This window comes from Capricornis sumatraensis, chromosome 13 (assembly GCF_032405125.1).
Source record: "Capricornis sumatraensis isolate serow.1 chromosome 13, serow.2, whole genome shotgun sequence".
Classification (NCBI taxonomy): Eukaryota; Metazoa; Chordata; class Mammalia; order Artiodactyla; family Bovidae; genus Capricornis; species Capricornis sumatraensis.
The window spans coordinates 44,301,555-44,589,912 of record NC_091081.1 but is presented as its reverse complement, the minus strand read 5'-3'; the positions used below and the strand labels follow the sequence as shown (position 1 = coordinate 44,589,912).

The 288,358-nt window shown below is 36.3% G+C and overlaps 1 protein-coding gene and 1 non-coding gene across 8 annotated transcripts; one reads left to right on the top strand and one right to left on the bottom strand.

Moving 5' to 3' along the window:
* Positions 1–58,194: 58,194 nt before the first annotated feature.
* On the bottom strand, positions 58,195–267,622 carry EPHA7 (EPH receptor A7). 7 transcript variants are annotated; one of them, XM_068985277.1, is made up of 19 exons: positions 267,511–267,607; positions 263,091–263,155; positions 258,885–259,554; positions 199,310–199,465; positions 198,126–198,461; positions 94,002–94,126; positions 91,201–91,384; positions 85,547–85,655; positions 84,891–84,946; positions 82,213–82,219; positions 81,317–81,318; positions 80,431–80,556; positions 79,399–79,584; positions 78,596–78,657; positions 75,840–76,049; positions 74,978–75,127; positions 62,684–62,877; positions 61,223–61,378; positions 58,195–58,309 (listed from the first exon to the last, which is right to left on the bottom strand). In XM_068985277.1, exons 1-19 carry the CDS (start codon positions 267,605–267,607, stop codon positions 58,195–58,197), a joined length of 3,006 nt encoding a protein of 1,001 aa, XP_068841378.1. The 7 variants fall into 7 exon arrangements, with proteins under 7 accessions (XP_068841378.1, XP_068841379.1, XP_068841373.1 ...); XM_068985278.1 differs by lacking the exons at positions 81,317–81,318; positions 82,213–82,219 and having other exon boundaries at positions 91,216–91,384; positions 267,511–267,622; XM_068985272.1 differs by lacking the exons at positions 81,317–81,318; positions 82,213–82,219 and having other exon boundaries at positions 74,978–75,090; positions 75,776–76,049.
* Positions 236,984–237,055, top strand: TRNAW-CCA (transfer RNA tryptophan (anticodon CCA)). The gene has a single exon. It is a non-coding gene; the product is annotated as a tRNA-Trp (tRNA).
* Positions 267,623–288,358: the final 20,736 nt, after the last annotated feature.

The window sequence follows — 288,358 nt, the reverse complement described above, 5'->3', positions numbered from 1 at the left end:
AAATCATAGGCATGCATGTGAAAGTCTATTTCAAATAAATCAGAATGTTGGGGTGGGAACCAGGCGCTAGGATGCTTCAAAGACCCCAGGTGATTTCCATGTGCAGCAATGTTTGAGAATCACTACCTTATAGCTTTGCCAACACATTAATAATGTCAGAATTTATAGCTTTTGGTGATCTGATATGTGAAAATATGCTCTTAAAATTAGTGTCTCTAAATATTAGTGAGGTTGACAATAGTTTCATATGCTTATTGGCATTCTAATATCTTCTGCAACTTGTTCTTTATATCATTTGACTATATTTCCAACAGATTGCTTTCTTTTACTTAAGTTTTATATTGTATTGATATTGACTCTTTGTGTTGTCTGTGTTACAGATAATTTCTAGTTGTCACTTATCTTTAGATTTTTATTTTAAATGGGGCATTTTGTTTAGTATGGTAGAATAAATGCAGATTTTCTCATTACTTGTACTACTGTAGCTTATTTTCAAAAGCCTTCCTTACTTCCGAAAAAATTCATTTCTTCTGATGTTAAACTGGCCTGTTTATGAACATAATGTAATTCTCCATTTATTCAGGCCTTATATAATGTATTTTAATAGAATTTTGTTAGATTAAAAGTCACATGTTTATTGTACCTTTTCTATTATATTATCTGATTATTGCTGATGTAGGAGGATATTGCTGACTTTGGGTTACTTTTTTAATTCAAATATTGGTCTTGAAGTATTTTATTGGTTTTAATAGCTTTTCTGTTTATTACCTTTGGTTTCTAGATAAAACCACCAAATTTTCTAGAAATAATAACAACATAATCTTTTCTATTCTATATGGGTTATCATACTACCTTTTGTTGAGACCTTCCATGATCTATTATAAAATAGGGGCAATAGCAAGGATCCATTTATTCTTCCAAACCTTAGATAATATTTCTAAAATTCCTTGTCAATATTTTTAGATTTTGGAAATACAACTTTTACCAAGTGAAGGAATTTCTGGCCTGTTCTTGCTTTCTATAAGCCTAATGTCTATAGGCACAAATAAGTGCACAGAAGTTTCAAATGACTTTTGAATGTATGAAGAAGTATATGATTTTCTTTTCCCATTAGTGTTGAAAAATACTGGGAATTACTCTGCTAGTTAATTACCCTTGCATTTCCAAGAAAAAATATACGTAATTATAATGTATATCAGCTAGTGTTAAATTAGAATTTTTGTATCTATTAGATTGTTGCAAAAGTAATTTCGGTTTTGCATTGTTGAACTTCACTATTTGATATTGGAATATATTCTTAAATGTGATTTTGTTGTACATCATTTCAATGCACGTTTCTTGCTTTATGTTTTTGCTAATGAATTATTATTTGCTGTTTATTTTATATGTATTTTAGACTAGGAAAATGATATTAAACAAAAAGCAAATTTGAGCAATTTTATTTTAGTTCAAAATGGGTCATAAAGCAGCAGAGACAACTCACAGCAACACATTTTGCCCAGGAACTGCTAATGAAAATACAGTGCAGTGGTGATTCTAGAAGTTTTGCAAAGGAGACTAGAGCCTTGAAAATGAGGAGCACAGTGACTGGCCATTGGAAGTTGACAAGGACCAGCTGAGTGAATCATTGAAGCTGATCCTCTTACAACTATATGAGAAGTTGTGCAAGAATTTAGTGTTGATCATTCTGCAGTAATTTGGCATTTGAAGCAAACTGGAAAGGTGAAAAAGCTCAATAAGTGGGTGCCTCATGAAAGTGAAAGTCACTCAGTCATGTCCAACTCTTTGCAACCCCACAAACTATACAGGCCACGGAATTTTCCAGGTCAGAATACTGGAGTGAGTAGTCATTCCCTTCTCCAGGGGATCTTCCTAACCCAGGGGTTGAACCCTGGTCTCCCACATTGCAGGTGGGTTCTTTACCAGCTAAGCTACCAGGGAAGCCTCATGAGCTTATCACAAAAAAAAAAAAAAAAAAATCGTTGTTTTGAAGTGTCATCTTCTCTTATTCTACACAACAATAGTGAATAGTTTCTTGACTGGATTATGATGTGTGATGAAAATTGGATTTTATACAACCACCACCAATGACCAGCTCTGTGGCTGGACTGAGAAGAAGCTCCAAAGCACTTCCCAAGGCCACCTTGCACCCTAAAAAGGGTCATGGTCACTGTTTGGTTGTCTGCAGCTGCTCTGATCCGCTACAGCTTTCTGAGTGCCGGGGAAACCATTACATCTGAGAAGCATGCTCAGCAAATCAAAGAGATACACTGAAAACCGCAACTCCTGCAACCCCAGTATTGGTCCATGGAAAGGTCTCATTTCTCCACAGTAAAACCAGATCACAGGTCACACCATGTGCTGTGCTGTGCTAAGTTACTTCAGTCATGTCCAACTCTTTGCAACCCCATGGACTGTAGCCCGCAAAGCTCCTCTGTCCATGGGATTCTCCAGGCAAGGATACTGGAGTGGGTTGCCATTTCCTCCTCCAGGGGATCTTCCAGACCCAAGGATCAAACATGCATCTCTTAAGCCTCCTACTTTGGCAGGTGGGTTTTTTATCACTAGTATCAAATGTCACACAGAAACTACTTAAAAAGTTGAACAAACTGGGCCACGAAGTATTGCCTCATCTGTACTCACCTGATTTCTTGCCATTTCAACAACTTTTTGCAGGGAAAATGTTTCCAAAACCAGCAGGACACAGAAAATCTTCCTAAGAGTTCACTGAATCCTGAAATATGGATTTTTGTGTGTGCTAAGTCACTTCAGTTATGTCTGCCTCTGTGCAACCCTATGGACTGTAGTCCATCAGGCTCCTCTGTCCATGGGATTCTCCAGGCAAGAATACTGGGGTGGGTTGCTGTGCCCTTCTCCAAGGAATATTCCTGACCCAGGGATTGAACCTGCATCTCTTGTGCATCCTGCATTAGCAGGCATGTTCTTTACCACTAGCACCACCTGGGAAGCTATGGATTTTTATGCTACATGAATAAACAAACTTATTTCTCATTGGCAGATTTGTGTTGATTGTGTAATAGTTCCTATTTTGATTAATAAAGAAGTGTTTGAGCCTAGTTTAAATGATTTAAAATCAGGATCCAAAACCATAATTACTTTTGTACCAGTCTATTTTGAAATTTGTCTATAATTTTTGTTTTCTTAGTTTAGTATCAAGGTTAAACGTACATAAAATAATTGGACAGTTTGCCCAACTTAATATATGGATTTAACTTACAGAAGCATGTTGAGAAAGACATAAAATCTACTTATTGACATTTTGACAGTGTTTACCTGTAATATTCTCTACGCCTAGAACTATTTGAGGGGTATGCCTTTTTATTACATTAAAATTTCTTTATTTTCAGTCTATTCATATTTTATATTTTTTCTGGCACCAACTTGAGCATTGTATTATTTCTCCAAAATTTACCCATATTTTTAACTTTGACATATAATTCTACATATTTTTATATTTTATATATCTTTCTTACCTAAGATATTTCTCTTTTTATTCAGTATTTAGCCTATTAAGTCTGTTTAATGAGGTGCTTAGCATATTAACTCTGCTTCATAGGGCATTCCATGGAATTTTTAATGTCTTTTTCATGATATTGACCTTCTTTGTGAGGCTGATGATTCTTGGTTATGGGCTAATGTTCTGCAACAGCCTAATCTTATCCTGGCCTTTGGCCAGCACATAAATGGCACATGAAGGAGCACACCCCCCACCTAGGACTGGAATTCCTTTGCTTTGACAGCTAGTTCTTAGGAACCATACAAAAAGTGCTTTTATCTGCTTTCTCAAAGCCAGGAAAAGTGCTTAAAACAGAGGAGATACTAAATATTTGTTGAGAGCATAAAGCATCACTTTATCTTCTCTAACTACACTAAATTCTGATTTCAAATGAGATGGCTGAAAATTTAACCTCAGTCATGTAGCACTTTTTTTCACTAGATTTGTGTCAGGGGCTGGAAGCAAGGCAAATTCAAGACAAAAAGATTTATGCTGAGCCGTGGCATAGATTTTGAGCTAAACTAACATAAGAATGATTTTCAGACATGCACATTTCAAAATGAAACCCAAACAAAGATGAATACTTGTCAAGTTAAAATCTAGAACGTCTCTCCCTTCTACATCTGGGTTCATAGAAGAGTGTGCTGCAAACAGAAAAAGAACCTTGGTGGAGTCTTCACGGATGAGATTAAAAATGGAGAGGTCTTGTTCCCACCCCTATTAAATGGGACAGGGTGGCCTTCTCCATGTAGGCTGGCATAGTGTGCCTGCGTGCTAAGTCACTTCAGTTGTGTCCAGTTCTTTGCAACTCTATGGACTGTGGCCCATCAGCCTCCTCTGTCCATAGGATTCTCCAGGCAAGAATACTGGAGTGGGTTGCCATGGTTTTCTCTAGGGGATCTTCCCAATCCAGGGATTGAACTTGCATCTCTTATGTCTCCTGCATTGGCAGGTGGGTTCTTTGCCACTAGTACCATCTGGAAAGCCCCAGGCTGGTCTGGATCACTACACAATTACTGTACTAGGAATGAGCTTATCATATAGATGGTTACATATGATTTTACAAATATGTGTCTATTTCTTTCTAATAGGCAGAACAAAGAAATTCACATAGTAGTAACTATTCCTTGAATTTGAAGGACACAGTCCTTACCCAGTGAAAGTCAAAGAAGGTGGTTTATGACAGCTCTTTTTCTTCATGGCAAAATTTAGAAAGAAATAAGAACAAAGTGCTCTGACACCTCTGAGAGAATCAAACACCCGCAATTTACAAAATAACTGCTTTAAGTGACCTATGACCAAGTTGACAGCCTCTTTAAAAGCAGATATAACTTGCCAAGATAGACAGAGAAGTTACGACCTGTTTAGAAGGATACTGGTCTCTAGCAGGAGGGGGTGAAGTTTTTGACACCAGCAACATCAAAGTATTGCCCTACAAAAAGACCAATTAGTTCTCTGGCATATATCTAAATGCAAGTGCAATGACTGATTGGCATCAGACCTCTTATTTTACACCCAGCAGTCTCTGAAATTGCATGGGTCAAAAATGGGAAATGTAATGGTTAGACTATGTGATTGAGGTATTCCTGGGGACACTGAGCTTGAGGATGCTCTCTCCAAAGGTTTCTTTGAAAGAATGTTTAGAGATGTTTTTCACTAATGCCTATTCTTTAGTACAGTTAACAGGCAAATCCATTCTATGCATTCTGATTTGGTAACTAAATGAACAAAAAGTACCATTTGAAAATGTGGAAAGGAAAAAAGGAGAAGCAGGAGGAAGTGAAGGGGAAGAAAAGAAGGAGGAAGATAAAGGGAAAAAGAGGCAGAAGGACCAGAGGTGGAAGAGGAGACTATCATGATCACAATCAACGTAGAGCCTGAATCCCTCCTGTGAATATCAAAATATCAAAAAAGCTCTTATTTTGAGGGGGTCAATCTAGACAAATTAATTGCAATGATAATATAAAATAAAACCTAGTTAATGAATCTCCCTCTTTTATATTGTTGGTTTAGATCTTTTCATGTGAATGGTTGCAAAAAAGGAAATACAGTAATTATATTTGCTCTTTAGTGTTTAAAGAAGACTAATTGCAAATGGTAAAACTGCTTCTTTGTACAGGCAAATTAGACTTTTAAAGAAAATTTTAATCATGAGAATATTATTTCATTATTCTCTTTAAACAAACAAATTGCAGTTTGGATTTGAATCCTCATTTTTTCTTCTGGTTATTATCATGTCTTTGAGACCTGGCTTAAAGAAGAATCCATCTCTTGACCAATGACTCTAAAACTGAAACTAAAACTGAAGTCGCTCAGTCGTGTCCAACTCTCTGTGACCCATGGACTGTAGCTTATCATGCTCCTCCATCCATGGGATTTTCCAGGCAAGAATACTGGAGTGGGTTGCCAGATCCTTCTCCAAAGGATCTTCCCAGCCCAGGGATCAAACCTGGGTCTCTTGCATTGTAGGCAGACACTTTACCATCTGAGGCACCAGGGAAGCCCTGTGTTTGTCAATTTATACTTTAAACTTCCACAAATATCAGTATTATTTTTCATTATTTGTTATTTTTATACTAGATACACATTTTTGCTTAAACACGTTTGTGACTTAAAACACATTTGGGTTTAAAAGTCTTGATCAATATAGAAATAATAATAATAAAATATAAATGTCCCATTCATTTCACTAGTACTGATTCCCTATTCTCTCATCAGAGATCACGCTATCAAAAGAGTAAGTACTGAATGAACTTATTTGCAAAACAGAAACAGACTCACAGACATAGAAGACAAACTCATAGTTACCAAAGAGGGAGGGGAGGTGAGGATAAATTAAGAGTTTCAGATTAGTAGATATAAATTGCTATATATAAAATAAAGAATAGGTTCCTACTGTACAACACAGGGAACTATATTCAATGTTCTGTAATAAACATAATGGAAAAGAATATATATAACAGAATCACTTTGCTGTACACAAGGAAATAACCCAACAGCGTAAATCAACTATACTTCAGTGAAAAATGTTAAAGGTAAAATAAAATTTAAATAAAGTACCATCTTCTAGCCCCTATTCCTATGCACTCATTCACAAACACACACGTACACACACACACTTACTTTCATATATCCATTGTCCTTTTACTTATATTATTGGAAGTATACAGTACCAAGGCTTTATTTATTTTCTAAGCTGTCTTGAGATCTCACCAAGTCAGTATTTATAGGCTCATCTCCTTATTGTTTACTGTTACATATAATTCCGTTGTATAGATGTACTGTAACTTATATCACCACTCCCCTAAAAGCACAATTTTATTTTATTTTTCCAATTTCAAACAGTGCTGTAAAAAGCATTCTTGTACATTTATCTTTATGGGGCCATCATTCTGTAGTTAAGATTCACAGAAAGAGAAAGCAAAGACATAGATTGTCATGAGAACATGGTTAGATATGCTTTCTATTTTCATTTTATGAGAAAATATAGGTATGTAAAAGAGTGAGTTGTTTTTTTATTTTCTCTCATCAGAAAGCTTTAAATATTAATTATTAAATGACTAAGCTATTTGCGTTTCAAAATAAGTATATAGCCGACATTCAAAATATAAATAACATTATATAGTATAATATATGGAGAGTGGTTCTACTTCATTTTTAAGCTAATAGAACACCAAATATTAACAAAGTGAGAACCACAGTATGCATATATTTTGCATACAGGATGTAAAAGTAAACATTATGTTTTGAGCCAGGGAGCGAGAGATCAGAGTGATATTTATGAAGTTTCTATTTTGCAACAAACATGTCCACTCTTAATCCTCATATAAACTTTTGAAGTAAATGTTTTTATTTCACTTCGTACCTATATCTACAGTTCACAAATATTCTAATATTCCTTTTTTAGGTCAAGAGTCCCTGTTACATTACAGGAAAGTATATTTATATCAACTGAAATTCTAAATCTCCTTCCAACTTGATATCAATCCTTTAAATCTAGATTCTTAGAGAGTGTTTACTCAGTCAGTCCAAACCCTTCTAACCAACCCTCAAAGTGGTACGAAACAGCTAAGAAATGTCTTACGGAAATCAAGATATAATTTTCACAGAAAATTCTCCTGATTTACCCGTCTAAAAACTCAATGACGCAGTGAAGCAAGGCTGTTCACATGACTTCATATAGCTGGGTGTACGGTAATTGCTTTTTCTTGTGTTAAGGACTCAAATTTATTTTCTAATTTTATCCAAGGTTGTCATTGGCACAGAGTTTCTGAAATCTGCTTCTGCCATTTCTTTGAATATTAAGAAAGAATTTGGCAAACCTGTCAACTGGCAGTTTCTTGTTCCCTATGACATTTCAAGGAGTTAAGATAAGGTTTTTGCAATCACAATTACAAATAAGAGCACTTAGAGGAAAGGATCTTTGTCTCTTTTTTCTTCCAGCTCCATGAACATATGCAGAGAACAGTGCTGGCACTTGGTAGGCACTCAATAAATATTTCTGGAATCAGTGAGTGATTTGTTACAACTAAACTGGAATTTAATTTGTTTCTGCCTAAAGACATGAATTTAAAATATTTAAGTGCTGTCTTACCATCATGCATAATATTTTTCTTTCCTGTTCTGAATTTCAATTTACTCTTAACACTGCCTGTTTTACTCTTTCAAGTTTGATGATTCTCTTTTGCAGAAAAGTCTTGACACAGATATTAAGACAGAAATGAAATCATGTGAGAGCTTTCAGGATGACAACCCTGTTTGCCTTCTCAGGTGTTCCTCCCAGGAAAGGTTTCTCGACACCTTAGCTGCCTGTGACTGCTCATTTTAAGTAGGTTTTTATTCCTGCTGAGTTCGGTGTCAGAGACCAGGCCAGGACCATTTATTTCACAGACTGTCAGCAAAGTGCAAAGTTACACTTCCCCTGCTGACTCTTGCCTTTACCTTTAAACTAAAGAGTTCCTGCAGCCATGAACACAGGTGCACCTCTCCCAGGTAAGGTGATCTTAGGGGGAAATATGCAGTGGTCTTTCAGGACTCCTGCTTTCCTGTCATGCCCCACAGAAATACTTCCTGTCACTCCAGATTTCCAGTCCTTGAAAAATCCCTTCAGAACCACATGGAAGGTTTGGAAGGCATCCAGCAAGGAAAAAAAAAAATAGTTTAAATCTGGGAGAGATCTTCCCAATCAAGAAACTAGAATCAGACAGACTTTGTATGTGTCTAATTACAAGTGGTTAATTAAGCTTGCTACTCTTCTAAACTTAAGGTATCAGTTCAGTTCAGTGTAGTCGCTCAGTCGTGTCCAGCTCTTTGCGACCCCATGAATCGCAGCACGCCAGGCCTCCCTGTCCATCACCAACTCCCAGAGTTCACTCAAACTCAGGTCTATCGAGTCGGTGATGCCATCCAGCCATGTCATCCTCTGTCGCCACCTTCTCCTCCTGCCCCCAATGCCTCCCAGCATCAGAGTTTTTCAAGGTATAGGATACATAAAAATTAGAGAAGACATATTCATAAATTTTTTCTCACAAACTTATGAACATACACATATATACACACAGCACTTTATCAGGAGATTTCTGTTTTTATGTCTTTTGAAGGCAGGTCTTTTTAATCTGCATCAATGAGGCAGCAGAGAGAATTTTGAAGGAAGACTGGAAAGTATTTATTTACATTAGAAAGGCAGACACATCAAACATCATCAAACATCGTAGGTGGGGAAAAAAAGAGAAGATCCTGCGACCCAAGGCAGAATTTGTGCTGGGGGTTGGTGTTCAGCCGAAGAGGGACTTCAAGGAGGTAAGTCAGTAATAAACCGAGTTCCATGTCTGTTTCCTCCCAGATTTCTCTTAAGATGCTCAAAATGTTTTGAAACTCTCTTTTAAACATTGGGTAATACTAAGGTTTATATTTATGTGTTTTCTTAGTCGAAAACAGATAAATGATAATCTGCTTGCACTGGATAGAGGTGGGCGTTGTATTCTAAATTATAAAAGAGAATGTGAAGACTTCCGCTCAGATCCATATGGAACAGCAGGGAAGGTTTATGTTTCTACTGAAGCAAACCCCCCAGTGGGAAAATGTATGAAACAATGGATTTCAAGACACTGGACATCAGGCCACAAAGAACAGTGATCTATAAGAGATGGAAATAATGATCATGCCACTTCCTTCTAGCCTACAGTTTTCCCAGTTTTCTGATTTAGAAAGTTGCAGGCTACTGTCCAAGAAAGGGGAATGCAGGCAGAGCCTGGCAGATTTCCTGAGATGGAGAGATCAAGCTGAGAGTTTGGAAACCAGCATGTCAGACAGAGTTGGTAAATGAGAGAATGCCTCACAAGGGAGAATTCTGGAGATCTAAACAAGGCATCCTTGATTACTCAACATGGTGTTAATACACTACCTGAGTAAGGAAACTACTCAATACCAGAGAAAGAAATACATAAAAAGGTTAAAGAGCACAGGACCCAGTGCTCAGGCAAACTTGATTTTGTCTTTCAATCTTCCTATTAGATTTTTTTTTTAATTTATTTTTTTTATTTTAAAATCTTTAATTCTTACATGTGTTCCCAAACATGAAACCCCCTCCCACCTCCCTCCCCATAACATCTCTGTGGGTCATCCCCATGCACCAGCCCCAGGCATGCTGTATCCTGCGTCAGACATAGACTGGCGATTCAATTCTTACATGATAGTATACATGATAGAATGCCATTCTCCCAAATCATCCCACCCTCTCCCCCTCTCTCTGAGTCCAAAAGTCCGTTATACACCGCTGTGTCTTTTTTCCTGTCTTGCATACAGGGTCGTCATTGCCATCTTTCTAAATTCCATATATATGTGTTAGTATACTGTATTGGTGTTTTTCTTTCTGGCTTACTTCACTCTGTATAATCGGCTCCAGTTTCATCCATCTCATCAGAACTGATTCAAATGAATTCTTTTTAACGGCTGAGTAATACTCCATTGTGTACATGTACCAAAGCTTTCTTATCCATTCATCTGCTGATGGACATCTAGGTTGTTTCCATGTCCTGGCTATTATAAACAGTGCTGCGATGAACATTGGGGTACATGTGTCTCTTTCAGTTCTGGTTTCCTCGGTGTGTATGCCCAGCAGTGGGATTGCTGGGTCATAAGGTAGTTCTATTTGCAATTTTTTAAGGAATCTCCACACTGTTCTCCATAGTGGCTGTACTAGTTTGCATTCCCACCAACAGTGTAGGAGGGTTCCCTTTTCTCCACACCCTCTCCAGCATTTATTGCTTGCAGATATAAATGGTTGATCACTACCTGCCTGCCAATGCAGAAGACACATGAGACTTCAGTTCGATCCCTGGGTCAGGAAAATCCCCTGGAGGCTGGCATGACAACCCACTCCAGTATTTTTGCCTGCAAAATCCCAGGGACAGAGGAGCCTGGAGGGCCACAGTGCACAGTGTTGCAAAGAATCGGACACAACTGAAACAACTTAGCACACACTATCTTTAATGTATATTTGCCTTTACTTAGGATATTTTTCCTTTGGTAGTTCTCATAGTTTTAATTGTAGAGTTTTCTTTTCCACTTAGAGAATTCACTTAAACATTTCTTGTAAAGCTGGTTTGGTGGTGCTGAACTCTGAGCTTTCACTTGTCTGTGAAACATTTGATCTCTCCTTCTAATCTGAATGAGATCCTTGCCAGGTAGTGTATTCTCGGTTGTTGGTTTTTCCTTTTCATCACTTTAAAATGATCATGCCAATCCTTTCTGGCCTACATATTTTCTGCTGAAAAGTCAGCAGACAATATTACAGGAGTTATTTTATATGCAACTTGTAGATTTTCCTTTGCTGCTTTTAATATTTGTTCTTTTTTGCCATATTAATTACAATGTATCTTGGTGTGGGCCTCTTAGGGTTGCTTCCTTCTGGAGTGCTCTGTGCTTTCTGGATTTGGATGTCTATTTCTTTTCTCAAGTTAGGAAAGTTTTCAGACATTATATATTCAAATTTGTCCTCTGCCCCTTTCTCTCTTCTGGGATTCTGTAATGCAAACATTAGTACACTTGATGGTTGTGTCTGATGGCTGACTGCTAGACCCTGAAAGTCTTGGAGCTAGTACTGGTCCCCTGGATCGTGCAGCCAGGTCCTGGGCCCTCTTGTGGGTGGGGCTTGGTCCCAGTGTGAATAGGGTTTGGGGGGTCCTGTGGCATCCTACCTGCAGGTGGATGGAACTGTGTGCCACCCCAGTTGGCCACTTGACCTGGGATGTCCCAGGACCAGTGAAGACTAGCTGGTGAGCGGAACTGAGTCCAGGCACTATAACCTAGAGGGAGGATTCCAAAACGGTACTTGCCAGCACCACTGTCTTCATGGTAGCATGAGTTCCCTGAAGTGGCTGCTCCCAAAGTTGGTCCTCAGAGTTTGACCCAGTTGCCTCCTGCTTCCCAGGGAAACATTCCAAGATTAGCAAGTGAGTCTGACTCAGGCTTTGTTTAAATTATGGCTTTTGCCTTGGGTCTTAGAAAGTGTGAAATTTTGTGTGAGCTCTTACACAATATAAATCTCTATTTCTCACAGGTCTCTGGCTCTCCTCAAAATAAGCACCACTGGACTTCAGCAACAAACATTCTGGGCTTTCATCATCCTGATGCAGGATTCCTGGTCTGGGAAGCCCAGTGTGGAGGGAGCTCAGACCTTTTACTCTTTGCAGAGAACATTAGCAACTGTAATTATTCTCCTGTGTGGGGGTCGCTTACCTAAGGGTATAGGTCTTGACTGTACTGCATCTCCACCACTTCTACCCATTTCATTGTGGTTTCTTCTTTGAATTTTTTAAATTTATTTTTGGTTGTGCTGGTCTTTGTTGTTGCATGGAGTTTTCTCTAGTTGCTGTGAGTGGGGGCTTCTCTTCATTGTGTTGCTCAGGCTTCTCATTGCAGTGGCTTCTTTTGTGGCAGAGAGCAGGCTCGTGGGCATGGAGCTTCAGTAGTTGTGGCGTGTGGGCTCAATAGTTGCAGTTCTGGGCTCTAGAGCACAGGCTCAATAGTTGTGGCCAACAGGCTGAGCTACTCCGTGGCAGGTGGGATCTTCCTGGATTAGGGATCTAACCCAAGTCTCCTGCACTGGTGGGTCAATTCTTTACCACTGAGCCACCAAGGAAGGTCATATCATATGGTTCCTTCTTTGTATCTGCAGTTGTTGAAGATCTTTTCTGCTAGTCGTCACATTGTTCTCATCTATAGTTGCTCTGTAAATAGTTATAATGTAGGTTTGCCCTTGGGGTGAGGGACACTCAGGGTATTCTTATTCTAATACCACCTTGGCTGCCATTATATGTCTCCTTTTTGATGCAGTTCTAGAAAACGCAAACTAATCATAGTAATATCAGAACAGTATTTGCCTGGGATGGGAGGAGAGGTGGGGTTTGGGAGGGATTACAAAGGTACAAGGGGGAAAGTTTAGAGTAATGCAATATTTATTATTTTTATTGTGGTAATGATTTCATGAATGTATACATCTACTAAATTTTTCACATTTTATACCTTAAATAAGTACAAATTATTGTATGTAAATTATGCATTAATTAAACTATTTTTAAAGAAACATTTTAAAATCTTACAAGATAGGAGAAGAGAAGAGGCAGAAGAAGAAGACCTTAAAAAAAATACTCTTAACTCAGTAAGATAAAGGGTAGGATGTCTGGCATTATGGGCTTCCCAGGTGGCTCAGTGGTGAAGAATCCACCTGCCAGTGTAGGAGACATAGGAGATGTGGGTTTGATCTCTGGGTGGAGAAGATACCCTAGAGAAGGAAATGGTAACCCACTCCAGTATTCTTGCCTTTTTGAAAAGTTCTATGGACAGAGGAGCCTGGCAGGCACCAGTCCATAGGGTCTCAAAGAGTCGGACATGACTGAGTGACTGAGTACACACACACATACATGTCTGGCATTATGCTTTCCAGATCCCAGATGGTCTCCACTTACATTATACAGCAGAGCTCTCTGATCCACTGCTCCTATGCAAGCTACTAAATTCTCTACGAAATTGTACTCCCTAAAAGTATAATAGCCTGGTCTTTTAATGGACCAGGCAAAGTTAAGTTTGCTTTTTAGATGGTCCACATCACTTAGCATTTTTGTAAATAAATTATTCTTACTAATGGAGGCTATGATAAAGAAGCCGATTCCAATCAACATACTTTGCACATTTTTATTTTCTTTAGATTACACCTAAAGAAATGCAGGTTTCAGAAGAAAGTGGCCCAGAAGAATATTAGGTTTGGGGACTAGCAAATGTAAAATAAGAAAAATCATTGTATTATTTGGGCTTCCCTGGTGGCTCAGGGGTAAAGAATCTGCCTGCCAATGCCCGAGAAATGGGTTCAATCCCTGGGTCAGAACTATCCCTTGGAGAAGGAAGTGGCAACTAACTCCAGTATTCTTACCTGGCAAATCCTATGGACAGAGGAGCCTAGCAGGCTACAGTTCATGGAGTTGCAAAAGAGTCAGACACAACTTACCAACTAAACAGCAACAACAAATATATATTATCTAGATACTGGGGCAAGTATAAATGAATCTTGATCAATGGAGAAAATACAAAAGTTTAAACACATTTTCTTTCATTCTTTGAAAGCTATGAAATGTTATGAAACTATTGTAGTTGAAAAATAGGGAAGTTGGTTTATTTGTGTCCACTTCATAGTAACATCCTCTTCAAGTCCAAAACTGTATTTTGTTTCTATGGAAAATTTGTATCATTGTTTAAATAAATTATTCTTCAGATCAGAAGTTGAGAAAAATAAAAATCAGGATGTGAAGTTACAATAAAATATGCAGATATATGCTAAATATTGTGCATTTCACAGATTCCTTGGCAATCTTCTGATTGTTAAAATTTCTTCAGAAATAAATGCAGATGCCAAGTTTTATCAAAGAATTTGTACATTTCCCTTTTCATACAGAAGTTTGTAAATACTGTTTTACATATTACAGTAACACTGCATATATCTAAGGTCAAGAAAAGACCTGATCTCATCTCATTTAAACTGACATTCCTTGTGTTTCTTGATGTTTCATCACATTTGGGAGGAATTTCAGATGAACAAGTATTTGACAGAGCACAGAACCTACTTTTAACACCAAATTGTATTATTAAAAAATATAGTTTTAAGTACAATTAAATGTTTGCATAACATGAAAGTTTTCATGCAACTAGTCTTCATGCAAATAGGGGTAAGATAGCATCAATTTTTCAGTATGGCATTGAGCAGGGTAAAAAGTGGAAGACTATGGCCACAAAGTGCTATGGAGTGCAGTTTTGGTAGTAACAGAAAAGAAGTGGCAGACTGTACTTTCAAACATGCCCACAGTCTATTTCCCAACCCATGTGCTCTTCTGTAATGACACCTTGATATTGCATACCAAAAGGTAGAGACTATTTCTCCACTTCATAGAACATGGTGTGCCCTGTTACTTCTTTAGCAAACACAAATAATTGCAGAAACAATGACGTGCCAATTCCAGGCTTTGACCTCATCTGGGAATCTCCTGCTTCCTTTCTCTTAGAAGCCATGCACCATGTAATAAGTGGCACTACCAAAGAGCACCATGCTTTAAAACTCCCAAGTCAGACAACCCAAGAGTGGGAAAACATATTTTCTAATGATGAGACTGATAAGGAATTAGTCTCTAAAATTTACAAACAGCTCTTGTAACTTAATATCAAAAAATCAAATAACCCAATCATGGGCAGAAGACCTAAACAGACATTTCTCCAAAGAGGACATAAAGATGGCCATGAGGCACATGAAAAGATGCTCAACATCACTGATTATGAGAAATGCAAATCAAAACTAAAATGAGTTATCACCTCACACCAGTCAGAATGGCCATCCTCAAAAAATCTACAATAAATAAATGCTAGAAATGATGTGGAAAAAAGGGAACCCACCTACACTGCTGATGAGAATGTAAATTGGTACAGCTACTATGGAAAACTAAAAATAGCGCTATGATATGATCCTTCAATCCCATTCCTAGGCATCAGTTCAGCTCAGTTCAGTCACTCAGTCGTGTCCAACTCTTTGCTACCCCATGAATCACAGCAGACCAGGCCTCCCTGTCCATCACCAACTCCCGGAGTTCACTCAGACTCACATCCGTCGAGTCCGTGATGCCATCCAGCCATCTCATCCTGGGTCGTCCCCTTCTCCTCCTGCCCCCAATCCCTCCCAGCATCAAAGTCTTCTCCAATGAGTCAACACTTCGCATGAGGTGGCCAAAGTACTGGAGTTTCAGCTTTAGCATCATTCCTTCCAAAGAAATCCCAGGGTTGATCTCCTTTAGAATGGACTGGTTGGATCTCCTTGCAGTCCAAGGGACTCTCAAGAGTCTTCTCCAACATCACAGTTCAAAAGCATCAATTCTTCGGCCTCAGCTTTCTTCACAGTCCAACTCTCACATCCATACATGACTGCTGGAAAAACCATAGCCTTGACTAGATGGACCTTAGTCAGCAAAGTAATATCTCTGCTTTTGAATATGCTATCTAGGTTGGTCATAACTTTCCTTCCAAGGAGTAAGCATCTTTTAATTTCATGGCTGCAATCACCATCTGCAGTGATTTTGGAGCCCAAAATAATAAAGTCTGACACTGTTTCCACTGTTTCTCCATCTATTTCCCATGAAGTGATGGGACCGGATGCCATGATCTTCGTTTTCTTAATGCTGAGCTTAAAGCCAACTTTTCACTCTCCTCTTTCTCTTTCATCAAGAGGCTTTTTAGTTCCTCTTCACTCTCTGCCATAAGGGTGGTGTCATCTGGATATCTGAGGTTATTGATATTTCTCCCGGCAATCTTGATTCCAGCTTGTGTTTCTTCCAGTCCAGCGTTTCTCATGATGTACTCTGCATAGAAGTTAAATCAGCAGGGTGACAATATATGGCTCAAAAGGATATGTGCACTCCAGTATTCATTGCAGCACTGTTTACAATAGCTAAGACATAGAAGCAAACTAAATGTCTATCAACAGATGAAAGGATAAAGAAGATATATAGTGGAATATTCCTCAGCCATATAAAAGAATGAAATAATGCCATTTTCAACAACACAGATGGCCCTGGAAATTATCAAACTAAGTGAAGAAAGCCAGGCAAAGAAAAATATCATACTATATCACTTATATGTGGAATCTAAACAAATGTGATACAAATGAACTTATTTAAAAAATAGAAACAGACTCAAAGAACAAATTTATGGTTATTGTGGGGAGAGTTGGGGAGAGGGATAGATTGAAGTTTGGGATTGATGTGTACACTCTGCTATATTTAAAATAGAGAAGTAACAAAGACCTATTGTATACCACAGGGAATTCTGCTCAATATTCTGTAATAACCTAAACAGGAAAAGAATAGATACATGTATATGTATAACTGCATTACTTTGCTGTACGCCTGAAACTAGTGCCACATTGTTAATTAGCTATGTTTTTAATCACTCAGTCGTGTCTGAGTCTTTGTGACCCCATGAACTGCAGCCTGCCAGGCTCCTCTATCCATGGAATTCTTTAAGCAAGAATACTAGACTGGTTATTCTCTTCTCCAGGGGGATCTTCCTGACCTAGGGATCGAACCCAAGCCTCCTGAATTGCAGGTAGATACTTTACTGTCTGAGCCTACCATGGAAGCCCACAATTATGCTCCAATGTAAAATGAATTTTTTAAAAAAAGCCCAAGTCAGGTGGTTAAGACCCTTAAGGGTGAGGAACCTCATGGAGAGGGAACCACTGAGAGAATCTTTGAGTAGACTGAGATAGTCTGCTCAAACAAGAAGCACTGAGATACTAGATGCTTGTGTGGAAAACTTACTTGGATGCACATCTTTTAGCCCAGCTACCTGAGATAACATTCAGTTTAGTTCAGTTCAGTTGCTCAGTCGTGTCCGACTCTTTGTGACCCCATGAATCGCAGCACACCAGGCCTCCCTGTCCATCACGTGGATCAAAAACCAACCTCCAACCAAGTTCTTCCCAAGGTCCTATGCACAAAGTTGTGAGCAAAGTAAAATGGCTGTTCTAAATCACTAAACTCTGAAGTAATGTTTTTCGCAGCAATAAATAATGGAAACAAATTATGTCTTGAAATGAGGTTCTGAAACAGATAGCATTTTCATTGAGATTATAAAACAGGCAGAAGATAAAAGAGCCTTGAGAAGACTGTTAGTAAAGAATGAAGACGTTGTTATCACAGCTGGAGGAAAGACACCCTCTGTTAGAAATACCCTCTGCCATAATAATATTCCAATATTATGGATGAATATTTGGCAACACTGTCACCTCTGACAATGTGGAAAATAGAATTATACCTACCTGCCATGCTTTGCTAAGGAGATTTCCAAGCACAATGATGAAAGCACCAACATTTTTTGGAGTCATGATAGAAAAATGAGTTTAAAATGGAATTATAGAGGCTTCAAGATAGTCTTTTTAGCCAGGGAAAAGATTATCAAAATGAGAAATGGCCTCAGGGTAACGATAAAGTTTAGGATACAATGGTTACCAAAGGGTAGGGGGAAGAGAAGGGATAAATTAGGAGTTTGAGATTAATATGTACCCATTACCATATATAAAATAAATAACCAACAAGGACCTATTGTATAGAACAGGGAACTATACCCATATTTTATGATAACCTAGATAGGAAAAGAATCAGAAAAAAAAAATGTGTAAGTATAATTGAATCACTTTGCTGTATACCTAAAAGTAACACAACACTGTAAATCAACTATACTTCAATAAAAAAATAAAAATAAAAGAAAAAGGTAAATGCTTGGGCCACCAAAAAAAAAAAAAAAAGATGTAACAATTAGATCCTTTGTTGAGAATTCAGGAAGATTTAAGGGTCTGCTCAAAGATTCTCTAGAAATAAACAATGAGGCCCTTAAGAATCTTGAGGATATGGCTTGCATAAGCTCAGCTAGACAAAAGGATTTTTATGGATCCTAAGGGCGTTGTCCAACAGCACCCTGATTCTTGGAATAAAGGAACTTGAATCTAATAGATGGACAGATCTGACTTTTGTCTAATAAAGTGAACCCCAATGTTGTTTTTAAGCAACTCATAGTTTGTAAGAGAATTTTATTTGTTAGTTTGAATTGAAAAAGACTGTTCAATTAAAAAAAAAAAAAGAAAGACAGACCTCTGGGTCTTCAGTCATCCAGGGCTGGAAATATGCTGAGAAAACCACACAACTGCAAACACAGAGCAAAAGTCCAGAGGGCAGAGTCTATCTATATCCACAGAGAATGTTTCTCAGGGAGTGGAATCAGAGCCTATGTCAAGAAAAAGCCAACAAGTGCCTGGTTAATTCTCAGAAATGCTTTAGGACAATGATGCTACTTACATCTCATCTCACAGCCCTCCACTTAGGGATCTGGACCATTTATTACTTTATCCTACTCTTGTATCAGCATTGTATGTTGGGTGTGAGGAAGGGAGATAACTGCTCTCCAATTCAGTCTCAAGTTGAGAGTAACTACACTTGGGAAACCTCTACCACATTTGGACCTAAATTTAGATGGCGAGCTCCTGGACTTTGAGCAGCAGTCATGTTGGACAGAGAACCTTGGGCTTTGAGGTAGCAGGAGTGTGTTTTACATGTGGGAGAGATGTAAATCGTAATGACCAGGGGACAGACTGGTAGTAGCTTCCCTTCATGAATACAGGCTGCTGTTCATATACAGAGGTGGAGTCTAATTCCCTGCTCCTCAAATATGATGGCCTAGTCCCAGTGGCTTAATTGGCTAATAGAGAATAATTAAAATGACATTATGGAGCTTCTGAGATTAGAATAGAAGAAGCCTTTTAGTGCTGCTTGAGCTTCTTAGAATCAACCCCACGTGGCATTTTATGGATCAGGGACAAACCTCCCACCCAAGTTCTTCCCAAATTCTTGACAAAACAGTTTGGAGTCAAGGAAAATGGTTGTTACAATGTACTATATAATATATGTAATGATATAACCATATATAATGTATACTATAGATAGCCATCATAAATTATATGTAATGGTTATAATCCCTCCAAGAACTTAAGCGCTATGCTATTGGGATCCCCAAAGCTACATCAAAAGTCCAGGTGTATGTGTTCCTGTCAAGACCCTGGAGGATCTCTCAGCCTGAAGCCAGCCTAAATCTGGGAAATGTGAGGGAACCATCTTGGATATTCAACCCAGTTGGGACTTCCGTGACTAAGGAGCCAAATCCTTTGCAGTATGGAAAACAACACTTACACAGGTTGCAAAAAGAAAGAAAGAAAAACAGAATTATTCACATGACTCATGGTCTGAGGAGTGCAAATGTTTGCATATTCAATATTCCTAGAAATAGAAATGATATATTTTAAGGTCATTTTCCTTGGTTTTTATTTTAAAGTGAGATATGTATAGAAAACACATGGGGAAAATATTTTCAGGATGAGGTGTTGGAAAGGCAAATATTTTAATGAACACCTTTTAAAAGAAACACTTTCCATTTCTCTTTTTGAAATCCAGTAGGTTTTAGGATTTGTCCCACTGGATGTTTCCAGCCTATGAAAACTCTCCCAGGATAACTTCAGTTCTTTAGGACTGAAACCAAAGCAGCCCGAAATAAACTACTTATTTGTGATCTTTGGGATTCTTAGCAATGCTCTTGCTCCTAAAATGCCTGCTGCATTGGCAGTGCTCACATCCACCACACATCCTGTTATCTTTCCTGGCATTCGCCATGTATGCCCAACTACACAGCTCTTCCTTCAGGCCTCTGAATGATGAGGAACCTGCTTCTTTGTATTCCTCCCAGAACCTGGCCCAGTGATGCGTTCAAAATAGCTGTTCAGACAGCAGCTGAATGAGAGCATATCTTCAAAATACAGAGAATGGAAAGTCACACTGCATTTTATTTCTACCGCGGGCAAGTGTTCTCTACATGTGCTTACCTGTTAGTTTCTGTTCCCGAGAAGGGTGGCACATTAGCAAGAATCATTGCTTCCAAAGAAAATTCCCAGCATTCATGATATCATTCCACCAAAAAGATACAAATGAAGGTTACGAAAGGAGAAGTGACAGGAAGGTGGCTGTTCAAGGAAAAGTTGGCTTTGGTCACTCAGTTTCAAATCACAAAATGTCCTGAAAAGGCCTGGGGGATCCTTGAAAGTGAAGATTGTGGAAGCAGAAGTCAGATGATTAAGAAACATGTGGGATTGAGAGTTTAGAGAAAGCAGGAAGACAAAGACTGAAGGATCAGCAAGAGCCAGAGGAGACATAAATGGCAACAGAGAACCAGTAATAGGTGGACGAGGAAAAGAGCCAGGTGAGTGGTGAATGCCGAGCTAGCAGAGGAGACCCTTATGTACATCTGCAAGGGTTCCCAGGCAGTTCTGGAGGTAGTCTGTCATGTGGGTAATTCCAATTCACTCTCCAGCACAGATAAAAAGCTCTTCCTTCAGCCTATCTATTCATAAAAATAATTATATATCAATTGCCTATGGTGAACTCAGCTTCCCCGCTGGCTCAGTGGCAAAAAATATACCTGTCAAGCTGGAGACATGGGTTCGATCCTTGGGATGGGAAGATCCCTTGGAGGAGAAAATGGCAACCCATTCCAGTATCCTTGCCTGGGAAATCCATGGACAGAGGAGCCTGGCGGGCTGCAGTCCATGGGGTCACAAAAGAGTCGAACACAACTTAGAGACTAAACAACATGATGATGTCATCATCAGGGTGCTCTGAATAGAGACAACGGTAGACAGACCCCATTATTCCTTTCACATAATTTACATTCTAGAGCAGATGTACTGAGTTGTATGCCAATCACCAGCCACACAGGCTTGCACAGATACTGAAGGGTAGGCAGAGAGAGTTCTTCTGGGGCTGTGACAGTCGCTCCCAATTCAGGGGGCCATTCCACCTGCCTTTGTCTCATCTCAAGATGGCCACCCATTCCCTATGGCTGGCAGAAGAATCCTCACCCACTGTAGAAGCACACTAAGGAGCCAGCAGAGGCCAGCCTAAGAGCTCTGTTCCCGGAGAGCTCTCAGTGCATGGCATTGAGAAATCACACATCTCAGCATGAGAAGATCCCCACCACCTGGTGGGGAGCAAGCGCTGCTCTGGGTCCGGCCCCCTGTCCCCTCAGTGAAGACTGAGCTGTTAGAAACAGCTGCTCTTATCAGGGTGTCGAAGCAAAACTTTCTCCAGGGATTTTTGAACATGGAACAGGAACATGAACATGGCCTGCTGAGTAATTTTGTCAAGAATAAAGAGACCAGGGCTTGTTGCCCTCCATGAAAGGTCAACTGTGCCCCTGCCTGATTCAGAGGCTGGCTCTGTGGACCTGATGTGCTCCCTAAATCTCTTCTAAGCTCTCTACTCTGGTTTCAACCTAACCAGACACTCCCATTTCTCACAGCGGGTTACCATGCAGGCAGAGGCTGCTTCTAAATGATTCCTTAAAAAAAAAAAAAAAAAAAAGGAAGAAAGAAAGAAAAGCCTACAAGCAACCAGTATTGACTGGCATTTCTCATATGTTCAGTTTATAATGACAGCCTTCTTCCATCATGTGCATTGTTTGGTAGCTTCCTCTTATTGTCACCTGAATACTAATGAGAAACCTGTTCTCAATATCACAGCAATCGAGAGATTTTGAAATATAAATAGGGCCTACAGAGAGGACCTGCCCGTCACAAGCAAGATCTAAAGTAATGAGGTAGAAAAAAAATCTCCAAACAAAGGAAAATACATGCATCTTTCTTCATACGCAATCTATGGATGAAAAGTAATACTCCTGTTTCTTTTTTTCTTTTTTTTAACATAACAGTTTAGTAAGCTGTGTAAGTTCTCATTCTGAGAAATAATTAGTGGGTAGAATTTGAAATTTGGAATCTTCATTTGTATCTCAGCTCTGTCACATGGTAGGTAGCTGTGTGAATTTGCATGAGATATTTAATCACTTTTTTCTATTTCAATTTTATCATCTACAAAATGGAGGAAATAATCTTACTATGGTGCTTCCCTGGTGGCTCTCTCTGCAGTGTAGGAGATCCAGGTTTGATTCCTGGGTTGGGAAGATCCCCTAGAAAAGGGAAAGGCTACCCACTCCAATATTCTTGCCTGGAGGATTCCATGGACAGAGGAGCCTGGCTGGCTACAGTCCATGGGGTCACAAAGAATAGGACGCGACTGAGCGACTAACATTTTCAGTCCTACTATATTTGGAGCCAAAATAATATATAAGAGGTTTCTGATGTCCACTGAGCCCTCAAAAACTGCTAATTAAACTGTCATATGAACAGTCACCTGAGCCTGGGATAAAGGTAACTTCTGATCTGTGCTCATTCCCTCTGGTATCAGCAGCCAACAGGTGCTGGGAGCAAAAACCCTTCACAGAATCCTGCCTTCCCAAGGCCTATTCATTCTCTTCCTCCTCATTACATGTCATAGATAGTTCCCACTCTCCAAATGGGCACTGGGTGGAAACAGAATTTCCCATTGCATGTGTGTGCATCTTAATAAATAAGACAAGGACAAAGAAAATAGGCTCTGCCAATATCCATATAGTCTTGAACCAACCCCCTCACTCCTCTAGTGTGGGAGTGTAAACTAGCAGGACCTTATGGGCCCTTCCCAAACCAACCCCTCAACCCCACGTCCTCCACCTGCCTCTTGTCTGTAGAAAAACTTTAGCCTCTTAGGCCTTCTCTGGTTTCCAAAGAGTAAATTTAATCAGAGAAGTGAGAAAATGCAGAAAAGGAAACAGTCAAGCAAGACAAAATAGTAATAATTTAGCCATTAAACTTTTAGTTTCTCAAGGGCTAAAGATGATATTCTGAGACATATCCTTTGAGCTGTTTTGCAGATCCTGTAATCCCCACAGTGTGGAAGAAGTTAACTGTATGCTGCCCACAAACACGTAGACTCCAGACCAGGTGGAACCAGAAGGTTGATGACGTTGACTCCTGATTACTTCACCACCAACAAATCAGAACATTTACAAGCTGATCACACACACCACATCACTCCCCTTCACCCGGGTTTTGAAAACCTTTCCCTTGAAAGCCTTCATGGAATTTGGGTCCTTTAAGCATGAGTTACCTGGACTCTTTAGGGCTTCCCTAGTGGCTCAGCAGAAAAGAATCCCCCTGCCAAGGCAGGAACCACAGGTTTGATCTTGGATCTCCAAGATCTCCTGGAGAAGAAAATAGCAACCCACTCCTGTTTTCTTGCCTGGAAAATTCCATGAACAAAGGAGCCTGGTGAGCTATTATCACTGGGTCTCAAAGAGCTGGACATGACTTGGTGACTGAACAACCACAATAGCCTGGACTCTGCAATAAACACCACACCTGCACCATAACCCGGTGTCAGTAGATTGGTTTTACTGCATGTAGGCAAGGGGACCCAAGTTTGGTTCTGTAACAGGAGAAGCATGTTTGATGGAGATTATATGAGGAATTTGAGAAAAGGGTAAGATGAAAAGGATGAGAGGGATGAGACACCACAGCTAGGCCCCTTGTTTTAGCCATTTGTAATATTTGCAGCTTAACCCTGGATAACTGCCTAAATTTTTGAATTAAAAAAAAATCAATACACACAAAATAAGGAGCTTAAAAAGATATCTGACAGATAAGTCTAACTGCTATTAAAACTAATAAAGACAGCACAAGAGAACAACAAAAATACTGGGTATGAGACCTCTCCTATGAGTCCCCCGGAAGGCCACCCAGTGTGCCATCAGGGCTGCTGCTGCCTCTGTCAGAGTGGTGAGCATGGGGCACCTCTCTGGTCTCCTCTCAAGAAAGAGCTTGCATTGAGGCTGCAAGGAGCTAACAGCCTCCAGACATTCCTCCAGCAAGGTCCGCTTCTCTTCTCCCCCAGGGGCCCAGCAATAACAGAGCACTGCCAGCAGATAGGGCCTGGCTATTTCTGACCAATATAATTTGTCTCCAAGGGTAATCTCTGCTCTGGTGTGTCCTCTAGGGTGGTAGAGACACTTTCAGATGTACAACTTGGTCAGAGGTGCCCCCTGCTCAATCCCCCTTCTCCCAATGTCCATCCCCCCGCCTACTCCTTCCCTGCCCCAGGAGTCGGCATGGCACTGCTGCATTGAGGTCTGAAGGATTTCTTTGCTGTCTTGCTTCATTCTTCTTCTACCTTTCACAAGCCTTACCTCCCAATAAAGCTTGTGAACTCCTAACTTCAGCTCAGCCTCTGCTTCCTGGAGAACTCAAATGACACAGAAGGAACCTCCTGGATCTGAAAATTGGGTTTTGCTTCTCTGGTGGCTCAGCTGTAAAAAATCCACCTGTAATTCAGGAGACTGTCTGTCTCCAGTATTCTTGCCTGGGAAATCCCATGGTCAGTGCAGACTGGGGTAGGCTACAGTCCATAGCGTCACAAGAGTTGGACATAGCTTAGGGACTAAACCACTCCCACAGAAACTGAATGAACTGGATTTTTTAAAATATTTAGTTGTCTACTTTTTGTTTCCTTGTATCTTTAATCATCAGCGTTCCACTTATTTTCTGCAGATTTCTCATTGCTTATATTCGAGTTGTTTTCATATTATTGTTCACATAGGATCTTTGTCCATCACATCTTTACAATTCTTCCCTAACTTATCACACTAAACTGCTTTTCAAAAGATAAAGAACATGGAGTTATTTAATAAATTATGTATTGATTTTTTTACTCTGTATCAGGCACTGCTAAGGTATGGAGGTATCCCCCTTGAGACTGATGGCCCAATTGTCCTACATCTGTGACACTTAGGGTTTCCTGAGGGAGGAGATAGATCACATAGCAAACTAACTGCCATCCTCAAGCACTGCTTGAACCTTCCCCAGGCTTTGTCCTTCACTTTATTCTCTGCTCTAATGTAACCTTACAGAGGTCCTCCATGCATATTCCAAGCAAACAGCTCTTTTCCTTCATCTCGCTGAGTCTTTCTTTCTTGCACTTGTTGCATCATCATATAGAATCTAGAAAGATGGGACTGATGAATTTATTTGCAGGGCAGCAATGAAGATGCAGATATAGAGAACAGAGTTGTGGACACAGTGGAGGGAGGAGAAGGTGGGCTAAATGGAGAGAGTATCATGGAAAGATACACACTACCATATGGAAAACACATAGCCAGTGGGAATTTGCTGTATGAATACAAGGAGCTCAACCCAGGGCTCTCTGAGGACTTAGAGGGGTGGAAAGGGGTGGCAGATGTGAGGGAAGTTCAAGAGGGAGCTGCTGCTGCTGCTAAGTCGCTTCAGTCATGTCCGACTCTGTGCGACCCCTTGGACGGCAGCCCATGAGGCTCCCCCGTCCCTGGGATTCTCCAAGCAAGAACACTGGAGTGGGGTGCCATTGCCTTCCCTATTTCACCCCACAGGCGCCCGGGGGGTTCCCACCCTCCCCCAGGGACGCGGGTGGGGGGGGGGGGCAGGGGCATGTCGCGCGCACGCACCGCACACGGCCATGGCCCACACGACTACCGCCGGGTAGCCCCCTCCCGACGGCAGCAGCGGCAGTGACCGTGGCGCCCACGCCGCGTGCCACCCCGGCCCCTCGCGGGACGGCGGAGTCTGGGGGAGACGGGAGGCACCTCCCGACTCCCCGCGGGCCCGACCGCCCCAACCCCAGGGCGGACGGGCGACCCTCCCGCAGGGGTCTTTGCCTGGGATGCGCTAGGTACCTGGAAAGGGGTCAAGAGGGAGGGGACATACACATTCCTATTGTTGATTCATGTTTATATACGGCAGAGACAAACCCAATATTGTAAAGCAATTATCTTCCAATTAAAAACAAATTTTTAAAAATTTTAGAAAAATAAATAAAAAATTAAAAACCACAGTTGACCCTTGAAAAACGTGAGTTTGAACTTCATGAGTTCACTTATATGCAGATTTATTCCAATAGGACATACGACAGTACCACATAATCTGGGGTTGTTTGAATCCACAGATATGGAACCAAGGATACTGAAGAACCACGTATTACAAGGGGGCCCACTGACTACAAGTTATACTCAGAATTTTGACTCTGCTGAATGTCAGTGCCCCAACCCACACATTGTTTAAGGGTTGACTGTATATATATTTGTTTATTGTTTAATCTGTATTCCTGCTAGAAAGTAAGCTTCATGAAGCCAGAAATTTTGTTCAAATTTCCAGTTACTAAAGCAGTGACTTTCCCCTAGAGTGGGACTCCATCCACACTGTGACATAAAAACAATAACAATTTATTTGCTTCCCTGGAATAAAAGAAATAAGATTATCTGAAATATAAAATTATATTCATTACTGACATGACAGATCTCTTCCTACATGCATCTTACTCTGAAAACTTAGATAACGATAGTATCTAAGCCATGAAAGAAAGAAAACATTTGAAAATTGCAGTATTTTAATAATTCACATAATTTTTTTAAGGTAAGAAAGTTTCTGCTTTTATTGAAAATTTATATATGACTCAGTATTGTAATAAATAAACAGATAACCATTTTCACAAAAAATGACAGTGCTATGCTAGAGAAGAAAATATTAATTGGAGGATTTACTCAATAATGGCAAGACAGATTTTATCAGTACAGAATAAATAATAACAGCATTCTTGAGCCAATTTTTAAGACCCAACAAAATGTGGGAATCAAGCTAGATGTAATAAATAATTATCCAGAGAAAAAGATGGTGCATTCTCAGATGATGAGACTGTCTTTGTAAACTGATGCATATCAATTAGTCCCATTCTTACTGCTTACCTTCAAATCATAGGACTTGTCTCAGGCTACGTTAAAAGGCCACCCTCTGAAGAAAGCAGAGGAGAAGTACTCTTATTATCTTTACAGTGAAATGTAAAACAACTCCAGAAAATCCCACTGGTAAACAGAACACAGTTTAATAAGTAAATTGAATATGATCTAACTATAAAATTTAGGTAACGGACTCAGTGTTACATATGGCAGGACTGGAAAAAAAATCATTCATGACGTTTTCTTTATCCCTCCCTCTTAAGCCCCCTCCCATCCCTCATTATGCTATTAACAACAACATTAACAACAACAAAAATGTTTTAAAATTTTCCTCCATCAAAAAATGAGGGAAAATAATGAGGGAAGAGTTTTCTTTCTTTGAACAGTTTCTTGAACACTCCCAATACCAGTCACTCACAAGATGTCTGTGCAAATCTACTTCACATGATTTCAAGGAAATGATTAATTCACACCAAAAACCCTTAAAGCTATTTGGGAGTTCTGTACAAAATCTGGAAAGGAGGGAGGAAAAGGGTGGTGGTGGTAAAGAAGTACAATCCAGTCAAACAAAATGTTACAGGTTTTAAATCAACAAGAATGACTTCTTTTTTATGGTCTGGGGAACCCAAGGCTAATAAAATGTTGATCAGGACTCTGGTCTGGTTTCTACTGAAGGACACATTTCTCTTCTTTCTTGGCCATCCTGCCTTTGTTTTGCTCCAGAGTTCGCGCCACATGTTCATCTTCTTCGTCCTGCTTCTCCTGCGCGTCCAAGTCCTTGACGAGCACGTCGCGCTTGTCCACTAGGGCAACCAGTTCATCCAGCAGCAGCAGCAGCTCTAGATGTGAGTTTAAAATTGTCTAATATGATAGAAAACGTTAAGAGCTATACTGAATCTTCCTTTCACTGATATGTTGAATTCTTAACCTCCAGCACCTCAGAATATGACTGTTTGGTTATATGATGTTCAAAGAGGTAATTAAGATAAGGTGACCAGTGTGACTGATGTCCTTATAAGAAGAGAATATTGATATGCAGAAGTAAGACCACATGAAGACACACAGAGAAGGTGATTATCGATAAGTGAAGGAAGGAAGCCATAGAAGAAACCAATTCTGCCAACAGCTTCATCTCAAGTCTGCTGGCTTGCAAGACTGTAGGGAAATAATTTCTATAGTTTAATCCACCCAGTATGGTATTTGTTAGAGAAGTTCTAGCAAACTAATAGAGACGATTATACAGATTTAGGTAAAATTCTACATTCTGTCCTTACTTTTCTCATAATAGTGATTTTCTTTTTAAAATAATTATGTTATACTTGGGCTTCCCTGGTGGCGCAGGTGGTAAAGAATCTGCATGCAATGGGGGAGACCTGGGTTCAAACTCTGGGTTGGGAAGATCACCTGGAGGAAGACATGGCAACCCGCTCCAGTATTCTTGCCTGGAGAATCCCCATGGACAGAGGAGCCTGGTGGGTTACAATCCATGGGATCACAAAGAGTCAGACATGACTAAGTGACTAATACTCAGGCACTTGCTCAAGAATGATACACATATATAAATTATCTATGCTTGCATTTAGAATTCTCTAGAAATAACAGAGATATCACATAGTTTGAGATCACCGAATACCTATATTTTAAAATACCTGTGTTGAAATTCTTACAACCTATGTAATTATAATTTTGTCTGTCCTTACTAATTATTTTAAGTGGAAAACTTTAATGCTTAACCACAACAGTTTAGGTAACAAAGTAAATATTCATCCTCAAGTTGTAGGTCTGTTTTGTGTTTATTATTGAAACCCATCTGTTTGTTTGGAAATTGAAACCAAGTAGATTGCTAGGGACACACTGCTGAGAAGAGCTGGCCTTTCATGTCTGTCTGGTGATACACTGGGTTCAGGCCCATGAATGTGAGTTATCACAATGCTTCAGCCTCAGCCACAACTCAACATCAAGCATCTTGTATATGCTATGGAAATACTGGCACTGCCAAATGAAACTGATACCCAGAAACAAAGAAAAAGATTGGATTTTATTCTACTTTCTGTGACAAACCAGTCACAAAATCTGTAAAACAATACAGCTCCAGAACTATGGATTCTAGCCAGAATTTAATAAGAAATATATATATATATACATCTGGTTAGAAATGCTCCAGTTAAATTATTTTCAAATTCCTGGGTAAAAAGCAATCTTACATCAGATATAGAGATGAGCCAAGCTAGCACTAATACTGAAGAAAAAATAAACCAGCTAAGGAATGTTCTTTTTTACCCACCAATATCCTTAGGACCCAGTCCAAGGTATTGGTTGACATTTTGACTCACAGATTAGAAGGTTATTTAATGGTGTGAATCAAGGAGTAGATTCTCATTTGAAAGGATAACATTATTAATAATTTTATTGCATACCATAGGCTATAGTTTTTCCACATGGTCACGTATGGATATGAGAGTTAGACTGTGAAGAAACCTGAGTGCCAAAGAATTGATGCTTTTGAACTGTGGTGTTGTAGAAGACTCTTGAGAGTCCCTTGGACTGCAAAGAGATCCAACCAATTCATTATGAAGGAGATAAGTCCTGGGATTTCTTTGGAAGGAATGATGCTAAAGCTGAAACTCCAGTACTTTGGCTACCTCATGTGAAGAGTTGACTCATTGGAAAAGACTCTGATGCTGGGAGGGATTGGGGGCAGGAGGAGAAGGGGACAACAGAGGATGAATGGTTGGATGACATCACTGACTCGATGGACATGAGTCTTAGTGAACTCCAGGAGTTGGTGATGGACAGGGAGACCTGGCGTGCTGTGATTCATGGGGTCTCAAAGAGTTGGACACGACTGAGCGACTGAACTGAACAGAACTGATACATCTCAGTCATCACAGTGGACAAAAAGGCACAGATGTTTCATTAGAAGCTAGAAAGGAATTTATTAAATTAATTGTCATGCAAATTTTACATTTGGTAAAGTGTCTAAAAGCAAGTAAATCTTTCCAAAAAGATTAAGCTGGACCTTTCAAGGGGGAAGCGTAACATCAACACTGACCATCAATAGTTTCTCTTCTTTCATTCTCTCCTGAATCTATACCAATAAACATTTCATCATGCACCCCAAATCTCAAAGATCTAAGTGGAAATCAACCCTAAATATTCATTGGAAGGACTGATGCTGAAGCTGAAACTCCAATACTTTGACCCACCTAATGTGAAGAGATAATTCATTGGAAAAGATCCTGATGCTGGGAAAGATTGAGTGCTAGAGTAAAAGGAGGTGACAGAGGATGAGATGGTTGGATGGCATCATTGACAAAATGGACATGAGTTTAAGCAAACTCCGAGAAATAGTGAAGGACAGGGAAGATTGGCATGCTGTAATTTATGGTATCACAAAGAGTTGGACACAACTTAGCAACTGAATAGCAACTATGAAACTAGTACAATATTGATCATTATTACTTACACTGATTCTGTCAAACAGCTCTTATCAAGTCCACTCCTGGTCAATTTCCGGTTCTCATTATTACATGACTCATCAGTGACTTGGACAGAGTTGTTAATCCTTCCTGTGTGGAGCCCCCTTTTCCCCATCTCCTAGGAAACTCCACCTTCTTCCTACTCTTTGATCTCCTTGGGTGGTTTTTCATTTCTCTGGACTCAGAATTGCCCCAGGTTTGTCTTTGGTCCACTTCTCTATCTCCATTCATTCCTGATGATCTCATCTGGTTTCTTGGCTTAGCCTGTCATCTACATGCTGCACCTCCAAACTTAAATCCCAGCCTCTGTGTGCTCTAAACCACAGACCCATTGATCAAACTCCTTGCCACCTCCACTTGGATATCTAAGGATATCTACTAGCCCCCAGAGTTAACATCTCTCAAAACTAACTGATTTCTACCTTGCCTCAAACAGACTCCTCTTCCAATATTAGTATCCCTGCGTGTTAATAGGGCGTTCCTATTTTTCAACTGCTCCATCCTTCAAACCATTCTTTCCTGCTCTGCCTCCCAATCTCACACCTTACTTCTATTCAGTGTAAATAGTGTTGCCTATATCTTTCAAATATATCCATAATCTGATTCTCCTTACCAACTGCATCACTGTGAACTGCTCCATACTACCACCATCTCTCTCCTAAGTACTTGTAGGTGGTTAGGGTGGAGGTAAGGTCAAAAGGCAGATAAGTGACAACAAAGGGAAAAGTCAATGCATGGCTTGAGGTCATTGAGAAGTAAAGCTAGTTGTGTGGGTTCTTTGGATTGGCAGACCACTAGGATCACAGGAAGTAGAAAGGGGTCAGTTACCCCAAGGAAGATTGTGGGCAGTGGGAAGACATAAGTCATCTGTCTACTGTCACCTAATTTATCAGGTTGTTGTTCAGTCTCTAAGTTGTGTCCAACTCTTTGTGACTTCATGGATTTATAGCGTGCCAAGCTTCCCTGTCCTTTACCATCTCCCAGGGTTTGCTCAAACTCATGTCCATTGAGCCGATGATGCCATCCAACCATCTCATCCTCTGTCCTCCACTTCTCCTCCTCCCCACACTCTTTCCAAGCATCAGAGTCTTCTCCAATGAGTCGGCTCTTCACATCAGGTGCCCAAAGTATTGGAGCTTCAGCTTAAGCATCAGTCCTTCAGATGAGTATTCAAATATTCAAGGTTGATTTCCTTTAGGATTGACTGGTTTGATCTCCTTGCAGTCCAAGGCAATCTTTTTTAAAAATATTTTTTATTTTTTATTATTTTTTAATTTAACTTTATTTATTTTAATTGGAGGCTAATTGCTTTACAATATTGTATTGGTTTTGCCATACATCAGCATGAATCCTCCACAGGTGTACACGTGTTAGTCTTCTCCTGCACTACAATTCAAAAGCATAAATTCTTTGGTGCTCAGGTGGTCATGGTGTAATACATATATTTATTTAAATTTTGATAAAGACCAAAATAAAAACAGATTCATAATTAGGCCTTTGAGATGTTGGGTTCATGGGTTCATATTACAGTATTAAGTTATCTAAGAAACTATATGTATAGAGGTGGACCATGCTTAGATCAATGAAATTAGTGCATCAAAAGTCAAGGACCATTAATGCAAACCTTTGTACCTTAAATATAAGATGAAAAAGTTTAAGCAAATAGGGCCTTCCTCTTGGAAATAGAATGCCAGGAGGATGAAGCAATTAACAAATACTCAACAAGGAAGGGTATTATCCTCAGGAGGGATATCAGAGCATTTTTGGACAAAACTTGAAGTACGTAAATGTTGAATTCTTGCCTTCTTTGTTCCAAGCCTATGTATACTCTGTCATCATGCTTTCTCCCTCGGCCATCTCTCTATGAAAAACTGCTCAGGGAAAGGCTCTAAGGCCACAGGTACCTGTGTGCTTGTTAGCTCAGTGTTATATCCCCAAAGTGCTTAGAATCATAAACCTTATATGAAGCTGTGGACTGAATGTCCATCACTCTTAAATTAGCTGCCAGAGTATTCATGAAAGTATAGAAGGGAAATATTTTCAGATATGAATTTTTCCCTAGTACAATAAAAGTCAAAATCATGTGTCTGAACACATATGCATGCACTTATGACGAGATTTACTTTTGATATGCTGATAAAGAAAAGTGAAAGTTAAGTCGTGTCTGACTCTTTGCGACCCCATAGACTGTAGCCTAGCAGGCTCCTCTGTCCATGGGATTTTCCAGGCAATAGTACTGGAGTGGATTGCCATTTCCTTCTGCAGGGGATCTTCCTAACCCAGGGCTTGGACCCGGGTCTCCCGCATTATAGACAGACACTTTACCGTCTGAGCCACCAGGGAAGTCCAGAGATAATAATTCTTTAACTAGTACAGTTCAAACGCGAAGGGGAATCTGCAAAAGGTTTTAAATTAGAAGATGCACTCAGTCAATTACTGCCACTCTCTATGACAATCTTTATAATCAAGCCCTACTGTGTTTTTCATAATAATTTTTTGTTCAGTCACTTAGTCATGTCTGACTCTTTGCAACCCCATGGACTGCAGTATGCCAGCCTTCTCTGTCTTTCACTATCTGCTGGAGTTTGCTCAAATCATGTCCATTGAGTCATTCATTATTCATATCCATTATTCTTAATAATAAACAACATCTGTTTATTGTGTGCTATGCAGATAACTTATAAACCTTAATTTTAATTCCTTGTGTGGCAGGTATTATTGCCTCATTTTTTCAGATAACTTTGACTCAGAAGTGCTAAATGAATTTCTCAATCACAGAGGTAGTTTGTGGTAGAGCTGAGAACTGAACTAGTCAGTTCAAAATACCCTATTTAAATGCCTGTAAGAAAAGGACAAAATGTCTTAGGGTGCTGTTGACAGGAGGAAGAGGGCTGTCCAGTTAAGAAGGAAGAAGCACTTTTGCAGGACCAGAATGTTCAGGATGCATATGGCAACCATGAAGGGAATGGGAGCATTCGAGTCCAGGGGCCCTTTGCAGGAAACATGTTTGGCTGAAGCATGGGCTGTGCCCAGAGGTGGTATTTAGCCTGATTACAGAGGACTTTCATCACATATAAGTTTATATACCTAATTGGATAAGCATGGTAATTGGCCTCACTTATTAAACATTTGCTCCATGCCAGGCAATTACCGTGTTTTTACTCACGTGATGATAATCTAATAGAAGTCTATCCTGACACGGAGCAACATGGGTGGAACTGTCATTACCCTTGACTCTTCGCAATTTGTGCCACCATTCTGAGGTCAGAACCTATTTATCCCCCCCTCCAAAAGTATCACAGTGTGTCTGAAATCACCTGCAATCAGTTTTTACTTTTCATTTTTCATTATTTATTAGAATGTTATTTATAATCAAGAATTCTACCAAATGACCAGCAGCAGACAATTATGGCAAAGGCCAGACAGAAACCCATGGACACCAAACTTTAAGAATAAATGTCCAAGTCAGCACTCAGGAGGCCGAGTAGAGTACAGCAATAGAAAATCAAGCACAAGGGCAACATGAGGACTGGTTGAGGGCACAAGGTTTTCTTACTTTCTAACTTCCTGGGAGGGTGGTACCCCTCCCACTCAGCCCTGCTGGCAGAGCCAGCCCAGGATATGGGGCTGCACAAGCAAAATCTCACAGCTGCCTCAGAATATTAGGAGATAAAAAGACTCTTCCCCTGATGAGACAGTATCTTAAATTATACCTGTTTTCCTCATGTAGAAATAAGATGGTCTAAATTCAGACATCAACAATGTGTGTGGATTGATTTTAAAAAGGGCAAAATGCAATGTAATATTTTCATGTTGACCTATACATGTGCAAAAGGTAATCTGGATCTGCTGTAAGCAAACTGACCAGAGCATCCTGAACTCTGCAGCTGCCACGAGAGAGGAACACTCCTGATATGCAGGTCTGCCCTTGGATTCCTCTGCTGGCTCCTTGCTGACAATTATTTGCTAAGTATTGCAGTACGAGCCGGGTGACAACAGAGCGGCTGAGATATCAGGCAACTATATAACCTTGTCCCAGCCTCATGACTGCTAAAGAGCTCTTGTTGAACTTGTCTTTTTGAAAGGGAAAAAAAAAGCATTATGGAACTGATATGTATACCCAGAACTCATATCAAAGCTGACACATCAGATACACATTCAGACTACTATGCTGGGCTGTGATGATAATTATTCTGACGGTTGGTATCATTGTGTTCACACTATTACCCAGAAAAATTGCACCTTGAGATTGTTGTGTTGATTCAGATTTGAATCTATTCATATCTAGAGCATAGAGAGATACCAAAATAATTTCAAAAATCCTTCCTCGGTAGAAGATATAATATCAGGCACATCTCTAAAACAAGATTGAACTAAAGCATAATTTAGTGACCCAGGAGAAAAGAACTTGAGTTAAACCTGAGAGTTTTTCACTAGCAAGCTTCTGAGGAAGTTAACTTCTCTTTCTTCATATCTGTTAAAATGTCAATAATAAGAACAATAGACAAAAGAGAATAGATTAGGTACAGTGTAGATTTCATTCTCCTTAAAAAAAAGGTTAGAAAATGTTATGAAGCAAATGAGTGTCCAGGATAAGGATGTGTCTATTTTATTATTTATGTATAGAAATGTGAAAGGTTAAGATTAAAATATTGTTGAAGGAAATTCGGGGGAAATATTTTGAAATCTTCCCATAGAAAAGTCAGAATGTTAGACATAATAGAGAACTTAGAGGTCATCCAACTCATTGGTTCCCAGAATGGTCCTTAGACCAGTATCATCAGTATCATTTGGGAATTGCCTGCTAATGAATCTGCCTGTAATGCAGGAGACACAGGAGACTCGGGTTCTACCCCTGGGTGGAGAAGATCCCCTGAAGGAGGAAATGGCAACCTACTCCAGTATTCTTGCCTGGCAAATCCTATGGACAGAGGAGCCTGGAGGACTATGGTCCATAGGGTCGCAAAGAGTCAAGACACAGCTGAGCAGGCAAATGCATAAACGAATTCATGATTATATGTATTAATATAGTCTTTTTTACTCTCTAAAGTTTTAAGTTGCTTGTAATTTTTCTAGTATTTTATGCCATTTATACTTGTTTCTCAAATGCAATAAAGCATCATGCCTCCCAGCACCTGAAAGACTAAGTCCAGATGGTTTTTAGAACATATACTAAGAAGATAAAATCATTTTTCTTATTTTTTTCACTTTTCAAAATATTTCACGGTGCTCATTGAATTTTATCGAATCTTCTTTCAGAATTTTAAAGTTATACTTCTAATTTGAGAACTGTAAGCAACCAACCTTTACTTATCATTGGAAATTGAAAAAAATAAACCCATGACTAAATAAGCCTGAAATAAGGGTCATTTAGAATAAAATATTTTTTTTTAACATAACAGTCTTTTCAATCATATAACAGAATGTAAGATAATTATATTCTATGATTCTGGAAAATATTTATGGCAAGATTCTATTGATATATACCTGGATTTCTCTCCTTTTCAGGCAAGAGGCCATTTAGAACCAGGAAAGCAAAAGAAAAAAGAAAAGCAATTAATTTCAGTTAATATGGTATTTTCCTGGAGAAGGAAATGGCGACCCATGCCAGTGCTCTTGACTGGATAATCCCATGGATAGAGGAGCCTGGCAGACTATAGTCCATGGTGCTGCAAAAAGTCAGACACGACTGAGTGACTGACTCACACACACACACACACACACACACACACACTATGTGGTATTTATGAAAGTGGCAGATGTTTCAGAGTCAAAGATAGCCACAAAGGCTGTAAGACATTGGCTATGTTGCTCAGTTGCTCTGGAAGTTGGCTTTCCCATTTCAGGACTGAGGATGATAGTAATATCTGCTTCATAGAATTACCATAATGAATAAAAAGATACCATATACTGAGTCTAGCAATGTCATCCATATCAATAGCTATTATGTACAGACATCAACAGTAAATATCCATTCAAGTTTAGCTATTAGATTCAAATGCTTTTTTATTCTCATCAAAAAACTACATAATCCTACATGAGTGTTCCTAACATATACAAATGTGTATATATGAAGGTGTATGTGTGTGTGTGTGTGTGTGTGTGTGTATGCGAGCACGTGCATGTATGTTTTTGTATTTTCAGCACCCTTGACTATCCCTTCATTTTCTCTGATTTGGGGACAGTTTTTATCCTTGTAATTCTGTTTATATCTATTAATATTTCCAATATGTTTTTCAAACTGTATCCAAATTGCCCTATATTCACTTTTAAATGGTAACTCATTTTCTTAGAATTTATAGACAGTTTATGAGACATTCCATCTAAAAAGTATGCCAGTTTCTATCTGCAGTTATGGAATGACAGTTATTTACAAGCGAATTGTTCAACTTTAGGTATTGCCTTAGCACATCAGAACACTTATCACCTTGTGAATGTAGCTACTAGGAAAACCTAAGTGTTGTTTGGGGGTATTTATGGGATGTCCTTGAAAGAAAACAGATATGGGCTAAGCTATTTGAACTTGATGTTATAAAGAGCCTGACCTTTGGTACTAGTATGATTGTAAGTTAGAAGATAAAGGATAGATATAATGTTTATGCTCAAAATAAACAATGAGTATCTCCTTATATTTAACTTATTCAACATTTTTAAGAAAAGAAAACCTCATTAATTAATATCCAGATGGAGGTAATTCACATAGTCTTTCATATTCAAACACTGGTATACTTATTCTGAAAACATTTCGGATTTTGCTAATTGCAAATCCATTTATGTAAAAAGGAAGATGCATGTAAATGGCACCAAGTTTTTGGTTAAAAATAAAATAAAATCAATATGCATTCATGTTTCTAAATATCTGGATAGCACATCACTTTGGCCAATAACTACTGCCTGGCTTTTAAACTTTTCTTCAGGATGTTTAAATGTCACACACTTGGCTAAACTCTGGTGTTAATTTTGTTACATTATAATGAGCATGGGTTCTGGAGATAATCAACCTAAGTGTGAATCCTAGCTCTCACAGTTTATGCTCTGTGTAACTGAGGGAAATCCATTTAGCCTCGGCAACCCCATTTCCACATCTAGGAAGTAAGGATAACAAAATTCTCACCTTACTGAACTTCAGAAGACTTAATTAAAATAATTCCATACCATGTTTAGCATATTCTGGCAAACTGTTACCTGTTATTATTACTAACAGTACTTTAACTATTATTTTTAAGTATTTAAATATATTTAGAAAAATGTTTAAGAATATTTAAAGAAAGAAGAATAACAAGCTCTAGAGTTCCTGGTGTAGCCAATAAATTAAATTTGCAACATTGATTATGTATATCTAAAGAAGACTTCTAATACTGAAAATATCAGAAGTCATTAACCAACGTCAGTGCTATGAAATCTCTGGAAATACCTCTTGCCTCGTTTTAGCCCATGCAAAAGGGCCCTGAATATATTTACTTAATGCACAGGTGTCCAATAAGAATCAATCAAACCTCATAAGCATTTGCTAAGTTTTTCTTGTGAAGATATTACAAAGCAATATTATTACCTGTTTGAAACTTACCATTTATTTTAAAGTCTTGCTGAAGAGATATAGCTGAAAATATTTTCTATGAGAAGGCAAAACCATGATGACTATTATAGAGTTAAACTGGTATACTCATACTGAATCACTGAGAACTCTGAAATAATAGCATTTGGAAAAATAAAAAGCAAAGTCACAGCCTTTAGTATTCTACATGGTATAGAGTGACCCACAGGGAAATATAGTGCATTTCATGAATCTTTTACGAACCCAAAGGATGTATTCAAATTACCTCCAAACAATTTTAAGGCAATGATAAACATATCTCTGTTGATCCAGAGGGATGATCTCAACTTCCCATTTCTTGGCTAAGGAGGATTAACATAATCAAGATGAATATCCTTTCCTAGACATTTCCCTATTGTAGACATGTCTAAAGCTTTATGAAAAATCATGAGATAGAGGCAACCATTTCATTTTTCCTGGGGTTATGAGGGATGGGGGTGGGAAGGAGACTTGTGAGCAATTATCATTTATTAAAAAAAAATTAAGTGAGCAAAGAGCTGGAAGAGTATTATTTGGGCCCATTTCAAAGTGTGTAAAAGCTACAGGGCAAGTCAGTGACCCCAGAGTTGCTGCACAATTAAATCACCTGGACTTAAGAAAGATTGTGATCTACACCTTGCACCCCAGATTAATTATATCAAAATGTTACAGGTGGGAGCAAGGCATCAGTATTTCTAAAAGACTTCCAGCATATTCTTCTGTGTGTCCAAGTTTAAACTGACCACTGATTTAAGTGTGAGCTTACAGACCTCTGCCCTAGACTCTGCCCTCTTTTCTTAAATATAACATCAATTTGCTAACTAAAGATTTTTACACTAAAACAAATATTTAGGCAAAACCATCTGGGGTTGGTTCATGTCCATGAATTTTGGCTTTTCTATGAAGTAATACTTAAGTAAAGTGAGGATTTTTTTAAAAGATACCAGTGTATCTGGCAACATTTCAAACTTTGTGAGCAATACAAGCAGGATTGCTACAAAGGAGGTGGGGTGCCAGCAATGATGGGACCAGAAAGATCATTAAAAGAGGGAGTTTAGATTGTGCCTGGGAAAAGTAGTCCTTACATTGATAGTCATGTAAAATTATTTTAACTTATATCTTATTAAGCAAAGGAAATGCTATTTCCAAATATGCACAAAAAGCTATTCCATTCAGATTTCTCTGAAGAAAAATTTTTTATTGTTTTACATTCCAGTGTCCCTCAAGGTTTTTGACAAATGATACCCAATCTGATGAGACTGTGTGAGAAAGTGCTACTTAATAGAGAAGTTTCTGTTTTTGTTTTGTTTTTAATTAGAGTACAATTATTTTACAATGTTGTGTTACTTTCTGCTGTACAACAACCTGAATCAGCTATGTGGATACATATATCCCCTTTCTTTTGAGCCTCCCTCCCACCACTCATCAGAGAAGTTTGGATCTATCATTTTTCTATTTATTTCTAGAGACTGATAAGCAATTTTCAAATGTTTCCTGAGAGTGCCATGAAAATTACGGGAGGTAAAATGGAAATTGTACTTCTCTCAAGATGATCTTAGCTTATCATCCGTTGTGTGTGAGTGCTCAAGTGCTCAGTCTTGCAACCCCGTGGACTGTAGCCCACCAGGCTCCCCTGTCCCTGGGATTCTCCAGGCAAGAACACTGGAGTGGGTTGCCATTTCCTTCTCCAAAGCATGAAAGTGAAAAGTGAAAGTGATATCGCTCAGTTGTGTCTGACTCTTACGACCCCATGGACTGCAGCCCACCAGGCTCCTCCGTCCATGGGATTTTCCAGGCAAGAGTACTGGAGTGGGGCGCCTAATACTATATAATTTAATTGTTTTGTGTGAATTTTTATTTTATTAAAACTACAAGACTAGCTCTTCTTTAAAATTTTTAAGGCCCCTACAGCTAAATTAGAATGAACATTCCCTGAGAAATATTTAAGACACTAACAGTTTCATAAAAATAAATTATTTAAATAAATCATTTCAAGCAAACCTCAATGACTACCCTCCAAATTAAAGAAAGGAATTAGATAACACACTGTAATGAAAGTTTGATAAATAAGTAAAGTGAAGTGAAAGTCATTCAGTCATGTCCAACACTTTGTGACCCCATGGACTATACAGACCATGGAATTCTCCAGGCCAGAATACTGGAGTGGGTAGCCTTTTCCTTCTCCAGAGGATCTTCCCAACCCAGGGGTTGAACGCAGGTCTCCTGCATTGCAGGTGGATTCTTTACCAGCTGAGCCACAAGGGAAGCCCCAAAATACTGGAGTGGGTAGCCTATCCCTTCTCCAGTGGATCTTTCCAACCCAGGAATCTAACTGGGGTCTCCTGCATTGCAGGTGGATTCTTTACCAACTAAGCTATCTATCATGCTTCCAAATAAATAGAAACTCCCTTTTGGAATTCTGCAATATAGCAGTCATAACAACACTTTGTATCATATTACTTAGTAAAAGCTGAAGGCCAACTATTGGAAGTTGAAAAACAAACTTTAAGCTTTTTCACAATATTTTGCCCAGTACAACATGAGCTTGGCTAGGATTATAACTTTAATGACTCTTGTGATCAGACTAGAAGTATATGTGCTCCCATTTTAAAAGAATCATAAAAGGATGGGGTATAGATACTTTCTCGACTTGCATTTTATTGCTTAGCTGTAGCTCTTTGCATAGTTATTCAAATAGATTGCCTTTTATATGCTGAACTGTGCATGAAGGCAAGATATTATTTTTCCCACCGGTGACACAATATAGAATGCATATCAAGATAAAGTAGAAGATTGTGTTTTTCTATAATTTTCATGATTCTGCCTGCAGCTATTTAGAAAATAGGAAAGAAATGGGTTTTGTAAACCTATGCAGTTTTAGAAAGGTAGGCTGCTAGAACACTTTCTTAAAAATAAAATAACTTTCAGCAGGCTGTGGAAGTGAATGGAAAGGGAATTTGTGTAAAAAAGGAAATTAAGTTTACGAAAATAATAATTGGTTATTTCTCTTTCTTTGGCTTACATTTTTTTACTATTAAATACTTTCAAGTTTTGAGAGATAGTTAAACTATCTTATCCACACTATCTGTGGATCAGTTTATGATTTTAAGCAGTGGGCTATCATGTGTACCCACAAATGCTCCATTCAATGAGGATTTCTTGTGTGAGTGTGTGTGTGTGTATGTGCAGTGTGTACCTCTGTTTCAACAACCAGTTAGCTTTTTAGTCTTTCACCTTGACTGTTTTTTTTCCTTCTTCTCTTTCTCTACATAGATTCCATACATTTGTGGTTTGCGGTGTCAACTGAGTATTAAAATACACTGTTTGTTTGTGTTTAGTTGCTAAGTAGTGTCCAGCTCCTTTGCAAGTCCATGGACTGTAGCCCCCCAAGCTCCTCTGTCTCTTGGGTTTCCCAGGCAAGAACACTGGAGTGGGCTGTCACTTCCTCCTCCAGGGGATCTTCCCACCCCAGGGATGGAACCTGTGCCTCCTGAATTGTCAGGTGGATTCCTTACCACTGAGCCACCAGGGAAGCACTACACTAAGTGTTAATTCTGAGTAACTCAAATATTTCTGCTACATCATTAAAATTTTGGTAGCCTGGTTATACCTTGGGTTTGGGAGCCTTTGGTGGGGACTGGATGTTTTGTTTCCACTTCTCTCCATAAAGATTTCTGCTAGCCAAAACAAAAGTCAAGCATGGTAATTATAAGAGATTTTACCTGTATCACACCTTGGCCACTCCTTAATTAGGAAGCCTAATTTGGGTGCAAACAAATTGAAAACATTTGATCCTTCAGTTTCCTTGGGAAAAAGAGATTAGCCGGAGTTTCTGCACTGTGAAGACAGAATCACTACCACAACTTCCTGGGCTACCAGCTTTTTACCCTTGGGGACAGACACTTGGTGGACCAAGGGAAAGGCCTACTCTCTATCTCAGTGTGTCCTAGTGAGCCCTTGGCATGGTCAAGCAAAGGGAAGCAAACATTGTCCTATATTATCCGACAGTGTGCTTTTTTTTTCTTGTTTTCTCAAAGCAGTACTTTTATGCAAGTATGTTATTTTTTCTTGAAGTATAGCTGATTTACAATATTATATTAGTTTTAGGTGTACAATGTAGTATTCAATATTTTTATAGATTATACTCCACTTAAAGTTGTTTCAAAGTAAGGACTGCATTTCCCTGTGCTATACAGTATTTTCTTGATGCTTATGTATTTTATACATAGCAGTTTGTGTCTCTTAATCCCTTCTCTCTCACCCTTATCTTCCCTCCCCTCTCCTCACTGGTAACCCTTCAATCTAGAGAGTATTAGGCTCTCTAAGTGAAATAAGTCAAAAACAAATACTGTATGATATCTTATAGGTAGAATCTAAAAAATACAACAAACAAATGTTATAACAGAACAGAATTAGACTCACAGATACGAAGCAAGTATTTAGTTTCATTTGACTAGTGATGAAACATATTCAAAAAGTTTGAGAGGTTTCCTCAAAGTCACAATGAGTGAGCAGCCAAGTTAGCATTGCAAGCAAAATGTGTCTTGCTCCCACGTCTGTGGAACTGTCTCATTTGCAGCTTATTAGGAAGGGATTTAAGAAATCCACAGTCCACATTTGTGCCCTAAGGCAGATCCTAAGCTGATTTCTCCCATTCTCTCTGGAGTCTTTGCTTGGCTCTGGAAATCTGTGTATTCAGGTATAGATCTTTCTTTCAAAACTGTTCTAAAGCTATTTTGAGTTCTTTACATTTTCTCTCCTATAGTCATGGGTTTCAGAGGTCTAGCAAAAAGCTTGGTATTTAAATTGCTTTCAACAAATCTTGTTATTTTTTCTTACTCTATCTTCCATCTGCTCTGCCTGCTACTGGTGCTCTTTATTGTTCAGAAAATCTTTTTAGAAGTTTAAAATGAGGTAGACCATCCTCCAATGGGCTCCTGCCACTTAACTTACAACTGAGGGGTCTTTCATCACAGACTTAATGACTGCAATAATAATAGCCAGGTGCTCTTCTAAGATCGTTACATATTGGGCTGACTAAAACATAAGATGTTACGGAAAAAAAAAACCTAAAAGAACTTTTGGCCAACACAATGTATTAATTTATTTAATTCTAAGTACAACCTGATGAAACAGGTACTATTTATCATTCCCATTCAACAAAACAGAAAATGGAGCAAAATGCTGTAACTAACCCAAGTTCACACCACTAGTAATTGGTAGAACTGGGATTTTAAGGAAGGAACAAACATTACTCACCTTTTCCTCCAGCCGAGTTCAAGTATTTGTAGATGCCTACCTTGCTCAAACTTGTAGGTTTCCTAAAGATAAAAGAGACTTAGCTGTCATACATTGGAATAGCAGGAAGGTAACAAATTTGCACATCTCTTCTGAAATGGAAATGGGGAATACTCTTACCATTTGCCATCAGATTTTGAAAAGTTGAATTGGTAAAAGATGCTGAAACTTGATAACAAAAGGTGTGAGTTTGGGGAACTGAATTACAGGTGATTTGGGAAACAGTAAAATGCAAATCAAGACATAATATGTCATATATTATAAAAAATTATATGAATTTACACATGATAGCAGCTGTAATTTTATTGTCAAAGGTGGAGAAAGTCAGAGTTTATTTCAGTGACTCTTTAAAATGTATTTCTTTAGTCTCAATAGCAGTTATATATTAATTTATTCAGTCATAATAATTTTGAAGTGGTTAGCTTTAAAGCATTGCTATTTATACATATGCATACATATTTCTACCTGTCTGAAATATATTAAAATCAGAAAATACTAATGCAATCTATTTGATTTTAAAGGGGGTGACTCATTTAAAAATCGAAAGAATTGTTGCACAGCAAAATTAATGTTAAATCAATTATACTGCAATAAAATTTTTTTAAATCCTAAGAACAAAATAACCATCTCCAAAATGCCAGTCATCTTCTTATCTGTTTTTCAAATCACCTGAAACCTGGTGAGAAAATTCCTATCTTCCTTGAGTCCATTGTGAATATTTACATCCAACATATAAATCTCTAAAATTACACAGACCCTAACAGCAATGCTGACCCAACCTTAGTCATGTTATTTCAACTCTAGGCCTCTGGCTGACATTCCAAGATGAGTAAACCCTGGATAATAACATTACCCAACACTCTCTACACAGAGCTAAACCAACAAATGTAATTAGACATGCGTACAAACAAGATTAAAATAAAGAAATCAAAATTTACTATACCCTGGAGCACTACAGGATGAGCAAGCAGCATTTATTCATGCAGAAGCTGCAGGTCTTTAATTCAGGCAGCTTACTCCTGTGCTAACACCCACCACTTGTAACCTAGGGGCCAACACAGAGAATTCACGATGGCCATGAAACTCCAGGTGGGGCTGTAAGAGTAGAAAAATGGTATGTAGTTTAGAGGGTAGGAGATGTGATTTAGAGTTTATAGGAATAAGAGGCCTTGCAGGTTACATGATGCAAGATTGAAGGAAGCTTTAGAAGTTACAAAGAAAAACTTGAATTTGACATTGTGCCTGACTGCAGGCCACTGAAGTGAAAGTAAGCCAGAAAGGCAAATTCTTGGACTACGGGCCGTGAAGCTTGAAAAACTACAAGGAAGGGACTTTCTTGGCAGTGTGGTAGTTAAGGCTTTGGCTTCCAGTGCAGAGGGTGCAGGTTCAATACCTATTTGGGGAGCTAAGATCCCACATAACTTGTGGCCAAAAAACCAAAACACAACACAGAAGCAAGGTTGTAACAAATTCAATAAAGACTTTTAAAATGGTCCACATGAAAAAAAAAAATGATAAGGAAGTTAGAAAATATTGGATCGGATCAGAAGCATGTATCCCATAATCACTGAAAATAAGAAAGCATCAAATCCTTCCCTACATGCCTACATTTGAATTTTACCAAGTTAAACTGAAGCTATGGAAAAGCATTTGGCAAGAAGATGAATGAAATCTGCAATTTCATTTCAAAGAAAAAATAGTTTACATAATGTTATTTAACATTTGTTCTATGTTTTTTAAAGTTCATTTGACTGTTTAATTTCATGTGTTCTTCTTAAAGTTACTGTTTATAAAAAGCAAAACAGATATTCCCAATCTGATGAATCAGAAAACTGAGTTTCACAGAGTTAACTTGTTCTCCCAATGTCAAGGAATTAGTAAATGGTGGAACCAGGACTAACACTTAGATAACTGAGAACTTCTAATGCTGAGAGCTTCTAACTCTTCCCTCTACCTTAGTTATTTGCATTCTTTTTAAATGTAAAGATTTTTCTTTGATAGTAAATACATATGGTGATATCCATGATGGTTGTTAAAACTCTGTAGTCAAAACTGAGTCTCTTGTATATGAAAGATTGTATTTCAGTTATCTCTGAGATATATTTTTTTAGCTTCAATTGCAGGCACAGTTATTCATTCAGTCAAAATTATAGATTATGTGCCTACCATATGTAAGCCAGCCCAAATGCAGTGCCAGAAAATATATGGAAAGGAAAATTCCTTACAATAACTCCATGGCCATAGCTCACGCAGAGAGAACATTTGTACTGCTATAATGGAAAATTGAATATTCATGTAAGGAAAGAAACTAAAAATCATGATGATATGTTTTCTACTGAATGATGGAAAAATGCATGTCTTTTAACAAAGATTTTGGCTCCTATTGTTAGCACGTTAACACACTGAATGTGTGAGGGCAGGGTAACTGAAAGTGGGGTCCAGCTATTTGACACTCAAATGCCATTAAAGCGATGAGGTTGGTAGAAAGGAAAGTTTGCTTTACTCTGGATGCCTACAATGGTGCAAGGACTATACCCCACCTCGCACCACAACCAGTGGGCAAGACCTTTTATACATGAAGTGAGGAGGCTACGTGCAGAAACACATAGGCATCTCTGACAGTTATCTTGAAGTTGGTTATGTGGAGGTCTGACCAGGGTCATCTTGCTTGTTTTAAGTACAGTTAATCTTCAGTTCCAGAGCTGGTTTTTTCCCATTTACTTCAAGCAAGTTCTTGGAATTGTGGCAGCTTATGTCACAGCTATTGCCTGGTCATCATGTAGTTAACGTCTTCCACTTTTGCAGATTTCAGAATATATAAGACAGCTCACAGGTTATGGCTCAGAATATTATTTATTGTCCTTAGGAAGAAATTGAAAGTCTTTGACTATGCTTAATGATTAAACTATTATTATTTGGTTTCCTTTGACTGTTATCCTTTGTTTCTCTGTTTTCTCACATCTCTGATTAAACTTATTTTTTCACCAACGCTTTCCCACAGACAAAAGGCAGGTGGAGGACACGAGGTGGGCAAGGACTACAAGGTCTTGCTCCATTTCAGCAATAGATAGGAACCCTCTTCAGCCCTCTTCCCAAACACATTACCCAGCCAGGGAGCAAGTTCTGCCACTGCTCTGCTGCTTTGGAAGCAGAGAATAGAGGCAGAGTGAGAATTCTAGGACAGAAATGGTATGGACCTAACAGAAGTAGAAGATATTAAGAAGAGGTGGCAAGAATACATAGGAAAACTATATGAAAAAGATCTTCATGACCAGGTAATTACAGTGGTATGATCACTCACATTGAGCCAGATATCCTGGAATGCAAAGTCAAGTGGGCTTTAGGAAGCATCACTATGAACAGAGCTAGTGGAGGTGATTCAATTCTAATTGAGCTATTTCAAATCCTAAAAGATGATGTTGTGAAAGTGCTACACTCAATATGCCAGCTTATCTGGAAAACTCAGCAGTGGCCACAGGACCAGAAAAGATCAGTTTTCATCCCAATCCCAAAGAAAGGCAATGACAAACAATGTTCAAACTACCACACAATTGCACTTATCTCACATGCTAGTAAAGTAATGCCCAAAATTCTATAAGCCAGACTTCAACAGTACATAAACCATGAACTTCCAGATGTTCAAGCTGCATTTAGAAAAGGCAGAGGAACCAGAGATCAAATTGCCAACATTTGCTGGATTATCAAAAAAGCAAGAGAGTTCCAGAAAAACATCTACTTATGCTTTATTGACTATGCCAAAGCCTTTGACTATGTGGATCACAATAAACTGTGGAAAATTCTGAAAGAGATGGGAATACCAGACCACCTGACCTGCCTCCTGAGAAATCTGTAGGCAGGTCAAGAAGCAACGGTTAGAACTGGACATGGAACAACAGACTGGTTCCAGATTGGGAAAGGGGTACGTCAAGGCTGTATATTGTCACCCTGCTTATTTAACTTATATGCGGAGTACATCTTGAGGAATGCTGGAGTGGATGAAGCACAACCTGGAATCAAAATTGCCAGGAGAAATATCAATAACCTCAGATATGCAGGTGACACCACCGTTATGGCAGAAAGTGAAGAGGAGCTAAAAAGCCTCTTGATGAACGTGAAAGAGGAGAGTGGAAAAGTTGGCTTAAAGCTCAACATTCAGAAAATGAAAATCATGGCATCTGGTCCCATCACTTCATGGCAAATAGATGGGGAAACAATGGAAACAGTGGGAGACTTTATTTTCTTGAGCTTTAAAATCACTGCAAATGGTGACTGCAGCCATGAAATTAAAAGATGCTTACTCCTTGGAAGGAAAGATATGACCCATCTAGGCAGCATATTAAAAAGCAGAGACATTACTTTGCCAACAAAGGTCCATCTAGTCAAAGCTATGGTTTCCCAGTAGTCATGTTATTGATATGAAAGTTGGACTATAAAGAGAGCTGAGTGCTGAAGAATTGATGATTTTGAACTGTGATATTGGAGAAGACTTGAGAGTCCCATGAGTAGAAAGGAGATCCAACCAGTCCATCCTAAAGGAAATCAGTCCTGAATGTTCATTGAATGGACTCATGCTGAAGCTGAAACTCCAACACTTTAGTCACCTGATGTGAATAACTGACTCATTTGAAAAGGCCCTGATACTGGGAAAAGTTGAAGGCAGGCAGAGAAGGGGACGACAGAGAATGAGATGGTTGGATGGCATCACTGACACACAGTGGACATGAGTTTGAGTAAGCTCCAGGAGTTGGCGATGCACAGGGAAGGCCTGGCATTCTTCAGTCCATGGGGTTGCAAAGAGTTGGACGTGACTGAATGACTGAACTGAACTGAGAATTCCAGAGGGATGTGTTTAACTGACTTAACTTAGCATACCTGTAAACAAATGATAAAGCATGAAAGTATGCATTTTAAGAATGTTAACATGAAACACAACATTGTAAAGCAAATATACTCCAATAAAAATTAATTTAAAAAGAATGTTAAAGTCAAGAAAACAGGCTAAATACTAAGTATGATATCACCTTGTGCTAAGATCGTATAGACCTCTTGCTAAAGGAAAGGAGTAGCTATAAGGCTAGGAACATACGTAAAATTTTTAGCTCGATTATTTGGAAAAAGGTGGGGAGAAGGGATGTATGACGGTGGCGATATTTTAAATAATCAGAATGGTGTTTCAGAGTGATGAAATTACAATTCCATGTCTGTGTTTCAGTCAAAGAACTTTGTGAGAAGTTAGTGGAATATAAATATGATGTTTTCTCCAATCAGAAATTAAGTTGTGCACATCAGTTGCTGATTTCATTTGGACAAGGTGTGTAGATCAGTGTGATACTGTGGACTGGAGTCTTCAGATGGGGTTAAGTATATCTCTCAGGTCAATGAAGATGAAGACTGCATGAGGCATGTCATAGCACAGCATCTGGAAACATCTGTGACATTGAAAAGAGACACTTCAATTGAAGGAGAGTGATTCAGTTTGGTAGAGTGGTCTTCATGGCTTAGGTTAAGATGTACTGCTAATACACTAGATTCTTTTGAGGCCATGAAGAGCTTGAGAATCACATGACTCTCAACCACTCAACACACACCTGTTAGGAATCTGAAAGTTGCCAGGAACTGTGCCAGGCTTTGGAATAGAAATGTGAATTACACAAAAATTCTGCTTCCTATATGTGAGGTGAATATCATTGACAGATAAAGAAACACTGTAAAATATTATATAACATCATTGGGATCAGATGGCAAAATAAAGTCATGTGGACTGCTTCTCACCACTTCTCTAAAAAGCAGCAATGAAAGATAAAATTTAAAGCACATATTTAAATAAGAGAAAATGTAAATTTTCACATAAAGATGTAGATATATAACTTTCTATTATAATTCAGAATGTATTGCTTATTAACAACATAATTTGTTTTGTAGATTCTAGATGTGTGTTCTGTAGTTTCTAGATGTGTTTTCTGGTCATTAAAGAAGGTGAATAAAAAGTGATAAAATTACATTGTGATATCAATTGTGAATTTAGGGAGTTTGTGTATTTTTCCTCAAATTTCAATTTTTGCCCAGGATTCTTTTTAAAGACACAGACATTGAAGCTACCACCAGCTTTTAAATCTGTGCTGGGGTCGGTAGATACTAAGAGGAATAAAACACATTCAGTTGCTTCCCTCAGAAAACTCATAATGACAGGGAGTATGAAAGAACTTTGTATGTCAAAATCACAAGTGGTTTATGAAATCCAGCAGGAGGGATAATGGTGAAGATCAAAAAGGCAGGATCCCAACTGCTGATGATATGTTATATAGCGGAGTTCACTTCTCTGATCAAGGAGGGGCCATTAAAGTCTTTTATACTGGGGGAAAACATGATCAGATACGTGTTAGAGAAATGACTCTGAAGGTCGTAATTAAAAAGGATTAGAAAAAGAAAAACACACTGGAGGATGTAACATTAGTGTAGGTGAGAGATGATGAAAACGTAATTTAGGGCAGTGTCTGTGAAAATGATGCTAGATTCCACTGATAACGGAAAGCTAAAATCAGTTGGAGGTAGTGAATAATTGTTTATGGCCAGATGAGTGAAGTTTGACTCTCTGAGTACTGATTTGAGAGATACGATCAGTAGTCACCTTTTTTGAAAACTGAGAAAAAAGATAAGGATAAAATTTGGGAGGAAAATATAAAATTAAATTCTAAAATTTATTTGTGAGTGAATTATTTCAGAATTCACAATGGTGTGTTTGTATGTGTGTTAAATAGATAGAAATGTAGACAAAAATACTTCCCAGGGAAATAATAAGAGCTAAATTGTACTGAGCACTTATTCTTGTGATAAGTACTTTCCAAGCATCAGTTAACAAATGTACCAACTCTAGAAGTGGGACATATTAATGCTTAGTACCATTTTACAGGTAACATAGAAGACAGGAAACATAGAAATTAAATTGTGTCCTTTGCATTACCCACGCAGTAATAGAATTAGCCACAAGTGGCCTGTATTCAAACCCTCTGCCATCACTAACCACACTATGCTGCCTCTTCCAGCTGTAAATGATAAGTAGACTCACATTGTTGGCCCACAAAATCCCACTTTATTCCATTTTTATATAACTATAGAATTACTGATATAGTCCTGAGTTTGAGAGCTGGAGTGGTGGACTTTTTCATTCCAGAAGAAGAAAAATATTCTTTTCCCCTTGTCTAGGTCTAATCTTAAAATGTCACAGTCACAGCTCCTATCTTTCTGCAGATTACTGTTCCTTAAAAAACATTCTCACCATGTCTTTGCCTCGTCTAACCAGGTTTTGGTAAATAGCCCTTCCTTGTTTCTCACATCAAGTCCGATTTCTTCTACTTGATTTCAAATTCTTCTTTAATCTTTCTCGGTTATTTACAACCAGTGATACCTCCTCCGACTCTTTTCAGCATCAGGAAGGTGCTGCTGTTTGGCCTTGTTTGCTAATTATCTCATCCCCGCCTCCCCTTTTCACCTGGGTCCCCATGTCTGTGCCCTGTTGCTCTGTCTCCTGGGCTTTCCTGCTGCCCTAGCCTATCACAGAAGCATCCATCCGTGCTCAGCAATTAGTTTTCTCCTGCAACACCCGTCTTACCACTACCTTCACTGTACCCCTTTTATCCTTCAGAGCACCTGATCCACACTACCTTTTAAGAAAAAAAAAAAATCTGAATTAATTTGCACTTCAAGGATTCTAAAATATTTATAAAGTGTCTACCAAGTGCCAGAAACAGCTGAGTCCCAAAGGACACAAAACAAAGATTTCCATTTGGCTCCTGCCCTCCAAGAGCACTTGATCTAGTGGGAGAGACACACACATACATAATCTGACAGAACACAGTCGCAGCACCACCAGCAGAAGCAAAACACAGAAGATAGAATTCTGGCTCTTGGGTGTTCAGTGAAGGCTTGGAAGAAAACAGCTTCTGAGTTGTATGTTGAAGAGGGAATTCTCCCATGTAGGAAAGTAGAGAGAGAATGTGAGAAAGGAGCGCAAAGCTATGGAAGTAAAGAAGTCGATGCTATTGCTCTGACTCAGAAATAGAGCATAATTAATTCATCCTTCAAGCATCATGGCCAGGCCTTGGTTCTATAAACTCGATTCCCACCACATCCTTTTTTTCTGGTCAGAATTGCCAATAGCTCTTTATTGCCTCTTCCATTAGATTCAGCTTCTCTGAGCTGACTCTCCAGGTTTCTTGTAGTTCGTCCCTGCCTATTTTTTTCTTTTTCTTGTTTGAAGCGAACCATTTTCAAAGTCTTTATTGAATTTGTTACAATATTTGCTTTTGTGTTACGTTTCGGGTTTTGGGCCATGAGGCGTGTGGAATCTTAGCTCCCTGATCAGGGATCAGATTTGCTCCTCCTGCATTGGAAGGTGAAGACTTAACCACATAGGACTCCCAGGGAAGTTTCCATCCCTGCATTTATACATATATATTAATACACAGTATTACTTGCTCCTTTGCAAATCTGAAGGATGATATTCTTTGGTGTTTGCTGGTTTTGTTTTTCAATTAGATCGGAAGAGGTTTAATTGCTCCTGTCTGCTGGCCCTGCATCACACCTAAGCTCACAGGTATTTGCTCCTTTATGAAGAGTGCAGCCATTGAAATAGCCGCAGGAGCCCATGCATTACCTCCTGCCTATTCCTCAGGTCAAGCTAAGAAGTTTTGTTTGTAGAGTCAGATTCCCGTGGTGGTTTCTGTTAAGTTGGGTTCCAGTGAATACACCTGGAGCTCAGTGTGCAAGTGGTGACTATTTAAGTGGAAACACAAAATTACAGTAACACATGACCAGCAGATACTCTGCCCAGTAGATCCCTAAAACACTCCATGCAAATATCAGAGCTGAAGAAAGATGTGGCTCTCTTCTGTATGGAAAGAGGACATTTTAGCCTCATATTCCATCCGGTTTTCTCTTAACAGTGCTTATTTCTAGCTAATTGACAGAGACACACCAGATTAACTTTAGAATTTTCTCTTGTAATTTCTATAGGTTTACCATCTGCGTAATAAGTATCTGAAAATTCATGTCACTTTAAAAAAGCATGTGTTGTTTGCCTCCTTTCTGCGAATTGCAAAATGTAGAAACTATGATGTGTATGAATGCTAGTTCTACATAAGAAGCTTATTTATCTATTTGTTTTTTCTCGAGTTTGTTTTCCAGTCATTCATTTCATTTAGTTTTGGTTCCATAGTGAAATGGTGAGGCTTGAACAGTGAATGTTTGTCTTCTGTTAAACTAGAATCAGCATTACTTAAAAACAAATGCTTCCTTTGTTTTTTCCTCTGAGCATCTTTAATTAAGATCTATGATCAATCATTCATTAAAAACATACCGTTTCTTTAGTTATATATAAAACCTACAAAGATACTTAATTAAAGTCCATGAACTTCAAAGGGAAAACAAAGATAATCTTCAGTGGTAAAAACCTGGGATATCTAAAATAATGAAATATATGTTGCAGTGTACATCTTATGGAGCTTTGTTATTCGTGGAAGTTTGGAATAGACAACACCTCACTTGTTACTCACCTCAAATCATCAAATGCCTGCAATTTGAGAATCCCTACTACTGTTCCATTCCTAAGGGATTTCCAGTGCTGTCACAGACCCATGGAATACTAGACTAGAGCTACTTTATTGCTACTTACCAACCTTTGTGAAATAGGCCCAATTAAATTCGATCAATTAATTACATTTATTTTAACCTCAAGGTCAATCAGAAGAGGTCTTTTATTATTTAATCATACATTTAATTACATTCAATCACTGAACTTGAAAAAAGAAAAAACCCTTACAGCACTTCACTCTAATGAGACTTACAGAAGCGTCCTACTGAAATATTTTATTCTCCTGTTCAGAGTCTTCAGGCTGTGCTGTGATGCATTGGACAACAGAGCAGCTGGGTTGGGGCTACAGAAGGGCCACTGCCATAAAGCCAAGAACATGCTGTCCCCTTTACAGCAGCTTGCATGTTTGCAGCCACTATGCACTCTTTTGTCTTATTAATGTCAGTAGCTATAATCTTAAGAATTGAATTTAAGAATTTGATCACCTCTTTGATTTCTCAGAAACTCCTCTCGAAATTGGTATTGGCTTTTCATTGCAGCTAACATGAAACAAAGGGTAACAGTAGGAGATAAAAACACTCTAAGAAAAAAAATTCTTACTGTTTATTGAAAGTATTACAATCTGATTTTTATTTAGCAATATAACTTGTATATTCATCATAATGGCTTTATTCTTTTGGTGGGAAAGAAGAGTCTTGGTGGAATAGCATATTTTTGTACCACTTATGGATCCAGGACTTTAAGAGATCATTTGACTGCCGGTCAATGTTTCAGGCTATGTTATTATCACTGTGTGAACTTAGCAAGTGCTTCCTTGCTTGTTGAAGAGTTGGGATAGCCAAGACTTCACGATTATCTTTCAATTTCAGTGTGGCCTACCCTAGGCCTCAGCATCAGGAGCATGATAACTAGTGATAGCACGTCACCTGGTATCTGCCTAGTCTCATTTTTTGAAATATGTTTGAATATTTGTTCAATGTTTGTAGACCTTACAATGGTAATGCTGGAGAAAAGGGATGATTTAGTTTTCTTCATTTCAGGTGCAAGCTGGTCTGATCACTGTCAGCGTCATTGATAAACAATCAGACAACCAGATTGATTACTTTTCCCATTTTCTCTGGACTCTGTGTTTGTCTCCTGCAGCACCTTAAATGCAGAGACTCTCCAAGTTGCTGCATGATACTAAATGTATACGATATTTGTCAGGGTCCCATGACAAAACATTACCTTTCCCATGCAAATATTCTTGCTAGCACCATGCCACTGTAGATTCAATAAGGAACAAAAGAGCTTTAATTAAAATATTTGATAGTATGGCTCTTTGAAGACATAGTCTTAACTTGTTATTCTGTAATAATTAGAGTGGAATTAAGTCTGTGTGCAGAAGGAGGAGATGCAAAGGATATTAATTTCTTTGTATTCTGATCAGCCCTCTGAAATATTTCAATAAAACCTTTACTCTAAACATCTCCTTTCATGATACTGTGTAAAAAAATAAAGAATGCATAAGGGACATAAAGGAATCCACCAATGATTGGAGACAGGATTTTCTTTACATTGTCTAATAGACTCGTTTATTATTGTAAGCTGGTAAAAAGAGACTTATGATTCGTGTTGAAGAAAGAGTTATTTGTGCTTGATACATTGAAGACACTGTTCAAAAGCAGTTTGTCCTTATAAAAGGATGACCCCTGTAGTAATTCTTAGGCAAGGAGGGACAAATTCAACCAACAAAAAGCACATCTCGCCCCGAGTTCCCCATGATTTCTCTACATATAGCAAAAAAATACACATCAGTAATTTATTTGAACATGCACATCAGTGAGCAGCACAGTTCCAGGCTACTCAGGAAACAAAAGGGAGAATATCAGCATTACCTAAAGAAAAAAGAGAGGTGAATTACACCATTTTAATTGTCTTTAAAACACAGATTGGAGGAGCAATTAAAATAGCGTCCTAAATAGTACTAGCTAATGTAGATTACATAAGTATACAATATGATTCAACTCAGAGTGCTCTGACAAGCATAAACCACCAGTCCTAGAAAACAAGGCCCAGATCAACTGCTGAGAAAATGTTAGATCCAGATGTAATAAAAGTTACTTTTATTTCAGTCCTGAATGCAAAACACAAGTTACATGTGAAGACAGCATTCTAAAAAAGGTGGCTCTGTTAAAGCAAGGAGGCCGTTTCCTTTTGCATTTTTATAACGTTTGAGTTCTCTTGCCGACATTTGCTTTCTCTACCCTTCCTCCCCTGAGCACTAATTTATCAAAAAAAAAAAAAAAAAAAAAGAAGAAGAAGAAGAAGAAGATTTCAAGGTGCAAGTTGTACATTCTTATCATTATACCGTTTCATCTCTTTCTGGAAGACAGTATTACAATCAGTATTACAAGGTTAATTATTTTTCTCTGAATATCTGTTTCACATACATGTATTTCAAAATCAAAATGTTGATTGGGAAAAGAAACCTACCAATGAGAGAGTGATGCATCATACCCTTCCTATTGTGCTGTGTGTCTTTCCCATCCCTTCTCCCTTTCCCTGTAAAGAGCTGTAAAAAATTTAAGGCAGATGAGGTATATTGCTGAAGGAAAAAGTTATTTTTGAAAAAAAAACTCAAAAAAACTTTTATTCTGCCCTTCTACTCAAGAAAGACTACTCAACTATAAATCTAGTGCTAGAAAAAAGCAGGAAAGACACTGTTTGCATGTACCCTACTATGTCTTCTATTTCTAGAATGGCTTTTTGTTAATTTAATAGAAAAAATAAGCACCTTAAGCTATGAACAAGAAAAGAACTTCATTATTAGTGAGTCTAGAATCCAAATGGAATTAAGAACACTCACTCAAACTCTTTCACTCATTCTCACAAAGGCCAATGCTACTGATTAGAATTGTAAAGTGCTGTACTTAGTATAAACACTTGTATACACTGCAGACACTGAAAAATAACCCTCAAGCACATTGTGTTATAGTTCCAAAAATATATTTACAGTCTATTACAAAGATTACAAATGGAAGTGTCTAGGTGACTGTATTATGCTAATTAAAATTATTTTACAGATTATTTTTCCTTAGGGACAAAAAACATTTTAGTGAAATTAAAATGATTTTTTCTAGTCAATCAAAAAATAAATTAAAATATCAAATAACACTGTACAGTGATTTAAAAGGAAAAAAAGGGGGTGGGGAGGGGCTTGGGAAGCAATCAGTTTGAGTTTTTCTATAGCCATCTTTGGTCCTAAATGTGGGAAAACACATTATGTAGCACTGAAAATACCTGTTCTTTTGTGATGCTCTGCAAGTAAAATAGAAAAATATAGTGCATTTTCAATGTATTCAGAGCCCACTAGAGAGAAATGTGTGTACAAAACAAGACAGTATAAATAAAATTTACAAGTTTTACAAAGGAACATTTACAGGTTTTGTTTCCGTTATTTGTTTGTTTGTGGGTGCCCACATTATCAAACAAGACCAATTATGACCGATCCCTGGGATCTTTCTCTATTAAAATAATTATTATAAACAGCCCAATTCTCTTTGGAAATACAACAGTTCAATTCTGGGGTAGTTCATGATTTTCCTAACTTTTGAAAGCATTACTCACAATAGGTATACATTCCTGAAATAGCTATAAAGACACATTTAATTATTGCTTATGAAATTCTAACACAGTAATCAAATAACATGGTTTAATAAATAAAGCTTTAAAAAAAAGCCAGATCCTTCACCTCTTCCTGACGTGGTAAAAAGAGTTCTTTCATTAAACAAACTTCTCACATCAGTGTTCACAAATAAAAATACTTTTTTTTTTTTAAACTGCAATGGTGATATTCTGTGCAGCAACTTTGTTTTTGAAAGGTGAAAATTGTGAACTGCCCCTTTTATCATGCTTCAGAGTTCTAACATAAAACTTAATTCTTCCCTTTAATGTTTGGACTGCATTAAACAGAATAGGATATAAAATATATGCCAACTATTTCTCCTACATTTCCTAAATGTTTTAATATTGAAAAAATCGTGATGTGCTCAGATTAAATTTTAGTTAACACTGGATAGTTCTTGCTTTCAGAGATTTGCCTTCACCAGCATTCTTTAGATGAAGGGCCTTATCTTTTTTTATATAATCATAAACCTACAATTTGAGTGTTTATTAAATTCTGTCTAGTAAAATCACTCTATAAACAATCTGTTAAAAGTGCCTTATAGTATTTATGGATCATTATTGCTATTTTCATTGAAAAGATAGTGTTGTCAGATCTTTACAAAAAAATTTCTTTTTAAAAAATATCAGAGAGCTTGGCAACTTGCATTTTCTCAACTACCTGCCAATTAGCAAACAATATCAAAACAGCACTGATTAAACAAAATTAAATGACATAAAAGGGATACCAATGTTCATAAGATATATCTTCAATCATGCTATTTCTTCTTAAATTTGAGATTCTTTCAAAGGTACCCAGTGTAGTAATGTGTCATAGATTAACACTAAAAAGGTCCAAGCTATAAACAATTTTCTAAAAGAAAGTCCTTATGAAGAATAAACACAAATGATTTTAAAAAGGAATAGTCTGAAATCACATATTTAAGGAAAATATTTCATTGATTTTAACAATAAGATCATGATTTTATTTGACAAATATATTCTTTCTTAAATTCTTTATGTACATTTTAAAAAGTCTATCAGATAAAAAGGAGGTTAGAGAGCTCAAGGTGTTTGGATGTTTTTCAGGTAGTACTTTGTTTATCGTCACTGCTGTTTTCCTGGCCACCGGTGGTGGATCCTAAATTCCCTTTTTATATATTCTGGTGGCACTTAGGAGTTCAAGTCTATAGGTGCTTCTTAAATCTTCAGTTCACTGTAGGAAGGACCCAGGACATCAACTGTCTGCTAGCAGCATTCTATGCATATACTGAAGGCCAATACTGTTCTCGTGTGGTTCATAATCTCCCTCATAAGGGAGAAACGCTTATCACACTTGGATGCCAGTTCCATGTAAATGGAGCATTTGCGCTCTCATAGTCTGAATGCTGCTCATGATTTTCTTCTGATGGCCCACCAGTGTGATCCCTAAACTCATCACATCCCTGAAAAAAACAAATGCATTTTATTGTTAGTTATCGTACAAACATTTTATTTCATACTCAACTGTCATAAACTTTTTAATTAATCTGTTTATCTTAGGGGAACAGGATCTTAGAGTTCTTGGATATGAGGATTCTATTCCTTCACTGGGTTGGATCGGCAACCTGCATCCACATTCTCCTTTGTAAAAATCTACTGCTTAGGCTCTCAATGTGTCAATGATAAGTTATTTTTAAACTGATTTGACCTTTTATATAAGAAAGTATCTTCTATACAGTTTTAATTCTTTTTTTTTTTTTTTTTACTACAAGTCTGTAGTACTTTTTGGAATACAAGAGAACAAAATTTAAAAAAACAAACAGTATCATTCTAATTAAATAGATATTCCCTAAGGTTCTGACTGTGGATGTCTCAAATACAAGGTAATCCAACATCAGTAAAATCAAATTGATGAGAGAAAAGTAAAATTTTACAATTCTTGAACTGAAAGAAACTTAGGGACCATAAAGTACAACCCTTCACTTTCAATATAAGGAAACTGAGGTCCCACAACAAATTAAATGTAGAGCTGGGACAAGAATATTTTCCTAAATTCCCTGTCCTTATTTCAAGTCTTTATAGAAGCAAAAGTTTCATTTCTAGTATCCTATATTCCATTTTCCTAAGTCACCATTTCCATTCCTCAGACAGAGAATGATAATCCTATAGGAAATAAGCCCTTTAATTACGATTTTTTTGCCCTGGAACAGAGCATTTACTATATGCTACGTACTCCAGTACTCTTGCCTGGCAAATCCCATGGATGAAGGAGCCTGGTAGGCTGCAGTCCATGGGGTCTCTAGGAGTTGGACACGACTGAGGAACTTCACTTTCACTTTTCACTTTCATGCATTGGAGAAGGAAATGGCAACCCACTCCAGTGTTCTTGCCTGGAGAATCCTAGGGACGGGGGATCTGGGGTTGCACAGAGTCGGACACTACTGAAGCTACTTAGCAGCATATTCCATTTTCAGAGCCTCTTGGGATGGTATCTTTGTGTGTGTGTGTTTCTGTGTATATATATATGTATATACATTTTTTCTTGTTGTACATAAGCATATATGTATGCACACTTAATATTGTACACAAATAGGGCCATATTGTGTAAACTGTTCTGTAACTTGTGGTTTTCACATTACAACATATTTTGGCAGCTTTCAAAAGAAAAAAGACTATCAAAGTCCTAAAGTTATTATTAACTTAAGGTAAAGTTATATATATGTGAGTGCTCAGTTGTGTCTGACTCTTTGCGACCCCATGGACTGTAGCCTGCTAGGCTCCTCTGTCCGTGGGATTTTCCAAGCAAGAATACTGGAGTGGGTTGTCATTTCCTACTCCAGGGTATCTTCCTGACCCAGGGAACCCACGTCTCCTGCATTTCCTGCATTTCAGGCAGATTCTTTACTGCTGAGCCATAAGGTAAGGTTAGGAAATATTATTTGAAATGCAGTATTCTTAAGCCTATGTGAAGTTTAAAATGTTTAATTGTTAAAATAGGATACAGTATGAATGCAAACATTTTTCGGCTCTAGCAGATTAAGAATCATCAATGATCAAGCAAAGTATTATCTGAGTTTAATTAGCATGTTGTAATTCTGAGCATATTATTATTTGTATTCTTACTTTAGTTCAATCATTTGACTACATTTTGGGAAAAAATATTCCTTAAAGTGTACAATACCTGTGTTTGATAGTTTAAATTTGCCATAAGTCAGCTGTATCTGTGTATGGACTGTGCTACAGACCTCTCCTACTAAGTCAAATGACTGAGCTTAGGTATCTACAAGTAGTTAAAATATAGCAACAGTAGAGTACTGTGGTATTTCCTAGCCGTGGTCTAATAAGACTTTGAGAAGCACAGTTTTTCAGGGGACTAGACTGCTTTGGAGAGACAGGTGTAAATACATCAGCGCTACCCACTTGGTGTTTAGCAGAAAACCAACTAAGAGAGCAGGTACATGCCAAAATTCATGTATGTGCCATTTCCTAACACACCAGGAAAGACTACATGATTGCCAGCTTTCTTCTTATGTGAAAAAATGTGAAACACTCCTCACAACAGTACATAAATAGCATCCTGCTAATAGAACCTTCATAACTGTTTCCCATTTTTAAACACACTGACTGAGAGAAACTGCATTGCCCACAAGAGTTATGCTGCAGCTAAGGTAGCTGAGGTCCAGAGATACTAAATATATTTCTACATAATCAGTGATGCGGCTGGAAAGAAAAATTTAGTTCTTTATACTCCCACTTCATAGCAATTTCAATTTTTTTTAAAATCAGGTCATTCTTTAGGTTAAACAAATGAGTCAATCAATCACATAACTTTCAAAGCTTAAGTTAAATTCTTATTATGGTTAATTGAATTAAGCTTTCTTGAACTTCTCAGAAAGTGATCATACTGAATTTCATAATGTACTTAGATAATGAAACTTTGAGATTTTTTAATGTTTGATACAAACATGATGAAAAAAAATTCTCTTTTGCAATGGAGAAAATTTCCCCAGTGACTGGGAATCTAAATAATAAAAGACAAAGTCTCACTGGTTGATGTGCAGAATACTGACTATGGAGACAAATTAGATACCACTTAACTACTGAGCCAGTTTAGGGCAAATATTTAAATTCTCTGAGCATTAGCCTTGTTGTGTGTAAAACTACTGACTTAATAAAATTATTGCCATGAAGGTTGACAAGATAACATGTGTTCAGAAGTCTGATTAGAAAAATGCCCAGGACATGGTATGCACTCAGATAATTTTCTCCCTGCTTTTGGGGTTCATATGTCTTTGATAGATGGAAGATGACCTAATGTATAATGCTTGAATTGACCTGATACATTCTCAAGTATAATTTTAGAAGTTGAAGCTTACTCAATAGTCATCCTGGCCACTGATTCAAGGGAGTTGTAGCCCGCTGCTGTGAAGTTATCTTTATATCTTTCCATCTTAATAGCTTGTAGCCATTCTCCAACTGAACAGAAGGTAGTGAAGTCAGGAGTGCTTTGATCCAAAAGAGGGCTTATTGGCCTGGGTGAGAATAAAACAGCAAAGCAAATTTTTCCATGAACTACTAAAGAAAGCATGTCTTGGCCCCCAGAAAAATAAGGATATATGAAATAAAATTGCATATTTTAATTGATGTTATAGTAACAAATAAACAGATATGCTAATAAAAATCTAATGTGTAACGGTTGGCCAATAACTACAAACTCCAAATGGATAAGCAACAAAGTCCTACTGTATAGCACAGGGAACTATATTCAATATCTTATGATAAATCATAATGGAAAGGAATATTAAAAAGAATGTATATACATGGATAACTGAGTCACTTTGCTATAAGGCAGAAATGAACACAACACTGTAAAGGAACTATGCTTCAATGAAATAAATTTAAAAAAACACAACTACTAACTCCAAAATTTCTATTTTATTTAGATACGATGTCTAGCAGATAGTATCTTCCATGTATTTTTCAAAGTACAGCCAACGATATTTGTAACCAGTAAATATTTGTTAATCTGCTTCTCTGAAACTAACTGGGAGTAAAGAAAACACAGACTTTCTCAGAGGGTGCTCTTGAGAACATAATGCACCCACTGTACTAACGGGACTCTTGTAAGCACCTTGTGAGCTCATGCTCCTTCATAAGGGCCTGACTACACTCTAGATACCGTGCAACAGGTTTACCTGACAACTGGAGCTGAATAACTACTAATCTACATTACCATGGAGCAAGCCAAGTGTAAAATATGAATGGGGTGGTTAGGCTCTTTTTAATGAGCATACCTCTTAAATCATGTATTGAATTACCTTTATAAACTTTAATTCCATAGAATCATTTTACTATTAAACTTGAAACCAAACAATCCAGCAGACAGTATGGATATAAAATAATAATAATAATAATAATAATAATAAAAACTAAGGCAACAGCAATAAAAATACATGTAATAGCAATGGTTTGAAAATGTAAAATTGCCACTAAATCACACACATCCAGTTGAGAAATTTTTCTAAAATGATGATTTTAGAAAATCATATCAATATGATTTTGATCATATCAGTAAGTGATATTGATTCTAAATTTTTCAAAAAGCAATATTAATAAGTCTCCTTCAAATTTATTTAACTAAACTGAACTGAACTGAACTGAACTGAAGCCATCTGAAAAGAAAAAGAAAATAACTTCTATTAAAATAACAAATTTATTATGAACTTGAATAATTTAACACAAATGTCAATATGCTGTTGGGATGGAGCTGTGGAGATAAATGGTTCATGTGAATGTTTGAATTTCTCCCAGATTTCATTTCCTTAGCTATTTCTTACCTACTACATGTTCCCAGGGGTGTCTTCAGACTATTTGGGTTTCGAATCATTTTGTCTAGAATTCCAACTATCTGTTCAAACTTTGGCCTTTCAGCACGTTCCTTCTGCCAACAATCCAGCATCAGCTGGTGAAGACCGGCTGGGCAGTCCATGGGTGCTGGCAGACGATAACCTTCTTCTATTGCCTTTATAACCTAATAGCCGAAAGGATATTAAAATATTACTGACTGAGGTTCAACTAGAATAAAATAAACTGCCCGGGAGGCAAAGTGATTTATCCACATAAGAGTAAAGCACACTGCTATGTGAAAGACTTACTTTTTTTTTTCCCAACAAACATCCATGAATAGTAAGCATGTTATTAAGGGGTGCATGAAGCTTGGGGTATGATGACATTTCCTAGTTAATTCAGCAATAGGGAGCAGCAATTAAGTTCACCCAGGGTGCAACAGATGCAAAATTTTTTAATGTCATCCCAGAGGTTTTCAAAAGGGGAGATGTTATGGAATGATTTTATTGTATATAGCTGTGCATGTACATATTTTTCTGTACATTTATGAATTCCTCAGGTTGTAAAAAGAAGTTCTGAGTTACCCAGAAGTAGTCCTGCCCTGAAAGTTTCACTTTCTGCAGAGTTCAAATGATATTATTTCAACAAGACATCCAAATATGTGAATGTACTATGACGGAAAAAGCTCCAAAGCACACTTTTGTTTTAAATAATATGCAGCTCATAGGCTTATGGAGTGTATAGTGTTACAAGATACAGTTTTGTTCTAGAACTGATTTGTATTGTTCATAAAGCTATTGGATCACTTCTCAACTGAGTCCACTGACCTCAAACAGGCAGATTGAAACCACCCTTGGGACACAGAGTAGAGAAAGGGTTATACCAGGAAATAGAGAAAGGTTACAAATCAGAGTTTGCCCACTCAGAGAGCCTGGCTGTTCAACTTCATCAATACATTACTATCTATTTATACATAATAACAACTTAAGAAGCTTTGAATGGTAGTACAAAATAAGCTTTCATAAACATTGTGCATGGCAATCAGTTCAAAAATTATTTATTTAGACTTGGGTTTTTTGTTTAAGTGGAAAGCAAAAGTAGATTTTATTTATTTTTTCTTTTGCAGTGCTTTTATTTATCTGTGTAGATATATAATTATCATAATTTACAGTTACATAACTTTTAGTAATTAATTGGACTATAGGAAAAATCATACAGAAAGTTTGTACCAAAAAATCATGTCCCTAAGGGATTAGGGTTCTCAGTAACAGAGAAATATAGAAGCTCAAAAGGGTCAGCAACCTCTCATAACTAAAGAGAGGAGAACACAATCTGCTATATGTGGAAATGAGTCTTCATAAAAGTATCTTTCAAATATCCCCTATTACAACAGGGAATGCCTATTAACATGGCATTATTTATTCTATATAAAACATCCTTTTTATCACTTTAAAAGCTTATTTTTTTTTAAGATTAAAAAAAAAAAGGCCAAGTCCTTAAGATAGATTTTGTGAAAATTATGTCAATACAGTATACAAAGATTTCCATTATTTACTGTCTTTACTCAAAATCACCTGCATGTACCAGGTGCAATTTTGTAAACTTCACCACTGATAAGCCTATTCCAAAGCAGAATTTTTCAGCAATACAGAAGACACAGTCCTCACAGTTATGCTTTAAAATAGGTATATTCAAAATATAAACATAAAATCTCTCCAGACTATTATTTTCCTAATGACTGAACTCTAAATTTAAAAAAAAATGGAGGTTTTCAAACCAATGATGTACGCAGCCCATTCTCATGACACAGTCATTTAAACTTCTCATAAAATCAGAAACTGTTACAAATCTGAGCAGCAAAGGGAAAATAATAGGAAGGCAAAAAGAAAAATAAAAACAAAATAAGGACTTGTAAAAAAATCAAAATATTATTCAAGGGGGATTAACAAATCTTTCCATGATAACATAAGAGTAGTAGAAATGTAGGAAAAAAAATGCTCTGAAAAAAAAAAAAAAAGAGGTAACCCTGAATTTTTTAAGAAAATAGGACTAAAGTAGGCAGACAAAAGCTGGCTTTAAGAAATGTTGATGAACTTATTGTTTGCAGGGAAATATATCCTTCAGATGCTTTCTGACATTCAAAAATAGCACATTTAAATATAACAGGTTGTAAGATGGAATAAGCAAAGTAGCTAGCATCAACAATTTTTTGAGAAAATCCTTAGTATAAGAACCACAGTGTTCACTTTTCTTTAAGAGAAATTTATACATGCAAACTGATAAAGTTTAAAAGTTAAAGAGATAAACTTAATGATGGTAATTTTTGAAAGTTTTCATAAATATAAAATCCTCAGCCCAAATTCTCCCCTGATCACTAGGTGGTAGGTCCACCACTAGGTGGTAGGTCCACCAGTTTACTAGACATCTTCCCTTAGACTTTCCATAGTAACCTCATACTTTATTTAAAATTGATTTTTTTTTCACCTTTTCCCCAAAGCTCTTAGTTTTTCAATTACCGATACTTCCAGTCATCCCAGTCGGAAAAACTGAAGTGAGAACAATCTAGACTTTCTTATATGTATATCAGTGACCACTTTCTGATGATATTACTTCCTAAATACAATATATTCAAATGATAGAAGCATTTTTTCATATATGTATATGGATCTCTCTGTAACCTTTTGGGGGTTCCTTGGTGGCTCAGTGGTGAAGAATTTGCCTGCAGGAGACAGGTTTGATCCCTGGGTCGGGAAGATCCCCTGGAGAAGGAAATGGCAACCCACTCCATTTCTCTTGCCTGGAGAAGAATCCCATGGACAGAGGAGCCTGGTGGCCTATAGTCCATGGAGTCTCAAAGAGTTGGACTCTACTTGGCAACTAAACAACAACAATATGGATCTTGTACAGTGCTATAATTCAAAATGGCTTTATTCTGAAAATTAGGTTAGTGGGTTAGTGTAAATTAATTCTGCTTATGTATTTTTGTTTTAAATATGATTTACCCTAAAGATTATCATTAATTTTGCAAATAGCAATTTTTAAAATGTTACCTTATATTTGTTTAATTAAATTGGCATTGGAGGGATAGGAGGAAGCATTGTAGAAAGTACCACAAATGTAACAGATTAAAATATAACACACAGAAAAAATATACATATATATATATATATATTCTTATAGCAATGGAGCCATTTTCCCATAGTTACGTGATGGTCTTCACAAAATCTCACATTATGGGATTTTTCCTTCCGTGTTTTATTTTGAATAAAAGCTATGGAAAAAATACCTTGGCCTTTAGTCACTTTAATCAGTATTGATACTGAATGCTAATGAAAGTCATATGACTGAATTTAAAATTTTTTCCTGTTTATGACTCTATAACTACAAATGCTGGATATCATTGCAAAAATTCCTGTAAAATATCCTTTTAAAAAGCACACTAGAAAACCTACACACATGGGAACTCCGCAAAGATCACAAATATTTAACTGTAGGAGGAATTCAATTAAAAAAAAACAAAACAACTTTTAAATGCAAAGAATTTCATGTGGCTTTGTATAATACTCCAGGGACATCACTGTTCTAGGATTCAAAACTGCTCTATGTTAAACAAGTTAGATAAAAGTAAAAATAATGTGCTTTGGAAAGCTGGATTAAGTTATTTAAACAGCAGCTCAAGTTGTGAATAAGTAAATAACTAGCAAAACTTTATATATTTAAAATGACCAAATAACAAACAACTGTGGGGGGAGCATTGTTTTTTAACTGGGAAGAGTAGCTTTCCTCATATTTGAGGTTGCTTGTATTTGAATATATACAGTATTTTTCTGAATTTACAGGACTTTATCCCCAGACTCATAAGACTAGGGCAGTGTTTATCATTTTCTACCACCTCCTGTTTCCCACTTGTAGATTTTTGTCAGAAGTCCTGAAAAGAGCAAAGCAAGTAGAAAAATGTTTCCTTTCTCATTTCCCTCTAAATAATCTTTTAAAAGTACATCTAAACCTTATCATGATTCTCCTAACATAATACTCTTCAATGACTCTCCAATTAGAATCCTTTGGCTTTGAGCACAATATAGTCTTAAAATCTTTGTGCCAATGAATAATGTAGAGTACTATTAAATAACTCTTACAGGAATGAAAGGGTTAATGAGCTTCTGTAGCTATCCTACTGCATTACAGAAATTTGACAATGCGTATTATTGTAACAGAAACATTTATCAATACAAAACGAAACTTCCAGCTCTCAAAAACAGTGGTTTACATATTTTTAAAGGAGCAGAAGCAAAATAGAACATTTAAAATAAGAGATGTTCTCAACTGGCAAAGATTTAGGGACCCTAAAGTTCCCGTTAACAATCATGCTCCTCCCTACAGAGGCACCAGAGATGCATGCTGGGAACCTTGGCCTCTATATAGCATGTTGTTGCTGTCCAGTCAGTAAGTTGTACCTGACTCTTTTGAGACCCCACGGACTGTAGCCTGCCAAGCTTTTCTGTCCATGGGATTTCCCAGGCAAGAATACTGGATTGGGTTGCCATTGCCATTTCCTTCTCCAGGGGATTTTCCTGACTCAGAGATCGAACTCGCGTCTCCTGCACTGGAAGGCAGATTCTTTACGGCTGAACCAGGGGGAAGGCAGTTTTGTCATAATTCAAGGCAAGCTTGTTGAAGATAAACCCACCTCATGGGATGATGATTCAGACAGGACTGAAGCTTTGAGGCTCTGCAGGTTTTATTTGGCTAGCCTGCTAGAAAAACAACTTATCTTTTAAGGATACAAGAATCATAGTAAATATTTATTGAATACTTGCTATATGATTAGCACTGTTTTAATTATCTCATTCAATCTTTACAGAAATCTTATTAGGCAAGTATTATACTGATTCCAGAGACAAAGAATTAGAGGTGCTGAGAAGTTAAGCACAGAAAACATCATAGAGCTGTTACTAGAAGGGACAGAATTTGACATAAGCTGTCTGACCAGAGCTGATGCTGTTAAGAGCTGCTTATATTTCCAACTGGGAAAACAAAAAGTGCCCTGTTGCAAACAGTTACATATTCTTGGAAACAGCAAAAAACACACTAAGATCCCTGATCCTACACTTCTTAAAGCATTATGTAATTATCCATGGAATTCATTTGAAACAACTTTTTTGTAAAATTACTAGTACCCCCTTGGATTTATCTGTCTAGATCTTGTCTTAGTATTCTAATAAGAGTCAAAGAACAAAGAAACATATTGACAGCAATTTCTAATATAGATCATTCCTAGAAGAATATGAAGTGACCAGGGTAAATGACATTGTAAGGGAACACTTAATTATCCATCAGGGGATACTTCTTTACTACAGAAATAAAGAAATACCAGAAAACAAACTCATTTGCTTGCCAAGATGTATTTCAGTATTATTACTAAAATTATTCCAAATAGGAAAAGGAGTACATCAAGGCTGTATATTGTCATGGTGATTATTTAACTTATATGCAGAGTACATCATGAGAAATGTTGGGCTGGAAGAAGCACAAGCTGGAATCAAGATTGCCGGGAGAAATATCAATAACCTCAGATATGCAGATAACACCATCCTTATGGCAGAAAGTGAAGAGGAGCTAAAAAGCCTGTTGATGAAAGTGAAAGAGGAGAGCGAAAAAGTTGGCTTAAAGCTCAACATTCAGAAAACCAAGATCATGGCATCTGGTCCCATCACTTCATGGGAAATAGATGGGGAAACAGTGGAAACAGTGTCAGACTTTATATTTTGGGCTCCAAAATCACTGCAGATGGTGACTGCAGCCATGAAATTAAAAGATGCTTACTCCTTGGAAGGAAAGTTATGACCAACCTAGATAGCATATTCAAAAGCAGAGACATTACTTTGCCAACAAAGGTCCATGTAGTCAAGACTATGGTTTTTCCAGTGGTCATGTATGTATGGATGTGAGAGTTGGACTGTGAAGAAAGCTGTGTGCTGAAGAATTGATGCTTTTGAACTGTGGTGTTGGAGAAGACTCTTGAGAGTTCCTTGGATTGCAAGGAGATCCACCCAGTCCATTCTAAAGGAGATCAGTCCTGGGTGTTCTTTGGAAGGAATGATGGTAAAGCTGAAACTCCAGTACTTTGGCCACCTCATGTGAAGAGTTGACTCATTGGAAAAGACTGTGATGCTGGGAGGGATTGGGGGCAGGAGGAGAAGGAGACAACAGAGGATGAGATGGCTGGATGGCATCACTGACTTGATGGACATGCGTTTGCGTGAACTCCGGGAGTTGGTGATGGACAGGGAGGCCTGGCGTGCTGCAATTCATGAGGTCACAAAGAGTGGGACATGACTGAGTGACTGAACTGAACTGAACTGACTAAAATATAACCATTGTAATTAAGGCAAAAAGGAGCATGGACAGACCCCATGATAATAGGCATGTAATATGATATAACACGATTGGCTTCTGTCCTCCTGTTGTACCAATTTTTATCTCATTAACCTCATAAAAACATGACCCATATTTTATGCAATTAAATATTTGGACCCCACATACAGAATTATGGCAAAGTTTTACCAAAAAATCTATACTTCTTTCCTATCATAATATAAAACAAATCAAAGTAATAAATCAGTCATAACTTTTAAAAGGAAAAGTTGAGGGCTCACAATTTAGTTGAGAATAAATTTAGTTATAAGCATATTATGTTTTCAAAGCTTTTAAATATCTTTTCATGGACCATTTTAAGGAATTACCTTTATGTCTCCTATCTTTATGAAAGCTTAATCTTTTATTATCCTTATGACTCCTACGAGTAAAACCAATGATGTATTGGCCTACCTTGAAATAAGAAGAAACAATTGTGTGGAATATGATAAACAGAAAAAAAAAAGTAATCCATAGAATAAGAATTTTAAAATTTCATAATTTAACTATGAAAATTACATTTGAACTAAGACATAAAGGTGAAGTGAAAGTAGCTCAATTGTGTCCAACTCTCTGTGACCCCATAGACAATACAGTCCATGAAATTCTCCAGGCTGAATACTGGAGTGGGTAGCCATTCCCTTCTCCAGAGGATCTTCCCAACCCAGGGATCGGACTGAGACCTCCTGCATTTCAGGCAAATTCTTTACCAGCTAAGCTACCAGGGAAACCCAAGAACTGGAGTGGGTAGTCCATCCCTTCTTCAGCTGATCTTCCCAACACAGGAATCAAACCCAGCTCTCCTGCATTGCAGGTGGACTCTTTACCAGCTGAGCTACCAGGGAAGCCCATGTGAATTAAGACATAAATTCAATTAAAAGCTTCTGTGAACACCAAGTGTAAGTATTTCCAATTTATGTATTACTTTTTATATTTGACTGCATTTATACACATATGGTTGCTCTTTGAAAAGACATTAACGAAAAGGGCTAACCACCTACAGATTTTAAAGAAGAATGAAAGCTGGAGATATATGGGAGAGCCTACTCTCTTGGCTTTAATTGCGAATGCCTAGATTCTAACTGTTTTTATTGCAGTTAAAACTCATGGATGTTATGGGCACATGAAAAACAATGAGCAGTAATCCTGTGATAAATCTATTTGGGTATCAGTCAGTTCAGTTCAGTAGCTCAGTTGTGTCCGATTCTTTGCAACCCCATGAATCACAGCACACCAGGCCTCCCTGTCCATCACCAACTCCCGGAGTTCACGCAAACGCATGTCCATCGAGTCAGTGATGCCATCCAGCCATCTCATCCTCTGTTGTCCCCTTCTCCTCCTGCCCCCAATCCCTCCCAGCATCACAGTCTTTTCCAATGAGTCAACTCTTTGCATCAGGTGGCCAAAGTATTGGAGTTTCAGCTTCAGCATCATTCCTTCCAAAGAACACCCAGGACTGATCTCCTTTAGAATGGACTGGGTGGATCTCCTTGCAGTCCAATGGACTCTCAAGAGTCTTCTCCAACACCACAGTTCAAAAGCATCAATTCTTCAGCACTCAGCTTTCTTCACAGTCCAATTCTCACATCTATACATGACCACTGGAAAAACCATAGTCTTGACTACATGGACCTTTGTTGGCAAAGTAATGTCTCTGCTTTTGAATATGCTATCTAGGTTGGTTATAACTTTCCTTCCAAGGAGAGTAAGCGTCTTTTAATTTCATGGCTGCAATCACCATCTGCAGTGATTTTGGAGCCCCCCAAAAATAAAGTCTGACACTGTTTCCACTGTTTCCCCATCTATTTCCCATGAAGTGATGGGACCGGATGACATGATCTTCGTTTTCTTAATGCTGAGCTTTAGGCCAACTTTTTCACTCTCCTCTTTCACTTTCATCAAGAGGCTTTTTAGTTCCTGCTCACTTTCTGCCATAAGGGTGGTGTTATCTGCATATCTGCGGTTATTGATATTTCTCCCGGCAATCTTGATTCCAGCTTGTGCTTCTTCCAGCCCAGCGTTTCTCATGATATACTCTGCATATAATTTAAATAAGCAGGGTGACAACATACAGCCTTGATGTACTCCTTTTCCTATTTGGAACCATTTGGGTGTAGGTATCTTCATACATAAGCATATCATTTTTTCCCGACATGGTCTTGTTCATTCCCCTGTGTAGATTGTGGCCAAAGCCCCCTAGTAACTGTCTACCTCACTGATTTTACAACACAGTCACCCTCCATATCCTGAGACTGCATCTTCAGTTTCTGCATCCATGGGTAAAAATACTCAAAAAGAAAAAGGAAAATCAGAACATTCCAGAAAGCACAACTTGAATATGCCACATGCCAGTTACTATTTGTACATCATTTATATTGTATTTATACTTATTTACATAATATTTATATTGTATTAGGCACCATAAGTAATTTGGAGGGAATTTAAAGTATACAGGTGGGTGTTCACAAGTTTAGTGGAAAAACAATGTCATTTTATATAAGGGACTTGAGTATTCACAGATTGGTCCTGGATCCAATATCCTATGGATACTAAGGGACTTTGTGCTCAGTCACTTTATTTATGTTGGACTCTGCGACTCCATGGACTGTAGCCTGCCAGGCTCCTCTGTCCACACGCCTGCCCTCCTCCAGGGGATCTTCCCAACCCAGGGATCGAACCCATATCGCTTGCATCTCCTGCACTGTCAGGCGGAATCTTTACCACTAGTGTCACCTGGGAAGCCCACTACTAATAAGGAGCACCCCCTTTTTGATTTCTTCAGAGTAACCACAGAAACCTCACTTTAAATCGTATTTTCAGCCTAGAGTTTTGTGGAGTTCCTGACAAACTTAATTATCAACTTTCGTCTTGATTTATCTTGTTTCACATGTCTTAAGAAAAGTCTCTTATAATCCAAGGTATTTAAAAATTTGAGGGTTTTATAAAATCCTTGACAAATTTCCAGCAACTAAATTTAAATCATATAAAGCGATTTGATTCTTTCAATCAATCTAATATTTAAAATATTAATATCACTGAAGAATTGATAAAAGCATAATTTTCAGAAAAATAAAATATAGTCACATAAACAGGGGATTTCCAGAGACATCGAGGAGTTGGTAGATCACTTAATTTGCTCCACAGTCTCCTACCTGGAGACTCCAAGTAAAAAAGCTTTCTTTAGAGAATTATTTTTACTATAGCGGAATTCATTATTTTAAATTCAAGTTTGTCCCACCATTTGTATATTGAAAATGAAATATATAATTGCTCAAATAGCAGTTTAACATAAGTATAAAATAATGAATATTATCCTTTAAGAAGAATGTTAATATCAATGTCACTATAAAACCTGAACTGTGTTGGTAATCTCTTGTGTTTAAATTTAATAATTTAATAATTTAGACCTCTGCAATTGAAAAAAAAGAAAGATGGTGCTTAATGTTTGAGGTCAAAATTAAACACTGTGCTCTTAAAACTTTATTTGATCAGTAAAAATATTAACACTTGACTGACAAAATATATATTTATAATATTTAATTTTCAATAAAAACAAATGGGACTTCTAAATCTAAAATAGAAGATTTTTTTTTTCTTAACCATTTCTATTATTTGTTTTTAGAAGTTAAGTGAACTTTAAAGTTATCTTATATTCCTGTCATTCCTTTATGCTTGAATCTAGTACAGAAGGAAGGTGTCAAAAGAAATGAAACCCTACCGAGTGTCTAGGGAATGTAAATATTTCTTTTTCTCTGCCCCAAGGATTTGTTTGCCCACATTTTGACAGTCCATGAAATCTTTGACACTGAGACCTGTCAAATATTAACAACTTTGCCTCTGCCAAACAGACTCATCATTCAGACTTTTATCTTCAAAAAACCAAAACCAAAAAAAAAAAAGAAACTGCCATTAAAAAAGTTTTATGTCATTATTCAACTCAAAATAGTAAATGATTTTTTCAAACCTCTCCTTCTTTTGGCTGTGAATTTTTTAGTCAGTGCAGAAATTTGTTTAAAAAAGTACGGAAAATCACCTTCCCAACAAACAATCTGATTTTAGTTGTCTAAAAATAACTTACTAGTTTTAAGAAACATAGAAACTTGATAGGGAAAATTCTAAAATAAGAAAAAAAATACTAATTTTATATAACAATGATTATGATCTATTTTTGAAAAATAACTCAGCTTTAACCTTAGTCAGCTTCTGTTGTTACACATGTTTATAATATCTCAAGAATTCAGTACTTCAAACTGGTTTGCTTGTCACATGCTTCTTCTCAATGGTAATATAGACTTTCTTCAAGCACCAGTTATTTTATTATTATTTTTTTTTACTTTATTCTTCAAGAGCATGCATGCTTATCATTTCCAAACTCCTTAAAACACTTTTTTTTGTCAATTTGCCCCAACCTAATCTTCATTTCAGGGGCTTCCCAGGTGGTGCTCGAGGTAAACAACCTGCTTTTTGCAGGACACTTGAGAGACGCGGGTTCAATGTCTGGATTGGGAAGATCCCCTGGAAGAGGGCATGGCAACACACTCTGGTATTATTGCCTGGAGAATCCCATGAACAGAGTTCATAGGGTCGCAGACTTGGACATGACTAAAGCAACTTAGCATATGCATACAATCTTCATTTCAGAACACTAATAATGTATGTATCTCTGTTATAGGATAGTGACTCTACTTAGTTGGTCCACATACACTTCACTAAGCCTTTGTTTCTGCACTTTCCAAAGTGTTCCCTTGGTGAATTCTCTCCTCAGCTATGAACCAAGGTCTTCTCCATATTTCTAGTTTAATGCAGGGTACCTTCCTAGATTTTATACTTACTCTACTTTTACCTAAATTTCACTCACATTTTCAATAAAGGCATATGAATCTGACAGTATTTGTAAGTTTCTGCCTTACAAAAATGTCAACTTTGTAAAATTGAACTTACAAAAGTAAATATTTACTTGCACTTATGCTATTGTTGTTGTGTTAGTCACGCGATTGTGTCCGACTCTTTGTGACCCCATGGACTGTAGCCCGCCAGGCTCCTCTGTCCCTGGAATTCTCAAGGCAAGAATACTGGAGTGGGTTGCCATTCTCTTCATCAGGGGATCTGGCTGACTCAGGGATTGAACCCAGGTCTACCTGCATTGCACGCAGATTCTTTACCATCTGAGCCACCAGGGAAGCCCTTATGCTATACTGTTTTATAAATGGTCTCTTGGAGTGAGATGTACATACCCAAGAACTATCATCAGTTTCTTTTCTCAAAGGTGAACAATGTACTTGTTGCCTTAGTAATAGGATACACATTTAATAAGTTGTATTTTTAAAAGAAATTTCCCAAGATATTCCCATTGTGATTATATTCTAAAATATTTCTATGAAACACATATTGGTTGTTTAAGTTATCTCATGAAATTAAAACTAAACTAAATCAACCAACAACATAATTTAAACAGATTTTATCAGGAAATTAAAAGCAAGAGGAAGATAAGCTTCAAAGACAAAATAACACAGCCTTCCTTCTCTCCCCTCCATAAATGAATCTTTTACTCAGGTGACTCTCCCACTACAGCTGTGCAAGATCAGCATCATTACTTTTATTAAAGAAATATCCTTTTCCGGCTTCTATTATGTCCAGAGAATTTAAATGAAAAAGAAAAAGCAATTCTTCAAAATGAAGACAAAAGAAAATTAGTTGAACCACTAATTTACAGTAATTATTGTGGTAATTTATGGTAATAATCGTGAAAACTCAGCAACCATGTTTTTTAGAACTGTAAAAGTTTCTTCTTATGAGCCATTACCTACATGTTCCCATAAAATGAATATTAATGTATTAAATCCTTTTTGTTTAAGTAGTATAACACCTACATCTTGATTTGACATGTCCCAATAAGGTCTCTCTCCATAAGACATAACTTCCCACATGACTATTCCATAGCTCCATACGTCACTGGCTGATGTGAATTTCCGGTATTGGATGGCTTCAGGTGCTGTCCACCTTACTGGAATTTTTCCACCCTGTATTAAAAGAAATTGACATTTTAGATATATATAATGACATATAAATCATTTATAGTAGAACCATAAGGCTAAGCTAAATGCCTGTGTATTTCGTTGACAATTCAACAGTATCAGGTCTATTCATCTTGAATTTCTCCAAGTGTAGTTAAAGTTACTAACTTGCTTTTTAAATGTCATGGTTAAGTTTTCAATTCTAAGGCAAATCAATTATGAACTATGTGGTTGTACGGCCAGAGTCTACTCAAAAGGACAATGACAAATCAGGTAAAATAACTACTAAAATGGAAAGAAATATTGGAATAATAGTATACAAGTAAATCCCCATATACTTTCCTTTGTTCTAATCTTGCAAACTTACAAGAATTAGCATAGTTATATTTTCTTAAAATCTTGATTAAAAAGTGGGATTATTGTTTTCTGCTACAACTATGGCCACTAGTAACCAAATGCTGTATATGTATATTATATATATTAGCAATCCCAATACGAAATAAGCTATTGATATTCTTATCATACTTCTCCTCTTAGTCTATATGAAGACTGTAAAAGCAATGATGATTCTTCCAAAAGGAAAAAAATGTCACAACAAACAAAGGTAGAGATCAATTTGCCTCTTTTCTCCTGTTTCATTTTGAATTATTAAGCCCTGCTTTCTTGGTAGGAAAATTGGCAGAAATATGAAGAGGTGCAGTAATAGACTTTTTCTTACAGTCGTTGTATAGACAGCTTCGGGATCGTCCTCTATAACCCGGGACAGGCCAAAATCTGACACTTTACAAACAAGATTGCTGTTGACAAGAATATTGCGAGCTGCAAGGTCCCTGTGAACATATCCCATATCAGCCAAATATCTCATTCCAGCAGCAATTCCTCTCAGCATTCCTACTAACTGAATGACTGTAAATTGCCCATCGTGTTTCTACAGGAAGACAAAAATGAAAGTCCAGTTAACCCAGTTTGAAAAAAGAAAAAGATTACCATGAAAAATGTCTGCACATAGTGACAGAGGAATTACTACTTAATTTTCTACATAATATAGACATTTGTGAAAAACAACAGGTGCTGATTTAAATAGTCAAATAATATAAAATAGAATTCTAGTAATCATTTATTTATATTGATATATAACTGGTATTAATTAATAGCTTCAAAGCATGCAAATCCAAAAGTATATGCTAATTTTTACATCAAAGTTAGAGAAAGTGAAAGTGAAAGTCACTCAGTTCAGTTCAGTTGCTCAGTCGTGTTTGACTCTTTGTGACCCCATGAATCGCAGCATGCCAAGCCTCCCTATCCATCACCAACTCCTGGAGTTCACACAGACTCGCGTCCATCGAGTCAGTGATGCCATCCAGCCATCTCATCCTCTGTCGTCCCCTTCTCCTCCTGCCCCCAATCCCTTCCAGCATCAAAGTCTTTTCCAATGAGTCAACTCTTCACATGAAGTGGCCAAAGTACTGGAGTTTCAGAGTTAGCATCATTCCTTCCAAAGAAATTCCAGGGTTGATCTCCTTTAGAATGGACTGGTTGGATCTCCTTGCAGTCCAAGGGACTCTCAAGAGTCTTCTCCACCACCACAGTTCAAAAGCATCAATTCTTTGGCGCTCAGCCTTCTTCACAGTCCAACTCTCACATCCATATATGACTACTGGAAAAACCATAGCCTTGACTAGACGGACCTTAGTCGGCAAAGTAATTTCTCTGCTTTTAACTATGCTATCTAGGTTGGTCATAACTTTTCTTCCAAGGAGTAAGCGTCTTTTAATTTCATGGCTGCAATCACCATCTGCAGTGATTTTGGAGCCCCCAAAAATAAAGTCTGACACTGTTTCCACTGTTTCTCCATCTATTTCCCACGGAGTGATAGGACCGGATGTCATGATCTTCGTTTTCTGAATGTTGAGCTTTAAGCCAACTTTTTCACTCTCCTCTTTTACTTTCATCAAGAGGCTTTTTAGTTCCTCTTCACTTCTGCCATAAGGGTGGTGTCATCTGCGTATCTGAGGTTATTGCCTGTCCAATTCTTTGTGACCCCACAGACTATATAGTCTATGGAATTCTCCAGGCCAGGATACTGGAGTGGGTAGCCTTTCCCTTCTCCAGAGGATTTTCCCAACCCAAGGATCAAATCCAGGTCTCCCACATTGCAGGCAGATTCTTTACCAGCTGAGCTAGAAGGGAAGCCCAAGAATACTGGAGTGGGTAGCCTATCTCTTCTCCAGCAGAAACCCAGGAATCGAACCAGGGTCTCCTGCATTGCAGACAGATTCTTTACCAACTGGGCTGTCAGGGAAGCCCCAAAATAAAAGCACAGATCATCAGGAAGTTAGGGAATGAAATATTAAAAAAAAAAAATCCCTGATAGCTAAGCATTTTACCCACTTGCTAAAAATTTACATAAATAGTCTAAACATATATAAAAGGATAAAGACACATATATTAGATTTTTTTCTCCAAATGGTAAAAAAAGGAAGGGTGAAAAAATTTCTTAGTAAAAATGGAGTGAAATTAAGAGGTAGAAAGGGATTGTACCAGCTGACTATTTTCATCTTCTACTTCTCATTGTTGTGCTGTAGGTAGGAATATTACTTGCAACAAAGATTCCCTGAGGTAGATGTGCTAATAAATGGGATTGAGAACTCTTTGCAACCAACTGGCCACCATATATTTCTAACTTATTTTTAACCCACAGATTTCTCCAGTTGAATTCCAAATACAATGCAAGCTGACAGTGGTTTGAATAGACGAATTTGCTAAGTGATGCCTTCTTCTAGAAAGTTGACAGGTATGCATATTAACAAGACATAGCATGTCAAAATCCTCTTAATGCTTATTAATCTGGATTGAATGTTCCATTCTAGATCATGTATGATCTCTACATGTTCTCTTCTTCTTACTATTTTCTCTTCGCCCTTTGAAAAAAGGTTAACACCTCTTCACGATCTTAGATGAAAAGTCTGAACAGAAAAATATGTATGTTTTTACATTCAGAATTTATTATTTATAAAAATAACATACTTTAAAATGGTAATAGTTCTTTATTTTAAGCTTGATGTTCATATAACACTATAGTAGAAATGGTTCCACAGAGCAGAGTCCTACCAACATTGAACGGTTATCTCACTTTTCCTCTGTATTACCTCTGTATTTCATTTATAATTGTAAATTTGAAAACGTAAAATGCTACTCTACAGCAAGTATTCCAATTATAGGGCTTCTAGTATCCTCAGTATTTGCGGTAATATATCAATGGAAACTATTTTTAAATGGCATTATATCGCTTAAATGCTCAAAAAATCTTTCTCAATCCAGTCTTAAGACTTTTTAAAGCAGCTTTTCAAAGACAATTTTGTGACCTGTTCAAGTTTCTACTGTTCACATTTTACACTGCAAAGAAAAGTTCAGAAAATTACATTGGTAACAGGCATAGTATACTTAGGATGGGAGAATAATTTTGGTACCTACCCTGAGAAATGCATCTAGGGCTCCATTTTCCATGAATTCTATTACAATCATGACTGGCTTCCCTAAAATTAAAAAATATATATATATATATATATATATGAAAAAAAAAAAAAGTGTTGCTTCCAAAGCTGTAACGTAAATTTCAGATTTATTCTGTAGTGTTTATGAAATTAAACACTACAAACACTTTTGTACAATCCAAAATGTACAATTACTATGAAGATACATTGTACACATAGAAAATAATTTTCCTTTTAAATAATTAATACATATTAATTTTCTACATGAAATTAAACACTACAAACACTGGATAAAATATCTAGTGCTCTTTTGAAAGACTGACTGGGTGAGTGGGGAGTATTTCTAACATTTCTAGTGCTGCTGCTAAATGCAGAGTCATTAACTGTCTGTTTGGAACATCGTCATGATTGATAAAATTAAACAATAAAAGTCAATGTGTTCTTCTGACTCCTGTTTTGTGAATACAACTCAGAGAAAATGACACTTTACAGAAAATCGAAAGACTAAAATGTAATACATTTATGACTTTTGAAGATAAATGAAAATATCTGTCATTCCCATCTATCTATCAAATTTATCCTTTAATTCTCAACCTGCATTCATTTATTCATTTTTTGCCTGAGATGGTAGCACAAAAGAAAATTATTTTAGTCAGTTACACATCCAAAGAAAAACTCATGAAAAATATGCAGTATATTTACAATTTGATTTTTTAGTATCTGTGAAATAACACTGATTTCTGACAGTCCATTTGGTAAATGAAATATACTGTCAATATGTACCTCTTGTAACAACCCCTTCCAAATGGACAACATTTGGGTGGTCAAATTGCCCCATGATGCTGGCTTCACATAAAAAGTCTCTCCTTTGCTTTTCCGTGTAACCAACTTTCAGGGTTTTTATGGCTACTGCAACATCTCTTTTCCCTGGGAGTTTCAAACGACCACTGCAGACTTCTCCAAATTCTCCTAAAGTAACAGAACAGGCAGGTGTATTTTAATTACAGAAATATCTCCTCTCTCAGAGTAATTGCATTCAATTCTTTAAAAACACTTTTAAACTTTTTTAAACTGTTAAACAAAGTCCTATTTTTTTTTCAACTGGCTTAACAAAAACTCTTTCAGAAACAACATTTAGGTTTGAAATACACTGCAAAATGGACACTGTTTACTGGAGTATAAGGGCACATTAGCAAATTCTACATATTGCTATTGTTTTCATGACTTGAAATACCAATACTTCTGGAATACTTAAAAATCTGGAATTCATATGTACCTAGGTTTGCTAGATGTAAGGAACTTCATCCAAAATGTACAATTACTATGAAGATACATTGTACACATAGAAAATAATTTTCCTTTTAAATAATTAATACATATTAATTTTCTACATGAAATTAAACACTACAACAGCTACAAATATAACAAAAAATAATAAAAATAAACACTTGGCAGGAAGATGATAAATCAAGTCAGAGGATGTATATTCCAGCAATATTCACAACATTCTAACTATTTTAAATATAAATTCATATATTCGATGGGCCAGAACTATTATGAAATAGCTTACAATAGAACAATATCTGGAAAATCCAACAAGAGACAAAAGATACACAATTCTCTGCACCACATGCTTCTTTTTCACTTTTTTTTTCTTAAGATTTCATAAACAAGTACAGGCTCATTGCTTCCAACATTTCAGGTAAATGCAAAGGTTCTATACTTGAGGTATAATTATTTGCCTGTCATTATGATGTATGACTTTCGATCTTGGCTAAATGGAACAGCTGAACAAGGAAGCTACAACAGCCTTACCTGCGCCAATCACACGCTCAATTTTAATACAGGAGGCATCTAGCTCCTTGGCGAATTGATGGACAGCTCTATTTGGGTCCTCATAGGTTTCAGGGTCAATGTAGGTTTTGGTGCCTGGAAATTTAACTGTAATGATGTAAGAAAGCATGACTGTGATGAAGCAAAGCACTTATTGTGCAGTCAGCCCAGGAATTTCATTATGCAGAGTGCTCCTTGGAACAGTGAACTTGCTTCCACATCACCTGATTCACAGCAGTTTTAACAGACTACTTCAGTCTGCAGGCGTATAGGTATTATCTGCAAGCTTCTATAGGTAACATAGGATCCAGCTCATAGGTGACTAACTGAATTGCTTTTCCAGTAAATCAACAAAAGACAGCACCAAAATTCTCTGACATGACTCTTATCAGACTGGAGGTTTAATTAAATTCATTGCTATCATGGCATAGTTCAAGCCATATTGAGGTTTGTAATGGACTTGGAAACACATTTGTAAATCTATCAGTCAGTCAATCAATCAAATTAATACACTGGGAAAAGAAGACATTTCATTTACAGGTAGCCTACTACACTGACAGTAATATTAAAAACATTTAGACATCTTACTTATTCTTTTGGTTTATTTTTTTAAAGACCAACCACCGTTGACATATACATAAAATTAATACAAGCTGTGAGGGACTGCTATCACAAAACCAGAGAGAAATCTACTAAAGACACAGTTTCTTCTTCACCTTGAAGGGCAATAGAAGCCAAATGTACAAAGTACAGAATAAAGTTAGAAAATTTACAGTATTCCTGGGATCTGCTAACCATGTATGACAGCAATTTGAAAGAGGAATGGTTTATATGAACTTTCAATTATAAGGCTCTGGAAGTTCTTAACTGCTATGAGGAGGTAGCCAATACACCTCAGAAAAGGTAGTCAAGATTCAAACAACATAGAATCATCTTAAAAGTTAAAATTGTCTTAAAACGCACCCAGAAGCATGCAGGTAACAGAATGCTATGTCAACTTTAAATCAATTACAATAACGTATTCCAAATCTAATCATTTGGTTAAAGACAAAGATAAGATAGATAGGCATATATTTGGTTATATTAATGCAATGAAAATAATTACACTATATCCTCAGAAAAAACTTTATTGTTTTTTAACAAAGCCACTGAACAATCTTTTCATTAAATCTTACTATTTGGAGAACAATATATTTCTTTATGTATTACACTGCAGCCTAACTGTGCTTATGTCATCACATCAACTTGAAATTATATTTTTAAAATAAACACATAACAAACAAAAAGAAGCAGAATGTATAAAGGAAAAATGGGATTTAAAAATCTTGATTTATTCTGTTGTAGTTGATTGTTTATCCAAAATTGATTGTCTTAAACAATTACTGTTGCAGTTTATAAAACTGACAGATGCTCATTTGTTACTAAAGCTGAACATGAGAAAAAAACACAAGAAGAAAAGAGAGAGGGGATAGAAAGAGAAAAGAGAGAAAAAGGAGTACAGGGAAGAGAGGGGGAAGAGAAAAAGAGAGAAGGGAAGAAAACAATAGGTTAACCTCCTAGATTGGCAGGCAGATGGAGAATGAGCCATCTTCTCCGTTTTATTCTTTCTTTCATTTTTTTTTTTTTTGGTTTGATTTTGCGATAAGGGAGCTAGATTGGAGGTAACCTTCTGCATCTCAAATGGGTCTCTGATGGTTCTTTATTCAAGTTGTCACAAAACATTTTGACAGGCCAGAGCAATTTTGGCATAAAAACATGAAATACTGCCCAGCTTGGATTCAAAGATATTGTTAGAAGAAATGGTAGGAGGAAACAAAATGTAAATTGGAATTGGTTCACTAAACTCCTCCATTGTGTTTATATCTTTAAATGTAGCACTTGGGGCCATGGAGAGTGGAGGGCACCTGATACAAATGACTGGACATTCTATTAAATTCAGTGCTCTAAAAGCTAGTTAAATGGTTGCTTTCATGTTTCTGTAAAAATTCAATCTGGTGTCTTAGCACCTAAGAAAATTGTCTGTATACTAAAGGAATAAAAGGACACCAACTTGTAAATAGCTGGTGACCACAGTGTTGTACTTTATGTACTATAAATACAGTCATAAAATCAAATAAAATGCCTGGTTCTCATCAAATGACAAGAAAAGATATCCTTGTATAAAGGGTGATTCAAAAATATCAAGGATTTACCAAGATAGGATATCTTAAGTGTATTTCTTTCATTATTCGTTTAAAAATGGATGTTTTAAAATAAGAACAATTTTGACAACAGTTTCTGAATATTTTGGTTTGTTGCTTATCTTGATTTAAGAGTGTGAGCTTTTTGTGTTTTAGTATCTCATTTACATCTCTCATGAATCTTAAATATCTTAAAACCACCACTGATATTTTACTCTAGAGATGAAAACTGTTTATATACACAAGTTCCAGTTTATCTTTTCTATGTTAGCAGGTAAAACACGCAGCTTTATTTTTTCTAATTACAAACTGGATGTCAAATGTGAAAAAAGGGAATGACATCAAAATATTAAAACTGAATGATGACAGTTAAGCAGAAAGCTATACAACATGTTTTAGGTAAGCCATGTCTTAATTTACCTTCAGCATTAACTTGCAAGCTAAAAGCAAATTAACCAAGACGCAGTATTTGATCATTTGGGGATGTCTTAGATATCTTCAATAAGCAAAGAAAAGTGACATACTGATTAAGGTATTATTAAATGATTCTTCCATCAAATTATTCACATATGGGTAGAATCTGGGATTCCAGGAACTATAGTCTCATGTTACTCTCTTCTATATATGTTTACTGTCATCTATATACAAACTTGACACAAAAATTAAGGCATTCAAGTTTTGATCCTCTCCTTCCTGTCTGGGGAAGTGTTAAAAGTATTCTCTCATGTCATGAAAGAGAAAAAAATATAACTTCCACTTTTTCTGTATATCCTCTAGCTATAAACAGCCTATGATACTCTCATCACTGGGACTTGTCACAAAATCACTGCCAGTTAGCAAGAGGAAGCACCAACATTAGGAATATGTCAATAATCCCAGGAGAAGGGTCATAGAATCACATGTGTTCAGCCATAATCAGGGGCAGATTTAAGTTTAGTGTGGCTTAAAGCTTCTGCAATTTGGGATATTCTCTTTAAGAGAAAAGATTCTACACACTAACTTGTTAGGACTCTTTCAGGGCCTTGAAAGGAGTCTGCGAAAACCAGGGGCCCTGAAACTTAATCATCATGATAAAGCCCCCTCTGGTCATAACTTTTACTATAATTTTTAGAGTCCTAATACACTCCCTGGCTTCAGCGGTTCGAATTATACAGTTTCATCATTGATTTGAATAGGTATTATGTAAAAACACTTCTCTTTGGAAAACTAAAGACAAGGGAACTGTTGGTTCAACAATTAATAACATGCTGGAGAAACTTAGGAATAATAATGGTCTTCATACTATGTTTTTTCAACCACACACTTCCTTGATTTATGCTACATCTTCCCATGACTTAAGAATCAGGACATGACAATATCTTCTTAGATACTGACACAAGAATTTGATGAGTAACACAAAAATAGATGTCATTCTTATGCCATTTATAGAAAATTTATCTACCCATGAGAAATTTTAGTAAGGAGTATGGTTACTAAGAAAAATTATACATAAATTATTTTCAATGTTTTCAAGGATTAAAAATAGGGATACTGGATTTGGATAAGAGCATCATCCATTGGATGTTACTTTGGCTGCAAAAAGTCAACATTTACTCTCAAAGCTCTCAGGGTTTCACTTACTATCCATGTGCAACAACAATAAGATTAATGCAGTTGAGCATCTATTTTTTTTTTTTTTTTGGTTTCCTGAGCTATGTTCTGATATAATTTCTAAAATGAACTTTAAGAATCAGGTAGCTCAAATCCACAGGAAAACATCAGAGTACTGAATCCTATTATTACACTATTTGTGTCTCAAAATATCTACCTGTGATGGCCAGTTTATAGTAGATTGACAGAGAGAGGTTCCTTAGTTTTTCATTATAGCATCACTCACTGCATAGAAAAAAGGGCCTATCCTTCTAACTTAAAATGAATTCCTGAGCTAGAACATGGGCACATGCAACATTTAATGAATCATTATTAGGATGATATGAAACACTTGGGCAAAGATTGCAAAAGGAACAACTGTGACATAAAAGCTGCTGAACATCCTTTCAGTTATATTAAAATTTCTTATGAGAGATTACATTTCTGAATATATTTTTAAAGAATTCACATTATATTTTCATTCTACATATTTGTTCAAATGCTTTAAAGCAACATTTTGAGCTCATGGTATATTTTCAAGCCTGATGCATCAGGAATTTATTCATGCCAATACTGACAACCAGATTTCTGTATTAACTGGGGTAAATAAATAAAGAAAAGCCAAACACTTACAATGAAAGTAAAGCTCTTCATCCCCTTCTTGGTCAGCTTTGCTATAACCACAGTGCCTGGAAAAAAATAAAAGTTTTGATGATCTCAATCAATAATCTAGCTTTGTGTATTTAAAATTCAGCATGATATATCTTAATTACTTAAAACTTGCTAGTTAGAGCTATGAACAAAATATATAAACTTTCTGTCCATAGTTCTGAACTCAATAATAATATAGCAATTCACATGATTTGAAAAATGCAAGGAATATAAAGTGTGAGACAGTGTGGAAGGGATCTATTTCACAGATTTATATTTACCAATGAGTGAATATTTGCTTATATTTTTTCCTGAAAAACAGCAACAACAGATTTTAAATGGCTTCCACAAACCATTAACTAAAAGAGTAAATCTTTCTCCAGGTGTCTCCTATATTTATTATAAAAATCAAACTCTGAAAATAACTAATAAAGAGTCACCTAATAGAAATGACACTACTCATTCCTCTTCTGACCTTGGGAGAATGAAAATTTATTGACCTTTAGTGTTTCATATGAGACAAAGAATAACTGCATTTACTAGTAAACATTCTAAACTAAACAATAAGTAATAGGCTGACATAATTCTGAAAAATCAATACATTTTATGTTAGAGATTAGAACGAATTTGTGTTCTACCTTCTTCCAATGATGAAGCCAAAGACCATGAACACCAAAATGATAGTCCCGGCCACTGCAACCACAGCAATTATAATAACAGGATTCTGCTCACTTGAGACTGCCGTAGCTGTAAACAGGAAAAAAAAAAAAAAAAAGGCTCAATAAAATACTCAATACTATTCAAGAACTTGAAAGATTAGGCAAAATCTTATAAGCAAGATATCTACGCTATTAAATTCACCTCTAACTTAAATAAATGTATTCTATTGTAACAAATTTAAATAAACTTTTTTTATATATTTTAAGTAAGTGGTAAGCACAATACTTTCATCTATCTTATATTCTTCAGCTAGGAAAGATCCCTGCAAAATGCCTTGTTGAATGGTGATCCCCTGCTTAATTGTTGAAAACTTAGTTATGATCCAAGAGATAAAGATTTTTCATTTACAATTGCTAGTAAATCCCCATTTTTCCCCTCAGTAAGGTACTTGATCCCGCTGTGTCTATTTTCCTGGTGTATGAAAAAAAAAAAAAAGAACCCAAATAACATACTCTCAGCATTTTTCAAAGTACCTTAAATGATTTATCTCTCACATCATCAATATGGAATAAAAATCATGATATAATCATAGCAAATCAATATGAGTTTATAATTCACCTTAATTTAGGAAAATAAACAGAATTACTTATATTAATTTGACAAAGTATGCAATGCACACATTTGAGAGTTTAAGATTACAGAGAAGCTAGGCTGTTTATGGAAGAGTCAACTTTCTGCAAGTACTGTAAAAAACATTTTAGCATTATCTAATTGTAGATACTTCCTGTACAAGGCTGATTCTTCTACGCTCGTTAAGGCAAGCCCAGCTGAATCTTTCTGAGAATCTCTCTGAGAGCAGTATGTTTACATGTCCTTTAAAACAGCCTCTGATTCTTATTCTTCATCAAGTCACATGGCCTTCTCACTTGTATTTTTCCAAATTAGTGAAGTTTTACTTATTTGGCAATTCACAATTGTCATATTTTCCCCAGAATATTCTATTTTCAATACTAGTATAAACCTAATAACCAAATGGATGCAAAACAGTGAAAATGTATATTCCAATAGATGATTCCGTTACAGATTAATATCTAATATAATGAAAACTAATATAGTTTGTTTATTTCTGAAACAATCAACATCTGTAAACTTTCAGGTAGGATGGAAAATACTACTCCTTCTTAATGGTGGCAAGGGACTTGGTCTCCAGAGCAGTAAATTATATGTAGGCAGAATGTGTCTTGCCACAATAGGCAACATAAAGGTGTTGATTTTTTTTTTAATTGGTCTTTCTCTCTCTATCTATGTCTCCCTCCTTTTGACAACTCCTCTCTTAATTTTGTATACTTATGCTAACTATAGATAGCTCTTATGTTGAAACACCAGTAAAAATAGCTCCAGTGTAATAAGTTTCTGAAAAGAGATATTATACACACTCCCTAAGTCAGGACCTGCTGATTTGCTCCCCGAGAGAATGAAACAAGGGAAAAGGAAAAAGAAGAAAAAGAAAACAACTTGAAAGCTTTAATTTCTGAATTACTGCCTATTATGATTCAACAGAGAAAAGATGACTTCAAGTAATTTTGTTGCTGTGGTTTGGTTTTTTGTTTTTATCTTTCTTTTAATATATATTTAGAGAGTGACTTCCCTTTCACTTTTCACTTTCATGCATTGGAGAAGGAAATGGCAACCCACTTGGGTGTTCTTGCCTGGAGAGTCCCAGGGATGGGGAAGCCTGGTGGGCTGCCATCTATGGGGTCACACAGAGTCGGACACGACTAAAGTGACTTAGCAGCAGCAGAGAGGAAAAAGAATGGAGTAGTTTTGTTCATGAGGAAGGAAAAAATTAAACACGTATGTGTCGAAATTATTTCCATTCAGTTTGTCCCGTGGGTCTAATTCTTTGCTTGTCTTAGACTCTGTTCTGCCCTTAGCTTCAGAAACACAACTCCAGTGAGAAAACTGAAGTCAGATGAATGGTGAATTAGAAGTTGTGAATATTTACTTATATGTTTTTATATATAGTTAGGATCACACTTTAATCTTATGATAGTCACTATTTATGATTCATATTTTCATCTATTTCATGGATAACACATTTAAGAATAATTTATATGTCATAATCACTATACCACAATTTAAAAATTGTTAAATTGGTAGCAGTGGTTCTGTGTAGAAGGGGATTTTAGGATATAAGTAAAATGGAATACTATGTTTAAATTCCCTTTCCAATCAGTGCTCAAGTAACTTCTTTTGGGTGGATCTTCTTCCTAGCCCTCCTTCCTAGCACAAGAGTCACTGTTTCCTGACGCTATGATAGCAGTGGGCCGTGCACTCCACCAGTGCTTAACCGTATGGCCAGAACTTGTGAGCAAGTCTCTCTCACTAACTGAGCACATCAAATGTGCTTGTGTGTTTCTGTGCATCCCTAATCCCTAGCACAGTAACCTGTGTGCTAAATCAGTAGCTCTTAAAGCATGTCTGGGAAACCTCAGAAGCTTTCCAAGGTATCTGCAAGGTCAACTATTTTCACATAATAAAATGTTATTTGTCTCTTTCACTTACTCTCACATGCTCACAAGTGCACCTTTGAGTTTTCCAGAACTTAGATGACAAGTGATAATGTCATCATTCTGCTGGCTAATGAAATGTGTGTTGTGAATACTTGTGTTTTAAAATTTTCTCAGTTTTAATTTTTAAAATAGTGAATAATAAGTAATATAACCCAAATAATCAAAATCTATTTGGGGATCTTCAATATTTTTTAATAGCTTGTAAGGCTTCCCAAGACCAAAACACTTGAGAATGGTTGTACTAAATAATGAAAGCTGACATTCAAAGCTGTCTGTGTTGCTAGGCACTGCACTTGGCACTTTGTGTACATTAACTTATTCAGTCCTCACAATCGGTCTGAGAGTTGGGTGTTACTCTCTTAGCAACTTGGGCACAGAGAAATAGCTCATTCAAAGTCCCACAGCCAGACATGGCAGAGCTGAAATGTGAAACCAAGGATATTTCTACTAGCTTCAACTGATACTGATAACTTGTTTTTTGATTAACGTGAGGTATTCATTTCTTGCTTACTTAATGAGTGTCTTCTATGTGTCAAGCACTATATTAGGTACTTGTAAGGCTAAAGTAAGAAATGGGAGATATGGATTCTTCTTTCATCAAACTTTACCTTCCAGTGGAGAGAATATTCTGATGATAAAAATCACCAAATCCTTTCTAATGCAAAATGTATTTTTAGCATTAGTTTCATGTGCTCATTTGGGTTCTACTGCTGCTGCTGCTGCTAAGTCACTTCAGTCATGTCCGACTCTGTGTGACCCCATAGATGGCACTTCATGTCAATCTCTATGATTGTTAGTTATTTCATTTTTAAATAATGCAATCAGATCTATGAATCTCAGTAGGTAATAAATAATAATTTGGCCCAATATTCTTAATTTACAAAGTCAGGAAAATACATAAACTCATTTCTTAAAGATTTTAAACTCAAGCTTTAACTGATAAAGAATTTTTGGTAAGTATAAACGACTGATGTTTCTTTAACTTAGAACTAATCACTAGAATATGAAAAAATCATTTAAATTGTTTAATTATATTAGAAACTACAAAGTAAAATATCAGAAGATCGGTCTAAGTGGAAAACTGCTAAGTCGCTTCAGTAGTATCCGACTCTGTGTGACCCCATAGACGGCAGCCCACCAGGCTCCCCTGTCCCTGGGATTCTCCAGGCAAGAACACTGGAGTGGGTTGCTATTTCCTTCTCCAATGCATGAAAGTGAAAAGTCAAAGTGAAGTCGCTCAGTCGTGTCCGACTCCTAGCGACCCCATGGACAGCAGCCCACCAGGCCCCTCCATCCATGGGATTTTTCCAGGCAAGAGTACTGGAGTGGGGTGCCATTGCCTTCTCCAAAGTGGAAAATTACTAGAACACATTTAACAGAAGACCACTCAAATGTTTAAATGTTAATAGAGTAAAAGACTGTAATATTTTAGAGGCACTGAATTTAGATAGTCTCATTTTTAATCTTACATACTCCATTTTAAAAAGGTAATAAAGAATACTGATATTAGGTTTATCACACCAAGTTATATGAAATCTTTTTCAATGGATGACTTTTGTGTTTATATTTCTATATAACTGATTTACATTTAAAATATATTTCAACATACGTTTTATTAGTTGAGGTTGCCAGAGTCATTGCTCAATTTAAAAATATAACAAAATATTTTGAAAAAATACTACTGTTAGTAAACTTACTAAGCATGAACTAATGTAAAAGAATAACAATTTATTCTACCTTTTAGAATATCTAGAAAAATATTCTCCCAAAATCAAAATAACTCTTTAATCAAAATTACATTGACTTAATTTACTAAAAAATCTTCCTATTAAAAACTGAAAAAAGGAAATAATATAGTATTTTAAGCTAATTTTTGTATAGAAATCCATGAAAAATTAGATTGGCAAGGAGAGAAGGAAGTAACAGCGGGGTGAACCTAATATGTGAATAACATTGAGAGAAATAAAAAAACTTTCAAAATACAGAAACACACCCTGAGGCTTCAACCTAGCTGAAAAACAACCAGCAGTGGTACTCAAGCTGTTCTAAACCTTGTCCTCTGACAGTAAACTGGGATGTGCAGCCTAAGATACATCTGTTTATTTGTGATACACTCTAGTTACAAGTATTTTTTGTTATGATCCTATGTTGCATTATAAAACACCAAATGGTAAAGGGGACTTGAGATTTTGGTGACGTTCTATTTTTAAGCTGGAGTGGAATATACAGAGATATTTAATTATTCTTCTTAATATTTCATATATTCTTTAAATATATTATTTACTATGCTTGAAATATTTCATAAAACTGAAAAAGACAGATGACAAAAGTAAAAATAAATACAAAGTCTTCCTCCTGAATGGCAAGTTTCGAAATCATTGTTAAAATTCAAGTAGCTTCAATTAACCCTGATTTTTATAAATTATCTTTCTCTGGCCCATCTTGGTATACTTTCTGGCTTCATTTAAGGGTGTCTATGAAGCAGCAGCTTTGACTGACAACTAGAAGAAGATCATTTGAGGGTCTATAAATACAGCTTCTGTCAATACACTTTTGAGCAAGCCTTGCTTCTGCTTCTGACTTAATCTTTTCAAAATAAACCCAGTACGTATTAAAGAAATTAGATCAAAGTTTATAACATCATAAAATAGCAAGTTTTAAATTATTATTCTGAATAACCTTTACAAAGTATATAGATATATATTTATATGTACATATACATTCAGGGCCTCCCTGATTAGCTCAGCTGGTAAACAATTTGCCTGCAATGCGGAAGACCTAGATTCAATCCCTGAGTTGGAAAGATCCCCTGGAGGAGGGCATGGCAACCCACTCCAGTATTCCTGCCTGGAGAATCCCCATGGACAGATGACCCTGGTGGGCTAAAATCCATGGGGTTGCAAAAAGCCTGACATGACGGAGAGATTAAGCACAGCACAGCACATACATTCACCCTTAAATGTAAAAATCACCTTGAACTAAGTCATGACACTCAATATTGAAATAAAAATTACGCCAGCATTATAGAGATAAGAATCCAAACCAAAGGTGGTAATTACCTTCAAACATTTTACCTGTAGCTTCCTCTAGTGTAGCAACGTCAAGTCTGGGACTGTAATTTCCATAACCAGCAGCAGTAAAAGCCCGAATCTGGAAAACATACACTGTTCCTGGCTTCAAGTTATTAATGGAGGCTGAAGTGGACTTGGTTTTTAATGTCGAGTAGGTCCGTTCCCTTTGATCCTGGAAACAATATATACAGGGAATATTTAATTGTGATTACAACCAGACAATTTGACAGCCAATTCTTGCAATTTATTTCAATTTGCTGCATTGTTTTTATAAAGGCTACATTGTACCCTATGGAATATTGGAACACTGAGCCATTTCTCAGATAATATTAAATGTAAATGTGAGCAAATGCCTTTGTTCTACAAATTTCAAAGAGAAATAATTTTGTTAAAACACTTATGATGTTTTGAGTCAATGCTTTGTTGGTAGAGGACATAGTGGCAAGAACTATTTAGTCATAAATATAATCAAATATCCTTTTGACCAAAATATAACTCCACTTTTGTAAAATCTATGGTTCAGTAGAAATCTTCACTTCATAATACAGTTCTCTTAATATCATTCCTGAATGTTATTCAGTAACCAAAAAGTCATATGTTAAAAATTAACAAAGGTATTAAATCAAGAAATTTAGCTAACCACCACCAGCATAGTGACACATCAATTGTTTTCATTAAAACCTACACTTCTCACAGGATAAAAGCACTTTTGCAAAATAGCATTAAATGGAATATTTGAAGTTATCAATGTAAGACTTATTGTTTTAAATATAAAACAATATATTAGATACTTTATGATTCAGCAGTATTTTAATATCTTAGTTTCTCCATTTTTCAGATATGAAAACTGAGACTTGCAGACTTTAAATATGTTTATCATGTTATATATGATAAGTAAGAATAAAATAATATAAAAATTCAAAGAATATAAAAATGCCATAAAACAATATTTAAATGAATAAAAATTTAAAACAGTTGATATGATTCTAATGTGCTCTTTATAAAAAAAGTTATAAAAACTACTCATTAAAATATATGATTCTAGATAGGTTCTTACTTGTTCAATAATAAAACCTGCACTCAACTGTGTCTGGTAATAAAACTATTCAGTGAAATTTAAAAATGTCAAACTGGTTGTTTGAATGATAATATTTGCAAAGCTGTAAATAAATGTATAAATAGACTGGACTTAGTAAAGCTGATATATACTGTCTGCATTATAATCATTTATAAAAAGAGTTATATATATAAATATATAAAATATATAAATATATAATATTATAAATATATATTTATCTAAAATAAAAGAATGAGGAAAAACTGGTATTAGATGACATAATTATATATATATATCACAGGCTTACATATATTATGAAGCAATAGTATTACTTGTAATATTATTTTGTAATTTGCAAATTCAATAAACAGATATTCTGTTTCTGTCATGCAAAAAAGTAACTATTTAATCAAATTTATTTCAGATTTGTAAAATATTGTGTTGCACTGTAAGAAACTTTACTCTCACTAACCACCTAACATATTTTTAAAATACATTTCATTGTTTTTGAAATCTGATGAAATTTCAGAAGAAACTGTAACTGTCAGAGCTCACTGGAAAACAGACATAACAAAACCAAAACTAAAATCAAGGATCCCATTAGAAATACATTTGATGGGATAAGAAATGTATCCTCTGGTACAAAAATTAAGTATTTAAAATGTAACTTTGGCCATGGAAGTTATGTATTCATAAAGTAAACAATAAGTAAAAATATAACAAACTTAAAAACTCTGTTTTTCCATTAAAGTGAAAAACAAGTATCCATTGCCAAGGGTTAGCACTGTCTGCATTTAAATGATTCAATCAAGTCAATTCAGTCCCCAAATATTTACAGTTTCATGTTTCTATTGTGAAATTTTATCTAAATGGTTAAAACGGTTATGTATATTAGAGCACTTTAGCTAATTAAGTCAATAATAATAATGCACTATTACTATTACTACTAGCAATAATAACAGTTCCATGTTTCAAACCTTGAATCAGGTTTTCTTTGAGAGGGAGACTAGAATATTTGTGAACAGGGGTGTGTCAGTCTTTCTGTCTTTCTCTAGATGGGTCAGAAGTAAATAAACTCAAACATGGAGTTACATTCCTATTTGCTAAAATTTAGCCAATACAGGGGACTGAAGGAGCAGCACTTGAGTTTTAGCCACACTACTTTTTCATGGAGAGAGGGGTGTAAAGAAATGATAGACATAACTAGCATGATTAGTATAACTTCAGGAGGAATTTAACAGAATGAAATATAATCACCTGACTACATATTTATTACAGAAAATAGTCTTTTTTTTTTTCAAATCACTAAATTATTTGAGGCCACCATCATTATCAATGAAACCACATACATAAAATAAGTCATGAAGGGCTCAAATAGATAACCTCAAAGAAACATTTTCAGAAACACATTGGGCTCTGTGGTTTCTGTGGTACTAAACATCCTATATCTAATAATTAAGATATCAAAATTTGAATTCCTAAACACACTACTAGTGGAATATTTTCACTGGTGTAACACAAAAACTTAATTCACAGAAACCATCATTATAATAATGAGCCAGAGATTCAGGGAGAGGGTTATTAAAATTGGTTAGCATCAACTATCCATTTTGAAGTAGCTCCAAACAGTTGGTATTATAATGACCAGCTTTAGTCGACAGTGCAGTAGGATGACATGAGACACAGCGAGCATCATACATGGTTGTACGTTTCAGCAGTTCTTAGCACTTACTTTCTCGTAATACTTGATTTCATATTCGGTGATGACTCCATTGGGATGTTCGGGTTCCTGCCAGGAAAGCTCCACACTCCGCTGCAGCACTCTCTCCTTCATTACTCCGCTCACTTGCGAGGGAGCTGTTTGGACAAGATGTGTCAATAAACAATGAGAAAATTCACTGGATGCCTCAAATCAAATGTCACAACTGATCAGTCCCATGCTGTGCCAGTTTCATTAAGGTAAAAGAAAGCACCTTTTCATAGCTCACAATTCAAAAGCTAATGAATATTCAAACAGGACCTTATTACTGTTCATAAACCTTAATAGAAATTTAAATTAAAGTGCAAACAGCAGAAGATAGCATTGTTCAAGTTAGTGAAAAATGGAAACGATGGGGTTGAGAATGACAATTAAGCAAATAAACGCTAATTAAGGCTACAAAATATGATTTCAGATTGATCTCCAGTGATAAACTAAGTCCAAATATTTATTTCATATACAATGACAATACACTTTTTAAAAGAAAAAATAATTTAATGCTGTTCCAGGTAAAGTATACGGAATGGCTACTTTCATCTTTAATGAAAGGAATCACACTTTAAAAGAAATGGTTTTATGTTTGACATGTATGTGTCTGTGTGTGTGTGAGTGTGTTCCCAAGAATTCTAATTAACCTTGGAAAAAATTTTATACTTCATTAGGTCAAGATGCAAGAAAATGCTAAGGCTTCTGTTACTTAAATATCAATATATATGTGTGAACACATATACACACACAAATGCTTGCACATGTAATTTATACCTATGTAACCTAGGCTTCAAGCTTTAATAAAAGTAATTCAAGCTACAATTTTGCTTTCTCTTTCTATACGGATAATAATATGCTTAGAATTCTTTCTTCCTAATTAGTGGCATATACTCTTTTTGGTAGCTAAGACTGTGGAATGTAGGAAACTAATTTGCTCTGTCTAATTTGCTCAGTGATGATTAACTAGTTGTCTTCTCTGTCTAAATGAGTAGTCACACTGGCTTGGCTGGATTTCAGTGGGGTCATTATGTTTCATGTATCATGCTCTATCTCATTCTGTAAAATATTTTCAGGCTGTTAATTTAATTTTCAGATGTCCAAAATTGTTAATAATCCTGCTGACAGAAAAGCAATTAAATGGGGCTAAAGCTGTTTAAGCAAGCTTCTGATGTTTATCCCTTTGGCTTTATTTTGTTTCTTCTACTTCTTAATATTTTCTTATATCAATGTTGAGAAAAAACATTTGTCACTGCTTTCTGGCTTGGCGATTTTGAGGGAAGGACCTGGAAGATGCATGACTCCCACTTCCTCTCAGATTACTAACAAAAGCATAACTAGGGCAGATTAAGTGGAACAACTTTCCCTTTAGGGGCATGCAGCTGAAGTACTCAACATACTGTGTTTACAGACTAACTGTGTTTCTGATATGTTTCCAATAAAGCCAATTTCTAATAAGAAATCTTATTTTTTTTCCCATGACTTTTAAAACCTTAATATATGCAATGAAGAAATATTTGTTTCTAAAGTGATTTATCTCTCCACCCAAAACATTTTTAGCATCTCAGCAACTATGTGGTTCAAGAAGTTGCATCCCCAAACCACAGCCTTGGGAAATACAAACCTCAACCAGTGGTGAGATAAGGTCTTATTGATACTTAGCCAGTAATCTCTAATAGTCTAATTTACTTAAAACCACTTATAAAATCTGTGCGTGCTGCATGCTAAATTGCTTCAGTTGTGTCCGACTCTTTGCGACCCTGTGGACTATAGCCCACCGGGCTTCTCTGCCCATGGGATGGTCCGGGCAAGAATACTGGAGTGGGTTGCCATGCCCTCCTCCAGGGGATCTTCTCGACCCAGGAGTCCCATTGCCATCTCTTGGTTCTTTTTACCTGAGAAGCCCCATAAAACCTGTATTTTATTTTCTATCAGTTAAAAAACAGAATGCAGCACAGGTGAGAATACTACAATAGTCAATACATAAATTACTCAATAAGGCTGCTGGGCCTCCCATCAAGGTGTATGGCATGATGTGTGCCATTTGGAAATAGGTTAGATGGAAATTGGTTACGGCTAATTTCTAGGTCTCTTTCAGGAACACAGGTAGCTTCATGTGATTTGGAAGTGTAAGTCAAACTATAAAGCATTTTGCTTCATTTCTATTACTAAACAGTAAGATGAGGGAGACTAGACACTGAATCCTGCAAAATACCCTGGAGACTTGAGGTATAAATGTACCTAACTTAGTTTCTGACATGTTGTAGCAAGATATAAGCACAGAATGAGACGTGATTTCTGCAAGTTATACATTAACATTATACTCATTATTTCACCCTGAAAAAGAATTTACCAATAAAATGATGATAATTGAGGATTGAGGGGGAAAGATGCCCAAAAGGCACTTGAAATATATAGTATTTTGAAGCCTATGGCACTTTTGTATGAGGAGTCATATCTGTCAGTGACTATACTCCTGATTTCCTGTGTATTTCATATTTTAAAAAATTTATCCCTTGCTGATAGTGTATCAAGTCACACATTTAAGAGTCAGAGGCAGAAGTACTAGCACATAGCCCTTGAGAATAGATAAACTGCATGATAGGAAAGATAGAAAAATCTTTCCCTATCTTATGTCCTTCAAATACAACACTTTGGTACATAAAAATTGATAATATTTTCCCTTGTGTTTCAAAATCTCAGGCATAGAGAATATACATCTCACAAGATGTACAGTTTATAAACAAAATTATCTCTAAGCTAATCAGATTCTAGCAGTCATTCTTTTCAGATAAAGTTATACACAGAAGTAAAATTGAAGAAAGAAATCTTAAAACACATTGATTTCTATGGCTAATATATTTTACCTGATAAATCAATCACACTGTGACAGTTTCACTAATATGCTCTTACACCAAAATAGTCAATTAACTACAACCTGAAGTTCATTTTGAAAAGAATATGCATACAACTAACCAAATTATATCCATACTTAAGAACCAAAATGGCATTATGACATTTAAATTATAATTTTCAAAATAAAGTGAAATCAAATCTTTTGTAATTGGAATTAATGTGAAGCTAATAAATATTAAATAGCAATAATAAATTTCCTTCATTGGAAAATGTAGGAAAACAGGCAAGATTTTAAACATGACTTTATAGTAGGATTTCTAAAACATGATTAAGAGATTAATTTCTCACCTCAGTTTCTAGAAATGTTCAAATATAAAAATTCATTTCAACTGAAGGAACAGATGGAACATTTTGCCCTTAATTATTTTCAAGATTTATTGGGGACATATTTGGAGTCTATAAAATGACAGTGAATGATGATCTTGGAAAATACAGAAATGGCTTCTGTGTTTTAAAGTGGCAGATCTCAACAGCATAAAAACAAAGTCGATAAAGTTGATGCCACAGAAAAGCAAAAGTTGAATAACAAGCCAAAAGGTAAATTTGTGGGCAATGGGATCGTTAGTATAAGTCTTTGAATTGAAAATAATCAGTAAGAATGGTGGGTTTATGTATACACCTGAACCAATCAATATTTTAGAGATTTTGAGATGTAAGCACTCATGCATGATCTTTGATCTCAATTTTCAATTAAAATCCAAGTACTAAAAAATATATTTAACTTACAAGATGGAATGTACTTATAGGGTTTCCCAGGTGGCCAAGTGGTAAAGAATCTGCCTGCCAAGCAGGAGACTTGGGTTCAATACCCAAGACTGGGTTGGGAAGATCCCCTGGAGAAGAACATGGAAACCCACTCCAGTATTCTTGCCTGGAAAATCCCATGGATGGAGGAGCCTGGAGGGTTACAGTCCATGGATTTGCAAAGAGTCAGACCCAACTTCGCCATCTTTAAACCATCATCATCTGTGTACTTATAAGGGCTCTATTTCCCCCTGACCCCCACCAAAATATTAAGCTTACCTATACTTATGGAAACATTTCCTAGCACAAAGTGAGGAGAAAGACAATTTTAAAAGATAATGTAGTCAGCCAATGGCACTCCAACGTTCATACTCTATAATCTCTGGACTATGTAAATTTACAACATTACTGGGCAAAAGGGACACTACAGATATAATTAATGTTATAGACCATACAATAAAGATATTTTCTTGGACTTTTTCCAGTGGGCCCAACCTAATCACACTATCCTTTATGAACAGAGATTTTTTCCACCCAGGGTTAGACAGATGTTGCAAAAGGTGAAGCCAAAGAGATGTGAAGAATGAGAAGGAATCAACCTGCCATTGCTGGAGGGGATACATGGGAAACACAAGATATGAGGGCAATCTTTAAGGATCAAAGTCATGCCACAGGTGTTTAGAGGCAGAGAAATAGAAACCATGATAGAAGCACAAAGACTTGGAATTCTGACAACATCAATGAGACTGGAGGTGAATCTTCCCCAGAGTCTTCAGGTGAGCCCCCAACCCATCTGATAACTTGATTTCCGTCCATTAGGCTGGCAGTTGAGGCTCCAGCTGAGCCCCACAGTCCCACTGTGTGCAGACTTCTGACCCACAGAACTTGGGGATAAGAAATGAGTGTTGTTAAGTTTCTGTGGTAACTATGTATGGTAACAGTAGAAAATTAATATCCACAGTAAAGGAAAAATAGACTGACTGGATTTTAACAAAGTTGATGAAAAAAGTTTAGTGATAGGATAGTTTACTAGTGTGATGTATCAAAATTTACACTGAAATAACATGGAGTCAAGGAATTTTGATCTTGGTTAGGACTCAAAACGTATCTTATAGAAAAGAAATCTCCATTATACACTTGGAAGAAACTTCCTTTTTGTGCTTAGAACTTCAATGAAGCTCATAAATTTGATTTTGGACTTAAAGAAGTAATTTATTGATACTTGTCATTTTCACTACATTTAAATGCTCTCAATGAATTTCAGCAAAGAATGGTGAGTGGAAAATAATATTTGTATTTCTAAACAATACAATCAGGTAAGATGGGTCAACAAGTACTTCAACAGGTATGAAGTTGTGTAGAAATCTTTTACTACACAACTAAAGTTGTTACATCTATTGACATTTTTTAGATTCCCATTGCGTGCGTGCATGCTCAGTCTTTTTAGTCTTGTCTGACTCTTTGTAATCCTGTGAACTGTAGCCTACAGGCTCCTCTGACCATGGGGATTCTCCAGGCAAGAGCACTGGAGTGGATTGCCATACCCTCTTCCAGGGAATATGCCTGACCCAGGGAATGACTCTCTTACGCCTCCTACATTGGCAGGCAGGTTTTTTACCATGAGCTCCACCTGGGAAGCCCATCAGCCAAGTGAATAAAGTTAATATCATTCCAATAGGATAATAAAGCACTTCACAGGAACAACAAGTCACTCCTCAGCTAAAAAGAGCCTTGTTCTTTAAGCAACAGTCAACATCTTCGTAAAAATGATCTACTAATACATCTTTCTGGAAATAAATCTTTTTCTGTCATCAGCTGATTAGTAACCAATTACTTGGATGTTTAATTAACTACTGTAGGAATTAGTAAGCCTAATTACTAATTAAAATAGTAATTCTCTATTAAAATGCTTTAAAGGGCAAAGACCTGAGGGTTATCATGAAAGCTACTATGGCCATTAGTCCTAAACATGAAACTCGACTCCTGCTCATCTGTGGTTAAGTGCTGCCTAAAATATTAATTGATGAGGGAGTTAATTTGTAACTCTAGGTGCATTTGTATTTTCATAGAATTATAATGTAATTGTAACTATTAACAAAATAAAATAAACTACCATAAAAATAGGTAGGCACAAATTAGGCAGCTGTCCAGAACTAAGTGTACTATTCACACCAGTCCTACCTAGAAAAGAATAACTAAATTATAACCTAATATGGTTCAGCTGGTAAAGAATCTGCCTGCAATGCCAGTGACCTGGGTTCAATCCTGAGTTGGGAAGATCCCCTGGAGAAGGAAAAGGCTACCCACTCCAGTATTCTGGAGAATTCCATAGAGTGTATACTCCATGGGGTCACAAACAGCTGGCCACAACTGAGCAACTTTCACTTTCAATCTAATATGACAATTCAGCGAGGCTAAGGAGGTCTTGACATTGAGTCATACATGTCACCTATGTTTTCAATCAACAGTTAATATTTTTTACTAGCTCAGTTCTAGTCAATAAATCTGCGGTGTTTAGTCTATGCAGGGCATGGTGGCATTTCTATACAAATCTACAGTTTGCTGCGCTATACTCTGCTGTACTTAGTGGTTCAGTTGTGTTCGACTCTTTGCGACGCTATGGACTGTGGCCTGCTAGGCTCCTCTGTCCATGGAATTCTCCATGCAAGAATATTGGAGAGGGTTGCCATACCCTCCTCCAGGAGATCTCCCCAACCCTGGGTATGAACCCACATCAGTTCAGTTCAGTTGCTCAGTTGTGTCCGACTCTTTGCGACCCCATAAATCACAGCACGCCAGGCCTCCCTGTTCATCACCATCTCCCGGAGTTCACTCAGACTCACGTCCATCGAGTCCGTGATGCCATCCAGCCATCTCATCCTCTGTCGTCCCCTTTTCCTCCTGCCCCCAATCCCTCTCAGCATCAGAGTTTTTTTTCCTATGAGTCAAGTCTTCTCATGAGGTGGCCAAAGTATTGAAGTTTCAGCTTTAGCATCATTCCTTCCAAAGAAATCCCAGGGTTGATCTCTTTCAGAATGGACTAGTTGGATCTCCTTGTAGTCCAAGGGACTCTCAAGAGTCTTCTCCAACACCACAGTTCAAAAGCATCAATTCTTTGGCATTCAGCCTTTTTCACAGTCCAACTCTCACATCCATACATGAACACAGGAAAAACCATAGCCTTGACTAGGCGGATCTTTGATGGCAATGTAATGTCTCTGCTTTTGAATATGCTATCTAGGTTGGTCATAACTTTCCTTCCAAGAAGTAAGCATCTTTTAATTTCATGGCTGCAGTCACCATCTGCAGTGATTCTGGAGCCCCCCAAAATAAAGTCAGCCACAGTTTCCACTGTTACCCCATCTATTTCCCATGAAGTGATGGGACGGGATGCCATGAGCTTCGTTTTCTGAATATTGAGCTTTAGGCCAACATTTTCGCTCTCCTCTTTCACTTTCATCAAGAGACTTTTTAGTTCCTCTTCACTTTCTGCCATAAGGGTGGTGTCATCTGCATATCTCAGGTTATTGATATTTCTCCTGGCAATCTTGATTCCAGCTTGTGTTTCTTCCAGTCCAGCGTTTCTCATGATGTACTCTGCATATAAGTTAAATAAGCAGGGTGACAATATACAGCCTTGACACACTCCTTTTCCTATTTGGAACCAGTCTGTTGTTCCATGTCCAGTTCTTAACTGTTGCTTCCGGACCTGCATACAGATTTCTCAAGAGGAGGGTCAGATGGTCTGGTATTGCCATCTCTTTCAGAATTTTCCACAGTTTCTTGTGATCCACACAGTCAAAGGCTTTGGCATAGTCAATAAAGCAGAAATAGATGTTTTTCTGGAACTCTCTTGCTTTTTCCATGATCCAGCAGATGTTGGCAATTTGATTCCAACTGGTTCCTCTGCCTTTTCTAAAACCAGCTTGAACATCTGCAAGTTCACAGTTCATGTATTGCTGAAGTCTGGTTTGGAGAATTTTGAGCATTACTTTACTAGCATGTGAAATGAGTGCAATTGTGTGGTAGTTTGAACATTCTTTGGCATTGCCTTTCTTTGGGATTGGAATGAAAACTGACCTTTTCCAGTCCTGTGGCCACTGCTGAGTTTTCCAAATATGCTGGCATATTGAGTGCAGCACTTTCACAGCATCATCTTTCAGGATTTGAAACAGCTCAACTGGAATTCCATCACCTCCACTAGCTTTGTTCGTAGTGATGCTTTCTAAGGCCCACTTGACTTCACATTCCAAGATGTCTCGTTCTAGATTAGTGATCACATCATCATGACTATCTGGGTCATGAAGATCTTTTTTGTACAGTTCTTCTGTGTATTCTTGCCACCTCTTCTTAATATCTTCTGCTTCTGTTAGGTCCATACCATTTCTGTCCTTTATCAAGCCCATCTTTGCATGAAATGTTCCCTTGGTATCTCTAATTTTCTTGAAGAGATCTCTAGTCTTTCCCATTCTGTTGTTTTCCTCTATTTCTTTGCACTGATCGCTGAAGAAGGCTTTCTAATGTCTTCTTGCTATTCTTTGGAACTCTGCATTTAGATGCCTATATCTTTCCTTTTCCCCTTTGGTTTTCACCTCTCTTCTCTTCACAGCTATTTGTAAGGCCTCCCCAGACAGCCATTTTGCTTTTTTGAATTTCTTTTCCACGGGGATGGTCTTGATCCCTGTCTCCTGTACAATGTCATGAACTTCATTCCATAGTTCATCAGGCACTCTATCTATCAGATCTAGGCCCTTAAATCTATTTCTCACTTCCACTGTATAATCATAAGGGATTTGATTTAGGTCATACCTGAATGGTCTAGCAGTTTTCCCTACTGTCTTCAATTTAAGTCTGAATTTGACAATAAGGAGTCATGATCTGAGCCACAGTCAGCTGCTGGTCTTGTTTTTGTTGACTGTAAAGAGCTTCTCCATCTTTGGCTGCATAGAGTATAATCAATCTGATTTTGGTGTTAACCATCTGGTGATGTCCATGTGTAGAGTCTTCTCTTGTGTTGTTGGAAGAGGGTGTTTGCTATGACCAGTGCATTCTCTTGGCAAAACTCTATTAGTCTTTGCCCTGCTCCATTCCGCATTCCAAGGCCAAATTTGCCTGTTACTCCAGGTGTTTCTTGACTTCCTACTTTTGCATTCCAGTTCCGTATAATGAAAAGGACATCTTTTTTGGGTGTTAGTTCTAAAAGGTCTTGTAGGTCTTCATAAAACTGTTCAACTTCAGCTTCTTCAGCATTACTGGTTGGGGCATAGACTTGGATAACTGTGATATTGAATGGTTTGCCTTGGAGATGAAGAGTTCATTCTGTCATTTTTGAGATTGCATCCAAGTACTGCATTTCGGACTCTTTGCTGTCCATGATGGCTACTCCCATTTCTTCTAAGGGATTCCTGCCCACAGTAGTAGATATAATGGTCATCTGAGTTAAATTCACCCATTCCAGTCCATTTTAGTTCACTGATTCCTAGAATGTCGACGTTCACTCTTGCCATCTCTTGTTTGACCACTTCCAATTTGCCTTGATTCATGGACCTGACATTCCAGGTTCCTATGCAATATTGCTCTTTACAGCATTGGATCTTGCTTCTATCACCAGTCACATCCACAACTGTGTATTGTTTTTGCTTTGGCTCCATCCCTTCATTCTTTCTGTATTTATTTCTCTTCTGATCTCCAGTAGCCACCATATATCACCTCCTTTCTTCCCTACTATAACTGTGAAGGTAGGTACCATTGTTCTATTTTATTAATGGAAAAGCTGAGGGTTATGGAAATTATGTAGCATCCACTCAGAAAGGGGAAGATTTTGGAATGAATCACATTTTAAAATTCTAATCCCATGTCTGTTTTCAACTACACTGCAACAATTCTAGGTGCTGGCACTTCTTGAGAGCAGGTACTAGAAGCAGAAAAGCTGTTAAGCCTCACACTTAACGTTAGTTGAAAATCCAGGAGGGGCCATAATGATGAAAAGACCCTTAGGGGATGCATTTTAGAAGACAGGGATGATATCATTCTAATAGTTCAGAACCTTAATAGTTTTCATTTGTGCTATACTTTATAACTTGTATCATTTAACATGTACAGATATGCATTGCTCTTTAACCAGCAGTCTGTGGATGTACTATTGATATATTTGACCAGACACTTATAAGCATGTTCCCCTCCCATCTCTTTCTCTTATAAATCATGCTTCAATAAAACTGCTGGCAAATTGGCATTTAATATGGAGCATCTAAGGAGGATAAAACATTTCAGAGTGGTTTAGTGCCTGCAGGTGAAAAGAGGTAGGTGAGGTTATATGGATTGAATAGGTAAAACATGCCATTATTAAAACTCACTTAGAATCATTGCTTTATCAAAGAAAATTAGGGCTAAATAAAGTTACTATTACTTAAAATGTTTTAGACAGTGCCGCTCAAAGTGCAGACTGGCTACTCCAATTGCAGAAGCAAATCTTTGGCCTATGAGATGATGAAGTTATATGACAGGTGACACCTAAGTCAGCAAGCATTTTTTTGTTCTTGCTCAGATGACATTTTTTTCTTAACAGAACTTTTTTAAAGAAGAAGCATTAAAAAAAAAAAGAAGCATTTATTTTTCTTCACAGGTTCTTTGATCATGTTCTTTCTGGTGCAAGCTACTTGTCACACACTGGCATTTTTAGTAGCAATGACTTTTAAAAGTACATTAGCATTAGTCTGAAGTACACTTCACTGTTACACTAAAATGCCCAGAAGGTAAGATCACTATAATATTTTTATTGATTTCTGATGTTTCATTAATTTTAAAATTTAACATATAATTTTTTCACTACTGATTATAGTATAACCAAAGTATTGTATGGACTTTACCACGCTGGTGGCTTAGGCGGTAAAGAGCCCACTTGAAATGCAGAAGACATAAGTTCTATCCCTGGGTTGGGAAGATCCCCTGGAAGAGGGCATGGCAATCCATTCATATTCTTGCCTGGAGAATCTCCATGGACAGAGGAGCCTGGTGGGCTATAGTACATAGTGTCACAAAGAGTGGGACATGACTGAGCATCTAAGCATGGCACAAACTATTTTACAGACTACAAGGTTGACAAGACCCAGCTTCAAGGAGATTTTAGTGTAACAAACAATTTAGAACATGAATATGCAAAATTTGAATGCACAACTTAAAGCATAGATGAAATATGAACCAAGTGCTAGCAAATTATCGGGAGGCAGTAAGGAGTAAAACATAAAAACTTTCATTGTTGCAAAAAAACATCTGTAGTTCAGTGTTTGATTGGTATAAGTCTGTGTATTCAGTTGCATCTGACTCTTTGCAGCCCTGTGGACTGTAGCCCACCAGGTTCCTCTGTCCAGGGAATTTTCCAGGCAAGAATACTGGAGCCATTTGCATTTCCTACTTTAGGGAATCTTCCTGACCAGAGATTGGACATGGGTTTCTTGCGTCTCCTGCATTGGCAGGCAGATTCTTTACCATTAGTGCCACCTGGAAGCCCATTTGACTGGTATAACTACATAAGTTAATTATCAAGAATGTTGACATTGTTTCTATAATCTGCATGAGATAACTTTCTATTGCAAAGTAACAGAGCCAGGTTCAAGACTGGACCCATGATTTTTTATCTGGTGGCCTCCACAAATAAGTTACAATTCATTGAATCATTCTTCATCTGCTTCAGCTAATAGAGATCTTTTTTTCTAAAACCCTATTTCCCTCGTGGATAGTACTACACAATGTAACAATTAATTTATAGCTATTTATCTCCTCAGTTATTCTGATGCTCCTTGAAGTCAGGAAATGTGGTGAAGCAGTAGAGTGAGTGAAGAGCACGGGATTATGAGTTAGTCTACTGGGTGTGCACCTGGTTTCCAGCACTTATTTGCAAATTATGCAATCATGAATAATGACCCAAACTTCTTGAGCATCGGTTTTCTCAGCTTTAAAACAGCTATAATCAGAGTACATACTTTATAAATAGAACTGTCCTGGAAATCAGTACATGATTACATGTTAAATGTTTAAAACCATTCCAGCGACATGATAAGAAATATATACATATGTGTATATTATTATTCTACATTTATTTTGTTTGTGTTAGACTTACTGATGCCTGGGACCCATTCCAGAATACACTGATCTTGGGGTCAGATTCAGGCATAATTATTTCAAATGGTACTCAGATGAAGCTGATGAACAGCTAAGTTTGAGAACAATTGCTCTGAAACTTTGGCAGGAAAATAAACTGTCAATTCAATGTGGAATTTCAGGATTGTCTATAATAAATGCTGGCAAATGTGAGGTTTTTCAATATTGACAGGTTTTATTCAATTTCAGTAATTTAGAAATGACCAATTTCTATAATTTATACTTTCTATTTTATACATGCCTGCTAAACAGAAAGACATTGAGGTTAAGTCATTTAGAAGGAACATATCACTGTAAAACAATCAAACGACTAACAAAATGGAAAGAGGACAAACACATGTTCTTTTCAAAATATTATATATTAAGTTGAGAGAAGAATACAAATGAAGCCATCTCTTCTGTTTTATGTGGTGGGGAAACTATTAATTTGATTACTTTAAAAAAATCCATATACTTTTGCTTGTGGTCTATCAAGTAATATGACTCCATCTTTAATTTTCTATGAATCCAGAGTTAAAAGCTACCTTATTTATAAGGTCAACCATGTGACTACTCTTATTTTAATGATGAACTAGTTATAAAAATGATTTATAAGAAAGCATGGGATAGCTATAGCCTACAGGAGACCATTTCGATAATGAAAATAAATGCTTAAACAGAATAAAATATATGGGCATGTATGTATACACATTTGTTAATAGCCAAAACCTCCTTTACAGGTCAACAGAATAATCTTTTCAGTTGTGTACATTTTCTTTGACCTTGGAACATGTTTTATTATAAATAGAGAATAACATTGTATTTTAATGACAGAAATATTATAATGACAGCCAGTGATTTTTGAAACATTAATATACTACAAATCTTTGTGTCATGGGTATCTTTAATTATAATTTTCACATCCATCTATTTACATTCATTATAACATGAATATACTTTCTTTTAGCTTATATTAAAAATAGACTTCTGAATTATTTTTCATTTGATATGCTATAACTTTATTTCCTTACAATATGACAAAATTATATATATTAATGAAACTATATAAATAATTCTTATATTATAATATATACTAATATTTACATATATAATTATGTGGCTAAGTAAGCTCATTTGTTCCTCTTCCTAAATAGGTACATAATATTTAAAATATTGTTCTGTACATTATAATAACATTCTGGAAATCTGAAGATTCAGTTTACTTTTCACAGACATTATAACATTTATTTAAATAACATGTAGGTTGTTTAAGAGGAACATTGTCAATAGAAAGAATATTAAATAAAGAGGAGATGTGAGATTTGCCTTAAAGCAGTGCATTAATAATATAAGTGCAGAATAAATCATATTTTTCCATTAGAATAAAATTTACATTACTGAATGCCAACTGTGTACTTATAGTGTGACCACACTGAATTTTTAATCCCCAAATCCTTTTCCAGTATACCACCATTTCTCATTATTAAAAAATGAGTATAATGTGTTACAACCAAAATTTCAAAAAATGAAACCATAAAAACTGAGTTCTCTACTGAGTGATACAGTTTCATAAAATGTTTGTTTCACATATATGAGTGTTTATGTATGAATATTGTTGTTGTTTAGTTGCTAAGTTGTGTCTGACTCTTTTTGCAACACCATGGACTATATCTGTCCATGGGATTCTCCAGGCAAGAATACTGGAGTAGGTTGCCATTTCCTACTCCAGGGAACTTTCCCAACCTAGGGATAGGAACCATGTCTCTGGCATTAGCAGGCAGATTCTTTGCCACTGAGATTCCAGGGAAGCCCATGTATAAATATATCAAAGTATAGATAAACAATGTGCATCTATGAATTACTTTTAATAAATACATTTAAAATATTTAAAAAATCATTTATACTTGAAATTCATATTTCTAATTGAGGGTAAATCTGTTTACAAAGAGGTATGCATGTGTTAAAGTGATTCAATACAAAATAGAATACAGCAAAAGTAAGTAGGACAGTTTCCTATTAAACACCATTCTTTTACTCTATCCCAAGTTCTTGATAATAGTTAAAAGAGAACAGCAAATGTCATTATATTCTGGCCGCCATCAATTTCATACTTTTCCACTATACAGTTTATTTTTTCTGCCTGTGTCTTTCTAGGCCTAAAACTCACATGTATCCAAATTAATATATTTTCTTAAATATTATCTAACAATATTGGTTTTGCAGCTATTGTTCCTCATTAGTGGTTTTGTCTGTCACTTTTTTTTTTACATTTTTTCCAGAAATCATCACTCTAGTACTCCTTACAACTAATTCGATTTTAATTCTCCATTCAAAATTTGATTATTCAAGAAGAAAAAGAAGAAAGGAAGAAGAAGAAAGTGAAAGGAAGAGGAAGAGAAGATGGAGGAGGTGGAAGGGCAGAAAAAGAAGGAAACCTAAAGTGTCTCGAAACTCACTAAAATTATCTCACCTAAAATGTGCAATTAAAAAATGTTATAATCCCAAATGCCCCAGGTACTCTCAATATATTTCATCTCCAAAGTGCATAAACTTAAGAGATTCATATTGCTTAATAATAAGTTCTCACCACGAGTCAAGATTTATTACTTTATTTCAAGAACCTACTACAAACTAAGCACTTAGTTTAATAGAGTCTGTTAAATACATTTCGACCAGCATTGTGGCTTGTATTTCAAAGTTGTTGCTGCTGCCTAGGAAGTTACACATAAATAAAAGCTGCATTAAATATCCTATACCTGTATAATGCCAATGGTGCCATGTGGCATTAATTCAGTAAATAATATTTTGGTACCAAAACAAAATTAATGCAGTTTTTTAAAGCAGCCAATTAATACTCAAAGAGTCACTTTTATGCACTGGGAAAATCTGGTTTATAATGAATAACTATATATAGGGAGATTTACCAATTTAGGAATAAGCTTGGTTTCAAAGGTTAATTTGTATTTTAGTTGTTTATAATTTAGACTTCATTTTCCATAGAAATCAGTATCATAAATAGCATTTAAATTGCCAAGATAGCCAACAAACACCTTTGACCCAGAATGTTGCTAAAATATTGCACGTTTGTATAGAAAACAAGTTAAAAACAATTCTGCTTTAATCTAGTGAATATGCAAACTAGAAAATGGTTTTGCCCATTTTTATCAAATGCCCATCTATATTGGGCATTATTCACTGGTAATCAGATACCAGTGAATATAGATACTTCAATATAGGAATCAAAATTTTCCAGAATCATCCTAAAATGCTGATGTCTCTTAGCCAGAAACAGAAACTGATCAATATTTGCTTAGCTTCTGCCGCTGCCCTCATCTGTCACATATGGAGATTTGACTTCATTCCTAAATAGTCTCCTGCCACTATTCCTTCTCAATGACTAACTAGAACTCAAGCACAGGACAATAAAGTCCCTAGCTTCACCCTCTTATCAGTTAGAGCAGGAGTCTACGGCCCAGGGCCGAATCTGGCTAGTTACCTGTTTTTACAAGTAAAATTTCACTAGAACACAACTGCATCTACCTGCTTACATATGGTTTATGGGTGCTATTTGTGCTAAAATACAAGAGGTTTGGAATTATAACAGAAAATATGGCCTATAAAGCATGAAATTTTTATCTGGTCCTATTCAGAAAATTTGCTCACTTCTAAGTTACAGCTTGTTTGGTTGCAAGTAAGAAAACCCACACAGTGATTTAATTGTTTTTTTTTTTTTTTCTTTATTTTTCTCATTCAAAAAATGAATATACTTCACAGATAGGCTGTTGCTATATTGGGTTCAGTGGCTCAAGGATGGAGAGAGATTCTCCTGGCCTTTTCCTCAATGTTGCAATGTGTTAAGGTTGCTGCTACTAAGGCAATAACATCCAAGTTGCAGGCATGCAATGAAACATAGGCAATGTGGAATGCTCAAGGTCTAAATAAGGAAAAGCAACTTTTTCAGCAAGCTCTAGCAATCTTTTGTTTATGTCTTATGAATCTTCTTTCCTAGGTTGGACATAGATTTCTATAATTAAACAGGGTATACTGCTGTTCTAAAAAAAAGGATAGTAAATAAGAAAGGACTTGATAATAGGGAGGAAACTAGAGATGTCTGCCAGCCTTGTATTCCCAACAGCAAGAGAAAGGGAGATCAATCACTTAACTTGATTCCTATCCTTCCAACCTCCTCAATTAATTTCTCTTCTGAATATAGAACAGAACAGATCGAGGAAAGTGATTCAGATTCCTAACTGAAGGCATTAGATGATGCATAAAAATAGAAGGTTATGTAAACTGGGACTTAGAGAGATATTTAGGATATCACTAAATCTTTATTAGCCAAATTTAAAGGTAAGGTGGGCTTTCCAGGTAGCACTAGTGGTAAAGAACCCACCTGTCAATGCTGGAGAAGTTAAGAGACCTGGGTTCAGTTCCTGGGTTGGAAAGATCCCCTAGAGTAGGAAATGGCAACTCACTCCAATATTCTTACCCAGAGAATGCCGTGGACAGAATAGTCTGGCACGCAGTATTCCATAGGTTTGCAAAGAGTTGTACACGAATGAAGCAACTTAGCATTCCCGCGCACAAGAGTAAAGTGAGAAAAAATTTTTATTTTCCTTGTTTGGCTGTATCAGGGAGTTACTTGAGGTAAGGCTTTTTCTTGTAAGGACCAGACAGTTGTAGAAAACCTGAAGAGTACAACAGCCAGGTCTGAAAAGGTCGTATCAGGTGATTTAAACATTTTTTCTTTGGAGAGAAACCATTTATTAGACATGAACAGCACGTTAACTAACAGAGAACATCTTGTAAGAACACCTTTAAATGATATTATTTCATTTAACCATTTGACATGAGAAATTCCTATGTGAAATAGAGTCTCAAATTGATTGACAGTACTAGCAACGAACATACCACCATGCATATTTTAGCCACTTAGTATATGCTAAGTACACGGATACATTTATCACATATCAGTTACCCTTTCTCTTTTATGTAAGCAATCACTTCCTCTTTATTGGATTTGGCCTAATAGATTTTACAGGTTTTCCCTGTGAAAATTAAAATTATTTCTCAAACCTATACCCCTGTCCATCTCCCAGAGAACTGCTCTTCTTCCCTTTATAGCTGAATGTGTCAAAAAGTTGTCTAGATTCTTTTTTTCCCTTTCTTTAAAACTCTTTCATGCTCCAACCTTCTTCAGTCTGGCTTTAGTCTACTTCATTCCATCCCGCTGTTTGGATAAGCCACCAATGGCCTCAGTCTAACCACATGGAAGTACTTTTCTCAATCCTCATCTTTCTTGTGTTCTCAACAACATTAATATTGTTAACTTTTTCTCATTTTATCCTTGGCTCCCAAGACACATTATTCTAGTTTTCTCTATCTGTGTGGTTAATTCCTTTGTTTCCTTTGCAAGCCCTTTTTCCTCAAGCAATAGTCAAATTTCTGGAAGGTTGGATAAAAAGATGCTTATGTTCATTAGTCATTAAAGAAATGCAAATTGAAACCATATTAAAATACTTCTTGATACCAACTTGAATGGCTACAACCAACAAGACAAGTAATAACAAGTCTTAGCAAGGATGTGGAAAAACCAGCACTCTCATATGTTGTTGGTGGAAAATGTAAAATATAACAGCCATTTTCAAAAGCAGTTTGGCAACTTTTTAAATAGTTAAATATAAAGTTACCATATAACACAGTAATTAAACTCTTAGTAGTCTACTCTGGAGAAATGAAAACATAGATCCACATGAAGACTTAAACAAGAATGTTTACAGGAATTTTGTTCATGCAGCCCCAAAAGTGGAAATAACCTAAAGATCCATCAACGGTGGACTAATGAAATACTATATGAGGGAAATATATACTAGGGAACAGTATATATTCATTCCATAAAAATGAATGGACTCGCTATATGGTACAACATGAATGATCCTCAAAAAATTATGCTAACTGAAAGACTCAGATGCATAAGACCAACATTGTATGACTCTATTTATATAAAATGTTTAGAAAGACATCCCTATAGAGACAAAAATTAGATTAGTAGTTGGCTAGGTCTAGGGGTAGGAATGGGGATAGACCAAAAATGGGCAGGAGATATCTTACTAAGGTAATGGTAATACTTTAAATTTTATTGTAATGATGATTACACAACTCTACATTTACCAAAAACCACTGAATGATATACTTGAAAGGGGTGAATTTTATAGTATGCAAATTATGTCTAATGAAAGCTGTTAAAAATGGGCTTTCCATGACTTTAGAATAAGGATCAAAACTAACATAACTTACTGTTTGACCTCCAACTTTCCAGCCTCACCATGTATAAACATCCCCACATTCTGTACATCCTGTACCTTTGTTCTTCAGCTGTGACAAATCCCATTCACATGCAGATAAACCTCATTCTGACTGCTCCTCTTAAGAGTATCTTTTCCATTTAGGGAAGAGTATTTTTAGTAGCGTATTTGGGGTTCTCTTCCCTAAATGGTCTCTATAGCTTCTTCTGGGGTAACAGTACACTGAGGAAACGGTTGTTAAACTTTGGGGTTATAGACTTTCTGTAGATTTGATAAATTTTGAGAAAATGCACACACATACACACACATATAATTAAAGGATTTATGGACGTCTATATTACATTTAAAAGCAGAAAGTTTATAATTCCTGGCTTAAGGGATTTTAATTAAGTCAGTAAAGACTCTACTCTAAGAATGCCAGGTAAATATTTAAAATAAAGAGTAGATGTAAAGAAAGCCAGTTTATCAAAATAACATTAAATAAGAAAAGTGATTTCTTTTCCTACTTTGCATTCTCAGGAATTGTTCACATTATTAAAAAGTATTGAGAATCAAAAAAAAAAAAAAAAAAAAGAGTATCTTTTCCAACTTCTCTGACTGAATACAACCCAACCTATTTTGTATGCTCATTCCCAGGTGGCACTAGTGGTAAAGAATCTGGTTTGAACCCTTGGTTGGGAAGATCCCCTGGAGGAGGAAATGGCAACCTACTCCAGTAGCCTGGAGAATCCCATGGACAGAGGAGCCCATAGGGTCACACAGAGTCGGACAGGACTGAAGCAACTTTGCATGCACGGAATTAAAAATTTCCCTTTACAGCACTTCAGAGCTGGAAATTGACATATGTTTGTATAATTATTTGATGAATATCTGTTTTCCCCACCAGACTGTATGCTCCCTAAGGCTGGGAGAATATGCTTGGCTTTGACAACAAAATGTCCCCACTGTTTATTGTAGTTGCCAGCCTTTAGGTACATGTTAAGTTCAGCTTTAATGAACAAATTATAGTTCTTAATTATCTAAAAATCTCCTCTAGGATGCAAATCTGTTTTTTTCTTTGTTCTAGGTTAATTATTCTCTCAAATTAAAGTGTTAAAATACCTTGCAGAACTTTGTAAAGTTAAATACGTACTTAAGATTTTTTTTTTTTGACTACTACTTGCCATGTCTATTGCAATTCTCTAAGCAAGAGACATCACAGAATGTCAAATGATTAAAAAAAAAGAAAGAAAGAAATTAGTGAAACCAACCTATACTAGAGCAACTTAAAAGTTGGTGATTAATTTTTGGTATTTTTCAATATATCAGTAAGATAAATTTTAATATCAATACATTCAAACTACTTATTCAAATAAGCATAATTTTGCTTATGGTATTATGAGTGTTATTTTATTTTATTAAAATGTTTCCAGTGCAATCAAGTTCCCTCATTATGTCTTGTTCTGTGTGTCTGCACAGGATTAGGAAGATATATACATAAAGTCATAGGATATACACAATTTTGGTTATATATAATATACTTGTTAATAAAACAAAGCCATCAAAATATTAGCTTCAATTCCCCAAATTTTTATTTAAATGATCATTATCAGGAAGGATTTTAGTTAATACCTGTTATCCTGGCCTTAAACCATTTGGGATAAAAAAGCAAAATGTTCTCAAATTATAAAAGAAAAAATTATTTTTATTTAAATTGATATACATTTATGTAATATATAAAATATATTAATATTCTAAGTAATTTTTCATATAAGAAAATACTATAGTTCTTCATCTACAGTATCTAAGAAAGTCATATATCCTATAAATGAACATGTGATACATATACAGACATATATAACTATATTCATATATAAACTTTTCATATCTATAATTAAAAGCACTTTATGACCAATATGTTGATAATTTTATTGCTACTTATTTGCAAATGTACTAACCACAGAATAGCATTTTGAAATAAATGACTCATACATTAAAGATATTTCTCATTGCTTTATGGCAATCTCAGAAATTTTATTGGTGCATATTCTTTTAAAAATAAACTCCACATTTAATAAAGGTATGCAATTGATAACTCCTCAGTTTCTAGTCAAACACTAGTACAAGAGAAATAGTATTAGATGTCTCTTCAACTCTGAGAGTCAATTTGTCAGGTCTAATTTTGAGAGACTAATGTCCTCATAGTTCATTTTGCTTACAAAACTCTGATAACAAAATTATGACCTAAAATTTTCCTCTGAAACAGAAAAAAAATTATTTATTCTTTTCTTTCTCTCCTCTCTCTCTCTTAGTTTTAGGTTAGTTACTCAGTTTTAGATAAATTTTGCCTTAAATCAATAGATTACTCACACATATAGATTACCCAGATTACTTGGTGAAGGACGGGGAGCCTGGCATGCTGCAGTCATGGGGTCGCAAAGGGTCAGACACCACTGAACAACAACAACAACAACAACAACAACAACAACAACAACAAACCCACAAACTAGCACCAAGGCTCAACATCAACTTCTGTTTCCTGAGAAGTGAAGCAATGCAGAGTTCTGAGCACCTTCCATTACACATTCACATAACAGTCTTACCTCACTCAGTGCCAGAGCAAGGCTCTTCAGAATGCTCAGTGACCTGATATATTATGATTAGGAAAATCATACGAATAATCCATTTAAGGTAATTCTACTTCCTGGTTAATACAAATCTGATTTTTCCTCATCATAAAACAAAAGAAAACAAAAAATACAACTGTAAGCAATTAATATAATATTGAAATGTCTTCTAATTGTCTTTGTGGCAAGCATTAACCTGCTGATGTTCACTTAATATTTGCAATTCACTGACCAACAAATGCTTAATTGCTCTTTAAAATGAGAACATTTCTCTTTTGTCCAGTAATAAAATCTGACCAGTGGTACACTTCTCTGGAAAACTCCTTTATATTTCTGAATGCATCCTTTATTTCTGCTGTAAATTGGCTTGGATGACAAACAAAAGCAATTGTGTAACATATTTTGTGTTACATATTAATGAAATATGAAAGGTGGATACTGTACAGTTTTCACATATTAAGAATTCATTTTGAATGGAAAGTTTCTTCTATGGTATTTTTTTTTTTTATTCTCAACTATTTTATTTTATTTTATTTTATTTTTTTAAAATTTTTATTTAATTTTAAAATCTTTAATTCTTACATGTGTTCCCAAACATGAACCCCCCTCCCAAATAAGAACATTTGAATCAAACAGAGTTCTGGTGTTTTTTTGTTTGTTTGTTTGTTTTTTAAGTTAAAGACAAAAATGAATTACCATTAAGCATCTAACAACATGGGCAAATAAAATATTTGCAGAATAATTCACCACTAAATAACAGACAAGGAATAATTTTCTGGTATCAGATTACCAAATTATGTGTTCAAGGAAGAAGAAGCCATTTGTTAGCAGCTGACCATTAATCCATTGGAAAAACTGTAGATTATTCCTTAGGTAAGGTGCAAAGGTACACCTGGAGACTGAGGACATGCATACACATACTTAAACATATATGAACACACACACACACACAAATGGCATGTAAATTCATTATGCCCCAGAATCAGAAGGAAAAATATTTTCAAATCTGTCTGAATTTGATTTCTCATGCTTTAAATTAACTCCTACCCTCACCAAACATATGATTGGGCATTGTTTTGTTTTTATAAATGGGTAATTAGGATAAATGGAAAATATGTTAATAAAGATGTGCCCCCTACTCAACTTTCACAAGCTTTGAAGTTATGCAGAAAATATTTGATCCAAGCTCTGTTATGTTATTTTGGTCAAGTTGCTATACTGCTCCAAAGCACATAATTTTTCATCTGCAAAACTGAAATGGTAAGGGTACCACAGAGATTTTAATAGATAATAAATATGAATCACATACACAATCTTTAGCAACTAGCAATCGTTCAATAAATGTTAATATTAAGAAAGAAAGAAATTAAAGAAAAAATAAACATGCCAAATTGACTTTACAAAATGGCATGAGTAGAAATATTTCTATTCAGTTCATTGACATTATTTTCTTCTAATGCAAACTGGTATCCTGTAATATAAATATTCCAAATACAATATATTTGAAACCTTGAGTATTTTACTTTGGATCCACAGGGATATACTATATTCAGGTCTCAGGTACAGAGATCTACTAACAATCAATTTTTGTATCCTATTTTGTTTCTTTTTGTTATTTGTGTTAACAGAGAACGTGACTTGATAAATGCTCTATATAATGTGAAACAATCCATGCAAATTCTAATGTAAGAATGATATTTACTAAATAAATTATTACATGTTAAGTTCTGGATATTAATTATAATGTAATGTTTTCTGATAAGAGAAAATTGTCTTTGTCAATATACTGATTTGCTATTCTTTTAAATTATTTGAAAGGATGGCCTTAACATTTCCTTATGACACCTACTGTAACCTTTGATTTTATTTCAGTGTGCCTCAGTTTTCTCATCTGTCCAAAGGAATAATGTCATTTTAAGGAGGCACTAAAAGCATTAAATGAGAAAAGATAAGAAGTGCTTAGTAAAATGAGTATAGAAAAAATGATAGCTCGTAAAATGAGCACAGCATACAAGGTCTGTCCTCACTGACCTCTGTTTACTTCTGCAGCATCACTTACCTGTCATTTCATTCTCATGCTTATCTGTCAGGATTGCAGGATGCCTTTAAATTAGTTTAACAGGGAAATCTCTGCCTTATTTAACAGTTCATGCTATTTCATGAGTCCATAGTTATGACTGTTCAATTTGTTCTGTATGGAAACCCTTATTTTAGCCTGCTGGTAGGCTCTGGTCCACAACTTAAGACAACTGAAAGCTCAACTTCTCTGTATTTTGTATGGTGGTTCAGAAGATAAAAAATCTGCTTGCAATGCAGGAAACCCAGGTTGGATCCCAGGATCAGGAAGATCCCCTGGAGAAGGGAATACCCACTCCAGTATTCTTGCCTGGAGAATACCATAGACAGAGGAGCCTGGCAGGCTACATTCCATGGGGTCATAAAGATTCAGACACGACTGAGCAACTAACACTTTCTTGGAGGGGAATTATTTGTTTATATGCCTTCTACCCTTACAGAATATGAGCTTCACTGGGGTAGTGACTGTATTTGTTCGTGGTTAGATCCCGTGATTCCTGCACAGGAACAAAACACAAAGCAGAAACTTCATACATGTTTGTGGAACAAATTGAAAGGTTTTTTTGAAGTTTAGACAAGCAATGCATCTGCTTAAAGAAGTTTTAAAAATAAACTGGCAACAGTATCCACATCTCTATTTTCCATGCTGCCTAGTATTGTTGATATTACCTTAGTATTTTAAATATCTATGTCCAGACAGATACACTCAATAGATAAAAATAAGAGATATACTTGTTATTGGAAAACTGCTGACTTAAGAAAAGGCAGGTAAAATGCCTTACTTGTGTTGAAAGGTTTTTCTTTTTTTCTTTGGTTAAGTTGCCAAGTGACAAAGTTGACCCTGATAAAGAGTTATGGAGTACCACAGTATTATGCTATAAATACCTATTGCTTTAGATCAATATCCAAGTAATTCCCCACTGTGTTTACAAGACTAGAATACTAAAGTAGGCATACAGAAATCATTTATTTTATACTAACAATAAACTATGGAGAAGCTATTTCCTCACTCAAACTTTCATTTTGCAGTACAAAAATAACAGAAATGCTGACAATTTCTTTAAACACTAGATATATAGGCAAACAACCCTTTGAACCACAGGTGATAGGAGCCGATAATGGAGAGGTATTCAAGTTAAATCTATGCTCTGCAATTGCTCCACTTCTAATCTTTTGCTTTTATTTTAGAAGAAATAAACTTTATATTTGTGCTGATTTGTGGGAGCAAAGAGAATGATGAAGTTGTTATCCTTTAAAGTTAGATTATATTTGTAAAATATAAAGTGAAAGAAATAATTCTGGATCTTGCAAAACTCAAAGAAATGATACATTCTTTGTTCTTAAAAACAAGTTGTAGATTTTTAAAACTATTGATGAAATTTTATACGGTAAAGAATTATTAAAATGTCAGGTAATATGTAGAAAAGACTGTCAAAACCATGCATGATGCATAAATAATGATTTTTGTTTTTTATAATTTAGCTGGTAAAATATTTGCTCTGTTATTTATTTGAACTTGTGGTTATATTTTTTAATAAAATTTTGGTGATAATTTGAGAATGGTTTTTTAGAATATTTACATATTTTAATACCAAGAGATTATTAATAAATTATAAAATACTATTTCTTTTGTATTAAAATATGAGTATTTCACACTATGAGATAAGATTCAGAAAGAAATGCAAAATCAAATTAGCAATTTAGGAATATTAGATACAAAGGTTTATCTGTCATATATTTACAGTTAGTGCTTGCTTCCAAGATCATCTTTATGAAATCCCGTTTCTTTCTTTTACATTTGAAAGAAAACATTGTTATTCCTATGTCTTTTTTAAACCAATCTGTCGACACTGTTATCAAACAACTTTGAACTGATGTTGAGTTGTGTAACAAGTGACAACATCAACTCTCAAGACAGCCGAAATGCTTGCTTCATGAATGCATTTGACAGGTCAGACACCAACCTGATATTTACAAATGTGTAGCGGCAATACGTGAGTATCACAAATAGCCAAGAAATGCTTCTATTTTCTTGGGAAGACAAGTTGATATGCTCTGGAAAAATGTTATATATTAATTATCATTCCTTTGCTCTTGTCTGCACTGTGATTCAGCTCAGGAATTGTATTTTTCAGTTGCAAAATATTTGCCACCTGCTTGTGGATAAAAACTCTGGCCCGTAGGTACTGCTGTTTGTAAATGACTCCCAAAGGCAACAAGACATCGTTTTCCCAGGTGGGCTACTCATTTACTTTCTGTTTTCTTTCTCACACTATTCATCTGTGGTGACAAGTGTCAATTATGGACAGGAGATTTATGGGACAGGAAAGATAAAGCCCAATTTACAAATCATTTCCTGCGCAAGCAGACAGGTGCAATGACAGAGCCGGCTTCCTGTAATTGAATTTCTTGCTGCTATCTACTCAGTCACAAGAAGATGTCAACCTCAAGGATGCTAGCTGTGGAAAAAGTCTTAATACACTATGATTTTGAATGTAGAGATGACAATATAGTCTGGGTTTTAACTTTGGACTCTAAATAGAATATACTAAATTTTTCTCCATGTAATTATAAGGATTTTCCTTACCCTCTTAAATGGCCAATGCCTCAGGAACAAAGCACTAAAGTAGGCTAACTTTAAATCTAATGACAATTATAGGTAAGAAAATAAACTCCACTCTGATGTATCAAAAATTAATTTATATATATATATCTATCAATAAACTAAAATTGAAGAAGAATAAGAATGCATGTTGTAGAAATGTATATTTTTTCATAAGTAACTAGTTTGACTTTTATCATTAAGAGGACGGTTTTCCAACATATACAAACTTTTAAAAATAAAATTTTGATGTTATAAATGTAAATGTTACTTTGTTTCAAAGAATATATAAATATAATGTATATCATCTTGGGTCACCACTTATGATTATACTAATTACAGTTTCCCAGTTCTGAAAAACTCATATACCTCTAACAATTATTTGTACATACTTAGTTTAAATCCACGGAGAAGGCAATGGCACCCCACTCCAGTACTCTTGCCTGGAAAATCCCATGGATGGAGGAGCCTGGTGGGCTGCAGTTCATGGGGTCGCTAAGAGTCGGACATGACTGAGCGACTTCACTTTCACTTTTCACTTTCATGCATTGGAGAAGGAAATGGCAACCCACTCCAGTGTTCTTGCCTGGAGAATCCCAGGGACCGGGGAGCCTAGTGGTCTATGGGTCGCACAGAGTCAGACACACTGAAGCGACTTAGCAGCAGCAGCAGCAGTAGTAGCAGTTTAAATCCAACTTTGCAAGGTGTATGCTAACAGGTGACACTGAAAATAAGTGAAAGTTCTGGAGGTCTACAGAAACTAGAATACAAACATATCTTTGTTTACACATATTTTATTGAATTTTACCTGAAAAATTTCAAACTCCTTTGGCTAACTTGATGATCTTTTCTAAGTGTAACATTTAAAAGTTTTTTAATTACTTTTTTTTGTGGGAAAAAAAGCTTCCAAATAAGTGTAATTCCTTTCAGAAATTGAGAGTCAGAGACAGAGAGAGATGAAACAAACTTTGGACAAAATTTGATTACATTTTTTTAAATCCCACAAATTCTAAGAGTAGAAAAAATGTTATTCAACAGCCATTATTTCCTACTAGACATTAAGTTAATGTCCATTTTTTGTTTGTAATTAATTACTGACAATAATACAGTGAACCATTTTGAACTTCTGTGTGTACTAAAATTTCAAAAATAAGATAATTTTCATTTTGATAAATATTGCTATGTTACTTGAAGCAGTTTTATAAATTTCTATTTCTACTAGGAATTAAAAAAATTTTCCATTTTATATGTCTTATACAATACAATATTGTTATATTTTAATTAATAGCTTATTCTACTTATGTATCAAATGTTCTATTGCTGTTCACTTTTGTATTTCTCTAATTGACTTATGAACCATTTCTGATTCTTCAGTTTCATATTTTTGATTAGGTTGCTTTATTATTTTTTTTCAATTTTTCATTTTTAAAAATAAACATGGGATACTACCCCTTTTTCAGATATATATAACATTTCCTTTCAATGTGTGGCTTGTATTTTCACTTTTATAGTAATTTTATCAGTCTCTTGTTTATGGACTGAGCTTACTGGAAATTCCTTTGCTAATCAAGGGTCATAAAGACAGCAATCTATATTTTCTTCAAAATTGTTTGTTATATTCTTCTCTTCACAATTGTCTTTATTCTATGGAAATATTTATTATTTACAGTACAATAAATGTTTTGATAGCACTATTTACTTAATCATATCACTACTGTTAAATATTTTTGTATATGTCTGAAATATTTGTTCTGTTTTATTAGGCTACTTAGTCTTTTGCTGATAGCATATTTTTAAATTCCACAGCTTTATAATATATCACATCTTTTCTTCAAAATTGTTTTATTCTATTCCTATTCATTTCCCCTTTAGTTCAGAAATTTGATTAACAGATTAAGTTTTATACACACAAATATGCACACACTATTGGAAATTTGATTATAATCACATTGAGTATAAAAATTCAAAGAACAAATCTTGATATTGTTATGTCATGAAGACTTCCAAATGATAAATATTGTTGGCCTTTTCTATACGTTGAGTGAGGTCTTTTCCATGTCATTTAAAAATGTTTTGTAGTTTTCTCTGTAAAACCTTTCATTACACATGGGCACATACAGATTTTTGTGTTTGTTTTTACAACTGTCAATTGCATTTTTTAAAATTATGCTTTTGTTGGATTTAGTCACACAGTAAAGATATCATGTTTTTAATTTTTATTTTATACTGCAGTATAGTTGAGTAGTTTCATGTTTAAATTTTTATTTTATACTGCGGTATAGTTGTGTTAGTTTCATGTGTACAGCAAAGTGCTTCAGTTATATATATGTATATTTGTTCTTTTTCAAATTCTTTTCTTATTTAGGCTATTTCAGAGTATTGAGCAGAGTTCCCTGTGCTATACAGAAAGTCCTCGTTGTTATTTTAAATAAAACAGTGTGTACATGTCAATCCCATACTCCTAATCTACCCCTCTTCTTCCCCTTTCCCGCTTGGTAACCATAAATTTGTTCTCTAAATCTGTAAATCTGTTTCTGTTTTGTTAATGTTTGTATAATTTTTTTTAGATTTCATGTATATGCACTCTCACATGGCAATTTTATTTCTCTGTCTTATTTCACTTAGAATGATAATCTCCAGGTCCATCCTGCAAATAAAAATAAAATTCTGTTTTCTTACTGGCCATTATTTATTTCCCAACTATGGTATGCTCTTCACTGAAACAGATGTGCTCTATAATCACCTAATTTAATCAAGAAAAGTCCTTGCAGAAGCCTTTTTCACCATTTTACAGATAGGAAGTAGATTTTTTAAATTTAAGTAATTTTCCCAAGGTCACTAAACCTACAGCACTAAGAGCTGACAACTACAATATAGATTCTACATGAACGAGGTCTAACTAATTTTTTTTTTTTTTGAGGAAACTGAGCCTAATTATTTGCAGGTTATTGAATATGGATCATAAGAAAAGCATTTTATTCAATGTGGCCATAAAGACCACAAACCATATTTTATAAGAACAAGCCTTGGTGGTCTGTTTCTACTCAAAAATCTCCTTTTCTTTGATGTCCCATTTGTTCTTGTGTTAATACTTGGTTTAGGTCTACTATTCCTAAGGTGACTGCAATCTGTATAGCTATCCTGAACCAAAGAAGGGTTTTGAGAAATGGAAGGTTCTTTCTAAGTGCAAAGCTGCCACTGGTTATTAAAATAAAAGCTTTCTCGTATACAACCTTGTCAGCAATAGCACTTAGTGACCTACAGGGCAACTATTTACTAAAAACAGAAACTCGGTAATTGAGGCACCTATATACTGTATCTCCAAATCTACACCAAAACATACTATGAAGGTTTGAGCTAAATGCCTTTTAAGCCACTAAATTTTCTACTTCGGTATTGTCTCTGCCAAAAATACACTGGTTGACCCTTATTTCCATTATGATATTTCATATCAAATTTCTCATTCATTAGAATTGTAATTATCTTTAGTTTGGATGGGAACAAAATTAGCTTTAGCTTTTAGATCTGTGTCATTTCAGAAATTCTACTTCCAGGAAGTGTTTGTAGATCAGCATGTTGTTAAACAGAAAAGCTGCTTCTATGACTTATGAATCCTGTTTTTGACCTACTGTGATCTTTACATCGACCTCAACCTAATATAATTCACAGGTGAAGAAAAGTTCCAATTTCAGAGTATGCTGAACAGGGACAAAAATTAAGATTTGTTGAGCAGAGGTTTTTTTAAGGCTTTATATTAAAATGTTTCCATATATTATTTCATTCTCTCCACAAAATAAACCACTGAAGTGGCTATTATTGTAGTCTGTAAAAATGAGCATTTTGACATTTGGAAAGGAAAAGGTGAGGAAGCTGGTCCATAAACACATGCAGAAGCTGGTTGAACTGAATTTAAATAAAAATATGCAGGTTATAAAGCTAGTATATTACAGGATTGTATTTCCTGAGCTTCTTGGGTTTGGTGATAGTCAATAGAGAATTTATTGTACAATCATTTCTTGGAAGCCATGGGCGATTGATTCCAGGATCTCCAAGGATACCAAAATCTGCAATGATCAAGTCCTTTATATAAAATGAGATAGTATTTCATATAACTTACACTTATCATATACTTTTTACATTTTTACATTACCTATAAAAACCTAGTACAATGTAAATGCAATTCAGTTCAGTCGCTCAGTTGTGTCCAGCTCTTTGCGACCCCATGAATCACAACACGCCAGGCCTCCCTGACCATCACCAACTCCCAGAGTTTACCCAAACTCATGTCCATCGAGTCAGTGATGCCATCGAGCCATCTCATCCTCTGTTGTCCCCTTCTCCTTCTGCCCCCAATCCCTCCCAGCATCAGTGTCTTTTCCAATGAGTCAACTCTTCCCATGAGGTGGCCAAAGTACTGGAGTTTCAGTTTCAGTATCAGTCCTTCCAATGAACACCCAGGACTGATCTCCTTTAGGATGGTCTGGTTGTAGTGCAAGGGACTCTCAAGAGCCTTCTCCAACACCACAGTTCAAAAGCATCAATTCCTCGGCACTCAGCTTTCCTCACAGTCCAACTCTCACATCCATACATGACCACTGGAAAAACCATGGCCTTGACTAGACGGACCTTTGTTGGCAAAGTAATGTCTCTGCTTTTGAATATGCTATCTAGGTTGGTCATAACTTTCCTTACAGTATATATATATAGCTGTAATAAAATGTAAATGCTATACAAATAGTTGCCTGCATGTTGCAAATTCAAGTTTTGCCAGCTGAATTCCTGGATGTGGAACCTGCAGATACAGAGGGTCAACTGTACTTGAATTTCAGTGGCTATATCTTCCTTGATTATAGGTTAAAGTTTAGTTCTCCCCCAGAACTCATCCCAGTTTGTACTATAGAGACAGAGAGCATTAGAATTAGAACTGTTATGGCAACCCACTCCAGTACTCTTGCCTGGAAAATCCCATGGATGGAGGAGCCTGGAAGGCTGCAATCCATGGAGTCACTAAGAGTCAGACACGACTGAGTGACTTCACTTTCACTTTTCACTTTCATGCATTGGAGAAGGAAATGGCAACCCACTCCAGTATTCTTGCCTGAAGAATCCCAGTGACAGAGGAGCCTGGTGGGCTGCCGTCTATGGGGTTGCACAGAGTCGGACACAACTGAAATGACTTAGCAGTAGCAGGTTCACAATATGATTTCCACGGTGACAGGGACTTTGCTTTATTCACTGAAGCAGAGCCAGCAAGCAAAACAGTAGTAGGGTGTCAGTGGGAACAGAATCAAATTACAGTATCTTTTCCAGTTCAGTTCTTTAATTTTATAGCTGAGGACACTGAAACTCCAACAAATGAAGTGACTCGTTAAAGGTAAATGTTAATTTAGCAGATCAGTAGATTAGAATTCAGTTTTTCTTGTATTATGATCAGTGGGTTTTCCAGTAAGTCAAATAGTTACCAGCTGGGCAGCCACAAGACAATACTTCTCTCAACCATATCTTAGAACCACAAAGAACAGAAACAAAGACCATTCCCACTTTTAGGTACCGTTTTGCTACAGAATTTAAAGAGGTGGGTCACTGGGTATGGTGTGAAGCACTTTCTAGAAATGCTCAGTTGAGGGAATTGACTGAGTGCATGATCAATTATTCATAGTATACTGGTTCATAACCTTCAAAATGCAGCACATATTTGTAAAGTTGATAAATTGAAACGTTGTCTTTCTTACTGTAGACTTAGTCTTACAACTCTGAAAGTCAACAGCAATTTTATTTTCCTTCAGGAATAAAAATTCATTAAGAATAATCACCTAGGAATAAACCTAAGAAGTCAACAGAACTTGTATGAAGAAAATAATAATTCTTTACTCAGCTACACAGATATATATGTAATTAAATAAAGGAACAGAATATGTTCTTGAGATAGGAAGACCCAGTGTTAAGTAGATCTTCATTTTATTCAAATTAATTCACAAATTTAATAAAATGAAAACTCAGTGAAAACTCTAAGAGGCTTTAAAAACTAAAATTTAGGTAGACAAGTATCAATAAATACTTTATAATGAATAAAGTTAAGATAGTTATAATTAAGTGGCATGAATTATATAATATAAAAATCTAAATATGCATTAAGTTAAATAATGTTATATTAGCCAACAAAATAACTAATAAAGAATTAAATAAGATTAGGAAGTCCAGAACAGGCCCTAGGGTCTACATGACCTTGGTATAAAATTTTAAAACCCTGTGAGAAGGATGAACTTTACAGTAAATAATATCAAAGCAAGTGAAAAGATTAATGGGAGGAGAAAGTTAAAAAATACCTTACATTGCATATGAAATATATTCTTGATAGTTTAAATTTTTTTCTTTTTTTTTTTTTTACTTTATTTTACTTACAGTACTGTATTGGTTTTGCCATACATCAACATGAATCCACCATGGGTGTACACGTGTTCCCAATCCTGAACCCCCTCCTTCCTCCCTCCCCATACCATCTCTCTGGCTCATCCCAGTGCACCAGCCCCAAGGATCCTGTATCCTGCATCGAACCTAGACTGGTGATTCGTTTCTTATATGATATTATACATGTCTCAATGCCATTCTCCCAAATCATCCTACCCTCTCCCTCTCCCACAGAGTCCAAAAGACTGTTCTATACATCTGTGTCTCTTTAATATAAAATCAAAGCCATTTAATAAAAGAATGGTGAAGAAGTATTTTTGTAAATTTGTTATGGATAAGCTTTTTCAAAGCATTATAATAGTGATATAAACCATTATGTATGGAGAAGGCAATGGCACCCCACTCCAGTACTCTTGCCTGGAAAATCCCATGGACGGAGGAGCCTGGAAGGCTGCAGTCCACGGGGTCGCTGAGGGTTGGACAGGACTGAGTGATTTCACTTTCACTTTTCACTCTCACGCATTGGAGAAGGAAATGGCAACGCACTCCAGTGTTCTTGCCTGGAGAATTCCAGGGACGGGGGAGCCTGGTGGTCTGCTGACTATGGGGTCACACAGAGTTGGACACAACTGAAGTGATTTAGCAGCAGCAGCAGCAAATCATTAAGCAAAAGATAGACTTATAAAAAGGTAAACTCTGTGTCAAAGAGTGGTATATGTAAAATCAGAACATAACTGGAAACAATTGGTTTGTGTATATATAAATATATATGTATACATATATATCAAATTATATATATATAACTTGTAATTACAATTATTTCATTCACTCAGCAAATATTTTAGTGTCTAATGTATTTTAGGCACTCTTTTAAGTTCTGTTTATTAAGCAATGAATAAAATAGATCATAAAACTATATACATCTATATTTCCAAGGAGTTTATATCCTAATGAGGGTGGGATGCAGATATATAGGAAACAACATGAGTATGTAAAACATATACAAGTATATATATGATAACAGTGAGAAGTGCTAAGAAGGAAAAATAAGGCAGGGTAGAAAGATGAGAAATATTGCTGATGGCTGCAATTTTAGATCCAGCGTATAGATCACCCTGAGTAGCAAAACCTGACCATTTATTCCTTTTTAAGAAACAAAATGGAAGTAAATGGAGGCAAATGCATATACATAATGATATGAATCAGCAGAGTATCTACTTTGCATTTTAAAATGAAATTAAATAAGCTTTTACTGGAGATTTTTAATATTATCAGTAGATATCTGATTCCTGATTCTGTAAAAATGGGAGATGAAGTTGCATTTCTGAAGTATGAAAAAACAAGGCAAAGGACCACTCTTTATTCTGTCAATATCCACAGGAACTCCACCTATCTTCTCTGTCACTTTCTTTCCATGAATTGTTCCTCCTGATTTTTTTTGATTGAATTGTCAGGCATTATCTGTGGAAACCTTTCTACTACTACCTAACTGCCACTTAATATGCTTCTCACATGCTGCAAGACATAAATGTCTGAGAAATGAATAGGAGAAAGATAGCTCTGCATCTGTTGCTAAAGACAGCCTCACTGCACTCAAAGGAAAAGAATACTGGAAAAATTTCTGATTAAATCACAGGATCTATCAAGAAAAAGATGTAAAGACTTAATAGGCATTCTAAGATGGAGGGGTTGTTATATATAAGTCCTAAATTGTGGATATTTGCTCAAAGTACATGTTTTGAAGGGCAATATAGAGGTACCCTGAGGGTCTGCAATTTGTGTTCTAGATTGAAGATAGAAAAACAGTTTCTGTTGGACTGCTTGTATTTACAAGGTAAACTAACAAATCTGTGTAGAAAAGATTTCCAGGGCTTCCGCTGCTTGTTGTAATGCTTATTTTATCTGTTCTGCTCCAGCTTTCCCAATCAGATCAATGCCCAATCACTTACTGACTGCCACTATACTATCTGGGGCTTCCCTGGTATCTCAGTGGGTAAAAGAATCTACCTGCAGTCCAGGAGATGCAGGTTTGATCCCTAGGGTGGGAAGATCCCCTGGAGAAGAGAATGGCAAGTCATGCCAGTCTTCTTGCCTGGAGAATCCCATGGGCAGAGGAGCCTGGGGGGCTACAGTTCAAGGGTTGCAAAGAGTCTGACATGACTTAGCAACTGAGCACATACATATGTATAAATTAGATAACTAATGAGAAACTATTGTATAGCACAGGAAACTCTACTTAATGCTCTGTAGTAACCTAAATGAGAAGGAAATTCAAACAAGAGGATATATATGTATATACATATACACAGCTGATTCACATCACTGTATAGCAGAAATAATAAAGCATTGCAAAGCAACTGCACTCCAATAAAAACATATATAAAAAATAAAACCCTAATTCAGCTTTTGTCACTCCTCTGCTGAAATTCTCTAGTGGTTTCCCAGCTTCATCAGTAAAAACAGCTCAAGTATTCAGAGTAACTAGGTAACTTCACTGCCTACTACTTTCTCCCTTGCTTTTTAGTTATAGTCTTGTGACCAGAATTCACCAGGCATGTTCCAGCTTCATGGCCTCACATATGGTGTTCCATCTGTCTGGAACATTCTTCCCGCCTGTGGTTTGCTCCCTTTCCTCCTTCATATTATTAATGTTACCCTAACAGTTTTTAAACTTGTCAATCAACCTTTGCCTTACCACCCCGTTCCTACTCCCTGTTCCAATTTATTACCATCTAAATCACCATATAGTTTATTAATTTTCTTAGTTATCTCCCCTCCATGTCTCTAGAAGTTTAAAATAAATTTTAAAATTTTATTTTAAAACATATTTAAAACATAAGCTGCAGCTCCAATGAGGATTTCAATTTTTGCATTTTTTCACAACCATTTCTATAGTTTCTATTTCTACACTATTTCTATTATTTCCTGATATAAAATCTGTATCTATGGAATCAATGAACAACTGAAAGAGTTTATGGAAGAAAAGCATAAGCTGGACCTTAAGTATGGGAGAAGATTTGATTAAGCAGGGAAAAAGAAATGTAAATGGGATGATAGTGAAAAGAGAAATTATGCAAGTAAATGTTCAAAGAATCATACGAAAGGTTGAAGCAGTTCATGCTGTACAGAATTTAGTGGATTGAAATCTCCTAAAAATAATCCCACGATGCCCTGGGATGGTTACAAATCACTTTTTGTAAGGAATAGTTCCTCCTTCAATTTCTCTATAACCGTCAAAAGCCACATGTATGATTCCAAACTAAAATGTCCATGTAAGAGAGAAATACTTCTATAGCAAAATAAATAAATAGATAAAAATAAAAGAGCACAATACACAACACCAAGCAATTAAGTGACCAATAACTACTGATTCTGAAAGTGGCTTTCCTTCTAATTCTTCACAAATTTTAATGTCAATTTAGACTTATTAGACATATTTAAGCTACTGGTGAAAAATACAGACTGTAAACTGCCAAGACAGATGAAAGTCAAAGTCATTCATTTATTTTGTTTCTTATGGGAAAAAATACTGGAAACTAAATAAATCTCTTTCTCCCCGTTGTCAATATCTCAGTGTCATCTTTGCAAACTTGCAGAAATATTTTTGAAAATATACTGCTCCCATATACCCTGAATGTTCACACAGATGTAATGATATTTAAAACAGTCACCATTACACACATTAACAGATATCCAAAAGAAAAACTATGTGGTAATCACTATTTATGCTAGAATCATACTTATTTCAACTAAATAATCACTATTTATGCTAGAATCATAATTATTTCAACTTATTTCTCTCTAACTTTAATAGAACTTTTAAAAACATGATTTGACTAGGGAATTGTGGAGGCAGCCTACAATTCTTCTCTACTCTCATAAATTCTTCCAGGAATCCCAGTTGGAAGAGTCTTTATTTTGCTGACATGCCAGAGATTGAAAACTTTACATTTCATCTCATTTAATGGGATAATGAAACTGTAAATGTTTGCTTTGGTGGGAATGAAAATATAAAAAATGCCTTCAGAGTTAGCTAAGTATTAGGTTCCTACAAAGTACCCAAAAGGTTTAGGTATATTTCTCAACTACGCAAATGAATTTAATTAAAGTAAACAGGAATTCCTGATGATATATCCAACACCCTAAAAGTGGGGATGGCACAGAACTATGAACTTAAAAATTATAAAACCAGAGGCATATAAACAGAGATCTAAAGCTAACCTATGTTATACTGAACTGAATGTAGTCTTTTTCTGTGAAATTAATTCTAATGTTTAATAACCCTCAGTGTTAAATAAGTTGCCTTTTCTTTCCCTGATTCCTAAGGTAAATTCCGTGTACAGCTCAAGTCAGTTCACATATTCATGAAATATGTAAATAACACACACTCCCTATAAGTCTAACTGCATTTTCTAAAGCACGAGAGCATCAGCCCCCGGTTTATTTCCAGTTAGGATAAGAGTTGAACAGAATTCTATGAACAACAGTGGAAATCCTAGGTTTTAGTTCAACAGGTGAGAGAAATCAATTCCTTCTTGAAGGAATGAAGTCTCTCTATAAAAATAAAGCAAAACATTTAACTCTCTTTGTGGCAATTATTATTATTTTAATTGGAATATAATTGTTTTACAATACTGTGTTAACTTCTGCTGTACAAAATGTGAATCAGCTACATGTACACATATATCCATACTCTCGTGAGACTTATTTTAACAGAAAATATCATAGTGCATCAACATGCTTAGAACTGTTCATATCTCAATTTAACCTTAACAGAATAATATAGTATATGCTTTGTAAGCATAATGATAAATAATATATTTGAACACAGGAATTTAATGAAACTGATAGAAAAATTAAATTGGACTATAAATTATCAAGCCTATCTAAATTATATCTCCTTACAAAGAAAATACTTGATGACACTACATTGTACCAACCAAATGTTATAATTCTCTGTATTTTCCATGTTAGAAAACCAACCACTGTGAAAATATGTAGTATAGAAAAAAAATTCACCATGACGATAAGTTTAATTCAGTCACTCAGTCATATCCGACTCTTTGCGACCCATGAACCACAGCACGCCAGGGCTCCCTGTCCATCACCAACTCCCAGAGTCTACCTAAATCCATTTCCATTGAGTCAGTGATGCCATCCAGCCTTTTCATCTTCTGTCGTCCCTTTCTCCTCCTGCCTTCAATCTTTCCCAGCATCAGGGTCTTTTCCAATGAATTAGCTCTTTGTATCAGGTGGCCAAAGTATTGGAGTTTCAGCTTTAACATCATTCCTTCCAATGAACACCCAGGACTGATCTCCTTTAGGATGGGCTGGTTGGATCTCCTTGCAGTGCAAGGGACTCTCAAGAGTCTTCTCCAACACCATAGTTCAAAAGCATCAATTCTTCAGTGCTCAGCTTTTTTTATAGTCCAACTCTCACATCCATACATAACCACTGGAAAATCCATAGCCTTGACTAGATGGACATTTGTCGGTAAAGTAATGTCTCTGCTTTCGAATATGCTGTCTAGGTTGGTCATAACTTTCCTTCCAAGGAGTAAGCGTCTTTTAATTTCATGGCTGCAATCACCATCTGCAGTGATTTTGGAGCCCCCAAAAAGAAAGTCAGCCACTGTTCCCACTGTTTCCCCTTCTATCTGCCATGAAGTGATGGGACCGCATGCCATGATCTTAGTTTTCTGAACGTTGACCTTTAAGCCAACTTTTTCACTCTTCTCTTTCACTTTCATCAAGAGGCTCTTTAGTTCCTCTTCACTTTCTGCCATAAGGGTGGTGTCATCTGCATATATGAAGTTATTGATATTTCTCCTGGCAATCTTGATTCCAGCTTGTGCTTCTTCCAACCCAGGTTTCTCATGATGTACTCTGCATAGAAGTTAAATAAGCAGGGTGACAATATACAGTCTTGACGTACTTCTTTTCCTATTTGGAACCAGTCTGTTCCATATCCAGTTCTAACTGTTTCTTCCTGACCTGAGTATAGGTTTCTCAAGAGGCAGGTCAGGTGGTCTGGTATTCCCATCTCTTACAGAATTTTCCACAGTTTCTTGTGATCCACACAGTTAAAGGCTTTGGCATAGTCAAGAAAGCAGAAATATGTTTTTCTGGAACTCTCTTGCTTTTTCAATGATGCAGCGAATGTTGGCAATTTGATCTCTGGTTCCTCTGCCTTTTTTAAAACCAGCTTGAACATCTAGAAGTTCACAGTTCACGTATTGCTGAAGCCTGGCTTGGAGAATTTTGAGCATTACTTTACTAGCATGTGAGATGAGTGCAGTTGTACAGTAATTTGAACATTCTTTGGCACTGCCTTTCTTCTGTATTGGAATGAAAATTGACCTTTTCCAGTCCTGTGGCCACTGCTGAGTTTTCCAAATTTGCTGGCATATTGAGTGTAGCACGTTCACAGCATCATCTTTTAGGATTTGAAATAGCTCCACTGGAATTCCATCACCTCCACTAGCTTTGTTCGTAGTGATGCTTTCTAAGGCCCACTTGACCTCACATTCCAGGATATCTGGCTCCAGGTGAGCGTGAATGATCATACCATTGTGATCATCTGGGTTGTGAAGATCTTTTTTGTACAGTTCTGTGTATTCTTGCCACCTATCTTAATATCTTCTGCTTCTGTTAGGTCCATACCATTTCTGTCCTTCATTGAGCTCATCTTTGCATGAAATGTTCCCTTGGTATCTCTAATTTTCTTGAAGAGATCGCTAGTCTTTCCCATTCTATTGTTTTCCTCTATTTCTTTACATTGATGGCTGAAAACACTTTCTTCTCTCTCCTTTCTATTCTCTGGAACTCTGCATTCAAATGGTATATCTTTCCTTTTCTCCTTTGCTTTTCACTTCTGTTCTTTTCACAGCTATTTGTAAGGCCTCCTCAGATAGCCATTTTGCTTTTTATGCATTTCTTTTTCTTGGGGATGGTCTTGATCCCTATCTCCTGTACAGTGTCACGAACCTCCATCCATAGTTCATCAGGCACTCTGTCGATGAGATCTAGTCCCTTAAATCTATTTCTCACTTCCACTGTATAGTCATGATGACAAACATAAACACAATTCCCAGTTAAAACAATCTTTATTCCATATAATAGAAAAATGAAAACAATAAACTTTAAATCTATTCAGCTAATGAATGAATTGTTCTAACTCTGATAACAAATTTTAAGTAACTGTTTTTTCCCTATCACTTTCAGCTCTGCTTCCCTGGTGGCTAGATGGTAAAGAGTCTGCCTACAATGTGGGAGACCCAGGTTTGATCCCTGAGTCAGGAAGATCCCTTGGAGAAGGAAATGGCAACCCACTCCAGTATTCTTGCCTGGAAAATCCCATGGATGGAGGAGCCTGGTAGGCTATAGTCCATAGGGTCGCAAAAAGAGTCAGACACGACTGAATGACTTCACTTTTTCTTTCAGCTCTGTCTGGACTAAATTACACCCACAATACCATGCCAAATAGTGATTATGGAAGGAATGGTACTTAACCTCACCATTTTTTTTTTCTTTCTAAAATAGAAAGTTTTAAGGAGCTGAATGTTTTTAATGAAAGTTAAAAAATTATTTTTAAGTTTCATGCTGTAAAGTATACAATATTTGAATCAAGCTTGCTTGTACTCCCCTTAGTCTGATTCGTACAAACGAAATTTCACAGCATTCAGATCAAGCAGTTAGCAGACAGTGGAAAAGTAAGAACAATATGGTAAAATATGTGTGCACTTATGCTACATGTTAATGCAGATCAGTCTTTATAACTGTGTTGCTTATCCCTTGAGGACTGTAATTCCATCTTGTCCTCTTCATTCTAGGGAAAGCTCTCATCCAGACTTCAAGTCTGGAAGAAACCAGGAAGATTTACTAATAACAAAAGCACCTTCTATGGTAACCTGAAAGTAGGGAAAGTAGTGAATAATTTCTACTTAGTTCTCAAATATTAATATTTCTTTATGATGGATATGGATGTGGGCATTTTTGTTTGGATGTCAGCACTCTCAGAATAGAGAAAGAACATTATCCTGAATTCTCCCACTGGCAGTGTTCTCAGTAAAGGGTGTAGGGCGGGAGAGATGTGTTGGAGCAGAATAAGCTAACAGTATCAGAGAGTCACAGAAACCTGAAGCTATCCAAAGAGAAAGCTATTCTTTGAATCTCATGAAATGCTGGCCATTTTTAATCTTTTGAGGTTTAATCACTAATGAGTGATATGCTACATGATAACTCTGTCTCAGGCTCTAATCATCCACTTGCTCAGGATGCTAGAATCTTTTCTCTGGGGTTCAATAAGCTGAGCCCACAAGCCCTTCAACACCTGCTCTTGCTACCACAGAACAGATTTCAATACATAAGAGGAAAAAGACTTTATTTTTTCTTTCTTTTTTTTTTGGCTGCTATAATTAGTAGAATCAATGCACTATTAATTCAGATTATAAAATATATAGTTAGTTGATATTTACATGTGGATTTTTAAAACCCAGTTAATATGGCAATTTTTATAAATAATTAAACTATCTTTCAATTTCAGAGATCTCCTTTCCTTGAAGGGTACAAAATGGAATAATCTTAATTTATGTAATTCTGTTTGAAATGATGGCTACTTTAAAAAGTGAAATAAAGTGAAAGTCACTCAGTCATGTCCGACTCTACAGTGATCGCATGAACTATACGTCCATGGAATTCTCCAGGCCAGAACACCGGAGTGGGCAGCCGTTCATTTCTCCAGGGGATCTTCCCAACCCAGGGATCGAACTCAGGTCTCCTGTATTGCAGGTGGATTCTTTTTAGCAGCCAGACACCAGGAGAGCCCACTTTAAAAAGTGTTGTATATCAAATATTTTACCATATAAAATGCTGATAATAAGAAATCATAGTAGTCATCAAAACTATAAATGTTTCTAGGTAAAACTTTTTTCCAGCACTCACCACATAAAACTTTAACTGAAAGGTAATACTGATTTATAAAATAATGACTTGTAAAGAAATTATCACTTATACTGAAACAATGCCAAAAATTCCTGGTGCCCAATAAGGTTAATCAAAGATGTTCTTATTATATATGCTATTCAAATAAAATCCATTTTTCAAATTTCATAAATTATAGTCATATAATTTATTTAATCAAACAAAAGTATATGAGAAAATGAATACAAACCTACCCAAGTAGCTTGGTTGTGTTCAACTCTTTGCGACCCCATGAACCTCAGCACGCCAGGCCTCCCTGTTCATCACGAACTCCCGGAGTCAACCCAAACCCATGTCCATTGAATTAGTGATGCCATCCAGCCACCTCATCCTCTGTCATCCCCTTCTCCTCCTTCCTTCAGTCTTTCCCAGCATCAGGGTATTTTCCAAAGAGTCGGCTCTTCGCATCAGGTGGCCAAAGCATTGGAGTTTCAGCTTCAACATCAGTCCTTCCAACACCCAGGACTGATCTCCTTTAGGATGGGCTGGTTGGATCTCCTTGCAGTGCAAGGGACTCTCAAGAGCCTTCTCCAACACCACAGTTCAAAAGCATCAATTCTTCTGTGCTCAGCTTTCTTTACAGTCCAACTATCACATCCATACATGACCACTGGAAAAACCATAGCCTTGACTACACGGACCTTTGTGGACAAAGTAATGTCTCTGCTTTTGAATATGCTATCTAGGTTGGTCATAACTTTCCTTCCAAGGAGTAAGCGTCTTTTAATTTCATGGCTGCAATCACCATCTGCAGTGACTTTGGAGCCCAGAAAAATAAAGTCAGCCACTGTTTCCCCATCTATTTGCCATGAAGTGATGGGACCAGATGCCCATCACTATACAATTAAAATATAAGATAGTTTATTCTTGAGCAGATGTAAGTAAGAAACAAAATAAGTGTTTATGTAGAGACTAGGAAGTAAAATTAGCATTAATGTAACTTCTGATGTTAATCAATATGAGTAGTTACACAATTAAATAAACAATGTAGATAGATGTTTTGTTTAAGCTTCACTTACATCAGAAAATAACATCCCTCAGTTCTTACTTTTTAAAAGGCAAATAAAGTAAGGTCAGGAGTATGGGAAGCAAGCTTTTAAGAGGTGAATTTTAACCATTTTAGTTACTTTATACTTGGTTGACAGTCCTTGACATCTTTATTGCTTTATCAGGCAGCTAACAAGTACATTTAAAAAGACTAAAAAGGGGTATGTTTTTGAATAGTGTTCAATGAGATGAATGATTATAGTTAATTTGCATTTTCATGGTGCTGAGTTTTGGAATAAATTACTTGGCCTATGACATAAGTCAAGTTAATATAAATTTTGGTTATGGCTTCAATGGAGAAAATTATACCTTCCAACCCCCAAGTAACTTTTCAGTTTCATTGTGGAAGACACGGAAAATTGAATGAAAATCAGCGAAGGAAACCCCCTCAGTAGATGACAACTAATTCTCTCCTATATTGTTAAGACTGTACACTGAAATAACTCCTTTGTAAAACAATTTAACAACAAGTACAACATCTTCGACTAACTAATCTTATTTCTGTAAATGTATCCTAAATAGTCAATGTACGGCAAAACCAATACAGTATTGTAAAGTAAAATAAAGTAAAAATAAAAAGTTAACAAACAAAAACAAAAGATGCTAAAAGGTGTGCCTTTAGAAAAATAGGAAAGGATTACCAATAGTGGTGAAGATTTGAAAACAATCTATTGAATATTCTCCATATATTAATATATAAAGCTACTGAAAGTAATGTTTTTAAGAAACACTTCATTTCAAAAGGAAATGATACTATATGATATTAAAGAAAAAGTAGAATATAGAATCAAATTAACACTATTAATGACAATTTGGGAAAACTTTAACAGTTGGTGATCATTTCCTTTCCTGTTTGAATGCTGTACATATATGAACCTCTTATTCTCCCTAATAAACACATGTAGCTTTTATAGCCAGAAACAATAAATGTTATTATAAAAGAGTCTCATATAGTAAAAGATTCTTATTTGGTATAGTAAAACATATAAAAATAAAATTTAAAATATATACATAAACAGAATAAAATGCATTCTTTAATTTTTTTTGATTGAAAAATCAAACACAAGATATTTTTCATATGATTCCCATTTTTAAGAAATAAAATTAAAAAAAGATATTAATCATCAGAGTTAAGTATTCCTTAGTATAAAGCCTAAATCAGACATGGATGGACCTAGAGACTGTCATACGGAACAAGAAAAACAAATACTGTATATTAATGTATATATGTGGAATCTGGAGAAATAGTACAGATGATTTTATTTGCAAAGCAGAAATTGAGACACAGAAATAGAGACCAAACATATGGACATCAAGAGGGGAAAAAACAGGTGGGAAGGATTGGGAGACTGGGTTTGGCACACATACATTACTGAGACTGTGTATAAAAAAGATAACTAATGAGAACCTACTGTATAGTTCAGAGAACTCTACTCAATGCTCTGTGGTGGCCTAAATGGGAAGGAAATCCAAAAGAGGCATGTATGTATGCATGTATGTGAATATATATATATATATATATACAATATATATACACACATACACATGTATACATACATATATATATATACACACACACATACATGCTACATGCATACCAAATCACTTTAGTCATGCCCGACTGTTTGTGACCCCATGGACTGTAGCCCTCCAGGCTCTTCTGTCCATGGGATTCTCTAGGCAAGAATACTAGAGTGGGTTGCCACTTCCTCCTCCAGGGTATCTTCCTCATTCAGGGACCAAACTCGTATTTCTTATGTCTCCTGCATTGGCAGGTGGGTTCTTTACCGCTAGCACCACCTGTGAAGCCCATATATATGTATGTGCTGTGCTCTGCCCAGTTGCTTTAGTTGTGTCCACCTTTTTGTGACCCCATGGACCATAGCCCGCCAGGCTCCTCTGCCCATGGAATTCTCCAGGCAAGACTGGAGTGGCTTGCCATTCCCTTATCCAGGGGATCTTCCCAACCCAGGGATCAAATGTGGGTCTCCTACATTGCAGGCAGATTCTTTGCCATCTGAGCCACCAGGAAAGCCCAAGTATATGTATACATATAGCTGAGTCACATTGCTGTGCAGTAAAAACTAACACAACATTGTAAAGCAACTATATTGTTGATGTTGTTCAGTTACGAAGTCATGTCCGACTCTTTGTGACCTCATGGACTAGAGCCTGTCAGGTTCCTCTGTCCATGAGATTTCCCAGGCAAGAATACTGGAGTGGGTTGCCTTTCCTTCTCCAGGGCATCTTTCCGGATTAGTCATTGAATCCACGTCTACTCCAATAAAAATGATTAAAAAAAAATTCAAGCAGAGATTTCCTTGCCCTGTAAGAGAACCAGACTAAGGAAGATGGTTTCAGTCTGGGAAAATGGGAACTTGGAGGCAACAGCACCATTCTTAGTACCAACTGGCAGCCAGACACAGATGGTAGCAAATACATTAGAAAAAAATGAGCATTTTAGGGATGGCCTTTCTCTTCATGTTTTCTATCCTTCCTGTGTTGTATGTTATATTTCCAGTCCTTTTATCTCTCTTTTCAGTTCTTCTGCTTCTGTACTGGAGTCTATACTTTTTTCACCATTATTTTCTATTCTATCAACTACTTTATTCCTGCCTGCATTTACTTATTCCATTGTCCGGTTTCTATAAAACATAAGTTCCATTTGACAACAGCTGTCTTAACATGCACAATAGAGCCTATTTATAATGTTTGAAAATTAGTAATAAAAATAGTCATATTGAAACAATCTCTTTGGGTTCACATTGAGGCTAAACAAATATTTCATAGGAAATATTTCTTTTCATTAAGGGAAATATCTAAAGTATGATAATTTTTAATTTTTTCCTTATATTAGAACACAGTTGATTAACAATATGTTAGTTACAGGTGTACAGCAATGATTCAGTTATAGATATATGTCTATCTATTCTTTTTCAAATTCTTTTCTCATTTAGGTTATTATAGAATACATAATTTGTAAAATACAGTGAATAAAAATAAATTACATCAAAAAATGCTGGGAAGTTTCTGTTATATGAGTAAGTTGCTTTATTTTTAAGAAGTCTTAATATGGGGAAAAATCCTATATAATACACCCATTACCACTACTCCTATTATGTTGTCTAGTATTAATTATCAGTTATTTAATTGGCACAGTAAACATCCTAATAACTGCTATGGTGATTCAATTTCGGAGGTGAAGAATTTTAGAGCTGGGGAACATTTAACAGTGTAGCATAAAAAGACATCTGAGTGCAAAGGGCCAGAGGCACTTCCGGAGACCTGCCCAGCCCTCTCATATGTCCTAACTTACTTCACAATTATTAATGATAACATGCATCTACTGAGTAACAAGTCCAACTTAACAGACATGTCCTACAACCATACCAAGCACTAGAAACACAACCTTAAAATCATGTTGGTGAGCATTATTCAAAAGAATACAGGTGCCAACTTTTTAAAGAGCAACAGCTTGAGTATCTGCTGGTCTTTCTTTGCTCAACTTTTTACTACACAGCACTAAGCTTTTGAATTATCAGGAATTGATTTCTAAAAATCTTTTCTATTTAATAATGAATATGCAGCACATTATCTATATTTCAGACCAAGAATACAACAGACCCTTTCTAGCTTCCTAAATAATGTGACACTAAATCCTTATAAGTTTCTCATTACCTGAATGTGTCAAGTAGCTCATAACATTAGAAGTTACTCTTAGAGAATCAACTTGAAATATTTAGGGCTTTTCTCCGTGGAGCTACAGATATCTTTAGAGGCCTTGAAAGCTATAGTTTGCCTTTGAATATGTATTACATTTACAGAATTTTTAGGTTGTATGTGAAACAATTTAATAGCAAACATCTGCATGTTTTAAATAGTATCTTCTCTTTTAAATGACTACTTATCAGGTCCCAAGTCACTTTTTTATATGAAATTAATAATTTACACATGTGTAATAGCTATGATAAAAGTCTACAGCATATAAAAAAAGCAGAGACGTTACTTTGCCTGCAAACGTCTGTATAGTCAAAGCTATGGTTTTTCCAGTAGTCATGTATGGATGTGAGAGTTGGACCATAAGGAAAGCTGAGCATCATTGATGCTTTTGAACTGTCGTGCTGGAGAAGACTCTTTAGAGTCCCTTGGACTGCAAGGAGATCCAACCAGTCCATCCTAAAGGAGATCAGTCCTGGGTGTTCATTGGAAGGACTGATGCTGAAGCTGAAACTCCAATACTTTGGCCATCTGATGTGGAGAGCTGACTCATTTGCAAAAACCCTGATCCCAGGAAAGATTGAAAGCAGGAAGAGAAGAGGATGACAGAGGGCAAGATGGTTGGATGGCATCACCACTCAATGGACATGAGTTTGAGCAAGCTCCGGGAGATGGTGAAGGACAGGGAAGCCTGGCGTGCTGCAGTCCATGGGGTCACAAAGAGTAAAACAGGACTGATAACTGAACAACAGAAGCAACACATAAAGTATTAATTGAGTTAAGTAATTATTTTCTATGTCAGTTGGTAAAAATGACTAAGTAAATCTAAGGCATATATTTTTTCACTTCACTTCTAAAGCAGAATCATATGTTTTCAGAGATTTCTTGTTGATTATTGAGTTTCTATATTATATAAACCAATGGCGGTGATTTCAAGATTCTCTGGATGTATTTGTTAGGTATGGCTTCTAAATTTGTAAGCAATGTACTGATAAGAACAAATATTGAAATCATTTAGAAATCAGAAAGAAAACAATACTTAGCCCTGACAAGAGAATACTAAACTACAACCTTAAAATGGAATGTATGTGCAGGCATGCGGGTTCAGCTGTGTCCGACTCTTTGAGACTCCATGGATTGCAGCATGCCAGGCTCTTCTATCCATGGGATCTTCCAGTTAAGAATACTAGAGTGGGTTGTCATTCCCTTCTCCAGGGGATCTTCCTGATCCAGGGATTGAACCTACATCTCCTGTTTCTCCCGTATTGGCAAGCAGATTCTTTACAACTTTGGAAGCCCAAGATGGAATGTAGTAAATTTCATATTGTGTATTTAGTAACACTACCTGCTGTATTTACTAAGGGTCATTTCTCCTAAGCTAATCTTTGCCAAACATATTGGACACTTTGAATCTCCTCTCTTCTCTCCTTTCCTTATGCTATGATGAAAGCAGGTATAAAGGCAGATGTCCTTGGGGCCTTTATTCTCTACTGTGTAAGTTGTATGTTCCCCTGTATAGCTATAAAACAATCTTACAGAAAACCTATAACCTTCTGGCTTTGGACTTTTTTATAGGGATTTAAAGAAGATTTACTAATTGAATTATATTTTAGATAAGGTAATAAGGAAACGTTTCGGGCAAAGGTGTGGGTCAGCAGTGGCCTGCTCCAGGGTCAGGGGCACTGAGTGCAATAGTGCTTGCATTGGACATATTGAAGGAGGTTGCCATTATCTTCATTACTTCCAACACAGCTTGGCCTCAGGTCAAGCAAGAGGGCAGGAACACAGCACAGACCATCAGAAGAAAATTGGATTAAAGATTTACTGAACATGGTCCAACCAATCAAAACAAGACCCAGTTTCCCCCTCAGTCAGTCTCTCCCATCAGGAGGCTTCCATAAGCTCTTATCCTTATCCATCAGAGGGCAGACAGAAGGAAAACCACAATCACAGAAAACTAATCAAACTGATCATATGGACCACAGCCTTGTTTATCTCAATGAAACTATGAGGCATGCCATGTAGGGCCACCCAAGATGGATGGGTCATGGCAGACAGTTCTCACAAAACGTGGTCCACTGGAGAAGAGAATGGCAAACCACTTCAGTATTCTTGCCTTGAGAATCCCATGAATAGTATGAAAAGGCAAAAAGGTATGTATGACGCTGAAAGATGAACTCCCCAGGTCGGTAGTTGCCCAATATGCTACTGGAGAACAGTGAGGAAGTAACTCCAGAAAGAATGAAGAGACAGAGCCAAAGCAAAACTAACACCCAGCTGTGGATGTTACAGGTGATAGCAGTAAAGTCCAATGCTGAAAAGAGCAATATTGCATAGGAACCTGGAATGTTAGGTCCATGATCAAGGTAAATTGGAAGTGGTCACACAGGAGATGGAAAGAGTGAACATCAACATTTTAGGCATCAGTGAACTAAAATGGACTGGAATGGGTGAATTTAACTCCAGATGGTGATTATATCTACTACTGTGGGCAAGAATCCCTTAGAAGAAATGGAGTAGCCATCATAGTCAACAAGAGAGTCTGAAATGCAGTACTTGCATGCAGTCTCAAAAATGACAGAATGATCGCTGTTCATTTCCAAGGAAAATCATTCAATAGCACAGTAATCCAGGTCTATGTCCCAACCAGTAATGCTGAAGAAGCTGAAGTTGAATGGTTCTATCAAGACCTACAAGACTTCCTAGAATTAACACCCCAAAATGATGTCCTCTTCATTATAGGGGATGGAACCCAAAAGTAGGGTGTCAAGAGGTACCTAGAGTAACAGGCAAATTTGGCTATGGAGTACAAAAGAAAGCAGGTCAAAGGCTAAGAGAGTTTAGCCAAGAGAATGCATTGGTCATAGCAAATCCCTGTTCCAACAACACAAGAGAAGACTCGACACATGGACATCACCAGATGGTCAATACCAAAATCAGATTGGTTATATTCTTTGCAGCCAAAGATGGAGAAGCTCTATACTGTCAGCAAAAACAAGACTGGGAGCTTATTGTGCCTCAGGTCATGAAGTCCTTATTGCCAAATTCAGACTTAAACTGAAGAGAGTGGGGAAAACCACTAGACCATTCAGGTATGTCCTAAATCAAATCCCTTATGATTATACAATAGAAGTGAGAAATAGATTCAAGGGATTAGATCTGATAGACAAAGTGCTTGAAGAACTATGGATGGAGGTTCATGACATTGTACAGGAGGCAGTGATCAAGAACATATCCAAGAAAAAGAAATGCAAAAAAGGCAAAATGGTTGTCTGACAAGGTCTTACAAATAGCTGAGAAAAGAAGAGAAGCTAAAGGTAAAGGAGAAAAGAAAAGATATACACAAGTGAATGAAGACTTCCAAAGAATGGCAAGGAGAGATAAGAAAGCCTTCCTCAGCAATCAATGCAAAGAAAAAGAGGAAAACAACAGAATGGGAAAGACTAGAGATCTCTTCAAGAAAATTAGAGATACCAACGAAACATTTTCATGCAAAGATGGGCTCGATAAAGGACAGAAGTGGTATGAAACTAACAGAAGCAGATGATATTAAGAGGTGGCAAGAATACATAGAAGAACTGTACAAAAAAGATCTTCATGACCCAGATAACCACGATGGTGTGATCACTCACCTAGAGCCAGACATCCTGGAATGTGAAGTCAAGTGGGCCTTAAGTGTCACTACAAACAAAGCCAGTGGAGGTGATGGGATCCAGTTGAGCTATTTTAAATTCTAAAAGACGATGCTGTGAATGTGCTGCACTCAATATGCCAGCAAATTTGGAAAACTCAGCAGTGGCCACAGGACTGGAAAAGGTCAGTTTTCATTCCAATCCCAAAGAAAGGCAATGTCAAACAATGTTTAAACTATCACACAATTTCACTCACATCACACTCTAGTAAAGTAATACTCAAAATTCTCCTAGCCAGGCTTCAACAGTACGTGATCCATGAACTTCCAGATGTTTAAGCTGGATTTAGAAAAGGCAGAGGAACCAGAGATCAAATTGCCAACATCTACTGGATTACTGAAAGAGGAAGAGAGTTCCAGAAAAACATCTACTTTTGCTTTATTGACTACGCCAAAGTCTTTGACAGTGTGCATCACAAGAAACTGTGTAAAATTCTTAAAGAGATGGGAATACCAGACCACCTGAACTGCCTCTTGAGAAATCTGTATGCAGGTCAAGAAGCAACAGTTAGGACTGGACATGGAACAACAGACTGGTTCCAAATAGGAAAAGGAGTACGTCAAGGCTGTATAACTTATATGCAGAGAATATATAAGTATATAACTTATATGCAAGGCTTATTTAACTTATATGCAGAGTACATCATGAGAAATCCTGGGCTGGAGGAAGCACAAGCTGGAATCAAGATTGCCAGGAGAAAATATCAATAACCTCAGATATGCAGATGACACCACCCTTTTGGCAGAAAGCAAAGAAGAACTAAAGAGCCTCTTGATGAAAGTGAAAGAGGAGAGTGAAAAAGTTGGCTCAAAACTCAACATTCAGAAAACTAAGATCATGGCATCTGGTTCCATCAGTTCATGGCAAATAGATGGGGAAACAATGGAAACAGTGTCAGACTTTATTTTTTTGGGCTCCAAAATCTCTGCAGATGGTGACTGCAGCCAAGAAATTTAAAGACGCTCACTCCTTGTAAGAAAAGCTATGGCCAATCTAGACAGCTTATTAAAAAGCAGAAACATTACTTTAGCAACAAACATCCATCTAGTCAAAGCTATGGTTTTTCCAGTAGTCATGGATGTGAGACTTGGACTATTAAGAAAGCTGAGCACCAAAGAATTGATGGTTTTGAACTGATGTTGGAGAAGACTCTTGAGAGTCCCTTGGACTGCAAGGAGATTCAACCAGTCCATCCTAAAGGAAATCAGTCCTGAATATTCATTGAAAGGACTGATGCTGAAGCTGAAACTCTGATACTTTTGCCACCTGATGTGAAGAACTGACTCATTAGAAAAGACCATGATGCTGGGAAAGATTGAAGGTGGGAGGAGAAGGGGACAACAGAGGATAAGATGGTTGGATGCTATCACTGACATGATGGACATGAGTTTGAGTAGGCTGCAGGAGTTGGTAAAGGACAGGGAAGCCTGGCGTGCTGCAGTCCATAGGGTCATAAAGAGTCGGACATGACTGAACTGAATGTGGAAATAAATTGACATTTTCCATGCATGATACTTGGAGGCATGTCCCAGGAATGCATGGTATAAAAAGTAGTAGCCTAGAAACAAAGGTGTGCAATAAAGAAGGTAACTAAATTGAGAGGATCATTTATTTAAGACCCAGCTTTGTGCTCGTTTGATACTTTTTAGGTACGAATTATGGACCATAGTTGATTCCCAGACATTTTTCAGGATACTCCATTTTAACCCTAGCAAGCAATTAATCCAACGATGAACTTTGTTTTAATAAGGTCTTGGCCTATGAAGGCTTAATATTGGAAGCATTTGTACTCTATCAGAATTATACAGAATGACACGTACAAATATCAGTTGCTTGGGCATAACTAACTTTGCAAGAATAAAACAAGTAAGTGATGTCCTTCCTTCATATCAACCCAAGTCACCCCCTAACTCCTTCAGCTGTTATGAAAGCAGACATCTTGACCCTGTCTAGCACCTCAATATGTGAAACCGGCTCCTGCTGTCATCACAGCTGGCTTAAGAACCCCTTGGAGAGTCATTAGCTACAGAAAGTAATGAAATATTTTATCTAATCAGGTTACAATATGAACTGGAACTCTTAACCCTCCTTAACTTCAGCTATCCAATAACCACAGCTCTTATTCTCACCTCTATACCTTCTTCATAATCATTTCTGAATCTGAAATTCTCTACTGTTTCCTTTTGATCAAAATAGTACGCTTCATGAAGAGCTAAGCCAATTATGGCATTATCCTTCTTAGAAGAAAAATGTATTTAAAAACATATCATACTCCTATGTGCTAATATCTCTCTTGCTAATTCATAGATTTCTTAAATGAAATTATATATATATATATACACACACACACATACATATGTGAAAACACTAACATAGTGCTTGGTATATAATATGGCTCTCAAAAGTGTTAGTTTCTTTCTCTTGCTTTTGTTTTGCCTACAAATTCGAGCACAGTTTTCAGTGCATGGCAGAATAAATTGGCCTGTATGTCTCCATAGCTTGCCACTATGCTGCCATCTGCTTGGTGAGAAAGTGAAAGAAACATGTAGGAAGAAACTATTTTGAATCAGTCATTTTGAAGGCAATAAGTTCACTGATTCACAATATTTCATTGGAGGTTTGTGGACCAGTGCTATTCCTTAGGTAGTTTAGATTAAAAATGAGAAAAAGACAAATAATGCTAAAAATTAATGCAATTTAAGTTATGACAAGTTCATTTAATCTAAAAGATGTCCTTAATCATAAAATTTTATGTTCTGCTAATACGGTTTTTAAACACAATTGTTTTTAAGAAATAGTGGAGATAAAACCATACAGGATTTTATTTTTATTTCCTTGCTTTGTTGTCTATTTTATTATCTTTATGGTGATGATGTTCTAATAAGATTAGCTATTAAAGCTTCATGAGGTCTTCCTTATCTGTCAGTAGTTTTATTTAAAAAAAAATTCTTTTAAAGTTTCTTGGAATTCTAGAATCAGGAAACTATTATTATGGCTGACAGAAAAACTGGTGGTCTTTTCTGATCAATACAGCTAACTTTTCTAGTGTTTCAACCTCTCAATCTTTGCTGTCATTTATATTTCAATTCTTAACACAAAAATAACCTGTAACACATTTAACACATAATGTGTGTTTAATAGTTCACTTTCTTACTACAGTCACAATTCAATTCAATTTAACAAATATTTACTAAGAGTTTACTATGTTCACACATTTCTTTGTGTTACAGGAATAAGATCTCTACCACACTGAAGCTTACGCTACCCAGAAGAAAGACAAACAATAAATCAACAACTAAAAAATTATATAAAATGAAAGGTGAAAAGTGTTCTGACATAAAGCACAGAAGAGCAGGGTCAGGATGTTAGGTGCTAAGAATTAAAAAGCTGTCACATTCCATAGGTTGTCAGAATAGACCTCACTGAGAAGGTAGGCTCTGAAGAAGGATTTGTGGGAGATGAATTAGTTAGCCAAACAGATATCCAGGTTAAGATAATTCTAAGGTAGTGAGAATACCACAAACAAAGGTCCAAAGTTGGGAGCATTTCTGGTGTGTTTTAGAACCAGCAACGGAACTGACATGGCTGGAATAAGTGAGTGAGGGGCAATCACAGAAGATGAGACCAGAGTGGTTAAGGAGGTGGGGAGGAAGCAGAGCACAGAAGGCCTGGAGGACTTTTGCTCTGAGTGAGATAGAGTGTTATGACAGTTTTCTGGGCAGAGGAATAAAATCGTATATGCTTTAAAAAGAATCTATTTGCTGTGTTGAAAACTGTTAGAAGAGACATGTTGGTAAGTTTTGTTGTCATCAGATAAGAAAGGCTGGTGGCCTGGAATAGCTGAACAGCCATGGAAGTGAAGAAAGTAGTCAGATTCTACATACATATTTTCTAAACATATAAATATGTTGAGGATAGAATCAACAGGATTTCCTGAGACTGCATATATTAATAATCAAATGACCACGTGTTATCATACTTTTATAATATCATATATAATCAGTTTATTTAGTAACCAATAACTGATAATTATTAACTCACATAGAAAACAAAATTATTAATACAATGAAATAGTTCATTTTACATTTTTTTTCAATTCATGTAGTAAGTTGAAAAATAAATTTTCTAGGATGAGGATCTCTTTTAATAATATATTTTTACTAGATATTTAGATGATGGACTGTGTGTAAAATTGGGTAAAATGTTACAATAAGTAAGTATGTTAGATAATTAAAGATGTGACCTACTGGTAAAATCTGTAACACACATTGTGTGCTAGTATTAATAGGTTACTTATTGAAGTAAGAGAAACCATTGATCCATTTCATTGATTAATTAACCTTCTTGTGAAACTGAAGAAATTTTATCCAATATTATACTGTCAAGCTTTGTTTTATTTTTCTTCTAAGTGCTTTAATAAATGTTGTATTATAATACTAAGAAGCTTCAGCATGTTGGAATATTCTGAAGATTCAACAAAAGCATAGGGAAGTATTTTGATACATAAGTAAAACTCAAATAAAGATTCAGTAAATTAGTTATTTCATTCCAAAACAGAATTCTTTAAAATTAACATTACATTGCAGTGATAGGAAAAGTGATTAGAGACTGAATATGCTTGGTTATTTTAAACGAATACAATCATTAGCACAAAATGATTTGTAGAGCAATTTTACTTCACTAGGGAGAAAAACAACTCCCTTTCATATTTAGTAAATATATTTAAGAATGTAGCCAGCAAAATCAGGTTTGGTGGAAGTATAATGCTTACTTTTCCCTTCCATGGTTTTAGAAAGATGATAGTAGACACAGGTCAGATGTGCAATTACAACTGAGGAAAATAAATATATTTTATAATAAAAATATGTTGCATTTTTTATAATAAATGAAATTTCATAAGCATTAGTCAGAAAATATAATTTAGAAAATTATATTTAAAGCTTACACAGCTTTACTAGTACTTAATGCTTTAGAGACAAGACGGCCCAACACAATTAGCCAAGTCCTAAGGCAGCATTAAAATGCTGAAATACAGGACTGTGGGAGCTTACCAAGTCAGAAGTTTTCCAGAATAATTTTGATTAGTTGAAACATAATTTCACTCATAAAATGTCTCATGTTTACAAAAGAATTTGTATATTTGTATGTATTTTATTCTCATCTAATAATTTATAAATAAAATAGAAGTTGCTTTGCTTACTTGTCCTAAGCCCTATGAAGAAGGTTTACAAGGACACAACTTACACCTGAAGAAGATATCAAATTTGCATTTATATGTCTCTCTTTTAAATCAGTATATCTCAACCTGCTATAGAAACATCTGGCATATGTATTTAAATTATAAAGAACTGGCTACATATGTTAAACAGGAACATGACTAGGCTCCAACCCAGTTACCTACAGAATCAGGACTTCCGAAGTTCAGGTATCAGTGTCTGCACTTGGAACAAGTACCTGACATGAAGTTTGGGAACAAAATTTTGTGAATCTAAGAATGGGCAACATCAATACACTGTTGTTTGACTACATATATATACAAACATACAAATATATGAGAGTGGCTGAGGGTATGGTCCATAAAGAGTCATAGAAAAAGGGAGGCTTGAGGAAGTCTTTAAGGATGGATAGAATTTGGATTTGTAGAGGTGGAAAGTAGGCATTTCTGGTGAAGGGTCTATATGATAAGGGAATACTTTGAACACAATTATTAGATTACTTAGATGGTTAAAGTGGCCAGAGCTAGACTGTGGTTAGCAGGCTGCCATATCTGCTGTGGTATACTACCCAGGCCCACAGCTCCTCTCCTTTAGTACTAAGTATGTTAAGCTTATGGTTGAGTGGCCCTCTGAAAACTTTTCTAGTCTAATAAGAGCTTCATCAGCATCAAGATGGCAGAGTAGGACATGCATTCATTTTCTCCTGAGAGAAAATCAAAATTACAACTAGTTGCTAAACAATCAACAATAGGAAGACATTAAAACCCACCAAAATAAGATACCTCACAGCCAAGGACAAAGGAGAAGCCATAATGGGATGGTAGGAGGGGTGTAATCACTTTAAAATCAAATCCCACACCCACTGGGTGGGTGAACCACAAACTTGGGAACAATACTACCAAAGAAGTTCTCACACTGTTGTGAAGGTACTAGGCCCCACTTCAGACTTCCCAACCTGGGCATCTGGCAAAGGGACTGGGAATCCCCAGGGAATCTGATTTTGAAGGCCAGCAGGATTCGATCATAGACTGGGGAAAACAGAGATTCATGGAGGGCACAAACAAAAGCTTGTCTGCACAAGGACACAGGGGAAAGGAGCACTGACCCCACAAGAGACTGAGTTAGATCTGCCTGTGAGTGTTTGCAGGTCTCCTGCAGAGGTGTGAATCGACAAGTGGCCTGCTGAGGGGACAGCGGCATTGGTAGCAGCAGTCCTGGGAGCTGTGTGTTAACAATAAGACCCTTGGAGGTCACCATTAGCCCTACCAGAGAGCCTGTACAAGCCAGAACTGGGTTACTTCAGGCGAAACAACTAACTGGGAGGGAACACAGCCCCACCTATCACCATACAATTGGAGTAAAGAGTTACAGAGCATGGCTCTGCATCCAGAGCAAGACTAATTTTCCCCACCTACTTTTCCCCACAGCTAGTCCCTCCTATCAAGAACCTTGCACAAGCCACTTATCCTCATTCATCAGAGGACACACAGAAGAAGCAAGTACTACAATCTCACAGGCTTCAGAATGAAAACCACAATCACAGAAAGCTAACCAAAATGATCTCATGATTTACAGCTTTGTATAACTCAGTGAAGGTAGGAGTCATGCCATGTAGGGTCACCAAAGATGGATGGGTCATGTCGGAGAGTTCTGACAAAACCGGGTATGCTGGAGAAGGGAATGGCAAACTGCTCCCAGTACTCTTTCCTTGAGGATCCCATGAACAGTATGGAAAGGCAAAAAGTTATTACACCTGAAGATGAGCCCCCCAGGTCAGTATGTGTCCAATATGCTAAGGGAGAAGAGCAGAGAAATAGCTCCAGAAAGAATGAAGAGGCTGGGCCAAAGCGGAAACGAGGCCCAGTTGTGGATGAGTCAGGTGCTGAAAGTAAAGTATGATGCTGTAAAGAAAAAGGTTGCATAGGAACCTGGAATGTTAGGTCCATGAATCAAGGTAAAGTGGATGTGGTCAAGCAAGAGATGGCAAGAGTAAACATGGGCATTTTAGTAATCAGTGAATTAAAATGGAGGAAATGGCCAAATTAAATTAAGATGACCATTATATCTACTACTGTGGGCAAAAATCCATTACAAGAAATACAGTAGTCAACAAAAGAGTCCGAAATGTAGTGCTTTGGTGAAATGTTAAAAATGACAGGATGATTTCAGTTTATTTCCAAGGCAAATCATTCAGTGTCACAGTAATCCAAGTCTATGCCCCAACCACTAATGCCAAAGAAGCTGAAGCTGAATGGTTCTATGAAGACTTATAAAACCTTCTAGTGAAGTTGAAAGTGTTAGTCACTCAGTTACCTCCGACTCTTTGGGACCTCATGGACTATAGCCCACAAGGCTCCTCTGCCCATGGGATTCTGCAGGCAAGAATACTGGAGTGAGTTGCCATCCCCTTTTCCAGGGGATCTTCCTGACCCAGAGATCAAATGTGGGTCTTCCACATTGCAGGCAGATTCTTTACCATCTGCACCACCAGAAAAGCCCAAAACCTTCCAGAACTAACACCAAAAGAGATGTCCTTATCATCATAGGGGATTTGAATGCAAAAATAGGAAGTCAAGAATTACCTGGAGTAACAGGCAAGTTTGGCCTTGGAGTACAAAATGAAGGGCAAAGGCTAACAAGAGTTTTGCCAAGAGAATGCACTGGTCCTAGCACACACCTCTTCCAACAACACAGGAGAAGACTCTACACATGGATATCACCAGATGGTCAATACTGAAATTAGACTGATTATATTCTTTGCAGTTGAAGATGGAGAAACTCTATATAGTCAGCAAAAACAAGACCAGGAGCTCACTGTGGCTCAGACTGTGATCTCCTTATAGCAAAATTCAGGCTTTAATTGAAGAAAATAAGGAAAAACACTAGGCCATTTGGATATGACCTAAATCAAATCCCTTATGTTTATACAGCACAGGTGATGAATAGATTCAAGTGATTAGATCTGATAGACAGAGTGCCTCAAGAACTATGGACAGAGGTTGGTAATACTGTACAGGAGATGGTGATAAAAATCAACCAAAGAAAAAGAAATTCAGGAAGGCAAAGTGGTTGTCTGAGGAAGCCTTACAAATAGCTGTGAAAAGAAGGTAAGTGAAAGGCAAGTGAAAAAGGAAAAGATATACCCAAATGAATGCAGAGTTCCAGAAAATAGCAAGGAGAAAAAAGAAAGCCTTCTTAAGGGAACAATGCAAAGAAACAGGAAAACAACAGAATGGGAATGACTAGAGATCTCATCAAGAAAATTGGAGATACCAAGGGAACATTTCATGCAAAGATGGGCACAATAAAGGACAGAAATAGCAAGGACCTAACAGAAGTAGAAGAGATTAAGAACAGGTGGCAAGAATACACAAGAGAATATACAAAAAAGATCTTAATGACCTGGATAACCACAATGCTGTGCTCACTCAGCCAGACATCCTGGAGGGTGAAGTCAAGTGGGCCTTAGGAAGCATTACTATGAATAAAGCTAGTGTAGGTGATTAGGATCAAATCCTAAAAGATGATGCTGTTAAAATGCTTCACTCAATAAACACAGCAGTCGTCAGCAGTGGACTGGAAAACCAGGTCAGTTTGCATTCCAGTCTCAAAGAAGGGCAACACTAAAGAATGTACCAACTACCATACAGTTGTGCTCATTTTGCATGCTAATAAGATTATACTCAAAGTCCTTCTAGCTAGGCTTCTGCAGGACATGAATCTAGAACTTCCAGATGGAAAAGATGGATTTAGAAAAGGCAGAGGAACCAGAGATCCATTGCCAACATTCACTGGATCACAGAAAAAGCAAGGGAATTCCAGGAAAACATCTACTTCTGCTTTATTGATTACACTAAAGTCTTCATGTGGATCACAACAAACTGTGGAAAATTCTTAAAGAGATGGGAATACTAGTCCACTTTACCTGTCTCCTGAGAAACCTGTATGTAGGTCAAGAAAGAACAGGACCCAACATGGAACAATGAACTGGTCCAAAAACGGGAAAGGAGTACATCAAGGCTGTATATTGTCACCCTGCTTATTTAACTTACATGCAGAGTACACCAGGTGAAATGCCAGGCTGGATGAATCACAACCTGGAATCAAGATTTCCTGGAGAAATATCAACAACTTCTGCTATGTAGATGATACCACACTAATGGCAGAAAGCCAAGAGTAACTAAAGAGCCTCTTGATGAGGGTGAAGAAGGAGAGTTAAAAAGCTGGCTTGAAACTCAACATTAATAAAAGTAAGATTTGGCATCTGGTCCCATCACTTCATGGCAAATAGATGAAAAAAAGAGTGGAAACAGTGACATATTTTATTTTCTTGGATTCCATAATCACTGCCGACAGTGACTGCAGCCACAAAATTAAAAGACACTTGCTCCTTGAAAGAAAAGCTATGGCGAACACAGTGTATTAAAAAGTAGATACATCACTTTGTTGACAAAGGTACATATAGTCAAAGCTATGGTTTTTCCAGTAGTCATGTATAGATGTGACAGTTGGACCATAAAGAAAACTGAGTGCCAATGAACTGATACTTTCAAATTGTGGTGCTAGAGAAGACTTGAGAGTCATTTGGCCAGCCAACAGGTCAAACCAGTAAATCCTAAAGGAAATCAACTCTGAATATTCACTGGAAGGCTGATGCTGAAGCTGAAGCTCCAATACTTTGGCCACCTGATGCAGAGAGCTGACTCATCAGAAAAGACTGATGCTGGGAAAGATTGAAGGAAGGAGGATAAGGGGGTAAGAGAAGATGAGAGGGTTGGATCACATTACTGACTCAATGGACTTATGTTTGAGCAAGCTCTGAGAGAGAGTGAAGGACAGGGAAGCCTGGCATGGTGCAGTCCATGGGCTCACAAAGAGTCTGACACAACATGGGGGCTGGACAATAAACAAACAGTCTCATGGCCCAAGCTCACACCCCTAAGTGGGAGCATATCCAATGACTGCTTAACGGCAGAAGGGAGGACAGAAGGCATAAAGGCCTGGCTCCTTTCCCTAACCAGGACAACTCTACAGTGCCTATCCAGTGCCAAAGTGCTCTGTGAGATTGGCTAATGCTACTGCTGTAGTTGCATCAATGGTTGCTCTTTGAATACCTGTGTTCAGTCCTGCTACTGTTGCACTTTAGAGGTGTTGATCTCAAGAAAAGTCCCAAAGAAACTTCCTGCATACACATTTTTGTCTCAGATTCTGTTTACCATTAGAATTAAACCTGCCTCTCCTTATAGTTGAGCATTTTACAGTTGAGAAATTAATGCACTCTCCTTTCCTTCTTATTTTTTTTTAACCCAGTGAGCATATTGCTTATTTTAAAATGAAATTATTGCACACAAATTGTAAAATATTAAGATTTCACTTGAAAGAATCTAGGTTTCTGGCTTGCCTTCTGGAATTAAGATGTGGCCTCCCTGGAAATGTGTGGATCATCAGCGAGAAGTGGGAAGCACTGTTCTCTAGAGACAGACATTCCCTCTGCAGACTCCTGTGGTCTATGAAACCACATGATGCCATGGGGACCGCAACATTAACTGATCAACATTAACAGGTTAACAGTTTGGGAATTTGTTTAAAGGAATTGGTCAGTTACTCAGATATCTAAACCATGCCCTTTAAGACTTAATCTGGACTATTAAAAGGACTAGAAAATTAACACAGAGCCTAAGGCATAGTGATAAAGAACATGGTTTGGGGTTAGATTCCTGCCTCTATACAACTTTGAGTTACTCAAATTTTCTACACCTGTATTTTCTCATCTGTAAAATGGCAAAATTAACTTAACTTTATAGGGTACTATTAGAACTCATTGAAATAATGATGCAAAGAACCTAACAAAACTCAGTATAAAGTAAATGAAGCAATCAGCTTTTCATACCATACTGATGAACATACTCACATATTTTATTTATATATAACACATACATATATACACACATATATATGTACATAATTTGCACAGTAAGTTATATATCATATACACTCAGTTGCATAAGACTCTTTGTGACCCCATGGACTGTAGCCCACTAGGCTTCTCTGTCTGTGGGATTTTCCTGGCAAAAATACTGGAGTGGATTGCCATTTCCTCCTCCAGGGAATCTTCCTGATTCAGGGATCAAAACTGCATCTCTTATGTCTGATGTACTTTAGGCAGATTTTTCACCTCTGAGCCATGGATGAAGCCCTTTATACATTCATACATATATATAATTCATACTGTAAAAAATGATTTAAACAAGTAAAGTGTGAGCTGAATACCTGAAAGAGATGAAAGCTAGTATTACATTAACATTTTTTAAAATTTAGGAAGAAAAGTGATAAAGAATTACATAGAAATAAAAAGCAAATATCTTTTATAATCTGCTCAAAGTAACTGTACTTTTTGGGTCTTGTTTTATAAAATATGAAGCTCCCTGAAGAGGCCAGAAGATTTTTTATTTCACAGAAGTGTGCTTTTCTGATAAATACACTAGCATTATGTAGATACACAAGCTTCCTTAAACAATTTCTAAATCTGAGCTAACTAAATCATGCTAAAGGTGTTTGGTAAGGGGATATTTTAAAGCAGTGCAGTGAATTATTATATCAATGGCAGAATCAGGTGCATATTAGTGACTCTCTTATTCTGATTTTATACTTATAAAACATAGAAACCAATTTTATGAGTTCATTAAGTCAAATTAGGATCTAAAATTTTCTTTGGAATCAGTAATTAATTTAAATTTTTACAGTAAACTTTCCAAAAGTCACCGCAGATATTTGTACTCACTGTGGTATGCAGTTTTAAGTATTTAGGGGACATCCCACCCTCTACTTGTGTGTGCACATACTTATGTGTATATTAACAGTTTTATAAATAAATATATTAATGATGCTATGTGGGTCTCACATAAAACAACAATCAAATTTGTCATTTTCAGTGAATTTTAAATTTGAATATCTATTTTACTAACACAGCATCAAAAGGGGAACCAAACAAAAAACAGGATGTAAAATTTTTTATTAACTACAATTATGACATTTGTATATTCCTCTTGATTCAAATGATTTCAAATGTGCACTACAGAACTCCTTGAATTACATGTACATATTGACAAACTATTTCTAAAAATTCATCTCTTTGAGAAATAAATGAATAAGTAGACTATATTAAGCAACTAAATATATATGTTACAAAACTTAGGAGTAAACATATTATTATTCCTTACTAAGCTGGCCTTTTTATCCACTGCAGTGTGGGCTTAAATACTGCTATCCCATAGGAGAAAATGTTTTCAAATATATTTAGGGCTCCTGTCATTATTCTCCAAATGCTTTATATCTTCCTTTTACTTTTCTACTCATTATCCTCTGCCACTTCTTACAGTTTAGCTCATGAAGCCAAAATAATGACTTTAAGTATACAGAATATAAAGTTCTGGGAAATTTATATGATTTTGTGTGCTTATAGATATATACTTTCATTAGATAACAAATTTCAACACACAAAAGAGCATGTGTTTCCTGGCCTACTGTAATCATGATTTTGGAAAGGCAGATGTTTGACAATTTTATTTACATCTTCTCAGACTTTATTCTTGAAATGGAAAATTCCATCTGGATTACAATACATATCTACAAGGTTAGAAAATCAAAACTGAGGGAATGCTACCCCTAACTGATCCTACTGGCTTTCATACAGTGCTGCTCTTTAGCATCTTTTGGTTTGATATCATTTTTGGATGTAGCTAAATGCCAGATACCCTGACAAACATATACTCTACCAGCTGGATCTCCATCTGCTCAACTAAACATTTTCACACCAAATCTGTATAAAAAGCTATGTTTTCAAAGAGAGTTATCTACAACTGAAATATTAAAATCTTAACTCCAAGAGTCCTTCCACTTATATATTTCACATGCATTTAATCACAAATACAAACTACCTCCAAGTATTATCAGTGGTCTGTTTTATGTTGCCAAAAGTTATCTAAAAGCATCCTTGAAGGGGGAGACAGACTTTTTGAGTACAAGGAATATTTTTGAGATTTTTTAATAGAAATGTTGCTACTATTTTTTTTTTTAATCTGTTTGCTTAGAAAAAAAGCTACAACATTAATGTTAATGGATAGAATAATTTTTCTGATGTTGTTGTTTTCAAATCTGCATTAGGTTTACCCTGGGCTAACTTTATTTACTTACATATGAAATTTATTAACAAGAAATATTCTCTTGATTAATTCCTTATAATATTTATCAGAATCTTTTTCACTGGACCTCAGTTATATAGAGTGGTCAGTGAAATCTCAAGGAATTTTTTAAAGTTTCTACCTGAAAATGAAATTAAGATGGTGCTAAATAATATTCCATAAACTTCAGTGGCTATTAAGTTTTTTAGTTTGGTAAAGGGAAACTTACAAATCACTATTAGATTTTGGGAAACCCAAGAGCAAATGAAAGACATAAAATACAAAATATAGCAGGATCATCAATAAGGAAAAACTGGGATCAAAGAATTCATACACTTAATATATTAGTGAATAAAATGAAAAGTTTAGAAATAGGAAATTATATATTCTCAGAACTGTGTACATTACTTCTAGATAAAATTGATAGCTGTGCTTTAAAAATATATTTGCAAGTATATTGGGGTAAATAAGAAGGATCCATTCTTTGACTTTGAGAAACATCATCAGGAAAGGAACAGATTCATGTTAATAATATTTATAATCGTTAGTATATGTAAGTCAAATCATTATGCTACACATCTTAAACTTACACAAACTCATTTTCCTATTCTCTACTAATAATAATCATGAAAAAAAATCATTCTTTCCCATCAATACACCTTTTCTAGGACTGGGGTTACGTAGGCTAAAAAAATGGGTATGGACAGAAGGAGAGTGAGATGAAAAGAGGAGTATGCAGAGAGGGAGATTTTCTTCAGATAAGAATATTATGAGAAAAACTCTTTAGCCTCCATCTCTGCACTTTCCCAAGTGAAGAGAAAGTGCAAGAAAAAACAAAACAAAACAGTCCAAAACACAATGCAAATAAATACCTATGGTATAGACTAAAATTTCTGTTAACAGCCTACCAGGGGAAAAAAGAATTAAGATTGCCAAGAGTCATATATGAACACAGGGAAATATCTGTATAAATACAGTTAACATTTAATTCTAAATTCAAAGCAAAGGACCAATGGAATTTAAAAGGAGTAGACCTGCTTGGTTTTTATTTCACAGAAATTTCAATATTATCTCACTTCTTCTACTTCCTTTTAATCATCAAAACTCTTTAAGTAAGAAACTTTTTACTTTATCCTTCTAAAAGAGATAGCATGCCCCTTCTTCAAAACAACTGCCAGGCCCATTCCACTGCACAAAAACATGGGCCAAACCAGTGATGTGTAACTGACTCACAGGAAGCATCTGCTAGGCTGGTTGTCTAAAATTTTCCATAATTTCAAGCTTTGGTTAAACTAGTAGAAAAGTCTATAACATCCTTCTATATTCTGCTGTTTTCTACTCTCTACACCTGCTCTTGCTACATACATGTACCTAGGACACTCAGCAGATTAAAAAAAAAATAAAATAAGCAAAGGCAATTTTTAAAAATATTCCAACCAAATGAATGACCACTTTAATACTGAAAACAGGTGTACACTGAACCAACTTTGCTTGCAGTAGAAAGATTGTTTTGCACATACTGGTATACTTTTAATAGTTTATATTTACTCAGACACACTTTGAAGATGCTGAATATATTTAATTGGCTGAAAAAAGGACTTTGAATCATAGAAATACCAATGAAGAAAACTTGTTTGGATTGCTTAATCCAAGCATTTGCCAAGAAAAATGGTTATCATCAAACACATAAGATTAAATAATTATCTGTTTTCTTTGCTGTCTCAGATGTAAAGTGATGCCTACGCTTACTGGAAAAAAAAAATCACAACATCCTGTCTTAACCATCAGTGAGATCCATCCAAGATTCAAGAACAATAATTTCAGGCTTATAAACTGCCTGGTATATTCACCAAACATTAACCATACAGCAGATAATTCTATTAATAGACTAGGACTCATTAATGAAAATAATGGGCTTCCAAGGTGGTGGAGTGGAAAAAAGAATCTGCCTGCCAATGCAGGAAACACAGGAGATCTGTGTTCTATTCCTGGGTCGGGAAGATTCCCTAGAGAAGGAAATGGCAACCCACTCTAGTATACTTGTCTGGAAAATTCCATGGAAAGAAGAGCCTGGCAGGCTACAGTCCATGGTGTTGCAAAGAGTCAGACATGACTGAGCAACTGAGCACTTGGATGAAAATCTCATAACACTCAAGAATAATGTTAAGATGAATGTGGAAGCAGTAAAGGAAAGAGATTAGTACCTATCTCCCTCAATAATCTAGGATCCATGGGACACTACACCCATTTTACCACAGAATCCCCAGCACTCAGCAAGAATACCTGACATACAGTAAATTCTCAATAAATATCTGTTTCACAAATGAGTAAAAACACAACCCAAATCACAACACAACATTGCCAAAACATTCAGTGTAATTTAAACAGGTATAAGAAGTGATTTTAAATACATTTAACATGCGTATTAAATGTTTAATGAACAGCACAGCTAGAACTTCCTTAGAAGAAAGACTGACTAGCAGGTGCTCTAAAACCACCATATGTGATGATTTTCTGTAATTCACTGCATAGTATAAGCAGAAGCAAGGAAAAAAGCAAATTTTTAAAACCGAGAAATCATTTGTTCCTTGAATTTTTAGTGTGAGATTATACTTCGTCTTCCCTTTTCAGTTTTAGTGAGTTCCCTACTAATGCAGAATACCCACAGAGCTGGAACCTCATCAAGGTACATCACAGTTTTGGACTAAAATTCTTCAATCTATTTCAGATACAGGGATCTTCCCTTCATTGCTCACTACTTGATCTTTAGTGGTCAACAGTGTTTGACACACCATAGGCACTTAGTATTTAATGAATAAATGAATGAATAGGAGGAAACAACAAAAAGACAAATTATAAACTAAATATAAGAAAAACATTTTCTTAGATACAAAGATTCAAAGTTTTTGAAGATTACCATGGTATCATCCTCTGTTTTCTCCAAGTTAGTCAAATCCATTCTTCTGACTCATATTCATATTACAGGCTTGTGAGCTGCATCATATCTGGACACAATACACTCGGTTGGAGGTAACTAGTATAGAGTAAAGCAGAATGTCAGCCACCCTTAGACGATAGATTAGTGCAATCGAAGACATATGAGATGTTCTGATGGCCACTAGACTCATGCTGAGTTGATTATATCCAAAGTTCAGTTCTCACTGCTCACCTTGCAGGGCTATTAACATTTGACACAGATCACTGCCTTCTCCTTGAAACACTTTCTTTGCTTTCAGAGCATTAAACTCTGAATTTTCCTCCTAACCTCACTGGCCACTCATTCTCTGTCATTTCTGACTGTTCCTCATCACCCGCTGCCCTGGCACTTAGATCTGAACCCTCTTTGTGATTTTAGCTATATTCATTCCATTCATTATCCTATTTAGTTTCATTACTTTAAATTTCACATTTTGCTGATAATTCCAGATTAATATCACTAACACAGACCTCAGATATGAACTTCAGATTTGTAATATCCAACCACAGGCATTTTAAGCTTAGCATATCCAAAACTGAGTTCCTAATTTTCTCCTTCATACCTGTCCCTCTCATAATCTCCTGCATCTGAATTACTAGCAATTTCATCTTTCCAGTTGCTTAGGTAAAAATGCTCAGAATCACCCTTTTTGTGTGTTTAATCCCTAAGCTTAGTCATGTCCAACTCTTTGCAACCACGTGGACTTGAGCTCGTCAGGCTCCTCTGTCCATGGGGATTCTCCAGGCACGTTACTGGAGTGGGTTGCCATGCCCTTCTCCATGGGATCTTCCCAACCCAGGGATTGACCCCAGATCTCCTGCACTGCATGCAGATTCCTTATCATCTTGAGCCACCAGGGAAGCAAAGAGATCACCCTTAGTCTTTCTCTTATTCTCATAGGCCACATTCTAACAGTTCATCTGTGGATTCTATATTCAAAATGTATCCAGACTCTGACCACCACTCCTTACCATTCCATTGCTAATAGTCAAATCCAAGCCAGTGCCATCTCCTTTCTAGATTACTGCAATAGCCTCCAGAACCGCCTGCTTCCACCCTTGAGCCATTCTTATCCATCTGTAACATTACACTGTTAAAATGCAAGTAGGCTGACATCACTCTACTGTTGGAATTCTCCAATGGTATTCCATCTCCATCTAAAGCCAGTGGTTTAAATGATCTGTAAGGACCAATACAATATCCTCCAATCCCATTAAAGTTCTGGCATCCACTCTACTCTCTTCTATTCATCCACACCTTCTATTACTCTCCTCCCCAGTTGAACTTGCCCAGCCCATTCTTCCCTCAGGGCCTCACACAGATGGTTCTGACTGAAACATTCTTCTTTCCTTTGATTTTGCTTCTATACTTTACTCAGACTTTTACTCAAATATCATCTCTTAAGAAGCTTTTTCAGATATCCCCTCTGAGATTCTGTTCATGCCTTTCCTACACTAATTGGACATGCATACTCAGTTACTAAGTCGTGTCCGACTCTTCGTGACCCCATGGACTGTAACCCACCAGGCTCCTCTGTTCAAGGGGATTTTTCAGGCAATAATACTGGAGTGGATTGCCATTTCCTCTTCCTAGAGATCTTTCTGACCCATTGATTGAACTCATGTCTCCTTCATTGGCAGGTGGTTCTTTACCACTGAGCCACCGACACTAATTGGACAGGATCATTTAATTTTTAAATATGGCACACATTTAATCGAGCTCTGTTTCACTCTTCATCTCACTCTTACTAGAAGTTTCTAACAGATTTTTTTGTCTATTGCTTTCTCCTAGTACCTAGATATATGTGATAAATTTATGTTGTTCATCTGCTAAGTCATGTATGACTCTTTGCAGCCCCATGGACTTCAGCATGCAAGGCTCCTCTCTCCTTCACTGTCTCCCAGAGTTTGCTCAGATTCATGTCCTTTGAGTCAGTGATACCATCTAACCATGCTATCCTTTGTTGTCCCCTTCTCCTTTTGCCTTCAATCTTTTCCAGCATCAGGTTCCTTTCCACTGAGTCAGTTTTTCCCCATCAGGTGAAATTTATGATATTCTGAATTTGTGATATGGTGACTATAGGTGTTTGCATACTAAAAGAATAAATGAAAGGGTTTTCTCTGGTCACACCATATGGTTGCAGGATCTTAGTTCCTCAAACAGGGATTAAACCCGGCCATGGCAGCGAAAGTACTGAGTCGTAACCACTGGGCCACCAGGGAATTCCATGAATGAATGTTTTAAGTGAAAGTATGTCACCAGTGAATTTTCAACCATCAGCCAACTGAGAAGAGTTCTGGTGTGATAGAATCCTCACCTCCCTAGAAGTGCACCATACATCACACTACTGACTTTTTCTAACTCAGAATAGAGATAAGCTGTTCTTACCTGACTTTATTATCTTTGGATGCCAAGATTTCTCCTAGGACATTAGTTTTTGAGTTATAGCAAATGAAGTGGATTATAGGATCACTATTCACTCTGGGTATTAATTCATTCTCATTAGAGAACTCCCATGAAAGCTCCACATAATCAATGTGTCCCCCAAAGCGCAAAACTTAAATAACAGGAGAAAGATTCACTGGGGGATTTAGGGAGAAAGATGGTGTGGTCTCCCTAAGCAAACTACATACACATCATGAACAAAACAATACTCTGACTTAACAATAAAGAATCTGTCTGCCAAAGAAGATGTGGATTTGATACCTGGGTCAAAAGATCCCTGAGAGTAGGAAATAGCAACCCACTCCAGTATTCTTGCCTGAAAATTCCTATGGACAGAGGAGCCTGAAGGGCTATAGTCCATGGGGTCATAAAGTCAGACATGGCTGAGTGATTAAGCAGGAGTATGTAACAAAATAGACAAAGTTATAGGTTCCTAATTTAAAGATAAAATTTAAAAAGGAAAATAAAGGAAATATTTTGGAAAGCAAATCACTGAAGCTGGATTATAAAATCCCTGTTCAAAACCATCTTTCATGATCAAAATTAACTTGTAATGATGAAACTGCTCAGTCATACCTGACTCTTTGCGACTCATATACAAAGGACTCTGTTCATAGAATTCTCCAGACCAGAAATTTGGAGTGGGCAGCCGTTCCCTTCTCAAGGGGACGTTCCCAATCCAGGGACTGCACCCAGGTCTCCTGCATTACAGGTGGATTCTTTACCATCTGAGTCACCGGGGAAGCCCCAGCGATGACACTACAACAGTGAAAGTCTCATCATTTTACTACACGCAGGTAAGTAACTCCTCATGAAAATAGGGTTAATGAAGTTAGGTAGTTTATTTTTATTACTATGAACTTTCAACATTTGTCTTCCAAAAGAAACTGCATATTTTAGTGTCAGATTGTACAAATATCTTTCTTCAAATCTATATTGTAATATTATAACTTAAATATGCTTAATTATGCCTAAGATAAATAACTACAGAGCTTGTCCCTCAAGTTCTGAAGGAGATATTGGTCACTAAACAATTACCATTTATCTTTTAAGCAGGAATAACTGTAACTTTTAATAGTCAATTATCAGTAGTTCTAATTTTGGACAGAAAAGTTGGAAAGGTTTTGTCAATTAACATCCAAGCTAGACCATAAGCAATATTAACATAACTATGGAATTAAATTGTCATTTTTAGATACTGACTTTTAACACTGACTCAATGGACATGAGTTTGACCAAGCTCAGGGAGTTGGTGATGGGCAGGGAAGCCTGGCATGCTGCAGTCCATGGGGTCGCAAAGAGTCAGACATGATTGAGCAACAGAACTCAACTGAACTGAACACAGCAACAGCATATGGTCCAAGAGCTCTTTCAAGAATTTTACTCCACACCTAATAAAGAATGTGAGTGCTGAACTATTAATTATGGATCCTGATATATTTGATTTTTCAAGTACTTTTGCAATATACTTGTTCTTTGTAGACTTTTGAAAATAAGTGAACATTTTCCAACATGTACATTCCATACTCTAGAAAGCATGACTGAGATTAGATAAACTTAGGACTTCTTGGATTTTCTCAAATATCTTTTAGTAATTTTCTCAAGAACTTTTGATAATGTTATATATATAATAATCTTGTTCTATGCATTATCTACTTCACACAATAGTAACGTAGCAGAACTGGAAAGTAAAATCAGTAAAATCAAGCCCTCTCTTCCTTCAGGGCTCCATCTTATTTTTTCCCACTACACTCTACAGTTGAAGTGAAATCAAAAACAAAGATCTCATCTTGTAATGATATAAGCAATTGTATTATTTAATTAAGTCATCGGTAATGTAAACTCTCTCATTTTACACTGGCCAAAAGAAAAGCTACATTTTGGGAGGGATGGAGAAGAATATCACAATCAGGGGGATAAAGAGATGTGATCACTGAGGGAAGCTTGAATAATCCTGATATACAATGCTAAACACAGTAATTAAATTCTTTTAATGCATAAGCTGGTAATCATGGATAAACTGTTTATCCAAGGCAATCAACAGTATGTTCTTCACGGGCAAAAATATATATATATTATTCTCTCTCTTCTTCATTAGCTTGGTTATTAAGTGTCAAACATTTATTGACTTCTCATCCTGGAAGTGATCTTAGGACTTTTCTTTACACAAACACTTAACCACAATGTTGAGCATTTCTTAAATAGTTTTACATTAGAAGATCTGTCTGAACATATTCACATTTAAGAGTGGGCATAAAGATCAAAACATTTCAATAATGCATGGCTATTTGAAGAAAAGCCTGTAATATTGAAAAGCAAATAGCAACATGGGTATGCAGTAAAACTATAACATCTTCAGTTCAGTTCAGTCACTCAGTCGTGTCCGACTGCGAACCCATGAATCGCAGCACTCCAGGCCTCCCTGTACATCACCAACTCCCAGAGTTTACTCAAACTCATGTCCATCGAGTCTGTGATGCCATCCAGCCACCTCATCCTCTGTCGTCCCCTTCTCCTCCTGCCCCCAATCCCTCCCAGCATCAGAGTCTTTTCCAATGAGTCAACTCTTTGCATGAGGTGGCCAAAGTATTGGAGTTTCAGCTTTAGCATCATTCCTTCCAAAGAACACCCAGGACTGATCTTAGAATGGACTGGTTGGATCTCCTTGCAGTCCAAGGGACTCTCAAGAGTCTTCTCCAACACCACAGTTAGGTATATATAACTTTTGGCAAAGAATGAATAAATCAGAATACTACAAATAAGGAATTTCACTGTATTTTAGGAGAAGTAAACAGAGATGGCCTAGTAATTTTTCCTCTAGTTTTATTTCTCATGCAGCAGTCACATCACTATAATAAAACCATGCTCTCTAAGATTTCCATGGATATCATTCTAGCTATTGGGTTGGCCAAAAAGTTCATCTAGCTAACCCAATAAATCCAAATGTCTTACTTAGTTTTCTCCACCCATAAACACATTTTGAATTTTGCAACTCTTTAACATGTTCCTTCCTGAAATATAAAGATTACATCTTTAGCTAAAAATGAATGTAAAATGCATGCCCTGGAACTCCTTCAAATCACAGACGTAAGTCTCTTCTTTCTTTCAGAACTTACTTTGAAAAAGAATTTCCTTCTGGAATGCATATGAGATTCATTTATGTGTGCACGTAAACATTTTTCAAAGAAATGATCATGAAGAGTTAAAGAAATAATCTGTATAACTGGGAAAAAATAATTTTTTCATTTGAAATATACAAACAATTGAGTCAACTGTGCTTTTTCACCCAATAAATTTCTCAATATAATTTGTGTATCTGTGACAAATATCAGCAACTTCTTTATACATTTGTTTAGTTTGTAGATTAATTATTTTTGTTGGTCCCAAAGTATCCACAAGCAGCTACTGAATGAAGAGGATTTCATTAAATCAACTCTCTGTTTTAAGGGAAACATAGACAACTCTGTCATATTTATTCACACAGAATAAATGTAAATAAATAGAAACAATGTATTAAAATCTTATTAGTGATATCTATTTTAAGACACAAATAAAATAGAAAAATTTATCAGGTTGGCCGAAACGTTCATTCAGATTTTTCCATAACATCTTCAGGAAAAATCAATGAGTTTTTGCCCAACCCAATATTTTATCAGCGAAAAATGAGGGAAATTAAAAGGTACAAATTTCAGTTACAAAATGAATGAGTCACAGAAATGAAATGCACAGTGTGGAGAACATAGTAAAGAATAGCATGGCATCTTTATATGGTGAGGAAGGTGGTTGGTTCAATGACGCAAACTTTTGGTTACAAGATAAATAAGCATGTACAACATGATCAGTATAGTTAACACAGCTGTATGTTATATATAAAAGTGAAGAGAGTAAATCTTAAGAGTTCTCATTATAGGGAAAATTGTTTTCTTTTTACTTTGTATCTATAGTGAATAATCACTAAACTTAATGTGGCAATCATTTTATGATGTATATAAGTCAAATCATTAAGTTGCTGTACACCCTAAACTCATACAGTTCTGCATGCCAATTATATCTCAATAAAACTGGAAGAAAATAAATCTGCTTTCTCAAGAAGTATGTATTTTTCATTTACTACATGCCTTACACTTTTAGATGCATGACCATAAAAAATGTGTTGAATAAGAGTTCTTAAGAATATTCTCACAGAACTAGATTCATGGAATCTTTACAGTGAAGTTCAGTGGACGTGGTGGGAGCTGAGGAGTGAAAACAAATAAAGCAAAAACTAAAAATTAATGAATAAAAATCTCTATATTTTCCAATATAATTGGAAAATTAATAAATTGGTGGTAATGTTCATAAAATATATACTTAACTAGATATTATGACTCCTCTTACCCTCATTGGCAAGTTCCATCTCTGCTAACTGGCTCTGACTATAAAGAGAATGAATGAATGGCTATTTACAGGGGAGCCTTGGCAATCTTTCCTCTGATATGAACTTTTATAAATACTACAAATTCCATTTCTTCTTTATAATATAAGCTAAGTGGCTTATATTTTTATTATATGCAGTGTTTACACAGGAACTCAATTACACTGTAACTTTGATGAAGTTAAATTTTTGTGCTACAGTGTAATATTCTTGTTCATGGCAAAAAGTAAACAAGTTCATAAATACATTAGTATTGTTTATGTGCACATTCTATTAATACACTTCCTAAAGGCAAAAAAGATGCTCCAGAATAATGCCTTAAATTTTCAATACACTTAAGTAAAAAAAAAAATATTTTTGAATTTCAACAACGTGATCTGGCAAAGATTTAAAGCAATCAAACTATGTAAAGTTTTAATTTAAACATAAAATATCCTAGTTTAAGATTATCAAAATAATATAAACTAATTTTATATTTCTACTTACATAAATTTTATATTTCTAGAGATAAGTCTTTGACCTGCATACATAACAGCTACAATTTGAAATGCGGGAGACCTGAGTTAGATTCCTGGGTCAGGAAGATCCCCTGGAGAAGGCAATGGCAATCCACTCCAGTATTCTTGCCTGGAGAATCCCATGGACAGAAGAGCCTGGTGGGCTACAGTCCATGGGATCACAGAGTCGGACACGACTGAGCCACTAACACACACATAATTTGAAACATTTTCCAATTACTAGAGAGCAAATTTAACACATAATGCTGGAAAAAATGTCCAAAGAAGTACGTTAAATGTTACCATGGCTATTACTCTGGGTAGAAATCTGTATCCTTGTGGGTTTTCCATGCATTATAACTAGGATATTCTGAATCAAATTCACAAATATGAACGTTAAAAGTGTAATGCAAATCCATTTCAGTCCCTGGATTCCATGAATGTATTTGCATGTTATATACCTTTACACTTAATCTAAAAGTAGTATACAGACTGTGACATGTAGACTCTATTTAGAAAATTTCCAGTATGTCTATGCATCATGTTTATTAAGATGGACTTTTCCTCTAGAAATAAAGCAACACAACCTCAAAACTCAAGAACAGGAAGGAATAATATAACCTAGGAGGTAAGAGGATGGGCCATAGTTTGACCACATCATCTGGGGCCTTATTACCTGGGGCAATTTGCTTAATTTTCCCCGGCATTCTGAATAATAACACATTCCTCAGAAAACTAGGGAGTCAATAAAATGTTAGCAGGCAGGACTGAATCCCTAAATACCTTTCATGTAACTCCAGTCTTACTTTCTCTATGTCTCAAAATATAAGGGGGGGGGGTACTCAAGCAATATTATAAAAATTCTGTCTATGTCTGCTTTTAGTATTAGAATGAAGTGAGGCTTTTCATCCAGAGTAAAGCATAATCATTTACATGTGTGATATATTATCTCTCTAGGATTGTAATATAAGCTTTTTGGTCTCACCAAACCTGGGATATGAATTCTATTTGAGATTTTACAATTTCATTGGTATTTACATTCTAATTTCAAAGGATTAGTTAAGGTTCTGGGTATCATTAGGAACATAAGGAATTACTTAAACATAAGCAATGAAACAATTTACTTAAAAACGCACCTGTGTTTTGTGTCAGAGCCCACCAGAAAAGATATAGAGTACTAAGATAAAGGGGGGAAAGGGAAAAAAAAAATTGTTGGACCCATAAGTTCACCTATAATTTAGTGATCTTATGATAATCATCCACAGTTTTTTTTTTTAGGAGAGCTGGAAACAAATTATAGTTTCTCAATTCGTATTACAATAATTTCTTACTGAAATATGAGTCACTATAAGTTACATAATTTTCCTTTGCATTTGGTGAAAACTTAGAAAGAAACTATTTAGCTGTCTAATAATTTAAAAGAGATTATTAAGATTCAAAGCACTCTTGGGAAAACCCTGTTAGTCATCTCTTCACAGTCTACAGATTTGGCAGTATGGAGATCTGAACATATTTATCCAGGACATGAAAGATGAATGAGGCAGCTTTTTCTCTATAACCTAGAAAAGAGGCCCATGTATTATCTTTGCTACCCAATATAAACTGAATAAAGTCTAATTGTGATTTATCTGTTTTTAAAAGTGGACTTAAATTAGTAACATAAAAAGGAAAAAAAAAACGTAAAAAGTTTATGTAGTGTACTGAGCACCAAAACACTCAAGCCTTTCAACTACTATAAGCCTTTTAACATGAGAGAGAAAACTACAGCCACTGCATAACTTCATTTACAACACTGCTCTTGATTCTTAAGATGGCTCAGAGAATATTCCTTGCACTCTCCTCCATGAGTTTAGCTTCAGTAAACCATGCAAGTGCAAACAAACATGAAAGTTCAGATCCTACTCATATGCTACACATTACAAACTATTTGATACAGTGTTCCTACCACTTTGAAAGCCCAGCGGTGAGTCAAATGGACAGGTATACAAAACCTTTTACACCTTGTAAGAACAGGAAAAATAGTTTTCCTCGTCACGAGCTCCAATAGCAACTACCCATCCAGCAGCCAAGAGTAATCTCTTGCTTTGCATGGCATCGTTCTTCCAATTTAAAAATTTTACCATAAATCTGAAGGGTGCTAAGAGTTATATAAATTAAATCTCCTTTAAAAAACATTATAGAAAAGGAAGGGAAAAAAAACAGAGAAGCTTCTATCAGCTAACTTGTTCCTTTGTTAGGCATCCATAGGGCTAGGAGTAGTTATGAAAAAGGTATGAGTGAACTAACCTTAAAGGAGTAATTAAAAGTGACTGATGATGTGGTTTTGTTGTATTTGACTGAAGGCACATTAGCTACAGTGAGAATTTTCACAGAAAAGTACATTACACAACAGAAGAGTATACTGCTGCTTTGCTTTCAAATCTACAATGTCAAATCTCCCTTTTCTCCCCTGGGAGACTGACCCAAAACATTTAAGAAAGATCCTCAAGGATAAGATTGCTTAATAATGTCAAAGATTACTCATGATCAAAAGCAAAGTTCCAGTGACTGCACACCATTTCCAAAAGGTCAGAATCACAAGATCTTATAGTGAGTGTATTTACACATTGGCTGAATAAGGCTGTAACAAAAGACCATTTTTGTTCTTTAGAATACAGATTAGAAATGAGACCTACTTTTCTGTGGGTAGTTCTCTGACCAATTCCCTCCTTAGAAAAAGTTACTTTTAAAATATAAAATCAGTCTGGACATAGTGATGCTCTTTATTTAAGAGAAGTTTGAAGTACCGGAAGGAAAGAAAATCTTGCTTTGAAAGGTCTCAAACACCTATTTTTAAAAACCACTCATGCATATTTGTATAAATGTAGTCAGTCAATAATTGAAAATTTTCTGTCACGGATAGCTGGCAGGAAAAGAAAATATCCCAATATTTTTCCATATCAAACAGGACAGTATCACAGACAAGTCTGTTGTTTTCCTCACCACTGATCTCAGACCTGCAGCTCTCAAGTCAGATGTACATTAAGAAAGAGAAGTAAATATCACAGGATGGAAAAAAAAAAAAAAAAAAAAAAAAAAACAGCAGCATCCTAGAGGCAAAGAAATGAATTCTCAGGGAACAACCTGTTCTTTGTTCGCCATATATGACTCTTGTGACATTGGGATCGCGGTTTCATATCGTAGCCTTTTTTTTCTTTCTTCTGTACCTAGCTACTACTGCTCACCACCAAATCAAACAGTAGCAAGAAAGACAGGAAGGAGAGAGAAAAAGGCAAGAGGACAGGGTGCATGGAAAAGAAGAGAAAAAAGGAAAAAAGAGATGCCATGTCAAACAGTTATAAAACTCCAGGCCAGGAAGCCCAAGAATATTGTCAGGTTGCTAGAAATACCCATCAACAGCCCCTGGAGGTAGAAATGGCAACGGTAGACAAGGACTTTCTGGGGTAAAGGTCAGCCTGGAATTTCTGTCATATAATTCCTAGAATGCATGTGCAAACTCATGTCCTCCTTCCTCTTTCTTTTTTTATCTTGTATTTTGCATCTTTTAGTTTTCTAAATCTTGCATCCCCCGCCGCCCCCACCCAGGTAGTCTGCAGTAATCTAATCGAGGGGTGTGCACAAAAATGTGTATTCAGGGGCTCATGGTTTAGCCAAAAGAGAAGGAACCACTGGAAAAATAGAAATCAATCAAATATAGCAAATAAGAGAACCATTTTCAGGTACTTAGAAATTCTATACCATATCTGAAGCAGTGAAATTCAGCTCTCTCTCTAAGTGATATTTCTCCTATTTCCAGTTTGCCATAAATGAGCTTAAACTTCAAATACAGATGTTCCCAGGTATTTATAATGTCTTCAAAGCTTTCAACCATATCTAAATATTAAATAATCAAAACAAAATAAGTCATTTTAATTCTATCATTTTATGAAGATGGATACTAATATCTTTTAAAAATATAACTAAAGATTATTGATCTTTAGAATACTTTCAATTTGTTTCTATAAAATCATTCTTTTCTAGCTTTATATTGTCTTACCCTCAAAATACAATATAAGTTGAGCCTAAAAGTGGAAGATCCCTGTATTCTGATGGAGTAGTAAATTATATACAGTTATAATATCTCTATATATCTAGAAAATTAAATTTTATGTTTAATTAAATTTCAAAAACATATTCAATTTTAACACTGAAGCTGCTTCTGCTAGGTCACTTTAGTCCTGTCTGACTGTGACCCTATGGATCATAGCCCTCTAAGCTCCTCTGTCCATGGTATTCTCCAGGCAAGAATACTGGAGTGGGTTGCCATCCTCTCTTCCAGGGGGTCTTCCTGACCCAGGGATCAAACTTGCACATCCAGAGGCTCCTGGCTTCTGCATTGCAGGCAGATTCTTTACCGCTGAGCCACCAGGGAAGACTTTAAACACTGATACCGAACATCATTTTCTAAAAGTAAAATAATATGAAAACTGGCAATAAAAATAGATTTTTAATTTTTTGTGAGACAATATATTATAAATTCAAAGCTCATTTTATGAAATCGATTATATCTAATGCATCTCTTATTAATTCCTTGAATTTTCTGAACTATGATGATATTGTCCAGAAACAGGTTTTTTAAAATATCTTTTCTTTTGTAGGTCTGACTATATATTGGGAGAATAAAGTCAACATTAATTTGTATTATAACCAGCATTATTTTGCTATTTTTTTCTAAGAATGTGCTTTGCTAAAGTTAAATTTGCAGCACAGTGTTCCATCCTAATATATCAACAGCACCAAATGACAACTGCAGTGTTTCAATTTTATAAAACTTTTTCACATAATGCTTCACATAATACTTGTTTAACTACTAAGATAAAGAGATTGCATTAATTGCACAAAGTCAAAAAGCAACTTGTATAGTATGGAGTCAAACATTCAGATTCTAAATCTATCATTCTAAGTCAAACTAATCTGATGTCTTTTAAGTCTATCTCTACATGCACTATTATACAGAAACTGATTTTACTTTGATATCTGTATTGACTCTGTAAACCATCTAAGCAATAAATATTTTTGGTAAATCAATATCCTGAAAAAGATCAACATCTAAGACTACACAGAAGAAAAGCAAAATAACTCTGATAGAATGTTTCAGTTAACAAATTATCCCTAAATTCTAAGCCAGAGTCTATTGATTTACTATATGATGTTATATAAGCAGTCTTTCTCACTTAAGTCTCACTTCCTTTATCTGTGAGCATTAATTATGCTTGTTATATTCTAGTTCAAAATGCTGCTACAGGGAACAATAATAACTACTGAAAAATACAATAGTAAAGAATCCATCTGCAATTCAGTAGACCTGGGTTTGATGCTTGGGTTGGGAAGATCCCCTGGGGGCGGGCATGGTAACCCATTCCAGTATTCCTCTCTGGAGAATCTCCATGGACAGAGCTTGGTGGGCTAGAGTCCATGGGGTTACAAAAAGTTGGACACAGCTAAGCATCTAAACACATGCACACACACAAACCATCTTGAATCAAAAATGCCAAAAAGAAAATAAATGTAAGGAGAAATGTTAAAAAGCCATGAGCTCTTTGGTTAGCTATTAATATTTAAGAGGAAATATAACTACTAAAGAACACTATATACCTAATTATCAGGGGTATTTATGTTAATAGTATATTCATAAAGGGAATAATTTCTTTTAAAATGTCTAATATGAATTCATACATATTCATATTACATATTATGTACATATATGGGTGTGCATGTGTGTATATATATATAGATGTACACAGACACACACACACTCTACTGAGGAACTCACAATAGTGAACCATTCAGTAGCAAATATCCCTGCCAATTTAAATTCTGAGTTTAGCTCTCTTGTATCTTATAAGCATAATTGTGAACATATACAGCTGAAATAGATTAAACTGAATTATTTGGTAAAATGGTAAAATGTTTTGGTAAAATGTTACTATATGGTAAATGATAAAATGTTGCTATATACTCTTACAATTGAAAAAAAAAGAAGGCATTTCTAAATGACAAGGGTAACTAATACTTGGATTAAAGAATACTATGCAATTTTTACAACAAAGTGATCTTATATGCTTTAGGAATCCATATATAATATGGATTCCATTAAAATGTGCTCAACTATCTGTCTCAAGAACAAAGGGTCAGATTAAAGTTACATAGTAAGAATTAAATTAAAAAATAGGCTTTTTTTTTCTGTGGAGTTTGGTTTGATGGCAAAATACTTACAAATTCAGCCATAACTATAGTCTTGAGATATATGGTATGAATTTGTGAGAGGCGTCAGGGTAAGTGGCAGAGGTGTATACAATTAACCATATAGAGGTGATAGTAGAAGTTGGAGAGGTACTCATCCTTTTTCCTCACTATCATCAGTCCATAGTTTCCAAAAGATCTTACTGTGTAAATATTATAACCTTTTTAGTCTACAAAAGATTGAACTAATCTTCTACTAATCAGGCAATCTAAGGCTTAAAAAATTGTCAGATATTTACATCAGTTTCAAAAAGGCAGCTGATCTATTTACACTATATTTTAATTTGATTTTCAAGAAGTTCCCAGTGTTTTTTGTAATGTCTTCAGAGGAGAGAAGCAAAAAGCTGTATTCCCTATAAATATAATTTCCAAATTACAAAATCATAAAGCACATTGAAAATTTTTGCACTAGATTTAAAGCAAGACTATAACAGAAAGGCAAATAACATATTTCAGAATTATTACACATATGTATATAACTAACTTGGTAAAATCATTGAACTCTGGCATTAACTGATATAAGTAATTAAGGAATGAACATTATCAAAATCAAAAGATAGGGAAAACATAAAAGATGAGTTATTTGTTCATTCAAAATAAAGAAAACTGTTGAAAAGTATATGACTAAATATAAAGCAGGATAATTGTGATTCTAATTTTGACTTAATCATCTTTTAACTAAATATTCACCTAAATTCATATAAACCTTAAATTCAGAACTAAAAGAACACTCTTAAGTTTAGGTGGTAACTGTGGCAAATTTATATCTGCAGATTGATACAGATGTTAGCTATAGGTAACAGTTTAGCACAGCTCCACCACATACAAAATGACATGCAGATTGGCTACCCCTAAAAGTGAAGGCTTTCATGATTATAGTAATCTATAGGCCCCATTAAATATGGAAGTGTACTTTTGATGTCAAATATAATTTAATCACAATATCTAAGGGGAAAAAAAAAAAAAAAGAAATCTTTCTGAGACACAGTTCCAGGATTTGGAAGGCTCCAGATCTCTTTCAGGGTCTGCCTGGTTAAAAAGACCCAAGACCCATTCAAGCACACAATAATTCAAGAGGCCTGCCTGCCAGCAATAAAGACTGAAATTGGATACTTGGTGAGATTAATTACCTAGATAGGGCTTGATAATGCAAGTCAAATGGGAATGTAATTAAAGTGCACCTTCCATGAAAATAATTCATTGCTGATGGATCAGGTGACAGATAAATCAAAAGGCATTTAAAAAAAGCCTACAGGTTAACTTGAAGCAAGTCTTTCCTCTTTATAAAACTGTAATCACAGGTGTGGAATTCATTCTTGCTGGCCTATCCTCATCATGATACCATAAGACAAAAAGGGAGATTGTAGTGCAATCTATTAGAAACAGAAGCCAATAGAAAAACCATTAGGATTATAGTTACAAACAAAAGGTCAGCTAGATTGGAGCTGGTTGGCTGGCAGCTTTCAGAAGAGAGTATTATTCTATGTTCCTACTATAATGGGGATGCAACCATAAAAGAACAAGCGATGAATGAATAAGCTGACTAGTCCCCAGGGTGCAATTCCTACAGATGAAAGGCATGCTGGGGTAATCAAACAGAGTTATAAATTAGATAAATCAAATGGCATAAGATGTATTTTACATCACCATTATTAAATAAAGTCTTTCTGGATGTGTTGTTAATGCTTTACTGTCAATACATTTATTTACAGTCTAAGAACAATTAAAAAAAAAAAGACTGTTTTATAACAACAATCAGGGTAATTTCAGTTACCTAGAGGGATTATTAAATCTAATTTCTACTTTGACTTCTTTTAGGTATGTTTATTACTTACCTAAAAGAAGATAGATGAAGCAAAATGTCAATTAAATGACAGTTACTGAAAAATATGGTTTTACATGTTACTCATTTGTTTAACTAGTGAATACATTTTGCATTTATTGATCTGTTTAAAGAAATTGCATGATAGTTTTCTTGTCTACAACAACAAACATAAAGCTGAACAAGAAACCATGTTATCTAGTAGAATGCACATGCAATTTGCAAAAACAATCAATTGCTCTCAGAAAAAAGAACAGCATAAATGTTGAAAGACTTTGGTGTATGAAAATCTTTAAATAACAATGTAAATACTGATTTACTATTATAAATCCTGAAAAAATTGTGTAGCTTCCCCCAAATTTTCACTTTCTATTTTATTTGAGCTTGAAAAAAGACAGAATTTGAATTCAAATCCTCCTCAAAAATCCATCCATTCCATTATCACATAAAAATATCCTTCAAATTAAAAGAGTTAAAATAATTTTTAAAAACCTATTTTGTACTATTACCTTCAGGAAATTAAAAGCCTCCCCATAAATACTCTAACCTGATTCTAAGAAAGTACTATACCTAAAGCTGCTTTAAATAAAAACAAATATTACATAGTAGCTCTTTCTACATGTGAAAAATTGGAAGGAAGAAAATTCATAGGCAAAGACACAATAAGATTTTAGATATGTAAATCTGATACACAGGGCCTGTTTTTGTTTGAAGTGCTATAAGTGAATGTATAAAAATACATCTGTTGGAGAATTATCTGTTTATAGTTCTCGATTCCTAAAGGTTACTGATTAAAATTGAAAACAGGCATGGCAAACATCCAATGCATTTTATCAGGAGACACTGTTCTTTTATGTTCCCTGCAGGTTCCAGTTAGTAACTTAATCCCAACCACACTATAAAGTAAACTGTTCATGATTTGTCAGATTAGCTGATGCTTGTCCAGAAAAATGATCCGAAAAAAGAGTCACCAGGACACTATAATTAAGATCCATTCATCCATTTCATTCCTGGATTGAAGAAAATAATGAAACATCAAAGTAGTCAGAAGACAGTGCAAAAGAGGTCAGTTGGTATCTTTACAAACATAACACCAGTATTTAACGCAGCAGATGCACAAGACGATACTTACAAATTATAACACCCAAAGTTTGGTGAAAGAGCGTCATAGATTTCTGTTTATTGCCTATGTAATTTTTAAAGATAAAGGAAATGTGACTCAAAATAAAAGGTGAGAGATTCGTATTATTATACAGAAAAATAGAAAAAGTTTTCAAACTTTTTAGGTGGTTTTCTCCCATTTTTATAGATGAGCCACACCAGGTCTGCTGCACCCAGAGCCCCACCCCTGTGGCAGGCCACTGCAGTAGACTTGGGGGTGGCATAAGCCTTCTTGGAAGAGGTCACCATTAACCCCACTACAGAGCTACCAGAACTTACGCAGGACTGGAGAAATGGCCTCTTGGAGGGCACAAAAAAAAACCTTCTGCACACCAGGACCCAGGAGAAAGGAGCAGGGATCCCACAAGAGACTACGCCAGAGTTGCCTGTGAGTGTCCAGGACTCCGGCGGAGGCCTGAGTAGGCAGGGGAGGGGCCCTGAGGGCAGCAGTGAGTCCACATCACCATCATCACCTCCACCATAGTCTGGTCTCACATGAAACAACAGAGGGAACACAGCCCTGCCCATCAAGAAAACTAGATTAAAGATTTACTGAGCATGGCCTCACCCATCAGAACAAGACCCAGTTTCACCTTCAGTCTATCCCATCAGGAAGCTTCCATAAGCCTCTTATCTTTATCCCTCAGAGGGCAGAAACAATGAAAACCACAATCACAGAAAACTAATCAAACTGATCACATGGACCACAGCCTTCTCTAACTCAATGAAACCATGAACAATGCCCTATAGGGCCACCCAAGATGGACAGGTCATGGTGGAGAGTTCAGACCAAACATGGTCCACTGGAAAAAGAAATGGCAAACCACTTCAGTATTCTTGCCTTGAGAGCCCCATGAACAGTATGAAAAGGCAAAAAGATAGGACACTGAAAGATGAACTCCTCAGGTCAGTAGGTGCCCAATATGCTACTGGAGAAGAGTGGAGAATTAACACCAGAAAGAATGAATACACACAGCCAAAGTAAAAACAACACCCAGATGTGTATGTGACAGGTGATGGAAGTCAAGTCCAATGATATTAAAATATATATATATATTGCATAGAAGCTGGAATGTTAGGTCCAAGAATAAAGATAAATTGGAAGAGGTCAAAAAGGAGATGGTTAAGAGTGAACATCGACATTTTAAGAATCAGTGAGTCAAAATGGATGGGAATGGGAGAATTTAATTTAGGTAACTATTATATCTACTTCATTATTAACTATTAAACCACTTCAGTATTCTTGCCTTGAGAACCCCATGAACAGTATGAAAAGGCAAAATGATAGGATACTGAAAGAGGAACTCCCCAGGTCAGTAGGTGCCCAATATGCTACTGGAGATCAGTGGAGAAATAACTCCAGAAAGAATGAAGGGATGGAGCCAAAGCAAAACAACACCCAGCTGTGGATGTGACTGGTGATAGAAGCAAGATCCAATGCTGTAAAGAGCAATATTGCATAGGAACCTGGAATGTCAGGTCCATGAATCAAGGCAAATTGGAAGTGGTCAAACAGGAGACAGCAAGAGTGAATGTCGACATTCTAGGAATCAGTGAACTAAAATGGACTGGAATGGGTGAATTTAACTCAGATGACCATTATATCTACTACTGCAGGCAGGAATCCCTCAGAAGAAATGGAGTAGCCATCATGGTCAACAGAAGAGTCTGAAATGCAGTACTTGGATGCAATCTCAAAAACGACAGAATGATCTCTGTTCATTTCCAGTGTAAACCATTCAATATCACAGTAATCCAAGTTACCCCAACCAGTAATGTTGAAGAAGCTGAAGTTGAATGGTTCTATGAAGACCTACAAGACCTTTTAGAACTAACACCCAAAAAAGATGTTCTTTTCATTATAGGGGACTAGAATCCAAAAGTAGGAAGTCAAGAAACACCTGGAGTAACAGGCAAATTTGGCCTTGGAATATGGAATGAAGCATGGCAAAGGCTAATAGAGTTTTGCCAAGAGAATTCACTGGTCATAGCAAACACCCTCTTCCAACAACACAAGAGAAGACTCTACACACGGACATCACCAGATGGTCAACACCGAAATCAGATTGATTATATTCTTTGCAGCCAAAGATAGAGAAGCTCTTTACAGTCAACAAAAACAAGACCAGCAGCTGACTGTGGCTCAGATCATGAACTCCTTATTGCCAAATTCAGACTTAAACTGAAGAAAGTAGGAAAAACCACTAGACCATTCAGGTATGACCTACATCAAATCCCTTATGATTATACAGTGGAAGTGAGAAATAGATTTAAGGGCCTAGATCTGATAGATAGAGTGCCTGATGAACTATGGACTGAGGTTTGTGACATTGTACAGGAGACAGGGATCAAGACCGTCCACATGGTAAAGAAATGCAAAAAAGCAAAATGGCTGTCTGGGGAGGCCTTACAAATAGCTGTGGAAAGAAGAGAAGCAAAAAGCAAAGGAGAAAATGAAAGATATAAGCATCTGAATGCAGAGTTCCAAAGAATATCAAGAGATAAGAAAGACTTCCTCAGCAATCAATGCAAAGAAATAGAGGAAAACAACAGAATGGGGAAGATTAGAGATCTCTTCAAGAAAATTAGAGATACCAAGGGAATATTTCATGCAAAGATGGGCTTGATAAAGGACAGAAATGGTATGGACCTAACAGAAGCAGACAATATTAAGAAGAGGTGGCAAGAATACACAGAACTGTACAGAAAAGATATTCATGACCAAGATAATCATGATGGTATGATCACTCACCTACAGCCAGACATCCTGGAATGTGAAGTCAAGTGAGCCTTAGGAAGCATCACTACAAACACAGCTAGTGGAGGTGATGGAATTTCAGTTGAGCTATTTCAAATCCTGAAAGATGATGATGTGAAAATGCTGCACTCAATATGCCAGCATATTTGGAAAACTCAGCAGTGGCCACAGGACTGGAAAAGGTCAGTTTTCACTCCAATCCCAAAGAAAGGCAATGCAAAGAATGCTTAAACTACCTCAAAATTGCACTCATTTCACACGCTAGTAAAGTAATGCTCAAAATTCTCCAAGCCAGGCTTCAGCAATATGTGAACCATGAACTTGCAGATGTTCAAGCTGGTTTTAGAAAAGGCAGAGGAACCAGAGATCAAATTGCCAACATTTGCTGGATCATCGGAAAAGCAAGGGAGTTCCATAAAAACATCTATTTCTGCTTTATTGACTATGCCACAGTTTACTGTGATCCACAATAAACTGTGGAAAATTCTGAAAGAGATGGGAATACCAAACCACCTGACCTGCCTCTTGAGAAACCTATATGCAGGTCAGGAAGCAACAGTTAGAACTGGACATGGAACAACAGACTGGTTCCAAATAGGAAAAGGAGTACATCAAGGCTCTTTATTGTCACCCTGCTTATTTAACTTATATACAGAGTACATCATGAGAAACGCTGGACTGGAAGAAGCACAAGCTGGAATCAAGATTGCCGGGAGAAATATCAATAACCTCAGATACGCAGATGACATCATCCTTACGGCAGAAAATGAAAGGAACTAAAAAGTCTCTTGATGAAAGTGAAAGAGGAGAGCGAAAAAGTTGGCTTAAAGCTCAACATTCAGAAAATGAAGATCATGGCATCTGGTCCCATCATTTCATGGGAAATAGATGGGGAAACCGTGGAAACAGTGTCAGACTTTATTTTGCGGGGCTCCAAAATCACAGCAGATGGTGACTGCAGCCATGAAATTAAAAGACGCTTACTTCTTGGAAGGAAAGTTATGACCAACCTAGATAGCATATTCAAAAGCAGAGACATTACATTGCCAACAAAGGTCCGTCTAGTCAAGGCTATGGTTTTTCCAGTGGTCATGTATGGATCTGAGAGTTGGACTGTGAAGAAAGCTGAGTACCGAAGAATTGACGCTTTTGAACTGTGGTGTTGCAGAAGACTCCTGAAGAGTCCCTTGGACTGCAAGGAGATCCAGTCCATTCTAAAGGAGATCAGCTCTGGGTGTTCTTTGGAAGGAATGATGCTAAAGCTGAAACTCCAGTACTTTGGCCACCTGATGTGAAGAGTTGATCTCATTGGAAAAGACTCTGATGCTGGGAGGGATTGGGGGCAGGAGGAAAAGCGGACTACAGAGGATGAGATGGCTGGATGGCCTCACTGACTCAATGCACATGAGTCAGTGAATTCTGGGAGTTGGTGATGTACAGGGAGGCCTGGCATGCTGCGATTCATGGGGTTGCAAAGAGTTGGACATGAATGAGCGACTGAACTGATCTGAATTATATCGACTACTGTGGGCAACAATCCTTTAGAAGAAATGGAATAGCACTTATAGTCAACAAAAGAGTCCAAAATGCAGTACTTGAGTGCAATTTCAAAAATGACAGAAGGATCTCCGTTCATTTCCAAACCATTCACTATCACAGTAATCCAAGTCTATGCCCCAGTCAGTAACACTGAAGAAATTGAAGTTGAATGGTTCTATGAAGACCTACAGGACCTTCTATAACTAATACCAAAAAAGATGTCCTTTTCATTATAGTGGACTGGAATGCCAAAGTAGGAAGTCAAGAGGTACCTGGAGTAAATTTGGTATTGAGTATAAAATGAAGTCAGGCAAAGGCTAACAGAGTTTTGCTAAGAGAATGCATTGGTCATGGCAAACACCCACTTCCAACAACACAAGAGAAGACTTGACACATGAACATCCCCAGATATTCAATACTGAAATCACACTGATTATATTCTTTGCAGCCAAAGATGGAGAAGCTCTATACAGTCAGCAAAAACAAGAATGGGAGCTGATTGTGGTTCAGATCATGAACTCCTGATTCCCCAATTCAGAGTTAAATTGAAGAAAGTAGGGAAAACCACTAGACTATTCAGATATGACCTAAATCAAATTCCTTATGATTACACAGTGGAAGTGACAAATAGATTCAAGGGATTAGATCTGTTAGAGCACCTGAAGAACTAGGGATAGAAGTTCGTGATATTGTATAGGAGCCAGGGATGAAGACCAGCCCCGAGAAAAAGAAATGCAAAAAGGCAAAATGGTTGTCTGACAAGCTCTTACAAATAGCTGAGAAAAGAAGAGAAACTGAAGGTGAAGGAGAAAAGGAAAGATATACTCATTTGAATGCAGAGTTCCAAAGACTAGCAAGGAGAGATAAGAAAGCCTTCCTCAGGGATCAATGCAAAGAAATAGAGGAAAACAACAAAATGGGAAAGACTAGAGATCTCTTCAAGAAATTTACAGATACCAAGGGAATATTTCATGCAAAGATGGGCACACTAAAGGACAGAAATGGTACTGACCTAACAGAAGAAGAAGATATTAAGAAGAGGTGACAAGAATACACAGAAGAACTATACAGAAAAGATCTTTATGACCCAGATAATTACTATAGTATGGTCACTCAACTAGAGCCAAACATCCTGGAATGTGAAGTCAAGTGGGCCTTAGGAAGCATCACTATAAACAAAGCTAGTGGAGGTGATGTAATTCCCATTGAGCTATTTCAAATCCTAAAAGATGATGCTGTGAAAGTGCTGCACTCAATATGTCAGTAAATTTGGAAAAATCAGCCATGGCCACAGGACTGGAAAAGGTCAGTTTTCATTCCAATCCCAAAGAAAGGGAGTGCCAAACAATGTTCAAACTATCGCACAATTCTACTCATCTCACACACTAGCAAAGAAATGCTCAAAATTCTCCAAGCCAAGCTTCAACAGTATGTGACCCGTGACTTCCAGATGTTCAAGCTGGATTTAGAAAAGGCAGAGGAACCAAAGATCATATTGCCACCATCTGCTGGATTATCAAAAAAGCAAGAGAGTTCCAGAAAAACATCTACTGCTTTATTGACTACGCCAAATCCTTTGACCGTGTGGATCACAACACACTGTGGAAAATTCTTTAAGAGATGAGAATACCAGACCACCTACCTGCCTCCTATATACAGAGAAATCTGTATGCAGGTCATGAAGCAACAGTTAGAACCAGAACTGGAACAACAGACTGGTTCAAAATTGAGAAAGGAGTTATATCAAGGCTGTGTATTGTCCTTCTGCTTATTTAACTTATATTCAGAGTACATCATGTGAAATGCCTGGACTCATGTGAAGCATAAGCTGGAATCAAGATTGCCAGGAGAAATATCAATAACCTCAGATACGCAGATGACGCCACCCTTATGGCAGATAGTAAGAACTAAAGAGCCTCTTAATGAAAGTGAAAGAGGAGAGTGAAAAAGTTGGCTTAAAACTCAACATTCAGAAAACTAAGATAATGACTTCTTGTCCCATCACTTCACAACAAATAGATGGAGAAACAATGGAAATAGTGAGAAACTTTATTATTGTGGGTTCCAAAATTGCAGATGCTGACTGCAGCCATGAAATTAAAAGACGTTTACTCCTTGGAAGAAAAGTTATGACCAACCTAGACCACAGAATAAAAAGCACAGACATTACTTTGCCAACAAAAGTCTGTCTAGTCACATCTAGTATGGATGTGAGAGTTGGACTATAAAGAAACCTTAGCGTTGAAGAATTGATGCTTTTGAACTGTGGTGTTGGAAAAGACTCTTGAGCGTCCCTTGGACTGCAAAGAGATCAAGCCAGTCAATCCTAAAGGAAATCAGTCCTGAATATGCACTGGAAGGACTGATGCTGAAGCTGAAGCTCCAATACTTTGGCCACCTGATGTGAAGAACTAATTCACTGAAAAAGACTTTGATGCTAGGAAAGATTGAAGGCAAGAAGAGAAGAGGACAACAGAAAATGAGATGGGTTGGTGGCATAACCAACTTGATAGACATGAGTCTGAGCAAGCACTGGGAGGTGATGATGGACAGGGAAGACTGGCGTGTTGTATTCCAAAGGGTCTCAAAGAGTTGGACACGACTGGGCGACTGAACTAAACTATAAATGAGCACATGATATGGTGCATGATTTTAAATCTCTGAGGAAAGTGAAGAAACTAGGGAGAAAAAGAATTACAAAAACCAAAACATAAAATATAGCTATAATATACAGCTATATATACTTTACTTTATGCAAAGGAAACATAGAAAGTGAAACTGTTAGTTGCTCAGTTGTGTCCGACTCTTTGCGACCCCATGGACTATAGCCTGCCAGGCTCCTCTGTCCATGGAATTCTCCAGGCTCCAATACTGGAATAGGTAGTCATTCCCTTCTCCAGGGGATCTTCTACACCCAGGGACTGAACGTGGATCTCCTGCATTGCAGGCAGATTCTTTATCATCTGAGCCAACAAGGAAGCCCCCAAATACAAAAAAAAATAGATTTATAATTAAGAATTATTCTCTATTAAGAATGATAATAAATACATGAGAAAGTGAAATTGTTAGTTGCTTAGTCAGTCTGACTGTTTGCAACCCCATAGTCTGTCCATGGAATTTTTTAAGCAAGAATACTGGAGGGAGTTGCCATTCCCTTCTCCAGATGATCTTTCTGACCCAGTTATTGAACCAGGGTCTCCTGCATTGCAGGGTAATTTTTTTTTTTTTTTTTTTTACCATCTGAGCTGTTAGGGAAGCCCAACAAATATATGAGACCCATAAATGCATAGTTTATCTTAACAGAATTAATGCCTTTTCTTTTATGACCTCTGTTTTTGAGATTATCAGGTTCTCAACAATGAAATTTATGTGAGGCTAAATTTGGGTTCTTAGTGATGTCAGGGATGTGTGAAAATAGGATGAAGTGACAAAACAAGGAGAAAACAAGGTTATTATAATGTATTAGAGGAGAACAAAGGCAGTCCTTTTCTCAAACAAAATTCATAATCTATTTTAGAGTCTTTACCAGTCTGATAAATGTTGTATGAAATCAGCATAAAAAGTAATCTATTACATTTCAATTCAGCCAGCACTGAGCACTTACATCACATATGTCATAGTGTGAGGCTTTGTTCTGGACCATGACAAATACGATTATGACATTCTCTACCCCAAGTTGTCTATCAGAATTGTGTCTCACGGCTTGAAATTGTTAAATCCTTGGACTTTATTCTCGCCTAAATTCTTTTGACCTCCTGTGACATTTAATTCTACGATCAACTGACTCAGGAAATTTTCCTTCTTTGGTTACTGTGACCAGCCTCCTATTTAACTGGCCTAGGTACTCCTTTTTGATTTTCATCATGTGTTTTTGATATTGTACCAGTTCTCTCCCAAACTTTTAAATTCTAGCTCTACCCCTACTTCACCCCCAAAGGCCATTCATTAACTCATTAACTATAGGTTTACGGTTCCCAAATCTATAACATTTTTCACAGACATTTGAACATCCATTTGCTTAGGAATGTATATGTGCTCACAAAATGTATTAAATTAAAACATACATATAGTTATAACTGTTCATATACATGTCTATAAATACAGTAGATCACACGTGACATAGCTTGATATAACAGGAGCTAAGGGTGTTGTGTTTAAGAGTATTAGCAGTATTTGAATAAACTATGCAATAGGGATATGGCTTAATCAGCATCTTGCATTGGTCATCTTGCATGCTCGCCATTATGAATGCTATACTCAGACAATGTTCTGCATCTTTCTATATGCTGAAGTTAATGATCAAATATTATTAAAATTCAGGACACTAATTATCTGATGTCAACATGCTATGGATAATTAAGAACTGCCTGTGTTAAAGCTATGCTAATTGTTTTTCACAGATCTTCTCTGGTCCTTGCATCATTAAAAGGCAAGCAACCACAGGACTGCATGCACATCTCTACACAGCACTTTGTCTCAGAAGTTGTATCATCCATCCTGCCTTCTCCCTGATTACTTTTTGTTAAGTTGCAGCAATTACCTCTCCCTTAGTGACTGACTCCTTTGTAAATGCAGTGCAAGAAATTTGGATAATTTTTTCTGGGTTTTTACCTCTTAATTATTTCTTGCTTACAATAGCATGTGCTAAGTTGTTTCAGTCATGTCTGACTCTTTGAGACCCTGTGGACTGTAGCCCGCCAGGCTCCTCTGCCCATGGGAATCTCCAGGCAAGAATATGGGAGCAGGTTGTCATGTCCTCCTCCAGGGCATCTCCCTGACCCAGTGATTGACCCTGGGTCTCTTACTTCTCCTGCATTGGCAGGCAGGTTCATTACCACTACTGCCACCTGGGAGGCCCTTTACAACAGCATAAAGGAAACCAAAGTCATAAACAGTTGGAATTGAAACAAGTAGCAACCAGGCTTTCATAGTAGTAACTGACAGATCCGAAAAGCAAGATCTCCATAGTGTTCTCTCCTTTACCTTATAACTTAGGTCAGTTGGTTAATGATCCTCTTGGATCAATGTCTTTTCCATATAGCTCTAATTTACTGCATTGCTTGACTAGTACAGGCGTTTTGTGGATGGTTCTGCATCATTCCACCAGGTAGCTTGTTTGAATCAAATTTGCTTCAATTCATCATCACCAATGAAGCAAAGAATAAAATAATCAACATTTACTCTCTTAACACCAATACTCAAAACAGAACAACCAAATGCTATTTGCAAAGCAGAAACAGAGACACAGACACAGAACTAGAGAATAAACATATTGATAAAAAATGGAAAAAGGCGGGGATGGGATGAATTGGGAGATTGGGATTGATGCATCTATGTTGCAGTGTATAAAACAGATAACTATTGAGAACCTACTCTATAGCAGAGAGAACTCTGTGTACTGTGGTGATTATATGGGAAGGAAATTAAAAAGCAAGGGGATATATGCATACATATGGCTGATTCACTTTGCTGTGCAGCAAAAACTGACACAGTAGTGTAAAGCAAGTATACTCCCAATAATTTTTTAAACAAATAATTAAATAAAAACTATCTCCTACCTGTCTCATGTCCCTCAGCTCATCCAGGGCTTAAAATGGTGTGTGTGGTTGGGTGTAACAGTGTAGGAAATGAAACTGGGGAGAAAACCTAAATATGCACTTTAAGTTTGTACGTAGAAGTTTTTGCTTTTTTAATTGAGGTATAATTGACATATAACATTATATTTGTTTCTTCAGATGTTCATCATCAACATCGTCATCATCATCACCATTACCAGTTCACATTATATGTACTTGTCTATATATGAATAATGTATGAAATTACCATCATTGGCTTTTCATTCTCTGAAATTCACCTATTGATTTCCTGCTCTTAAATGAAGTTTTCTGAAACTGTGTCTGTCTTCATTATGCTATTCCTTTGGGATAATGGTTATGATAGTTTGCCCTATAATAACTAAGCAAACAACTCACAGATCAAAGTCTTTTTGTAGTGTGGAACAATACCAAGTAAATTAGGTAACTGGTTTTGGTCAACTAAGGATAGACCAAAAATCACTTCTTGGTTCAATTTACATTGAAAATCTTTTACCAATATGTTAGTTTATATTCTCAGCAGAACAATCTTATTATATTACATACATTTTTCTGTTTATTATTTCTAATTGTATAATACCTCCAGAAAAAGAGACTGAATTCAATACATATTGACTCAGGATCGTAACTGAAAAAAAAATTTGCACATTTTACATTAGTCCCTGCTGTAACTTGTTTTACCATCTTTTTCTCCCTAAAAGTAAAGAGTAGGTGGTTTGGTTAGTCACATTTCAGTTAAAATAGATTTTTTATATCTCACTTGAACAAATTTCTTGACTTTTAAAGAAAAGTAGCTGTTTCTTTATAAATAATATTCTAGTGGATATATTTTCATTTTCTATAATCACTACTCTTTAAACTGACAGTAGCAAAATGAAGGATTTTCTATTAAGGACAATGCATACAATAAGAATTACTTTACATAATTCCATCATTATGGAGTATTCCAGAATAATGATCCTAACGGGCAGTCATATTTTTTGCAGAGTCTGTTTAGAGGAAGCTCAAATTTAACAAGTTACAAATTTAAATATCCAAAACATAGTTATAATTTTTTTTCCACTAGAGAATCCTGGAATAGCACTCACTTCTTAATCATGTAGAAATTGCTAGTTTAAAATTGCCAAGAATATGACAAACTTGCTCAAGCTTGAAAATCAGGGACAAAATTCATAAGTTATTTCATATTGAATGTTCTGCTACCATCAATGTAGCACTTTCTATAATTTATGAGATAATGAATTTGCTCTGTTAAAAAAAAAAACTATCTTGAATGTTAAAAGGAAAATATTACTATTGGTCTTTCCACTACTTACTTTAATGCATTGCACTAAATTAATTTAATACTTTTTGATGAGAAGAAATCACAGAAATGCATAAAATGCCTACAACTCCCATTCCTTGGCCTGGCCACAAAATTGTGTTCACACCTTAGCTGTTCTCACTCATATGGAAAATAAATTCAGTTCAGTTCAGTTACTCAGTTGTCTCTGACTCTTTGCAACCCCATGGACTGCAGCACGCCAGGCCTCCCTGTCCATCACCAACTCTCGGAGTTTACCCAAACTCATATCCATTGAGTCAGTGATGCCATCCAACCATCTCATCCTCTGTCGTCCCCTTCTCCTTCTGCCTTCAATCTTTCCCAGCACCAGGGTCTTTTCAAATGAGTCAGCTCTTTGCATCAGGTGGCCAAAGTATTGAAGTTTCAGCTTCAACATCAGTCCTTCTAATGAACACTCAGGACTGATCTCCTTTAGGATGGACTGGTTGGATCTCCTTGCAGTCCAATAATTTTCTTCAAATCATAGGTTGGAACTATATTATCTCAGGAATGGGTATTTGTATTAGTCTACTCAGTCTACCATCAATTTGCTATCTTAAAAAAACAAATTAATTTTCCCAAAGTTTTGGAAGCTGGAAGTCCCAGATCAAGGTCCAGTAGGGTTCAGGTTTGGATGAGGCTTCTTTTTCTGGCTTGTAGATCAAGCCAGATGTTGTGGTGATGTACTCACTGACCTTTCCTCATTGCGAGTGTATGGAGAGAGACAGTTCTCTTGTGCTGTTTATGGTAAGGACACTAATCTTATGGGATTAGGGCCCCAACCTTTTGACCTCATTTAACCTTATTTACCTCCTTTCAGTCCCTACCTTCAACTATACTGTGGTCATGTTGAGGATAATGCTTCAACATAAAACTTTGGGGAAAGACACAACTCAGTCCACAGCAGTATTATATCTGTGTTATTGCACAGATACAGTTCTTTCTTCAGATACAAAAACATTATTATCACAAAACAGCAATTTTGAGATTAAAGAATTTAAGAAAAGATTAAGATGTATTGAAATAAAAACATGACTCTTAAAACATACTAGGTTTCTTTCAAATGTTAACAGAGTTCTTTCACTCAACCAACTTACAGTCCTAACAATGTAAGTGTAAATAGTTCATTACAAATATTTATAAAATCAGAAAAGGTGGATTTGACAATTTACAAAGATACTGAGACTGGAAGGTGGGACTAAGATGAAGGTATGGGGTGAGAACACAGGTGCTTATAGTTATTTCCTTATACATATTTTATTTTTTAATATAAATTTATTTATTTTAATTGGAGGTTAATTACTTTTCAATATTGTATTGGTTTTGCCATACATCAACATGAATCCGCCACAGGTATGCACGTGTTCCCTATCCTGATACCCCATCCCACCTCCCTCCCCATACCATCCCTTTGGGTTCTCCCAGTGCACCAGCCCCAAGCATCCTGTATACTGCATCGAACCTTGACTGGCGATTCATTTCATATATGATATTATACATGTTTCAATGCCATTCTCCCAAATCATCCCACCCTCTCCCTCTGCCACAGAGTCCAGAAGACTGTTCTATACATCTGTGTCTCTTTTGCTATCTCGCATACAGGGTTATCATTACCATCTTTCTAAATTCCATATATATGCGTTAGTATACTGTATTGTTTTTCTTTCTGGCTTACTTCACTCTGTATAATAGGCTCCAGTTTCATCCACCTCATTAGAACTGATTCAAATGTATTCTTTTTAATGGCTGAGTACAATCAAAACCACAATGAGGTACCATTTAATGCCAGTCAGAATGGCTGCAATCCAAAAGTCTACAAGCAATAAATGCTGGAGAGGGTGTGGAGAAAAGGAAACCCTCTTATACTGTTGGTGGGAATGCAAACTAGTACAGCCACTATGGAGAAGTGTGGAGATTCCCTAAAAAACTGGAAATAGAACTGACTTATGACGCAGCAATCCCACTGCTGGGCATACACACCGAGGAAACCAGAATTGAAAGAGACACGTGTACCCCAGTGTTCATTGCAGCACTGTTTATAATAGCCAGGACATGGAAACAACCTAGACGTCCATCAGCAGATGAATGGATAAGAAAGCTGTGGTACATATACACATATTTTAATTAAGAAATATCATAGAACAGCTATGTGCTATAGTCTTAAACAGTTATAAACTGCTACTGCTACTGCTACTGAAAAAGCTGGTAATATGTGTTTAAAATAGTAGTCTTAAGCACTGATGAAAAATCTCCAATGTTGGTCTCTGTTCATGCTTTTACTACATTTGATATCATATAAAAAGAAATAAATCAACTCTATTTTCAGTAAGTTTTCAAAATATGGAGAAGTATGTATGTGTGCTAAATCACTTCAGTCATGTCTGACTCTTTGCAACCCTACGGACTGTAGGCTTCCAGGCTCTTGTGTCCATGGGATTCTCCAGGCAAGAATATTGTAGTGGGTTGCCACGCCCTCCTCCAGTAGATCTTCCCGACCCAGGGATTGAACTCACATCTCTTATGTCTCCTGCATTGGCAGGCAGGTTCTTTACCACTAGAGCTCCGTGGAAAGCCCATGGAGAAGTTAAGTATAAAAGATTTCAAAGTTAAACGGGACTTGTATCTTAATATTTCATAATAAGGTTCCTTTAAGCTTTTGTTCTAAATCTCTACTAAATACTAACATATGGAGGAAAACTCATTTTAAGATTGTAAATATATTTATAGCTTCAAGACCAAATCACAAAATTTTTATACTTCAAATCATTATCTTATATAGTCACTGCATAATTTAAATAAAACTATATTAAATTTGAATTAAACTAACCCTTTATATATTAATCTTGATAATCTTAGAAAGTCTCTTTACATGGCAATAGATAACTAATTTATGGATTTAATTCAACAAGTTTACTAAGCATGTACTTTGGGCCCTATACATAGTAGAGGCTAGAGAATAATACCAAAGATGGCACTGTTTCTTTACACTATGAATTCTAACAGGAAAGACAAATATTTCACAGATATTATAAGAAAATGCATGAGATACTTACTGTAAGATCACATCACAAAAAGACATAACTGTTTCCCAAATTTTTGTTGTGAATTTGGGATGTGAAGATGCTATGTAGGCATATGGGTCTTTACATTTAAAGTGATTAGCACACACTAAGTAGTAATAGTGTTAGATGTCAGTATTAATATCACATGGCTGTATTTGTTATAATGAAAATTTTGCTAAAATAGTATCCAAAAAATCTTCTTTTATACAGATGTCTTAATTACTGATATATATTGATGGAAAACTGTAAATGGATCTACTACTTGTTAAGCAAAGCATATAAATTTCTGAAATGTCATGCCCTCCAGTAAAAATTAGCATGACTGAATCCTGCTATGCCATTCAGATACATCAGGTTTATAAAATAACTAGAAACAGAAATGAACATTTTGAATGGGTTACTGTTAAAGAAATCTCACTCAGTTGATTCTTCTGCTGCAGACTGCATAAGCATGTATATTTTATAAGTGTGTATATTCTTCTGCTGCAGACTGCATAAGGAATGCATATTTTAACAACATTAACACTATTTCTAAAAGAATTTTTGTTGTCACTGTTTTTTTTTTTTTTTTTTGCATTTATATCCTGTTTCACCTTATGGCAATTGCAGCATTTAATAATATTCAGTAAATCTCTCAAACAAGAAACTATATTTTCTTAATATTATGTTCCTTTAAAATATAAATTAAGCTTATAGATTTCTAAGAAATCTCAACATACATAAACTTATATGGAATTAGTTGCTTTTACGTAAAGGATACATAACTTGATGGCCTGCTCTTTAAAATCATTGCAAAGAGATGATCTGAATTAATTTATCAATATGAGAAAAATCATCACAGTTGAGTCACATTAATGAATGGGAGTGAAGATATTTCTGACAAATACAGAAAATTATTTTTGGTTCTCTTTTTTTTGTAGAATTTTACTCACCTATAATGTTATATAATATAACTCTATGGTTATATTTCATATGGAGCATTATGTAAAGTTCAAAAATCTAAGTAAAGTGAATACTGAAGCAAAGCTTAATTTTAACAGAGAAATAGATCTGAGCATTTGAAAACACAAGGAAAATTAGTCAAGATATGAAGAGATGTCTCTGAAGTTAGCTGTTGCTGTTCAATCACTAATTCATTTCTAACTCTGCGACCCCATGGATTTTAGCCCACCAGGCTCCTCCATCCATGGAATTTCCCAGGCAAGAATAGTGCAGTGGTTTGTCACCTCCTTCTCTGAGGGATCTCCCCAGGGGAGATCTAGGGATCAATCCACCTCTATTTCTTAGCAGGCGGATTCTTTACCACTGAGCCAGATGGGAAGCCCATAAAATCATAGATAGGAGGCAAATAACACAGTTATCAATGCTTCCTTCTCAGAGACTATATGCGTTATTAATATTTTCAGGAAACAAAACTTCATTAGGAGGTCCCCTTTTCATTGAGGAGTAATCTATCACCAAACCATTGAATCACTCTCCAAATTCTCATGTAAAGGATTGGAGAGCTAAATTCTTTAAGGTAGCAGCCTATGACAAGATTACATAATATAATAATTCTGAGGTAAGTAGTATACTTGATTACAATACTCTGGGTCACCACTTTATAATTGCCATGTGACATTACTACGTCTAAGTTTCAACTTTTTACCTGTAATTGGTATTGATACCTGTCTTACTAACTCTACAAATTTACTTCAAATTTTAATGATACAGAATGTATATAAGTGCCATAAAAACCATTCATTCATATACAACAAAACCGAAGATGAGAAAAAGAAAATAGCTGTTTTTTTGATAGAGATTCTCTGAGATAGCTTTGTAGAGAAATTACGGGTCTCTACCTTGACATGTCAGCTTTGCTGATACTTTCTCATACTTTTGGAAATGTTTTCTACGTATCTACTTTCCACAGGAATCAGGGCTAAGCAGGGTATTAAAAAAATTGAAACTGCTATATGGAATGTATCAAATGTTCTGTGAAGATACACAAAAATTTAAAACATAAACCAGGGTTAGTTATGCAACTTGTCTATTCAAAACATCCTGTTCCCACTATCCCCTCCTCCAATTAGAAAGGTCTTCTTTCTTAAAAATAAACTTTCCCATTAGTTCTTCCCAGAAAGCTCTATTCATCCAGTTTATACCACTTATTCTCTAAACACACTCTAAACTTTGCCCCTTGTATTCTTTGATATGATTCAGTTCTATGTAATATATGTTATGAGAGATGGCCCCCATTCCCTTTGGTGAAGGAATGAAGAAAGAATTTGCTAGCTGCTGAGACAGCTGCTCAAAAACAGACCTCAGTTCCCTGTCCCCTTTTAGAATTTCCTTGTCTCAAAAATGACACATTCCTAGAAAAGCCTGCAGTCAATGCCTGTGTGACAAAGAGGTATAAAAGACTGCTACTTTCTTTTCAAATTGGGACAATCTGATGATCCCTTACACGTGGAGAATTCCCATGGAGTTGGCAGAGGATTCAAATGAGACTGTATCATGGCTCAGCTTCTCTTCTGCTCAGTTCCACTCCCTTCTTTCTCTTCAGATAGTGCTGATTCTAATTACAAGCCCTAACACAATTCCTGCAAGAATCTCTATCACACTGTCTGCCTCCTAGAGAGCCCAATTTGGGAAATTAATCCTCTTTTAAGAGGTTACAGCTTTCATCCTTAATTAAGCATTGTAAGTCATAGATCTCATTAAAAATGATAGTATCTGTACACATATTACTCAGCTATCAATAATCAGCAGTCAACCTTGCACTGTGCAATGTATAGTTAGTATTCTATTATGATTGTCCATTTAATTACTGATACAAGATGAGCTCTTCGAGGTCTATCTCAGACCTCTCCTTTACTTAGGAGGACTACATGAGTCCAAAGACATTAAGTGATTCAACTTGACACTCTTTTTGTGCACCTTTTACATTTAAAAAGTACCAAAAAATATATTGTCTTCACTCACTAGTAATTCTTATCATTCATTTCAGTTCAGTTGCTCAGTCGTGTCTGACTCTTTGCGACCTCATGGACTGCAGCACGCCAGGCTTCCCTGTTCATCGCCAACATCCAGAGCTTGCTCAAACTTATGTCCATTGAGTTAGTGATGACATCCAATCATCTCATCCTCTGTCATTCCCTTCTCCTCCTTCCTTCAGTCTTTCCCAGCATCAGGGTCTTTTCCAATGAGTCAGTTCTTCACAATTATTGTGATTGTTGTAGTATAATAACACATTCATTTTATTCTAATAAATGTTATAGGTATTAAGCTAAAAGCTAATTTTTCTAATAATATGAGGAGTTAAGTAGCATGATCCCATCTATTTAGGAGAAAGTTCCAGTTAAAGAGGTGAAATATCTTATCTAACGTGAAGTAATCATGTCATCAAATATCAAATCCTATGCCTTTTCCATTCATGTCTGAATGTTTTCACTCATAAAATCACTTAACTTTTCTTGCATGTGACTAGCTTCCTCGTTGGAATTAATTGTACGACATGAGTAATACAGAAAGAACTGTGCTAGATGGTAAAGACACAAACATAACATAATTATTGACCTGAAGAATAATTGCTAAGTCTCTTCCATCTCTTGGCGGGAAACCACATATTATAATTTTATGTTTTCTAACAAAGCTAAAAATTATCTGATTGTCTAAGGGATCCCACAGTGAATCAAGGTATTACAGACAGAGACAGTAATTTTAGGGTGAGCGGTTTTTACTAACTTTTCTGAACCCATTTTGGTGTGTTAATGCAGTTGATCCGTGGGAGGAAGGTAGTGGTGATTATTCTGTTTTCATGGGACAAGTCCTCCTGAGAGCTCAGAAAATGAATTACTTATCCTCCTTCCAGCAAAACCATATTTATTCTAAAGTTCTAGATTGATTGGCATCTTTTCTGTGAAGACTCCCTTTCTTTCCACAGAAGAAAAGCATTCCTTCTTTGAGGTTCTATATTTTGTTCCTAATCTTGTTCTGCAGCATGTATCACATTATATTCAGGTACCCTCTCATTAGTTGTATAACTTAATATACATTGGCTACAGTAATGGCTCCTCATAAGGACAGGACCATTCTTTGCTCTCCTGTTCTCAGGATCCCACACAGTGCTAGACATAAATTGACTTATATTGACAATACTACTCAGAACAGTTGTTTGAGTTAATGTTCTGAAAAGTAGCAATTAAATAGTTACCTCTTCAGAACACTTATGCAATTATCAAGATCAAATCTGTTCCAGAGAGTCTTCCACTGTAAGGAAGAATGAGGATCATAACGTCATAAATTAAATGCATGTGCTTTCCCCCTTACACACACACACACACACACACACACACACACACACACACACACACACACACACATCTCCAATGTACAAGTTTGATCTGTGTGACTGCACCCTTAATAGATCAACATCCTTTTGAACAAAACAACAACAACAAAAAATACATTTTAGCCAGCTTGTGTAGGTCATATGTTCCTGATAAGCAAACACAGAAACTATCTAAATATAAATATCATATATTATGCTTCTCTATACATGTCTCAACTCTTTGCATGAGGTGGCCTGAACTGAACTGATACATGTCTCATCTTAAAGTTAATTATTTTTTTAAACAAGAATCTGTCTTAAGATAACCTGTGACTGAACAAAATTAATTTCTCCCTCCTGCCATGCTTTAACACACAATTGCCAATTCTGGGCCTCGATTATGTCCCCCACCTCGGACACATGACGGTAGATAAAGATTATAGTGTGCTTTGCCTTGGCAGGTCCACAAAGTGTTGCAAAAAAGAGGATTAATCAGCAATTATGCTCCTCACTGAAATAACACTTTTATGACAATAAAGAGTTTAAAATTTTCTTCAACATCTCATTAACAGGATAATACAGGAACATACACACCATTTTATCTCCATTTTACTCACGTAGAACCTCTGTGGTCCACCTAAAAGTACTACCTCGTAAGTGGCAACAGGGGCTAGTATACTAACCCTACTACTACCCTGAGGAAAGGACAAGGGGTCTTCAATGCACTTCCATTTCCACAAATGCTGCTATGGAGGGTCCTGAGCTTCAGACTTCAAATTTAATAGAAAAAGAACTACGAAGTATACACACAATCTTTCAAACACTGCCTGATGATTTTACATTCTTACTCTTTCATCTTGCCCAAACACATGGCCAGATTCTTTCTGTCCCAGTGGGTTACTGATGAGGGTAATAACTGACCAGAGACCCTTAAATTCATTACTGAAGTGACTGCAGCATAAACTAGGTGGGAGGTAATGCATTTTGGTTAATGTAGAATAAGAACTTTAAGGATCATTGTAGGTTTCCAGGGATGATCATAAATACGGGCAAAGTTTCAAATCATTCTCCCTTTAGAAAAAGGAAAAATACTGATGATGTGGGGAGGGGGGGTGGATATCAGTTTAACTGAACAATAATCGCTAACGTATTTTATATGTTATGCTAAAAACATATAATAACTTTAAAAATTACCACAGCTTGCTGCCTTATTAATGTACTTCTTTTTGAAAGCAGAAAAAGCTAAAAGTATATATTCATGGGTTTTTAGCATTTGAGATGTATGTAGTTGGGGCTAGGCAATTGTGAGTTAATGTTTTAACATAAAAGTCCAAACTAGTTTTTTTTTTTTTTTAATTGTATTGTATTTATTCTTTTTAAAATGTTAATAGCTTTTTTGAGATATAATTCTCATACCATAAAATTTATGCATTTTAAGTACACAATTCAACATTTTAAAGTATATTTACAGAGCTGTATAACCACAGCAATCTAATTTTTATACATTTAAATTACTCCTCAAAGCAAACAAACCTAGTTTAATCTTAACCAGGGTAAACAAGGGATAAAGCCATTTTACTTAACTACTATAAGGTAGTTGATTCAGGAATTTATGGAAAATCTATGACCTATTTAGGCTGTGAAGTGTTAACTTGAAAAGTTAAATAATAGTCATTTAAAGAGCAACAAAACAGATCCCCAAAGTGGTCTATCTGACAAACTCTACTTGTGGTATCAGTTCAGTATCTTTAGGTTGAATTCAAAAATAAATAAAAACATCCCTTCTTATACTTGTTATCAGCAGGAATAGAGCAGTTTTTCTAGCTCAGCAGACCTAACAGTTTTTATTAATGATTCCAAAGATAGCTCTAGGGCCACAAACAAGAACCCAAAATGTTTCAGAACCACTTACTGTAATGTTATGATGACAAATTTCAATATAAAGCAACACAAGTAAAAATATCTAATGACAACAGCATTTTAAAAGAATGGTAAATGAAGTGAGGGTAAATAAAATGAGTCAATACAAGTATTAGTTAAATCAGTTACTTCTTTTGTCCAATTTTTGAAGATTTAAAAGTTTCTATGCTGTTTTACTCCACATGTCAGCTTTTACATTAAGAAATATGATTTGCAATAGCCTTTTAAACAAACATCAAAATGAAGCCTTTAAAATAGGAACTCACTAATCTGTTCAAAATGGTAAGCATAAGACTTATGCATAGGTTTCACTATACAGATATTATTTAAATAGATAACATTTTATTAAAATTGGTATAGATATGGAGAATAGATTAGTCTATGTCCAGGAATTTGTGATAATAATGTCTGTTGACAGCTAGCCAAAGATTAAGAATACCTTGTTATAACCTTATTATGATGCTTACACAACTCAGTACTCTGGTACAAGTCTAATTTTATTAATGACAATGACACAGCACTTGGCTACATGGAGTGCATAGCATCATCCTTCAGCAGCAAGAATTTTCAAAAGTTTGAAAAAGCCCTCAATTTCTGGAACTTCCCTCAGTCATAAGATTTTTCTGAAGGTTTAGAAAGTCTCCAATTTCTGAAGCTACCTTCCCAATTCATATTTTCCAAAACCAACTTAAACACAGCAAAGAATGACCAAGTAAGGCATCTTAAATGCCAGTAAGAAGACAAGTCAAAATTGCTTTTAGGATAAGCTACCAGTTCACAACCTTCATATTTATTATATTTCTTAACTCATTTATTTTTTAATTCTCAGGAGATCTCCTAAATACTTTTTCCAATATTATAGACATTAAATGACATGATCACAAATCTAGAGATGAATGTAAATTCCTTCATGCAATTTTCAAGGCAGATTTGCCATCTATTACAAATATCACATTTTATGTGGTTGTCACTACTTGAGACATTGAAGCCAACTCCTTCATTATTCCTAATTATAAAAGTTTTGATCATGAGCACTTAACACATAGCACACCAAAAGGTAAAAAATGCAATAAATATCCCACATCTAATTTTGTCCATTTTCCCTGTCCTCCCCTTAACAGAATTGCTCCTCTTAGAGCAACTTTAACTGGTTTATAATTTATCCCCTTTTATTTCTCCTGCCAGATCTCTGCAGGAGATGTTAATGAGTCTAGTAATGATTTAACAGACAACAGAAGAAATAACAAAGAAAAGCTAAAGGTGTGAATACTCAGCAAGCTGGAGTAATCAAGTTCTGTACTGCTGAGTTAAGGAAATATTCAAGCGCGAGATCTCACTTACTTTTCACTCAGTGAAGACAAACAGGAAAACATACCTGCTTGACCCGTGGTGACACTGACAGCCGCAAAGAGCCTCTGGGATCGACTTAAGTCAGAAACTCCATTTACAGCTTCAACTTCAAAAGTATAATTAGCGTGGGCCAGCAGGTCCATGACAGTGACATAGTTATCCTCTAATCCAGTCTGCTGGGGCATGTAGCCAATGTTACTCCCACAGGGAACGCATTCGCCCTGCTCCCAGCTGCATCGCTTACACAGTATTCTATAGGTCACATCATTTCTTCCCCCATTGTCTGCAGGGGGACTCCATTCCAAGCTCACTGTGGTTTGGTTGATATTGAAAATGAGGTTCTGTGGTGCAGATGGAGGCCCTTAGGAAACCAAAAATAAGTAAATGAATAAATAAAAATGGCCAAAAACAAACAAACAAACAAATGAAAGGATCCACATGGGGCATTAAGCTAGTGGCTCAATTACCACACAGAAAACTAGTTGAAATGCTTTCTTTCACATAAACATTTCATTACCTTTCCTAGAGAAACCTTATAAAAGCCTTCCTGAATTCACTTGGCAAGAGGCTTTATTTATTTTCCATTTAATGTGTCAAAATGAAAACAGGATAACAACTGTCTTTGTAGTTTTGCCACGGTCTTTAGCTATTTTTCTTCCGAGCAATTAAAAAAGAATAGTTAATGCACCTAAAAAACAGTTGTGCAGTTGTTTAAAAATAGGGTTTTTTTAAACATATAAGAGAGACTACATCTATTCATTCTTAATGTGCTCAAGAATGATTTATAGTAATGTCTGGAATTGGCTTTGGATTTGAGTCTCTCAAACATTCATTCATTGAAGCATCAAGATGTGAGATTTGCGGTATTTAGTGATGGAATTTTAATTCAGATACCATTACTTTTTAATTACATTTAAAGCCATGCAAGACACAAATAACTTTTACATTTTATTTGTTATTCCTATTGGATACATGTGTAAAATATGATTAAAATGCAAGATCTGGGAGACATGAAAACTACACTGATGATGATGTAAGGTGTATCTATTTTATATTATTGTTTAGCCTTATTGGTTTATGGAAAGTTTGTAAGTATTTAATAATAATTAAGAATGTACTCAGAAATTTCAGGCTTATCTCAACGATGTCACAATTCTACAAACAAATGGAAGGGATCTGAAAGTCTTTATTTTGCAATTACGAACTTACTTGTGCATGCCACATATGGTGGGTCAGATGGAGCCCTGTAGTACCCGTCCTCACAGTCACACCTAGAGGAGCCTTCTTTATCAGAAAAACTGTGAGTTGGACAACGAGAGCACTGAAGATCTTGAGAAGAAGATTTGTAGAACCCACGGCCACAGGCTGAGAACACAAAAGAAAGTAAAAATAGAACCATGAGAACAAGCAGACTCTTTCTGAATTTTAGTAATTTTTAGCAAACAATAAAATATGAAATCTGATTTCCAAATGTGCTATCATCAGACTCAATAAAAACCTGGATTCTAATAAGAAATTTCTAACATATTCTTTTTATATCTGTAGCCATGTTTCCTGACAACTATCACTAACTATAAGCCATAAGTCTCTAATTAAACAGAAAAAAAAAAGGGAAGAACATGCCCTTTATGGTGTAATTCTATAATTCTGTTTAGTGTATATCAGTAAACCTATTTTACAATACTACATTTTAAAACAAAATAATAAAATCCAACTGATACACCAAACTTGGACCTGTAGTTGGCATCAGTCCAAAATCTAGAGCCCCAAACTAAACACAAACATAATTTATTTAGACAAAATCTCAGCATGGTTAATTCAGGGGAACTTTGATTTCAGTAGTAATTAACTTGCTTGTTGATTCGCATTAACACACTTCAAAGTTCTGTTTTCTTAATCTAATACAGCTGTAAATTAAGTCTTTATGTGTGAATATAGTTCTTAGTGAAAAATACTAAAATCATTTTATGACCTGACTAGAAAAATAGTGATGCAAAAAATTTTATCTTAAAATGATAGAAATGTATTCCCCCTACCAATTTTCAGAAAACTTCAAGATATAATTTCAACCAATTTAAGTTCTAAGGCAGTCTGCTTTCCACTAAGCAAACTTCCCTGTTACTAAAAATAATGAAATCCTATGGATAGGAGAAACCTATTCTATCAGAAATAAGGAGAAAGCCATTAACTACAAACAGGTGATGACTCTCCTCTACTGGGAAAAGTTAGGAGAGTCACAGTAACACAGCTCAGCAATGAATAGACAGGCACCCAAGACATCTACCACCTTCCAGTGACTTTCCCTTACTCATTTAGACTACATGTTATAAAATCAAGTAACCTGGAAGCATTTACTATCCCCAGACATTTTACATATTTATCTTCAATTAAAATTTAGCAAATTCAATTTTCATTATTTCAACATTTTTAAATTAATTGATGGTACCATACATTGAGTATATTAAAGAGATTCAATTTGCCCTCCATATTTATTAAGTGAATATCTCTTTAAGTTTCAGTGACCTTCAAATTTAATGGAAATTAATAAATCATATCTATAAAGAAAAATTACTGAATATTTAACATGAATTTAATTATAACTTCTATGTATTAGATTCAAGTTTATTTAATATTCTCAACTTGGGCATTATTCAGCAGCATAATCACATTTTCACTCATGGGTGGGAAAAACAATCCTATCTTATTAAGAAAATCCTATCTTATTCTCTAGAAAAAAAAAGTTAAGTCATTCTATACTTTTGCTCACATGCTGAATATTTAATACATAATTTGGTACAATTAAGAAATCCAAATTACCTTTTAAGCTTAAAGAAAAAACAAGGCTGTTTTATATGAACAAGACAGGTATTTTAGATGACTTAAAAATTTAAAAATAGATTATATTGTGATAGATAAAGATTTGTGAACAGAACTACCATCATCTCTATGTAAATATATGATCCACTTTTGCTCTCAGAAGCCAGTCTGCCTTTAGTTGGCCTCCTCAATTCCTACAAGAGGGAAACACTGGCAAACATATTAGGCCAGAGATGAATGCATCTTCACATGTTCTTGTAGCAATTACTACAAATCTAAGACACAGAACAGTGAGATCCATTATGAAATAATATCAAAAAACACTTTAAAATGTTTCTAAAGATATGACCTTGCCACATAAAAGAATGGTTAACTGGTAGGATAAAGGATTTAGCATGGATTTCTCAGGCTGGAAATTCCTCTAAGTATGCACTGTATCTTGCTCCATGTATTATCTGTAATTCAGTGATCAGATAGAACATCCATAATATAGAGACTGCAATGCTTTATTCACAACCTGCAGCTTGATAACACAAAGTCCCAAAGAATTAAAAAAGAAAGAAAGATAAAGACAGAGAAAGAGGTGTATGCTGATTAAGTCTTTGATGATATTATGTGTATTTACTTACTTTTTACAGGGATAGAAACTTAGGGAACAAGAAAATGGACACAATGGCAACATGATTTAACATCTACTAGGTAAGATCAACATTTAACATCTACTGGGTAAGCTTTTTTCTTTTTTAATTTTGTTTCTATTCCCAGGTCGTGCTAGCGGTAAAGAACCTGCCTGCCAATGTGGGAGACTTGAGAGCCCCTGGTCAGGAAGATCCCCTAGTCAAGGAAATCGTAACCCACTCCAGTATTCTTGCCTGGAGAATCCTATGGACAGAGGAGCCTATAGGGTCACACAGAGTTGGACACAACTGATGCGACTTAGGATGCAGGTAAGATCAAACAAGATTCTACTAGGTAGCCTGGTACCTATCAATTCTGGAAGCCCTACTTTGTTGTTGTTGTTCAATCACTAAGTGATGTCTGACCCTTTGCAATCCCATTGCTATAGCCCACTAGGCTCCTCTGTCCATGGAATTCTCCAGGCAAGTATACTGGAGTGGGTAGCCATTCCTTTCTCGAGAGGATCTTCCCAACCCAGGGATCGAACCCGGGTCTCCTGCATTATAGGCATATTCTTTACTGTCTGAGCCACCAGGGAAATCCAAGATCAAACCAGTCAATCCTAAACAAAACCAATCCTGAATATTCATTGGAAGGACTGAAGCTGAAGTTCCAATACTTTGGCCACCTGACGCAAAGAGTCAACTCATTGGAAAAGACCCTGATGCTTGGAAAGATTGAAGGCAAAAAGAAAAGAGGGCAGCAGAGGATAAGATCATTAGATAGCATCACCAACTCAAGGGACGTGAATCTGAGCAAACACCAGGAGATAGTGAAGGACAGGGAAGGCTGGCAGGCTGCAGTCCACGGGGTCACAAAGAGTTAGACTTGACTTAGCAACTGAACAACAACCAGGTAACACTTCCAGAACTGGTAGGCAGCAAACTACCTAGTGGAATCTCTTGCAATTCTCATCCTCCTGTTGCAAATAAAGGCTTCTAACTAAAGGCTTACTCCCACTTTTCTTACAAATAAGGAGGACCCATTTCTTGCTCCACTTCCATGATTTGTAGAATACCTATGGTACCTAATGTAGAGAAATTTAAAACCCTTATCACTCAACTTTCAAATTACATTAAATTATGTTACCATTTTAGCAGATGGGAAAACAGATTCGAAGCAAAGTTAACATGAGTTCCTCAAATAATTCCATTGTCTAGGTTAAAACTGGATTTAAAACACAGGACTGCTGATACTTAACCATATGCTATTGCTTCAGCCTTGACTGCTGAATGAGCCAAAGTCTGGCATCTATTCAATGTGTCTTGAAGCTTTAGCATCCCCCAAATGAATTTTCAGTGGGTATCTACTATCTTTTAGTATACCCTTTGACTATTTAAAGCTATTACTTTAATTTAGAAAATGGTGAAATAATATCCTAGCTAGCACACCTTACAGAAGAGGTGTATTAAATAGATCTTTTCAATTTCACTATGGATTTTGGCACTGAGGATGCCTGCAAAATGATGGAGTACATGCATGGCCATCATTAAATAGATAATGAGAGAAGCAATCCCAGAAAAATGTGGCCATAAAAGTCTTAAGGTTTTTTTTTTTGAAGTACTATTCTGTTTCAGTTCAGTTAATATTGAAAATAATAAGTTGTAACAAGATGGCTTTCACTTACCCTCTAAGGAAGCCATTAATTTAAATTTATTAAAAATAAGTATAAAATCTTGGGAGCTGCAGTATGAAGAGGAAAGCCAAGAACACGAGAAGACATAAGCTGTATCTTTTAGCATAGTAGTTTGAGCAATTGGGTGGTAAAAAGTTTCGGAAAGAAGTAACAGATGCTCATAAAAGTAAAATTTTATATAAGATATCTAGATGAAATAGCTTGAGTAAAATACTCAGGAAGAGAAACTGGGGTGAAGTGATATACCTGAGATTTAACCACTTAAGGAAGACTTAAATGAGCTCTCCAACTGCTCCCAAAAGCCTACACAGAAATAAAGGCAATTTCTCCTTTCTTATAAATGCAGCTTGTTTTCCATAAAGGTAAAAGTAAAAAAGTTTTTCATGGTGAATGCCTTCTGAAACCTCAATCAAAGATAAATTCCCTTCATACATAATGGTGTAGTATATAAGAATAACTTTCTAGGAATTGTGATACAGTGGTTTTACCGCTTTTTTCTTATTTTGCTTATTTTGCTTATTTTGCTTCAATTCTCAATTTGTTCAACAGCATTTGAACTCAAAGCAGACTAATTAATATAGTGTATGCACTATCGTAAAATTATTTACAGTAAGAAACATACCATTTTAATTTCCTGCCTTTCAATAATTTTGCTTTTTTAACTGAACATTGTTTTAAGGTAATGTTTTATTGTATTGATGAAGACTAGAAATATGTATAAAATTTGTTTTCAATATTAAATTACTTTTTTAAAAGTAATACTTCACCAATTGTTTTAGTAACAGTATTTTTCCATGTCACCACAAAGACCTGCCTGGGACTGATTGTTTGGACTGTTTTTTTCCAACCAGTAATGAATGGGTCTTAGTGAATAAAATAACGTAAGTTCATTAATCCTGGAGTTAAGTAAGAACCATAATCTTGTTAGATTTCATACACTAAGCAAGTTTTTGCTTAGCCAGTTGTTTAAATGGAAAACCACCAAAGAAAATCTAAGAAGTACATGCAACTTCTGTTTACTAGACAGTCACAAGATTATCTACTGCAATATATATATATATACTAAATTACATTACAGAATATACTATATTTCAAGATCTGCTTTATTGTCTCCAGTAATGAAGTAACTGTAACATTATACTTAACTTCAATTATTTTTAAATGAGAATATCATCTTATATAACACAATTGGTTCAAATAATATTTGGGATTTAAATTCTTAAAAAAACAAACAAACTCTATAAGTAAATTATTTAAGAGCAATAAAATTCTGAACACAAAGATATAAGAGAGTTTATACGAAAGACTTGTATTCTGATTCTTAAACTCTCCTAACAACAGCACACTACATAGCTGTCTTCAATGGATTGCAATTGTTTAAGCAATAGGGTGCCAGGCCTTTGAATATACACTTACATGAGGCAGTTTGTGCAACAATCAGGGCACTGGTGTAAACAACTGTTTGTTCTCAATGAACCATCCTAAAGACCATTGAAAAAGCCATAGACAAATTTCCACTCTTTAGGTGGAATTAGGTAAAGTGGAATACTTTTTTTTTTTTTTTTCTGATCAAGGGTGCAGATACTCAGACTTGCCCTGGTGCATGACCTACAAGCATAAGTTTGGGGGATATCCTAAATGATTATACTTCTAAGGACATTCTCCCACAAAACGGTTATTCTTGAAAATCCATATACTTTTAGATTTCTACAGCCAAGAATGATTCCCTTGACCTTAATGGGCACATTTTTTGGAAATCTTAAACTCCATCTTTAATTTCAGACATAGCTGACCCCATCCTAAACCTTAAGGCACTGAAAGTCTGTGCCTTAGTAGGCTGCCTTCTATGACTGAGCATGAGCTGTGCTTCGAAAAGAAACTAGTCTTGGCATTATTAAAAATAACTGAATCATTATTAAGGCTTAGATATTTCTATAATATAAAAACCTTCTAGGTGCTTAGAATCATCATCCTGGAGGTTCTATGTCTTTTCTCAGATTACCAAAGTCTGGAAAGAATGTATGTTAATAAGATATTCCTACCATAAAATTGATGAGGGAAATAAGATTAGATATTATTGAGAGTATAATAAGTTGAAATGTTAAAATAATTAAAACTTGACATTCATTAATAAGCCAATCAAAAATTAGGCAAAAAATCTGAACATATATTTCTCTATGCAACATATATAAGTGGCCAATAAATATACAAAATGATGCTCAAGATTATTAGTCATCAGGGAAAAGGAAATCAAAACTATACTGATAAACCACTTATACCTAGTAGGAAGACAATCAATAAGACAGCTAAAAGAAGTCTAGTAAGGATACGGAGGAATTAGAACTCTTATATATTGCTATTGGGAATCTAAAACGGTACAGCCACTTTGAAGAAAACTGGCAAGTCCTCAACAGTTTAAACATAGTTATCATGTTACCCAACAACTCCACTCCTAGGTATGTACCCAAGAGAAATGAAAATATTTACTGACACAAAAACTTGAATATAATTAAATGTTTATAGCAGAATTATTCATCATAGTCCAAAATGTGGAAACAATCCAAATGTTCATCAACTAAAAAATGAATATGCACAACGGAATACTATTCAGCAATCAAAAGAAGTTAAATTTTGATACATTCTGGTATGACTGAACTTCGAAAACATTATGCCATGTGAAAGAATTCAGTCACACAGATCCAGTCACAGCAGCAATGTGTGTGTGTTCAGTCCTGTCAGACTCTTTGTGGCTGCATGGACTGCAACCTGCTAAGCTCCTCTGTCCATGGAATTTTCCAGGCAAGAATACTAGAGTGGGTTGCCGTTTCCTCCTCCAGTGGATCTTCCTGACACAGGGACTGAACCCGCATCTCCTGCATCTCCAGGACTGTCAAGTGGATTCTTTACTGCTGAGCCACCTGGGAATCCCAGTCACAAAAGACCATATACTATATAATTCTGTTTACATGAAGTATCCAGAATAGGCAAGTCTATAGAGATGGAAAGTAGATTAGTGATTGCTAAAAGCTGGGACAGTAAGAGAAATAGAAAGTGACTGTTAATGGGTGCAGGGTTTCTTTCTGGGACAATGAAAATGTTCAAAATTTGATTTGTAGTGATGGTTGCACAACTCTGTAATTATACTAGGACTTCCCTGGTGGTCAGAAGGTAAAGAATCTGCCTACAATGTGGGAGACCTGGGTTCATTCCCTGGGTTGGGAAGATCCCCTGGAGGAGGACATGGCAACCCACTCCAGTATACTTGCCTGGAGAATCCCACGGATAGAGGAGCCTGGTGGGCTGCAAGGGGTCACAAAGAGTTGGACATGCTGAGTGACTAAGCACACCCATAACTATACTAACAAAATATTTAAACTGTTAACTGCAACGGGTGAGTTGTATGGTATGTACATTTTATTTAGTAAAGTTGCTTTGCATAATAAAATCCATTGATAATGCAATTTTAAACTGAACATTTAAGTAAGCCAAAATTAAGAAAAAATACCAAATTTTATCTGTCAAAAATATGTTAGTTTGCTTTTCTAACACATATGTTCTATATTCATCTATTTTTATACAGCCATATTTGGGTATAAAAAATTAAGCAAAAAATTCAAAAAAAAGGAAAATATATAATCAATATATTTTACCCATTTGCTAACGTTAGGGTTTTATAAAAATTTATATTTTACCTGAAGACTAGCAATTTTATCTGAATAATTTTATAACTTCAATACCTATTATATGAAGTTATATGTAGGGGGATTATATACAAAGTTAGTTTTGAGTGAATATATGAATAGAATTTAAACATTCTTATTTTTTACCCACATTCACTGTGCCAGACAAGGGCTGGTTTCCTTTTCACTTCCCATCTCCTTCTCCCAAGAGCTAGCTGAATACAACTAGACTCAGCTTCCTCAGTTCTTACTCTGTTTCCAGACCTATGATTTTAAGCACAATTAAACTTTTTCTGAAGGAATTATATGTATGTGTCTGTGTGTAAAATATGAGGCTTTGCAGATGTTTCCGGCCACAGTTATACAGCTGCAAAGAGTTTATTAATTATGAACTATAAGTGGATTGTTCTGTAATTGAAACTTTCTTGGCCTTAATATTATTGTAGAGTCTACATACGTACATAGGGATTCTAATGAATGCTGTTATTTTATTTATTGCAGATGGACATTTAATTTAGGAAAAGCTAGCCTGTTTCCATAGGAGCTTTCAAATATTTGTGTCATATTCATGTCTATGCTTCTCCATGCAAAGAGGAGTGCACAGCTTGCAGAAATAGTACTCCCACTGCTCAAAGTGCTGACCTCATCCGGGATGGACAGATCCAGAATTTGTATTTTAATCCTATTGACAGTGCCTCAGTGGGAATAATTACAAAAGTCTGTCTGAAAGCCAGACCTCCTGTCATTGACATGCTATGATTTTTCACATTGAGAATGAACAGTGAGCAGGGAGTATAAAAGCAACATGATGTAACAAGTATATTACAGTTTGTGAATCACCATCCATATCACCAAACAACTAACTTGTAAGAATTTAGAAAAGAAATGATGTAGAAAAATAAAGTTTGATATTAGGTGCTCAAGTGCTGAAAATAATTTTGGGATTTTTTTCAAACTAAAAAGAAAAACTAATTTGGGGAAAATACAAATATATATGTTATTTATTTGTGTTATTTGAGTAATTAATGTTTTATTGATTCAATACAGTAAAAAGGAAACATAAAATAAAAACCACTTAAAGATTTTATTTTTAAGATTTACACTGTAAAGAGAAATAAAATTAAACACTATGTAAATAGCTTTTTTCTTTATTAAATTTTCAGTTTGAAATATGCTAGGAATTTTGCTGAAGTCTTGTATTAAAATACTCTCTACTACACCAGAATCTCACCCTAAGTCTGACCTCATTACCAAAATGATTTTTTAAAAGAGAAAAAAAATGTCAATATTAAAAATGTTTTTAATAGAATATTAAAAATGTTTTTTCTTATTCCCTATTCTCAAAAGAGAAATGGATTTTAACTTAAAGAACTGTGTTCAAATTCACTCCACCATTTACTGGCATGCAATTTAGACAAAGCCATTTCACATTCTCAGCTTCAATGTCCTCATTTTCTCGTTCTTAATTATTAACAGCTATAGACAATAGTTGTTTTTTTTTTTTTTCCAATTTTCAAAAGGTTGTTTTAACAACACACTAATTGGTTATCTAGCTGTTAAACGCTAGCGCAAGTGTTTTCATTGAAATGCTATCTGTAAAAACATATATTTCTACCATCATCACCACCCCAAAACCACACGTGCTAACTCACACCCACTTAGTCTTTCAGGGATGCCTCAGCAAGAGAGTGAAAGACAGGTTCTAGAGGGGCTGTCATGCCTCTGCGTGCATCCCAGACAGGCAGCAGCAGGCACCGTGTCAAGGATTTCTCCGCTCAGCCATTCACCTCCAGCTCTCCGTGTGCCATTGCTGCCAAACCCTGTGTGTGTTCCCAAAGACATGTACATTCATTTTGGTTCCTGCCGGTAAGGATCCAGACGTGGAATTTTTAATTATGTAAATTACTTAATAGTCAACTCCCATAAAGAGAAAGATTCAAAATGAAATCAGATCCTTCTAGATTTCACTCAGTATTGTCCTCAAAGGTCCACTGAGAGATCCACATACAGATAAAAAACACAAATTAATTGTGAAGTCTAAGGATTTAGTAACCCCACTGGAAGTGAACTAAAATAATCCTAACCTTAATTCACATCTAAAGCAAAATAGTGTAATTATGGAATTCCCATGGACAAAAAACACTTAAATTAGGGGAGGCCAGCTACCCAAACATTATATTAGTTATTTGTAGTAACTAAAAAAATATATAGCTTATTTATGACACAGTTATTACTGTATTCTACTAAAAGATTTCCTTGAGGGCATGTCATTAAGAACAAGAGGCTGCAATAAGTTCTCAAACAGCAATTGGTGTTAGGAAGATTCAGACAGGGGATACAATTTACTCTAGCATTTATGCCACTGTAAGGCTTATTTTCAAATATTTCTCTTATAGTTATTATGATATCATACTTTTCATAATTTGTTTTTATTATTCATTCCTTTTATGCTAAATTACTCCTCACAGTTTTGAAAATAGCAAGAAAAGTCAGGTAATGCAAGTTCTATATGTGAAACATAATGTAAAGTATATAAACAAGAATTCCTCTTTGGAAAGATCAATATTTTTGTTTCAACACACAAAGGCGGGATAAGTCACTTCAGTCATGTCCAACTCCTTGAGATGTTATGGACCATAACCTGCCAGGCACCTCTGTCTATGGGATTCCCCAGGCAAGAATACTGGAGTGGGTTGCCATGCCCTCCTCCAAGGGATCTTCCTGATCCAGGGATCAAACCAGCATTTCTTAAGTCTCCTGCATTGGCAGGCAGGTACTTTATCACTAGTGTTACCTGGGAAGCCCTATATTAACACAATCATATTAAAAAAAGATAAAGTTAATATTCTGAAAGACAGGCATTGTTAATTTCATCATATAAGTCTCATTCCAACAGTCTTGAAAAAGCACTACTACTTGTTTTTTATATAAATTATGAATCTGACTTCCTTCTAGCATGTACTAGCTGTGTGACCTTTTTCAATTTGCTTAAGTTCTCTGAACCTAGATTTTCCATATCTAAAACAAAGAAATTTAATAAGACTACTTCCAAAGATTGTTGTGAATTAAAGTTTATGATTCATGTGAAGAACTTAGCACAATGCCTGGTAGAGAAAAAGCACTGCATAAATAGTACACTATTATAGTTATTTCACAATGTCAATTTCCATGTGAATTTTTTTTTCTTTTTTTCCAAAGATGGACTGTTTATATTTCATGTGAAGTTTTGATCCCACTCTGGTTTCTACCACTGATAAACACTGAACTACTTCCCCAGGACCAGATGTATATGCAAATAAGAAACACGAATTAATTGTTAGCCAAATATAGCCCTAGTACGCATTTATTCTGTAACAAAATAATTATTGTTTGCCTACTCTTTGCATTGTGTCAGGTAATGGACAAAAGTTATATATGCTAAAAGACAAATATGATGATCTCTCAATACTATATTCCTTTTTGAACTAGCATCAAATAATAATTATGTTAATTATGTGTTTAAGCTAATTACATTTCTGATTTTTCATTGGAAATTACCTATGTAAATTATAAATATTGTACCTTAATTTTTATCTTTGACAATGTACTTAATTATCTTCTACTTCCATGCTGAACACAGACTTAAAAGTCACCTTTCCTGCCAGAGCTGTAGCATTTCATCAATGTGAAGGGAAAAAACTACTCAGTGTATGTAGACATGCAGGAAATGTGTGTAAGTACATATTATTGACCAATTATATTTAAACTGGAGAGCTATTTGTGGCAGTTATCGGCTTTTTTTTCAATGAGGCTAATAGCGATCTGGCAATATAAGAATACTCTGTAAGGACAGGTTATTTCACATTAAAAAAACTTCAAGTGGACAAGAAATATGTGTATACATACAAATGTTTGTGATTCATTATATTTAACAAAATGAATATTTTTAGTTAAATTCAAAGAATTAGATTATTTTGTGAGCAATTCATCAATAACTGATCTTTCTCCTACAATCTATTTCAAACTATAAATATGTAGAAAAAGTTTGCAAGATCCATAGACAAAATGAAAAGAATTAATTTCATCTTGATTTCTTAAAATAAAGAACATACCTTCCATTTCAAGCAGCCTAAGATATGGGCTTTTAACCATCAGTTTTCTGCAATAATTTCAATAATGATTAAAACAAAATCATCAGTTAAGGCAATCTTTCTAGCTATTTCATGGAGACTCTTTTTTTTCTTATTTAGTCAGTTATAACATGTGGATCAATACTAAGTCTTGTGAAACAAATTACCCTAAAGCAGTTTAAGGCAATTTAAACATGTGGGGAAATAAATAATCATTTCTATTATGTCAGTGGAAAATTTTTCTGAAGATCATAAAGAAATCAGTTAACCCTGAAGCAGGACATTTTAAAAAGATGCATCAGGACAATGAGGATATTCAGTCAATCCTTAATTCTCAGAAACAAAAGAAAATAATAGGCAGAATAAACCCTTACAACAAATAATGTTGTTGAGCTCAATCCTTTTCTCAAAACAGGAGCTAGCTATACACACACACACAAAGCAAACAGACACATGCTGCTGTTGCTGCTAAGTCGCTTCAGTCGTATCTGACTCTGTGCAACCCCATAGACGGCAGCCCACCAGGCTCCACCGTCCCTGGGATTCTCCAGGCAAGAACACTGGAGTGGGTTGCCATTTCCTTCTCCAATGTATGAAAGTGAAAAGTGAAAGTGAAGTCACTCAGTCGTGTCATATATATATATATACATATATATATATATGATATGAATATATATATATATATATGATATACACAGAATTGTCAGATAAACAGAATGGTTAGAGAGAAACAAAATAGTAAAAATTCTCTAACTGGATCCCCTTACAACTTCTTAATAATAGAAAACTAGTTAGTTGCTGATTTTTATATTCACACCAAGCAAATAATCTAACGTAGTTCTCTAGTGTCCTACTTTGCATCCACAGTATTTTGCAAAAAGATAATGTTGGTACTACTAGAACATTACTTAATGTTTCTTAATAAAGTCTTTAGAAAAAGCTGTGTTAGATATGTAAAAATACATTCTAACTACTTCAGTTCCTTTTTGAAGAATAAGTAAATCATCCTTTATGAATCAATTAAAAGCTTTACTTCCTCCGTATTTCCTGACCTCCTAAAGCTATGTAGGAGGCAGTACAAACTGGTCACAATTGTGGTATTAACACTGCCATAATTATTTCTTTCTGTGTGTCTCCTCCAGCCCACTGTGAGCATCTCAAGGACAGAGAGTATATTATCCATGAATCCCAAAACCATAGCACATTGCCTAGCACACAGCAGGAGGTTAACCTACATTTACTGAAAGAAAGAATCTTTATTCATCCTACAGCAGTATGCATCTGGTAACAGTCATCCCACTTACCAAAGGTTAATTCACTGACATCAGTTAGTACAATTTTCATAGTAATCAGACCACTGGAAATGACATGATACATTCTTAGTAGAATGTGGTACAGTCTTGACTATATCAGTTAAAGGAGACATTTCATAGATTTACACTCCTAAGTTCCCTATTATACTGTACGGGGAAACAATTGCACATGTTTAGATTAATGCAGGAAATGATTTCTAAAATGATTCTATGAGCATCCTTCACATAGTAATATGTGTAAATGTATGAATTAGGTATAACATATTTATTTATTTTTTATTTTTTGGTGGCTCTGGGTCTTCACTGCTGCTTGCAGGCTTTCTCTAGTTGCGGTGAGCAGGAGCTCTTCTTCATTGCAATGTACATACTTATTATGGTGGCTTATCTTGTGGTGGAGCAAAGGCTCTAGGTGCACAGCTTTAGTAGCTGCAGCACGCAGGTTCACTAGTTGTGGCTCACAGGCCCTAAAATGTTCAGGTTTCAAGAGTTGTGGCACACTGGCTTAGTTTCCCATGCCATGTGGAATCTTCCTGGACCAGGGATTGAACCCAAGTACTCTACATTGGCAGGAATTCTTATCACACTGAACCAGCAAGGAAGTCCAAGATGTAATATATTTTATAAGAGTAAAATCAAAAGCATTTTCTTTGAATATGGGAGAGGGAAAGTCCAAGGAAGAGAAACTAGTATGTACTAAATTATAAATCATGACAAAACTTTTACTATAGGGCAATTCTCCAAGACCAAACTCTAAAGAATAATAGTCCCCTTCAAATTCTTAAAGAGTAACACTTTTCTTTAAATATATGATCTATTCAAACTCAAAACCAAGACTATTCCAGTTTTAGATAATCTAGTATTGCCATGTTCTAAAGAGTAGACAAATGCTTTCACTTCTGCAAGTAACTTTGAATTAGACAGGCCATCTTTAAAATAAATTCTTGTAATTAACGTTTCTATTGGAAAACACAGAAACACCACTGATGCCTTACATTATGAAAAATGATTTCAATTTATTTCCAACTGGCTCTTTTAAATTTAAAAAACAATTACTGTAGAGTAAACAAAAAGCTAATTTAAATACAATGGGATATTACATTTTTTGCTTTATTATGAGTGTAAATACATATATACATTCACCTAACCTTCTATACGTTTGTGTTCTTCCATTTAATTTCATATATCTCAGATTAATTATTTTCCTTATGACCTATGAGAAGAGCAGCATGATAAAACTAAGGGTTAAAGCCTATTTACACATACATATAATATCTCACTTTTTTCAAGTCTAAACTTAATCCTAACAGAAAAACTGGATAAAAACAAAGTACCTTAACATTAAAATGATTTCAGGGAATGTAATGTCAATACTACAAAGGATCAAACGACATATATATGCTTACACATGTCAACCTAAGTAACGGAGAATTTTAGAAGTGAAATACTGTTTTCTCATATCGTTTTCGATAATATTGTAAATGAAATATTTGTGGAAAGTTCTTACAAAGAAAAGAATAAAAAAGAATATAATGATTGATTCTATTGCTATACTAATGGCACTATAGTATATGCATGCGTGTGCTCAGGATGTCCAAGTCCTTGTGACCCCATGGACTGCAGTTCACCAGGCTCCTCTGTCCATGGGACTTGTCAGGCAAGGATACTGGAGTGGGATGCCATACTACTCCAGGGGATCTTCCCAACCCAGGAATCGAACCTGCATCTCTCGCATTTCCTGCATTGGCAGATGGATTCTTCACCACTGTGTCACCTGGGAAGCCTGTATATAATATTATATACCGAGAGCTAATAATACATTAAATCTTCTTAATTAATTAGAATAAAATCATCTCAAAACCTACATATAGGTGTGGAAATATCAATCTATACTAATCTTAATTCAGATAATAAGGAAGGAAAAAAATCAGTTCAAAGATTATATCTAAGTCAAATGGTAAAGAACATACAAAATAAAGCCAGGTGACAGACTGAAAATATGCTGTCAGAGATGGAAACGAGGTGGACTAGGTCAGAAAATATTTTTAGAATAATTGTTTTCAATATTTAAGTTGAATTATCTTTTGAGTAAGTGTTTAACAAAAGGCTGATAAGAACAGTAGTCGTATGTATGTTTAAATTAAACAAAATATCTAAAAGCTAAGGTGTGACTGACTCAGTCCTATGTAATTTAGGGATAATTAAAGGTATGACTTTAATTGCAGGTGGTTAAGAATCAGCCTGCAATGAGGGAGACATGGGTTCGATCCCTGGGTGGGAATATCCCCAGAGAAGGGCATGGCAATCCACTCCAGTATTCTTGCCTGGAGAATTCCCATGAACAGAGGAGCCTGGCAGGCTACAGTCCATGGGGTCACAAAGAGTCAGACACGACTGAAGTGACTAAGCCACAGAAGCAGCAGCAGCAAAGTTATGACTCAAACACCTTTGTGAGTAGATGTACGCCAATGGGAAAATGATGGCTACAAATTTTCATGTGCTTCTATTTCCTGTCACTGTAATTAACATACAACCTATGACATGATTAGGGGACTTCTCTGGTGTCTCAGTGATAAGGAATCCACTTGCCAATGCAGGAACAGGGGTTCCATCCCTGGAAGATGCCATGGTGAAGAAAATGGCAGCCGACTCCAGTATTCTTACCCAGGAAATCCCATGGACGGAGGAGCCTGGCAGGCGACAGCCCATGTCACTAAAGAGTCAGACATGATTCAGTGACTAAATAAAAACAATATGACATGACTGGATCAAAGGTGATCCTTGCCAAATGTCAACAATTACAAAAGGAGAGAGTCCAAACCCAGTAAGGAATAATGCTTTTGCTATTTTTGAAAAAGGTTATTTTGTAGTTTAACTTAGTAGTCTTTTAAGAGTCTAAAAGGTGAAGTTTTTCAAGCTACAGATGTTGTAGGATATTCTAGCCCACAGTGTCAGTAAAATTCTAGGATTTTCCCAAAATGAAATTCTTCTCTTATCAATTGTCTCTTACAAATTTGGTATAACACTGATTTCTCAACTGTTTATCACTGCATATTATTCCATAGTAATATTTTATAGAGATAGTTTAATTAGTGAGCTTGAATGACAGTATCAAAATTAGAGTTATGCTTAGCTCTCAGGATTCACCAATGTCTCCAAAGTCATTTCTCTAGAACCACAAAGTTTTAAGCTATATCTGTTACTCTCCCTGTTCTTTTGGTGCAGTCCTTTCTGAAGGATCACGAGTTTAGCATAAGCACACCATTTATTAATGGATTAATATACTGTTGCATGTGGATTTGTGAAAGGTAAAAAAAAAATTACTCCAAATTTCATTTTACATATTACACTAACATATGAAGGAATAAGTCCTTTACAGTACACTTCGGTGTTTTGTTAGTACCCCCACTATTAACTTCTAAAGAGAAACAGCATAACTATAAGTAAAGAAAACTGTATCGAATGTCAGAAGAAATAATAAGATGGCAGACTATTGGATTCCTTGTAAAGAAGGCATATGAAGTCTCACAAAAGTATTAAAATAGAACATTACTTTTTTTTTTTAAGATTCATGGTCAAATTTAGAGATAGTTATATCATGGAGTAAGGTATGTGGTGCTGAACTTCTGAAAGGACATTCATTACAAATATATTTGCTAAATTTTCAAACCACACCTGCTTCAGTTCAGTTCAGTTCAGTCCAGTCACTCAGTTGGGTCCGACTCTTTGCAACCCCATGAATTGCAGCACGCCAGGCCTCCCTGTCCATCACGAGCTCCCGGAGTTCACTCAGACTAACGTCCATCGAGACAGTGACGCCATCCAGACACCTGCTTAGTAATACTATATTTGACCTCTGGTTACTGGGCTTCCCTGGTGGCTCAGACAGTAAAGAATCTGCCTTCAATGTTGGAGACCCTAGTTCAATCTCTGGGTTGGGAAGAACCACTAGAGAAGAAAATGGCAACACACTCCAGTATTCCTGCTTGGGAAATCCCATGGACAGAGGAGCCTGGTGGGCTACAGGCCAAAGGGTCACAAATAGTCGGACACAACCAAGCAACTAACACTTAGGCAACTAAGTCCCTCTTCTCTTTTCTCCTTTCTATAATTGAGCACTTACAGATTCAAGATCTCCATCTTTATATCTATCCCTATCTGTCCATTTACCTATCTATTTTTCTCATCTATCTATACATCTAATTCATTTTAGGTACATTATACTGTCACCACAATCTTACAAGATGGTTATAAAATTCTTCCAAGTAAATGTAACAATGTTAACTTCATTTGCTTTATATTTCACAGGAATTTGGTCCTTTAAAGCTTTCCTTCCTAGTGTCAGGAAATACTAAGGAAGTTTTTATTACCACCCAAGATATGTTGCAGAGAAGGCAATGGCACCCCACTCTAGTACTCTTGCCTGGAAAATCCCATGGATGGAGGAGCCTAGAAGGCTGCAGTCCATGGGGTCGCTGAGGGTCAGACACGACTAAGCGACTTTACTTTCACTTTTCACTTTCATGCATTGGAGAAAGAAATGGCAACCCACTCCAGTGTTCTTGCCTGGAGAATCCCAAGGACGGGGGAGCCTGGTGGGCTGCCATCTATGTGGTCACACAGAGTCGGACACGACTGAAGCGACTTAGCAGCAGTAGCAGTAGCAAGACATGTTGCTGTTTTATATTTATATAGGTTGCAATTTTATTGCCAAAATAGAAAATATTTGTATATGTGGATATGTACTGATGGCTAAGGAAACATTTATAAAACAGTAGAAGATAGCCTTTAAAAATGCATGCTATGGAGCCAAGCACCTTGAATTCAAACCCTAGGTTCAAATGCCAGAGCTACCACTAGACCACTGAACCAAAAAGTGCCTATAAATAATAATAATAATAAAAATTCCTAATATGATTGCTGTGTTAAAGAACTTATGACAGTATTTAACACATAGCTGATACTCTGCAAACATCAGTTAATTTAATTATCATTATGTTAACATAGTAAAGACAACTATCTTTTTTAAATTAAGATAATTTTGCTTCCACTAAAACATACAAAAACTTTTGGAATATTCTTCAACATTTTTGCAAACAATCTGTTTAAATGCATCATTTTATAAATCCCGTAGCTTAATGTGTAAAAGTTTCAACTTAGCAATTTCTTTAATAGTTTCAACAACTAAAGAAACCATGTATATCAGATTATTTAAAATAACATTATTCTAAAAAAGATCTTAGTCTGAAAATTAACATATTTCCCCTTCTGCTCTTTTGGTCTGGATAAACTTACTTGGTTTAATATGCTATTTAGGTGGAGACAGAACTCTGCCCTACAATGAAAGGAAACATACCAAACACATATTTCAATCTGTATAACCTTCCATGTAATAAAATAAAACAACATAAGACAGTCTGATAAAAAATGAGATTTGAAGTCAAGAAACATTCTGATACCTTACAGGAAGATATTATAGATGAAATATCCATTGAGAAAAAAGGGGGTAGTAATGAAAAAAGAATAGATTTCTATAATCATACAACATATTTTTTCAGGTCAGTTTAAGCTTTTTATTTGCTACCTTTAACAGGGATGTAATTATCCATATACAATTTGATATCAAACAGCTTTCCATCCACATCTTCCAAGCCTGCCAATGTTTTTTTAAAGACAACAAAGAAAAATGAAAGCTAGCATTTTCTTCCTCCATGACTCCAAAACAAAACAAACAAACATAAAGAACAAAAGAACTGTATTTTAGAACTTCTGTTGCTTTATTTCTTAGTCAGTATGCCTAATAGAACTTTCATTGTAAGAGATTCATGATCTATGGATATAGGGCAGGTTGGACAGAAAGAGGTGCAGCCTTCTCCTAGTTAACAAGTCTGAAGATAACAAGAGAAAAGAGAAAGATAGAGCACACAGTACAGAAGCATGCTTTACTGTCATGAGCAGTAATCAAGTGACAAACTGAGGTTTCATTTTCACATAATGACACAATATCGGTAGTCTGCAGCCAAACAACTGACATGATATCTTTGACAAAAACACAACTGATCAATGATGTATGAGAACAGAAGGCTGGAGATGCTTCTCCCACCTATAGGAACATATGTGGCTCATTTTTTGAAAAATCATGTCCTTCTATTATAAGATAAATATTCACTGTCTTCCATACCCATGCCTTGAATAAACAAAGACTAATTTACATAAGTGTACATACACCCTTCTAACGGAATGCTTGCCTATGGGCCCCAAGTCAGAGACTCAGGCAGACATACATTCTCTCCTTCCACCTTGGAGGAAGATCCTCAAAATGTAAATTAGTTTCCTTCCCCTTCTTACATTCCCATTCTTATTCTACTCCTTTGGTGTCTTTGCTTTCTGAGATAAGTAGCCACAGTCCTCACCACTCAACATTACTAGCAATATCTGGGAGTAGCGACATTGGTCCTTTGCATTTTGCTAATAATCACCAAATAAAGATCTAGAAATAATTTACCAGGGAATTACAAGACTCTAATATATTACAAGGTTTCCTGTCTACGACATAGGGAAATAATTTTTAATTCTCCAGTGAAATATTTCTCAAATGGGGGTGATTATGATCCTGGGGAACATTTTGCAATGTGTGCAGGTATGTTTTTATTAAGATATCTAGAAAGGGGTGGTGCTGTTACCAGCACATAGTAAACAAACATCAGAAATGCTCTTAAACCTCCTACAGGGCTTTCCAAAACAAAAGATTATCTGGCATGAAACTTAAATAATGTTGCTGTTGAGAAACCTTGGTTTAGGGCAAACAGCTATCTGTCAGTTTCACTCTAAGTCCTGCTGCTGCTGCTGCTAAGTCGCTTCAGTCGTATCCGACTCTGTGCGACCCCGTAGACGGCAGCCCACCAGGCTCTGCCATCCCTGGGATTCTCCAGGCAAGAACACTGGAGTGGGCTGCCATTTCCTTCTCCAATGCATGAAAGTGAAAAGTGAAAGTGAAGTCACTGAGTCGTGTCCAACTCTCAGCGACCCCATGGACTGCAGCCTACCAGGCTCCTCTGTCCATGGGATTTTCCAGGCATCCTAGGCATCGCCTTATTAATGAAGCTTAGTCCTAACTAGGCAAAATAAAAAAAGAACCATAGCTAGATTTTTTTCATATTTATACAAAAAGAAAACAATTGTGTTACAAAAGTTAGGTTTATCTGGTTTATCTTTCATAAATTTAATTTTTCTTCAAAGTTCTCCAGCTAAAGCTCTAGATGATTTACTTAGAAATTAACCTCATTTGAAATTTCTGTAAAAAAATTTAGAAAACTAAAAAAAATGTGCCATGTGGATTGAGGTTGACAGAACTATTGTTATTACCATCTCCCTGCTCACAGGGTGCCCCTATTTCAAATTTCCAGCTACATAGTAGTGTCTTTACTTATAAAGCCTACCCAAACCTAAAATTCAAAAGGGAAAAACAGAACAAAACAAACCCTGAACTTGTCATTCCATCAACAGCAGGAAGCTTGGCAGTTTCTACTTTCTACTACTTCTCATATCGAGTTAATTCCTGTCCATATTCTTCTGACACTCTGAACACAGCAAGCCTGTGTCAAATGTTTATCACAGTTCATCTTTACTGCATTATCTTCCTATAATAGCCATTCACTTATTCATTCATTCAACAAATGTTTTCACTCTTCTATATACACTTAATGTAAAGAACTGTAGGCATTGTGGGAACAGACAAATCCCTCCCCTCACAGAGCTCTTGTCCAGCGGAAGACCAATAATTAAACAAGCAATTATCATAAAGCATGATGTGTTCAGAAAGAGTATTACTGTAAGAACAAAAATAAATGACAGCTCTTCTGTTATAACTGAAACCTGAAGAATCAGGAAGAAATATTCAGAGAAGAGTGCAAAGAAATTATTCAAAAGAAAGAGCGAGCAGAAAGGAAAAGGATGATGGCATGTTTGAGGCAATGACAGAATGTCAAAAGGCTGAAATGTAGGATACAAGTGGAAGCAAGTGATGAAACTGGAAAAAAGAAGCAGGGGCAGGAGTTAATAATTATTATTATTTTATTCTAAGAGGAATAGAAAGCCATTGAAGGATCTTAAGAAGAGTGTTCTGCTAAGGCCTACACTTAGAAAGATCACCCTGGCTACAAAGGATTTAGAGGGTATAGAAAAAGAGAACAGAAAAACGGCTGTGGCAGTAATACAGGTGAAAGAAGATGGCCTGGAAGAGGATATGTGAGTTTGCTTATAGAGACTTGGGAGGTAGAATTAGGAGATTTTTTTTTTCCCCGCCAGATATTCCCCAGTGTCTACATTTACACTTTCCAATTACCTAGCTCATGCCAGCAGAGTTGATATTAAAATATTAGAAATTTAAAATGCAGTTTGATTTAGAATAAGTAAGAGGTTCCTCACGACATCATATAAGTAGGCAAGCAAAGCTCCTTCACAGGACATGAGATGCAAGTGAAAGTTCAGAGAGATTAAGCAACATAGGAACATCCTAATTTATAATACTACCAAAGAGTAAAAGTGGGCTTAGAACACAGCCATCAGTTTCTGAATCCAGTTCTGTTTCTAGTAGAGTGTTCTTCCTGGATCTAGATTTCTGTCAAAGTTCTGTGCTGTTTTGTATATACTACTCATTCTGGCATAAGACTACTGTTAAGTATTTTCTAGTAATTTAATCTGTGTATATGTATATTCATTAACCATTATACATATAAATGAAAATAAGAGCAAAAACTCTTATTATATTGAATATAACAAGATGAATAAAATCATAAATGAACATTTATATTAATATGAATAATATGGGAAGAAGAGATCTATTATCATCATCCAGAGTAAACTTATGTTTCACATGGGTTAGGTAGCATGATCAGAACATAAATATTTAATGAATTACAAAAATCAAATTTACCCTCATGCAAGTTCACTCCAAACACACACTGATTACAGAGAAGCAAAAAAAGAAAAAAAAAAAAAAAACTTGAACTGCCTCTTTCTCCAAAACAATTTTTCTTTCCATTTAATTGCATTTCACAAGTAATCCTACAAGATGCTCCACATTTTCAGCTCTAAATTTAACTCCAAAAACTATAATTAGTCAGTTTATATCATGAAATATGAAGACTTGAGTCATAATTTAATAACTTAATGTTAGGGCATTATAATTACTTTTCTTAGTGAATACAACTATCAGTTACACATATATACATTTTATTTTGGATATAGTAGGCACTAAGAACTTTATGTTTTTAAAAGCTAAAACATACAAAAATATATTTTTAAATGTGATTATTTTAGAAACACATAAAATGTGTGAAAAGGATGAAGCTAAACACTTTATATGGAAGGTGACTATATAATTTATCCTCCAAACCAGGGCCTTTTCAAGAGTGAAAAAGGAGCTATTAATAATAACAACAGAATGAGTGTCACCTTAATCACTAGAATGAAATAACAACAAAGGAAAATGGATTTTCTAAGAGTTCCTAAAATTACAGTGATGAGCTCCTCAGTAAAATTCACTTTCACATACAAATAAAATAACTAAATAACCTAGACATACATCAAGGTTCTGAAATCTGGAAACTTTGGAAATTATATCAATATTTTTAGACGTAAATTAGAATCAATATATTCTACAGTAACAACTTGCTTAAAACTGAATTGGAAACTGTAAAAGCTTTTGTTGCTGTTTAACATTCCTGCACACTAAAGTATCTTTTTTAGCGCTAAGAACCTGAATATCTTGCCATAGTTACAAAACAGATTTCAATCTCCATAACATTTTACAAATCTATAATTATTTCCACTTAAATCTTTTTAATCTATAGGAACAATACCCAATTAACTTTGAAAAGCCAAGCTTCAATGCCAAACTAATCAAACCCTATTATACCTTTGCATACCTTGCACTTCAGTTCCAAACTGTCACAGGATAAAGCAAATAGTTTGGTAGGAGCAAAAAAAAAGAAAAAAAAACCTTTAACTCAAACCATTAAGGTGTGAGCTGTGAACAATAACCATTTACAATATATAATACAAAAGCAATTGCTACTACAAAAGCGTTCTTCCACAGATACCAGATATTTTAATCCAGCTCTGCAGAGAACTGGGGGTATTAAAGAGTTGAAACAGAAACAGAATTTTTTAAGATGCCTGGAGAAAGAAATATCCATTAGTAAGCAGCATTCTCACTGGGATTGCATTTCTTGAATATTCTCCATCAAGGGGATGAGAATATCAGTTTTTACACTTTAGCCCAGGAAAGTGATAGTCTGAAATTAGAGCTGCTAAAAACAGGCAGGTACTGTGAAATTCAAGGAAATGCTGCATCAAGAAGCTAAAGGAATGAAAAAGGGATAAAATTCTCTTTATCCTTACAAAATTGGCACATTATTCCAAGTGAGGTAACAGGCAGAACCTCACAGCAGATTAAAAGGAATTTGAGGACAAATGTTTCATTCAGTAGGCCTTTTTCTATATAGCAGATAACTTTCCACCCAGTAAAGAAAACCCTGTCTTTTAGTAACTCCATTTGAAGGTTTGTGTTACTATATAAAACCCCTCTTTTTTCACTTATTCATGAATGTATTGGCAAATACTGTGCATCGCTCATACTTATAAAATTCAACATGGCAGGTGGCCCTTAATTTTCCACTGTAACTATTAAAAGCTCTGCAGAAGGTGGCTGCCTTGTTTCCATTTGCTTTTCATGTGTTTCAGTTAACATTAAGCATTGCCTCCTGAACATTTTTCAGAGTATTCTCTTAAATATAATGAAATCCTTTTCAGCAAAAAAACATATAGCCATTTTTTTTTTCTGGATTATTTAGTGTTTTACTCATGACTATATTCATTTCAAAGGATCATATTTTTTATTTACAAATTCATCTCCTTACAGTGCTTCATGCACAACTGTCCCTGAACACAATTACAAACTGAGAAAATTCTAAGGTGATAAATTTTCAGTGAAAAGGAAAATAAGCAATAAAAGTAAATTATTACATTAAGTTACTAGATAGGTAAGTGATACATATCTCATTTTCACAAATCAAGAACTGAACAGAAGCGGTGGTGAACACAGTAAGATCAGATGTAATATATCTTTAAAAGATCATAAGTTTTCCTATTTTCTCTGGAAACTTAAGATTTCTATTTTAGAAAATCCTTTTTATTGTAAAATATGCCCTTAAAAGGTAGGACCTTTCAGTTTGATTTATAGGGCAAACAAAGCAGCTTCCTTTGGTATCGTGATTATTAACACATGTATTTAGTAATTCTAACAACTGGTTAACAAACATTGGCAAATTAATTACCAATTAAATTAATCACAAGTTAAATCACAAATTAAAAAGCTTAGAAACTTTATATCAAAGGTTATTAGAACCAATAAGCTAATAAGTCAGGAGAAAAGATAATTACATTCTGGAATTCCAAGACAGAGTTTGGCATCCCTTGCACACCCTGACCCCCACCACACCGCACCGCACCCTCCCCTCTGTCCTTTTATTCTTATATCCTGTGATCCTCTCTTTCCAATTGTGCTCCATCTTTGGAGAGATAAACTTATAGAATCTCTCCTTCTGTCAACAAGCACAGTCATGCTTAAGTTATCATCATCAATCAAATGATTTTCATTTCCCAGTCGCAAACTTGGAAATTCCCCACTTTGATCTCAGCTTTGAATCTCCTTCCGTTCTTCATTCTCTGCCCTTCTCCTTCAAGGACTATAGAAAATCTTCCACTGCATTTGGAAACGCTGCTCCAAATATTACTAAGAAGTATTACTACATAAAAAGGATTTATCTTAAAGTCAACTTTGCACATTCTATCAAATAATTTTAGGAAGCTTTGGATAAAAAAGTCTTTAATACCAACTCCTTAAAGCTTTTGTCTACCATCATTAACTCTCCAACAGAGAATAAGAATCCCTTTTATGTGAACCATCCAAATAACTAGATAAACTTTTATCCATCCTGCTAACAAGTTTACTTTGTCTTGGTTTTCTTTTCTTCATGACAAGCACCATTTTCTCACTTGACCATTCATTTCTTGGTTCACTTGAATTTGGTTTTGCCCTTACCACTATCGACATGATAGACTGAGACGCTACTTACCCCTATATGATTCATCCTAAGAAACTCTGCCAGCTAGATTTAATCTAACTTGTCTTCCCACTTTTTGCTACAACTACTACCATTTTCACAAATATCTCTGACAAGATCTTAGCTTATTCAAGTTACGTGTATGGGGTATCGCTAACACTGTATGCAGCTACCATCTACAGCCACACTCATTTTAAAGGAGAAGCCCATATTGCCAGGTTTTCTGACCTGAACAAGGCAAGGATGTTGTTGCTGTTATTCAGTATCTAAGTCTTGAGCAAGGATGAGATTTTAGCAAAACTGGGTATTGGAAATTATCCTTTGATTCTTTGTCCATTGCACTTAATCAAAGTCTTTCTAGGATTTTAAGAGCCTCACATTAAGAGTCCTCAATCTGATTGGCCCAACATTTGATGGGAGACCCTTATTCCCCACTGCTGTAAAGCATTTAGGCAGTTCCCATCAATTCACACACCATCTATAACTAAACCAAATTTCAGTTCAGTTCAGTTGCTCAGTAGTGTCTGACTCTTTGTGACCCCATGAACCACAACACACCAGGCCTTCCTGTCCATCACTAGCTCCCAGAGTCCACCCAAAAACATGTCCATTGAGTCAGTGATGCCATCCAACCATTTCATCCTCTGTTGTTCCCTTCTTCTCCTGCCTTCATTCTTTCCCACCATCATGGTCTTTTCAAATGAGTCAGCTCTTCACATCAGGTTACCAAAGTATTAGAGTTTCAGCTTCAACATCAGTCCTTCCAATGAACACCCAGGACTGATCTGCTTTAGGATGGACTGGCTAGATCTGCTTGCAGTCCAAGGGACTCTCAAGAGTCTTCTCCAACACCACAGTTCAAAAGCATCAATTCTTCGGTACTCAGCTTTCTTCACAGTCCAACTCTCGCAACCATACATAACCACTGGAAATACCATAGCCTTGACTAGACAGACCTTTGTTGACAAAGTAATGTCTCTGCTTTTTAATATGCTGTCTAGGTTGGTCATAACTTTCCTTCCAAGGAGTAAGTGTCTTTTAATTTCATGGCTGCAATCACCATCTGCAGTGACTTTGCAGCCCAGAAAAGCAAAGCCATCCACTATTTCCATGGTTTCCCCATCTATTTGCCATGAAGTGATGGGACCAGATGCCATGATCTTCGTTTTCTGAATGTTGAGCTTTAAGTCAACTTTTTCACTCTCCTCTTTCACTTTCATCAGGAGGCTCTTTAGTTCTTCACTTTCTGCCATAAGGGTGGTATCATCTACATATCTGACGATATTGATATTTCTCCTGGTAATCTTGATTCTAGCTTGTGCTTCCTCCAGCCCAGAATTTCTCATGATGTACTCTGCATATAAGTTAAATAAGCAGGGTGACAATATACAGCCTTGACATACTCCTTTTCCTATTTGTAACCAGTCTGTTGTTCCATGTCCAGTTTTAACTGCTGCTTCCTGACCTGCATATAGGTTTCTCAACAGGCAGTTCAGGTGATTTGGTATTCCCATCTCTTTCAGAATTTTCCACAGTTTATTGTGATCCACACAGTCAAAGGCTTTGGCATAGTCTATAAAGCAGAAATACATGTTTTTCTGGAACTCTCTTGCTTTTTCCATGATCCAGCGGATGTTGGCAATTTGATCTCTGGTTCGTCTGCCTTTTCTAAAATCAGCTTGAACATCTGGAATTTCATGGTTCACATATTGCTGCAGCCTGGCTTGGAGAATTTTGAGCATTACTTTACTAGCATGTGAGATGAGTGCAATTGTGCAGTAGTTTGAGCATTCTTTGGCATTGCCTTTCTTTGGGACTGGAATGAAAACTGACCTTTTCCAGTCCTGTGGCCACTGCTGAGTTTTCCAAATTTGCTGGCATATTGAGTGCAGCACTTTCACAGCATCATCTTTCAGGATTTGAAATAGCTCAACTGGAATTTCATCACCTTCACTAGCTTTGTTGGTAGTGATGCTTCCTAAGTCCCATTTGACTCCACATTCCAGGATGTCTGGCTCTAGGTGAGTGATCCCACCATCGTGATTATATGGGTCGTGAAGATCTTTTTTGTATAGTTCTTCTGTGTATTCTTGCTACCTCTTCTTAATATCTGCTTCTGTTTTGAAGTGACATGAAGTCACTCAGTCGTGTCCGACTCTTTGCGATCCCATGGACTGTAGCCTACCAGGCTCTTCCATCCCTGGGATTCTCCAGGCAGGAATACTGGAGTGGATTGCCATCAACAAAAAAGATCTTCACGTCCCATATAATCATGATGGTGGGATTACTCACCTACATCTTTTTTGTATAGTTCTTCTGTGTATTCTTGCCACTCTTCTTAATAACTGCTTCTGTTAGGTCCATACAATTTCTGTCCTTTATTGAGCTCATCTTTTCATGAAATGTTCCCTTGGTATCTGTAATTTTCTTGAAGAGATCTCTAGTCTTTTCCATTCTGTTGTTTTCCTCTATTTCTTTGCACTGATAGCTGAGGAAGGCTTTCTTATCTCTCATTGCTATTCTTTGGAACTCTGGATTCAAATGGGCATATCTTTGCTTTTCTCCTTTGCTTTTGGCTTCTCTTCTTTTCACAGCTATTTGTAAGGCCTCCTGAGACAGCCATTTTGCTTTTTTGCATTTCTTTTTCTTGGGGATGGTCGTGATACCTGTCTCCTATACAATGTCACGAACCTCTGTCCATAGTTCATCAGGCACTCTATCAGATCTAGTCCCTTAAATCTGTTTCTCACTTCCACTGCATAGTCATAAGGGATTTGATTTAGGTCATACCTGAATGGTCTAGTGGTTTTCTCCATTTTCTTCAATTTCAGTCTGAATTTGGCAATAAGGAGTTCATGATCTGGGCCACAGTCAGCTCCCAGTCTTGTTTTTGCTGACTGTATTGAGCTTCTCCAAACTAAATTTACCAAACACTTATTTTGTTCCTGGTATGTCATTCAGTAATATATATACACCATACAATTTATTATTAATAATAATATCAGATATCACTTGGATTCCATGGATTCAACTATGAACTCATAATTTATGATGAGGAAACATTATGTGAGATTAAGTAATTTGCACAAAGTCAAGACTAATGAAGTGTAGAATAACAATTTGACTCCAAAGCTCTTGCTCTTTACTAGTGAAATGTGTTATCTTTTTATATATTTTTCATAAAAATACAGAAATAAAATATCCTGGGACTTCAGGAGGCAAGAGATTTGTTTAGACCATGAAAATCACAGAGGGCTGCTGGGGGTAGTTAAACTTGAGTTTTTGAACAGCATACAATATATGCACGTTTTATGTGGAATGGAGGAAAAGGAGTGTCAGGAATCTGAAACAAGCATGACAGAAAACACTGAAACCAAAAATTAAGGACTACATTTAGGAAATATTGACAAATAAAGTTAGACTGAAGCTAAGTGGGCTTAAAGAGGACAGTAATAAAAGATAAGCTCAAAACTCTAATGTCGTATGTCACCCTTAACAGCTTGCTGTTTTTCTGAGCATTAGTTTTGTCTCTTATGTTTCCCAACACACCTCTCCCTTCCCATTCTCAGTACCAGGGTCTTCCTTCAGAGATTTTTTTCTAGTCACTCAAATAGGTGTTACTTTCAGTTTCTCTTATCCCTAATCCAGTCTTCAACCTCCCTTCATGTTATCACTACAGCACAACTTTTGATTATATACCCTACTTAACAAATTTGTGATGGTTTCTTCATAGCTACAAAAGTACAATTTCCTTACTACAACATAGAAAGCCCCTCGAGACTCAATACAACTTATCTTCTATTTTCCTAACTTTCTCACTGTATTCCTTTCCATACTTACCCCAGAAATCTGATGAACAAATATGACCTGTAACTTCATACATACACCATCTTTGTTCATCATTCTCACCAGGCCTGGAAGTGTCTTTATATGATTTCACATCTGTCTGTTCCCTGATGGCTGAGATTGTAAAGAATCTGCCTGCAATGCAGGAGACCTGGGTTTGATCCCTAGGTCAGGAAGATCCCCTGGAGAAGGAAATGGCAACCCATTCTAGTATTTTTCCCTAGAGAATTCCATGGGCTGAGAAGACTGCAGGCTACAGTCCAAAAGGCAGCAAAAAGTTGGATACAACTAAGTGACTAACACTTTCAATATACATAACCATCTCCTAAAAGCCTTAATTTTTTTCTCTAGTTGAAATTTCTTTCCATCCTTAATTAGAATTTACATACAATTTACCATTTCTGACTTTTATTACTTCTGGTTATTTAAATATTTATATTTTGATGAAAACAGAAAGTTTATCTACAATGTACAGAATAGATTTTCAGTATAGTTTTTTGCTTTGTGTGTCTGGTTTGTTTTTTCAACTAATGATAGGGAGATAATTTGGTAGGAAGCTGTCAGCAGGGGCAGAAGTGTTCCTGATGCAAGTTTTGAGCTAGGCAACAGTTTTTGTGGCAGGAAAACAAAAGTTGTGGGCAGCCTTTTCCATCTACTTTCCATCTACTAATCACAAGTTTCCTGGTGCTGCAGAAGCTTCTAAGATTGGCATTCTGACATGATATCTTATTCCTAAACATCTGAATAGAAAAGGTTGATCTAGCCAAAATTATATAAGACTATGCAGATCTAGAGGGCACACGTTTAGATACATCTTTAAAACACTCTTACAAATTATACACTTGTCATATGATTCCCAGAAGATTTATCACTCTATAATATTGTCTGTAGTCTAATATGAAAATTAATGTGGAGTCTTTACTGAACAGGATGAAAATTAAAAATTGTAGTTTCATTCAAACTAAGAAACCCAGAGATTTGAATATGCCATATCAGACAATCAAAAATGTTACAGTACAAATATAAAAGTATGTGCAGTATACAGAACATGGCAAGATTCAATATGTTATTGAAGGTGATTGTAAATGTGTATTTACTTCCTTTTAGCACTTAAGTTTATAAATAATTTGGTTTCATTTTCTGTAATTAAATTGCAATTACATACCAATTTCTTCCTCGCACAAAAAGACACATTTACTTTTGGGGAATTAGTAAATAAAATCTACTAGAACTGATACTAACCATTTGTAATTTATTCTATAAGTGATATTCAATGCCATAGAATAATACAAATGACTGCAAGTACATAATACCTTCTTAGTAACAGCTACAGCTCAAGGGCTAGTAATCGATAAGACTAAAATATATGTGTACATATCATGTATATGTATGTAATATATATTACATATACATATGTGTGTGTGTGTGAGAGAGAGAGAGAGAGAAAGGAAGAGATACATACAGGGTGCTTAAATAATCTACTTCTCCGTGTCATCTAGTAATCAGAAAGAAATCATAAAAGTTAAAGACCATAACTTTTTAAATCCTCAAAAGTTTATTTTCCATATACATGTAACAGTGGTTCATTTACTAAGTTGATTTAGATAATTTATTTTATTTTACTTTTTTGGCCTTGCCATGTGGCTTGTGAGATCTTAGCTCTGCAACTAGGAGTCAAATTCAGGGAATTCTTTAATACTAAAATATTATTGAAAATAAAGAAAAAAGTGAAAGTTGCTCAGTCGTGCTCAACTCTTTGCAACCCCATGGACTATACAGTCCATGGAATTCTCTGGGACTAGAGAGGGTAGCCTTTCCCTTCTCCAGGGTATCTTCCTGACCCAGAAATCAAACTGGGGTCCCCTGCATTGCAGGGAGATTCTTTGCCAACTGAGCTACAAGAGAAGCCACTTATTAACTAGAATGGTGCCCCATAATATCAAACAGCAATAAAAGAAAAAAATGTATTTGGAATGCAAATGCTAAGAGTAAAAATCAAGGTAAGGATGAGTTAATTTTGTTATTTGCAGCTCCCATGTTCCTTTTTGTCTTTGTAAAATTACACATAGAGAGGTGAGAAAGATTGATAAATGTATGTGTGCATGTTCTGTGGCTTCAGTTGTACCCACCTCTTTGTGACCCTATGTACTGTAGCCCACCAGGCTCCTCTGTCCATGGAACTCTTCAGGCAAGAATACTGGAGTGGGTTGCCATGCCCTCCTCCAGGGAATCTTCCTGACCCAGGGATTGAACCCACATCTCCTGTGTCTTTCATACTACAGGTGAATTCTTTACCCACTGAGCCACCTGGGAAGGCCCCAATAGATGCATATACAGACACATACATACATATTGTACATACATCCATGCAAAGTAACACATGATCAAGGAATAAAACATAAAAAACATGGACTAATTCAAAGAAAACCAAATATAGCCTATATCCCCACTGGTCACAGATGATCCATGTTAGCAACTTTATGTATACTTTTCCAGTTTCTCCTAAACCTAATATTGTGAACACTTCCCCATATAAACTTTATAATTCAATGATATGATCTGAGACTCTATTTGACATCTCAAAGGGCTTCCCTGCTGGCTCAGTGGTAAAGAACCTGCCTGCCAATACAGGAGACATAAGAGACATGGGTTACATCTCTGGGTCAGGAAACTGTCCTGGGGGAGGGCATGGAAATCCACTCCAGTATTCTTGCCAGGAGAATGGGATGGACAGAGGAACCTGGTGGGCCACAGTCCATGGGGTCAAAAAGAGTTGGACACAACTGAAGAGACTTTGCGTGCATGCATGACATCTTAAACTATGGATATTTCATAGTAGTTTTTGTCTCCTATTCTTGGACCTTTAAGGTTGTCATTTCCCTTTTAAGAATCAAAATTCTTTGTCTAGGAAGAGAATCTCTATTATCATCATAATTATCATCACCAAAATTACTTGTTGGCACAACTGAATATTGGGTATGATATGTAATCTTTATGTCCTACTATACAAAAACAAGTTAACCAATCATTATATGTTTGATTCTTTAGGTAGGGTGCTGGTTGTGAAGAACATAAGGAAAAGCCATTCCTTAGTAGTAACCTATAATCCCATGAGGTGCATACAGCAAAGCTGATGCACACTGAATGCCTGCCTGACCAGTATGGCTATGTGCCAGGAGCCAGCGTGAGGAACTCCACCCATGGCAAAGGTCATGAGGAAGGAGGCTTCGGCATATGCAAAGGCGGGATCAAGCCCCAGGAAACCCCCTGTTCCTGAGCATCTACCCCCAAAACCAGAGTCTGCCTACTTTACTCATGCTCTTACCTACACCTCTGATTTTACGGGGGGCTCTTCCCCATCACCATTTCTCTCTGAGAAGGAGTTAACTTGCAGTTCCAGTTAATAAAAATTCCTGGGCGTGACAAGAGTGTTTCAACTTACAAACTCCTCTGAAGGTTCTCTAGCCTGCCTGAGCGGGTTCATCCGGCCATATGTGATTGTTTACAGCCTCCTAACCGTGAGAGGCACGAGATGCTTTAAAACTTTCTAAATACAGACTCTTTGGGGAAGTTAGAAAATTATTAGTATAGTATTAGTGGGTTGATTAGAAATTACATTGGTGAAGGGTTTTCACTTGTTGAGCCAATATTTGTTGCTAAATCTCCATATTCCCTGCCCTTATAATGAATATAACTAGCATATAGGAGAAATAAGTATTAACCTTTACAATTAATCATGTTAAACCTTAGGCTAAGTAAATTCCCTTTCTTGATTGTAACCCACTACCCCCTCACCCTATAGGAATACAACTTTATTTGGCAGGTGGCGCCTGGTTTAAGAAAAAATCACCCCTGGAAAAAATAAGCTTTCTGGTTGACTGACCGTTATCAGAAAGGACCATAAAATGTCAGCAGGCCTCATGGCCAGAAGATGATGTAAAATCCCTAAGACCTTTGTATACACTTATATGAAGCACCTGATTTTGACAAGGGTCAGGTCTGCTGACCCCCGCGTGACTCTGTATTCATCCCTATGTATAATAAAAAGTATATAAGCAAACCTGAAAAATAAAGAAAACGGATCAGTTTCTGGAAAGACTGATTCCCCCGTGTCGTTCTTTCTTTCTCCTTCTGGCTGAATTCCCATCTGGAGCGTGGATGCTACTCCACGTAAACCAAGTTATTCACCCTCTTTTTCTTCACTAATATTTCTTACTACACTATCCTTTTCTAATCTCTCTTTATATCTGTAATTAAATAAGTTTTTTCCTAAGACGCCGATTCCATCTCCCCTTCAAATTACCCTGGATCCACCGGGGCTGGACCCCGGAAGCTATGCACTTGTGAAGAAGGAGGAAGAGAGGAGAGTGGAAGAAGATTAGAAAAGTCTTCAAAAAGAGATGGCCATCTAGGTAGAAAATTACAATATATGAAAATCAGAAGGAGAAGTAAAATATTTAGGATACCTCAAATCATTTAGTATAGTAATGAAGTTGCTCAGTCGTGTGTGATTCTTTGCAATCCTGTAGATTGCAGCTTACCAGGCTGCTCTGTCCAAGGAATTTTCCAGGCAAGAGTACTGGAGTGGGTTGCCATTTCCTTCTACAGGGGAACTTTCCGACCCAGGGATCACACCCGGGTCTCCCACATGGCAGGCAGACGCTTTACCCACTGAGCCAACAGGGAAGTAAGCAATGGGTAAACAGATATGTATAGTCAAGTTAAAAGGATTTTGAATAGGATGTTAAAAAAAAACCTGGAAACTATGTGAAGCAATTATATATTTTGAAGAAAGTTTTGAAATGACTGAATCTGCATTTTGAAAAAGCTCTTCAGGGTGAGTAGAAAATATGGAAGGGGAGTAAGAGCAAACACAAACAAATTAAAAGGCTACTGATATTCTCTGAGTTAAACATAGAAGACTTAAACTAAGATAGTGGCATTAGGATGGAGGAGTGTCGATTGGAGAGATTTTACAGAGGTACAATCAATAAGACTCATCGATCAATGCCAGGCACATTAACCAAAACAGAAACACAGATAGCAATTCTTAGAATAATAACAATTGTAGCTAAACATCTATGGGTTGCTCTTCATGTGTTACTGTGCTAAATGCTTTACAAGAATCACCCCATTTTTATGCACATTTATTGCCACTTTCCTTGTGCAAGTGTTTTCTGTTTATTAGATCATTTGGTCTACAACACAACCTCTTGAAATGGATGGTATTTCCCTCTTTATATGTTAGAGACCAAGGTCTTAAAGAGATTAAGTAACTTGCCCATTTATACAGATAATCGGTGTTGGTTTCTGGACAGGCATCTCTGTGTATCTTTAGTATAGAAGGGATATTTTTAAGCATTATTTAATTACTTTAATAGGGTTATGCTGCCAATCTGAAAGATGTCTCAAAAAGTCTCTGAAAATAAAATATTTACTCATTCTGTCACAAAGAATGCACAGCAATAAAGATGCATTAAACTTCTGAGGTAAAATATGTAAAAAAAAATAACAATAAAAACTGGAAGACATGGGTAGAATTTAAATCCTAAAAATTATGAAGTCATTAAATTAAATATTATTTATATTCAATTTCTTTCTTCATTTAATAGAACTCATTCTTCTTTAAATAGATACTCTCTTTCAAGAAGTATTTTATTAGATTCTATGAGTTCATAGCATTATTCAAAAAATAAAATTTGGGCCAAAGGAGGTAAAACTCTTTCTTATGGAATAAAACAAACTACCAAACATAAAAGAAATGAAAAAATTATGTAATTGACATTTTACAACAACCAATGTAATAAGTGATTCCGTGTGACAATGGATGATTCCGTGTGACAATGGATGATAAAACATGGGTGAAATATTGTCAAGGAATTAGAGAATCATAGAGTCTCCAAGTAGCCATGCATAGATGACTGATCAATTTCAAAGAGAAGACAGTCTATTAGCAACAGAAGGATCTGAAATATATAACCTGAAACAAGTCATCAAACAGCATCACAAATAAGAGGAAAATGTGACATGATTTGATGCAGTGAAAAATAAACTTTATCAACTACACTATATACCTACCAAAAGTTTTAACTTGAAATAACTTCAGAAGGCTTTCTTATCTCTTCTTGTTATTCTCTGGAACTCTGCATTTTCAGATGAATATATCTTTCCTTTTCTCCTTTGCCTTTTGCTTTTCTTCTTTTCTCAGCTATTTGTAAGGCCTCCTCAGACATCCATTTTGCCTTTTTGCATTTCTTTTTCTTGGTCATGGTTTTGATCACTACCTCCTACACAATGCTACAAACCTCCATCCATAGTTCTTTAGGCATTCTGTCTATCAAATCTAATCCCTTGAACAATATTTGTCACTTCCATTGTATAATCATAAGGGGTCTGATTTAGGTCATACTTGAATGGACTACTGGTTTTCCCTACCTTGTTCAATTTAAGTCTAAATTTTGCAATAAGGAGGTCATGATCTGAGCCACAATCATCTCCTGGTTTTGATTTTTCTGACTGTACAGAGCTTCTCCAACTTCAGCTGCAAATACAGTCAACCTGATTTAAGTATTGACCATTTGTTGATGTACATGTGTAGAGTCATCTCTTGTGTTGCTGGAAGAGGGTGTTTGCTATGACCAGTGCATTCTCTTGGCAAAACTCTGTTAGCTTTTGTCCTGCTTCATTTTGTACTCCAAGGCCAAACTTGCCTGCTATTCCAGATACCTTTTGACTTTCTACTTTTGAATTCCATTCCCCTATGATGAAAAAGACATCTTTATTGGTGTTAGTTCTACAAGGTCTTGTAGGTCATTGTAGAACCATACAAACTCAGCTTCTTCGGCAATAGTGGTTGGGGCATAGACTTTTATTACTGTGATACTGAATGGCTTGCCTTGAAAACAGAGATCATTCTATGATTTCTCTGATCTCAAAATATTTGCAGATTGCACTCAAGTACTGCATTTTGGACTCTTTTGTTGACTATGGGGGCTACTCCATTTCTTCCAAGGGATTCTTGCCCACAGTAGTGTAGTGTGTGTGTGTATGTGTGTGTGTGTGTGTGTGTGTGTTTATAAAATGGTCATCTGAACAAAATTCGCCCATTCCAGTCCATTATAGTTCACTGTTTCCAAAATGTTGATGGTCATTCTTGCCATCTCCTGTTTAACCATTTTGAATTTACCTTGATTCATGGACCTAACATTCCAGGTTCCTAAGCAATATTGTTTTTTTACAGCATTGGACCTTACTTTCATCACCAGTCATGTACACAACTGATTGTTTTCTTTTTGGCTCTGACTCTTCATTCTTTCTGGAGCTATTTCTCCACTCCTCTCCAGTAGCATACTGAGCACCTACTGACCTAGGGAGTTCATCTTTCAATGTCGTATCTCTTTGTCTTTTAATACTGTCCATGCTGTTCTCAAGGCAAGAATACTGACGTGATTTGCAATTCCTATCTCGAGTGGACGACGTTTTTTCAGAACTTTCCATCATTACCCATCCATCTTGGGTGGCCATACACAGCATGGCTTATAGCTTCATGGAGTTAGACAAGGATGATACCAAAGTGATCAGTTGGGCTAGTTTTCTATAATTGTGATTTCCATTTTGTCTGCCCTCGTGATGGATAAGGATTAGAGGCTTATGGAAGCTTCCTGATGGGAGGGACTAGCTATAGGGGCGGGGCCATGATCAGTACAGTTCAGTTGCTCAGTCCTGTCTCTTTGTGATCCCATGGACTGCAGCACACCAGGATTCTCTGTCTGTCATCAACTCCCAGAGCATGATCAAACTCATGTCTATCAAGTTGGTGATGCCATTCAACCATCTCATCCTCTGTTGTCCCCTTCTCCTCCTGCCATCAATCTTTCCCAGCATCAGGGTCTCTTCCAAGGAGTTAGTTCTTCACATCAGGTGGTCAAAGTATTGGAGTTTCAGCTTCAGCATGAGTCCTTCCAAAGAACATTCATGATTGATTTCCTGTAAGATTGGTTGGATCTACTTGAAATCCAAGGGACTCTCAAGAGTTTTTTCCAACACCACAGTTCAAAAGCATCAATTCTTCTGCATTCAGCTTCCTTTATAGTCCAACTCTCACATCCATACATGACTACTAGAAAAACAATAACTTTGACTAGATGGATCTTTTTCAGCAAAGTAATGTCTCTGCTTTTTAATATGTTGTCTAATGTTGGTCATAACTTTTCTTCCAAGGAGCAAGCGTCTTTTAATTTCATAGCTGCAGTCACCATCTGTAGAGATTTTGGAGCCAAAAATAATAATCTCTCACTGTTTCCATTGTTTCCCCATTGAATTGCCATGAAGTGATGGGACCAGATGCCGTGATCTTCATTTTATGAATGTTAGTTTTAAGCCAGCTTTCTTACTCTCCTCTTTTACTTTCATCAAGTGGCTCTTAAGTTCTTCTTCACTTTCTGCCATAAGGGTGGTGTCATCTGCATATCTGAGGTTATTGATATTTCTCCCAGCAATCTGAATTCCAGCTTGTGCTTCGGAATTCAGCCCGAATTCCAGCCCAGCACTTTTCATGATGTACTCTGCATATAAGTTAAATAAATAGGGTGACAATATATAGCCTTGACGAACTCCTTTCCCAATTTGGAGCCAGTCTGTTCTATGTCGAGTTCTAACTGTTGTTTTTTGACCTGCTTTTCCCTGGTGGCTCAGAGGTTAAAGCGTCTGCCTCCAATGCAGGAAACCCAGGTTCGATCCCTGGGTCGGGAAGATCCCCTGGAGAAGGAAATGGCAACCCACTCCAGTATTCCTGCCTGGAAAATCCCATGGACAGAGGAGCTTGGTAGGCTACAGTCCACAGGGTCACAAAGGGTCGGACATGACTGAGTGACTTCACTTAGTTAAGATTTCTCAGGAGGCAGATAATGCAGTCTGGTATTCCCATCTCTTGAAGAATTTTCCACAGTTTATTGTGATCCACACAGTCAAAGGCTTTGGCATAATCAATAAAGCAGAAGTAGATGTTTTTCTGGTATTCTCTTGCTTTTTTGATGATCCAACAGATGTTGGCACTTTGATCTCTGGTTCCTCTGTCTTTTCTAAAACCAGCTTGAACATCTGGAAGTTCATGGTTCATGTACTGTTGAAGCCTGGCTTAGAGAATTTTGAGCATTGCTTTGCTAGCATGTGAGATGAGTGCAATTGGGTAGTAGTTTGAGCATTGTTTGGCACTGCCTCTCTTTGGGATTGGAATGAAAACTGATCTTTTCCAGTCCTGTAGTCACTGATGAATTTTCCAAATTTGTTGGCATATTGAGTGCAGCACTATCACAGCATCATCTTTCAGGATTTGAAATAATTCAGCTGAAATTCCATCACCTACACTAACTTTGTAGTGATGCTTCCTAAGGTCCACTTGTCTTCACACTCTAGGAAGTCTGGCTCTAGGTGAGTGATCACACCATCATGGTTGTTTGGATCATGAAGATCTTTTTTGTACAGTTTTGTGTATTCTTGCCATCTCTTCTTACTATCTTGTTCTGTTAGGTCCATACCATTTCTGTTCTTTATTTTGCCCATGTTTGCAAGAAATGTTCTCTTCCTAATTTTCTAGAAGAGATCATTAGTCTTTCCCATTCTATTGTTTTCTTCTATTTGTTTTCATTGATCACTGAGGAAGACTTTTATCTCTCCTTGCTATTCTTTGGAACTCTGCATTCAAATGGGTATATCTTTCCTTTTCTCCTTTGCCTTTAGCTTCTCTTCTTTCCTCAGCTACTTGTAAGGCCTCCTCAGACAACCATGCTCAGTAAATCTTTACTCCAATTTTCTGTTGATGGGTGGGGCTGTGTTCCCTCCCTGTAGTTTGGCCTGAAGCCAAACTATGGTAGGGTTAATGGTGGTCATTGCAATCTCCTCCAAAAGGACTTATGCCAGCACTGTTGCATTCAGTGCCCCTGACTCCATGGTGGCCACTGTCCACCCACGCCTCTGCTAGAGACCCCTGGAACTCACAGGCAAGTCTGGCTCAGTCTTTTGTGGGTTCTTCTGGGTCCTAGTGTGCACAAAGTTTTGCTTGCACCCTCCAGGTGTCTGTTTCCCCAGTCCTGTGGAAGTTCTATAATCAAAACACGAAGGCCTTCAAAGTCAAATTCCCTGGGGGGTTCTCAGCCCTTTGGCAAATTCCTGGGTTAGGAAATCTGTTGTGGTCTGTAGAACTTTCACAACAGTGCAAGCACTTCTTTTGTATAATTGTTCTCCAGTTTATGGGTTGTTTGTTCGGTGGCTCTATGGTAGGGCTCACATGCCACGCTTCCCAGGTCTGCTGCACCCAGAGCCCCTGTCCCCCATGGCAGACCACAGGTGGCCCATGCCTCCATAGAAGACACTCAAACACTAAAGGCAGATCTCGCTCAGTCTCTTGTGGGGTCCTGGTGCACACAAGATTTTGTGCATCTCTGAGCCCTCTGAGCATCTCTGGCAGGTATAGGGTTTGATTCTTAATGTGACTTTTCCCTCCTACCATCTTGTTGGAGTTTTTTCTTTGCCCTTGGATGTGGGGTATCTTTTTGGTGTAATCCAACATTCTCCTGTTAATGGTTTTTCAGAGGCTAGTTGCAATTTTGGAGTTCTCACAGGAGAAGATGAGCACACGTCCTTTTACTCTACCATCTGGTGAATATTGAGTTTTGGGGAATCTATAAACTCATGTAAGTTTATCTCTATAAGCTTATCATAGTTATCTATAAGTGAAAAGCATTCAAGAAATATTTATTGAACTCAATTGAATTGGTTTTATATTCCAAACATTTTTCTCCAGCAGTCCTTTTCCCAGTGGATTCCTGTTAAGGCCAATATTTTTGTTTTGTTTGATCTTCTACTCTCCATGCAGCACTGAAGAATCCTTAATTCCCCTTTCTATTATATTCCTGTCAGTTTCATAATTTTCCCTCAATAAAAATGCATTAAATTGTAGCAATAATCTAAATTGTCAATACATATTTAAATATAGCCTACTAGCCCTTGCAGCCTTGTGCATGTGTGCATGCTCAGTTGCTTCAGTTGTGTCTGACTCTTTCCGACCCTGTGCACTGTAGCCCACCAGTCTCCTTTGTCCATGGGGATCCTCTATGCAAGAATACTCCAGTGGGTTGCCATGCACTCCTTCAGGGGATCTTCCCCACCCAGGGATCAAGTCTGTGTCTCCTTTGTCTCCTGCATTGGTAGGCAGGCTCTTTACCACTAGTACCACATGGGTATATTCTAATGAAATCAATCCCTCTGGAGTTTTATGCTGCACACTAGCCCTTCATGGGTTCAAACAGATGCAGAAATAAGCAACTCTACTTTGAGAGCAAGAAAGGTCATTACAGGTATAAAAATGTGAATGAAATCTTCAGCGTCATCTTCACTGGATAAACTCCCAATATGACATCACTGTCCAAGAAATAAACAGAAACAGAAAACTGATAATGGAGGAAAAGAAAATCCGAAAACATTCTAGACTACTTAGATAGTGCAACATAATTATATTGTGTTACTAAGATAAAAATATAGCACCTTGATCTTCTACGTTAACATTCATGTCTTGGTAGAAAAGGTCAGAAGGAGGGCCTAAAGGAAGTAGCATAACTAGGGAAAAACTCAAGTAATAATCTCTCAGTCACAAAGGAAAAGATGTGCATAAGAAGATTTACTGCAGGGCCTACTGACCTGGGAAATCTATCTGTACATTTATGAATATATTTATGTCATTATAAACTACTTACAGTATACTAATGATTACAAATAAATAACAGAAGGAAAGGGGAAAGCAGGATGGGAGAAGTGGAGGAAGAAGAAGACTGGTTATTTAGTTAACTAGCTAAAAGATAAGGAAAACAGAATAAAACAATCTAATTTTTTAACCTATTACTTATTCATTCAACTTTCAGCTACCTAAAAACAGAATAAAAGTTAAACTCTCCATGGTTTAGGAGACAGAAAATCTAAAACAAACAAACAACAAAAAAACTAAGAACTAAATTGTAGTTGGATTTCAACTCATTATAATATTTGTACTTTGGAGCACATCAGTCAGAATTAAACAGAATTTTCTTAACTATAAAATGGCATACTCTAAAATTTTGTTAAAGGTATATGGTCCAATCTAAATTTCTATAAATTAGTTAGGAGTCTCCTGCTCTACAAAAGAAAGCAATTTTCACACTCAGCTCCTTCCATCTCAGGATTCTTTTACAACTGTCAAAAAAAGCCACAGCTATGCTGACAAAGCAGTGCAGAATAAACTCCAATCTACACATAACTTCAGAGACTTGCAGGTATACAGAGTGAAAATCACCCACTTTTCCTGACAGCAAACGTAGGTCAAGCTTCTCGAGAAATCCTTGACCCCTACAGCACCGTAAGAATCAGAAGTAAAATCAACCATGCCCTCAAAGGGATAGTTACCTTTTCAGTCACCGTGTGTGCTTTTGCCCAGCTGCCTCCACAAGAAAAGATGGGAAATGTCAGACCAGGTATTGGAACTGCCGGTTTATTTTTCCCTCCAGATTGACACAAAGGAAAAAACAACTTCCATAGCTCTAAGTTAGAGATGTCACTATTCACCTGATGAGTCTCCAACCTATTATACTACAAATCACCAGTCCCATTTTTTCCTTCACTTTTTGAATAGAAAAAATAAACAAATAGTATTTGAAACTGAATACTATCCATTTACCTGATTACTCCATAAATTGTTCCTTGAAGATAAAAAAGTAATGATTAAGATATCTTAACACAGCATATAAAATCAATACCACGGAAAAGACTGACTTCAGAGGAGAGGGGGTTTTGAATCTTGACCAATTTCATTCATATTTAAAAATATAAGCATGTCAAGCCTGTCTTTTACACAATACAGCACCATTTATTATTTTTAAAACAATAATGTCTCTCTCCATAAATACATATTTCCCAGGTAAAGTCTTAAAGCATAAAATGTAAAAATAAGAACTAATTTACTTGAAATATGTTTCAATTTTTCTTTGAAAACAAATAGAAACAAAACTTTTCTTGGGAATTAGTTTAAGTAAAAATACTTATTAAATGAATTATGGCAATCCTTACTTTAGAGAAAATCATGAAACCAGTATTAGTTGGACAAAATATCTCATTTCATTTAATACTAATATATGACAATGACTATAAGCAACTCTGGAAAAGGTTGCTTTGATTCTACAGTTTGATTGAATGCAAAGATCTTTGAAACTCATCTTAAGATCTGCTCTAGCAAATTATAATTCACACTAAGGTAGCATGATTTATTTAGGCATTTTTAATAACCCTCTATGGCATCTTTTCTCAAACCACAACAGTCAGCTATTACAGGTTTCTGACCAAAAACCAGGAATCACAATTATTTCAGGCATTCTTTGGATCCTAAAAATCTGAAATATAAATCAGTATTATAATATGTGAATTTGCTACATAGCATAATGCTGAATGATATAGCTCCATCATAGACTGTTAAATTAGTATATGAAAGATGTTTAGGTACTTTCAATGTCTCCAAGTTTCCAATTCAAACAATGGCTGTCAGAAGAAGCCTAGTAGTCCTATGATACAATAACACCACGAGTTCACATGATTCAACAAGGAATCATTTTGGAAAGTTACCAGAAGTCTTTATGATACCATAATACACTGACCCACATGTTAAAAAATCTTTACTGAGCCAGCAGGATGGAACTGAGTGGAACTCTGTAAACTCCCAGGGCAAAAGAGCTGAGACTTACTTTGTAGCACAAAATGACACTGTGGTTTCTAAACTTCAGTGTTACTAATCCAATGTGACTTCTGCAAATCATAAAGTACAATTGGTTTTTTCAATGTAGATTCAAACACCTGGCTAAATCCATTAACTTGTGATTCCATGAAGCAAAATATACTTCCTTTTAGTAAGTTTGCCCCCATTTCCTTCTATTATGAAAACTCTTCAAATGACATTTCTAAAGAAAGCAACAAAATCTATGACAAAATAATGTAAGAAGTCTAAGCAAAATTATATCTGTACTGCAGAGAGCTTTTCACAAATTTCTCTCGATTGCTATCAACAAATTTATATCCAGAATAGTAGGCTCCTGTCAATTCTGGAGTAAATGTGCATGTGTTTATCTTAAAGACCCTTTGTACAAACAAATGCAATTCAAAATATATGAAAATCAGCTCAATTTAGTCCACTCCCTTTCCCTAACCCTAACTCTAACCCTTAACTCGCCCTCCCAGCCCCTAACATCACTAACAGCAAAACTTCTGAAGCTATTCTTTGTCAGAGCACTGCTTTGAAAATAATTGATTCACTGACCTAATTTACTAACCGTATATGCAGATCCTATCACATATAATTCATAAATGAGCTGCAACTCTAATACTTGTGCTCTCTATGGACATCATTGTTAAATCCTGTAGAAGATAAACAGCTGATGACAGACTAAGAGTTGTCCTTATTCAGTGAAGTTACTACCAACATGGATAATTTCTCTCTGGTTTTTGAGCATCATTTTTCTTAAAAGGGTGCTTAGATTCACAGAAATGTGAGAGAAAAGAAATACGAATTGACTAAACACATGTTTAGTGTCTTTATGTGATTAGATTCAGGAACACTGCCAGGAGAAAACTTTGTGTTTGATCTCATCTGATTTTAGTTACTTGTCAAAAAAGAAGAAAAAAATATCTTACGGATCAGATGCTGTCTTTTTAAATTTGGTAGGAAAAAACATGTTCATTCATTTAATAAATACAAATAAACAAGACTGATGAGGTGAACAAAAATCAATACACAGATCCCAAATATTTTACAACTGTTTATTTTCAGTTAAAAAATGATTGATGTCAATTAGGTGCAGATCTGTCCTGGTGAGTCTCATGAAATCCACCATGTCAGATAAATCACCTTCCATGGAACTCTGAAAATTCAACTCCATGCTTTAACTCATCTTTCCCTTAAATCTTTGCATTCTTCACATTCTTTAGAATTTTTTCTTTATATTTAGTATGGCTATTTTTTGAATTTTTTTTTTAGTGGTACTGTTTTACTTACAAAGCACACTGGCTACATAGTATTGTTGATGTATTGGATATTTATGACCGCCAGTACATTTTAACACTCACTTTTGTGAGCATCTTTTTTAAGTACCATGAAAAACCTTGGAGAATGAGAAATTCACAAAATGCAATTTAACATATAATCCTTAGTAAGCATAATATATGAATATCTTGATTTAGAGGCTAAGAAAGACTATTATATTATAACAGGCATTACTAACTCAAAAGAGGTTTTAGACAATGCTTTAAAATGAAAAACAAAACAGTTAAATTGTGTCTTGCTATCCTATAATGAGACCAATACATTTTTCATAATCACAAAGACATATATTCTAATTTATCATGTTTTGGATGTGAACTAGTAACTCAATTCTCTTTGAAAATTTTTTATGAGCGAAACTGAGTCTTCTCTTTCTGTGACTAGGTACTGTATCAGAGCTAAAGGAAGCCAAATGAGACTTTGTTCTGCAACACAGTGAGTTTTACACAGCATGTAAAATTTCATGACATGAAGGTGAAAATAAAACAAAAGGTAAATCAGTGTCAATATGGTAAATCTGTGGCTATTGTGAAAATCAATTAAAAATACAGAGTGCTTAAGGAATATATATCTGTTGACGTGATCCACAAAAACAGACAGGCATACACACACAAAAAAACACATACACACATTGTCCATCACTCACTTTTTGAAGTGTCAGATAACATTATTTCTTAAGTGACACACAGAGCTTCATTTGCTATGCATAAGGTCAGTGAATATTAGCTTCATTTACACTTGGCTGAGAATTGGTTGGTGTCAACAGTAGAGGCTTAGTTCCTGTACAGAACAGGGTTAGAATCTGACAGAGAGCTGCCACTGCAGAAGATGGATGATCTTCCTCGCTGACCCTGCTCCCCTAAACTGTCATAGTTTGGGTCTCTTTCTAGCTCTACAACAAAAGACCCTCTCTGAGCTTCCCAGTGGCCTTCAGCTTTATTGGTGCTAACAGGTCCAGACATTTTCATCGATTGGATTCTCTACCTTTTAAACACAGGAGCTTGCCCTTTTTGGCTAGCTAAACCTTGGCACAGATGTCTTTTTTTGTAATTCCATCTCTGCTGTCTATTGGAAAGGATGCAATCGGACAGGCAAACATCATGTCAGCACAGAGAGCGCTGAACTACTTATCTCCATTTCCCAGAGTAATTTTAATGAAATGGATATGGCATTTGTCTGTAGAAATTAACTGTTAGATAATCTTAGTATATATCTAAATGGAAAATCAAAATCTTTTGTCATTTTGATGACTAACTAGTATGTAATAAATGTTACACAGAACTATTCAGTCAGTAGGGAAAAAAAAGGGTTTCTAGCCATTTTATATAAGCAGTTTTGACAACCATATTTTAGAACAAATGTACCTGAAAATATTCTACATAATTTTCAGAACTCTATTGTGAGCTCTACCAGTGGTTGACACTGTGAAATATGGCCTTCTCTGACTAAAAAATACATTAAAATATTTAATGCCTAACAAAGATGCTATACGTTATAATAAATTACATGTTTCTTCGAGATCCTGACTGTGAGCTATTTTAATATGTTGGAGATTTGTTATTGATATTTGAATAATTTGATAGAAATTATCTAATTCAAATTCAAATGTTCAAAACACATATGATAAAATGATGACAAGTTCTTATAGAGATTTACATGCAACACATTTTACAAAAAATAACTATTTTGATTATGTATATATTTATAACTCAGAGACTCCAAAATATTATTATACATAATTATCAACATTATTTATTCCATGCAAAATATTATTTAATATATTTGCATATCTGGAATTGCAGAGTTAGCTAGTAAATATATATATATATATATATACAATCTCAGCACTAAAAAAAAGAACTAAAAATAAAAATAAATTTCACAAAAATAAAGATAAGGATGTCCCAATTTTAACTTATTAACCCTTTTATTAAGTTGCAGACAAAATACAATATGATGATGTTCCCGTAGTTTGAAATAAAAACCATTAATTCTGCATATTATTTTTAGTGCTGGTGCTTTCACTCAAGTTGAGAAAATAAATTATGATTAAAAACAATCATCACTTAAAATCTTTGGAGCCAAACATTTTATTCTAAATATATTAACAACTATCTCTAAAGAAAGTGTACTTATTAGGGAGAGGAGTTCATTTAAAAATATACAGTGCTGATAGGTATTCAAGAAGAAATTTAAGAACACAGTTCTCTTTTATTTTATATATGGTACCTCAATGACTTTAATTTTTACTCTCTTAAGTAAACAGTATCTCCCCAAAGAATTTCAATTATTTTAGGTATGCATATGCAAAACAGCTATCAATTTTTAAAATTTATTTATTGATTTTTCTTTCTATAAGACAGCATGAACAAAATTAAAATTCTTACTCCAAAATGTGAGCCAGAAGAAGCACCAGCAGTCTGAATTATTTTTAAAATCAAATCAGTTAGTAGTCTTATTTTATAATTGTGGTGCTAAAAATCTAGAACTAATCTTGAAAATCAAATGAGTTCTGGATACGCTTTAAAAAACAAAACAAAACAAAAACAAAAAGATGTCTCATATCCAATCTGGGTTTTATGTTGAACTGATCTAAAAAGTCTGTCCACACAGATTCTCAGGATCATGTCTATCAATCAATGTCAGCATTCTATCAGATTCCACTCTGACAGCAAGTGACAGTCAGTTATCTGTTGACATTAATGAATAATAAATAACCATGCCCTTTAGGTTTACATGAATAAAATGTATATTATTTTCAGTGTAGATTAGCCAGTATGCAAAAGCAGACTTGGTTTTTGCATTTGTTTGCTGTTTTTTTTTTTAAATCATGTATTAGGAAATGGTTTTTAAAAAGTAGCTGCAATAAATGATGTGCTTAATGTGGTCTCTGGTATACATCAGTGTTTTGCTTTTCAAGACATCAACCTTGTCTTAGCTTGTATCATATGAGCTTAAGTGAGCTGTATTCACAGCCTCCTGAATGTGTATGCTGTCTTTTACAGACCTAACATGTAGTTTGTTGTCTCTGTAATAGAGTATATAAGACAGAAGATCCTTAAAAAACTAAAGATCAGAAGTTGTGTCAGTATCCTAATCTTGCACCTCTTCTGTTATGTACCCTTAATCTGCCTTCCTGGCAGGAAAACTATTTAGATTATTACTACACACTTAGTGTCTCCATCTCTCTTTCTCAGATTCAAGCATACCATAACATTCACTGTTACAACTTTTTAAAAATATCAGGGTTGAGAACTTTCAACTGATTAGGCCTTCATATACACATCTTGACTATTCCTTTGTGGTACTGACAGTGGTAATTCTAGAGTTAGATACAGTCTAAATGTTACAAAAGGGACAATAACCTTCAACATTGATCCAAAGCGTGGTTTATTTTCTTAGCTCAAAAAAAAAAACAGAGTTAGAATACAAATTATGCCACATACTGTGATTTGTGGTTTTAACTTTTAATTTACCACTTTACCTTTCCATTATAAAACTTCTTTCTCTGATCAATAGTAAAAGCTTAATTTTATATATGTTTGCAAAGAATTAACATTATCAATGATGGAAAAGATAAAAACTAGATTTCCTGTTACACCTACTTAAGAATTCAACCAGAAACGTGAAAGGATGGATAATAGCTCAAAACAGAAAGATATGCCATCATGACACCAAAACTTTGTGATGAAAATGAGCAATAGTTATTAATAAGGTCTAATTTTTTTAATTTATTGACTATTAATATGAATAATGCTGAATTATATAGAATCACTGTCATGTTAGAAAGGTAAAAGGGCAAAATGTTTTGAGCCATATTATATCTCATCAATAAAAACACAGAGGAGGGAAGGAAGATATATTTCCACTACCTTCTAAAAAGTTTTAAACCCAGGAAGAGTGTAGAACTTTCTCAGTGGTAAATGAAAAGCTATTTTCAAAGTCTATGCCATTATAGGAAAAGATGTGGGGAAAATAAAAGGGAAATCAGAGGGAGCTGGAATGGGAAATAACATTCACTTTGCAACCTTGAATGATGACTGAAAAATATTAGAAAGAAGAGTGACTACACATACAGTGATGACCTGGTGAATAATCTTGAAAATCAATGGAGAGCTCTCTGAATTTGACGTAGCAATGTCTTCTTATGGGAAAGATTTACAAAGGGGTAAAATGAACAAACCATTATGTCCTGCCTTGAAACACACAGTGCTCAAGTATATAATGTTTGTGCAGAATAAACATTAGACACAGCAAGAAACATGGTTGAAAAAGCAAATTTAAAATTTTCCTATCAGGTTTTCTTTGCAAACTAAACTACTGTCTCTATATACTAAACCTGCAGCCACATGTTTTCCTAGCTTCAGATTACAAGCCGAATGTCTAAGGTTAGCATGTGCTAATTTCAGAGGTCAATTTGAAAACAGACTTTCATGAAGCCTGACTGTCCCCGTCCTTGAAAAGACTGAGCAGCTAAAGTCTATAGGTTTTTCAGAGGGAAATCTAGACAGAAAACACAAAGTTATACAGCAGAGTTTCTGCTGCATCCCAAATTCTAGATTTCTGGTAATATAAGAAGTGTTCGATGTTCTCATTTTAAAACATATTTACCTACAACAGTCACAATATCTGAAACACATTAATTGCAAAAATCCTCCTTCTTAGGATCTGGTAAAATAATACATGAATTAAGTAAGTTAAAAAAAAAGTGAAATTTACTTTCACTCACAGTAGAGGAAATACAATCTACATGAAAATAAAGAAGTAAAAATTTGTTTCTAAATTGTTTGCTTTGTGAAGCAAAATTTAAAGACATTACTGAGGTAGCTTTACTTTACTTTGTTTTTTTCTTTTTAAAATATGCAGTAATCCAAGAATATCCTATATGAGTATTCAGCCTCTTTGTAACTGTCACCTGAGATTTCCACAGAGAAAAGAATCTTAACTATTCAGTGAACTATTCAGTACCTATAAATTAGGAGATTAGTGCACAGCAATTCAGAAACCTAAAAATGGGTCAAAGAGAACAATAATCTTATATTTTTGTTCCATTATGTTCACTTGCATGTTTTCTTCTTGGTAGGCGGCTAGGTGGGCAATGTTTCTGCATATGTGTGTATATGTATACATGTATTGTGTGTTTGTGATACTGAAGTGGAAAGAAGACTGGAAACATTAAGTTCTGATTTTACCTTGAGACCTGTCATAAATAAACTGTTATAACTATAAATGAGGTTTTTAGTTGTCCCATTTATTACAATCCTCTCAAAAAAAAAAAAAACTTTCAATTTATCTTTGATAAATCTTTAAGGTATGCTCAACCTTCAAGAATTTGTGATTCTAATTGTCTTGGAGGAGATTATACCCTCAAGGAGTACAAGAATGTCCACAGAACATTTGTGCTATAATGAATTTATACATTTGAGTGGGTAAGATACATATCTCACATTTCTTTTCAAGGATAAAACTACTTTATAGCAAAATGTCAACTAAAATAAGAACACTATGTAATACACTTTATTTCACCTTTTAAAAACAGAAGATATAAAGAAACATTTTTGAAATCAATTAAGTTTATTTAGAGTATCTGCTAGTTTAAATTAAGGTCATTAATTAATATCATTTAGGTAAGTTAATACCATTAAATGTCCTTGTCTATATGGGAATTGTTTAGCTAAAAAAATAAACTATTATTAAAATGAACATATATATGTTTATATATATCATTGGAACATATATGTATCATTGGAAAACATAGATTAATATGCTGCTGCTAAGTCACTTCAGTCGTGTCCAACTCTGTGCGACCCCATAGACGGCAGCCCACCAGGCTTCCCCATCCCTGGGATTCTCCAGGCAAGAACACCGGAGTGGGTTGCCATTTCCTTCTCCAGTGCATGAAAGTGAAAGGTGAAAGTGAAGTTGCTCAGCCGTGTCTGACTCTTAGCGACCCCATGGACTGTAGCCTACCAGGCTCCTCTGTCCATGCTGAATTAACAATCAATTTATTTTTCTCAGAAAAAAATCTTTTATTATATCTAGTAATTTTTAGATATATTCACATCTTTACACTCCCACCCTTAATTTCTCTTTTAAAAGAATGATCTTCTTAAAAAGTATAACAGGTACTATTAACATGACAAATTGTTAAGCAACTCTGATAAGTCACAAAGATAAGATATGTAAATTATGTGATCAATATTGTATTTTATTAATAAAAGCATTGCAATGGTAATACCCTTCCTTGGATCTAGGTTTTCTTTGAAAGGCTATTTCAGCGCTAATAGCTTCAGTGTCGGTCCGAGGCTGACACCAGCATAGTTAAGAGATTAAACGAGATGTTAACTAGATGACATATGGAACAAAAAATAAACCACAGTTACATGTCCTTTCAAAGCCTCTTAATTTTCTAATATATTGGAAGCAAGAGATAATATAATTATCAACAGTAAATAAGTGAATGAACTAAATTTAAAAATTCAAAATACATAATGTATAAAATGGAACTATTAAAATTTTTCAAACTATTATGCCCCAAAATGTATTTTCCCCTGTTTTCTATGTCACTGATTGACCCCAGACTAAACAAAGAACACTAAATAATAAACCTTCCTTACTTCTTAATAAGACCACAAAAGTTAAGAAAAATAATGTAAACTTATTTCAATCGATGTATTATTCTGGGTTCCTGTGAAATGCTATTATTACAGATTAATATATAACATGTGTACACACAGATTTGGACTTCCCTGTTGGCTCAGTGGTAAAGAATCTGCCTGCCAATGCAGGAGCTGTGAGTTTGATCCCAGGGTCAGGAAGATCTGTGAAGAAGGAAATGGCAACCCACTCCAGTATTCTTGCCTTGGAAATCCCATTGAGAGAGGGGGTTGCAAAAAGAGCTGGATGCACCTTGGCAACTAAACAAAAACACACAGGTTCTAAACTTTTAATGAGGTTGATATTATAGACAGAAAACAAAAACAAATGACTTTATCTTATTAATCTGACCTAAATTTAAGGGTGAATTGTTTTTGTTACTGGATTTATTGCCAATCTTAATATTACATGTGAATCTACTCTTCTACTTCCCACATATTATTACTATATGAATTAACAAGTATTAGTACTATGTGACTATCCTAGTGAAGACATGCTTTCATAAAAATGAATTTGTGTGATACTTTGCATAGGATGAGATAAATTAACTCTGAGGAAAATTTGGAAAAAAGGATTGTCTGAAGTTTTCCTCTCTGAATCCTGCATCAGATTTTTATGCTCATAGAGAAAAATAGTAAATATATAGCTGTGTTAAATTTATCCCATTAAAATAACAGCATTATTTGCACAAAATAACTATATTATACATAATATTATTATGAATAAAATCTATTGTAGATTAGTGATAATTATCTTATAGAAAACAACTCAAGGTTCAATTAAAAAATCAAACTAATTGCAACATTTTAAGGTATCAATGATTTGAATTTTAACAATAGCTTCTAGAAACTGATGCCAATTTAAACTTCCACTAGAAATATAAAGGGGTATATAAAGATAGGATAATTAGAAATCATCTGATATCATATTCTGAGTTTCTAAATCATATGAAGTTAAATTGCATATATTAATTTCATATTTCTTTCCTCTGATTAATTTTCCTAATTTTCATCGGATCTGCTTTCTTTCTGTCCTTCTTTATTTTTTGAATAGTTATCATTTCAATGAACTGTGGGTACATACAAAGATGACTAGAAATGAGTAAAAAACAGTATAACTTTAAATGAAGTCTACAGTGTTCTATAAGGAAATTGTACTATGATTCTTATTAAGTATCGCAATGATCCTTCTCCCTATTTTTAAAGAAATTATGAACAAATATCTCTGCAAAGGACAGAAAAAACTGATTATCAGTAGTTGCTCCTGGGCAAAGCAATATTTTGAGACTGGAGCACACATGGATGGCACTTGTTCTAGATCTTGCAAATTACCTATTCAAAAAGCCTTTTAAAAAAGTACTACAAGGTTCTGAAAATTAATAATTTTAAGGAGAGTATAAAAATTATAATACAATATAGTTATAACTCAAATAGCAGAAGTACATTTGGACATGAAACTGAATGTATGTTAACTTCCAATATATAGAGAGAAATGTTAGTTTAGGAATTGACTTCTTATGTTTTGTTTCTTTGTATTATTTTTCATTTCTTTTGCAAATCAAGATAATATTTACAATATATAATTTGGAAGAAAACTAATATAATCTTAAAACGAATGGCACTTTGCCATATAAGATAAACTTCAAGATCTTATTTTGGAAAATCTATCAGGCTCTTTTCTCAAGACATAGATAGTATGTTAGTAAAAAGGGACAAACGGCTTTCCTTTCATTAAAGGAGGGAAATGGAGAAGTTAAAAAGAAAAACATAAAGATAATGGACAAATAGAAAATAGCAATATGACAATGAATACATATAAGTAGTTACACTATCCTCATAGAAATAAATTCCTCATGTCTGAAGCAGACTCCTGTTCATGTTTGCTTATTCTTAGCACGTCAACTTGCTATGTGCTATGAGCAAAATGAAATAGAATATATTTGCCTTTGGAGTAGGTAGTATATTTACCAAATTTCTCAAAGTCTTTAAGAAATCTGATAAACATTTACTGGAAGATTTGGGTGGTGCAAGGAACTATGTCAGCTATTGTGAAATATAGGTAGCATGCTATAAGTAGGTTTTGGTTGTTAAGAAATTTTAGAATTTGTAAAAAGAAATTACAATGATAAAAATCAGACCATATATGATGATCTCCAGAGGGAAAGGGCAAAGCACTTGTAGGAATTCACAAAGTGGGATCATCTAACAAGGTATAAATGTCATTTAATTTGAAATTGTGAGAAAAGGCATAATTTCAACAGGCTGATATAGGGCAGGTGGCATTGTGGGGTAGAAAAAAGGCAAGGTAAAAACCAGGGGAAGTACAGCCAGTATCTAACATCAGAATTTGGAAGAGAGGTTGCTGAAGAAGCCGGAGATATGTGAGATTAAGATACAATAGGTAATTGTGAGAGGTCATGATAGTTTATTTGCATTTCTGTTTATTGGGGACCAAATGTTAAGTGATAGGGCATCATAAAAACATCTACAGATGTCTTCAGATAGAACAAGAGACCAGTATCAAGCAGATGGAACAGGGCTCTCAAGGATGATAAATTATGTGACTGAAAGTTAGAAAAGAATAAAATGCCACTGTAAAAAATGGGGAATTTTTTTTGGTTATTAGAAACCTGAAGCTTTCTGAGTAATACTGTAACAATGTCTCTGTCACATTTTACCAAGTGCATTCTTACTGTTCCATAAAAGAAGAACTGGAATAGAAAATGGCAAAGCAGATGAAATATTTAGAATGTTTGGGAAAGACAGAGATACAAGTATTTTGAAATTATTATAAATTGAAGAAAATTTGTATCACCTTTTAAGACATCCTGAAAGAAATCTTATCTTTTAAAAAAATTTTCTGATAGATAAATGCTCATCTGTAAAGATGCGATCCACTGTATCAGTTAGGGCAGGGATTCTGGAGTCAGATTACCTTGATTAAATGGCAGTTGGCCAGTCTATGTGGTGTGTGATTTTAGGTAGTTAACCCACCCCTCGCTGTGCTTTGGTTTTCTTACATAAAAATGTGTATAATTCATGTAAATCTAATTTAATATACAGAATGTATAACTTTTACATTTTACATACTTCTAAATATGTTTTTCTCCTTTAAACTAGGTAATAAAAGTGTCTACCCACCAGACTGAGTTAGGAATGCCTCTCTATAAGACTAAATGAATTAATAAAACGAAACACTTAAAACAGCTCTTGCCATCTTTTTATAATTTAAAAACCAAAAAAATCTATGACCTGCATTTACTAAATGCCTTTTGGTGAATCTCCCCTCTTTTAAATCATTTAAAAGATTTACTGCTGTTCTATTGCCTGAGCGATTTTATACAGATGTTACCTTAATTTAAAAACCCATATTTTGGAGATACATTTCAAGTTGTGTTTGAATAAGCTACCAGGTTACATAAAACTTACATTGCTAGAAAATTTTAATCTCAAGATACTTTAAAAACACAGAGAAAAAAGATCACCTACCATTTCAGCAATCTGACACATTCACTGTGATATTATGTTCTTTTATTCTTTTTCATTTGCATATTTTTCATAATTCTAAATATGAGTATATACAACATATTTTTGTTTTCCATTTAAAATTATTAATAAATGACTTAAAATTCCTACATCACACTGTTGATACTTTAATTTCAGTCAAGAGGATGCACTTAACTTTGGACAATTAGATTATTTTAATATTTGAAATTATAAACAAGGCTGGTAGGAAGAAAGGTTATATAAAAAGTTCTTTTCTTCCATTGATATATCTTCCTCAGCAAATGACCAGGGATGAGATTACTGACCTAAAGGATATTTAACTATCTGTATCTTTGGAAACATGTTCATTTACCCAGTGCCATAAAATTTCTTTACTTAGACAACTCCTGTTGCATTATTAATAATGAGACAACAGCAAGCATTCATTGATTATTTGCTATGTCCCAGACAGGGTTTCTACACACATTATTTCATTCACTTCTGACAAGAATTCTATGGAAACAGGTACTATTTTTATTAGCACCATTTTATACTTAAGGAAACTAAGGTTTAGAAGATTGTCCTAGTTTTTGCACCTGGTATGATGCTGAGCCAGAATTTAAAAGCTATGACTCCAGCATCTGAGCTATTAACTCTGTAGTGTACCTTATATTTCTTTTTATATACTATAAATACTATATATCATAAAGATATATTTGTTACTGTCAAATGTAAATGTCAAAGTAATGGTACAAATTGCTACTTTTCTGTGGAAAAACACAGTTTTCAAAATCAACAACCAGATTTCAACTATTATTAATGCCATTAAATTGAATGAGCGTTTTAATTAATGAATGTTTTAATTCTTCAAGTAACATATAACATTTGTTCTATGTCCGTAAGTTAAATGTTAGTAAAATAATGGTATATACAAAATATTAAGAAGTAACTATTATGGAAATCCTTTACAATAAAAACTAGAAAACCTATGATTATTTGAATTCTCCTTTATATGAAATCATCAAAAAATTATTAAATCTTCATTTTAATTCAGGAAATTAAAATTAAGCAATAGAAATAATGCAAGTAGCTCACATCTCTATGTTCCAATGTATGTGCACGTAAACTGCATCACACCTTTGGATATTTTACAATTAGGTTGACCATATATTTTATCACCCAAATTAGAACATTTTTAAAAGTAAAAAGACACACTGTAAAAAGTAAAACAATCATTTCCAGAAAACTAGGTTTATGGTCACCCTACCTAGAATAAAATGTCATTACTTCTTCAGTAACTAAAATCCACTGGTTGAAGTTCAGTATAAATTTTAGGAAGTGTTGTGATGTAGTAGGGAAATAAAAGGCTTGAACTGAAAAACAAAACCCTGGATTCTCAGCCAATTTTGTTATTCATTAATATCCCTAACCTTCAGTTTCTTCCTAAATTGAAAGAGAGAAAAAAAAAATACTGTCCACCTCTTAGCAGTGTGATAAGGATTAAATGAGAAAAATGACCATGAGTTTTCAGTGTGAGCTACAAATTACTTATACAAATTCAAGTTACAATAACAAGTTCCACACTTTGAGAATACTTTTTAAATGAAATAAAATTGTAAAAAAAAAACTTCTAAAAATTTCAAGCTGTTTCAGAATAAAATTTTACTAGTTTTCAAGAGATATTTGTATATGTAAAATAAAATCTGCTCTCATTTTTTAAAATTAATACACTTCTATCTAAATATACTGGCTAGTTTACATAGTAGTTGTGATGGAACTGATATGCTAAATATTTTCAAAAGGACTTTTTGATAATCAACATGCTATCTAGAATTATGTTTTTAAATGAGTGTAAAGATATTTTCACAAAAATACTGTATAAAAACATTAGAATTTCTCCATATACTAGTAGATTTGAGGAACTTGTGGTTTTCAAAATTGAATTATGTTTTCCAAAATCACAAAGAAATAAAAGCTTTTACATCAACTGAGGAAAACTGTGATCAGTTTTCATAATTGTTCATATTTCAAACTACACTTTTAACACACATCACAACAGACTCCCATTCTAGAAAGTGCCCAGATAAACTTGCCTTTAAGTGACTAACTACCATTATTTGGCTAGGGACTCGGTACCATCCTCTCCCAAACTCTTTAGTTTTCCTCAATATGGGACTGAGATTTGTTTTCAAACTCTTAACAGGATCACTGAAAGGAAACAGGAGAAATACTTATAAAGGCAGGCCTGGATTGATTCCAGAGGCAAGTACACTCACAGCAATGCATTGGAATTATGCCAAGGAGGGAAATGTTTTTGCAAATGAACATAGTGCCATGGTTAACTATAAGGTATTTAACTCCTTTGTCAACATCACTAAGGTTAAAAATTAAGACAGGTACGTGGTAGACAAAACAGTGCACACATCCTCTTTCAGCTTGAACCATAAGAAGGCATCTTGAGTCCTTGAATCACATGTTTTTAATGAACTCTCACTATTAATACCTAATTTCACCTATTCCAATGCAGAATTAATGCAGATGACAGTGAACTAATTTTACTTTATTTTTAAGCACCTTGGCGCAGTTTGCAGGCAACAATAATTTGCTACTCAAATGTGGTTCCAATTCTTGAAACCAAAATAAATGAATGTAAATAATCTTAATAGTACCACATTTAATGAGATGATTTTCATCATTTCAAAGAAACTGGAGACTTCACGGAAAATATATCTTTTCACCGCATTTAAAGACTGCTTTTCATACTAAATTCTATACTTAGAAGTACAGAAGTCAAACAGATCCTGGTTGACTTTCTTAGTAAGTAAATGTAGAGATCATTTGAGTTAAATTACACAAAATAAAACAAAAAAGACTATAATTTGCTTTAAAATTCTTTAAACCTTCAAAGAACAAGATCTTTAATGTTATTTCCCAGTTTCTTTTTAGACAAATTTAATTGTGTGCTTTAATATGAATTTTTATGTGTTCTATTTTTAATTGTGCAAACATTTTAAATTCCAATTTCACATCAATCAAAATCTGCATACTACTGAAACCGGCTGCTTTCACAGCTGAAGTGTAACAGTGTGTCATTAAAATGTTCTTATAATAGTTATTGTTGAATCCTCCATCATTTTCATTTTACCTGTTGTTAATCTCAAGTCAATAAGAACATTCCATTTCATTGAATTGATGAATTCACTAAGAATATTTCTATACTTACCCAGTGGAATAGCATTCTGCCTATTAGTAGTGATAAATCTCCATCAGTTTTTGATTTCCATACATATGCAACCTGCGGGATGTTCTACTTAATAAGAAATACTACTAGCAAGGGAAAGGGAAAGATGACAGTGGGTAGACAGGTTTGACTCCATGGAATGGCCAGGGAGGCTGCTAAACTGGTCTAGGGGACGGGAATACATCATCTCTGTTTAGCTCAGAGCTTACTTTACAATGTCAGCTATGGTAGGAATGATAATTGAGTGCTGGGTCAGAGGCATTTTATATGGTAGCGACCATTCACATGAAGTATTTAGCACTTCAATCAGGACTGAAAAAATATATTTACTCAGTTATTCCATCTAAATAGTACATTCAGTAGAAATATAACACAAGCCACATATGCAATTTTTACATTTTTAGTAGCCACATTAAAAAAAGTAAAAAGAAATACTTGAAAGACTTTTAACGTTATATTGTATTTAACCCAATATTTCTAATGTATGAGTTTTTCAAAATCAAAGTAACATAAAAAATTACTGATGTTTGCCACTTTTTTTTTTTGTACCAAGTCTTTGAAATTCAGTGTGTAAGTCATACTTACAGTATATCTTAACATAGAATCGCCATTTTTTAGAACCTCAGAGTCACATGTGGCCACTGGCTACCTTCCTAGACAACACAGATCTAAATATTTGCTAATTTCTTGAAACATTCTATGAGAATGAGAATTTTATAAGAAAGTAATGTGATTTACATATCAAACTACTAGAACCAAGGCATTTAAGTTCAGCAATGAAACAATAATACTTGCTATGATTCTTCCTGCTTTCTGATGGAAGCCAGAACAATACTGTCGCTAAAAGTCCAGGCTCTGGAATCAGAACATTCTGAGTTTTAATCTAAGCTAGGACAATTACTTACTAAGGTAACTGCAAGCAGTCTTTTACCCTTGACAGCCTCATTTTTTTTTTTCTGTAAAATAGAGGTGATAATGTTATCTATCTCATTAAATGAACTCTTTTGTGTAAAGCACATGGAAGAGTATCTGCACATGGTAAACTAGCAAAAAACATTTAGTTACAATAATTATTTTTCACTACAATTCCCTTTAAATTAACTGGGAAGTACAAATATTAAAATTATACAGCTGCCTCAGGGGTACAAAGAATATATAAAAGTTATTTTGGGTAATATACTATGTTTTCAAATTTATAAGAGACATAATTAATAGAACCTGATTATATTTTCAGGATATTCACAAACAGAAAAATATCTATTAATTTTGAATATCCCTGGACATAGTTTTAAATAGAAAAAAATTGGCCAATTATTATGACTACATAAAGCTATGTAAGAGAAAATTCAGTTTTATTACACAAAGGAAAAGGTTCACAAATTCATATGCTATTATTATTTCAAAACAGAAAATGTCCAGCTGATATATTCTGATAACTAAAACTTTACTTTGGCCCACTTCCACAAAAATGTAGTCTACCTAAAACTTAACTTATCAGAGGAACACTCCTTTTATTGTTTAGTCCTGGAAAGAAATACAGCTTTGGCAGAAGCAGTCTCAGAGATTTAGCAAGTGAAATCTGATGATTTTTGCATAGACGTTTTAGTACTTATAAAAAATAATTCTAAGTTTGTAACTCTATTTGTATGTATCTTGTCTGTTAGAAGAACTCTTGTTAGCAGCCCCCTTCATGCCCTTTTCCTGTGACCCATGAGTCCAGACAATATGGGTTTCAAAACATAGAATCACACATCATTCAATCTTGATTAATGTCACCTCTCTCTGCCCAATCTCCTTTCTTAAATCTCATAGCCCAAAGTGCCACTGTTGTCTTCCACATCAAGCACAGGGTTAGTTAAATCTTAGTAAGAAATACCATTATCATCAATATTTACTGCAATACCTATTGCACACTTAGTGTACTGTGGCAAATCATCAATAAGTTCAATAGTGACTTTGCTTAAAATCCACCAAATCGGACTGCTGGTACAAACTGACTCACCTGTTCAAATAATCATTATAACGAAATCTCTGACACTGAAACAGAAAAAGGTGCAAAGAGAAATTTTAGTAGCACATATTACTTACGTTCACAAGTGTCCCCTTTCTGCTGAAAGCCTGCTTTGCAGATACATTTTCCAATGGGCACTAACCATTCTCCTTCTGCGCTGCAGTGCATCCTGGGAGAGTTTTCCGCTTCTTCCTCTGCACTGCTCACACATGTCCCTCGGACCTCGACTAAAGAGGAAAATTCTGAACCAGTCACTGTATCTGGAAAGATAGCTAAGTTCTCAATAATGGACCAGCACTTCTTGTAGTACACTTTGACTGAAACCAAAGCTATGCAAGCCCCTACATCCTGAAAGGCAAGATAGAATCCCTTTTTGGACAAAGGTCCAATCTCTCTCACCTCAGTGTTAAGCTTCATCTTTCTTTCACCAAGGTCACCTTGAGTAAAACTTTCATCTGCAGCAATGGTGTCTATTTTGACATAGAGATTTTCTCTTATATTCCTGCCAGTGTCGTAGTCTGTTTCATAATAGTACAAATTAAAGGTTTCCTTGCAAGTTCCCAGGACTCCAGGAAGACTGTTACAATCCCTCAGGGTGAATTTCAATTCTACAAAAATCCTTTGTGCATTGCCTTTCGAAATCCAGTTAGTCCGCAGCCAGTTGTTTTGGTTGGGCTCCATGACCTGGCAAACCTGGTATGTTCGGATTGGGGTATAGTTCTCGTCCAAACCACTAATTTCTTCCCACTGTAAAATTTAGAAAAGGTCATCAGTCATTCATCAAATAATAAAATTAGGGTTTTGCAAGTGCCTGAGGACTCTTCAGTATGGCACAAATGCATATCTTTGAAAGAGTGAGGTGAACTCCTATGGTGACAAACAATGTAACCTTTAGAATGAGTCTCTGTTCAGCTCCATCCTGGTGGCAGAACATCATTTAGGTTGCTTATATTGTTTATGCACACAATAAATCTTTTATTTTGCTTAGTATCTGTTTGCTGATGTATTAGTGTTGGTTTTTATGCGTTTGCTTATGCCAATGTCTCCACTGAGCTTATGATTTTTATAGACTAAAGCACATAACGAAATGACTTAAATTACCATTTAATGCATATACATACAGCTACATGGCGGAATTTTTGATCATTCTGTTGACATTTTAAGTGTTGATGTTATATTTAAATTAAGAGAGTACCTAAAAACACAGGGAAGAAAATGCCAAGAGTACTCTGAAATGCAAGAGCATTTCACAACATGTTGATATTCATAATGGGGAATCTTTCTTTGCAAAATGAGATATAAAAGAGTAATGTTTTATAGAGCTGTTTATTTACTGCAGTGTTGTATATAATATTGTCCATAATGCCACATAACTATAAATAGTTATAAAAGTATGATTTAACGGACAATAAAATGTCCATGGCAAGCCAGCATGTTGAATCACATTTAGGTAATAAGCCTTCTGACAGGAAAAATATCAGATGTTTAAAAATACCCATTCATATGCTGATATAATATATACTACAGCGAACTCATTTATTTTCACAAAAAAGGAAAATAATAAGCTCAGCCGAATTTGCAAGAATTTAAAGCTTATTAAACCTTGCTAAATATTATTTTTATTGCTCATTGGTTAATAAATTCATTTCACCTAAAAGCCGAATCAATTGTTGTTTATGTCCTTTCTTACCATTATTACAAAATTTTCAACTTTGTATTTATGATACTTTAATAGTGAAATTGTCACCTACTTGTATTCATTTCCCTAATAGGAAATGCCAAATATAAAATCCTATTAGTCTTCTAATCCAAAGTCACATAGCATGCAATATTTAAACTACTGCTTCAAGAAAAGCAAATGGGAAAAAAAATAAGCATGTGGTAATGAGTTTTATTTATAAAACTCGATCAGAAACATCAATTTCCCTAAATATTCTGTAAAATACTAATATCTACTTTTAAAAGTAGCTCTGAGAAAACTAACAAGACAAAGTAGCAATATCCTGAAATTCAGAAATTTCTTGTGATGACATATATTTGCTACAATTTTATTATACACCCTATCAAAGATCCTCAAATGTAGCAAACAGCCCATTATCATGTTCAGCTTTTTACTCAACACAACTTAAGTTTGTGACTAGTTAATGCAGTGCATAGTTTTCCATTTTAGTTAGCTGCTTATAATCTTCTTGAATGGCTCTCAGCCAAATATAACCAAATTCATCCATTTGGATGAGCAGAATTTTAGTCTCTTAATTAGGTTGAAATTATTAAAAGAACTGAAACTAGTAATAGCATCTAACAAAAAGTGAAAAGCTCCAAGGATAAATGTGCTCTTTTTAACAATTCCCTAGTTAGAAGCAGCCAAGGCTAATTATTAGAAAGGAATACAACTGAAGAACTCTTTTTTCTAGTTCTAAGAACAATTATATTATTTTGTTCAATGTATGAAAAATCAATTTTACTACCAATGAAACTCAGTTAACTTTAATGCTTAATTAAAAATTTACTCCTGAAGGGAAACTTTAAGATGGATTGATACAAAATTAATGCATTTAATGCAACTTTTGGTTTATTATCTTACTTTCTAAGAGACTGCAGTGATTTCTACACTGGGAAAGAAGTCTTAGTTTGGCTAGTGTGCTTTTATAGTACGCTCACAAAATTATTTCTAGACACTTATATCTTAATAACATTTTATTTCCAGTTAGATATTTAGCCACTTGTAAGCCAACCCATTTCATACATGGGATAAACTGTCAATCATCATTGTCTAATATTATCTGCTGATTCATAAGATATGTAGGGTAAAGTTCACTCAAGATATTTTGCACTGATAAAATGTCCATTTCAGTCCAAGATAAAACAGAAAGTCATGGTTTATCATTTTATGGATTGCATGGATGAAATATTAGAAACATATATCAGTTTACTTCTCCTTACGAGATAAAAACCATCCTCTATCTCTATTTGTTTTAACTGATGAAGGGTGGAAAATGGGCCACATCTATCATTGGTAAGAAAGGAGCTCAATTCTTTTGTGAATGCCTTCCTATAATGCATATTATTTTACTCACAGAAACCATTCAACTTTCAAGGTTAAGTATGACATTCATGCTTCAAACTCAGCCTACTTTTTATATTTAATCTGTAAAATACTTGTCATTTTTTTCATAGCTCTTTCTGACCAATACAGATAACTGCAATATGATCTTAAGCATCTCAAATATTCATTTTAAAAACCTAATCTACTTTAAACAGATTTGCATTGTTCACATTTTACGTTTTTAAACTAACTTCCAGCTTATGACATGTTCATTTCATGATGTTCTTAAACTCAAAAATCTCTTTCAGACTTACATTCTTTGCAAACTTTTTATATCCTCACTTATACTTAATGCTCTTTGACTCCAAACTTTTCGTTGTACCAAAGATTAACTTAAGTAACAATGGGGATTACAATTCCCTTTCTTGGAGCCTTTTTACTTAGTAAGGGATGAAGTATGTACCCTCTTTCACAATTAAAATAATACCCAAAGACATTGACATTGAACTAAATTTAAGTAAGTAATGTATCTTTCTGGATAAACAACACTTAACAGTCAGAATTTTTTTAGAATCTACTTATATTTTCATAAACTTTTATTGGACAGCTTTCACTTATTTACTGTAACAGATTTTTACTCTGATATGTGCTTGCTCTGCCATCACTTCTGATTAATAAGAACAGGTAGCACATAGTACAAATTTTGGAGAATCCAAATCATATTTCATAGCAAATTTTATGTTAAAATGTTGAGCATATTATACTTTTAGTTATCCTTTCATGTATATTTTGAATAATGCTTAAACGTTTTTCAAAAGAGGAAAACAGATTACCTACTGTTTTTAAAGACCTACATACACACAACCTACCTGGTGATTATACTAAAGAAGTATAAAGTAACTAAAGAGGTTTGAGTTCATGAAAAGCATATTCTCTGTAATTAGTTAACATTTATAGCCTGAAAACTGACATATGGTCCCACTTACAGAAGAACTCCAAAGATAATCATTAAAGAGATTTTTTTTAATCTATTTTTCAGAGTTCTAAGTATACCATCTCTACTCCAAGAATTCAATGTCTCATTATAAACCCAACAAAATATTGAACAAGATATGTGAAATCAAAACAATTTATTTAAATGTGAAGAATCTGAATAACTCCATCGGGGAAGGGAAAGAGGGTTTTATTTCTTACTTTAAAAAATAGAGGTTGGTATTTTATGAGGAGAAGAACTTACCCCATTGGGTGGAGAGGAAATCCATTCCAACTCTGTTTGTTGTGCTTTAGAATCCAGCAGTAGTACTGAAAAAGAAAGTTGCACTTCTAAATGTTAGATGAAAAGTGAAAATATGTTTGTAAAAGTTATTAAAGTCAATTTAATTTTTAAAACAATTATCACTTTATGATTTAAAATGTATAAACATTTATTTATATTAGTGAATAGTGAAATATAGATCCACCTGACAAAAATATTCCACTTTCTTAAGGGAAGAAAGATATTGAAAAACCAACTTACATTTTTAATTGAAATATTAAAATTAATTAAAAACTCAAAAGTATGAAAGCAAAGGTAAAAAAGTGATATGTGATGCATACTGAGTCTGTAGTAATTGTATATTATAAAGAATTTTGTAAACTACTGAGTGCTCTAAACTTTGTCAAATAAAATAGCATTAACATAATAAAGCATAATTCCATATTACTCCTCAGTCACTGACTTGTACTATTCTTCAAAAACTATTTCCCAGTGCCTTTTGAGAATTGGAGTTTATTTTTTTAACTTTCCACACACAATATCTTCTCTTAAGCCATAATGAATATAATTAAAAATCATATTAAGCAGTGTTATTATGAGAAAAGTAAATTGCCTATCACAAGATACATTTCTGGGTTATTCAAACATCTGTTTTTAATATTTCTACTTTTTAAATTTACAAATATTTCAAAGCATTAGCTAATTCTCAAAATGGGATATTCAAACTTTGACTTGACTTTTAAAAACCGTTGTATTCTGCTTTTACACTACCATAAAGTATAATGCAATTAATATTTATATAAATGTAATAAATGCTCCGGATGCATTTACAATATAATACAAGATAATGCATTCAAATGGCACGCACTAATATATACCATGCTTCCAATTTGATATGTTTTACTGCTTTTTAGGACAATTAATCTCCTAAAGCATTCACTCTGATCAAACTAGTTTCAGAGTTACGAGTTTGTATTCTTCAAATATATTTCCATGATTCCATAGCATTTTAACAAATGAATCAATCTGTCCAGAAATAAAGGTGAATATATTTTCAGGCATGTAAAATGCTTGCCATCAATCTCAACAAGATGTTAAAATTTGAACTTAAATGAAATACATGCTTAGATAAACTTTTCAATAACTATTAATAGAGTAAAACACTGTGGTGTTAAAGGTAATGAAAATTTTTTACTCTAAGAAAAGAGAGAAGCAGTTGATAATGTGTTCGACTCCTTCACACTAGTCAAGGTTATTCCCTATAACTGAAAATAGATATACAAACACTTTTTTCTCAAAATGTTTTATACTTAAGACTCTCAGGGAGACCATGATAGCACGCACCCTTTCAAATAATAATAATAATAATTTTTAAAGCCACACTTAAAATACTAAGTTGTACTTCGAACTAGGAACATCAATAAATGTTTGGACTACTGAATTTATAGGAAATGATTTTTAAAGTTTGTTTTTGTCCTCAACATGCACAAACAATGTGGGTTCTATGTACTTTTCTTTAGAGATTATTTTATTATTATTATTATTTTCGTCTTTCGTAGTGACAAGTGAATTTTAAACCCAGGAGACTTTCTTGGGTCATTTTTGAAGGTGAAATAAGCACCGTGATGATTTACTGCTTTTCCGTTACCCCTCGGCACAGCCTGGGGTGAGAGCCAGGGACCCAGGTGGGGCAGTGATGGCAAACAAGTTAAGAGAGAAACAAATGAGCAAATAAAAACAAAAGAGAAACCGGCCCCTGAGCATTTAACTAGCTCGTAAAGATTCAGCTAGTCTGCCTTCCGCTGTGTGCTCTCTCAACCAGCCAGTAACTGTGAGCTTTTGCCTTCCCGCTCTGAGCACCAGCCCCTCTTCCCGCCCGCGGAGGCGTAGCCTGGCGGTCAATCGGAAACGCGGAGTGCGGTCCGCGGTTCCGGGACTCTGAGCCCTCGCCGCGCGGGCTGGGGTGGGGGATGCGGGGGGTGTGGGTGAGGAGCGAGATGCCGGGCGCGCCGGTGGAGCCGGCACCCGGCCGTGCGGGCAACGAGAGCCGGGGCGGGGCAGTCGGCGGGGCGGGGCGGGGGCTGCCAGACGGGCGCGCCTGCAGCGCGGAGCATCCATTACGCCTCCGCCAGACCTGGGCACTCCAGGGAACCGGTGGCGCCCTAACTCCAGAGGGAGCCGGGAGGAGAAGAGAGGCTATCGGGAAGCGTCTTCTCAGAGGGGGCCGCGGCAGCGGCATTAAAGGAGAGGAAATACAACGGCTGCACTTCGCCTCCAAGCGTTAGACTGACTTATATGCGCGCTCCCAGTAGCGAGAACCGACCTCCCCGAGAGAACATGTGCGGGAAAAGTGGGGAAAGGAGGGCCCTCATCTTTCTCTAATCATTCCCATCCGCTCCAGAGAGCTAGGCACCTGCTCCAGGCGCTCCCTGGCGCTCACCCCTGGGTGCCCCGGCGTCGCCTCAGGGCTCGCTCGCTCCCCAAACGGCAGCCCTTGACCGCCGCGACTCGCCAAGTGAGTCGCCACCGAGAAGCGGAGCGTATTCGCCACCCCCGCCCACCTTTTAAACAGCTCACTTCTGCACGTAAAGAATTCGGCCTCCTAGAATCAGAATCCTCTCCACGTATTTCGCAGCCAGAAGAGAAACGCGGGCGAGCAAGCCATTCTGACTGCAGGAACCTCTCCCCCTAGTGATGCAGTTATTTATAGCTCAAACTCCAGCCCGGGTCTGCGCTAGCTCGCGCGCGGGGTTTCGCCCCGGCGGTGCAAACTTTTCCTCGGGTCCCGAGATTCCGAAGCAATCAATATAAGTTTGCAGGATTCAATGCCCCTATTCTCTGATGTCACGCGAGTAGAAATGTGGGTTTTGGTGTGTATGGATGTGTGTTTCTAGCAGATGTGTGTTCATCTGCAAGAAGGAAACCGACAGCTGGAAGTTAAGGTTTGCTCTGAATGGGTTCAGCATCAACACAGGTTCCAGATGTGGAAACTGGGGTCAGAAGGTCAGGCTGGATCAAAGAGTAGGTCATGGCGTTTGGTTGCGGGGGTGGGGGGAGAGGTTTCAGTGACCGAAGAAGGCCCCATGAAGAGAATCATAAAAAGCACTAAGTCAGGAAGTTTTCAGACATAGATGAAGCGAGTACCGATGCGTATCAACTCCCGACCCAGACCTATATCTGGTAACAGATTTCTCCATCCTCCACACTTTAGGGACAAGTAATTATTAGTATTCTGCTTTTCAATATCGGGAAATCAGCTTTAGACATACAGCCTGCACGATACGGAGGGGGGTGGGTAGATTGTGACACTGCTCAGAAGACGTTTCCATTGACAGGATTTATTTTTCCCCAGCTCCAACTACAGGCACCGAAAGGTATTTTTACCTTCTGTCAATGGTTCAAAGGAGAAGACGAAAGGAAAAGGCCATATACAGGAGTATCTAGCTGCCCCAAAGAAGCTTGCTCTCGTGAACCAGAATTAGCCCCCAGGGTCCATGTCTTTCGCAAGGTTCGATCACTCGTTTTCCTTAACTGCAGAACTGTGGGGGCAGAGGTTTGAGGACTTCTGGTCGCCCAAGCGGCATCTTTTTATCAACTGCACAGTCCAAGCCCTCCTTTTATCCCCCTCCCCTTGCCCCCTACTCCCACCGCCCGCCCCTGGCCGGGCCGAGCCCGCTGGGCTGCCACTATCCCCGCGGCCGCCGGGACCTGCGCTGCGCGCGCTGAATGGAGATGTCTCAGGCCGGCGGGGCGCGGGAAGCGCGCCGTCCGCTGCTTCACCTCCGCGGCGTTATTGTTCCGCGCCGGCGTCCGAGCGCCAACCGCAGGCCCCCGCCTGCTCCTCCGACGCAGTGAGCACTTCATTAGTAACCCGAGCGTTCAGAGCTCACACAAGTCACGGCCCCTCAGGGAAGGCTCCAGCCGTTCGTCGGCGGGCTGGCCAGGGTTCTAGAAGCTGCACTCCCCGGTCTCGGACCAACTCTGGCCACAGCTTAATCCCAATGAGACGAACGGCGAGAGGAGGAAAAGCAGAGGGCTAGAGGAAGAGATCTGACCTGCCCCGGCTCCGGGAGAACGAGCTCGTCGGCGGTTCCCACACCCCCGAGCCCCCACCCCCCCCCCTCCGCCTTCCTTTGATGCTCACGCCCTCTGGACAGTCTGCGCCAGAAATCCCACTCTCGTCGGGCTAACGGCCCTGGGCGCGGGGCTGCAGGCGGCTCAGAGAGCCCCGCTAGCCACCGGCCAGCCTGGAGCGGCCGGAGCGGTGAGGGGGCGGGGAGCCGGCGGGGGAGGGTCGCCGGGCGCCGGAGGCGCGGCCGGCAGCCCCGCGGACCAGCCGGCTCTTGCAGGTAGACAGCTAAATAAATAAGTCAGAACAAACTTTGCTTTCCCATCACCTTACCTTCCTTTGCAGCCTGCGCTTCTCCGGTGTGTGCAAAGTGGAGCAGCCAGATGTAGCATAAAATAATCCATGAAGGGTGCCGAGTTTGAAAAACCATGGTGCATGAGCAGGTTTTATCTTAGGTTTCAGTTGAGCCGTAGCTTTTTAAATGCTGTTTGCTCCGAAGTATATGGGCTTTTTATTTTTTATTGCGCCCCACGCATTGATTCCCCTTCTCGATCTCCGGCTGGCTGCTCCACGTTTAGCTTTTAAAAAATTTTCCCCCCTCCTTTCGTTCACACTGTGTTTGCTGCCTGCAAGTCTCCGACTGCAGACCGGCCGCTTGCTCCACACTCCAATAATATCAATTAGGGGGGAGGGGGCGGGGCTCCGAGCCGAGAGCCTCCGCCACTCGGGTTGAGTGGCAGGCGTAGCCGGCCTCCCAGGCGGCGATTCCCAGGGCTTAGGGGCGGGTCCCAGCGAAACGGCCGCCCCAACCTTGGGGGTTGGGTTAGGGGCGCGGGCCAATCGGCGGCAAGCGGAGTCAGGTTGCGGATACAGAATTCCCTCCAGGTTCTGAGCTCTCGGCTGGCTCTGGATGCTCCGAGGAGGACGTGGATGGCAGCCGAGGTGCGTGCTGCTGTGGGCGCTTGGCTTTTAGCAATCGCAGCTTTCGCGGAGCAAAATCAATCCTAAAATAACCCTCCTAATTTACAGTCGCGTTTATACTAGTGCTCCTCGCGCTTGTTTAGAAACCAGAGCGATGCAAGCTCTCTCAGCTACCAAGCACGGAGCCGGGACAGTGAAATGAGCTGTGCCTTTAAGTAAAGTGGCTTTCACTTTGTTGTTACTCACAACCTCCGCGGGTTGGGTAACTTTGTTCTTTTTCTTTCTTGAAGGGTTACTATTCTTTTCTGTTACTCCAAAGACAGTTAGCTTTAGGCACCACCCAGCACAATCTCTGGTAGAATAGAAGTACTCAAATGTATTATATTCAAACAATGTTTCCAAGAGTTTGCAACTAGCTCTGGCAAGAGAGCCAGAGGAAAGGGGAGTGGAGAAAGGAAGTCTTTTGTTTTATGTGGCCCCCTCACCCCCGCCCTATCGTTTACCGATAGTTGGTAGGACTAAATAGAACACTGCAAGAGAAACTTCTGAAGGTTCCGAAACGTTTTTCTTACATGCGTATCATTTTCCGAGATTTTCCTGGAACCCCCCCACACTTTGATCGTTTTCCATTTCGCTGCATAAATTACATTTAATTTTAAAGAATGTTACCATGCATCCAATTAATTTAAATTAAGAGCAAGACCTCTTTCGCACATATTGAGTACTTTTGAATAATTAGTCAATAATTACCTTTCAAAGGCAAACTAAGAATAAAAAGTGTCACCAACATCGCCGGTTGATTTCGTCTAACTGAAATATTGAGGACGACTGCCTAGAATCCCATTCCCGTTAGGTAGTTTCAGACACTTTGCAATTCAAAAGATGAGTAATACAATAAGATGAAGAACTTAAAAACCTTAATTGCCAAATCATCAAATCCGAAGGTCAAGCCTAGTAACTTGATCACATATCTAAGAGGAGCTTCATTTTCTTCCTGTCCTATATATATATATATCCTCCCTTAAAAAAAAAAAAAAATTCTGTCATTCATGATTTACCTGTATTTAAGAGAGGCAAAAAGTTTGACCTCGTCTAAGATTCCAAACTTTTCCTATCTTTTTTATCTGGATATGTAAAGTAAATTGAATTGTTTGGTATTTATAGCAAAGACTTTTCAGAGATGACAGATCCCTAGATTTTAAAATTGTATTTTATGAAAAATTGTCTCCTGAAGTTTTTACTTGCCTAGTACAATTACGAAGAAAAGAGAAATGAGATTTCCTCCTCCTCTAACCTATCTTTGGGTCTCTAGTTTATTTCTTAAATATTACTTGTTCCTAGCCATTACCCCTATTAAACATTTAAAAAATTATAACTAAAAGCATCTTTAGTGCCCTTTAGAAGATGCATGGAAAATGTAAACCGCTTAATAGAATAATCTTGAAACTAGACAAAAAGATGTAGAGTGCACTTGTTACAGAGATTAAGCACTGTTTACACAAACGGGTGCTTTAAGGAGTAAAAATTGTAAGGTAAAACACTAGAACTAAGAATGTAGATCCCCACACATAGGCAATAAAACTGTTAATCTCACATACTCACAGATATTAAACCACTTCTAATAGTTAAAATAATTCTCCAGAATTTCAACACTTTCCCCAGGGTCTCATCCCCACTTCTTAGAATGACACCAAGGTAGCCTTTAAAGTTTAAAATATTCCTTTCATCTATTGAATGACTAATACTCAGTGATGTGAATACAAATACCTTTCCATTAGACCAGGAAACCAAAGAAGTAACATCCTTCACTCTGATGAGTGTAGGTGGTATAAGGAATCTCCTTATTGTGTCCCTTCTCTCTATCAGACATAGAGGCATGTTCAGCCTTGCTTTTATTTTTAGAGACAAGAGACTTCGCGTTAAATGCACACGTGCCAGACTACTGACAGTTTTGCTTGCAGAGTTGCACAATGATACTCCTTTTTAGGTTTACCAACCTTCTTTCTTTTGTATCTAGGTACAGTGATGAAAAAGTCATGGAATTTAACGTAAAGTAAGTGACTTAGTCAAGGAAAGGATGATTGTTATACTGTTTTATACAGGATATATTTTAATATATAGAAACAATATATAAATTAGCAATAGACTCTGACTAACAGCAAAGTCTATAAACCTCTTTGTACATGAAGCCATTGAAATAAAAAAATAATCAGTTCACAAAACTTATTTTAAAATAACAAAATAGTTAATTCCTTTATATCACTTTTAAAATGGTTTATTTTAGCATCTTATCTATTTGTGCATATTATTGCTAAGGCAAATTTTAGAGAAGCACATGTATGTATGTTTATAAAATGTATTAGAAATCATTTTCCTGAACAATACCAAATGGCATATATATAACCAACACATGTGAGCCAAAGCAGAAATTCTAGAAAAATTGTTTTTTATATATTTGTTGGGAAATGCAGCTAATAGAATACCCTGCTTATATTTAGATAACTTTGGAAAAAAGAGACTAAAACTTTAATATTACATTTATAAACCCTCTTTTGAAACATCTAAACTGTATAGCAGAAAGATGACAAATGCCTGTTTTCAGATACAAAGAAAATATGCCCAATATTTATGCACTGTTATTATCTGATTACTGATAATTACATGTAACTGTACATATATGAAAATAAATGTACAAATTCAGGAAACATTCCAAATGAGGGTACAGCTATTATCTTCATTTAACTTGCTTCAACACTAATATTTACCTCACTGTTTATTTCTGGGAGATATTTTCCAATTTTAAGAGAGGAATAGTCACTTAGGAGTAAATTCTAATGACTTCAGGGAATAAGTTCCATAAATTTTCAAATAAAAGCCTTTGTGTATGTATGTGTGTGTGTGTGTGTAGTAAACAGGCCTTCAGAGGGGAAAGGAAAAACCTGAGACTTTAGTTACAAATCCAAGGCTGCCAAACTAGTTAACAGTGACAACAAAATCAAAGGGCTGTTTCTGAACCTACTAGTTTTGCACTTACTGTCTAAATGCATTCACAGCTGGTAAATGTGGAAATGCAAGTTCATCACAGAAAAGGGGTAATTTAAACTGAATTAGAAAAGGTCCTGTACAGAAGAAACTGATTATAAATAGAAAAAAAAGAAAGAATTATGTCTCAGTTAATAGATATTACAGAAAATTGGGTTCTCTATTTGTGATTTCAGTCTAAATGTAAACAATCTTTCCACTGTGCAGGAAAATCACTTACATGTTTACGTTAGCATGATTTATGTAGTATATATAAAATATTTACTTGTAGTCCAGTGTAAAAAATGTACATAGGCTAAGCTCATAAATAGCAGTGATTTTACTTATTCTTCAGATTTTCAGATTTATCTAGTAGTATAAGAAGTCAGAGGTCAGAAATCAGAAGTCAAGGCTATATTTTGTACCTTTATAAAAGTTCATTCACTTTTGCATGGTTGGATAAATTGGTAACACTTAGAAGATTAAAATTATAATTCTTTAACTGCAATTACTGAGTTAATTCAAGAGAGCTTAACAAATAAAAATATGGTTTATCAGAATTATAAGTCCAATTAAATATTGCTGAGGTGTCACTCTGAAATTTTCTGATAACTTAAAATATTCAAAAGTGTTAAATAAAATAACTTTAATTATTTGATTATTATTAAAAGAATTAGTAAACATAGCAGAGAATTGTGACATATTAGATTCAAATTCACTTAACACATGCCCATTTGTGCTTAAGAATTTTTTTTCCAAATTTGGTTTTGCTGGAGGAGGCTCGTCCATTACTTATAGTTCTCTATTCCATAAATCACCAGCACTGAGAGGAAGAACTAGCTTAAATTATGTAAATTACTTCTACATGCTTACATGGTTTTTCATCTTGCAACTTTTTAGCTCTTCAAACCCAGTGGATTTTCAGATGTCAAGGAGATCTGTGGTAATTCAGTGACCACCAGGGGGCATCAGGATCTCTGGGTGTCCTGAATAACCAAGCCTGCACTGAATAAGGATGAGGTAATTATAAAATTATTTACATATATAATTATGTATATGTGTATATATGTGTGTGTGTGTATAACTTTATATATGTGTATATATATAATAAATACATACTTGTTCCTTTGACACTTTTGTTTCTTATACTCTGTACCTATACCAGTGTACTAAAGGGCTTGTAAAATTTTGTGAGATGTTATATAACCTATTTCAAACTGTTCAGGCCATATTTAACTGAATAGATTCTGAAGGCACCTTCAGTTCAGTTCAGTTCAGTCGCTCAGTTGTGTCCGACTCTTTGCGACCCCATGAATTGCAGCACGCCAGGCCTCCCTGTCCATCACTAACTCCCGGAGTTCACTCAGATTCATGTCCATCGAGTCAGTGATGCCATCCAGCCATCTTACCCTCTGTCGTCCCCTTCTCCTCCTGCCCCCAATCCCTCCCAGCACCTTAGAAGGTGAATTATATTGCAGAAAAGCTCTCTCCGATTCTTTTAAACCAAACATCTGAGGAACTCTCAGTCTCCAGATACACCTCAGATACTCTCTTGCTTTCTACCCACTTTACTCCTAAAGTCTTTCACCCTCAAAACATGGCCAGGCTGGGATTGAGTGTTCCCTTGGACTTGATAGAACTGCTTTTAAGGATCCTGTGATATTTCCAGGACTCTCTTGCTTGAGGAACATTTTATAGGCCACTTCTACCCATGGTCTTCTGCCATGGTTAATACTGAAAATGAAATTTTGTCAAAATTTGCCTGTATGATCTCAAGGAGATCTAAGAAGAGGTCTGAACTATAGTAATATTATGCATCAAAGTAATTTAGAAATAGTATTTCTATGTTACAGGGAAAAGAATTTAGAAATAGTGTGCCCTAGCTGTAAAATTATAAAGCTGTGGGTACTTTTCCCACTAAGTGTGCTCCCCTGCTAGTTCAGACAGTAAAGACTTCTCCTGTAATGCTAAGAGAACTGGGTTCAATCCCTGGATCGAGAAGATCCCCTGGAGAAGGAAATAGCAACCCACTCCAGTGTTCTTGCCTGGAGAATTGCATGGAGAGGAGCCTAGTGGGCAAAAAGTCAGATACGACTGAGCGACTAACACTTTCAAGTGTGGAATTCTGTACACTGCCAAAGGTGTTGCCTTCTGCTGCTGCTGCTAAGTCACTTCAGTCGTGTCTGACTCTGTGTGACCCCATAGATGGCAGCCCACCAGGCTCCCCTGTCCCTGGGATTCTCCAGGCAAGAACATTGCAGTGGGCTGCCATTTCCTTCTCCAATGCATGAAAGTGAAAAGTGAAAGTGAAGTCGCTCAGTCATGTCAGACTCTTAGCAACCCCATGGGCCACAGCCCACCAGGCTCCTCCACCCCTGAGATTTTCCAGGCAAGAGTGCTGGAGTGGAGTGCCATCACCTTCTCTGGTTGCCTTCTACTACTGCTTAACTAGGCCCACAGTGTATTCTATGTGGAGAAAGTGGGCAAATTTCTAAGAGGAAAAGTGTCTTAAGTCCCTAATGCAGTCCCATTTGAATTTCAACAATATTAGCAGCTCTAAAATATTAGAAAAGCTCTGACTGAGAAGTAAATACACCTAAATACCTCAAAGAAGTCCTCATTGAGAGGGGAATGAAAATTCTGGGCTTAAAATTTGCTGGGTGAACCCACATGCCTGAGGCTCAGAAGCTCTCTGAACCTAGCCACCCAGGTATGATGTTTGTCCTAATTATCTAAGTGTGGACTAAAAGAGACATACCATTAGAGCTCAAATGTTGAGTGCAGAGCAAGGTTTCACTGCAGTAATTCTGTGTAAAGCTAGATTTCAAATGTTATACAGTGTGGCAGTAAGGAAAATGAAGACACTAGTGGACTGAACAAATGAATCATTGGGAAGAAATATGATCCCTTTGAACTGACTGTACTTCTAGAAGTTCTTAGACAATTGTGGAGAAAAGAAAATCTCAAGAAGGAGATGCTAGATTTCCCTTTCAGTTGAACTGAGCAAATTAAAATAGACAAGTGACTATATACTTTTCCTTGATGATGTGGATCAAATAGATTACAGATTCACAATCTAAAATGCATAATATTTCAGTAAAAGAATATTGACAGAGACCTTGATTAAAATAGTATTTTTAGGTATTAAATATTTAGAAAGGCCACAGGGGTCATCTTCAGATGAATAAAGCATAGCCCAATACTCTCAAGACCTAATACCATCAGGATTCCTTTGTGATTCATGTTTCCTTTTAGAAACAGAAAGATCATATGTTTAGAGATATAGGTAACTAGCCAATTTTACTCAGTGTTGATTTCAGCCATGAGAACAATGATGATGTCTACATAGTCACACTTTTAACCATAAATTGCAAAGTGATCCAATGCCACAATAAGGATCATCATCTGGCTTGTCCAAAGGTCTTTTCTTCTCCCCTTTCTGCACTCAGATCAGATTAAAAAAAAATGAACATTCATACTCCATCTCAAGATTCTGTGAGTATATTCTTATCATTGTTTGGTTATATAGATGCATTTGCTTTAGCTAAAGCTACAAAGTTAAGCTGACACACTCTCTGGTTGATTTTAGATTGATGAAACAACTGAGGTCAATCTCAGTTTAATTAAGTATTTTAATATCTGATAGTCACTCTCTTGGCAGTCTTTTATGCAACAAGCTCTGGTGGCAAACTGTGTAAAACTAAAGATGTAAAAAACATGACAGAAATTTGCCTCATTTAAGGATAGATGATAATCAGAAAAGGCAAAACCATCTTTATCTACCTCACAAGTACAGGGAAAGGAAATTTACCCTGCATTCCGATAAAGAAGGACAAGACCCCTTATGAGAGTTCTTTCAAATCTCAACATGGATTTAATGTTTCTATACAATCACATCTGTCTTTATTTTAACAATTTATCATATATTTACATGGTAACTTTGAGTTAAATTTTGAGGAACAATCACCTTCTAAGTTTGAATAAAGGTATACTATAATAAGTACAATATGGGAAACTGTCCATTAGAGCATCACGTTTTAAATGGTAGTTATATGCTGGAGAAGGCAATGGCACCCTACTCCAGTACTCTTGCCTGGAAAATCCTATGGATGGAGGAGCCTGGTAGGCTGCAGTCCATGGGGTCGCTATGAGTCGGATACAACTGAGCGACTTCACTTTCACTCTTCACTTTTATGCATTGGAGAAGGAAATGGCAACCCACTCCAGTATTCTTGCCTGGAGAATCCCAGGGACAGGGAAGCCTGATGGGCTGCCGTCTATGGGGTCTCACAGAGTCGGACATGACTGAAGTGACTTAGCATAGCATAGCGTATCCTTTTTAGAGCATAACAGCTGTGATTCAATCGATTACACTTGTTCCCAAGGCTACACAACAGGATGGTGAAAGATACTGAATGAAAAAGGTGGGGGAGCAGTCACAAATTTAGGACGAATATTATAGTTCTATGTATTCAAGTATCTCAAAATATAATATTTTAAAAATTTGCTCTATAGTCACCCCTTTGATTCATAGTATTTGCCCTGTTTTTATTTTCTATCTGTTTATCTTTTCTCTCTTCAGCTCTAATTAATCTGCTACTTATTCCATCCAATAGAATTCTAATTTCCATGGCTTGTTTTTTTTTAGTTTTAGAAATTGTTTTTTATCTTGTTTTGTTTTTCTAATTTCTGGTTATTTTTTCACAGTATCTTATTTATTTAGGGTTACAGTATGAATCTTTTATGTCTTTAACCAATTTACAGGGATTTCTTTTATCAGTTATAGTGTTATTAAATTGTCTATTTCATGTAGGTCTTGATGTAATCCACCCATTTGTAGTATTTGCTGACTGTTGTTCATGGTGAGATCAGGGCATATTTTGGTGATGGTGGATCCTTGCTAGCTTTGGGGTTTTGAGATATATACACACTTATATATATACATACACACACATACATATACAAATATGTGTATATTTGTATATATACACATATTGTATACTTGTATATACAAATATATACTTGTATATACAAATATATATATGTTCTTTTGGTCATGTTAAGGACATATTTACCTGGTGTCAATTTTGTTAAATGTGATTTTGGTTTTTAATCACAAAAGAATATTGATTTTTCACAAACACATTTTCAGGCCCTGTGGAGATGAACATGTGGTGTTTTTTTAGATATCATTTCCTTAATGTTACTCCTGACTCAAACTTCACTTATCACCCTAGTTACAACAAAATGTCCCCCTTCCCCAGCCTCCACCCCTTCCTCTAGTTTGCTATACCCTTTGCACTTGTAATCAGACACTGGCTGGCTGAATCCCAGGCTGTCTTATTTGGACTGCTATAACAAGTACCATAGCCTCAATGGCGTATAAACAACAGAAATTCGCTTCTCAGTTTTAGATGCTGAGAAGTCAAGATCAAGGTACATGCAGACTTGGTGTCTGATGAGGGCCTACTTTCTGATTAATAGATAGTCATCTATTTGCTGTGTTCTCACACATCAGAAGGGGCAAGGGGGCTCTCTTAGGCCTCTTTTACAAGGGCACTCGTTCATAAGGGCTCTGCCTTCATGACCTAATCACTGCCCAAAAGTCCCACCTCTTAAGAACATCACCTTAGAGGTTATGATTTCAACATATGAATTTGGGGAGGACAAATAGTCGGTCCCTGTGCATATGCACGCTCACTCAGTTGTTTCCAACTCTTTGAGACCACATGGACTGCAATCCTCCAGGCTCTTCTGTCCATGGTACTTTCCAGGCAGGAATACTGGAGTGGGTTGCCATTTCCTCTTCCAATTGATCTTACCCAACCAGGGATCCAACCCAAGTTTCCTGTGCCTCCTGCATTGGCAGGCAGATTCTTTCCTTCTGTGCCATCTGGGATTCCCTCAGAGATGTCTTTTTCTTCCTCATCCAGAGCCCAGACTATAAAGTTTCCTTAATGATTAGAATGTTTTCTAGTCCAGGGGTCCTCAGTCTCTGGGATCTAATATCTGATTGTATTGCTGATCCTGCTCACAGCATCAGTTTCCTCTCTGCATCTCATTGTGTGCATTGTTTGCTGAACCCATGGTAGGCAAGGCATGACCTAAGGGGCTGGAAGAAAATGAAAGGAGCCAAAGGAACTGCAGACACATTTATTCTCTCCTGACTGGCACAGCAGCTGTAGCAGCAGACATAACACAACATAATTGCACACAACCCTGACGGGCTTTTCCATGTGAAGCTTATATATACTTACAGAACAAAAGTAGCCTGTGGCCAAGTGGGTACCTCATGACATGCATGTGCAATGCTATAAGTGATCTCAGCTGTTATGTAACCATGTAAAGTCATTGTTTACAGAACATGAGGTGAGAGGGCATGAGAGCATGGGGCAAGAGAGCCTGACTGGTGCCATCTTATTAATTGTCCCACACTGATGATCTGAAGTGGAGCTAATAACAATAGAAATAAAATACACAATGAATATAATGCACTTGAATCATCCCCAAAACAACCCCCCTACCTGTCTGTGGAAAAAGTGTCTTCCATGAAACTGGCCCCTGGTGCCAAAAAGGTTGGGGACTGCTGTATCTAGTCAACCTTCTATTAGGGGCACAATCCACCATCAGACGTGTGTGTGTGTGTGTGTGTGTGTGTGTGTGTGTGTGTGTGTGTGTCTCCACTGCAGATCTCTGCCTCCTCTCCCAGCAAAGGACAACTCATTCAGGCACCTGTCTCAATAGACCAATAAGAGAACCCCTACCCTGGCAGCTGAAATATTGGATGACAACTTGCCCCTGGGTTTCCCGTCCCTCTTCACTCCTAGAGCCTTTCTCTCTCTTTCTTCTGAGCGTGGCCTGGCCATCACATGCCTGGATGTTTGCAGCACAAGGGCATTTGGACTATCTAGTCAACATCTTGTCTGGACCAGGAGCTGTCACATCCCTACCAGCTGTAGTCTCCCTTGCTAACAATGAGAACATATCTAAGCCTCCAGCAAACAGTCATCTTGTACGTGTTTTTTTTTTTTCTTTCTATACATAAAAAATAAATCTGATTCTCTATTTTTTTTCCTTTAAAGTTTCTTTTAAAAATAAATTGTTTAAGAATTATGGGAAGATGGCAGCAGTTGTGGAAGCATAATTTGTGTCTTCCATGATTCCCACATAACACAGGGCCATTAAGATATTAAAACCAAAATCCAGTAACAATATTTTAACAAGAGCAGGTGGCACTAGTGGTAAGGAATCCAATTGCCAATGCAGGAGATGCTTGAGAAAAGGGTTGGATCCCTGGGTTGGGAAGATCCCCTGGAGGAGGGCATAGCAACCCACTCCAGTATCTTGTAATCACAAAATACAAACCGATGGACAATACCCACTAGACCTGCCCAGTATCACCCTAAAAGTGGAGAAAGCAGAAGGAACCAACAGTGTCACCGGCTGAAGGCCAGGCACATTTTCATTAAAGCAGCACAGAGAGCCCAGCCCTACCCCTTTCCAGAAGAGCCCCACGCATGCTCTGTGCAGGCGATATGTAGGGCCCCACACCAGAGCTCAGAGCTTGGGTGGTGAAGGAGTCCAGTAAGGAGCTGCAGTTGAAGGCAGAGGATCTTGGCTAAACTCCACCAGTGAATGAGGCAGACATCTAAAGTAACGCATGAAAGTCTTTATATCCTCCCACTGAACTGTCAGGGTTCCAGTGGGACTGGACTACACAATGGACATCAACAATAAGGAGCAGAATCAAAATTAAGTAGGATGGGAACGGTAAAGACGAACGCCAGGGAAGCTCAAATTCAGGTCTGGAGCCAGGAAAAGCAAAAAAGGCACTGGTGTCTGACACGAAACTTCAGGGGCTCCAAACAACTCAGAAATCAAAGTAAATGAAATTTTTAAGGCAGTAATTCTTCAAAAAGGGAATTTAATGCCAAAAATCCTTGACAAGCAAAATCTCAAACTTTTAAAGATAGAATCATTAACAGTTTGATGCGGAGCCATTCTGGAGCCTAGAGGCAAAAGGAAAAATCAGTAATGCTGATCCTGATCATATGACAGTGTTTCATGAAAATGTTCCAGGCACCCTCCTTGAGAAGTCTACGAAAGAACCCGCTTCAGAAATGAAAATAACTGAAGAGACATTGCTGTAAAGATTAGTGTGAAGATTAAAGGAAGGTTAAAAAAAATAGTATGTAATTGATACAGATTTGGGTCCTTGGACTCTATTTAATCAATTGAAATCTGCTGAGGAATTCAGACAGGGGTTTATTGGGACTCCTGTTGCACCGAGGGAGTGAAAGCAACAAGTTGCTTGCTGTTGAAGTGGGGAGGGTATTGTTTCCTTAAAGAGGTGAGGGTATGGGTGTATCATTGGATGCTGGAGGGGTGGTCTGCCTACCCCCTTGGTGCTGCTGTGTGCAGTGATCATGCACAGTACCCTCCATTGACCCTAGCACTTCAGAAGTGGCAGTAGGTTTGTGGCCTTTTGGTATGCTATTGTTTGTAATTAACCAGACTTTAGGTGCCTGTGGATAATTTTAGTCCTATATATTCTGCTGCTGGAGGAGACTTTTATCCAGGTGCAAGCATTCAGGTAAAGGAGCCCAGATTCCAGCCTATGTCATAATAGCTTTATATTCTGAAAATGTAGATATGATACAAAAAGTTGGGAAAGGGGAGGAGAGAATTGAAATGTGAACTTCTGTTTTCAGAAGTCACAACTAATTCTTATATTTTCCCTAGCTTATCATAGTTTATGATTCTGAGGTATAGTTAACAAACAAACATTATGTTAATTTCAGAGGTATGACATGATTCAACATTTCTGCATATTGTAAAATATCAACATGCAAAAATTATTTATTTTAGTATGTGACAGAAATTCACATCATTAATGTAATTAACAGACAGAGCTTTTTAAATGAGGTAGGTGCCCTGATGTATTCAGAGCAATAAGTCAGGCTGGGGTGAACATCCTCGAAGCAACTGGCATTTCAGGTTGGTCTTGGGTTGCAGGAATAGCTGGTCACATACAGTTGATGATTAACATTTCAGAGATAAGAGATAGTATATAAAGGGCACAGCAGGGTATGCCCATGTTACAGAAGAATAGAAACTTCCAAACATTTGAAGAAATTTAATTGGAATGATCTTGAAAGTAGATATTATGAAGACTAACAACAGCATCAGGTGTGAGTTAGGAAGCAGAAACTCTGAGTTGATCCTTGAGATGAATATAATCCAGGTGGGCACCTGGGCTGCTGCCTGTGGAAAACAAGACGCTGGCCCAGAGGGTCCAACCACGTTTACATGGAATTCTTAACCCATAGGAACTGGGAAAATAAACGGTGGTTGTTATGTTAAGCTGCTGACTTGGGGGCTAATTTATTATGCAATTGTCTGAAACTAATACAGGAAGTTTCACAAACTTTTGTGGGTGTCTAATTTCCAAATTAATTTTCTCCAGCTTAAAATGCCTCTAGTAGTCTGTTTCCTCACACATCAGAGCACTGAAGTATGGGGGTTCAGTTGCTCCCTATACATATTATTTTCCATATTTTTTTTAACCATTCTTTGTGGTGATATATTGTGGTTTTAGTATTTATCTGATGAGTAATGAACTTGAATACATTTTAATACATTTATTGGCTATGTGAATATCATTTATTAAGCATCTGATAAAAATTTTTCTTTTTTGTATTGTCTATTATAGATTATAGTGGTGGTTCATATATGTAGATATGCATCATTTATCAGGTGTATTTTGCGGTTTACCTTTTTACTCTGTTAATATAATCTTTTGATACAAAGAAATTCTTGATTTTCTTCTGGGATTAGTAATGTTAATATCTTATTCCAGCAATCTTTGCCTAATTTGGTGCCACAAAGATAATTCTTTGTGTTTTCCTCTGTCATCTGTATTGTTTTCCCTTCCATACTGGAATCTGCAATCTGCCTAGAATTGTTTTTTGTTTATGGTGGAAGGTAGAGATCAAGATGCATTTTTTCCCCCATGAAGTATATAATAGACGCAGCATCATTTCTTCGAAAGAGCTACTTTTCTTTTTCTTTTCTTTTTTTTTTTTTAACTTTATTTTACTTTACAATACTGTATTGGTTTTGCCATACATTGACATGAACCCACCACGGGTGTATACAAGCTCCCAATCCTGAATTCCCCTCCCACCTCCCACCCCATATCATCTCTCTGGATCATCCCCATGCACCAGCCCCAAGCAGCCTGTATCCTGTATCGAACATAGACTGGCACTTTGTTTTGTACATAATAGTATACATGTGCATTGTACTATAATAGAGCTTTGTTTGTAATCTGGTGGATGACTATGTGTGTGAAAGATTCTACTAACTGTTTGTGATATTCAGTTGTCAAAAAAGCCATACTAGTCAGAAAACTGGCATATTTACCTATTTATTTTTGAGTAAGGGGGGCAATGTACTATTTACAATTCTGTGCCATTGTATGGCTTTACAGAGATCTCATTCTTGTTGATAGGACTTCAAAAACCTTTTGTTATAGTTTGAGACAATGTCTAGTTATTGTCCATTTGAAGTTTATCTTGATCTTTGGAAAAATATATTGCTTACTGAAGACAAACCTACAGGTGTTTCATCTGCCTTAATTCTTCCTGTTTCACTGGACAGGATGCAGCATTCAGTGCCACAAATCATGTTATGAATTACGGCAAGAATAAAGAAGCTTTTAAAGGCATGTCCATCAATTTTTTCTGAGAGAAAAGAGCCTTGAAGCCGTGCATTCCTGCTGCTTCCTGTTCTTCGCCTTCCTCCTTTATCCCACGTGGGACATAATACAGACTGAGAGTGTATAAATAAAATGATGATAGAAACTTAGAACCTTAGGTAAAAATACTTTAAGTTTCAAACATATCACCTGTTCCCTAGCATTTAAATGATTCTGTTAACCTGGGCTCTCTGCTTCCAGGATTGCTCATGCTCTCAGTTCATTCTCAATAGTCTGCTAGAGCCAGGGTCCCCAACCTTTTGGCCAGGGACCGATTGGCTTTGGAAGACAATTTTTCCACCAACTAGGGTGGGGGATGATTTCAGGATGATTCAAGGACATTTTTGTGAACTTTATTTCTATTATTAGATCAGCTTCACGTCACATCATCAAGCATTAGATGCCAGAGGCTGTGGACCCCTGTGCTGGAGGGTTCTGTTTTCAACACAGAATACTTCATTCCTCCACTGGAAAGTCTCTAGTGATTGCCATCTCACGCTGTGGTATGAATCAAGTTCATTAATGACCAAAAAAGCCCACCAAACTATGACCCTGGGACTGCCACCTCTCTTGTCTGTTTTCCCCTTTCTTTTTTCTATCACACTGATTTCTCGCTCTCCTAACAGGCCAGGGGAGCTTCTTCATCGAGCCGTTCAGATTCCCTCTTCCCGGAATATAATGCCTCTAGACGTTTATATCTATGATTCCTTCACCTCCTTTGAGTTTACTCGTCTCTGCTCACAAAGGTTTTCCTTGGACTTCTCTATTCCTTATTTTTTTCTTTTTCTACAAATCTTATCACCATTCAATATGTGATGTCATTACTTATTATCTTTTCTTTCAAAACTAGACTGTAAGATGCATGAGAATGGGGAATATTTTCTTTCTTTGGTGCCTTGAACAGTGGTTACACACATACTACATACTTGATAGTTGAATGTGTGAATGAATAGTTTTCAGTTAGTTTGACCATGTGTTTTATTATCAGCTCTGTGAAGTTATTTCTAGAGACGTGTTTCACAAGGACATTTCTTGTAGCCTAGATTTTCCAAAAGTGGGATTTTTGGCAGTGGTGTTAATGACAAAAATTCAAATTTTTGAAAAGCATTAGAGTGACTCATATATAAAATTCAAAAGAGGGAACAATACGTCGGAGGATGTATATTCATTTTTAAAGAGAGCTATACATAATAAAATATAGCAGATAATTATTGGGGAAATAAGACAGAATTAAGCAGGATATGTTCTCATTATACATGCTTAGTAAATTACAAAAATTATCTCTGAACTCAAGATGGACAGCTCATCCTCAATCCAGTTTACCTGCTTAGAAACAGAATGTGCTGATAAATGTCTAGGTCTAAGAACATAAATTATCATCTAAAACTCCTTTCCTTTTCTGGGGGGAGACCCCTTAAGTTTCTTAAAAATAAACCATATAAAATCCCTAAAGCAGGAATTCTTTATATGACTCCTAGAAATGTCTTGAAAATATATGTAAATTGTGTGTGAATGTATATTTTCTAGGGGAAGTTTCCTAAATCTAATTTTTGAAAGAATTCAAGCAGAAAAAATTCAGAACCCAGCTTTAGATCAGTGATTCTTTTACCTGGCAACACATTATAATCATCCAGGAAGCTTTTTAAAATTGTCAACCCCAGGCCAGCAGTTTGATTTATATAGATCAGTCTGGGGTGGTGGGGTATAGATACTAGATATATTTATTTTTTGAGCTCCTTGATTGATGCCACTGTATACACATAGTTGAGAATAATTGCTACCAATTGAATAGTACAAAATTACCTAGATGTTTTTTTTAAAACACAACTTTGCTTGTTTTCTGAGCTAGTAAGTCTACGGTGTGGCCTGATAATGTGCATGACTAACAAGTTTCCAGATCATTCTTTGCTTCCGTTTTGGGATGACACCATGAAAAACCTACTTTGGCACACTGGTTTTTAATGCTGGCTGCTCGTTGGGACTATCTGGGGTGTTTTTAACATGCTGTTGTTTGATACTGCTGCTGCTGCTAAGTTGCTTCAGTCATGTCCACCTCTGTGTGACCCCAGAGACAGCAGCCCACCAGGCTCCACTGTCCCTGGGATTCTCCAGGCAAGAACACTGGAGTGGGTTGCCATTTCCTTCTCCAATGCATGAGAGTGAAAAGTGAAAGTGAAGTCACTCAATCGTGTCCGACTCCTAGCGACCCCATGGACTGCAGCCTACCAGGCTCCTCTGTCCATGGGATTTGCTAGGCAAGAGTACTGGAGTGGGTTGCTATTGCCTTCTCCGTTATTTGATACTACCTGGCTTAATTAGAGATGCTGATTTAAGTGGTCTGAGATGAAATCTGGGCTTGGGTTTTTTAAATAGACTCTCAGTTAATTTTGTAACTTTTCAAAGAATTATTGATTCACAGAATCAGAGTATACAGAGGGACTGTATACCATTCACCCAGTTTCCCTCAGTGTTAACATCTTTATAAAACTATTGTACAATATTAAAACCATGACACTGATGCTAGTACAATCCATAGCATGTTCAAATGTCATCAGTTTTACAGTTACTCAAGTCACTTGTGGGTATGGGGTGTGTGTGTGTGTGTGTGTGTGTGTGTGTGTGTGTGTGTGTGTGTGTGTGTGGTTCTCTCAATTGTGTCCTGTGTGTAGAGGCATGTAGCCACCAATATAATCCAGATGTAGAATTGTTACATTATCACAAAGATCTTACATCCTTTATTTGCTCCTCTTTGCAGTTACAGTCAACTCTTCTCCCCACCATTCATAACCCTGGGCAATCATTGATATCTTCTCCATCTCTGTCATTCTGTTATTTTAGAAATGTTTACACAAATAGAATCATCCAGTACATGAGCTTTTGAGATTGGCTATTTTCAGTCAATGTAATATCCATGTAATATCCAAGTTTTTGAGTATATCAGTAGTTTATGCTATTTATTGACAATAGCATTTTATTGTATGAATATAACATAGTTTATTTACCCATTCATCCACTGAAGGACATTTGGATTATTTCCAGATTTTGACCTTTACAAATAAAACTATGAACATTCATGTACAGGTTTTTATTGACAATAAGTTACCATTTCTCTGGCGTAAATATCCAAGAGTACAACTACTGGATCATATGGTAAGCACAAGTTTAGTTTTGTGAGAAACTGAAACTGCTACCATTTTACCTTCTGACTGATAAAGTAGCATTTTACCTTCTAACCAGTAATGTATGAGTGGTCTCATTTTTCTGCATCCTTGCCAGCATTTGGTGTTCTCACAGGTTTGTTTTTTTTTTAATTAGCCACTAATTTAGGGCTTCCCTGGTGGCTCATCTGGTAAAGTATCATCTGTAATGCAGGAGACCATGGTTTGATTCCTGGGTCGAGAAGATCCCCTGGAGAAGGAAATGACAACCCACTCCAGTAATCTTGGGCTTTCCTGGTGGCTCAGTCCAAATGAATCCGCCTGCAATGTGGGAGACCTGGGTTCAATACCTGGGATAGGGAGATCCTCTGGAAGAGAGCATGGCAATCCACTCCAGTATTCTTGCCTAGAGAATTCCCATGGATAAAGGAGCCTGGCGGGCTACAGTCAATGGGGTCACAAAGAGTCAGAAACGACTGAGTGACTAAGCACAGCACACAGACACTAATTTAGGTATGTAGTGATATCTCCTGTGGGTATAATTTAAACTTTTCTTATACCTAATGGTATTGAATATTTTCCCATATGCTTTTTTGCCACCTGTATATCTTCTCTGGTTAAATGACTCTTCATATCTTTGTCATATTTATCAAATATACGGACTTGTTTTTGTAGTGTTGAGGTTTGAGAGTTTGTTGTATATTCGAGGTGTAGGACCTTGTATTGAAGAAGGAAATGGCAGCCCACTCTGATATTCTTGCCTGGAGGATTCCAGGGACAGAGAAGCCTGGCTGGCTACAGTCCATGGGGTCACAAAGAGTCGGACATGACTGAGCAACTAACATGTGTGCACACACATACACACACACACACACACACACACACACACACACACACACACACACACACACACACACGCACACAAGACCTTTTATAAATATATGTGATTTATAAATATTACCTTTCACTCTGTAGCTTGGTTTTTCATCCTCTTCACAAGGTACTCCACAAGGCAGAGGTTTTTAATTTTTCTGTGGTTCATTTTTTTTTTCTTTTATGAGCTGTGTGCTTTTGTTGTCAAGTCTAAAATCTCTTTGCCTGCTCTAGAGACTTAGGACTTTTCCATATGCTTTTAACAGTTTAATACTTCTACATTTTACCTTTAAGTTTGTGAATCTTTTGAGTTAATACTTTCTTATAAGGTATGAAATTTAGGTAAAGGTTTACTTTAGGGGCCCTATGCTCCAGTTGCTCCAGAACCATTTGTTAAAAACATTTGTGCAGCAAAGTTATAGAAGAGGCCATCAGTTCAGTTCAGTTCAGTTCATTTCAGTCACTCAGTCATGTCCGACTCTTTGCGACCCCATGAATCGCAGCATGCCAGGCCTCCCTGTCCATCACCATCTCCCAGAGTTCACTCAAACTCACGTCCATTGAGTCGATGATGCCATCCAGCCATCTCATCCTCTGTCGTCCCCTTCTCCTCCTGCCCCCAATCCCTCCCAGCATCAGAGTCTTTTCCAATGAGTCAACTCTTCACATGAGGTGGCCAAAGTACTGGAGTTTCAGCTTCAGCATCATTCCCTCCAAAAAAATTCCAGGGCTGATCTCCTTAGGGATCCCAATATATAGGGGTTGTCAAGGAGCAGAAGACCCAGTGAGGAAGGAGAGTGTGGTGTCCCAGAATGCAAGAGGGCAGTGTGTTTCAAGAAGTGGTCTGCTGCTTCTGCTGCTGCTAAGTAGCTTCAGTTGTGTCTGACTCTGTGCAACCCCATAGATGGCAGCCCACCAGGTTCCACCGTCCCCGGGATTCTCCAGGCAAGAACACTGGAGTGGGTTGCCATTTCCTTCTCCAATGCATGAAAGTGAAAAGAGAAAGTGAAGTTGCTCAGTCGTGTCCAACTCTTAGCGACCCCATGGACTGCAGCCTACCAGGCTCCTCCATCCAGGGATTTTCTAGGCAAGAGTACTAGAGTGGGGAGTCATTGCCTTCTCCATCAAGAAGTGGTCAGCTCTGCCTAATACTGACAAGAGGTCAAGCAGAATGAGAGTTTGGATAAGATAGAGAAGCAGGACTGGGCTTTATACACAGAAACTTTATTCTGATAAAAATATGAGGACAGGGTTTTCTTGTCTCTTATCATAGCATATGAAAGAAGAATAGAAGCAGATGATAAGTTGACTTCATGATAAGTTTTGCAGCACTGTGGCATCTGTATGGCTGGGAGTGACAGCAGCACAACTTAAATAGCTAAAAACATATGACTCATATAAGGAATTGAGTGGGACTGGTTTTAGGACTAACTGGAGCCAGGGTATCTATCATCCCCAAGGTTTTCTTTCTGCCTCTGTCTCTACTTTTCCCTCTTCTTTGTGGATGGAACTTGTTTCTGAGAGAGGCACATCATCTGGAGGTTGTAGGATGTAGTTGGGGAGAGAGTGCTGCAGAGAGTTAGGAGTAGATGGGGGGCCTGTAGGAAAAGATGGAGACAATAACCAGGATAATAGGGGTACAGGTAATTCAACAAATATTTTCACCTACAGTTCACTCTTTCTTTTAATATAAATGTATTTATTTTAATTGGAGGCTAATCACTTTACAATATTGTATTGGTTTTGCCATACATCAACATGAATACACCACAGGTGTACACGTGTTCCCCATCCTGAAGCCCCCTCCCTCTTCCCTCCCTGTACCATCCCTGTGGGTCGTCCCAGTGCACCAGCCACAGGCATCCAGTATCATGCATCGAACCTGGACTGGCGATTCGTTTCATATATGATATTATACATGTTTCAATGCCATTCTCCCAAATCATCCTACCCTCTCCTTCTCCCACAGAGTCTAAAAGACTGTTCTATACATCTGTGTCTTTTTTGCTGTCTCACTTGCAGGATTATCGTTACCATCTTTCTAAATTCCATATATATGCGTTAGTATACTGTATTGGTGTTTTTCTTTCTGGCTTACTTCACTCTATAATAGGCTCCAGTTTCATCCACCTCATTAGAACTGATTCAAATGCATTCTTTTTAATGGCTGAGTAATACTCCATTGTGTATATGTACCACAGCTTTCTTATCCATTCACATGCTGATGGACAGTTCACTCTTGAACAACACACATTTGAACTGCATGGGTCCACTTACAGATTTTTTTTTTTTTTTCCTCAAGAAATAAGGTACTATACTGTCTGCAATTTGTTGAGTCCAGGAACACAGAACCACAGATAAAGAGGGTGACTGTAAAGGTATACTCAGATTTTGACCTCTGGAAATGTCAGCACCCTTAATCATTGTTCAAGGGTCAATTTTATTTCCC

What these genes read in the sequence shown, in the direction of transcription:
- EPHA7 (XM_068985272.1), bottom strand. Translation starts at nt 267,607, where the DNA reads ATGGTTTTTCAAACTCGGCACCCTTCATGGATTATTTTATGCTACATC. An exon ending in GAAAGGGGACACTTGTGAAC is followed by an intron (nt 199,466 to 258,884) that starts GTAAGTAATATG and finishes TTGTGTTCTCAG; the next exon opens with CCTGTGGCCGTGGGTTCTAC. An exon ending in TTTCCTACCAAGAAAGCAGG is followed by an intron (nt 75,091 to 75,775) that starts GCTTAATAATTC and finishes CAGCACCTGAAG; the next exon opens with CCATCCAATACCGGAAATTC.